At 38.7% G+C, this 251612-nt stretch overlaps 9 protein-coding genes and 2 pseudogenes across 11 annotated transcripts; 5 read left to right on the plus strand and 6 right to left on the minus strand.

Annotated features, from left to right (window-relative positions):
* Nucleotides 1-40366: 40366 nt before the first annotated feature.
* On the minus strand, nucleotides 40367-40923 carry LOC309811486 (small ribosomal subunit protein eS12-like; annotated as a pseudogene). The gene has a single exon. The product of its transcript is annotated as a small ribosomal subunit protein eS12-like (transcript).
* A 7571-nt stretch (nucleotides 40924-48494) lies between these two features.
* Nucleotides 48495-49519, minus strand: LOC309811324 (small ribosomal subunit protein uS2-like; annotated as a pseudogene). The gene has a single exon. The product of its transcript is annotated as a small ribosomal subunit protein uS2-like (transcript).
* A 27428-nt stretch (nucleotides 49520-76947) lies between these two features.
* On the minus strand, nucleotides 76948-79552 carry LOC309811484 (small ribosomal subunit protein eS12). The gene is made up of 6 exons (XM_082634258.1): nucleotides 79534-79552; nucleotides 79354-79404; nucleotides 79058-79174; nucleotides 78008-78110; nucleotides 77453-77554; nucleotides 76948-77042 (listed from the first exon to the last, which is right to left on the minus strand). Exons 2-6 carry the CDS (start codon nucleotides 79365-79367, stop codon nucleotides 76980-76982), a joined length of 399 nt encoding a protein of 132 aa, XP_082490384.1. The 5' UTR covers nucleotides 79368-79404; nucleotides 79534-79552; the 3' UTR covers nucleotides 76948-76979.
* Nucleotides 79553-88549: 8997 nt separating this feature from the next.
* On the plus strand, nucleotides 88550-114055 carry SLC18B1 (solute carrier family 18 member B1). Its single transcript, XM_082634397.1, is given in 16 exon segments — nucleotides 88550-88746; nucleotides 89270-89303; nucleotides 89819-89958; nucleotides 95441-95536; nucleotides 95855-95928; nucleotides 96659-96806; nucleotides 98740-98896; nucleotides 104066-104202; nucleotides 106900-107001; nucleotides 108308-108331; nucleotides 108333-108400; nucleotides 110493-110588; nucleotides 112288-112362; nucleotides 113060-113153; nucleotides 113250-113302; nucleotides 113529-114055. Coding segments are annotated over 16 exon segments (1473 nt in total). The 5' UTR covers nucleotides 88550-88638; the 3' UTR covers nucleotides 113596-114055.
* Nucleotides 114056-123636: 9581 nt separating this feature from the next.
* Nucleotides 123637-149281, plus strand: VNN2 (vanin 2). The gene is made up of 8 exons (XM_082633307.1): nucleotides 123637-123746; nucleotides 124221-124452; nucleotides 124571-124701; nucleotides 139085-139277; nucleotides 141444-141732; nucleotides 143036-143406; nucleotides 144792-144962; nucleotides 148961-149281. The coding sequence occupies exons 2-8, from the start codon at nucleotides 124240-124242 to the stop codon at nucleotides 149150-149152; spliced, it is 1560 nt and encodes a 519-aa protein (XP_082489433.1). The 5' UTR covers nucleotides 123637-123746; nucleotides 124221-124239; the 3' UTR covers nucleotides 149153-149281.
* A 10260-nt stretch (nucleotides 149282-159541) lies between these two features.
* LOC309811169 (vascular non-inflammatory molecule 3-like) lies at nucleotides 159542-169066 on the plus strand (the record flags this gene model as incomplete). The annotated part of the gene is given in 9 exon segments (XM_082633770.1): nucleotides 159542-159690; nucleotides 163235-163427; nucleotides 165550-165774; nucleotides 165778-165825; nucleotides 165827-165842; nucleotides 166629-166726; nucleotides 166730-167002; nucleotides 167686-167866; nucleotides 168554-169066. Coding segments are annotated over 9 exon segments (1305 nt in total). The 3' UTR covers nucleotides 168676-169066.
* A 4919-nt stretch (nucleotides 169067-173985) lies between these two features.
* On the minus strand, nucleotides 173986-175124 carry LOC309810947 (LIM domain transcription factor LMO4-like). The gene is given in 2 exon segments (XM_082633319.1): nucleotides 173986-174705; nucleotides 174707-175124. Coding segments are annotated over 2 exon segments (501 nt in total). The 5' UTR covers nucleotides 174830-175124; the 3' UTR covers nucleotides 173986-174327.
* A 131-nt stretch (nucleotides 175125-175255) lies between these two features.
* On the plus strand, nucleotides 175256-196213 carry VNN1 (vanin 1). Its single transcript, XM_082633308.1, has 7 exons — nucleotides 175256-175530; nucleotides 177030-177160; nucleotides 186184-186376; nucleotides 187064-187355; nucleotides 187791-188152; nucleotides 194193-194363; nucleotides 195347-196213. Exons 1-7 carry the CDS (start codon nucleotides 175318-175320, stop codon nucleotides 195527-195529), a joined length of 1545 nt encoding a protein of 514 aa, XP_082489434.1. The 5' UTR covers nucleotides 175256-175317; the 3' UTR covers nucleotides 195530-196213.
* A 28022-nt stretch (nucleotides 196214-224235) lies between these two features.
* Nucleotides 224236-225333, plus strand: LOC309811337 (trace amine-associated receptor 1; the record flags this gene model as incomplete). Its single annotated transcript, XM_082633978.1, has 1 exon — nucleotides 224236-225333. The coding sequence occupies one exon, from the start codon at nucleotides 224236-224238 to the stop codon at nucleotides 225253-225255; it is 1020 nt and encodes a 339-aa protein (XP_082490104.1). The 3' UTR covers nucleotides 225256-225333.
* A 9755-nt stretch (nucleotides 225334-235088) lies between these two features.
* On the minus strand, nucleotides 235089-236112 carry LOC309810876 (trace amine-associated receptor 6-like; the record flags this gene model as incomplete). The annotated part of the gene is given in 3 exon segments (XM_082633202.1): nucleotides 235089-235309; nucleotides 235312-236091; nucleotides 236094-236112. Coding segments are annotated over 3 exon segments (1020 nt in total).
* Nucleotides 236113-239441: 3329 nt separating this feature from the next.
* TAAR9 (trace amine associated receptor 9) lies at nucleotides 239442-240495 on the minus strand (the record flags this gene model as incomplete). Its single annotated transcript, XM_082633771.1, is given in 5 exon segments — nucleotides 239442-239727; nucleotides 239729-239841; nucleotides 239843-240088; nucleotides 240090-240236; nucleotides 240238-240495. Coding segments are annotated over 5 exon segments (1050 nt in total).
* Nucleotides 240496-251612: the final 11117 nt, after the last annotated feature.

Raw genomic sequence — 251612 nt, forward strand, 5'->3', positions numbered from 1 at the left:
AACAGCAAGCAAACTCCAGTACTGGACGCACCATGCCAAACAACTAGCAAGACAGGAACACAACACCACCTATTAGCAAAGAAGCTGCCTAAAATCATACTAAGTTCTCAGACACCCCAAAACACAGCACTAGATCAGCCCTGTCCACCAGAAAGACAAGATCTAGCCCCCCACCAGAACACAGGAAACAGTCCTCTCCACCAAGAAGCCTACACAAACAACTGAACCAACATTACCCACTGGGGGCAGACACCAAAAACAATGGGAACTACTAACCTGCAGCCTGCAAAAAGGAGACCCTAAACACAGTAAGTTAAACAAAATGAGAAGACAGAGAAATATGCAGCAGATGAAGGAGCAAGGTAAAAATCCACCAAACCAAACAAATGAAGAGAAAATAGGCAGTCTACCTGAAAAAGAATTCAGAGTAATGAGAGTAAAGATGATCCAAAATCTTGGAAATAGAATGCAGAAAATACAAGAAACACTTAACAAGGACCTAGAAGAACTAAATAGCAAACAAACAATGATGAACAACAAATAAATGAAATTAAAATTTCTCTAGAAGGAATCAATAACAGAATAACTGAGACAGAAGAACGGATAAGTGGCCTTGAAGATAAAATAGTGGAAATAACTACCAAAGAGCAGAAAAAAGGAAAAAAGAATGCAAAGAATTAAGGACAGTATCAGAGACCTCAGGGACAACATTAAATGCAGCACCATTCAAACAATGGGTGTCCCAGAAGAAGAAGAGAAAAAGAAAGGTTCTGAGAAAATATTTGAAGAAGATCATACTTGAAAACTTCCCTAACATGGGAAAGGAAACAGTCAATCAAGTCTGGGAAGCACAGAGAGTCCCATACAGTATAAATCCAAGGAGAAACATGTCAAGACACATATTAATCAAACTATCAAAAATTCCATACAAAGAACAAATATTAAAAGCAGCAAGGAAAAAGCAACAAATAACATACAAGGGATTCCCCATAAGGTTAACAGCTGATTATTCAGCAGAAACTCTGCAAGCCAGAAGGGAGTGGCAGGACATATTTAAAGTGATGAAATGGAAAATCCTACAACAAAGACTACTCTACCCAGCAAGGATCTCATTCAGATTTGACAGAGAAATTAAAACCTTTACAGACAAGCAACACCTAAGAGAATTCAGCACCTCCAAACCAGCTTTACAAAAAATGCTAAAGGAACTTCTCTAGGCGGGAAACACAAGAGAAGGAAAAGACCTACAAAAACAAACCCAAACAATTAAGAAAATGGTAATAAGAACATACATATCAATAATTACCTTAAATGTAAATGGATTAAATGCTCCAACTAAAAGACATAGACTGGCTGAATGAATACAAAAACAAGACCCATATATATGCTGTCTACAAGAGACCCACTTCAGACCTAGGGACACATACAGACTGCAAGTGAGGGGATAGAAAAAGATATTCCATGCAAATGGAAATCAAAAGAAAGCTGGAGTAGCAATACTCATATCAGACAAAATAGACTTTAAAATAAAGACTTTAAGAAGAGACAAAGAAATAATGATCAAGCAATCAATCCAAGAAGAAGATGTAACAATTGTAAATATTCATGCACCCAAATAAGAGCACCTCAATACATAAGACAATTGCTAACAGCCATAAAAGGGAAAATTGACAGTAATAAAATAATAATAGGGGACTATAACACCCCACTTTCACCAATGGACAGATCATCCAAAATGAAAATAAATAAGGAAACACAAGCTTTAAATGACACATTAAACAAGAGGGACTTAATTGATATTTATAGGACATTCCATCCAGAAACAACTGACAACACTTTCTCCTCAAGTGCTCATGGAATATTCTCCAGGAAAGATCATATCTTGGGTCATAAATCAAGCCTCAGTAAATTTAAGAAAATTGAAATTGTATCAAATATCTTTACTGACCACAATGCTATGAGACTAGATATCAATTACAGGGAAAAAAACTGTAAAAAATACAAACACATGGAGGCTAAACAATATACTACTAAATAACCAAGGGATCAGTGAAGAAATCAAAAAATACCTAGAAAAAAAATACAATAAAAACACTACAACCTAAAACCTATGGGATGCAGCAAAAGCAGTTCTAAGAGGGAAGTTTATAGCAGGATAATCCTGCCACAAGAAACAAGAAAAATCTCAAATAAAGGAGCTAACCTTACACCTCAAGCAATCAGAGGAAGAAGAACAACAAAAAAAGAAAATTAGGAGAAGGAAAGAAATCATAAAGATCAGATGAGAAATAAATGAAAAAGAAATGAAAGAAACAATAGCAAAGATCAATAAAACTAAAAGTTGGTTCTTTGAGAAGATAAATAAAATTGATAAACCATTAGCCAGACTCACCAAGACATAAAGGGAGAAGACTCAAATCAACAGGATTAGAAATGAAAAAAGAGAAGTAACTGACACTGCAGAAATACAAGGATCATGAGAGATTACTACAAGCAACTATATGCCAATAAAATGGACAACCTGGAAGAAATGGACAAATTCTGAGAAAAGTACAACTTTCCAAGACTGAACCAGGAAGAAATAGAAAATATGAACAGACCAACCACAAATAATGAAATTGAAACTGTGATTAAAAATATTCCAACAAACAAATGCTCAGGACCAGATAGCTTCATAGGCGAATTCTATCAAACATTTAGAGAAGAGCTAACACCTATCCTTCTCAAACTCTTTCAAAATATAGCAGAGGGGGGAACACTCCCAAACTCATTCTACAAGGCCACCATCACCCTGATACCAAAACCAGACAAAGATGTCACAAAAAAAAGAAAACAAGAGGTCAGTATCACTGATGAACATAGATGCAAAAATCCTCAACAAAATACTAGAAAACAGAATCCAACAGCACACTAAAAGGATCATACACCATGATCAAGTGGGATTTATCCCAGGAATGCAAGGATTCTTCAATATATGGAAATCAATCAATGTGATACACCATATTAACAAATTGAAGGATAAAATCCATATGATAATCTCCATCGATGCAGAAAAAGCTTTTGACAAAATTCAACACCCATTTATGATAAAAACCCTCCAGGAAGTAGGCATAGAGGGAAACTACCTCAACATAATAAAGGCCATATATGAAAAACCTACAGCCAACATCATTCTAAATGGTGAAAAACAAAAATCATTTCCTCTAAAATCAGGAACAAGACAAGGTTGCCCACTCTCACTGCTATTATTCATCATAGTTTTGGAAGTTTTAGCCACAGCAATCAGAGAAGAAAAGGAAATAAAAGGAATCCAAATCAGAAAAGATGAAGTAAAACTGTCACTGTTTGCAGATGACATGATACTATACATAGAGAATCCTAAAGATGCTACCAGAAAATTCATTAATGATTAGCTCATTAATAGAGCTAATCAATGAATTTGGTAAAGTAGCAGGATACAAGATTCATGCACAGAAATCTCTTGCATTCCTATACACTAATGATGAAAAATCAGAAAGAGAAATTAAGAAAACACTCATTTACCATTGCAACAAAAAGAATAAATACCTAGGAATAAACCTACCTAAGGAGACAAAATACCTATACTCAGAAAACTATAAGACACTGATGAAAGAATTAAAGATGATACAAACAGCTGGAGAGATATACCATTTCTTAGATTGGAAGAATCAACACTGTGAAAATGACTATACTACCCAAAGCAATCCACAGATTGCTATACTACCCAAAGCCATCCCTATCAAACTACCAATGGCATTTTTCACAGAACTAGAACAAAAAATTTTACAATTTGTATGGAAACACCAAAGACTCCGAATAGCCAAAGCAATCTTGAGAAAGAAAAACAGAGCTGGAGGAAGCAGGCTCCCTGACTACACACTATACTACAAAGATACAGTAATCAAGAGTATGGTACTGGCACAAAAACAGAAATATAAATCAGTAGAACAGGAAAGAAAGCCCAGAGATAAAACCATGCACATATGGTCACCTTATCTTTGATAAAGGAGGCAAAAATATACAATGGAGAAAAGACAACCTCTTCAATAAGTGGTGCTGGGGAAACTGGACAGCTACATATAAAAGAATGATATTAGAACACTTCCTAACACCATACACAAAAATAAACTCAAAATGGATTAAAGACCTAAATGTAAGGCCAGACGCAATAAAACTCTTAGAGGAAAACACAGGCAGAACACTCTATGACATAAATCACAGCAAGATCCTTTTGACCCACCTCTTAGAGAAATGGAAATAAAAACAGAAATTAAAAAAGGGACCTAATGAAACTTAAAAGTTTTTCACAGAGAAGGAAATCATAAACAAGATGAAAAGACAACCCTCAGAATGGGAGAAAATATTTGCAAACGAAGCAACTGACAAAGAAGGATTAATCTCCAAAATATACAAGCAGCTCATGCAGCTCAATATCAAAAAACCATACAACTCAATCCAAAAATGGGCGGAAGACCTACATAGACATTTCTCCAAAGAAGATATACAGATTGCCAACAAACACAGGAAAGGATGCTCAACATCACTAATCATTAGAGAAATGCAAATCAAAACACAATGAGGTATCACTTCACCACTCTCAGAATGGCCATCATCAAAAAATCTACAAACAATAAATGCTGGAGAGGGTGTGGAGAAAAGGGAACCCTCTTGCACTTTTGGTGGGAATGTAAGTTGATACAGCCACTATGGAGAACAGTATGGAGGTTCCTTAAAAAACTAAAAATATAATTACCATATGACCCAGCAATCCCACTACTGGGCATATACCCTGAGAAAACCATAATTCAAAAAGAGTCATGTGCCACAATGTTCATTGCAGCTCTATTTACAGTAGCCAGAACATGGAAGCAACCTAAGTGTCCATCGACAGATGAATGGATAAAGAAGATGTGGCACATATGGAATATTACTCAGCCGTAAAAAGAAATGAAATTGAGTTATTTGTAGTGAGGTGGATGGACCTGGAGCCTGTCATACAGAGTGAAGTAAGTCAGAAAGAAAAACAAATACCATATGCTAACACATATATATGGAATCTATGAAGTCCTTTTTTGATCTAAATTCTAATTACTTTCTTATAAAATAAATTTCTTTGTAGAAAAAGCCATATTTATTGAATAACTTTTTCCCATCTTAAATTTAAATTATTTGTGTTGTATATTATGTAATTACAAAGGAAAATGTGAATCTCTGAACTTTAAGTTTCCATTTTAAGTCCTTTCTTTTGTTTATTAATTTAAGGTCTGTAAAACCTGACCATAGCATGTATTTGGTATTACTGATAGAGTATGCTTTAAGCCATTTTGATTCTTTAGGTCTCACTACTTCATTTCAGTTCCATCTATTACTCACTGACTTAATGGTTTCCATTGCTCAGCATAGGCTGATACATTGTTAACTTTCCTTTTGGAATTTAAAATCTGGGGAGAAAGACTTCATTTTAAAATAGCAATTCAAGAAAATTCCATGGTTAATCCTGTTTCAGCATAAGTTGGGGTTGTCCAAAAAAATACTCTAAGGGGGAGGTAGAAATTGAAATATGTATTCAAAGCTGGATTGATGTGAAATAATAGAGTGGTAATAACAAGAATTGAGGAATTCTAGGACTTCCCTGGTGGCACAGTGGTTAAGAATCTGCCTGTCGATGCAGGGGACACAGGTTCAAACCCTGGTCCGGAAAGATCCCACTTGCTGTGGAGCAACTAAGCCCATGCATCAAAACTACTGAAGCCTGTTTGCCTAGAGCCTGTGCTCTACAACAAGAGAAGCCACTGCAATGAGAAGTCCAGGCACCACAGTGAAGAGTAACCCTCGCTCGCCGCAACTAGAGAAATCCTGCATGCAGCAACGAAGACCCAACACAGCCAAAATAAATAACTTAATTGATTAATTTTAAAAGATTGAGGAATTCTAGTTGGAGAGTTGAACAAAATGAGGATGTTACACCTGCATGGGAATTCCGAGAGCAGTGATCTGATTAAAGAAGATTGCTTAAGTGGAGAAGAGACTATTGGATGGCAAAATGAGCCAGATTTTGGACATTTTGTATACTAGAACCAGAAGTTTGAGTCTGATATAAAAGGAGTCATTTTTAGTTACTTAAAGGAAATCCAGGCTGAAAGGAATCAATATAAATGATAGTAAGCAGTGAGAAAATGCTAAATGCAGGCAAATCAGAGTAATCCAGGCATGAGCCGTTCTTCAATCAGTAATCCAGGCTGATTGTGGCTGTGAGAAAAGGGAGGAAAATAGATATTAATCATACATAAAGAGATTGATGACATAGAGGATATTAAAAATAAGGGAGAGAAAATAAAGATGACTAAATTTTCAAGCCTGGATAACCATGAAAATGGTGAAAAGCCAACTGAAATAAATCCTAGTCCTAAACATTCTAAAAATATTATACATTGAGCAGACTTATTAGTAAGAATTGAGTTATTAAACATGGGACTTGTCCTGGACTGCTGGAATTAAATTTTACAGTTCCATTTTTTTCTGAATTAAACACTCAAATAAATGCAGAAATTCTCTTTGGATTTATTATGAGCTCTAGCAAAATAAACTATTGATTAGGCATAAATTATTCTTGTCTTTAAAAATAAACAGTGGCAGAATGCCATGACTATGAAAAACGATCATGATGCTTCACCAAATCAAAACTGGATGAGAGTGACTTACAGAATGTAACTTTTTTGGGTGAAACACAGAAATAACTGGTTGGTCTTATCCTCACAAGTAATTGTTAAACTAGCATTAAATTGTATCTGTAAGTGAATAATAATTCATAAAATTAAATAGAGTATTATAATTTACGGTCATTTGGATCTACCATATTGTATCTGAGTGCTATCTAAATCCATGTTTATGAAAATAAATGTTCTAATTAGGATTTTACCTTTAGTGATCAATATTTATATACACTGATTTTTTTACAAAATTTATTGTCTGTTTAATCCCTTGATAATTTTCAAAGTGGCACAGTTAACCATTTCCATTTTTTGTTATCTTTTTGTTTACTGAACTTATTTTCAAAATAATTTTACAATATAAATTATAATTATAATTATAAACGAAGATTTAGCTAATTTATGGGTTTTGTTTGTTTGTTTGTTTGTTTGTTTGTTTGTTTTTTGGTACATGGGCCTCTCACTGTTGTGGCCTCTCCCATTGCGGAGCACAGGCTCAGCGGCCATGGCTCACGGGCCCAGCCGCTCCATGGCATGTGGGATCTTCCCGGATCGGGGCACAAACCCGTGTCCACTGTATCGGCAGGCGGACTCTCAACCACTGCGCCACCAGGGAAGACCAATTTATGGTATTTTTATGCATATCAATTTTTACCTAAGTCATTGTGGGTATTTGGTTTTTTAAAATTATGTTGTGACTTTTATTTCTCTAAGAAAAATGTCCTTTGATCCCAGTTTGAACATCTAAATTTGGGTTAGGAAAAGAATTGTGTGCAGATTTGATCTTCATTTTATTTTTTATTAATTACTTATCGAGACTATTTTTCTAAGTTAAAATATTAGAGTAGTACAGTCTTAAAATATTGAGATCAAAACTTTCTGCTTCACATAATGAGACATCTAGAGCAGGGCCAGCAACAGTGGGAAACGTGAATTTTCTTGAATGTGTCTGGAATAGCTGCCTGCTTCCACTAAACTAAGAATGAGTAATTTCTTCAGTAGCAAAACTCACCTCAATTGTCTGATTTTTAATTTTCAAATATTTCCTCATTTTTAAGGAACATCCAAATACTCTTAATCTGCCAACAATATGAGAGCATTGAGCTCTCTTACAAAACTCACATGATGCTATCATTTCTAACAGAAACTTTGTCTTAATTGTCTATGATTGTGTTACACCTTCTCCATAATGACATGTTTCCCTTACCTAAAATCATGGTGATTTCTGGGGCTATTTCCACTGCTAACTGTCGAATGAGCTCTGAATTCTGCGGGACCAGTAAAAATGCAAAAGCAAGTCCATAGATTTCGCCACTTAAGAGCAACTGGACATGGTTCATACTACAGTAAAATGCTTTGGAAATCTCTGCCCTACCTTCTGAACACCTTCTAGCAAGCACAATGCTGCCTATGACTTTTGTTCTCTCAATTATTCATTTGTCACTTGCAAAACTTCTTGAATGTATTTCTTGTCTTTGAGACATAACAAGAGAATATAATGTTTCTCTAGGATGAAGAAATTGGTAGCATGATGGATGAAACTTCAGGAACATTACACTAGATGGCTGTTTAAGCTTTAATAAAAAACACACTTGGGTCTTCCTTGCTAGATTTGAAACTTAACATGAATTGGCCTGCAAGGAAATCTAAGTACCATTTCTTGGTACGTTTGGATTTTTACCTGTATCAATTGCTCAGAAAAATGGATATTTTGTAAATTGCTTGCTATTGAAGAGTTTTCTAAAATCCTAGAATTAAAAAAAAAAAAACTTGTTTCTGAGGCTTTAACATAGTACTTTTCAAATCTGATCCATATTTAAATCATTTCTCATATATTTTTAAAAAATTGTTTATTGCATCAAATACTGTTGTCTCATACGCTATTTAACATATATTACAAGTATCATATTTTAATCCACCTGAAACAGTCCCTCTGTAACTCTAGTTGGAATAATTTCTTGAGCTAGTCAAAGGTCTGGAGTTGAGACAACCAAAATGAAGTGTACTAAATAAAGTATTAAGTCCAAATATAAGCAACTAAAATAAAGACTTTTTGTAATTGAAAAAAAAAAAAAAAAGGTCTTTTAGTTCAAGTCTCCAGATCAAGCCTTTTGACCTATCTCAACAACTAGACCTGTGATTTGGTCAATAATCATGGTATTATTAAGGGAGCCCTGAAATGTCATATAAAACACGATTCTAGAGGGCAGGTAGGATGATCATTAGGTACAGAATCAGGGATAAGAACCAAACTTGGGCATTAAAACTTAATTGTTTTCCATTTTCACCCCAAGAGACATTTGAACAATGACACTTCTTTGTTTTGTAGACTTATACATTAAGCCTTATTGGACTTTCACATGACTATTATTTTATTTAATGACATTTCATACAGAGATCATAAGCAATTTAAATAAATGAAAGAGCAAACAAAATGTATTCATTTTAAATTATTCCTATCGGGTTCAAAATTATTAAAGATAATTAGGTGATCATTTATTTTATCCAGATAAACATACTTGTTCCTTAAAAAATACTTTATTTTAATGTATAAAGATAAAAGAGATTATATTCACCTCATTAGATGATAATGAAAGTATTGTTCGCCAACTAAGCTCATTTCTGAGACACTTGTGATTTCTTTCCTGATCAGCCTGTCATACCAAAGAAGGATTATCGTGGCAGCAATTTGAGATTTACTCTGTCAGATCAGCTATTGATGACTTGAGACCACCCTTATCTGAGGTAGAAAATGGAGTTTTTGTTGAGAGAAAAAATGTTTATTATTTTCTAAGCCATCTCACCTTTCTATTTGACACAAATAAGAGTGGTGGATACGACTCTAATGAACTTGAGTTCATTTTAAAGTACTGTTCATGTACACTTGTTTTATGTATTTTTGGTCCCAAGGAGTTTTGATTCCACTGACTATATCAAAAAAAGGTCAAAGTAAAAACTCAGATACTTCTGTTTTCCCACCAAACATTAAAAAGAGAAACTTGTACTGAGAACTAGGAAGATACAATAAAGAAAAAGTGTGTGATTTTTCAAATTATATACAGCAGCAGACTGGATCTGCTACTCAAACATTTTGGAAATTTCCCTCCTCTTTATTTAAATGTCATTTTATTTCCAAAAGTTTTGTACAAGAGTAGTATGTAAGTGTCACCATGTAATATGTTCTTCAAATGTATTTTCACCTTCTTTCATCTGATCAGTAATGGCTCTCATATATTTAATCTGGTATAGCCCAAGTTATTCCATATTAACAATTTAGTAACTAGGTAAAATGGTTCAAGTTTGACTGTATCTTCCGCCACCTACAGGTCATTGTTTAAATGTCTGATTGGGGTTTTCAAATTAGCCAATTCTATACTCGGTATTTATATTTAGCCCTTATTATTTTTGAGGAAGGGGTAGTTCCCACCCCTTCCTCAACCATCTTCAATCTAGCTTCTGTCTCTACAACATTACTGGGTCTATATTGACTTTTCCATTTCTTCCACAATCTTCACTTTGCAATTGCCACATAGAGTTTTCTTTTTTAAACTATCATCTTACTAGCTCTCTTTGCCACATATAGACGCTGATAATGACAGCCCTTTTTAAAACCATCCACCCCATTGATTACCCTTATGCTGCACATTCCTGCTTCTCTCAATAATGTGACGCCTGTGGATCTTCCCCCTCCCTTGTGAGATCCCCGTTCTACACCTGCCTCATCAATGTCTGTGTTCCCAGTATTCTATCTTCCACCTGGTGCTCCACATGGGTGATCTCATCTTCTACTTCTCTGCTACTGATTTCCAAAAGTATGTCACCAGTTCAGACCTTTCCCCATCTCTTCTCTTTGGAACTTCCCTCAATGTAAATCTCCAAGACCTCAATTCAACACATCCCAAACTACTCACCATCTTCATTAGCCAGGGTCCCCAAGGAAATTGCTGATACACTTGACATAGCATAATTTAAGGAGAGTTGATACTGTTTACAAGTGTGTCACTATAGGGGAACCAACAAAGACAGTCTAGTAAAACAGAGCTTACCATCCTGGGCCAAAGGAATGAGGGAAGGAAAAGTTAACAAAGTAATGAAATCCGAAAGGAAAAAAACTGTACAATGATAAGAACATTGATGTCTATTTAGAATCCATACAGGTCAGCACTATGGGAGAGAAGGAAAAGTAGGGAATAGATTTGGAGGAGCAAACAGAAGATACCCAGCACAATACATGCCTTTTGCTTCTTAGCATCCATTCTTATCCTTTGTTGGGTGAAAAGTGTGAAACACCGACACAGGGAATTCAAGAAGTCCCACCAGTTACTCTACAATTGCAAAGTATAATCAGTTTGGTCATAACTCCATGTGAATCCTAGAATATTAGCTGTAACATGTTCTTCACACATTGTAGTAAGTAAAGAAATGACAAAATAAACAAGTAACCACAAATAGAGTGTGCAGGAATGTCTCACAGAATCGAATAGCAGAAATATAGCTAAGCCTCCAGAAAGAATCAAAGTAGAAACTGGGAGGCTCTTGGGAGTCAGAGGACTGCTCTTTCCACCTCTTCTCACTGTTTCTCTCAGTACACCTACTTTCTTCTATATTCTTCTTTTCTTTTGGTTGTAATTCTATCCACCTAACAAAAAATGACCACACCATACATAACAGACTTATACACCTCCTGTGTTTAAGAGACTTATGGAGATGGAGACCTAACTCTTTTAGTCTCAGTTGATATTTCCTGAAAGAGACAATATGACTACCCCAGCTTAGGTCCATATATCCACCTCTGAACAAATGAGCTATGTCCAGGGACACCTGCTTTGAGACCACGTGCCAGAGAAGAGGAAGTGGGAAGATAACCCAAGAATGTCTATTACAGCATTAACTCTAAAACCAGAAACTAGGTTTCATATATTCCTGTCTCCCTTAGAAGACATAGCCCTGTTTGGGGTTTATAAAAATACTCAAAAATGTTGGTTGATTTTAATTTTCATCAGCTTTCTATTCTTAGTGGAGAAGGAAATATTTCATACTTGAGGATTGTGACACAATTATTCCCCTAAGATTCACTTCTCCATTTTGAGTAATTCCAGTGTTTTTTTTTTCCCCCCAGTGTCCTTCTTACTTGTATTTTCCTAGTCTCTAAGAATATTTTTTAAATTTTTGGTAATGGTTTCATTTGTCTCACCAGAAAAGAACTAAGGGGACTTCCCTGGTGGTGCAGTGGTTAAGAATCCGCCTGCCAGTGCAGGAGACATGGGTTTGATCCCTGGTCCGGGAAGATCCCACATGCTGCGGAGCACCTAAGCCAGCGTGCCACAACTACTGAGCCTGCACTCTAGAGCCCACGAGCCACAACTACTGAGCCCACATTCCACAACTACCGAAGCCCACGTGCCAAGAGTCTGTGCTCCACAGCAAGAGAAGCCACTGCAATGAGAAGCCCACGCACCGCAACAAAGAGTAGCTCCCGCTTGCCACAACTAGAGAAAGCCTGCGCACAGCAACGAAGACCCAATGCAGCCAAAAATTAATTAATTAATTAATTAATTAATTAATTAAAAATAATAATAAATTTACACTTAAAAAAAAGAAAAGAACTAGGGAGTATGCATGGTGTTCTGGTTATGATTTCACCACAGCAGACCAATGCAAAATATAAAGGAATTGCTTTTCATTACCTATGCAGTTCCTCACATTGTGCTTAACTTTGTAACCAAATAAACTTCAGAGGCTCTCTAGAGAATTTTCTCCTATGCTTGAACATGCCCTAATTTTATTTTTGTAGTGGTTTGTTGTCATCTCCAAGTAACTGAAGAAGAATTAAATTAAATAGTTTATACCCCAAGGATAAAAAGAATCACACACTGACCCATACACACACAAACACACAATAAATTAAACAATTCTCAGCAATAATATTGCCAGTGATATTGTTGGTATTGCTATTCTGAGGCTGTTATTTGGGTAATATGTAAAAGCAAATTAGTCATTAGCAAATTAGATCATATTCTACTTCTAACAAACTCTTGAGAACCAGGAATTTCAGCCTGAGAGAAAAGAGGTACACATTTACCAGAGAGAATAAACTCCTGTAGTCCTGTGGAGACATCAGTATAAACTTAAATTTCATCTTTTGTATATGTGTGCATGTGAGTGTTGTATGTAATATCTGGGGTTTACTTCAAAATAATATGGGAGAAGGAAAGTAAATTGGGGTGTAGATGTAAAAAAGACTGGTTATGAGTTGATAATTATTTAATCTGGGTACATGAAGGTTTCTATACTATTCTGTAATTTTGGATATATTTGGAATTAGTTCACCTTTTTAAGTGTAAGTTAATAAATTAATTAAAATGCAGTGTGATGCAATGAGGGAAACTCTAAACAGGATGATGGGAAACCTACCTGCATTCTAGTCCCCCACTTACAATATATAAACAGGATGCAAGGCCAAAAGCAAGTCACTTAACTTCTCAAAGTTTTTTTTTGACTCATTTGCAGAGGTGGGATAAAAGGTACCAGCCTCAAAGTAGGGAAACTAAACCAAATTGTCCATGGAGTTGATTTGAATCTCTCAGGATGATTATTTGATAAACATCTCCAAATTTATCACAGCCTTCATGATTGAAATTAGATCACAACACCACAAACTGGAATTTAATAAGCCATTATCCATTGGATTCAGTATTAGCTCATATTATGCAGACTCACAATTGGTAAAGCTCATACTCTTAACTAAAAAATACAGTTAATAAATAGCCAACTATTGTAATTTAATCATAAAATTAGGTTTCCATTGATATGTGCAATTACAACCAATTTTGTCTCAAAAATCTTTACTTAAATCAGTATTAAAAAAATCAATAAGATCTGAGACATCTTCATTCTAACTTTAGGGTAGTTTAATAATTAAAACCAAGTCCAAATATAATAGAAAATACAAGAAAAATTGCAAAGTACTTTTTCAGAAAGGCATTTTCAGGATCAACTTTACAAACATCCTTCTTAAAAAGTGAATTCTATAAAATTAATATTAAAACTATTTTTTTCAAATCAGACCTAATCCACCCATATAACATAGTAAAGAGCTCATCTTTCAAATCTCTCAATTATGTATTTCTGTATCTGCTTGGACGGATTTACAGAGTATGCTTTAAGCTGTAAAACTTTTTCTCGCTTAGTACCTTATATTTACAAAATAACCAGAAAAATTTGTACTCTTCCAGCCAACTAAAAAATTAAAAAAAAAACTCATTTTAGGATTTGCCCTTACTCATATACACATTCATTCAGCAAGCACACACACATATGTGCACACACACATTTTAGTTGTACTAAACTTAATGTGAAATTTTAGATTAGAGTCTCATTTATTGGCAATTCTGGGAAAGGGTTTTAGCTTAATCCCCAGTTAATGAAACCCTTGCTAGTGAATTTCCTTTGTCAACACTGCATTTAATGTATATCTTCATACCTGCTGGATCATCAAAACCTGCAAAGTGATTAGGCTCAATTGGAATGTGAAAGTTGGAAGGAAGGATTTTTGTAATATTTTATAAAAAGATTATGCTCATAAGCTACATGGGCTGGCTCTATTTAAAAAACCATTTTTCAGCTCCTGTATTTTTCTATTAAAAGTAGTGAATAGTTATGCTTCAAACAACAAAGCATGTCTTACAAATCAAGCCTGACTGATAGATAATTCTTTGGGAGAAAGAAATCAGGTCAGATACTGGCTCAGAAAAATCTGGCCACTGTTCTTTCTTTTGCTTTGTCAAGGATGGACACATATGTGGAAATGACTCCCAGAAAATTACAGCAAATGCCTACCCAGAAGATTTGGGGAAATGTACATATGATAATCAAACAAATGATAATCAATCAATCAAAATCAAAAGAAATCTATCAGTGATTCATATACTATTTTTATATTACCCATTTTCAAAAATATGGGCTACAAGAACATTCAGTAAATACAAAATGCACGTCATATTTTTTTTGAAGGATAGAAGGCACTTCCAGATTTGGCGTTGTCATCCAATAAGGTACCCTAGGTGGCTAAAGGAGAATTTCCACTAACAGTGGTAACAATCACAAGCAGAAAAAGGCATTACAGAGATCACCAAAGGCAACAACACTTGGCTGTTAGTGTGAAAAATCTATGATGAAGTTAAAGTTTAATTTTATTGAATAGTATAAAATACAGTTCTTTGATAATAAAGTATAATGAAAATTCTACCCTGACCCCTTCATATTTGGTGTTTCTTCAAGGAAATGAATCCATAATTTCTACACAGTATCACCTTAAACCAATAAATATCGATTCCTATTCAGAATAAAGCAAGGACCTAGCTATGAAACCCAAAACTGACAGCAAAACAGTAAAATAACATCTATATCTAAAGTTTGTCTGCTAAAAAGACCTTTCTTCTTATGTTTCTATGAATGGTTTCCTTATTTAAAAGTTACAAATAGTACATAGTTTAGCCAAGAGCTTTTTGGAAATTCTTGAGTCTTATCAGTTTGATGGTTACCATTTTTTATTGGAAGAAAAACTAGGCAGCTGAATAATTATGACTTTAATCCAAAACACTCTACAATTTCAGAGATATAATTACTTTGAGTGAACTTCTTCAAAGCTTAGCTACATACACACAAAATCTAAAAAGCACACAAGGAACAAAAAATCCAGACGGAGGCCTAACACCCAGGTGTAAAAGAAAAATGTCTGCTAGCTCTTCAGAGGGATTGGCTTAACCTCTTATGCAATGGTGTGAGGTTTGATAACCCTATTCTGCCCTTTTAGGAATAAAACCAAACATTTGTCTCCATGACCTCTGGTCCTGAATTTATCAGCCTATTACTTCAGCTTGTGAAAAGGTAATCTTATTTCCTCTAGCAATACTACTTATTAACAAAATTAATTTTTTTCCCTAGGGAATTCCCTGGCAGTCCAGTGGTCAGGACTCTGCACTCTCACTGCTGAGGACCCAGGTTCAATCTCTAAAATCCCACAACCCACATGGCCAATAAATAAATAAATAAATAAAGTACACACGTCAATGGTTTAAAAAAATTTTTCTAGGTTCTTTATTCTACATGAAGGGATGTCACTATAAATATGGCTTTTGACTATTACAAAATACCAAGAGAAAAAGAGGTACATGTACATATGTTCACATACATATATTTATAGCACCTTATATTACAATGAGGATATTAGCTTTTAAAGAAAACCATTCATCAAAAGAGAAATTTGCAGGAAGGGGAAAGGAGCATACAGCCCTTTCTCCTGATACACGTGTGTAAATAGTTTGTCATCACCTTATTCTGTCTGAAGGCAGAATGGTCTGTGACATGCCTGGAGACTTTGCCCAGTGTGACTAGAATATCTTTTCCTTTCAGGTAGCTGCTTAAATATGGGATCAGAACTCTTTCTCCTCCTTGAATTGGGGAAGAGGGACTGTGGTACACTCATTCTTTAAAAGAACATTTTGGAATATATAACAATGCACTAATTTAAATCTTTGCAATCTGTGCTGTAATACTAAGAGCCCCCGAAGAGCCTTGAGCTTTTGTGGAAGTAAAATCTCTATACATAGTAATGAGGTCAATTCTCTCATATTTTGAAGGGTGTGAGTGAAGGTTTATAGAATGAATGGAGCAAAGGCAGCTTAGGTCTGGATGTAGTGGTTTTCAAGTGTTTACAACGCTCCTGCTCCAATGACAGAGCAAAGCTGAAACTTACAGTCTCTTTAAAACATGAGACTCAAGCTCATTATTATCATAGTGGGTATTCTCTCCATTCTTTTACTGCTCCCTGAAACCATTCCTTCAGTTTATAGGTAAGTGTGCAATATTTTAAAAAGAAAGGCAAAAAATCACAAATAAACCAATTAAAGCAGCAATTAAAGCAGCAAAGGTAGCAGAAGCTCCCTTTGGATCCAAGTACGTACTCATAGAAGAAAAGTCAAGAAATTAGGAATTTTTTTAAATCATACATTAACGATTGGGGACCTGAAGGAATAAATGAAGGAATGGGGTTCACAAATTTGGCTCTATGATTTCAAACAACAAAAGTACAAATTCAAATACAGTAAACTATAAGATTCAGTATCCATAAGATTAAAACACAGCATCTATTTGGGAAAAGCATTCCTTATAGTGAGGCTAGAGAAAAAAGTTTCCCACAGATTCTCACAAGTAAGACCCTACATAATGTCACAAACAGCAATCCTTAATGTTGAAACAGCAACAAATTTAATAGAGGCATCGTTTTAATAATCAAAGCTAATGGCCTCATGTAAAGTACAATTTCATAAGCACAGTGAGGGTGGATTTGTGCGGAAGAGAGAGGTAATAATAAATATTGTACAGAATTGTGGCCCTCTGTGGCTTAATCTTGGTTTAGAATTTAGAACATCTATGACTGGGTAAACAACATGTATTTCAAGCAATATTCCATACATATTTACCTAAGCTTCTGGGGCTATTGAGTGATGTTAATATAGAGATGAACATTCCTATAAGTACCAAGAGTTATCAAGTAAGAGAAATATATAACTTTAATAAAAGATAATTCTAAAGAATTACTAGAATCTCAATGAAAATTTCAATGTGATATTCTTTATACAATGGAGGAAGAAATGAAAAAGATCCTAACACTTATTTAAGAAACAAAACTTATGTAATAACATTTTAAAGCCAGTGGAAAATGAGAACACTGATGATTAGAGTCATCATATATTAAAATCCATTACAAATCTACAATTGTTAAATTCATATGGATCTGGTACAAGATCAATGGATCAGAGAACTTATATGAAACAGATTCTATTTATATGTATATGAACTTAATAAATGCTGACTAAGATCTTAGAAATAAGATTTTAGAAATAAGTGAGAAGTTCAAGAGGTATTTATAAAGTTTGCTGGGAGAAAATAAGCTATTTAGAAAGAAAAAATAATCTGAGATATTCAGCAGTCACCATAAGCCAAATAAATTCCAATCGGATATGAAAATTTGTTGTTAAAAAAAAAGAATTAGGGCTTCCCTGGTGGCGCAGTGGTTGAGAGTCCGCCTGCCTATGCAGGGTACACGGGTTCGTGCACCGGTCTGGGAAGATCCCACATGCCACGGAGTGGCTGGGCCTGTGAGCCATGGCCACTGAGCCTGCACGTCTGGAGCCTGTGCTCCGCAACGGGAGAGGCCACAACAGTGAGAGGCCCGCGTACCGCCAAAAAAAAAAAAAAAAAAGAATTAAAAAACTAGTAGAATATATAAGTGAAACCTGCTTAATCTCTTTTTAGGAAAAGACTTTCTTAAATTTTTTTAAAGTATTTAATAAACTAAAGAGACATATGATAGAAACAATATATGAAATTTGATTGGATTTTGGATAAAAAATAAAAGAATATAAAAGGTTTATTGGCGAGATAAGAGGGAAAATTCAAATATGAAATGGACATTAGATATTACAGAATTGTTAATTGTCTTAATTGTATTATTAATAGTATTCTAGTTATGCTGAAAAATATCCTTATTCTTGAGATACAATGAAGAACTTAGCAGCCAAGTGTCTGAAGCTTACTTTCAAATAGTTCAACAATAATAAATAAATACACACACACACACACACACAAATATATATTCCCACACATACATATATATGTATGTGTCATATATATGAGAGAGAAAGAGTGGGGGAGAAAAATTGACAAAACATTGTCAGCTAGTGAATCTAACTGAAGAGTATACAGGGCTCAGTGGATTATTCTTTTGTTTTTTTCTGTAAGTTTGAATTTTTTTTAATAAAAAGTCAGAAGGAAAATTTTCTAGTAAGAACAATAGATTTAATGAACTAAAAATGTAAATCATCTGTATGTAAAACAACATGATACTACTAAATTATATGACAAATGGTTATACACTTAATAAATAGAAGGTTCATAAAAGTTGTTAAGGAAAACATTAGGACCTCAAAAGAAAAACTGAGCAAAAGATACACACAGATGCTCCTCAGAAGAAATCCAAGTGACTAAATGTGAAAAAAAGAAAAGTTAACCTTGCTAGTTGTCAAAGAAAACAAAATACTATTTTTCCCTATAAAAGTAGCAGAGGGTTGTTTTGTTTTTTTATTTGTTTTGTTTCTAATGATTATACTTTATACTACAAGGGTACAAGGAAAGACATCTTTTCATTGTTGATGAATTTGTAAAATGGTACAGAGAGTCTGGAAAGAAATTCGGAAATGGTTTCAGAAGCATGAAAAAAGTGTATAAACTTTGATCAAGCAATTCTTTTCTGGCAATTTTCCTTATGGTACAAACAAAACTTGGGAAACTATGCTAAAAAATTGTCACATATGGCAGTTCTAATAAAGTAAAATAGAAAACAACCTCAATGTCCACTGTTAGGGTAAAGGTAAACAAAATTTTTTACCACAGGGCACATCCATTTGGCAGAACATTATGACACTATTAAAGATGTTTATGAAGCATTTAATGACACAGAAGCATCATATAATAAAATAGTAAGTGGAAAAAACAGGGTACCAAGGCATATAGCAGTCTGAAAAAATATTCATAAAAAATGTTGAAAAAAATACTGAAGTATGATAAAATATGAATAATTAGTGTCTATAAGTAGTGTGATTATCTCTGGCTTTTTTCTATTTTTTATACTATTCCATATGCCCCAAACTTTTCTCTATAGCCACATATGCAGTGAGGTATGAGTAAAGTTCATTTAGAAATCTTTGAAAAGAGACTTTCCAGAGTACTCAGGTAACCAAAAACACACTGGAGTCTAGTCAATATTAATTTGGTAGTGTGAGTGTGTATATATATGTTTACATAAAATGAAATAAAAACAAATTATTTGAGATAGATCATATACCCCAGAGATATAACTTTTTGAAAACTTTTCTAGCAAGCTCTTTCTTCCTGTGTTTTTATAAGGATCTAAATATTTCCCAGAGTTTTTTGTTTGCTAGTTTGCTCTGTTTCATGTTCTCTTCAGATAAAAGGAGTTGAAAGTTAAGTGAGTGGGTGTCACTGAGGTGTTGGGAGAAGGAAGTTGTGGTGTTAAAACCTCAAATGAAGCACTGTGAACACTGCCCCCCCCCTCACTTTATCACTCCATACTTGTAAATTAGACACTTCTCTGAGTAAATTAACCTTTTCAGGTCATAGATAATCAAGTCAATTTTTTTGGCAATAGAAATGTTTTACATCAAGTATCAATATATTGGGAAAAACACACAGATGATCAATTTAAAATTTTCATATATTTAATTTTAATCTCCAAATAAGTTTAGACATGAACTGGAAAAGCTAATCATCTTGTTTGCACATTGACACTCTTTTAAACAGTCTACCCATAGTTCCCTCAGAACCCACTGAATGAGCAGCAAGAAATGTAACCCAAACCTGAGCCATGGCTGATTGGACCAGAGGGGACACCTAATCCAAGCAAGGTCTCTGAGATTCTCTTTTCTGGGAATTTGCTGTAAAACACAGAGAGATTGAATTGATTTTCTGAGGGCACTCTACTTGTCAAGTTGCTAGATTAGTGGCTAAGACTACCAACTGAAGACTTGGTGTGATAAAGAGCCAAACAAGAGAGCCAATCTATGGGGAAAACCAAGAAAATGAATTAGAAACACAAAGCAACATAAAGAACACAAGTGGTGCAGAGAAGAGGCAGTTGATTAAGGAGCTATGGTTTCTGAGGGCCTTCTAGTTCTCTGTTCCAAAACCTCATTCATACCTTAGTGACACATCTCATCTTTGGTTTTAAGAGATACGCCTGTTATCTTATTAAAACTCTCCCTTTATTTAAACAAACTTTAGATGTTATTTTGTTGCTTGAAACCAAAGCATCCCTGGGTAAATAAGTACTTGTCCTTTCTAAATTACATTAAAATATGGATAAAGCATGCACTTTTTATCCACCTTTAATAGATCAGGAACTGAGTCAAATAATTTAACATCATATGTTTACTTACTGTAGCCCTGTGACTAGAATTTATATATTTCAATTCCAGTTCCTCTGCTGTTAACTCTTCTGTGTCTAGAGATAAATATGGCCAACACTGTGCTGGTAACCAATGAACACATCAGCAAAGATCTGTCTACAAGGTGGTGTAACTGGATAACTGCTACATCTGGATTCTGCTGTGGTAGCACTATGTGAGGAGACCGTGGGTTATCAACTCAGTTAAAAGCATCAGGACCATTAACTTGTAGTTCTACCATCAAATTCATAGAAAAACCAAAGGAAATTGTATTTTGACATTACTGTTAACAAAAATGTATTGCAGCTTCTATTTTAACCATAGCTATAGTTTTAGTGTTGAATGGTTCTTGTCATCAAGGGAAAAACAAATAAAAATACTTTCTAACTCTACATTTAAAATTCTGACCTATAAACTCAATCAAACATCTTCAATTCTATCCAATAAAAAAACAATTAAAGTCAGCTAGAATCTACTATATGCCCTTAAATCTCCAAGTGTTCTGTATAACTAAAGATATGTAGTTAATTTGCTAATAACTATCAAATAGATACCATTTATTGAGTGCCTACACTGTGCCATGGACTGGTCTATGTATTTTACACACATTATTCATTCATTCAACAAGTACTTATTTTATTGAATAAATACTGGATACATACTCTTCACATGTCATACTTACTGAGAATATAACAGTGAACAAAACAAAGTCCCTGCTCTCAAAGAATTTTTTAGACTTCATTTAATCATCACAATTAACCTGCTGTTGTTACCATTTTTTTAGACCCAATGAGGTTAAATAATTCACCCAGGGTCACACAACAGATGAGGGGTAGCTTAGGCTTCTTAAAATCTCAGGCTCTTTCCATTTGACTACAGTGTTCTCATTAAATCATTGACTATAAAGAACCATATTTATAGCCAGGTGAACACTGTTGAGAAGCTGATAATCACTGATAATCCATGCCAGGGCCTTCTCACATACACTAGTTCCTTGATGCATTTACTACAAATGTAGATTACTTCCCATAAAGTAATGTTCTCATTGAATACTTAAACAACCTTTGAAATTTATCATTGGATTATCACTGGATTGGAATCTAAAACACTCTACAGTCAATATGAACAAAATTCCTGATGTTCAATATAAGGTGAATGCAAGTAATTTTATTAAACCAAATTAGGCAGAATTTATTTTTAATTTGATCCATTCATATATATGAATGGACCAAATTATACATATAATGTGCCAGAACAAGTTCTAGGTGCTGGGATACAGCAATGGAAAAAAATCCCTACTCTGGTGGCATTTACATAAAATATATATTTCGTTATATGGTAGCAAGTGCAGTAAAGAAAAATAAAGCATAGAAGAGGGCTGGGAGTATAAAGGGCTAGGACTTACAATTTTAAATAAGCAGGTCAAGGAAAGCTTCATTGAAAAGGTGAAATTTGAACAAACTCTTAAAGAAATTGAGAGAGTGAGCCACAAGGAGATCCAAGCAAAGGACACAACAAGTTCAATATCCCTGACACGTGTGTGTCAAAGCTATCGGGGTGTCAGGATTACAGAAGTAGCAGGCACCAGATGATACAGGACTCACAGGAATCATGAGGAGATCAGCTTTTACCCTGAGTGATGTGGGAAGTCATTGGAGAATTTTGAATAAAGAAATGATATTATATGTCTTAACTTCTTGAAAGTATCCCTGGCTGTTGTATGGAGAAGGGACCATAGGAAAGGACAGGGTGGAAAAAGGGAGACAATTTGGGAGATTTTTAATAATCCAGGTGGGAGATGATGGTATCTTCCACTAAGAGTCGAAGTGGCCAGATTTCTGGATATACTTTGATCATAGAGCCAATAGGACTTGATAACAGATCAGATTTGGGGTTTAAGAGAAAGAAAGAAGTCAAGGATGACACCAAGGATTTTGGTCCAAGTAATGGGAAAGATGGAGTTTCCATTTACTATGGGAGGAGCATGTTTGAAAGATCAAGAGTTCAGTGTGGGGCATGGAGAAAGCATTTTTCACAGGAGTGATCATGTGCATCAAATGCTACTGAGAGGCTGAATGACATAAAGACTGAGAATTTACTATTGGATTCAACAATGTAGAGGTCATCGGGGACCTTAACAGAGCTGTTTTGGTGGAGTAAAAGGATAAGAGTAAAAGGCTGATTAGTGTGGATTCAAGAGGTATGGGGAAAGAGGAATGAAAGGTAACAAGTCAACTCTTTTGAGAAATTATTCTATAAGCAGAGGAAATGGGCAAAACCTGAAAGAGAAAGTGGGGTTGAAGAAGATTTTCTTCATAACAGGTTAAGACTGATGGAATAACATGTTTGTCTGTTGATAGGAATGACTCATTAGAAAGCAAAGAATTGATGAAGTTTTTTCTTGCAAAAAAAAGAGGGCAATATAGTGAAGAAGGTGGTCTTAGAAGAGTGGAAAGTTCATCCACATCCGTATACATGCTTTTATGATTATAATCTCTCAATATATTACATGATTTTTATAATTATTCCTACACTGCTCTTACTGAAATTTACAAGTTTATTTGTTAAGAAGACTGGCAATTTTCTCACACAAAATAAATTTAATTTATCAAGAATAAGTAATCTTGCTCAACTTTTCATCACTATTTTTTGAAATGTATTCAATAATAAATATTGTCATGTTTACACTATGGTTTCATGAAGTAGTAATGTATGCATGAATGTTAAGAGGCATGTTGTGAGTTAAAAAGGACATGGTTTCTCCCTAGAACCTGTCCCCCCTTCTCTGTTATATGGTGTACATTCAAACTCTCTCTAGATTTCTGACCCCTAAAAAAGTTTCAGAAGTATTTTGAAAGGCTTTATATATATTTACTATGACAATGAGTTACCTCTTTTGATATTTCATACCTTACTGAAAACAAACTTGATAATTACAAAGGTCACAGGTTATTTTTGTTTGGAATTTTTTAACAAGAACTTCCAAATTTAAAAAAATAATAAACATTTATTTTGAAAGCTCAAGAATTCTATTTGGGGCTTTGTAAATATACATAATAATCTTAAATTATTTTAATTAGAAAATAAATCTTACAGCTTTAGAAAGCAAAGACTCCAGGATCATACACTGTAGCTCTCAAAGGTATATAATTGTCAATTAATCATTTATCTATTTACTCAGCACCTTACCCTCATGTACAATTTTATGAAATTGATATTAAAGTGAAATTCAACATATTATATTTTGACAATAACATGCATACATCAATTATTCTCTGTAAAACAGAAAATGTTGTTCTAACATTTATTAAACATCTAATGTGAAGAGATAAGTACTATCATTTACTCTCGTTGTATAGAAGAAGTTAGATAAACTGCCCAGGTCACATAGATAGAAGTTCTGGGATTCAAATCAAGCCTGTGTGATTCCAGAAGCCAGATAGAAACCATTACCTCACACTGTTATCTGTACAATGGTACCCCTTACACATCTACTAAATCAAGATACAATTCCGAGACACTTCACCTACCTAGAAAAAAATGTATCCACAAGAGAACTACAGTTAAAAATCTATTCTTTCCAAGAGACCTTCAAGATGGCAGAGGAGTAAGATGTGGAGATCACCTTACTCCCACAAATACATCAAAAATACATCTACATGTGGAACAATTCCTATGGAACACCTACTGAATGCTGGCAGAAGACCTCAGACTTCCCAAAAGGCAAGAAAATCCCCACATACCTGGGTAGGGCAAAAGAAAAAAGAAAAAACAGAGACAAAAGAATAGGGACAGGACCTGCACCTCTGGGAGGGAGCTGTGAAGGAGGAAAAGTTTCCACACACTAGGAAGGCCCTTCACTGGTGGAGACGGGGTGTAGGCAGTGTGGGGGGAAGCTTCAGAGCCACGGAGGAGAGCGCAGCAACAGGGGTGTGGAGGGCAAAGCAGAGAAATTCCCGCACAGAGGATTGGTGCCAACCAGCACTCACCAGCCTGAGAGACTTGTCTGCTCACCACCAGGATGGGCGGGGGCTGGGAGCTGAGGCTCGGGCTTTGGAAGTCAGGTCCCAGGGAGAGGACTGGGGTTGGCTGCGTGAACACAGCCTGAAGGGGGCTAGTGTGCCACAGCTAGCTGGGAGGGAGTCCGGAAAAAAGTCTGGACCTGCTGAAGAGGGAAGAGACTATTGATTCTGGGTGCCCGAGGAGAGGGGATTCCTGCTCTGTGCACCCACAGAAGGCAGAGCACTGCCTAAGTGAGCTCCAGAGAGAGGTGAGAGCCACGGCTACCAGCTCAGACCCCAGAGACAGGCATGAAACGCTAACACTGCCGCCGCTGCCACTAAGAATCCTGTGTGCAAGCTCAGGTCACTATCCCCAACCCTCTGGGAGCCAGTGCAGCCCGCCACTGCCAGGGTCCCATGATCCACGGACAACTTCCCCAGGAGAACACATGGAGCAACTCAGGCTGTTGCAGTGTCATGCCAGCCTCGGCTGCCAAAAGTTTGCCCCACACTCCAATTATGTCTACCATACACTTCCCTCTCCCTGAGGGAAGTCCTGAGTGAGCAAGAGAAACCTAATCAGCAGCTGCTTTAACCCCCTCCTGTCTGGGCAGGGAACAGATGCCTGAGGGTGGCCTCCAAGCAGAGGTGGGACCAAAACCAAAGCTGAACTCCAGGACCTGTGCGAATAAAGAAGAGAAAGAGAAACTTCTCTGTGCAGCCTCAGGAGCAGCAGATTAAATCCACACAGTCAACTTGATGAACCCCACCTCTGTGGAATACCTGAGTAGATAACAACTGTTCACAAAATTGAGGAAATGGACTTTGGGAGCAACTGGAGACTTGGGATTTGCATCTGACTTTTTTCTGGTTTTTATGTTTATCTTAGTTTGGTTTTTAGTGTTTGTTATCATTGGCAGCTTTGTTTATTGGTTTGGTTGCTCTCTTCTTTCTTTCTTTCTTTCTTTTTCTTTTTTCTTTTTTTCTGAGTGTGTATGTGTATCTTTCTTTGTGTGATTTCGTCTGTTTAGGTTTGCTTTTACCATTTTTCCTAGGGTTCTGATGGTTCATTTTTTGTTGTTGCTGTTTGTTTGTTTGTTTTCTTTTTATGAGTGTGTGTGCATAAGTTTATTTGTGTGCTTTTGTCTGTTTAGTTATGCTTTTACCATTTGGTTTCAGGTTCTATCTGTTTCAGTTTTTTTTTCTTCCTTTTCTTTCAAGCTGTGTGGCTGGCAGGGTCTTGGTGCTCCAACTGGGTGTCAGGCCTGAGCCTCCGAGGTGGGAGAGCCAAGTTCAGTACATTGGACCACCAGAGACCTCCCAGCCCCACATAATATCAATCGGCGAGAGCTCTACCAGAGATCTTGCTCTCAAACCTAAGATCCAGCTCCACCCAACGGCCAGCAAGCTCCACTACTGTACTGGATGCCCCATGACAAACAACTAGCAAGACACAAAAACAACCACACCCACTAGCAGAGAGGCTGGCTAAAGTCATACTAAGTACACAGACACCCCAAAACACACCACAGAATGTGGCCCTGCCCACCAGAAAGACAAGATCCAGCCACACCCAACAGAACACAGGCACCAGTCCCTTCAACCAGGAAGCTTACACAAGCCACTGAACCAACCTCACCCACTGAGAGCAGACACCAAAAACAACGGGAACTATGAACTTGAAGCCTGCGAATAGGAGACCCCAAACACAGTAAGTTAAACAAAATGAGAAGACAGAGAAATATGCAGCAGATGAAGGAGCAAGGTAAAAACCCACCAGACCAAACAAATGAAGAGGAAAATAGGCAGGCTACCTGAAAAAGAATTCAGAGTAAATATGATCCAAAATCTTGGAAATAGAATGCAGAATATACAAGAAATGTTTAACAAGGACCTAGAGGAACTGAACAGCAAACAAACAATGATGAACAACACAACAAATGAAATTAAAATTCTCTAGAAGGAAGCAATAGCAGAATAAAGGATAGAAGAGGCAGAAGAAAGGATAATTGACCTGGAAGATAAAATAGTGGAAACAACTGCCACAGAGCACAATAAAGAAAAAAGAATGAAAAGAATTGAGGACAGACTCAGAGACCTCTGGAACAACACTACATGCACCAACATTCAAATAATGGAGGTCCCAGAAGAAGAAGAGAAAAAGAAAGCATCTGAGAATATATTTGAAGAGATTATAGTTAAAAACTTCCCTAAGTTTTTAAGGAAAGGAAAGAGTCTGTCAAGTACAGGAAGCACAGAGGGTCCCATACAGGATAAGACCAAGGAAAGACACGCCAAGACACATATTAATCAAACTATCAAAAATTTGAATCAAAGAAAAAATATTAAAAGCAGCAAGGGAAAAGCAGCAAATAACATACAAGGGAATATCCATAAGGTTAACAGCTGATCTTTCAGCAGAAACTCTGAAAGCCAGAAGGGAGTGGCAGGACATATTTAATGTGATGAAAGGGGAAAAACCTACAACCAAGATCACTCTACCCAGCAAGGATCTCATTCAGATTTGATGGAGAAATCAAAAGCTTTACAGACAAGCAAAAGCTATGAGATTTCAGCACCACCAAACCAGCTTTACAACAAATGCTAAAGGACCTTCTTTTAGTGGGAAACACAAGACATGAAAAGGACCTACCAAAAAAAAACCCAAATAATTAAGAAAATGGTAACAGGAACATACATATCAATAATTACCTCAAATGTGAATGGATTAAATCCAACCAAAAGACACAGACTGGCCAAATGTATACAAAAACAAGACCCATATATATGCTGTCTGCAAGAGACCCACTTCAGACCTAGGGACACATACAGACTAGAAGTGAGGGGATGGAAAAAGATATTCCATTCAAATGGAAATCAAAAGAAAGCTAGAGTAGCAATTCTCATATCAGACAAAATAGACTTTAAAATAAAGACTATTAAATACATAAAAAAATAGTGATCAAGGGATCAATCCAAGAAAAGGATATAACAATTGTAAATATTTATGCACCCAATATAGGAGCACCTCAAAACATAAGGCAAATGCTAACAGCCACAAAAGGGGAAATTGACAATAACACAATAATAGTAGGGGACTTTAACACCCTACTTTCACCAATGGACAGATCATCCAAAATGAAAATAAATAAGGGAACATAAGCTTTAAATGACACATTAAAAAAGATGGACTTAGTTAATATTTATAGGACATTCCACCCAAAAACAATAGAGTACACCTTCTCCTCAAGTGCTCATGGAACTTTCTCCAAGATAAATCATATCTTGGGACATAAAACAAGCCTCAGTAAGTTTAAGAAATTTGAAATCATATCAAGCATCTTTTCTGACCACAATGCTATGAGACTAGATATCAATTACAGGAGAAAAAAAACTGTAAAAAATACAAAAACATGGAGGCTACTAAATAACCAAGAGATCACTGAAAAAATCAAAGAGGAAATCAAAAAAATACCTAGAAACAAATGACAATGAAAACATGACAACCCAAAACCTATGGGATACAGCAAAAGCAGCTCTAAGAGGGAAGTTTATAGCAATACAATCTTACCTCAAGAAACAAGAAAAATATCAAATAAACAAACTAACCTTACACCTCAAGCAATTAGAGAAAGAAGAAGAACAACAAAATAAAGTTAGCAGAAGAAATCATAAAGATCAGATCAGAAATAAATGAAAAAGAAATGAAGGAAATAATCGTAAAGATCAATAAAACTAAATCTGGTTCTTTGACAAAATTAACAAAATTGATAAACCACTAGCCAGATTCATCAAGAAAAAAAGGGAGAAGATTCAAATCAACAGAATTAGAAATGAAATAGGAGAAGTAAAAACTGTCACTGCAGAAATACAAAGGACCATGAGAGATTACTACAAGCAACTATATGCCAATAAAAAGGACAACCTCGAAGAAATGGACAAATTCTGAGAAAAGTACAACCTTCCAAGACTGAACCAGGAAGAAATAGAAAATATGAACAGACCAATCACAAGCACTGAACCTGAAACTGTGATTAAAAATATTCCGACAAACAAAAGCCCAGGACCAGATGGCTTTACAGGTGAATTCTATCAAACATTTAGAAAAGAGCTAACACCTATCCTTCTCAAACTCTTCCAAAATATTACAGAGGGAGGAAAACTCCCAAACTCATTCTATGAAGCCACCATCACCCTGATACCAAAGCCAGACAAAGATGTCACAAATAAAAGAAACTATAGGCCAATATCACTGATGAACATAGATGCAAAAATCCTCAAAAAAATACTAGAAAACAGAATCCAACAGCACATTAAGCACCATGATCAAGTGGGGTTTATCTCAGGAATTCAAGGATTCTCCCATATATGAAAATCAATCAATACGACACACCATATTAACAAATTGAAGGATAAAAACCATATGATAATCTCAATCAATGCAAAAAAAGCTTTTGACAAAATTCAACACCATTTATGATAAAAACCCTCCAGAAAGTAGGCATAGAGGGAACCTACCTTAACATAATAAAGGCCATATATGACAAACCCAGAGCCAACATTGCTTTCAATGGTGAAAAACTGAAACCATTTTCTCTAACATCAAGAACAAGACAAGGTTGCTCACTCTCACTACTATTATTCAACATAGTTTTGGAAGTTTTAGCCACAGCAATCAGAGAAGAAAAAAAATAAAAGGAATCCAAATGGGAAAAGAAGTAAAACTGTCACTGTTTGCAGATGACATGATAGTATACATAGAGAATCCTAAACATGATACCAGAAAACTACTAGAGCTAATCAATGAATTTGGTAGAGTAGCAGGATACAAAATTAATGCACAGAAATCTCTTGCATTCCTATACACTAACGATGAAAAATGTGAAAGAGAAATTAAGGAAATACTCCCATTTACCACTGAAACAAAAACAATAAAATACCTAGGAATAAACCTACCTAAGGAGACAAAAGACCTATATGCAGAAAACTATAAGACCCTGATGAAAGAAATTAAAGATGATACAAACAGATGGAGAGATACACCATGTTTTTGGATTGGAAGAATCAATACTGTGAAAATGACTATACTACCCAAAGAAATCTACAGATTCAATTTAATTCCTATCAAACCACCAAGGGCATTTTTCACAGAACTAGAACAAAAAATTTTAGTTTGTATGGAAACACCAAAGACCCCAAATAGCCAGCACAATCTTGAGAAAGAAAAACGGAGCTGGAGGAATCAGGCTCCCTGACTTCAGACTATACTACAAAGCTACAGTAATCAAGACAATATGATACTGGCACAAAAACAGAAATATAGATCAATGGAACAGGATAGAAAGCCCAGAGATAAACCCATGCACATATGGTCACCTTATCTTTGATAAAGGAGGCAAGAATATACAATGGAGAAAAGACATCCTCTTTAAGAGGTGAGGCTGGGAAAGCTGGACAGCTACATTAAAAGAATGAAATTAGAACACTTCCTAATACCATACACAAAAAATAAACTCAAAATGGATTAAAGACCTAAATGTAAAGCCAGACACTATAAAACTCTTAGAGGAAAACATAAGAAGAACACTATGACATAAACCACAGCAAGCTCCTTTTTGACCCACCTCCTAGAGAAATACAAATAAAAACAAAAATAAACAAATGGGACCTAATGAAACCTAAAAGTTTTTGCACAGCAAAGGAAACCATAAAAAAGACAAGAAGACAACCCTCAGAATGGGAGAAAATATTTGCAAACGAATTAATGGACAAAGGATTAATCTCCAAAATATATAAACAGCTCATGCAGCTCAATATTAAAGAAACAAATAACCCAATCCAAAAATGGGCAGAAGACCTAAATAGACATTTCTCCAAAGAAGACATACAGATGACAAAGAAGCACATGAAAAGCTGCTCAACATCACTAATTATTAGAGCAATGCAAATCAAAACTACAAAGAGGTATCACCTCACACCAGTTAGAATGGGCATCATCAGAAAACCTACAAACAACAAATGCTGGAGAGGGTGTGGAGAAAAGGGAACTCTCTTGCACTCTTGGTAGGAATGTAAATTGATACAGCCACTATGGAGAACAGTATGGAGGTTTCTTAAGAAACTAAAAGTAGAACAATCATATGACCCAGCAATCCCACTACCGGGCATATACCCTGAGAAAACCATAATTCAAAGAGTCATGACCACAGTGTTCATTGCAGCACTATTTACAGCAACCAGGACATGAAACCAAACTAAGTGTCCATCGACAGATGAATGGATAAAGAAGATGTGGCACATATATACAATGGAAAATTACTTAGCCATAAAAAGAAACGAAATTGAGTTATTTGTAGTGAGGTGGATGGACATAGAGTCTGTAATACAGAGTGAAGTAAGTCAGAAAGAGAAAAACAAATACCATATGCTAACACATATATACAGAATCTAAAAAAAAGAAAAAATGGTTCTGATGAACCTAGGGGTAGGACAGGAATAAAGAAGCAGATGTACAGAATGGACTTGAGGACACAGGGAGGGGGAATTGTAAGCTGGGACGCAGTGAGAGAGTAGCATTGACATATATACACTACCAAATGTAAAAGAGATAGCTAGTGGGAAGCAACCACATAGCACAGGGAGATCAGCTCAGTGCTTTGTGACCCCTCTAGAGGGGTGGGATAGGTAGGGTAGGAGGGAGTTGCAAGAGGGAGGGGATATGGAGATATATGTATACATACAGCTGATTCACTTTGTTAAACAGCAGAAACTAACACAACATTGTAAAGCCATTATACTCCAATAACGATATTTTTTAAAATCTATTCTTTCCTTATAGTAAATATTACTCTGTACAAATGTGTGTATTACATAGAATATACTATAGGCTACCAAAAAATTTAATACGTATCATATTTGTAGAGATTCATTAATTGAGTCCCTGAGATATGGATTGGATGGTTTAATTCAATTGGGGGAAATTCTTGGTAAAGATATATTTTGAATTTTGACAAATTAGATGGATCCAAATTAGTAGAAAGATGAGATGAACTATTTAAACATGGGAAATAGATGGACAGATGTGAATAAAGAATATGAAATAGAGGACTTCCGGGTAAGATGGCGGAAGAGTAAGACGCAGAGATCACCTTCCTCCCCACGGATACACCAGAAATACAGCTACACATGGAACAACTCCTACAGAACACCTACTGAACGCTGGCAGAAGACCCCAGACCTCCCAAAAGGCAAGAAACTCCCCACATACCTGGGTAGGGCAAAGCGGAGAGATCCTCACACAGAGGATCGGTGCCGAGCGGCACTCACCAGCCCGAGAGGTTTGTCTGCTCACCCACCGGGGCGCACAGCGCTGGAAGCTGAGGCTCGGGCTTCGGTCAGAGCGCAGGGAGAGGACTGGGGCTGGCGGCGAGAACTCAGCGTGAAGGGGGCTAATGTGACACAGCTAGCCGGGAGGGAGTCTGGGAAAACTCTGGAGCTGCCGAAGAGGCAAGAGACTTTTTCTTCCCTCTTGGTTTACTGGTGCGCGAGGAGAGGGGATTAAGAGCGCTGCTTAAAGGGGCTCCACAGACGGGCGCGAGTCGCGACTGAAAGCGCGGAGCCCAGTGACGGGCGTGGGACGCTGGGGCTGCTGCTGCTGCCGCCAAGAAGCCTGTGTGCGAGCGCAGGTCACTGCCCACACCGCACTTCCGGGAGCCTGTGCAGCCCGCCACTGCCAGGGTCCCGGGATCCAGGGGCGGCTTCCCTGGGAGAACGCACGGCGCGCCTCGGGCTGGTGCAACGTCACGCCGGCCTCTGCCACTGCAGGCTTGCCCCACACTCCGTGCCCCTCCCTCCCCCACGGCCTGAGTGAACCAGAGTCCCCAAAGCGGCTGCTCCTTTAACCCTGTCCTGTCTGAGCGAAGAACAGACGCCCTCCGGCGACCTACACGCAGAGGCGGGGCCAAATCCAAAGCTGAGACCCAGGAGCTGTGAGAACAAAGAAGAGAAAGGGAAACCTCTCCCAGCAGCCTCAGAAGCAGCGGATTAAAGCTCCACAAACAACTTGATGTACCCTGCATCTGTGGAATACATGAATGGACAACACATCATCCCAAATTGAGGAGCCGAGAGTCAGTGCTGTGCCTCTGAGGTGGGAGAGCCAACTTCAGGACACTGGTCCACAAGAGACCTCCCAGCTCCACATAATATCAAACGGCAAAAATCTTCCAGAGATCTCCATCTCAACACCAGCACCCAGCTTCACTCAACGACCAGCAAGCTACAGTGCTGGACACCCTATGCCAAACAACTAGCAAGACAGGAACACAACGCCACCCATTAGCAGAGAGGTGGCCTAAAATCATAAAACGTCCACAGACACCCCAAAACACACCACCAGACGTGGACCTGCCCACCAGAAAGACAAGATCCAGCCTCATCCACCAGAACACAGGCACTAGTCCCCTCCACCAGGAAGCCTACACAACCCACTAAACCAACCTTAGCCACTGGGGACAGACACCAAAAACAACGGGAACTACGAACCTGCAGCCTGCAAAAAGGAGACCCCAAACACAGTAACATAAGCAAAATGAGAAGACAGAAAAACACACAGCAGGAGAAGGAGCAAATAAAAAACCAACAGATCTAACAAATGAAGAGGTAATAGGCAGTCTACCTGAAAAAGAATTCAGAATAATGATGGTAAAGATGATCCAAGATTCTATTTCCCAGATCCAAAATCTTGGAAATAGAATAGACAAAATGCAAGAAACAGTTAACAAGGACCTAGAAGAACTAAAGATGAATCAAGCATCGATTAAAAACACAATACATGAAATAAAAAATACTCTAGATGGGATCAATAGCAGAATAACTGAGGCAGAAGAACGGATAAGTGAGGTGGAAGATAAAATAGTGGAAATAACTGATGCAGAGCAAAATAAAGAGAAAAGAATGAAAAGAACAGAGGACAGTCTCAGAGACCTCTGGGACAACATTAAACGCACCAACATTCGAATTATAGGGGTTCCAGAAGAAGAAGAGAAAAAGAAAGGGACAGAAAATATTTGAAGAGATTATAGTTGAAAACTTCCCTAATATGGGAAAGGAAATAGTTAATCAAGTCCAGGAGGCACAGAGAGTCCCATACAGAATAAATCCAAGGAGAAATACGCCAAGACACATATTAATCAAACTGTCAAAAATTAAACACAAAGAAATCATATTAAAAGCAGCAAGGCAAAAACAACAAATAACACACAAGGGAATCCCCATCAGGATAACAGCTGATCTCTCAGCAGAAACTCTACAAGCCAGAAGGGAGTGGCAGGACATAATTAAAGTGATGAAGGAGAAAAACCTGCAACCAAGATTACTCTACCCAGCAAGGATCTCATTCAGATTTGATGGAGAAATTAAAACATTTACAGACAAGCAAAAGCTGAGAGAGTTCAGCACCACCAAACCAGCTTTACAACAAATGCTAAAGGAACTTCTCTAGGCAAGAAACACAACAGAAGGAAAAGACCTACAATAACGAACCCAAAACAATTAAGAAAATGGGAATAGGAACATACATATCGATAATTACCTTAAATGTAAATGGACTAAATGCTCCCACCAAAAGATACAGATTGGCTGAATGGATACAAGAACAAGACCCATATATATGCTGTCTACAAGAGACCCACTTCAGACCTAGAGACACATACAGACTGAAAGTAAGGGGATGGAAAAAGATATTCCATGCAAATGGAAATCAAAAGAAAGCTGGAGTAGCAATTCTCATATCAGACAAAATAGACTTTAAAATAAAGACTACTAGAAGAGACAAAGAAGGACACTACCTAATGATCAAGGGATCGATCCAAGAAGAAGATATAACAATTGTAAATATTTATGCACCCAACATAGGAGCACCTCAATACATAAGGCAAATACTAACAGCCATAAAAGGAGTAATCGACAGTAACACACTCATACTAGGGGACTTTAACACCCCACTTTCACCAATGGACAGGTCATCCAAAATGAAAATAAATAAGGAAACACAAGCTTTAAATGATACATTAAACAAGATGGACTTAATTGATATTTATAGGACATTCCATCCAAAAACAACAGAATACACATTTTTCTCAAGTGCTCATGGAACATTCTCCAGGATAGATCATATCTTGGGTCACAAATCAAGCCTTGGTAAATTTAAGAAAATTGAAATTGTATCAAGTATCTTTTCCGACCACAATGCTATGAGACTAGATATCAATTACAGGAAAAGAGCTGTAAAAAATACAAACACATGGGGCTTCCCTGGTGGCGCAGTGGTTGAGAGTCCGCCTGCCGATGCAGGGGACACGGGTTCGTGCCCCGGTCCGGGAAGATCCCACATGCCGCGGAGCGGCTGGGCCCGTGAGCCATGGCCGCTGAACCTGCGCGTCCGGAGCCTGTGCTCCACAACGGGAGAGGCCACAGCAGTGAGAGGCCCGCGTACCGCAAAAAAAAAAAAAAAAAAAAAAAATACAAACACATGGAGGCTAAACAATACACTACTTAATAACAAAGTGATCACTGAAGAAATCAAAGGGGAAATTAAAAAATACCTAGAAACAAATGACAATGGAGACACGATGACCCAAAACATATGGGATGCAGCAAAAGCAGTTCTAAGAGGGAAGTTTATAGCAATACAATCCCACCTTAAGAAACAGGAAACATCTCGAATAAACAACCTAACCTTACACCTAAAGCAATTAGAGAAAGAAGAACAAAAACATCCCAAAGTTAGCAGAAGGAAAGAAATCATAAAAATCAGATCAGAAATAAATGAAAAAGAAATGAAGGAAACGATAGCAAACATCAATAAAACTAAAAGCTGGTTCTTTGAGAAGATAAACAAAATTGATAAACCATTAGCCAGACTCATCAAGAAAAAAAGGGAGAAGACTCAAATCAATAGAATTAGAAATGAAAAAGGAGAAGTAACAACTGACACTGCAGAAATACATAAGATCATGAGAGATTACTATAAGCAACTCTATGCCAATAAAATGGACAACCTGGAAGAAATGGACAAATTCTTAGAAATGCACAACCTGCCGAGACTGAACCAGGAAGAAATAGAAAATATGAACAGACCAATCACAAGCACTGAAATTGAAACTGTGATAAAAAATCTTCCAACAAACAAAAGCCCAGGACCAGATGGCTTCACAGGCGAATTCTATCAAGCATTTAGAGAAGAGCTAACACCTATCCTTCTGAAACTCTTCCAAAATATAGCAGAGGGAGGAACACTCCCAAACTCATTCTACGAGGCCACCATCACCTTGATACCAAAACCAGACAAGGATGTCACAAAGAAAGAAAACTACAGGCCAATATCACTGATGAACATAGATGCAAAAATCCTCAACCAAATACTAGCAAACAGAATCCAACAGCACATTAAAAGGATCATACACCATGATCAAGTGGGGTTTATTCCAGGAATGCAAGGATTCTTCAATATACGCAAATCAATCAACGTGATACACCATATTAACAAATTGAAGGAGAAAAACCATATGATCATCTCAATAGATGCAGAGAAAGCTTTCGACAAAATTCAACACCCATTTATGATAAAAACCCTGCAGAAAGTAGGCATAGAGGGAACTTTCCTCAACATAATAAAGGCCATATATGACAAACCCACAGCCAGCATCGTCCTCAATGGTGAAAAACTGAAACCATTTCCACTAAGATCAGGAACAAGACAAGGTTGCCCACTCTCACCACTCTTATTCAACCTAGTTTTGGAAGTTTTAGCCACAGCAATCAGAGAAGAAAAGGAAATAAAAGGAATCCAAATCGGAAAAGAAGAAGTAAAGCTGTCACTGTTTGCAGATGACATGATACTATACATAGAGAATCCTAAAGATGCTACCAGAAAACTACTAGAGCTAATCAATGAATTTGGTAAAGTTGCAGGATACAAAATTAATGCACAGAAATCTCTGGCATTCATATATACTAATGATGAAAAATCTGAAAGTGAAATCAAGGAAACACTCCCATTTACCATTGCAACAAAAAGAATAAAATATCTAGGAATAAACCTACCTAAGGAGACAAAAGACCTGTATGCAGAAAATTATAAGACACTGATGAAAGAAATTAAAGATGATACAAATAGATGGAGAGATGTACCATGTTCTTGGATTGGAAGAATCAACATTGTGAAAATGACTCTACTACCCAAAGCAATCTACAGATTCAATGCAATCCCTATCAAACTACCACTGGCATTTTTCACAGAACTAGAACAAAAAATTTCACAATTTGTATGGAAACACAAAAGACCCCGAATAGCCAAAGCAATCTTGAGAACGAAAAATGGAGCTGGAGGAATCAGGCTCCCTGACTTCAGACTATACTACAAAGCTACAGTAATCAAGACAGTATGGTACTGGCACAAAAACAGAAATATAGATCAATGGAACAGGATAGAAAGCCCAGAGTTAAACGCACGGACATATGGTCACCTTATCTTTGATAAAGGAGGCAGGAATGTACAGTGGAGAAAGGACAGTCTCTTCAATAAGTGGTGCTGGGAAAACTGGATAGGGACATGTAAAAGTATGAGATTAGATCACTCCCTAACACCATACACAAAAATAAGCTCAAAATGGATTAAAGACCTAAATGTAAGGCCAGACACTATCAAACTCTTAGAGGAACACATAGGCAGAACACTCTATGATATAAATCACAGCAAGATCCTTTTTGACCCACCTCCTAGAGAAATGGAAATAAAGACAAAAATAAACACATGGGACCTAATGAAACTTAAAAGCTTTTGCACAGCAAAGGAAACCATAAACAAGACCAAAAGACAACCCTCAGAATGGGAGAAAATATTTGCAAATGAAGCAAGTGACAAAGGATTAATCTCCAAAATTTATAAGCAGCTCATGCAGCTCAATAACAAAAAAACAAACAACCCAATCCAAAAATGGGCAGAAGACCTAAATAGACATTTCTCCACAGAAGATATACAGACTGCCAACAAACACATGAAAGGATGCTCAACATCTTTACTCATTAGAGAAATGCAAATCAAAACTACAATGAGATATCATCTCACACCAGTCAGAATGGCCATCATCAAAAAATCTAGAAACAATAAATGCTGGAGAGGGTGTGGAAAAAAGGGAACACTCTTGCACTGCTGGTGGGAATGTGAATTGGTACAGCCACTATGGAGAACGGTATGCAGGTTCCTTAAAAAACTACAAATAGAACTACCATATGACCCAGCAATCCCACTACTGGGCATATACCCTGAGAAAACCATAATTCAAAAAGAGACATGTACCAAAATGTTCATAGCAGCCCTATTTACAATAGCCCGGAGATGGAAACAACCTAAGTGTCCATCATCGGATGAATGGATAAAGAAGATGTGGCACATATATACAATGGAATATTACTCAGCCATAAAAAGAAATGAAATTGAGCTATTTGTAATGAGGTGGATAGACCTAGAGTCTGTCATACAGAGTGAAGTAAGTCAGAAAGAGAAAGACAAATACTGTATGCTAACACATATATATGGAATTTAAGAAAAAAAATGTCATGAAGAACATAGGGGTAAGACAGGAATAAAGACACAGACCTACTAGAGAATGGACTTGAGGATATGGGGAGGGGGAAGGGTAAGCTGTGACAAAGTGAAAGAGCGGCATGGACATATATACACTACCAAACGTAAGGTAGATAGCTAGTGGGAAGCAGCCGCATAGCACAGGGAGATCAGCTCGGTGCTTTGTGACCGCCTGGAGGGGTGGGATAGGGAGGGTGGGAGGGAGACGCAAAAGGGAGGGGATATGGAAACATATGTATATATATAACTGATTAAATTTGTTATAAAGCAAAAAAAAAAAAAAAAGAATATGAAATAGAAAAGAGAGTGTTCAATGCAAAGCATAGGGCAGGAGCATCCCTGGCCAAAGAAATGACATATATGGCTGAAAGAGAATGAGCAGCATAGCTAAGTGACCGCAGAGACACATCTAGTGCCATCATGAGTCAGTTACTCAAGTGACATCTTGGTAAGATGGCTTTTTGGAATTAAATTGTCCATACATTTTCAATTAATTTTTATTTATGTAAGGCAATTGAGTTAGAACCTTGCTATTCAAAGTACGGTCTAGCAGGAACCAACCATATCAGAATCACCTAGTAGACTGTTAGGAAGGCAGAAACTCTGGCCACATCATCGACCTACTAAATTTCAAGGTGATTCTTGGGAAGCAGTGCATCTGTATCCTAATGCTGATTTGGTTATTTCCTTAGCATGTAACTCTAGGCAAGTGCTTTCATCTCTAAACCTAAATTGCTCATCTCTAAAGTGGAAAAGATCCTTGCCACGCTAATTCAGGGGCTTGATAAAAGGATCAAATGCAATGAACCATGTAAAAGCACTTTATAGCACTTTGGTACTATAAAGCACCACTAGAAATCTCCCCTAAAACAGGCGTCTGTGTTCAAGGAAAATCCAAGGGGCCAGGGCTGGTGCCTGGAATGTCTTGGCCACGTCCCTCACAGCTGCCTCCAGTATCCTTGTATATAAACACAGCCTCAGAGGAACATCTCACTTGGTAAAATAAATACTCAGGTTTATGAAAGTGTCGTGGAGCTGAGTTACCCCAGGAGATTCATAGGGTGATGCCTGACCCAGCTGCTCTCCAAATCAAGCCAAGGAATTTGCCCTTGTGTCAGTGCACCTGCCATCGCTCTGTGACGCTCCTGGTTACTCCTTTTCTATTTTTCCCATCTCTTATCATCGGAGGACTATGGGATGGCTGAGGAAACAAGGAAAGGCAGGAGCTGGGATTTTCTGAGGAGTAGCATGTCAGGTAAAAAGTTGACAGGCTCAGGGCGCTCTCCAACCATGAAAGCAAACTGTCACGCAGCAGATCTTTCAGTCCCCTGACAACTGTCACTTGGAACTTTCTAGTTCAGCAAGTGTCCTTTAACAAAAGTTTTAAAGTTATTAAAAATGAATATTTCATTGTTAAAAATTGTTTTCCACAAGACCCTGCTCCTGGAGGTGTTTAAGAATTCTGAGCTCAGGTAAATTGGGGATGCTGATCACCATCCCACCTCCTGGAGGAGGGGTACAAAAAGAATCCGATTTAAATTTGCCTAATCAGCATTTTCCAAACGTACTTGACTGCAGAACACTTCCTTGCAGTATTGCCTATTAATACACTGCAGTTTAAACAGTAGTTCCACTAAGAACGTATCTTGAAAATCACTGTCTTTTTTTGGTTATAATATTTAATGTAATCTTAATAGCATAGCACTACTTTTGTGGAAAAGAAATATTCTTGCCTGGAAACTTCTTGACTACAGGAGCTGTTGTTTTTTACTCTCCAGCACTTAGCAGAGTACAAGGCATTTAGTCAATTCTCAGTGAATGTTTGTTAAATTTTAAAAATCAAAATAGAATCCTTTTTTTTTTTTGCATAAGATATTCTCACTCTGTACCAAAAGGATATGATGAGTTTTTATGTGTGTCTGTTTGTTTGTTTTTTGAGGAACAAGAGCCCAGTTTGTTTATTTGATCATTTCTTGCATTTGACGTACTCCTCGATGACATCCTTGGCCTGGGCCTCTTTGCCGTAGTCCTAAACCACCACACAACTGCAACCAACCACTTTACAGGGCTTTCCCTCTCTGTCAGTTTTACAGAGGCCTACCCATTCCCCTAGTTTCTTGTCATCAACCTTAATCAGGTTGATTTGGTGCTCAGCACAAAGGTCCTCCACCAACTTGACATACATAGGCTCATCACAGTTGGATGCAAGCACACAGAGATGGGCTTGGCACTTGCCAAGCTTCACGAATTCCATGTGCTAGGCCATCGTGGATGAAAGCGGGCCTCAGCACCTCTTCCAGAGCAGTATTAACGTCCATTACACCCCCAGCAGCAATGCCTTCCTCGGCCATGGCGGTGGGTTACAGGTGGAGCTGAATCTTGAGTGCACCCGCTCCTCTGCCTCCGCACGACTCCGCGGCGGCAGGGCAAGAGCTATGATGAGTTTTTTAATGGGTTTTATGTGATGGATATGTACATTCAAATAACTTATTTGGTTGATTATTTGCTACTATAAGTAACAAATAAGGAAAGGCCATCCTAAAAAGGAATTTATACATAAGAATACTGTCAACCATCATAGTTTTTCTACATTTATAACATATCATGTTTCAATATTTCTAATGAACCAGCAGTTACTTTTTTAAAAAAGGCAGGAGCTAGTGTCATTCTCTATAAAATAGTGTGAAAGGTGAATTGTAAGCCTGACAGTCTACAGGGACTTGGAATCACCATTCAAAGTTTATAGTCCTTAGTTATCAAACTGCTGGTAAAGTATAAAAATACATCCAGGGGGTCTTGATTGTTCTAAATCACCACTGGTGGTTCAGCATCACATCCCAGACCTCTGCACTGTGTCCCGAGAGAGGCATTTTGAGTCTGCAAAACCATCAGGAAAAAAAAAAAAAAAAAAAAAAAAAAAACGAGGAAGGGAGGGCTGAGTGGGGAGGAGAAATGAGCATCCTAAACTAAAAACAGAAATATGGATGCTGATGCTAACAGAGTTTCCTCAAGGAGAGAACCCTAGGTAAACATGCGTAACTTTGAAGTGACCCACAAACCTCTCTCCTTAAAAAACCTTCTCCATCTTACCCAGATTGTATTTCCCATAACGGGAAATACAAGCCCTTTGGGTTCTGCTCAAGTGAATGATTTGCCGCAATCACAAGACCAAGTGACTAAATATTTCTAGCAAGCCCATGTATTTATTGAATCTTGCTTTTAGAGATTTTTTTCAAACCTTGACCTTAGAAGGATGAGAGAAATACAACCTGGGAGCAAAAATCTGGTCTTCCTGGGCTCAAAAAAGGATTTGACATAAATTGCTCTATGAACAAAATGACCTTTGTTACAGCCCGAAGGGAAAAAAAGAGGTCATCCTGTGCAAAAGCATTTTCTAAAGGTTGTCCCAAGGACCCTTATTGGTTTCTCGCTAAATCTCAAAAACTGCCTGAGATTATAACCCCTCTCCCATTTGTTTAACCCTCTATAATATAATTTTCAAATGTTTCTTTGATGCTACTAACAATTGAACAATATTATTTTTAGTCTCAAATTTCAAATCTAGCATTTCTTTAGTATTTTTATATGTTACATCAGATTTTATACACTATTTAGGTAAGCATTTGTATGAATACACACACACACATATTTACACAAAACCTTTCAAACCTGTTGAGAACTGATTTTAGATTTTTAGGTTTATCTATTATCACTGTAATATTCATACAAGACAAATAAAATGGAGAGAAAAAAATCCAAAGGACGTTCAATAAAATATGCATTAAGAACATGGCAGATATTTAACCTCTTGAAACCTCAGTTTCTTCAGCTGTAAAATGGAGATAATATTGATAACCTACAATCATAAAGTGCTTTAAGGATAAAAAGAGGGTATATTTAAAACAATTAGCCTTATAAATATTAGCTAATATTACTGATGTTGCTGTTGTTTTTTATTATCATTATTATTTTAAACTTCTTAAAATTAAAATTATTTTTAGTGAATCCCTATAGATTGTTATTCAATAGAAACTTATCAATGCTAAATATGGAGAAGCAAAGAATACGGCTAATGTTTCAGCCTAAATTAGAACTAGGAACAAGGTTTTTTATCTGAGTTCTGAGCCTATTCTGAGTTCCATGCTGATCTCTTTTCAGAATTTAACCAACACTGACAAGTCAGCACTTTTGAAAGGCGAATATAAGGGAATCCACCAAAAAGTGAGTTACACAAGTTTCCTGGTGACCAAAATTGAGTCATTCATATATAAATTGGATTCATCCAAACCATTGTTTGAATTTGGATATTGACATTAAAATTCATATAAAATACAAAATTATTAAATATGTTGTAAATTTATATTCATTGTACATTATTATGACTTTCAAGCAGAAAAAAGACAAAAATAAAAGAAAATATGTAAAAAGGAAAAATGTATATATTTTCTCTCATACATGATCTTTGCTTTATTCTGTATTCTGTTGAGAAAATCAAATAAAAATATTAACAATATTCCTATAATAAAAGTTTCTCATTTTGTTGTTGTTCTGTATCTAAGATTCTGGAATATGGGAAACTTTCACACAATTATTTTGGTAAAATAAACACAAAGAACTTTCTTAGAGGTTTTAACTTCATATTTTACATTCAATAGGATTCTCCCAAGATTTCAGACAAAATATCAAATCTTCCATATAGTACACAAACTTGACACGTAAGTTCTCAAGAAAATATACTTGTTGAAATAGAGAATAACAAATTATTATGAAAGTGCCTATCAGAGCGCCTATACTCAATAGGCCCTCAATAATAAATGATTGTTGGATCCGAATGTTATCATTTCTGCACCAAAATGACAGCACAGAATTGTAATTAAAGGATTATAAAAAGGTTGACCATCCCTCAAGTGGAAAACCTTCTAAACTGTATTAACTTTTATGCTGTGATAGGAAGGTTCATAAGTACTCTCAATGGGCCTTGAAGGGCAAATTGGATGAAGTGGGCTTAATGGTATTTCTTTAGTGCAGAATGTTACATTAAGACCTTCCTGAAAACCCCTCTTTGAAATACACTGCCCCACCAACCTCATAATAACCTTGCATTTATCAGGCCTTGATTCTGTGGTGTAAAGAGTTACGTTTCTTACCCCATATTACACATGACAACTTCTTTTGGCTAGAGACAAAAGTGATCTCAGGTATATTTAAAGCAAATGTATGAGAGTGATAATGTACAACAACTGATAAATATCATGCCCAACACATTTATTAGATGTCCTTACATATCTCTTGAAAGTACTAATGTTGGAATGGGTGATAAATTGACTTAAGGTTGACCACCAGTGTGAAAATTGAGAAGTCCTGGATAGAATTGGAGAGCAGGGAGATTTGAAAGACTAGAGAAGAAAGGATGAATGAGAAATACAAATATACAGCACTTCCATGGTGGCACAGTGGTTAAGAATACGCCTGCTAATGCAGGGGACACAGGTTTGAGCCCTGGTCCGGGAAGATCCCACATGCCGCGGAGCAACTAAGCCCATGTGCCACAACTGCTGAGCCTGTGCTCTAGAGCCCTCAAGCCACAACTACTGAGCCTGCGTGCCATGACTACTGAAGCCTGCATACCTAGAGCCTGTGCTCTGCAACAAGAGAAGCCACCACAATAAGAAGCCCACTCACCACAACGAAGAGTAGACCCACTCGCCGCAACTAGAGAAAGCCTGTGCACAGCAACGAACACAACACAGCCAAAATAAATAAATAAAATAAATAAATTTATATATTAAAAAAGAAATACAAATATACGATGGAGTTTTCTAAAAATAAAGTAATAAGAAAAATATAAAACCTACAAAAGAGTTTGATAAAGTCAAAGGGATGTCTAAGGAGACAGAGTATCAGAAAGCTTCAGGTACCATCCTAAACTTGAGAGTTAGGCTTGCTCTCTACAAGCTATGGCTATCCGAATTCAGTAAAGCCACATGGTGGAAACTATCCTAAATCAACTGGCATAGTGGATATTGATTATAGCAAAACCCTTGATACAGTCTTTCAGGGTAAATTTGTAGATGAAATAATGACCACAGACCATGTTTTATTCTTTCCCAAGACCTATCATATTGCCTGATATATAGAAGGCACTTGATAAATTGAAAGAATCAGGAATGTGACCTAAGGAATACAACATTAAGTGGATTCATAGCTGGCTGGAATATATTTATCAATCAGTGCATTACTATCATCCCTATTGAACTCTAAATAGGGCAGAGACCATGTAATATTCTTTATCTTTGCATCCCAAGGCTGAGCAGAGAATGCACAATAAGTATTTTCAGATCAGCTGAACTTGGAGGGAGATGTTCAGTGGCTCATCACAGAACTCAAATGCTCAACATTTTTATCTGTGATGTGAATGAATACCTTAGAGGTTTAAACTAGTCAAATGTGCAGATGATACAACTTTTGGATGGTTATCATTACATAAAATGCTCAAATACTTTATTATCAATAGAGCATCTTAATACATATTTAATATAGCAGTTAATGGGGTGGTAGCAGCAATATTAATTGAGCAAAGTCAGAACCATTAGAAACAACTAGATCCAAAGGTAAATTTATGGAAAACTGTATTACCTACTCTCAAACAAGATTACTTTATTTTCCCCCTCTGGATGCCATTTAAATAGGTAGTAAAAATTTGAAATAGAGTCTAATGTAAATATGTAATATATTTAATTATGTCTGATTTAAAATTTTGGGTGAGTTTGAAAAAAAGGTTTGAAAACTTGATCTGAAAGCATTTAAAGGAGCAATTTCATGACAATGCCCAGAAAGTAATTTGGCAAAAATAACACTTATTGAGTGGTCACCAAAAACATGTGCTGAATGACCATCTAATTAAAAAAAAAAATTGTTGTTAAAATTACAGCATAAAATAGGTTGTGAATAGGCCGTTGGCTGGGAATGCACCAAATTAGAACACAGGGTCCATCTGGCAATCTCTGAACCTGAGCCAGGGCCATGAAAACCAAGAGACTCCACCCTACATTTGGCAGCAGTTCTACTTTCTAAGCAAGAGGATCTCAGGAGGCCTCTGAACCTGTAGGGCAATGGGGACCAAGATGTGGGGACAGGGTTCCTGGGCCATGATTCAGCAAGGAGTGCCCATTTCACATCACACAAAGATCACAACAGTAAAGATGATGGCCCTAGCTTCCACATTTTTTTGTTGTTGTTGTTTAAACAGTTTCTTTCCTGCCATTTCTCACAAAATAAAAAGACCTATTCAGAGGTAAATTTTTATACTAGAAATTTCTGACATATGGAGAAATGTACACAGAGTTACATTCTGACTGTGTAATTTTATCCTGTCTTCAGCAAGAAATTTAGAATTTTCTCCAAACTCATATAATTTTTTGAGAACATTGTCATCTCACCATGACAGCAACCTGAAGGAGTAAAAAAACTTGAGGGAAGGAAAATTAAAACATTATTTTAAAAGACTAAGGATTGCTATGGAGCAGTCGGAGGAGTTTAGAAAAATAGTCCAGTGACTAGCATTTTGCCAGATCATTTGCCAAAATGTTGACATGAAAGTTCCCTGAAAACTTTGTCTTGGGTTTCTGAAAATTTCTCTGAGGAAATTGCTAAAAGAATAAACAATCAGTTCAATTGCATACAGTGAAGGATAAAGTCCACATCCAATGTGCATATTCTGTTTATAGCTGGGAAGAATTTAAATAACTTGCCTAGCACTCCTTTTTTCTTTTCAAGTATAAACTAACTCAAAAAATTAAGTAAAAATTGATGATCTAGCAATGTTTCTCTGGCTGCCATACAGTATGGGCAATGAGTTCTAGACTCCAATTTATTGGTTTGTCAGAAAGTTTGGTTATTTTCATCAATTTAGCTTTACATTTAACATTCTTCCGCTTAATTGAAACCATGCGGACACATTTGTTTAGCATCCACATTCCTACAAAAGTAAAAAGGGTACTTTGTTTCAAATTCTGCACAGTTTACCAGTAAATCCTATTTTTCTTGCAGTAATAATTAAACACACAGTTGGCACTTAATAGCAAAAGCTTCCTAATCCCTATTGTCAATGGGTACAACTCAGCTTCAGCAAATATCCAGTCAGGTGGAGGAAAAAGCATTATCCATAACTTTGTCTTAATAATTGAATAAATGATTTTCCAGGGACTAATCCCAGGGTTTTAATGTATGGCCCTTGTAAAATTATAGCATTTTAGAAGTTTATTTAACCCTCATTCTCTACTTCTTGCCCTCCTGGGATCCTGCACCAAAGTGCTAACTGAAGGATGGGATCTGAAGGGTAACCTAGTAAGTGCTACGCTTCTTTACTGACTGTTCTTTCTTTCTCAATCCCATTGTGGAAAATGACTCTGGATTGGTTTATGAAGCGAGTTTAGAGAGTAACAGGTTTCTAGGATTTGTACTTTCTCTGCTTTGGCAAAGTAATTCCAAAAAGCCAAAGATACAATAGCAGGATAACATGCATCACTAAAATAACAACATTTTGAGGTTGACTAACTAATGAAAAAATGGTGTCCAACCACCTTTCCCTGTTAGGAAATATGCAAAGAATAAGGAGAAAAAAAGAGAAGAAAGTATGATCAAACGGATGAATTAAAATGACTCCAAATTGACAATGACAAGGTTGTAGCGGTTAGAATTACCCTCAGGTATTTACGGATGGGTCCACTGTTCCAGACAGAGCTCTCCTTCTTTCAGCAAGTATTTGCTGAGCACCTACTTTATACTACTCCCCTAGACGCTATTGCTACACGTTGCCACTTCTGTAGCCACAAAGAGATGGGCATGACCTGCCCTCTCACATCTTACATTAGAGTCACCTCCACCCTCTCCCTCCTCTTTCTCTTCTTCCTCAGGCACCCATGTGACCAGGCACTGAGAGCAGTGCATCTTTCTTGCCAGAGACAGGAGCAGGGAGGCCACACCTGATGTGAAGAAAGCCAATAAGACCCGAGTGGCTAAGTGAGTCAAGAGAGGTCCAGGGGGTCAAGGAGAGAGGAAGGAGTCAGGGAGAGGGCCAAGTGCGAGAATGAGGACAGAAGACAGGCCATCTGTCAAGGCAACAGTTTTCACTAGCGAACCCACTGGCTGGCCTCCTGCCTCTGACTTGCTGGACTTCTCCCCTTTGCACAAAACCAGAGCTCTGCTGGTGTGTGAATACAATCCTGTCACCCTTCCTTAAAATATGTGAAGTGATTTCCTATTCGTTGTCCCAAAGATAAAATAAAAATCCATGGCTTACAATGCCTTTATGACCAGAGCCTTTCCCATTGCTTCCACCCTTGTACTCAGTACTGCAGCCATTCTGAACTTCTCTCCCTTAACTTCTGTGCCTTTGCCCACAATGTTCCCTCTGAGAAGAATAATCTCCTACTCCATTCTGCTCTCTCCATCTCCTTGCCTACAGGAACTAGAATTTCAGATCTTGGTTTAAATGTTACTTCTTCTAGATGACCTTCCCTGACCCTCCAAATCAGAGTTTCTCAGACAGCAGACCTGCAGTGTTTGTATACAATATTTCTGGGTCCACTCCATGTTAACTGAACCAAACTCTCTGTGCTGAGGTCCAAGAAACCACATTTTTAGCAAGAATTCCACTTATTCTAGTGTATATTAATGTTTCAGGACCAATGATTTAGACTCTGGGATGATATAAATAATAATAAACAACCCACACAGCACAATTAATTCCCCACCAGTCAAAATGGATATGCTGACCAATCAGGACAGATGCCATGACCATTCGAAGTGAACTCTGGCTATCAAACTCTCACGTGTACTAGTCTGTACCAACAATAATCAGCTGGCCCACGCTCTGTTTCATTGCACCCTATCTTTCCTCTGGGCTGGAATATATTAGCTGATATTTACTGAGTACTTCCTTTGTGCCAGGTATTGTTCTAAACACTTTTCTTACCATTTCAATTAACTTTCAAGATAATCCTATAAATTAGGTGTTATTATTATTTTCTTTCTTTAGAAATTGTTTATTTTCCATCAAACTATTGCGAGTTTGTGGAAGAGCAGCTTAAGACCACTCAGTGGTTGTTCCTACCCACTCAGTGGCCTGAGCAGTGGTGGGCTGAGCACTCCAGTCTCCAGTGGGGAACTGCAGAATAGGCACAGAGGGCACCTGCACACCTTCGGACCAGTCCACCGCCTCAGGCTGAGGAGCAGTGAACTCAGGAGGTGGGGCGGTCCATTTACCCTGAAACTCCTCCTTGGTCACAGCCTTCTCAGCTGCTGCCTGCTCTTCCTTTCAATCTCTTCAGGATCTCTGTAGAAGTAGAGATCAGGCATGATCTCCCATGGGTGTTCACGGGAGATGGTGCCACGCATGTGCAGAACTTCCCGGGCAAGCATCCACCACATCAGACCCACTGAGTGAGCTCCCTTGTTGTTGCACGGGATGGCAATGTCCACATAACACAGAGGAGAGTCTGTGTTACACAGACCAATGGTAGGCGGGTTAACGTAAGAGGCCTTTGTGAGAGGCTAGTGGTCAGCCCTGGGATCAGTAACCACCAGAAGGCTTGGCTCCCGGAAGGCAGCCTAGATCTGGTTAGTGAAGGTTCCAGGAGTGAAGCAGCCAGCAATAGGAGTGGCTCCAGTGACAGCAGCAAACTTCAGCACAGCTCGTTGGCCAGTATTCCTGGAGGATACGACACTGACATCAGCTGGGTTTTCAATGGCAGCAGTGGCATGAGCTGCCAACAGAAGCTTCTCCCAGGTCGTCTTCAGATTTATGATGTAGACGCCATCACTCTTCCTTTTGTAGATGTACTGCTCCATTTGGGAGTCAAGGTTGTGCCACCTAAGTAGGTTCCTGCTGCAAGGAATGAGGACATCCTCCTCCTTCATTTTCAGGACATCAAGGGCTCTGGACATTGTGAGAGCTTCCCTTTAAGTTACGATGAGAATTCAGAACAAGCCATATGGACCCCTGTCTGGGTAGTGTGCAAAGGCGGTGCTATTATTATTTTCATTTACAGATAGCAAAACTGAGACACAGAGACGTTAAGTTACTTGGCCAACATTACACAGCCAGTAAGTGGCAGAGCTAGAGTTCAAATGCAGTCTGGCTCCAGAGCCCTAACCTACACTGCACCTGTCATGGTATGTATGAGGCTTTATTTTATTGCCAGTCTGGTTATTTGACTTTCTCACTACCCTGTGTTCTCCATGGGGGTAAACCTGATACATAATAGGCTGTCAATAAAAAGTTGGAGAATAAATGAGATCATGCTAATTTAGTTTAGGATCAAGAAGAGGGGACAGTAGAAAGCTGACCAATTGCTCACGTTATCTCCTAGGGTTTTGAGGCTTGTTTTTAAAGAACTTCAAGGACAAGAAGCTTGGGAGCTTGCAGGAATTATGGTGCGGCAACCATCTGAGGCCGCTGAAATCCATGCACCTAGAAAGCCCCAGCCAAAGAATTGGTTTTCCTGCTCCAAACATTTTCAACCAAAGTGATGAATATAAAACTGACATGCATACTCTTGGCAAGTAAAATCATGTCAGAAAGATTAGAACCAACAGAGAGGTGACGGGCCTCAATATTCCATGGAGTTAATTTCTTAGAAAAACCTTCTCAGAATGCCTGTTAGTGGAGCCAACTAGAGCCCAAAGCCTCAGTAATGAAACTAGCTGTGTCATGCAGATTCATCACACAAAATCAAGACACTGAGTTGCTTTCTCCAAATGTATAAAGTCGGTTTCTTCTCCCAGGGTGGAGCACCGTGATTGTCACTCCCCAAAACCCAGATTATTCTTTTTTTTTTTAAATTTTTATTGGAGTATAGCTGATTTACAATGTCATGTTAGTTTCTGCTATAGAGAAAAGTGAATCCGTTACACATATACATATATCCACTCCTTTTTAGATTCTTTTCCCATATAGGTCATCACAGAGGTTTAGGAAATTTACCTGTCTAGCAGAAATGTAGTTTGGCTGGGAGAGTAGCAAAACGGGAGTCAGGGAAGCCATTGAGGAGAAATCCAGGTGGGGCTGACAAAGGCCTAGGGAAGGTAAGAAGGGTAAGAGGATGAAGCGAGGTAGCACTTTTTTTGTGTTGCAGCAGTTTTGAAAGAAAGGTTCAACACAGGACCTCAGTTAAGAATAATTGGGGAGGGGGGCATACATACCCTTATTTTTCCTAATTCAACATGTAATGAGACTAAAACTGTTCTCTTAGTGGCCTCTTGCTACCTTAAAATTATTCAGGTATTTGAGGAAAATATGGCAGTATTTCTTGACTGTAATTCTTTTAATAAAAATCAGCATCTTGGCATCCATGTCAAGGGAGAAATCCAGAAATCAGTGTACAGAAGAATTATCTGGTAGACTTCTGGGGTTGCAGTGAGACATGGAAGGAGAGGAACTAACCATGGACCAGAATGAGGAGTTTTGACAAAGTTCAGAAGTTATTGTATGTTCTTCCAGCTACCAGGGAAGCCACATTCCTTCCTACCCATCCAAATACCTCATGGTTCCCACATTGTTATCCAAGTTGCAAATCTTTGGGATTAGGTCCTGTTCTCTTTTTTTTTTTTCCAAGCTCAGTTTCCAAAAGAAATGCTTGAAGGATCCAGCTCTGCCTCTAACACTGACTACTCCTCACCTTAATCCTGGACAGCTCCCATCTTAGTCTTCTGAGTTTCCATTGTTTTCCATGGCTGGAGGGGACCTGGACTACTATATTTCTTGTCCCTGTTTGGATTTGGTCTCATAACTGGCCCTCTCCCGGGGTGGGGGGGGGGGAAACAACTAGGAAGAGAGGAGATTTGGGGACATAAGAGTTAAAGGATTCCTTAATGTCACTTTGACCTGAGAGTCTATTAGCTCCTGGCTAATGGCCCATTTCTGAGCCTCCCTTACCCGCCACCGCCACCCACCCCTAATCCCCACTGTTGCTTGCACCAAGCTTTGGTGCCTGTGCCACCCAGAACTGGGATCTAAGGCAATGATGGAAAGGAGCACAGCTGATCTAAATAGAGAACTTGAATGTTAGGAATAAAAAAATTCGTACATTACACTGGCATAAGCAAGTATCAAAACTATAGAAGTTTGGGGGTTTTTTTTGGGTTTTGGTTTTGGTTTTAAGAATAGGTTGCATTGCTTTCAGAACTAGGAAGAGAGAAAGTGTTGAGTTCTAAGTGGAAAATTCCAGTTGGATGAAAAGACTAGGGAAGACTTGTAAGTAACACGGTGACTATCTGGAAAGATTCATTTCGACAGCTGCAAGATTTTTAGTCGGATGCTAAAGCACACATTTCTATTATAATCCTGTTCACTGCTTTTAATGAGTTACTTTTTCATAGAGCAAAGATTAACTGAAATCTAGCCCATGTTTGAGTTGCCACAGATCTTTTATCCCTGATCTAAATAAAAATTTTCACTCTGTTACCTAATGAATCAGAGAAACTAAAAACTGGTAGGAGGGACAATCAACAATAATTCCAAATGCCACTCTAGCTCTCTGGTGATTGGCCTTGCCTGTAATGTCCTCTACCATCCAGAGTTCACACCTCAAGATCATCTCTGGCCTACACTTCAGTATTTGGTTAGCTCTTTCCAGAAGGCAATTCTGTTTCACATATACATTTAATATAGATATGCCTTTTAAAAAGCAAATTATTATAATGAAAAACATATATACACTTAACGAGTTCTTATGTGACTCAAGTTTTATCTACTTAGTGTTGCTGACACTGAAAAACCACTCGACTTTGGGGATTTTTTAGTTTACAAGGTCATTAGGCAAGTTCAGTGGAAATACAGCCTATTTGTACAGTGGGGCACATTTGAAGATCCTTATAATTTGTCAATAATTAGACTCCTTCAAAGAAATATTTTACATTTATTAAGGACTTGAATCCCCCAAATCTTCTGATTATATTACCTACTATAAGAATAAAATCTGGGCAGTTTATCATTGTCAATAGGTTTTTCCCAGGAGAATAATTTTTCTGAAAAATAATATCACATATTTATGTTGGTAACTTGGTTCTATACCAGATGAATTAGAATTTCTAATTTCTAAATTATGCATGTTAGGTAGAGATACAATTAAGAAAGTTTTTGTCAATTTGAAAACTCTGGGATGAGGGAAGAGGTTGGAATAAAAGTAGGACCATTTAAAATCTAAAATAAATGTCTAATTAATTTATGAAAAAGTATGCAGTATACATTAGTGCCACATCCAGTCAGTATGAATACTTAAATGGCAGTTTTTCTGCACTATTATCTTCTGTATTTTTATTTGTTTTTGGCCACTTCACTCTCTGTAATCAGGAAATCAGTTATAATGTTTAAAAGGATCATACATAATACGCTTCAAAGTTTACTATCTTAAAAATGTAACTCCCTTCGGGGAGTTGAATATGGCTTTCTTGGACTCTTGCCTTTATTGATATTTCCTGAGGGTTACATCCATGAGTGAGGTCTTGGAAATTGGGTAACCAACCAATTTTTCATGACACAGTGTAACTCCCTTAGCAATGTGGTGCTAAAACCAGGAAAGTGACATTTCCTCCATTGTCTTTGGCTGTAGCTGTGAGTTTCCTTTCGAAGAGACCACAAAGCAGGACCCAGCCAGTTTAATAATCCTGATAGAACCAGCGTGAGTGAAAGTTATGAGCACAGACTGAGAAGCTTGGGAAAAGTAAAACGGTAGGGAAGGAAGTCAGCACATGGAGGCAACGACCATCCATCACCAGCATCAATTTTCCACTGGTTTATAAACGAGGATATTGGGGAGAGTGGGGGTTGAGAATCGGAGCTGGGAGGAGAGTCGCCTTTAATATACTGTTTTTCCTTTCGGTTCTTCCTTTTAATCCTGTGGTGTTGAAAGCACAGCTTTCTCAAAGACAATCTGACCTAGAGTCAACATTATAAATCACTCTCTAACCTCATAAACTGAGGGTCTGCAATGAAGATCTGTAATCAACATTGTAACTCATTCTTCTAACCACATACGTTAAAAAAAAAAAAGACCCTCTAACATCCTTATGGTCAATTCTAGAAAACAAATACAGAGATAAGGTAGGTGTTCTGTTTTGTTTTGTTTTGTTTTTTTCTCGGAAAACTTTTTATGCGTCAACACTACTTGAAGCTATTTCTTGTTAGTTCAGGGCTTAATATCTTGAACATGGATCCCCAACAACACTTTCTGAAATCAATAAATGTAGGGTATACAGTCATGAGAATATTGTGAACAGCACAGTTAACTATTGGATTACTCCTCAAAATCTAAAACAGAATGAAAATCCTGCTTTTAAAATTCCAATTAATGTAATCAAGAGTTTTTCCAGTTAATCTGGAACTATTCCTGGGTATAGCATCACATCAACCTACCAACGTACTAGTAAATTGGCTGATTTCTGCCTACCACTTATACCAACAAGCATGAATCTGTAGGATAGGATGTAAAAAAATCTAAGATACAGAGCAGCCCAAGCGAGGTGCCAGGCAAGTGCCAAAGACAACAGCTCTGAGTAAGAACATAAATAAGAAAATATATAACAGGACTGTGAAATAACAGTATGGTTCCAGAGTTAGGAAACTTTTAGTGTCATTCTACTCTATGTGGATCAGAACAACACTAAATGCCTGGATCTGGGTGTTACATCTATAAATAGACAATACAAAATAAGGGTCTACTGGAGACCAATCAGTTTAGAAACCATGAGCTATGAAGAAAAGTTACACGAACTAATTTTTGTGACAACTTGGCAAAGAAAAGATGATGATAGACTATGGTGATATATATCAAAAACTGGAAAAGTAGACCAGTCTCTGCAACTTCAGAAAACACAACCGAGCAGTTCTGCTAATATATTTTACTCCACATAGAGCAAAAATGAAGTGGTAAAAAAGAAATAGAGGTGGCTGAGTATTACTACTTCGAGCGTCCAAGCAGAGATCGTGTGATCACGTGCCAAGGGGGCTGATGAAGAAATTCTTAACTTTTCACCCAGCACTGTGATTTTGTAGATCTCAATGCATGATCCTTTGCCAAACATAACTTTTATTTAAAATTTTTAGAGATTAAAAGGCCAGAAATCACTTAAAAGTTTAAACCCAGCCTATGACAAGATGCATATCCATCCTTTAATATTCATTAAGTTTATTCTGGGCTTATGACACAGTTCAGTGCACATTAGATACTGTTACAAATTATACACTTAAGATAAAATAATAAGGAAAGGCAAGAGTCAACAGCACTTATATTTTGAAACATGTTGATAACAGGTTAGTAACAATACTTCCTAGCAGGTGGAGACTGTATTGCATGCAGTATAAGATGAGAAAAAAATTTAAACAGTGGCACAGAATTTGAAGTTGGCAAGACTGATGCTACCACTAACATTGCATAGGAGATTTCCACATGCTATTTCTGCATGTAAAAAAAGGTCACAAATTTCCTTAGATTGGACCACACACACAGAGGGATAATTCAAATTCCCTTGCTCTTTATAATCTCTTCTCCATGTCACTAATTAATCCACTTAGTCATCATTTATCTAAACAGATGTATGCCCTCACTATCGAAGGGCATCATTTAAATCCATCTCCTTGGACTCTACATGCTTTAAAAGCATTAAAGTCCTACTACATCAGGCCGTAATTTTAATAATATTTTCCACTGTATTTAAGGAATCACTTGGTGGGAATGGATTAGAAGTTTTGAAATTAGCATGTTCTGTTTGCATAACTTATTTGCAAAAGCCCCTCTGTCTTGTACTGGTGATTACATTCCCTGCACGTTAGTGAGCGCTCCCAGAGCTGGATGCATGCTGAGGACAACAACAATCATTAATGTTTATGATCTACATAGCATTCCGTGTTTGTCTCTCATCCTTTTTCCTTGATAATTTTTCTTCATAGCGCTTAGCAACCCTGATTACAGATCTGTATCCCTTACCCAAAACCTTTGGGACCATCTGTGCTTCCAAATTTAATTGTTTCAGAATTTTTAGGAAGGCTTTATGGCATACTCCCATCAAGTTTTGTGACAGCTCCTCATAAGCAAACATTAAAATTTCTTCAATGCAGTTCATGGGAATTCATACCAAGAGGGATAAACAAAGACTACAAATAGCTTCATCTTTCCCCAGGTCACGTTCTGCTGCCAGAGAAGTTCAAGTCAGGTCAGGTTTTGCTGCCAACTGAGTTAGGAAATACCTTTCAGTTTGAAGAGCTTTTTGAATTTCAGAATTGCAGATAAAAGACTGTGGACTTGTAAATATTTATTCTTTGTCTATTTTCTGTCCAGGCTCCCAACTAAGATTTAAGAGCTGTGGAGACCTGAATATTTTGTTTATCTTCTTTGTTGTGTCTCCAAAGTCCAGAATAATGAAAGACACGAAATCCCAGTAAACAGTTGTTGAGTGAATGAATGAATGAATGAATGAGATGGTCTGGCACTAGAGCTCTGCCTAATGGAAGAACTCTATAATGTCTACCAGATCATCTCTCTTAGGGACTTTAAATAGTAATATACAGAGTGGGATACAGGCCGTGAACTATGCAGAACCTGAAAAACAAGACAAAACAAAACAAAACTACCAATGGAAAGGAAAGGCATTAAGCAAAAGCAGTTAGGCAATAAAAGATGTAAGGAGAAGCCATGAGGTAGAGAGAGAGAAGAGAAGGTCCTTCTTTAGTCAGAAGTATTAGAAATAACAGAGACAGTGGAAAAGATGCCAGAGTCCACACAATAGATTCTAAGACTTCGTATCAGTGACACCACACAAAATGTCCATTAACTAAATCGGTGTTTGACTTTGTTTCTTGCAACTTGAAACACCACCTTAGATGAACTATATAACTTCTCTGAGCCTCAAATCTTTACCTATTAAATGACGAGTTTGGAGAGGATGCCAAAATTTCCTTCCAAATAAATAATTCTGTACAGCGGTGGTTCTCAAACATTAGTATACAGAATCACCTGGAGGGATTGTTTAAACTCAGATCACTTGACTCCACCCCCGGAGGTTTTTTGGTTTTGGTTTTTGGTTGTTGTTTTTTTTTTTTTCTTTTGGCTGTGCTGCACAGCTTGTGGGATCTTAGTTCCCCCACCAGGGATCGAACCAGGCCCCGACAGCGAAAGCGCCGAGTCCTAACCACTGGACTGCCAGGGAATTCCCCAGGGTTTTTGCTATAAGAAGATTTGGGTGGTGCTTGAGAATTTGCCTTCCTCAGATGAAGGTGATGCTAATACGCTGGTTCAGGGAACACAGTTTTGAGGGCTGCTGGTCTACTACACAAGCAGCATTTATTTTACAAAACACATGTGAGCCATTATCCAAATTCTGGTGCCCTCTGCAAATTGTTTGAGTTTGTCCATCTATAAAGCTATGTGCAAGCTTCCCATCCACTCTTGATATTCAATTTGATTTCCAGCCCTGAAATGCGAAAAACAATGGCAATTTCTTTTCATCGTGACGGCTATTTAACCATAAAGCTAACGTTTTTGAAATTAAATGAAACTGATGTTTAATACTGTCTCACAGACACCCAGAGACTGGCTTGAAAGAAGAGAAATTTCAGTATTTTTATTCCCTTTGGACCTACTTGTGGCAGCTGCTTATTTTCTGGCATTCAGAAATTTTTAACTTCAAATGACATGGCACGGCCAATCTATATCCAACTGAGTTTAAGGCACAAACAAAGTTCCTCACTTCCCTGGCAAGTTTTTATGAACTGAAAACTTTACAGAATAATTCTGATTACTCTTACCAGTGCAAAAAAGAAGCTTACAGCTTGGTTTTTTTTTTTTTATTTGTTTGTTGTTTTTGTCAGATCAAAATTATCATTAGAAAAAAGGATTTCCAGTGTGGTAGGTTCAAAAGTAAAGTTTCAGAAAACCTAGAGCCACCAAATTAATAGAGTGACTTCTTTGGGCATAATTATACTTCAAAGAAAGTAAATGTTATTACTCGTTTGCAAAGACAAGAAAATAGGTGCAGACCACTGTAAGTGCTCCACAGCTCACTAGAAAACATCTTGGAAAAATCTTTTATTACCAAATGACACCTTGGCAAAGCTATCCACCCTGCTGTCCTGGGGGAGGAAAATGGTGGTGGGGGCAGAGATAACCTAGGGCAGTGTTGTAGCTGACTGATCCATGCGTGATTAATTATCACGTACAAATATGGGTGTGACAAAGCATGTAAAAGGCACTCAAAGTGCACGTGTGGGTCACCTGATGCTCTTCCAGAAATGAACAATGGATCTCTGAAGACTGAACTACGCATGGTACCACAGTCAGGAGAAAGAAGATGGAAAAGTAAGGATTAAAAGGTTGACAATGATTTTTTTTTTTTTCCTGAAGCCAGTTTATTTTTCTTTGAGCTAAAAGTGTTCTGCCTCAAGGCTGGCATAGAGCAGCCTTTCCAGGAAGCCACATTTATCACACCAAAGAAAAGCACCACAAAGGAGACAACATGATAAATACCTGGTTTTGGGATCCCAGGATAGAGTGTCCAGAAATGAGGATAAGAATTTATCTCCTTGAAGCCTGGGCTCTAGCTCAAATATTCTCAGCAAAATTTGCTTCAAAATACCCAAATCTACTCATTAGTTTAAGACATTAGACACATTAATTACATGATGCTTCATCATATTCTAAAAAAGGTTTATAGAGTTGTCCTCTGATCTAAGACACACATGCAAGTTATTTGTCATGGTGACTGCTTGCTTTGCAGAGTTTCTGCCCTTGATCCAGTCCTATAGATCAATGTCAGGCCAAGTGAGATCTCCAGAAAGGGACAGCATGAACCCTCTCGCCAAGGTTAGGCTTTTGAAGCTAAAAGTTGGTCCCTGACTCTGGGATCAGGCTGACTTGGGTTTGAATTTTATCTCCAAACTTAAAGTTGTATGACCTTAAGTGACTTAACCTCTGGAAGTCTCAATTCCCTCCAGCGTAAAAGGAGGCTAATTATAAATCATGCCTCAAAGGACGTTTGTGAGTGAAAGTGAGGTATGATAATATATATATGTGTTTATGTCTGGCACATAGTAAGTGTTCAATAAATATCAGTTACTATTACTATTAATACCATTGTTTTTATAGTAGAACTTCTCTCAATGACCTTCCATTAACTGATTTGCCAGATTAATTCACCATACTATCCATTCCTTCTGTTAAGCATATAGACTGATGCCCACAGCACTCTGAATGCTCTCGACAGCAACCTACATCTCGGAAACCTGTACACTGAGTTTTATGCTTAACAAAAGCCACATAAACTTATTGCCAAACTTGACTGTGACCACTGTAATAGTTATTGGAATTTTGTAATTTAATAAATATTATGTAAACTTATAAAGCCTAAGAGCAAAAACAAGAGTTGTTATCTCTGTGGAAGCTAAGTGAAATGCTTTGGAAAGATAAGTAGAAAAACGATTTCTGCCAAATTAAGTGACAAAACTACAGAAGGTTAGGGGAAAAGATCACAATAATCTAGAAAGTACTGCACGTAGATTGCCTCATATGTATATTTAAGATCATTCTACATTTTAAAGAAATTGAACTGGAAATTGTAAAGAAGGCATTTTGGATGTTGCTTATGAAAGAAAGATATTGGAGAGCTCTAATCAGCAGACCAGTATGTCAAGAAAACACTCTGGCCCTACATCAAAAGATGACAATGGAATGTCTGTACATATTTTTTAAGTTAAAATAAAATGTTTGGTGTATGAATATATCATCCCCCCCCCCCACCCAGTTGCTATTTTTGAAAGCAAACAATATAACACCAAGAGTGAACTCTAAGGTAAACTATGGACTTTGGGTGATGATGATGTGTCATTATAAGTTCAATTAATTGTAACAAATGTATCACTCTGGTGAGGGATGCTGAAAGCGGGGGACGCAATGCATGTGTGCAGGCAGGGAGTATATGGGATATTTATGTCCCTTCCGCTCAGTTTTGCTGTGTACCTAAAACTACTTAAAAAAATAAAGTCTTAAAAACAAAAAAGAAAAAAGAAAAGTAAATGACCATTGCTGGTCCCAACCGACTTAGATATAGCATTATTCAAATACCCTTAAGTCACTAAGCCGCTTTTCAGAGTTCTAAATTTAAATACATTAGGGAAAGGGAACTACTTCAGCAAGTAGGTAGGGACTTGTTTTTGTGATTTACCCACACCATATTCAGTCACATAAAATAGCATTTCCTGTAATACATGAGATCCAGGCCAAAAAGTGTTGCCCTGAGGTAGCAAATGAGCGGCATTTGGAATAGAAGTTTACAAGCGTTGCTCTACTAACTGGCATCCTCAAAACTGTCAGGAGAGCTTCCTAAAAGTACAGATTCCTAAGACCCATGTCTAGTATTTGGAAATTGTAGGTCTGGGGTAGGACCCAGGAAACTGTGGGGGTTTTTTAAGTTTCCTAGATGCTTCTGATGGGTAACCAGGTTTGAGAAAAATTGATGTTGAGCAGTACTGTCTAATCTAAATATAATGCAAGCCACATTTTCTGGTAGCTACATTTTCAAAAGGATTTTCTAGTAGCCTCATTTAAAAAAGAAAACTTCTTAAATAAGACATTTTATTTAAATCAATAAGCTCAAAATATTTCAACATGTAATCAACATAAAAATTATTAATAAGATACTTTACGTCCTTTTTATTTGTACTAAGTCTTTGAAATCCAGTGTGTATCTTACACTCAGCCATCTCAATTTGGACCAGCCCCACTGCAAGTGCTCAACAGCCACCTAGGGCTACCGGCAACCACACTGGGAAGAACAGATCCGGGGTGTAAAGCGGTAAATCATCTTAGTGATGTACACTGTCTTGGTGATGGTACTATATTTTGATGGTTCACAACTACTAAGTGATTGAGGAAAGGTGGTGATTAGAAAAGTCAAAAAGGAGAATGAAACAGCATGAAAAATGAAGGATGAATATGACTTGACTCTTTAACTGGGAGGTTTTGGTACTGTAAGTGAAGGTAGCACACATAAATATTCAAGAGAAAACAAATAAAACTGATGTCTGTGTAAGCAAGAAGGGGAAAAGTTGGAGAATTCAATTAGACAAGAGTAAAAACTACCTACCACACAACTCCAGTTTTTAAGTCCAAAAACAGAATTCCTACAGAATTCATGTTCACCTTTCAGAAACCTGTGCGACAGTAGAGTATGGAATAGAAATACCTTTATGGAAAAAGTAAACTGCCCAGCATAAAAGTAACTTATAGAAGCATTTCCAAATGTTTTAAGCTGTGCACACACTTTTTCATCTATCACGCTATAATGTTAGTGAAAACACATTTTGGAGGCTGAAATCATAAATCTGAACAAAGAGCTTAACATAGAACTGATGCACATTATCCTTTGGGAATTTAATTTTTTTTTTTTTTTTAAGATTTCAACAGTATTCTAACCAGGACTATCACAGCCAAAAATGCTGTAAATCAAACAAAACATTTGTGAAGGAAAGCTCCTTAATTCCTCACCAAACACTTGTATCAATGAAAAAACAATCAGAATAGAACAAATTCCGTGTCACAGGTTAATGGGGATGTGTGAGGTATCATATTACAGACTTTTATTATACAGTATGTAAAAAATTTTATAGGAGCCAAGTGTTTCATCTGAAGCCTACAACTGCACTCAATTTACATATGAAATACATTTTTTCATTTTCCTCTTACCCAGTGACTTCAGATGGCACAAAATCAGCTTTTGGAGCAACCACAGAGGCAATGATAAAGTTCTAACAATTCAATTTAAAACTGAATTCTTTAACATGCCAATTCATAAATACATAAAATGATGTTATTGATCCTCCATTTGGAGACACATCTTTTACTTGTTCATCCAATAGAGGCATTGGATTTTCACTGCTCTGTCATCTATACTTTTGCTCAGGTTAGAAGTGGCCAAGGAAACTCAGGATCCAAATTATAAATAAGCAGTAACTTGAAAGCATGAGCATCTAGTTTGTATATTTATACACCTAAGTCATAATGGCTGCATTATTAATGATTAACAAATGAATAGATTTTTCTGTAACTTCTTTAGGGATAGATCCAAAAGGTGTTTGAAATGACGGAAATTAACTTTTAGCTAAGAAAACAGATAGATATCTCAATGTATCTCTTGGATAGGTTAAATTATTGACTATTAATTGACTATTTTCAATGAACAGATTCAATCAAGACATCAGTTAAATAAGCAAAACATTACACTGAGAACAAGTGTTAATTAATACGCTGTAGTTTATGCTCATTTTTCAGTATTTTTACTCATTCAACTAGTGCTTGCATTTTTAATATGCAAAGCCCTTTGTTAGGTGCTGTACTAAGTTAAAATTATAATAAAGAACCTGTTCTTTTTAATTTTTAAAAAATTTTTGTACTCATTTATGGTATGCGAGATCTCAGTTCCCCAACCAGGGGTTGAACCCGTGCCCCCTGCAGTGGAAGCCAAGAGTCTTAAGTCACTGGACCACCAGGAAAGTCCCATAATAAAGAACCACTTGTTCTTTATGTCCCAGTCTATGAGCACTGTGCATACTCGCAAATACAAACACAAGACCAATACACACATATTTGAAAAACTATACCTACCGATCCCCTAAGTGCCCAGCCTGCTGCTGTCCCCATCACAGGTGAATATGAAATTTTCTCCTGAATTTCCCTCTAACTTTGTAGAACTGATATAAAATTGCTTCCCAAGTTGTGCAGCATCTCAGGTGTTTTTTTTTTTTCCTTCTGTTTATTTTAGGTTCCTCTGGCCATGTAAGTGCCTCTCATTTATCCTCCGCAGATGGCTTCTCCTTTAGAGCTATTTTGACACAGGTGAACTGGTGGTGGCCTGTTTGTTAATCCTATTTACAAATCAATATCATGCAACCATAGGACATGCTAAATAAATGTAACAATGAAGGAGATATTAAGGTTGGAGAGTGTAGATGCCAAAGAAATAGAAAAAGTGAGTTATTATCATCACCTTTCTGTTAACATTTGACTGGCTGGAGCTTGATATTGAGGAAAAGGCAACATCGGTCTATCAACTTCTCCAAAATGTATCCTAATTCATGTTCCTACCTTTGTGATGATCAGCATGGATTTCGACCATGTGACATCTGGCTGCTCTATTTTTTTGTGAAGGGGTAAGAGATGACCACATGTTGACTGTATCTTGAAGGTAAAAACAACAGGATATTCTGACAGAACTGAATGTGGAGTATACAGCAGAGAGAGGAGGCAAGCTTGACTCCCAAGTTCTTGTCCTGAGCAATTAAGAGGATAAAGTTGTGATTTCCTGCAATGGGGAGGAATCAGGAGCAGAGTAAGCTTTTTGAGGAAATATCAGAAGTTTGGTTAAAGAAGCCTGTTACATATCCAAGTAGAGATGTCAAGTGAGCAGTTGGGTAAATGCTTTTGGAGTTCAAGGGAAAGGTCTGTGACCGAGATATAAATTGGAAGCCCTCCACATCTATATGGATGAGACCACCAAGATAGTGGGTGGATAAGAAGAGATCCAGGGAATGAAAGCTGAGTTCTCCAAGACTGGGTCAGAGACAGGATGAAGAATTAGTAATGCAGACCAAGAAGGAAGAGCCAATGAAGTAGTAAAAAACAGAAGACCAGAAAGTACTTCAGAGGAGGGAGTGGTCAACTGTCAAATGTTACTGAAAAAAAGTTAAGGACTGAGAATTGACCATTAAGTTTAACAGCATGTAATTCACCAGTGACCTTGACAAGAGACATTTCAGGGGAATTTCGAGTGATTACCTGATTGGAGTGGTTTTAAGATGAACTGGAAGCAGTACTGAAGACAGAGAGTATAGACAACTCTTCTGGGTAGTTTTGCTGTAAATGGGAATTGAGAAATGGGGACAGTATCTGAAGGGGATGTGGGATCACATGCTTTGCCCATTCACTCTGTCACTCTTCTCTCACCTCAAATCTTCATCACCTCCTCCCCTCATGCTGATTCTAGCTGGTAACCTTGCTTTCTTATTTCAATGAGAGAAAACAGAAACAATCAGTTGCCACCACAATTTCTAACCTCCTACCTGCATCCATATTCAACATGAAACTAGCTGGTTTGGTTGTGTGCTGTTCTGTGATGCTGTTTAGCTATGTGGGTGCAGGGATGGACCAGGAGAAGTATTGTATTATCCAGGGTTGGGGTTTTGCTAGGTGAGAATGAAGGGTGCTGGGGACAAGGACAAAACAATTATAACTTATACATTCAATTCTTTTTGATTCCTAAAAATGTAAGAACTGTCCTACTGTCAAAGTCAGAGCCCTGTCAGTTTAATAGAATGACTCAATCTTGGCAGAAATGCCATAAGATGGCAGCAGCTCACATTAGCTTTAAAGTTCAGATTTCTTAAAACCCACAGCTTCCCTAACTATTCCTTCTACATCTTGCCTCTACACTTAACCAAACTTACTCTTTTCAGCCCATATCACCTCTTGGAGTAACATGTTATCTACTCAATATGTAAAGTAGCTGTTTAATTTCTTTTCTAAATTAGCCAAAATTATAATGGGAAAAAGGCTGTGTTTGTTAATCTGTACCACACATGTTCCCTATCATAGTATTCAGTTGTCATCTTTCCAGGATGCTTGGCAGTGCTTACATCCCTAATACACAAAATATACAGTTCATATTCACATCCTCATTTTTTAAGCACCATTTGAACAAAACATCTTATTAGGCATTAGGGAAAGCACATAAGAAGAGTGTTTCCTACCTTCAAGAAACTCAAGTATGCAATCTATAAACTAACATGGGCAGTGCCAATGGGCAACCAGAATGCAGGGCAGGGAAAGAATGATTATCTCTGACCTCATTCCTCAAAGACCTAAACTGTAGTTGAAAGAAAGCACAAAGGACCCAAAATCAAAGAGCTTTCAAGTAAGAAGAACTAAATTTTCAAAATACTTAAACTCATTTTGTTTCTTAGGTAAAAACAACAATAAACAGATTCTACAGAATTAAAATGAACACATTGTGTTAAACACAGAGTATGTTAGCTTAGTGCAAAGTTTCCTGTTTGGGGAATACTGTTCAGGATAAAAGCTCCAAATGGCCACAACCAATGCTCTTAAATGAACATGCTCTCTATGGAGGCTCAAAGCCACAGTTGAGAGCTGAAGCCAAGAACAGGAGTCTGAACAGACATAAACTCCCACTGGGCAGAACAGTTTTCTATAATCTTTCTAAACAATATTTAGACCAGCTTCGATGAATCCCGTAGGATTGGGACCCTAATAAAGTCCATGGCCTATGAAAGCTATTTATAAAACTTTTCTGAGAAGGTTACACAAATATATTGTCTCAAGCACTGTGTAACAGAAAGTTATAAACTATTCCTTAGGGGATACCTGAGTTTTTAACAGATCTTAAAGCTATCTTTATGTAGGTTAGGGATTTGGAAGAAAAAAGTAGTCTGATTATACTTTCTATATGTATTTAAATCTGCTGTGCTAATTCTATTATCACCATAATAACCACCATCATTTATGTTCTGGACAGTGGACTAAGCACTTTACACATTATCTCAGTAATCTTCACAAAAACAAGAAAACTCTAAGACGGTATTAGTATTCCTATTTTAGAGAAAAAGAATTGGGATTTAAATAAGCTAAATGGGGCTTCCCTGGTGGCGCAGTGGTTAAGAATCCACCTGCCAATGCAGGGGGCACAGGTTCAAGCCCTGGTCCAGGAAGATCCCATATGCCACAGAGCAACTAAGCCCGTGTGCCACAACTACTGAGCCTGTGCTCTAGAGCCCACAAGCCAAAACTACTGAACCCACGTGCCACAGCTACTGAAGCCTGTGCACCTAGAGCCTGTGCTCCGCAACAGGAGAAGCCACCGCAATGAGAAGCCTGTGCACCTCAACAAAGAGTAGCCCCCACTCGCCGCAACTAGAGAAAGACTGCACACAGCAACGAAGACCCAATGCAGCCAAAAATAAATAAATAAATTTTAAAATAAATAAATAAATAAATAAGCTAAATGATTTTTCTAGGGTCTCACAATCACTAGCTGGCAAAGCCAGGATTTACACCCAAGGACCCCACCCACTCACCTGACTATAAAGCCAGTGTGGGCTGAACAACCACTACATCGTGTGTGTGTCTGTGTGTGTGTGCACCATTGCCATCCCCTTTTCAATGGGATTGGTATAGACACTATAACAACCTATACTAACCAATCTGATGCCCAGCGGTCAGCCCTACAGACACACCAAAAACCTGTCAAATCCCATTTTAAAGTCCTTAGTATGTCAAAAGGGATGAAAATTAGTACCAGTGTCTTTGTTCACAATTATTTAATGAGACCTAGCATACTGAAAAAAGGTGAAATGGGTTTTAAAATTAGATATTCCCTCCCTACTATGTATGGAGGCCAGGATAAACCTCTGACTGCATTGTGATTCAACATCTATGGTTTTCATTCATTCAAATTCACACTCAAGTCATTATTTCTGATGTAGTAACCCTGCCAGGGATATAAGCCACCAAGCGGTAGATGAAATTTCAGGTTCACCTTTGGATCTCTGCTGAATCCATAAATGCTGTATTATGCATTTGTTAACCCAGGATTTTAATGGAAAAAGAGTGAGCATATTAAAAATGTTCTGTTCAGTGCACAAAAGTCAAATTTATGCCATTACAAAAGGGTTGCTTTCTCAAATTGGTGGGGTGTGGGAGGGAACAGCAAGCATTGCCCAAAGCAGATTATATGCAGACATGAGGAAATAAAAGCTCAAAAGTTAATGAAAATGAGCAACAGAAATCCATATTTTCGAGGTAAGATTTTTGGGAATTATCTCCTAAACGAGACTTCTAAGAATATAGAATTTTTAAGTGAAAGTTGAGGCTGGAATGCAACTCGTCAATTTAAAATAATCCTCTGAATCTTTTCTTTCCTAACCAGGGTAAAGACCTAACATAAGCAGCAAGAAAACTTCCATATTTAGGCCTTCATTTTCTCCTCTTTTTTCTTAAAGTCAATATATGTTGATTCTCCAGGAACTTTTCCAATAGCTGGTTAAATTTCCTGAAGGAAGCTAAGAAAGAATACAAGTTCTTTATATACATACGTAAATTTATTTACATACACAAACACACACACACATATATATACACATATTCCAGCAAAATATATCCAGGTTGCCCACTGCAGGTTTGTATTCCCTGGAAGCTGCCTCCTCAAGGAGAGGTAGCAAACTGGATGCTAAACAGAAGCTGAGGTCTTAAGACCTTGAGATCCATGGATTTACCAATCTAACCTTTTCTCTCCTGCACTAATACTACAACAAAACAGACAGTAGCAGTTCAGGTGCATATATGTACTTTTACTGACCTGAGATCTGGTTACTTATTATTAAAATTGGTTCAGAAATTTGAGAAGAAATAAGGAAGATGAGTGTCTAGTATTATTAGAAAATTACTACTCCATAAAAAAAATAGAGATTAGAAAACCCACAGCTGTAGAGCCAAGTTCTTTGTTAGGCATGTACAGCTTTCTAAATCCCATAAAAATCTCAACATCTGACCCATTTCATTTTTACAAGGGAAGGGGCTATTACTCTGGAAAATACGCGTAAAAATCTGCAGTATTCAGAGGCATTAAACAGTTTTACTTCACATTTGTTTCCTGTGTATCCTGCTTGATAGACACACTGCAGCACCTGCTGCTATATCTCTGCTCTTCATCAGCTCCCAGCCTTCTCTGTTCAGAAAGACTGGTTTGCACTGCTTTTCCAACAGCTGATGTTATGCTGCCCTCTCCTGTTCACTGCACAGGATGTACTGAAATGACCCTCAAAAGGAACGCAAAGTGGTGTTGGATAAAACTAACAACTAGAGATGGTTCACTCTTTATTATAAAGGTTTTTTAAGCCAGTAAATTAAAACCAATTTTAATCAAGATGGCAATGCCATAGTAATTTTAAATTTGGTTTGTTTTAGATAGAAGCTATTCCGGAGAAGTTCTGAAGTCTTTATTTAAACATTAAACTGGTAGCTGACTTTTCTGAATATTGTTTTCATATTACCTAAATTGTAATGATCTATTTTGTACAATAAAATATTTTAAAACATTAGAATAAAACATTTTAAACATATAATAAAACATTTTAAAACATTAAAAATAACAATCATATATGCTAAATTTTAATATTAGCTAAAGCATTCTCAGGAAATTGATCTCTCTCCAATGAATCCAAATTTAGAAACACTCAAACAGGAGCAAGTAAGGGCTTCCCTGGTGGCGCAGTGGTTAAGAATCCACCTGCCAATGCAGGGGACACGGATTCGAGCCCTGGTCCGGGAAGATCCCACATGCCGCAGAGCAACTAAGCCCGTGCACAACTACGGAGCCTGCGCTCTAGAGCCCGCGAGCCAGGACTACTGAGCCCACGCGCCATAACTACTGAAGCCCGCGAGCCCTAGAGTCCGTGCTCTGCAATAAAATTGCAATGAGAAGCCACCGCAATGAGAAGCCTGTGCACCACAATGAAGAGTAGCCCCCGCTCACCGCAACTAGAGAAAGCCCACACACACCAACGAAGACCCAGCACAGCCAAAAATAAATATAATTTTTTTTAAAAAAAAAGCAAGTGGAAGACAAAAGCTAACAACAGAAGTTAGTCTTCCTTTGGAATTTTACCGAAGCACACATACAAGAAAATAAAGGAAATTTTCAAAAGGTTCTTTTCATCTCTAAATTTCAGAATCTGAACATATCCACCAGAATTCCGTATCTCCAAAAAGTAGTTTTTCTTCTGCTCTTGGAATCAACTATAAATCAGTAACACTGGCGTGTTAATGCAATCGTCTCCCCAGATTTTTGTGGATAGGAACTGCACTGTAGTCTAGGATGAGAATCTGCATCTTATGCTCATTCATCTTAAAGAGACCTTTAAGAAGCAGGTTCTTCTCTGCCAACACTATAGAATGGATACCTAATCCAGGATGATTTTTAAGAAGTCCAATTCCCCTACCAACCAACTATAGATAATACTCCTTCTTTAAAGTTACTTACAACTGCTTCTGAAAATTAACATTATTAACTTTAATGGCAAGGCAAAGAACTAGCTGCAATCTTTTGTAAAATACACCCATTATTCACTTTGAGACAGGTTTTCTTCAAATCACGCTCTTATGGACAAATGCCTCCCCTTGTCTTCCCTTCTCTTTAAAGACACATCCTCAGATCTGTTAGTTCACCTGTGTATTAGGGGCCCAACAAGGGCTCTGTGGTAGATCCCTAGTTCTGGAGACTTCATCGTTCTACATCACTGTTGGTGGCCTAAACTAATGGAACAAGTACAGATCAGGAAAACACTGCACAAACTCAAAGTGCACAGTGCAAATGACGGCCTGTGGGAGATGATGCTTGTGTATTTTGGCTTTGTATAAACATTCTTCCACATCTGTACACACCTCTTGTGGAAGCCAATAAATTGCCCTCGTTAGCTTATTTTTCATGCACTAAAAAGTGTTTCTGGACTCATAGTATGTTTAAGTCCTCATCCCTGATATTCTTCACCAATACACCCGTATCAATTTACAAAGTATATTCCTTCCACATATATTAAATATAGAATATTTTAATCTTCAACAAAATGACAAATCCTATAATCAGTTTACCCACATGTCCAAGTCTGCTTGGAGCATATCCTGGGGTGCGGAGGCTCTGTCTTCTCAGCCGGAAAATGAGGGAACCAAATGAGATCATTTTTCAGGTCCTTCCAACTGAAAAATTCAGATTCTAACTGCAAGTAGAGTCTGCAATGGGAGACTCGTCAATTCAGGCCTAAACTCCCAGCCCAATTCTCTCTGGGCAAGAGAGAGCATCTTCTCCAGAAATACAGCAAGGAAGTAGCAAGGCCACATTTTGGTCAGGCCACAGTTACTTCTAGAAAATAACACAACCAGTAATGATACTACTAACTCTAGAAGTAATTTACCACAATCACCATTAATGATTACTTTAGATGACAGTATTAAAGAATATCACTTGCGTTATTAAGACTGTAACATGTTTTAATTCCCTAAATTTTGTATCATTTAGCAATGAACTAACTTTGAAAGGTAATCATGTAGATATTATAGAAATACTTTTTTTTTTTTTACACTAAATAATTAGTCTTAAATAGAGCCCAGAATTACATAAGAGCCCCTTCCTGGTAGGGCCTCTTCAAAGGACTAAAATCAAACATGAAGCAGGTTGGGCTTCCCTGGCAGCGCAGTGATTAAGAATCCACCTGCCAATGCAGGGGACACAGGTTCAAGCTCTGGTCCAGGAAGATCCCACATGCCACAGAGCAACTAAGCCCACAATTACTGAACCTGTACCCTAGAGTCTGCAAGCCACAACTACTGAAGCCCACGCGCCTAGAGCCCGTGCTCTGCAACAGAAGCCACCGCAATAAGCCCGTGCTCACTGCAACGAGAGAGCCCGTGTACAGCAACAAAGACCCAACGCAGACAAAAAACATGAAGCAGGTTGAGGGACAGGGGCGTGGGTTCGATCCCTGGTCAGGGAAGTTCTCCATGCCCTGTGGTGCGGGCAAAAAAAAAAAAATGAAGCAGTTTGGGAATAGCATAGGAGAGCAAAATGTTAAGATAAAAGAAATAGCTGTATTTCTTTGCACAACTGTTTACCTTTCATTATCAAAGTATCAAAGCAGAGATCAAGGAATCAGAATTATAGGGTTAAAGGAACAGTTTACATGCTCTTCCACTCAACTCTACATAGGGGTTTTGTTTGTGTTACATATTTTTTATATGTTGGGGAGATTTTGCTTCAGTTGTTTATTTTCTAGTGTACATAAAGCAATATAAATCTTACTAAATGTATCTTCTCCCTTAAATAAGAGTTTGCATCTCTTATCCAAACTGGCTGTTAATTTCTAAATGTGAATGCCTTACTAGGAAGACAAGAGTTAAACTGTATAGGTAGGGTAAAATATTTTATTTTGCTGCTGAGAAAAAATTTCAACACACAAGTACAAGTCTGGGGACTGGCAATGATTACGAGCACTTTCACTTGATTAATATACCATTTCAGTTGAGACTCACCAAAGAAAATAACTACTGGGGTTCTACCCAATGCAATAAAAGATAACTGGTCAGCTAATATTCAACTCAATTATACTTAATTTTCGACTGATTTATAATGTTCAATGAATGCTCACCTTCCAAAATCAAAGGTGAATGTTCACTTTTTTTTAACTGAAGGAAATGTTTAGCATCAATCCTTTGTACTAGTTTATAGGCAACTGAACACGTCATCTCTCTCCCTCCCCTCCTCCCCCCGCATCTCCCTCCTTCCATCTCTCTGTCTCCCTCTCCTCCCCCCCACCCCTCAGAAATACAGCTTGCTTTTTAAATGTTGCCTTCACTTGCCACAAATAATCTGTACTCTTACTTGCAAATGGTCATTACGCCCTGGACGGTCCTGGGATTTATCAGGCAGGCAGGTCTCTGCTTCAATTGAAGAAACTTGCTGCGCACTGTTATACGGCTCTGACAGGAGAAACACCCTCAGCAGTTTTACCAAAACACAGAAGTTTCTTTGAAGAGCAGCTCATTTCTTACCGGTTTTATTTTTACTACCACCCAAAAGGAAAGTTTCAAACTGTAACTGAATGTTAGCTAAACCTCCATCTGCCCTGCAGTCTATTACCCAAGACTCCACATGGCAGCAATGCAACCTGCAACACTTTGAATGAGCCTCACTTCACAGGACACTAGGCAACAATAAAGGTAATAAGTATAATTTTTATGCCTTGATAAGTTATTTTACATTCTAAAAAATTTCACATAAACTGTTTCCTCTCCAAGCAGGGCTCTGAACTTTGCTTCTGCATGTTAATATCATTCACATCATCATTTTCATGTTTATTTGAAAATAAAATTTCTAGACTCTTTACATGACAGAAAATTGGAATATAAAATTTTGAACTGGATAATTTAATTTCAAAACCCTAGCTTGTGGGTGGGGATAGAAAAGGTTTTTTCTGCTTAAAAATTATACATGTACTCCCTCCTGAAACACTGGTGTAACTGCAACACTTTATGACGTATGCGTGGGTAAATACCTCCCAGCAAGACACAACATGCACCCATTTAACAAAACACCTGCTGACCCCTGGAACTCACCAAGTATATGCAAGCATCAAATCTAAAAGAGAAGAATTTTTAATTTGCAGCATTTTGTATGTTAATACTTTACTTTCCCCTTACGGATCTCGTATTTATGTGCATTTTGCTCCTTTTCACCTGGTGGCAGCACTGTGGAATATCACAGGTCTTTTACCCCATATTTCTCTAACAAGCCAACCAGGTACAAACAGGATTTTTATATCCGTTTGTAAATTTTAGTTGGGAGCAGTTGAGTTGAAAGAAGGAAAAATAAAAAGCCAAATACTACATTGGTGTAAGGTTTAGTTCACATCACGCATACAGTACTGTGCTCTTGGCATGTGTCTCAATAAACAAGCTTCAAAAAGAAATTACTGCAGTGTAAAAAGTTTCCCTGAATTCACATGCTTTTTACTGTTCCCAGTCTCATAATGGCTTTTAGAATTGTTTCAGACTCTTAGAGCTGTGTACCCCACATTGTGATAGGATACGTTTCTCTACCCTGCTCCCTACAGTAGAGCTGGAGGGACGGGAAGTTGAGATAACTTGGCACCATTCTAGTTTAGAAGAGGCCCAGCTTGAGATTCACTTTTGTTGCCAGAAAAAAAGGAACATGAGAAATTGAAGTGTCAAAAGAGGCTGGGGAGTTTAAGCCTGAGAAGGAAACCCACAAATTAAATGACTAAACAAATAGGCAGGTCAAATCTATTCACCCAACAGATTATGAGTGCCTATTACAACAAGCACTACTCTAGGCACCAGAGATAACAGCCCAGAGCAAAGTCAGTGCTTCCATCGAGTTATACTGTGGATTATAATCTCCAGAGTATGGCTGTTGCCTTGATGCTCTCCAAATTATGCCCATTTTCCCAGAACAGGCCTGCTCTGAAACCTTTTAGTCTTCAGGTAGCTTCAAATTCTCATTTAGTGGAAGAGAAAGGGGCCTCCTAACAAGAACATACAACCCACTATCACAGAGCAAAACCTTTTCCTCTAGGAATAGGTTGGAGTCTCTATTTCTTAACTGTATATAAAATAACTAGTCACCTCTACTGACCTCCCAAAGCACAAGTTGAATTGACCTCACCAGTTGGGGAGTGTGGATTCTACAATATCAAGACAGAGAACAAGAGCAACCAGAAATAGTAAACTAAAGCCCAACAATTTTCAAGGAGTGGGAGAAGAATCTTTTCCTAAGGGGAGCCTGCTGTATACTCTGTGCTTATCTCCACTTCTTTTACTGATAGGTCCCTCTGACACTAGCTTCTTACTGCCCTCTGCTGGTTAGGCCCGAACTCAGTCTCTCAAAGCTGCCCTGTCATACCCAAGTGCTATTTTACTAGACAAGTAAATAAATTCACATGTTCACAAAACATACAAAAAATTTTAGTTTTATATTAATGCTACTTAAAATTAACCCTAAGACTATCTTGTACCATTCTTTCATTTCTTTAATTATGTTTTCTTACTACAAAAGCAATACATATTGATTAAAGAAAAAAGAAAAGCAAAAGGAAAACCAAAATACCCACCTTTCCAGAAGTAACCATTAAAACCTTAATGTATATCCTTCCAACCTTTATTCTCTTCTGAAGGGATGTGCCTTTTTTTTTTTTTTTTTTTTTTTTTACAAAATGTGGTCTTACTGTACATGCTTTAACTATTGCTTTAAAAACACATTGACAAGGGTTTCCCAGGTGGCGCAGTGGTTGAGGGTCCGCCTGCCGATGCACAGGACGTGGATTCGTGCCCCGGTGTGCGTCCGGAGCCTGTGCTCCGCAGCGGGAGAGGCCACAGCAGTGAGGCCCGCATACCACACACACACAAAAAAAATTGATAAATACCCTTCCATTCTGTCCATTTTTATAGCACCATAATACCCCATTATGTAGATGTATCACATTTTACCTAATTGTTCCCCTCCTTCAACCAACAAGTCCTATTAAGAGTTCTGTAGTAAGCACACTTATAGCTATAACCATTCTTTCATTTGTAATTGGTCAATGAATGGGTTAACTAAATTGATGCTTTACAATTTTTCTCATCCTTTATCAGAAAATGCAAGGTTAACAAAACCTCCCGGGTTGGTAGGGCCACAGAATAACCATCAGTCTCCACCCTCACGTTTCACAACTCAGCTTAGTTCCTAAAGAGGAAACCCGAGACTCAGCTTCTACCTATAAAAGCACTTGTCTCTACTTCTTGTTCATCCCCTCCCAAAGCCAATTTGCCACTGAAAACAAATTAGGAATGCGGTGATGAAAGTGGTCAGTGAACAAGGGGCAAAAGAAATGTCAAGACGCTCTTAAGGCATGTTTCATACGAACTAAGAAAGCTTAAAAGATTGCCCCTTTAGTGCAGGTCTTAGTAATTCCTAGGGTCACCAAGCAAAAGCCAGGTTGTAATGCAACTTTAATCAGCAGACTCGGCCCTGTATGTTTTGGGTAAAAAAACTGGCTGAAACATCTCACTTGTGATATGATAAAGTTTTAATTTAGGTGTGCTTATGCCATTTGAAGTGTAGCCACTGTTTTTCAAAAAGGACTGATTTTTGCCTGGGGAGCACCAGTACCACCAACCCTTCTGAACACTGATGTGTTAATATTTATGTAGCCCAAGCCCTAAATACCTGATCGCCCTCTGTACAATTATTCTTCAATTTTGACTGTGACCACCCCTCTGCCCCCAGCACCTGGCCACCAGCAATGAGTCAGACTTCATCCAACAGTTTCTCTCCGGGAGGCTGGTGGCATCTCTTGGGCACCTGCATAGCCCAGCCATGATGCCTCCATTGCTCTTGCTAGAAATTACTCCTGCAAATTCCATATTGCCTTGTGGATTGGGCTTTATGAGGACCCCAGTTGGGAGGACAATGCCCCACCCCACTGAGCCATCACCCTGCCCCACCCTCAGCCTGGAATGAAGGCTGTGACCTTACTTCCCCTCCTTGGTTAAATACCCTCTCCTTCCTCCTCCATCTATGAAGATGGCAGGAAGCCGCAACGCTTGCCCATGCTTAACATATTCCTTAAGCCCAACTTTTTGTACTCTCATCTATAAAGAAAAAAGAAGTTCAAGCTCCATTTAAAGGGCTACATTAGTCTTCAGTAAGAGAGATGTTTCCACATTTCTAGGGTTTTTAACACCTCTGCCTGTTTTCATTGCTTCAACAATCCAGTTTAAGATAGACAAATTCTTGTTTTTAATGGATACCTACCTAATACAGCCTTTTTACAATTTTTCTGTCCTGATTATTTTAAAAATAATTTAAAGTGGTTTACCAAAAATACATATAATAGAAATTTTAATAAAATCAGGACCAGGCAAACATTTTTAAAGTATAAGAGTTAAGAACAAAGAAAATGGATTTGGCTTGGAGGTTTTCTTGCAACCCAGTGAAAGGGGAGTCTCACGAGGGATGCCCTCAAACTATTATTTTCCCCAGTAAGAGAATGAAGACATCTGCTTCTGCCCTGGCACCTTGGCATGGATGGGCTCCCTCATGAATCCCATAGAAGCTACAGACAAGTCACAACTTCAAGGCTAAAGCTATGTTCCTTTGAGCTGGGTTTTGAAGACTGCCAGGTAGACAAAAAAGAAAGGTACTTCAGGCAAAGGCAGAAAGAGCTTATAGATGTAGTCATGAGAAAAAGGATAATCACTTCACTGCAACTGAGCAGTGCGGATGAAGAACTGGGGCCATTGCCACCTGGAGTCTACAGGCTATAAAAGGCAGAGGTAGGAGCAGAGGACGCCCAAGGGCTCTGGCTTGGGAAATCGACAGGAAGTAACACAAAAAAACGTTAACACTTGGTGCAGAGCTTGGCATACATTAGCAGGTCAACAGCTCTTCCCCTTCCTCTCACAAAAAGCACTGACCTTAAGGGGAAGATAAAATTCACTTTGAGGCACACAAAATTTGAAGGTTTTCACGGGGTGCTGTCTAGTGCTCACCATTGGTGTAGCGCTGATCAAAGACAAAAAGGTGGAAACTGGCCCAGGCTGGCCTTAGAGAAGTAAACAGGACCAGCCCGAACCCTGGAACTATTACAAATAGAAGGGGTGGGCAGACGGAGAAGCAAGGGACTGAGGGACAGCATGGCGAAGGCCAAAGGAGACCACAAATCAATTTTTCTAAAACATCAGGAAGAGGTCAAAAGAAAAAGGTCATTAAGAAGCTAGTTTGACCATAGGTATCTTGGTGACCATAACATTCTAGCAGACAGACGCCAGAAAACACACTCAAAGTGAATTTTCAACAATGGACTCAGCCAGGTAGTATTTACAGTAAGGTAGGGTCAAGGGTAGAATACTCCTTCAAGTGTGTTCTGTAGCTCAGCTGACAGCGGATATGGAAATATCGAAAATCCGATGCTGATGTAATCCCAAATCAGAGTGAACATTCAGCAAACAGATTAGCTTCACAAAGTCTTCCCTGCACTAATTTCAAAAAGGGGTGAATATGAAAATGCACTTTGCTGTAATCCAACAGTTTTCCCTAGCCTGAATTACACAATTTCCCATAAAGGATCAAACAAAAATATGGCTTTTCCACTGCATCAACAGACTCAAACAGCGCCAAATATAGCATAGGGACTCAAAATGTTAAGTAGACAGTGATGTAAAGAAATCACAATTAAAAGCAGACTGAGTTCATTTTCCCTCCACACGTGCCCTGTAACTGTATAGGAAGACAGGCAAACCAGGGGAGAGAAACTCAAAGTAGCCCAGTTGGCAATTTATGAGGCATTCCAATTTTAAGAGTTCCGTTAGTCGTACCTGGCTCAACATTTCCTACTCACACAAACAAACCCAACTTGATCCAGGCTTGAACATGGGTCAACATTACTTCTCCCTACTGAGTTTCTAGAGGGGCTAGAAATACATGGAAACACATCTTGTTTCTGTGGCTAATATTCAGGTAAATAAGACACTCTGACCTTCCCTAATGGGCATGTACATAAGCGCACCTGGACTTCATGTACCTTCTAGTGTCCCACAGCCTAAATCCAATCCAGCTTTAGGATTTTAAATTATTGACACCCACACTGGACTAGCCTCAACCCATTTCTCTTGGTTCTAGGATGGCCTCGTCATAGTCGTGATAGATGTCCATCCACACCCAAGAAGCCCTGTCACCAATACCTCACTGTAAGCCTATCTTTACTTGGGCTCTTCTACTTGCCAACACTGAAGTTACTTACTGGTTGGGAGAATAGGCTTTCACTTAGAACCAGGCGACAGATAGCATGCTTCCAGTTATTTTGCAATGAATATCTTTTGTTCTTCGTTAACAGGGACCTTACTTTACTGCCCCAAATAAAAAACCAGAGATGAGGAACAAGAGCCTAGTTTTTTTTATTTGATCATTTCTTGCATTTGAAGTACTCCTCGATGACATCCTTGGCCTGAGACTCTTTGCCATAGTCCTAAAAAAAACATATGTGATTTTACTAAAATTTAGAAACTCAACTAAATTGTTAGCACTAGTTATAATGAAGCTTGTAAAAAACATCAGCACGTCTCGTGAAAAGGCTTCCCACCATTAAAATGTCTTATAGCCATTTTCAGGGACCTTAAAGATGTCAATGTCTTTAAGGCTCGTAACATGGCTTTCCTATTGCCAGCATTTTCTAAATTTCTGCAGAAACACATTCAGGTAAGCAGATCCATTGGCTGGCTTAATTATGGCTTATTTCCCTTTTCTGCAAGGCAGAAGGCTTTTTCTAAGTCTGCTGAAGATTACGCATTTTTTGCTTCGAAGAGATTCTTGACTTAACTCACAGTGAAGTGCGTCTACCCAGCGCAGCCTTCACCCCGCACACCGGTTCCGACTTACCTTAACCACCACACAGCTGCAGCCAACCACTTTACGGGGTTTTCCCTCTCTGTCAATTTTACAGAGGCCTACCCATTCCCCTAGTTTCTTGTTGTCATCAACCTATCAGGGGGGGAACAAAAACAAAGATCACCACACTCCAAGGTTTTAAGGCTGTTGATAACACAGTACATTATATGAAAGGCAGCTGTAGTCAGAGAGGGTGACATGGCAGTTTCCTCATATCAGTTCAGTAGAGGGAGCCAGTTGTCATCATGCACAGCACCAAGACCCCCTATCAACACCCTACCTATCTTTTGTTCTGTATCAACATAAAATTAGCATTTAATTCTGCAGGAATAAAAATGTTTCCAGGACTAGTTTTATCATAGCCAACAATGCCAAGTTTGTGACGCTTTTCACAGCTGCAGAAAACAAAGAGCTCGTTACAAAATTTGCTCTGGTATGACAAAAATCATTATGGATAGCATTTATGTGGACACATGTCCCTAACTGGCCCAATTTCCATTAAGCTACTTTGGCTTTCAGAAAAACCAAATTCAAAGAGAAACTTACCTTAATCAGGTTGATTTGGTGCTCAGCACAAAGGGCCTCCACCAACTTGACATACATAGGTTCATCACAGTTGGATGCAAGCACACAGAGATGGGCTTGGCGCCTGAAATGCAAATCCAACAGTAGACGTTAAAATTCAGATCTAAATCCACTACTGTGCTTTAGAAGAGTTATTTTTGCACTGGCTACACTGGCAAAACATAAGCAGCCACTGAAGAACACAACTTTAGTTTGAAGTAGCTACCACCGGGCATATATTCCTTAACTTCATCTACAGAATCACCCTGTCTTCAGTAACTCTTAAAACTTCAAATGTTATGTACAGGAACTAGTTTACTAAGTTGTTACCTGTTACTAGCCCAGACCCTTAATGTTGCAGAGTATTTTCAAGGTACAGATAGTAGACTCGTATCAGGAACTTTCCAACAAGTGCTGTTTTCACTGGATTCAACTGGCCAACCTACACCAAATTGAACAGACTTAAATTTACCTAGCTTAGTAACCCTTTCACGACATTTAAGTTCAGCTCTAATAGTTAACAGTTATTTTGCCAATGTTACCCACCCAGAGACCTCACTGAGTAAATTTACAATTATCCCACATCCACATTGATCTCCACAGCTACTGTACAAAGTTCATACCAAAACCAGATGTTTCTGCCACTTTAATATAATGGCTTTAATTTGCAAAGTGCTAAATAAAGGTTCCCACCTATCCCCTAAATAACAGTGAAATCAGCCCCAAAAGCTACAGGCTTGTCAGACTGTTAGTTTTCACTCATAAAAGGAGTGAAGGGGTATCCGACAATTTAAGTCATCATTCAAACCCTGTAGTTTCACTTTAGCAATCAAGTGGTCAACCCCATTCCAAACCCACACACTTGAAGTGGGCCATTAGAGATCTGAGTTCTGATACCTTTTCCTAGGTTTCCTGTAGAACGGATGCCATTCAGAACCTTTGTGCTAACACCATGAACTTCACGCTTTCTTCCCTCGGCTGCAGTTTTGTTCCGGTTCCAACACCCCACCGTATTGAGACTGATACACGTACTTGTCTAAGGCTTTGGCAGCTTCGCGAATTCCACGTGCTAGGCCATCGTGGATGAGGGCGGTCTTCAGCACCTCTTGCAGAGCAGTATTAACGTCCATTACACCTCCAGCAGCAATGCTGAAACACACAAAAAATAAGCTATTAGTAAGTTCCCGCACACCATCTAACGCCTTGCACCTGGCAGTCATCAGCAAGTAGGTCAGACGCGCTTAAGGCGCCACGGCCGACCCAGAGCCCGCACTGCCGGCTCGAAGCCCACGCCTGGGCCGCACCACCACCCCGGGCCCTAGGCTCACCCTTCCTCGGCCATGGCGGTGGGTTACGGGTGGAGCCGAATCTTGAGTGCACTACAAGACAAAAAGCAAAAAAGTGGTTAATAAAAAGACTCAATTAAGGTGCAGATATTCATCGCCAATCCCTGGCAAAAAACAGCGAGCCACGCTCCGTAACCACCACCCTCACTTTCCTCCACTCACCCCGTGCCTCCGCCTCCGCGCGGCTCCGCGGCGGCAGGGAAAGAGGACGAACTTACTCTCAAGACGGTATTTAAGCGTTTCCCAGGACCCCTAGGCGCATGTGCACTCCCTTCTGTGCGAGAGCTGGCTCTGGCAGTGCCGGGTCTCGAGAATTTCTGTTTCCGGATTGAGGCGGCTCTGAGACAGGGGTCCTGCTAGCCTCTAGCAGGACCAGCCATGACTCTGTTCGGCGGTCATTGGACCGCACAACAGGCACTAACGCGGGCAGCCTCCCTACGTCATTCCCAGCCGGGGCCGGGGCCCGCGGAGGCCCAGAGAACTCTTCCTACGGAGCGCGAGAAGGGCCAAGCTTTCCTGTCTGCGCGATCTGGTAAGGCCCGCGGAGCCCAGGCTCTGTCGGAACACCAGTTTTAACCCCTTATTGTAATTTCCTGTCGACCCCACTAACTGGGCCTCCCTGAGCTGCACACTCTCTCCCTTCACTTTTAAGTCATTCTGAATGTTCAAGAATTTTTCATTCTGTGGGTGATCTTCGCCCGCGCGCACGTCTCTCTGTTTTCATGAAACTGAAGCTCGCTACTTCTGAGCGCGTTGCAAATTCCACTTTCCCGGCGACTGTTAGTTAAGTGGAACCTCTGGCCAGCCCGGTGGTTGGTTACGGTTTCCTAATATAGTTCGTTCTAAAAGAAGGTTTGTTTGTTTTCTTTTTCTTTTTAACACTAAATTCTCCCCTGGATTCGTAACCCCGTCCAAATCGGGATTTAACAGGTGCCTTGAAACACCTGCAATGTACCATACGTAGGGACAGGGTCTGGAAATACAGAGATGAAAACGTAGTCTTTGAGAAATCCGGCATTAATTTCGCCTTCCAGGACTGACGGAGTTAGGAGTGCAGTCCGAGAAGTCAGTTTTAACTCTGATTTTCCCGGGAAGCAACATTTTGCATTGATTGGCCATTCCCCTACCAGCACTTGCAACGCAAATACATGAAACAGCCGAATGTGATCAGTACCGTCTTTTTTCTAGTGTTTTGACTTCCTTTTCTGACAAGTCGCCAAGACAGCAATTAAGCAGTTCATAGGTGCCAGCACTGTGCATACAGTGAACGTTCGCCAAGAGGAAACAGATAACGGTAGATTCTTGAGTGCTGTGAAGAAAGCAAAAATGAGTAACGTGGTAAGACTGTGAGGTAGAGTTAGCCAGAATAGTGATATACTGGAATTTTCATAAATTAATATCGTTCATTTTTAACTTTTAAGTTTTCATTTTAAAAGTGTTGAAACTGCTTCTTTCCATTCATGACTCATCCTAAAAAGTTGTTCACTTATTAACTATTGAACTTTTGCTTTAAAAAAAAAAAAAATACTGCAGGGGCTTCCCTGGTGGCGGAGTGGTTAAGAATCCCTCTGCCAATGCAGGAGACACGGGTTCGAGCCCTGGTCCGGGAAGATCCCACATGTCGCGGAGCAACTAAGCCCCTGCGCCACAACTACTGAGCCTGTGCTCTACAGCCCATGAGCCACAACTACTGAGCCCGCGTGCCACAACTAATGAAGCCCAGGCACCTAGAGCCCGTGCTCCACAACAAGAGAAGCCACCACAATGAACAGCCCGCGCACCGCAACGAAGAGTAGTCCCCGCTTGCCGCAACTAGAGAAAGCCCGTGTGCGGCAACAAAGACCCAACGCAGCCAAAGATAATAAATAAATAAATTTTTAAAAAATACTGCAGAGTTTATAAAGATGAGAATGTTTATTTCTGCTGCTCTCGTGTTTGTGGTGGGATTAAGATTTGAGCCAAAGATGAGAATACCTAAAGGCCTCAGGGGATGTACAAAGTGGGAAGGTAAGAGAAGGCCTTTAGGCTGTGGCAGCGTTTGAAACTGTCTAAAAAAAAAGAAAGAAACAGAAAAAAGAGAAAGAAAGGATTTCGAACAGGAAGGGTAGAAGGAAAGAAATTATTGTAAGTGAAGGAAAGAATAAGACCAAAGGCATGGATGCCCCCTTGTCTTTTTTACCTTAACACGTTTGTATTTTTGAAAGGAAATGTGATAGTGTTTCAGCAAATTTTTCATCTAAAATTAATAAAAGTTAATATGCTAAGCATATTAGTAGATTTCTAACCCCCCCACCCCCCAAAAAAAATCTTAGGGAGGAGGCACGGAATTTGGTAAAGACATGGGAAAATAATCATTGCCAAACAACATATTTATGTAGGGGGAAAATGATTAAATACCTTTTAGACTCAGGTATCATGGGCCTTAATATTTCACCTTAATAAATGCTTTTTCTATCCGTTTGAAACCTCCCTTCTTAGAACTGGAGCTGCATTTTTGTTTTGATGCCCTAGTTATATAACTGGTTCTAATCTCAGGGATAAAGTTAAAGGGCACACTAGTGATTCAAGGATTCTCTAATATAGATTCTCCTACTTCACTATTTTAAGGTCTCGCCCTCTCAATTTTAGATATTGCCAAAGGTGAAAGACAAACCAAATAGAACGTAATAGGCAGAGTCACTCTCATACCAGCAGATCATAATACTTACATAATGTACACAAATGTGTGTCTGAAATACATATGAAAAATAAATTCTAATAAAATAAAAATAAAAGTTTATTAATAAAACTAATAAAAACAAAAAATAATAAAAGCTAATAAACTATAATAAACTAATAAAAATAAAAGTTTATTTTAGAAACAATGATAATAATAAGTAATTTTATTTAGTGCTTTCTACATGCCAGTTTATGTGCTAAATTATTATCACATATTTTCTCCCTTAATCATTGAAAATCCATATGGTAGTGGTGGTGTTAACCCCCTTTAACAGGGAAAGAAACTCAGACTTAGAGAGTTGCCCACACAGCTAGTAAATGTGGAAACTGATATTTGAGCCCAATTGACTTCAAAGCTCATGCTTCTAACCCTTCAGCCATTTGGATGATTGCCCAAATATGGGAGGGAGATCATAGATTTCAAAGATAACTCTGCACCTCACATTTGGCAAAGGTATGACTGGTTCTACCTTATTGTGCTAGAAAGTCACGTAATTGGAGAAAGGGAATATTGGAGTGTTAGAAAAAAAAGGGAGAGAGCAGTAGGAATTTGGGTTTCTGAATCATCTAAGTGTAGAAGTATTAGTTAGCTAGGGCTGCCTTAACAGAGTATCACAAACTGGTAGCATAAACAACAAAGTTATCCTCTCACAGTTTTGAAGGCAGGAAGTTTGAAATTAAGGTATCTGCAGCGTTGGTTACTTATAAGGCAGTGAGGGGGAATCTGTTCCATGCCTTCCTCTTTTTTTCTGAGGTTTGCCAGCAAACTTGGTGTTCTTGGCTTGTGGCAGTATAACTCCAATCTTCACATGATGTTCTCCCTGTGTACATATCTGTCTCTGTGTCCAAATTTTTTCCTTTTTATAAGGATACCGTTATACTAGATTAGGGGCTCACCCTATGCCAGTATGACCTCATCTTAATTAATTACATCTAGAACAATTCTATTTCCAAATAAGGTATTGATATGGGGTGCTGAGGTTAGGACTTTAAGCTTTGTATTTTGGGAGGACACAATTCAACCCACGACAGATGTGAAAAAAGAAGGGGATGTAGAACAGATTAAATGATAGGAAAGATCTTTGAGTTGAACTGCAAAAAGCTTACTTGAAAGACCAGAGCTGGCACTATGGAAAACAGTATGGAAGTTCCTTAAAAGACTAAAACAGAACTACCATATGACCCAGCAATCCCACTATTGGGCGTATACCCTGAGAAAACCATAATTCAAAAAGACACATGCACCCCAATGTTCACTGCGGCACTATTCACAATAGCCAGGACATGGAAGCCACCTAAATGTCCATCAACAGAGGAATGGATAAAGAAGATGTGGTACATATACACAACGGAATATTACTCAGCCATAAAAAGGAATGAGATTGGGTCATTTGTAGAGATGTGGATGGACTTAGTGTCAAACAGAGTGAAGTAAGTCAGAAAGAGAAAAACAAATACCGTATATTAATGCATATATGTGGAATCTAGAAAAATGTTATAGATGAACTTATTTGTAAAGCAGAAATAGAGACATAGACATAGAGGACAAACGTATGGATACCAAGGGTGAAGAGGAGGGTGGGAGGAATTGGGAGATTGGGATTGACATATATACACCATTGATACTATGTATAAAATAGATAACTAATGAGAACATACTGTATAACACAGGGAACTCTACTTAATGCACTGTGGTGACCTAAATGGGAAGGAAATCCAAAAAAGAGGGGATAGATGTATATGTACAGCTGATTCATTTTGCTGTACAGTAGAAACTAACACAACATTGTAAAGCAATTATACTCCAATAAAAACTAACTTAAAAAAAAAAAAAAAGACCAGCACTGGGAACAGAAGCTAAACCAGTACACACAAAAGATTTTATATCATGGAGTGGTGGGGTCCAGCTGAGCTGAGTTCCAATTCCAGCTCTCTCTGTGGCCTTTGGCAAATGACTTATTTTTCCGAGTCAGTAAAGTGGTGGTAATACTAGAATATCGTGAGGAGTAAAAATAGATAGTTGTTGAAAGTGTCTGCCACTGTGCCTGTTAAGTAGTTACTAACCTTATAAAGAACTTCACATGAGAATATATGGAAAGGTTCTTAATATTACCTTCCTCCTGTCCTAAAGCATCTAGCATTTAGTACAGTGACTTACATAGTGGAGTCATTAAACCAACATGTACTGAATGAATTCATGGAATGAAATAAGATTAAGCATCTGGGTAGTCGGCACACCAACAATGAAGCCATGTTGGCAACTATTGTCATAAATGAATGCCTTTTGTGAGTTAGTTGGAAGCTTTGGGCATCCCAGGAAACCACTTTTAATTTGAAAACTTTTAAAATGTTCCTACCTTTGGGGGTAGAAATGAAATAATGGATGGAAATGGAAGTTAAGAAACATGAGAAAACTCAAAAATATTATCCTGCTGCAGCTCCAGAACATATAGGTCTAGCCTTGGCTTATGTAGCATATGGTTTTAAACATAGTGAAGAAAAATAGTTGTAGCTGAAAAAAGGTTTGGGCCAAAGAAAATAGAATCCTATTATATCAAGGGATGAATCAAAGGAGAAGGAGAAAGCTGGTGAGAGGGAAGAGAATAAAAAATAAAGTAGACGAATAAGAGTGGAATAGATGAATAAAGGCTGTAAGTAGTAGTTCGGAAAATTAATATTTAAAGCCTTCCATTGAAAACCCAGTTTATTAAAGAAAGAAAGAAAAAAAGGCTGTGCGGGACAGTGTGGCTAATTTACTGTATTGCTAAGTATGAAGCCTATATATTTTGAGGTTTTTGTGTAATTCTCACCTAAATGTTCTTAAGTATTACTAAGATTGTTTCCTCAGCGCTTGTTTTTCTTGCTACCAGATGCTACGCAGAGCTCTCTGGGCACCATGGCTGCTCACTACAGGGCTGATTCAGGATGTGTAGGAACGAAACGTACCCAGGAAGATAATTAGAGGCAATACTTAAAGTTTATGAATAATTATAAACCAACAACACAGGCAATTTATAAATGAAGTAAATAGTGGCTAATAGAGCAAACCCTAAATTAACATTAAATTTATTCACTTGGAGTGCGAGGAGGACGTGGGTGTGCAGGATTCCAGATCCCAATGCTACTTCCTATAGACCAGCTCTGCTGTTATCTGTGTAACTTTTTTTTGAAAAATGGGTCCTTATGCTCTAACATGTGTTTGACAATTGCAGTTCTTATTGCAGAATCATTGAAATGAAGCCAGGACCACTGCTGTGCTTAAAACTAGAGCTATATTAAAGAAAAAAAAAAAAGTCCTAGTTCCATAATCACTTCTCTACCGTTTTCTGACTCTGTAGTTCTGGTCAAAACACTTCTAGTCTCTGCCTCTCAAGTGCTTCATCTGTAAAATGAAGTGAGAATTGAATGAGATGCTTTTAAACACTCTTTTGGTTTGGATATTCTGTGTCATCACTTTGAAACAATAATTTTTTTTAATTAATTAATTTATTTATTTTTGGCTGTGTTGGGTCTTCGTTTACATTCCCATAACCCTTTGTCCCTTAATCCTTCTTCCTAGCATTGATTCCTAGCAATCAGGGTTCCCTGTTGCTATTAAAAGAAACAACTTTTGCTCATTTAAGCAGAAAATGAAGGGTGGGATAGGGAGGGTGGGAGGGAGACACAAGGGGGAGGGGATATGGGGATATATGTATGTATACGAATAGCTGATTCACTTTGTTATACAGCAGAAACTAACACACATTGTAAAGCAATTATACTCCAATAAAGATGTTAAAAAAAAAGGGGTTATGGGTCTGTGTTTTGATATAGGGGTAAGAATGAACTCTGAGGAGGTGACATTTAAACAGAGACCATATTATTCCATTTTAGTTTGTAAAGAAAAAATGTTTCACATGTGTATATATGTCTACATGAACATATAAAAATATGAATAGATAATTGTGGTAGGCTGATAATTGATCCCAAAGATATGTCCACATCCTAATCCCTGCAAGTTATAAATGTTACCTTATTTGAAAAAAAGGGTCCCTGCAGTTGTGATTAAGTTAAAGATCTTGAGATGAAGAGATCATTTTGGATTTTGGCTCAGTGAAATTGATGTTGAACTGCTGGCCTGCAGAACTGCAGCTTATTTTAAGCTCCAAATTTTTGGTTATTTGTTATAGCAGCCACAGAAGACGAATGAGATAATATTTTCGACCGTAACACTAAGGATCTGGAAGGAGGATGGGAAAGAGAGGTTAGATGTGAGAGGAAGATAGGAGTATGAATATGTGTACCACAAAATCTTATTGTAAATTAAAAGTAAATGGATGCAAAACAAGAGCATGCATTTTATTAAAATATATAAAAACAAAAAATTTGTATTAAACATGCAAGAAGGATTGCTGATGGGGAGGGAATGGGAATGGGGATAGAGGGAAATACATGACAACAGAAATGAAAAATTCAGTTGAAGGATTGGAACATAAAGTTAAGGAAACTTCGAATAAGATGGAGCAAAAAGAGAAAGAGGTAAAAAGTAGAAGAGAAAAAGAGTAATAAGAAGACCCAATAGTCTAGCGACCCAATAGCTACATAAAGAGCAATCCAGAAAGAGAGAACAAAAAAGGGGATGTAGTCATCAAAGAAGTAATTCAAAAAAATTCTCCTCTATGACTTGATGTTAGACTGGAGCGAGAATGCAGAATAAAATAAGATTGGAGAAACAGGCAGGGATTAGATCATAAAGATTCTGGAGGCCACTTCAAGGAAACTTTGCTAGAGCTAATCCTGTTTAGAATGGCTCTAAATGCTCTCCTAACCTACCTGCTCACCCAGGAATTTTTACATAATCTTCAAGACCCACTGTAACATCACTTCCTCAGGAAGCCACCCTGGACTCATTTAGCCAAAGTAAACAGTTCTTCCAATATGTTTCTCTTATAGAACTCATTGCATTATAATAAATTGTTAATCAGTGTCTGTTTTATCTGCTAGAAGGAGGTATGTATGCTACTTAAGGGCAGAGGCTGGATGGGGCTCACTTATCTTTGAATTTGCAATGCCTGGCACTAGGTGGTAACTCAATGGTCTTGAGTTACTTTATTTTACCTTGGCCCCAAATTAAGAATTTCCCAGTCTTCAAACATTAGCCCTTCCCAAATAGTAAATAAGTTGTAGATAAGTGAAGCCTCTTATTTTTTTGTGCCAGAGAATTGTGAGGGTGAGAGTAACATAGCAGCCGTCATGTTCGAGTGCCAAGCCATTCACATAGTTTGTCACCAGTGCTCACAGCCATCTTACAAGATAGGCGTTATAATCCCAGTCACACAGATGGAGAAACTGACCTGTGGTCCAAAGTCACATACAGCTAGTACAGTCATCCCTTGGTATCAGAGGGTATAGGTTCCCCAGTGCATAAGCTCAAGTCCCTTATACAAAATGGCATAGTATTTGCATATAACTTACAGCACCCCCTTCCATTTGCTTTAAATCATTTCTAGATTACTTATAATACCCAATACAATGTAAATAGTTGTAAACAGAAGTTAAATGATATGTAAATCGTTGCTACTGCTTGGCAAATTCAAGTTTTGGTTTTTGGAAATTTCCAAAAAAATTTAAAAATATATTTTCGGGCCCCTCCCTCCTTGGTTGAATTCGAGAAATGCAGAAGCAGGGTACAGAGGGCCGGCTAGTGCCTTGAATTGAACCTCAAGCCTCTGCCTCCAGGGTATACTCCCAGCCACTCCGCCATGCGTCTTCAGCATTCACTATAATTCCTGCAAATATTTTTTCTAATTCGGATACTTCACATCAGTTAATTCATTGCCAGGTTACTAATGTCTGGCTTCAGTGATTACAAACACCATATCGTTTACCCACTACGAAGAATAACGCACTTTAAATAAAAAATCTGGGCTGCTCTCGCCTTCTGAAACGGACTGCATTCTGCCTATGGAATGTGTATCTCTCTAAATAAACTTGCTTTCACTTAAAAAAAAAAAGCGTCGTTATGAACCTAATTTTCTAATTCACATTTGTGTTTTTAAGTTTAGGTGTTCCCTATCTTTTCTGTGTCTACCTAGCTTCCTTTCTTACTCTTAGTATTCCTAAATTTTACTCATTTTAAGGTAGGGGGTTCAACTATATGAAATATAGACTCATCTTTTCTCTCTCTCTCTCTCTCTCATACAGAGAGAAAAAGCACAGCACATCCTAGGTGGTGGACGTAAACAGCCTACGCCTTAAAAAAAAAAAAAAAGAAAGTCCTTGCTCCGCCCTCCGCCCGCCCCAGACCCGCCCTCGCCCCCCCTCCCGGAGCCCCTCCCTATCCTCTAGGGCCGCGTGGAACTCCTAGGCGCCCTTCCCGTAGGGAATACGGGATGCATGGGCCCGGCTGAGCAATCGCCGCCCGCCTTTCCGCTCGTTCAAGGTCGAGTCTGAGAGCGCGGGCTTGGACCCTGGAGCCGCGGCGCAGGAGTCCGCGCACTGCCCATGGACTCGCCGGGGGACCCCGAAAGCCCACGCCCCCCAGGAGGTTACAGAGAGCAGTGATGCCGGATGTATCTCTGTGGCTTGAGTCGTGTCTCTTTAACAGCGATTGAATTAGCTTTAGCGTGGTTTGTTTGCGAGAGATTGGAAAAGGAGGGGCCGGGCAGTGGGGTTCGGGTCAGCGTTTTTTTTCTCTCTGGAAAGGGTTAAAGTTTGCGCACTGGGGTGGTGCGGATGTGGCCTCTAATGACTTTCTCTCTGTAGCTCTACTTTTAAGTACTATGTGTTTAAGAATGCATTCAAATAAGTGTGCCCGTTAGACAAACGAAAATCATTACATTTCGAGCCCAGCCCCACTGTTGTCCCTGTCGCCCCTTTAACTTTCTCTCAGTTCCCTTCCTCATCCACTACCAAATTTCTTACACAGGCTCTTAAGACTTCCTCCTGTTGCACAGATTTCTTTTTCTAGACAACAATGGCAACCTCTGAAAAAATAGAGCAATTCAAATATACTTTTCTTACTTAAATTTCTTTTTTCTCAAAACCATTTAATTTAAAAATAGCAAATAGATTTACTGGATGTTTGGAACTGAGTAGTTGACCTCGTGTCTTTAAATTAAATGGAAATTTAGCCCTGGGAATAAGTATTAAATTAATTGATGCAGAAGACCAGTAATTATTGTAAAACACTGATTTACAGATTTATGGCACTTGTCTTTCCAGGAGCTGCCATTGTAAGTATTAATTCTCCAGTTGAATGATTTAGCTTATTTTCTCCTACTTACACTTCACTTGACTTCAATAGTACCCTTTTAATAAACCGCTAACATGACATGCTTAAAATGTTATTGAGTCCACGTAGCATATGAAGCTAGTAACTTGAGAAAGCACACTATACTTCAGAGAACAATACTCTGGAGAGTACCCTGTGGCCTCATCCTTCCTGAAGGAATCTAGTAAAGGTGAAAGAAATAGACCTTATGGTGAAGGCAAAACAAAGCAGATGGTTTGATAAATTGTGCACTGAAATCCTAATAGGGAATAGTATGTAAATGAAAGTGATATATTTTGAAAATTGCAGTGATATACAGGGATTGTGTTACATTTGATCAAATGTGCTGTATTCAAAATAGCCCTTAGCTCAGCAAATGTTATTCTGAGTGCATTTCTGTGCACAGAAGTGACATTTCTGTACTTTGATCAGTAGCCCCAATTACATGTCTGTAATTGCAGCATGTTTGCCTTCAAGGTGATGGCCCTCCAGGAGATGCAAGGGAGACATCCAGGCGGCTTTCAAGAGAACAGATTTTTGTACTGATAGCAGCAGCTTCCATTAACTTAGGTTCCATGATGTGCTATTCTATCCTTGGACCTTTTTTCCCCAAGGAGGTAAGACATTTTTATATCCTTATGAACTATTAGTGTTTTTAAAAAGCTTTGAAATATTTCATTTGGGGGATGTAAAAATCTGCATATGGCAAAGATGATGTATAGAACTTCAGCCAACAGAAGACTTCTTAGAGAATATTTGATACCAGAAAAAAAAATTCAGTAAAAATAACATCATCTTGGGAAGTAATTCACCTAAGTATAATTGACCTTCTGAGGATTACTTTGCTTACCATGTAGTTTGATTCATCTGTTTGGTTTCTGCAACTGATAAAAAAAAAAAAGGAAGTGCACTGAATAACTGAGATTTTAACGTTATTGCAAAAGATCTACGTTAAGACAGTGTTTCCTGGAGTTTGGGTTTATTAATATTTTGGATTTAGGTAGGCATGGTCCACTAAATGCCCTTTTCTGACTTGAATTTCATATGGAATCTAGTGGCAATGTTTGTGCCAAGGAGGAATTCTGATTAATATTGATTAGGTCTTTCTAATCATAGTGTTCTATGTGGTGTTAGGGTCTATGGATAATGGCACAGACTGGAAGGAATAACCCCTAGAGAATCCACCTGGAATCTAGAGGTTGGTGAGGTATAGTATGGAAGGAATGATACTGACTTGGCTGAGTGGAGATAATTTGCCCATGTGTTTTGCTTCATGCTCTTTGCCAAAGCCTCATGGTGCACGGGCCCCTCCCAGTCCTCTAACTTCTTTGATAACATGTGGTCCTTCCTTCTGTGTGCTACGAAAGACGAGAAGCATGGCTTCTCTGCTAAAGAAGCAGTACAGCTCTGTAGCCATAAGTGCTTTTTAGTTTTCAGTGTAGTTTCCCACACATTATCCCATTTGATTTCTGTAGCAACTCCATAATATAGGCAGAATAGCGAGAATCTCATAATGTTGCAAGTGAAGAAACAGATTACGAAGTTAAGTGACTGGCCCAGTTCAATTCCGTTTACGGAACGGGAATGGGAGGTTTAACGACTTCCCACCCTAGAGTGTGCTAGGCGTTGGATGTTTTAGGGCTGGAAAACAAGATGAGGAAAATGTCCTTCTCTCGTCTGTCCATGGGGAGTGAAAAAATATGACAACAAAAAGTTGCAGAGTATTTGGATATTCTTGAAGAGGATGTCTAAAATGTTAGGAGACTCTAGGGAAGGGAATGGTTCATTTTTCCACGGGAGAGGCTGGCTGGTGTGGAAGGGAAAGAGAGGAGTAATACTGAAAGGGGCTTGGCCGAATAACCCTAAGGTAAGTCAAAGAGGTGTTCTAGGTTAGAAACCCGCAGGGGATTGTCACGAGATTAGCAAAGTAAATAGCGTGTTCTTAGGGAACCACGGACGAAGGTGGGGCTTGGGCCTGGGGTTCAGTGAGGTCCGATGTGAGCAGAGGATCTGAGAAGGCAGGTTGGTGCTCGGATGGAAGGGTCCTTCCACGCAGGCCGAAGATGTAGTCAGTAGGAAGTCATCAGAGGGGCTTGGGCAACACAGAGTAAGTAGACTGAGTAGATACCAGTTTTGGAAAAAACTAGTGATGGATGGAGCCTGTGGAATTACGCTGGAGAAGACCGGGAGTGAGTGCGCCATCAAGTTAGAAGAGTATTTCCCGGTTCAGCTGGAACTCAGCAAGGGCAGCTAGTGTTAGATTCCTCTTAGTGGAATACAGACAAAGGAAGAGAAGGCTGTTGGTGTGTGCTTTTTTGTTTTTTCTTTCTCTTAAAGTTTTTTGTTTTGTTTTGTTTTTTTCATCTGTCAGTGGGCATTTAGGTTGCTTTCATGACCTGGCTATTGTAAATAGTGCTGCAATGAACATGGGGTGCATGTGTGTTTTTGAACTATCGTTTTTTCTGGGTATATGCCCAGTAGTGGTATTGCTGGATCATATGGTAATTCTATTTTTAGTTTTTAAGGAACCTCCATACTGTTCTCCACAGTGGCTGAATCAATTTTCATTCCCACCAACAGTGCAAGAGGGTTCCCTTTTCTCCACACCCTCTCCAGCATTTGTTGTTTGTAGATTTTCTGATAATGCCCATTCTAACTGGTGTGAGGTGATACCTCATTGTAGTTTTGATTTGCATTTCTCTAATGATTAGTGATGTTGAGCAGCTTTTCATGTGCTTCTTGGCCATCTGTATGTCTTCTTTGGAAAAATGTCTTTTTAGGTCTTCTGCCCGTTTTTTGATTGGGTTATTTGTGTTTTTAATATTGAGCTGCATAAGATGTTTATATAATTTGGAGATTAATCCTTTGTCCGTTGATTCATTTACAAATATTTTCTCCCATCCTGAGGGTTGTCTTTTTGTCTTGTTTATAGTTTCCTTTGCTGTGCAAAAGCTTTTAAGTTTCATTAGGTCCCGTTTGTTTATTTTTGTTTTTATTTCCATTACTCTAGGATGTGGGTCAGAAAAGATCTTGCTGTGATTTATGTCAAAGAGTGTTCTGCCTATGTTTTCCTCTAAGAGTTTTATAGTGTCCAGTCTTACATTTAGGTCTCGAATCCATTTTGAGTTTATTTTTGTGTATGGTGTTAGGGAGTGTTCTAATTTCATTCTTTTGCATGTAGCTGTCCAGTTTTGTGTGTTTCTCCTTTATTCTTATACTACTACCACACTCACAACACTTTTGACACCAGATACGTGGGGTTCTTTTTCCTACACCAAGCAGTTCTCTTGGACACCAGGTGGGTGTCCTACCATTCAATTCAATTCTGACAGTAATTGTCAGTAACCTGAATTAGCCCAGATGCCACAGGTTAAAAGCTCCATCCCACGAGACTGCCCCCCCCACTTCAGATGCCAATCGCGAGTAGTAGGTGTCTAGGTTACCCCCAGCTTCTGTCCAACTTGGCTACAAATCAGAGGTTCCCATGACCACCCCCCACCCCACCTTGGATTCATTTATTTGCTAGAATGGCTTACAGAACTCAGGGAAACACTTGCTTAATGCTTACCACTTTATTATAAAAAGATGTGATGAAGTATACAGATGGGCATGCGATGGAAGTGATACAGAGGGTGAGGTATGTGGGAGGGGGCCTGGAGCTTCCATGTCCCCTCTGGGTGAGCCACTTTCCCAGCACCTCCATGTATTCACCAACCCAAAAGCTCCCCAAGCCCCATACCTTAGGGATTTTTATGGAGGCTTAATCACGTAGGCATGATCAATCATTAACTCAATTTCCAGCCCTTCTCTGGAGGATGGGGTATGGGACTGAAAGTTCTAAGCTTCTAATCATAGCTTGGTTTTTCTGGTGACCAGCCCCCATGTAGGAGTCCACCAAGAGTTATCTTATTAGAACTCCTGTCACCCAGGAGATGGCAAGGGATTTAGGAGCTCGGTGTCAGGAACCAGGGTCAGAGACTGAATATTAGAACAATATTGCTCCTAGATCTCTTATCACTGAGGAAATTACAGGAGTATTAGGAGCTTTGTACCAAGAACCAGGGGCAGAGAGCAATATACATATTTTCTATGGATACCAAAAAGAAAGTGTGGTATCATGGATACCAAAAAGAAAGTGTGTCAAGATCAGCTGTTTGCATAGATCCATGGCTGAAGCAAAGCCCAAATTTCCTTAACCAAGGTTTTTTGTTTTGTTTATACTCTAATTCTGATTTTTGCCAGCTAAAGCTAACAATTCTTTTTTTCTTCTTCTTCTTTTTTTTTTTTTTTTGGTGGGGGACTTTTTGAAGTATAATTGATATACAAAACATTGCACACATTTAATATATCCATCTTGATGAGTTTGGACATATGCACACACCTGTGATGTCATCACTGTAATCAAAATATTAAATATATTCAGCACTTCCAAAAATTCCCTTGTGTTCTTTTGTGGGTTTTTTTTTTCTTTTTCTTTTATTGTGGTGAGAACCTAACAAGCTCATCTTACATAACAGAAACTTTATACCCAAAGAGCAATAATTCCCCACTTCCCCCTTACCAAAGCCCCTGACAACCACCATTCTAGACTCTGCATCTATGAGTTTGACTATTTTAGATACTTCATATAAATGGAATCATGTAGCGTTTGTTCTTCTATGACTGGCTTACTTTGCTTAACATAATTTCCTCAAGGTTCATCCATGTTGTTGCAAATGCCAAAATTTCCTTCTTTTTGAGGCTGAATAATATTCCATTTTATGTGTATACCACATTTTCTTTATCCATTCATTGATCAATGGACATTTGTGTTGTTTCTATATCATCTTGGCTATTTCGAATAATACTGCAATGAACATGGGGGGGTGCAAATATATCTGAGACCCTGCTTTAAATTCTTCAGGATATATACTCAGAAGAGGGATTGCTGAATTATATGGTAGTTCTATTTTTAATGTTTTCAGGATCCTCCATATTGTTTTCCATAGTGGCTGCACTATTCTGCATTCCCACCAACAGTGTATAAGGTTCCAGTTTCTCCACATCCTCATCAACACTTGTTATCTTTTGTTTTTTTCAATAATTGCCATCCTAACTGGTGCGAGATGATATCTCATTATGATTTTAATCTGCATTTCCCTGACGATTAGCGATCTTGAGCAGCCTTTCATATATCTGGTGGCCATTTGTATCTCTTTTATAGAAATGTCTGTTCACGTTCTTTGCTCATTTTTAAATCAGGTTCTTTGTGGTGGTTTTTTTGACTATTGAGTTGCAGGAGATTCTTACATATTTTGGATATTAACCCCGTATATAGAGGTGGTTTACAAATACTTTCTTCCATTCTGTAGGTTGCCTTTTCAGTCTGTTGATTGTTTTCTTTGCTGTGAAGATTTTTAGTTTGATATAGTTCCATTTGTCTGATTTGTTTTGTTGCCTAAGATTTTGGTGTCAAATCTGAGAAATCATTGCCAAGATCAATGTCAAGAAGCCCTCACCCCCTGTTTTCTTCCAGAAGTGTAACAGTTTCAGATTATATGTTTAAGTCTAATTTGCTTTGAGATTATTTTGTGAGTGGTGTAAGATAGGGGTCCAATTTCATTCTTTTGCATGTGGATATCCAGTTTTCCCAACACCATTTGTCGAAGAGAATATCTCTTCCCCATTGTGTGTCCTTGGCACCCTTGTGGAAGATCAATTGACCATATTTATGTGGGTTTATTTCTGAGCTTTCTATTTTGTTCCATTGGTCTATATGTCTGTCTTTATGCCAGCAACATACTGTTTTAATTACTGTACCTTTGTAACTTATTTTTGAAATCAAGAAGTGTGATTCCTCCAGCTTTGTTCTTTTTTTTCCTCAAGATCGTAAAGCTAACAATTTGTTATAGGCTTGGTGAGTGAATTACTTTCATGTCAGAGACTAGGTTTAATAGTTTCCTTTCCTTCCTCACCATGTTTATTTTAAAATAATAATCTTTGAAATTACTCTACAGATAAAGGTTACAAGAAGATGATGCTCTGATCTAATAGCTCCATTTTTCTATATTGGTGCTAACTTGCCTTTCAAACTTTGTTTTCTTTTCTGTTTCTTTAAAGGCTGAAAAGAAAGGAGCCAGCAATACAGTTATTGGTATGATCTTTGGATGTTATGCTTTGTTTAACTTGCTGGCATCTTTGGTATTTGGAAAATATGTAAGTATTAATTTTTTAAAATTGTGTAATGAGTTATTCTAATTTACTAGTCTAGAATTTCCACTGATACAGAAATAACCACCATTATATTTTATGAATCGTGCTTCAGTTGACAGTTCCATTCTTAAAGTTGATTGATTTTTAACTTCTTCCGTGTTTGTAAGCAACGCATGTTGTCATCCATTAAAGACTTATAATGTTTTGTTAACTGTACATATCTTCCCCAAATCTTTTGTTTCCTGATACAGTGGATTTGTTTATGTCACTATAGACTTGTAGCAGTCATCAGTTTACACTTTTCTTTGACATTTATTATAGCTTTTACATATTGGAGCAAAATTTATGTTTGTAGCAGGAATGTTTGTCTCAGGAGGAGTTACAGTTCTCTTTGGGTAAGTCATGTTCTGATATGTTTGGGAGCTTGAACAGATTTAATAATTTATCTTCAGTTTAAAATGTTAATGGTTTATGTAAATCAGTCAATATCATGTGACTAATGTTGAAGGGAGTTGAATGACACAGTGAATGGAATGAATGACATTGATCTTAAGAAAAGAGTCCTCTAGGGGATCACCATTAAGCTGGCTGCTGAATCTGTTCTTTAGGACTCCTGTGATCCTGAGAGACAGAAACTTAACTCCCTTTTCTGAGTCACAAAAACTTTTTGGCTTAAGCAGAAAGGTGAATTTCTTACCTAAAGAATCAGCTGAAGAACATAAGGATACAAATGTTAAGATAATGTCATCAGAAATCTTTCTCAGGTTCCTGGTTTTGCTTTCCTCTTCTTGTGGCTTTTTGTTTGTTTGTTTGTTTGGGGGAAGACCTAAAACTAAGAAGGCTTTCTACATATGTTCTTATCAGAGTGACTCTACATTTTTCAAAAGGCCTATTTAGTATTATTATTTAGGGCATCAAATATATCAGTAAAAATGCGCAATGAGGCTGTCATTATGACTCAGATTCCTCCTACTAAAAATATAACAAAGAAACTCTTAAAAAATTTGTATTCTAAAGAGATTTATTTTAATAACTGTGGTTGAGGTACTACTGTTTTCAGTGAGTACAGTTAAAAAAAAATCAAAATCAATTTGGCATTTGAGAGTCATCTTATTCTTTTTTTAGTGTATTGGACCAAGTTCCAGAAGGACCCGTGTTTATTGCTATGTGTTTTCTAGTGAGAATAACTGACGCAATCAGTTTTGCTGCAGCAATAACCGCATCTTCTTCTATCCTCGCAAAGGCTTTTCCAAATAACGTGGCTACAGTAATGGTAGGTATTTTATACACTTTTCCTATTTTCCTTTTAGTGTAGGCTAAAATATTTATTTGACCTTTCAAGTTAAACCTGGGGCCCATTCTTCTAGACCTGCCTTTTTTCTACTTTCTGTTTTTGTTACCTTTTACCCCAATTTCTGCCTGTAGCAGCAGGCTGTCAATAAATATACCCTTAGTCTACTTAAGTGCTCTTCCTGGGCTTAGAAGCCCCTGAATGGGCAAAATCAAATGTTCTTTTTACCCCTTAAAAAATAAAAAACCCTCTCTAATAGTATTTTGCTGTCTCTCTATAGCCTAGATTGTAGCTAGGCCACCTGAAGCAGATTTATACTAGAGTCCTTCCTCCACTTTTCCCAGATTCACGGAAAGGACCTTAGAGATCATTCTGAAGTCCATAAGTGCTGTGCCGTCAGTCTGAGGAGCACCCTCTTATTTTACCAAAAAATCCAGAGCCTGGTAGCATCCTATTGGCGTACATTCTCATATATTGCCTACGCACCGTGATACCAGGTATTAGTGACATACCAGATGCCTGTCCTAGCTCTTGGCTGCTGTCTCCCTGATCCCAACTAGCCTTTCCCATAGCTCACTCCTCTGGACCCAGACATCCCCGAAGGACTCCTGGTTTGCATCGCAGAACAGGCACCACCCTCAGAGACCTCAGGGTCTAATCAGCTCAGTACCAGGGATTCTCTCATTTACCCATATTAATACTACAGTTTGAAAGTTTTGACCCTCAGGTAAACTATTTGCTGTATAAATATAAATCTTCACACTTTTATTAAATATATGTACACATATATTTATACACCCATATAAGTATATATATATATATATGTATGTATATATATCTGTATAGATTCACTTTAGGTTCTATAGTCATTTGCCATGCGGTGGTGGCCACCGTAACAGGTGTACTGTTTACATTTCTCGAGAAGGGTTCAGAAGGATGCTAGTCCATTGACATGCTCTGTAGACAGGGTTCTGTGGCTAAACATGTTTGGAGTGTGGCTTTGCTGTCCTGCAACTTAGAGATGGCCAGTTCACATTAGAGCTAGTTGTATTTCATTTTATGTGTCAACAGTCCATTTACAACATTTGCCCATTTTCCCATAAGATTGTGTTTTTTCTTTTTTTCTAAATATTTTTTATAAGTTTATTTATTTATTTATTTATTTATTTATTTGGCTGCATTGGGTCTTCATTGCTGCACACAGGCTTCCTCTAGTTGCGGCGAGCAAGGGCTACTGCTTGTTGTGGTAGACGGGCTTCTTATTGCGGTGGCTTCTCTTGTTGTGGAGCATGGGCTCTAGGTGCGTGGGCTTCAGTAGTTGTGTCATGCTGTCTCAGTAGTTGTGGCTCGTGGGCTCAGTAGTTGTGGCATATGGGATTAGTTGCTCCACGGCATGTGGGATCTTCCCAGACCAGGGATCGAATCTGTGTCCCCAGCATTGGCAGGCAGATTCTTAACCACTGCACCACCAGGGAAGTTCCTCCCATAGGACTGTTGATTTTTCTCATTGATGAGTAGTTGCTCTTGTGATGCATTTGGGAAATTAGTCCTTTGTCCATGTTTTTTCCCCATTCTTCTGTCTTTTGATTTTTTTTGCCATTCATAGTTTTTCGTATTTTCATGTAATCAGATTGATCAGTCTTTTCTTTTGTGTCTTCTAAGTTTTTATGTCATAATTAGAAAATTTACCTCACCATAAGGATTAGAAAACAAAAAACTCTCATTTTTAATTTTTCTAGTACTTATATGATTTTAATATGTATGTTTAAATTTTTGGTCCATCTTGGGTGTGTGTGTGGTATGTGTATAAATTGTAAAGTGGATAGAATTTTTTTCAGATCATGCCCATTAAATCTTTGTTCATTTTTCAAACAAAATATATTAACTCAATTTTCTTTTGTTTTCCCATTTGTAGGGAAGTCTTGAGACTTTCTCTGGACTGGGTCTAGTACTAGGGCCTCCTTTGGGTGGCTTCTTGTATCAATCCTTTGGCTATGAGGTGCCTTTCATTCTTCTGGGATGCATAGTTCTGCTGATGGTTCCCCTCAACATGTGTATTTTACCTAATTATGGTAAGATTTCATATATTACTCACTTTAAAAACCTTAAATTTAAGTATTTTTATGCCTTTGTAGGAGACCAATTTAACATATACACAGTTCTATTTTACATAATCAATAATAGCTTTGTAGAGCATGCTGAATCGATCCTCTTTTCAGAAATGTTGCTGTAAGCAATCAGTTTATGTGAATTTCTGTCTGTCATAAATTCTTTCTGACCTATAGAACTAGCAAACATTAAATTTCTTATCATAAAACATATGCAGTGCCCATCAGATGTCTTTTTGGATTTAAAATTAAAGATTCACCATCTGCTTACAAGGCTCTGTGACAGTAGGACAAAGTCAGACCTTCCTTCCCTGTGGTGCTTGCAGCTGTGTACAGCACAGCTCAAGTGCGAGGACACAGGGCCACATCAGGCAGTAACGGGAGTCATCTTGGCTCCAAAGCTTCATGCCCCATAGGAGTCATCCTATCCTTAACAACACTATGGGCACAGCTGCCGGGGTCTCCATGAGGCACGCGCCAGGTACAGTAGTCACCATAGTCAGGGAGGCACAAAGCATCGCATATTGATGGTTTGTTTATAGTTCCTTCTCTACAGCTGAAATTTACCAGTCAGGGGTTATTTTCATTATACGTAAGATTGCCTAGCAATGGAGTAGGCATTTTACCATTGTCACATTACTAGTGGAACAGAGCTGGAGGAGAGCCTGTCCTCTTTCTGTGCGTCGTGATGGTTATTTCTGTAGTAGGGCATCCTGGACCGTGCTCAGACTGGGTTCACAGGTGAACACTTGGCTATTGACTAAGAAACTGATACCAGGTCAGATTCTCATGCAGTAAGAGGAGTTGTGTTAACTCTTTATCAGTAACACCGTATAAGGAAAAAAGACTTTACTAGTTAATCGTGGGACGTGTATTTAGAGCTTCTGTGGTCGGGTGCTGGACTGGCCTCAACATCAGTAATTCCCTGCGTCCTGGCCTGCCCTCCTCATCTCTGCCCATCACCCCCACTACCTGGTATCTTTTGAAGCCCCTTTAATCCCTGCCAGCCTGGTTACTTCTTCCTCTTCATTTCCCTTATTCCTCAATTAAAATTTCCCTGCATCTTCAATGAACTTAAAGTTACAGTTAGCTATGTTTTTTTTGTTTCTTTGATTATTTAATTTTCCTTTATATATATATATATATATATATATATATATATCTTTATTGGAGTATAACTGCTTTACAATGGTGTGTTAGTTTCTGCTGTATAACAAAGTGAATCAGCTATACGTACACATATATCCCCATATCCTCTCCCTCTTGCCTCTCCTTCCCACCCTCCCTATCCCACCCCTCTAGGTGGTCACAAAGCACCGAGCTGATCTCCCTGTGCTCTGCGGCTGCTTCCCACTAGCTGTCTATTTTACATTTGGTAGTGTATATATGTCCATGCCACTCTCTCACTTCGTTCCAGCTTCCCCTTCCCCCTGCCCTGTGTCCTCAAGTCCATTCTCTACATCTGTGTCTTTATTCCGGTCCTGCCCCTAGGTTCATCAGAACCATTTTTATTTTTAGATTCCATATATATGTGTTAGCATACAGTATTTGTTTTTCTCTTTCTGACTTACTTCACTCTGTATGACAGACTCTAGGTTCATCCACCTCACTACAAGCGACCCAATTTCGTTCCTTTTTATGGCTGAGTAATATTCCATTGTATATATGTGCCACATCTTCTTCATCCATTCATCTGTCGATGGACACTTAGGTTGCTTCCATGTCCTGGCTATTGTAAATAGAGCTGTAATGAACATTGCGGTACATGACTCTTTTTGAATTATGGTTTTCTCTGGGTATATGCCCAGGAGTGGGATTGCTGGGTCATATGGTAATTCTGTTTTTAGTTTTTTAAGGAACCTCCATACTGTTCTCCTTATTGGCTGTATCAATTTACATTCCCACCAAGAGTGCAAGAGGGTTCCCTTTTCTCCACACCCTCTCCAGCATTTGTTGTTTGTAGATTTTCTGGTGATGCCCATTCTGACCGGTGTGAGGTAATTCCTCATTGTGGTTTTGATTTGCATTTCTCTAATGATTAGTGATGTTGAGCATTCTTTCATATGTTTGTTGGCAATCTGTATATCTTCTTTGGAGAAATGTCTGTTTAGGCCTTTTGCCCATTTAAAATGGTTTGGCAAACTTTCTATTTATCTAAAGAGGGATCTTCTATTTAGATTGAATGGAAAAACCTGGTATTTTTTTTAAATCTCAAAAATTGATAATGTTGAGGGTATAAATATTGATTTAGGGGTTCCCATTGAGTACCTTTAAAAATTAATGTTTTAGGAAAGCTTATAGATAGAAGCTAGAAAATTAAATTTTCTTTTATTTTGATGATATTGGCAGAATTTTGTTCTATAAGTTCCACCCCACTCACTTAACTGCTTCTAGACCCATGAACAAGGTAGCTTTAGGTTTGGGTGTCTAAGAGTCAACTTCGGTCCCTCCCTCTCTCTCATCCTTTATATCTGCTCGCCAAGTCACCTCTTCATACTGCACTAAAGAAATATTTTTAAAACACAGTCAAGTACATGACAATCCTCTTAATAAAAATCCCTAAATCCATGAAATGAGAGCTTTATCCTGAAAGCCACTAGGAGCTGTTGTCAGGTGTCAGCAGGGGAGTCACATGAGCTGGACTATCTCCCACTTCTACTCTACCTAACTCCTACTCATCCTTCAAAACCTAATTTGTATGACCTCTTCTGGGAAGTTTTTCTGAACCTTCTCAATCAATGATCTAGATGCTAAGTCACTAGTGCCACAGTACTCTGCATTTTTCCTGCCCCTTCACACCTGAGGGCCACACCACTTCCTCATCTCTAAGAGCAGTTTCCTGTGGCAGACCTTGTCAACCATGGAGTCCTGTCCCTCCAAGAAGAATGTATCAGAATTGGAGGAAGCAGAGAGAATACCTGAGTAGCTGAAATACCTGAATAGCTCCCCAGGTGATTTTGTCACGTGCCTCTGGAAGTAGGTATCACCATAAGTTTTCATTGTTTGGGCTTCATCAGCAGCTTAGTTAAACTCATTATGTGTTCATTTTCATGTACGTTTCTGTATGTTCTTATTGCGATAATCCCCTTTCTCACTTTGGATTTAGAGAAAGGGACCATTTATGCCATAATAATTTGTCTTATACCATACATCCATAATACCTTCTATATGCATAATAAATGTAATTGATTACAGTTGATCTTCTATCATTTATATTTTAAAGGTGACTAATAAACATCTGTAAAATACAGTCCAAAATCCACACCCAATGGAGTCTCCCTGCTGGCACTGCCACACTGAGCCACATGGTGGTGCCTGTCCCCGTTCTAAGTCAAATCTGTAGTTAAACATCCTAGGCTGGGCTCACAATTGGTTCATCATTGAATATTCGGCTAATAATTAAGAAACTAATACCACAGTTTAACTTTATCCCTCATATCCTGACAAAGTCCAAGGGTAGTACTTAAAATAGTTGAACCATACTTGATGCTTTTTTGGTACTTTGCTCCCTACTGGATCATTATTCACCAGGAATTTATTGAGTAATGAACTATGGTGGGTGCTTTTGGAGAAATGAGGATGTCACTGCTGATTTGGCCCTCAGAGAGCTTCCGGGCCTGGCTCAGTGCACAGTCTCCTAACTCGTCCCCCTGTCTCCATTTCCCAGGAGACCACAGAGGGGTCTCTTTAAACCACAGATCTGATTCTCAGTCTTTGTTTGAAGTGTCTAGTGATTTCCCGGGCTTCTTAGCCTATTTTACAAGTGCTGCATAATCTGATCACTACATCCTTCTACAATGGGATCTCTCTTCCCTACCCTCCAATTTCCATCCTCCACCTTTGCTTCTGCTCTTTCATTTCCTCAAACAGAATAGTTTTCCCTCACTTCTGAGTCTTGGAATGAGCCATTCCTGGATAATATACCTGGATTATTCTTTCCTCCTTCTTTGCTTGTTCATCTCAAGCTCATCTTTTAGGCAGCAACTTAGATATGATTACTTTTGGAAATTCTTTCCTAAACAGCTTTCCCTGTTTTTTTAAGGCAACCCTCTCATATGCTCCAATCCATACCCTCCTAGCTCCATCCTAGCTCTCTCCACGCCTTACTGTGTCTTCTCTGTGAGGTCAGGATCTGGGTTTGTCTCCTTTGCCTTTGTCTGCCCAGCATTTTGCATGGTATCTGACTCAGCATAGATTTTGTTCAGTAAGTTAGTTGGAAGATAGGAAAGTCATCAAACAGTAGTAAACCACGTAAAATGAAATTTAAGTTTAAGTGCTAAATTACATGGTATAGATTAGAAGTGCAGTAGAAAACAGAGGTAAAATTTGTGGGGTAATTAGGGTCACAGCCAGACTTTACAGAGTGAATAGAACTTCAAAAATTAGCAGGGAAAAAGAAGGGAGTTGTAGGATATGATTGGCGGCTTGGAAACAACCATGCCTGGTGCTTGGGACGGTGCAGAAGTTGTGTTGCTGTTGGAATGGTGGGACATGAGGTTGCTGTTCAACTGACCTTTACTGCCAAATGGAATGTACACATGATTCACTAGCATCTCATTCTTTTTTTTTTTTTTACCTTACCACACGGCATGCGGGATCTTAGTTCCCTGACCAGGGATCGAACCCATGCCCCCTGCAGTGGAAGCAGGGAGTCCTAACCACTAGACTGCCAGGGAAGTCCTGAGCATCCCTTTCAATTCAGTGTTTTTTTTTTCACGAGCAGAAAAAAAGTTGTTCTTTGATTAACTCAGATTCCTCCTCAGCACACACACATTTTTCCCCGATAAAGCGTCTGGCTTTTCCTATGCACCAAATCAAACTTTACATATTCTCTATCCCATCTGGGAAGGCCTCACTGACTTCTAGGTTATGACCCGTAACCAAGACTGCTTCTTCTCCTCACACTCTGATTCCAGTTGATTCTTTTTGAATTACAGAAATTATTTTTAAGAACACTGAAATGGCCTCTAGGTTTGAATAACTTATGTGCAAATTTTAGGCAAACTCAAAAGTGTGGTTATTTTGATTACTGGATAAAGATGACCTTACCAATTTGACTTTTCAAAATAGATTGAAAGATAAAGTTAAGCAATTTTCATTACTCTAATTTCTTTTTTTATTTTTACCCCACAGAGTCTGATCCAGGGAAACACTCATTCTGGAAACTCATCATTTTACCCAAGGTTGCCTTTATATCCTTCGTCATTACCTCACTCAGCTCAGGTTTTGGCTTCCTTGATCCTACGCTGTCCCTCTTTGTTTTGGAGAAGGTGAGTAGCCTGGTGATGCAGACCTCCGCATTGTAGCGGGCGGACATAATTGCTTGCTCTCGGGCCCTGCTTGATGGAAAATCCTGAGAGTGGCTTCAAGAAGGAGGCAGAATGAGAGCTACTCACCAAGACAGCCTGTACCTTCCCTCTGTGATGTCCCTATAACTAGGGGTCTGATTTGGTGTAAATGAAAGAAGGCTTTCATCTGGTCTCCTTTTTCAAGGCCTTGCTCGAGTCATCATAGGTCTGGCTTGGGCAACATCCTGGCTGCTTAATAAGGATATTTTCCTCTGCTTTGATTCCAGTGAGACATTTGGAGTACTTAGTGCCTCATTTAATGTGAGGTGTCCCTTCTTTTCTAACAGATCCCCTCTGGGTCCATTTACTTTTTAGTCTATTGCATACATACTCAAAAGACTGTGGGCTATATTAATCTGAGATGGGAGAAAGGAACCAAGAATTTCTCTCCATCTTTTTAATGCTGAAAATTATATACTGAATTTTAAATTTTGATGTTATAGCAATTTGTTCTTAGATATTTTTGAAAAAAGATTATTAATAAATAATGCAATAAATTACTAAGTCTGATAGTTAATTATACTGGAGAATTAATCTGTGTTTATAAAGACAGAAATCTACTAGCTGCAGTCCATACTCACTTTATTTGAGGCCCTAGAATGAAAAAAGCACTGTTACCAGAAACACAACCCCTTCAAGTCAGTAAAGACAGTTTTGGGTATTTCACAGGTAAACTTGGGGACAGTTATTTTAGTGCCAGACCCAAGTTTTGGAAAATAATATATCACACTTAAGAAGTGAGTATCTATGAGGTAATGCATAAGAAAAATACTTTGTGTTTATGGTGACACATTCCATTCACATTATCAACAACGTGTCTCTCTCTTTTTTTATAAATTTATTTATTTATTTATTTATCATTTTTGGCTGCATTGGGTCTTCATTGCTGCACGTGGCTTTCTCTAGTTGTGGAGAGCAGGGGCTACTCTTCGTTGCGGCGCGCTGGCTTCTCATTGCAGTGGCTTCTCTTGTTGCGGAGCTCAGGCTCTAGCTGTGTGGGCTTCAGTAGCTGTGGCACATGGGCTCAGTAGTTGTGGCTCGTGGGCTCTAGAGCGCAGGCTCAGTAGTTGTGGCACACAGGCTTAGTTGCTCTGTGATATGTGGGATCTTCCTGGACCAGGGCTCGAACCCGTGTCCCCTGCACTGGCAGGCGGATTCTTAACCACTGAACAACCAGGGAAGCCCAACAACGTGTCTCCTTAAGTCATTTTTCTGTCCTTTTAAGAAGTGTGTCCAAACAATGAAAAAAAAAATTTGTAACCAATGGCTCATAAACCCAAGTTGCTCGTGTCTAACTTATAAAAAAATCTTTAGAAATGTACTTTCTAGTTTTTCTTTGCCCTTCTTCTGCCTTCTTAACAGTTTTTTGTATTGGCTGTTTGCTGTCCAGTCGCTCAGCCTTTTAGGGAAGGAGGGTTCCACCCTGTCTCCCCACTGTTGTAAAATCAGAAGAGGACATTTCTGACTTTTTTATCTTGCTACTGTCTCTAAACGGCTGATTTTTAGCTTGAGTTATGTCACTAAAATTATTCAAACATATACTGATGTATAAATAGAGCTCATGGGCTTAATTAAGGATTAGTTAAGGAAATTAAGGAAAATGAGAACAACTCAGATAACCAAGAAAGGCATTTATATCATGTTGGTAACAGTAAGAGTAGCAGAGTTATGAGGTAGCTTACTACTTTAGAAGCCTTTTAAAATGTGTCATACCATCTAATTCTTTAATTAGAAATTTATATCTCTTTGAGATGGATAGAATAGATATTATTGTCAGTGTTTTTTACACCAGTGCACTTCAGTCTGTGGGCAGTGAGCATCACCTGGGATTTTTGTTAGAAATGCACATTCTCAGGCCTCATCCCAGACTTTTTGAATCAGAAATTCTAGGGCTGGCATCCAAGAACCTCTTATAACAAGTTCTCCGGACTTCTCTGGTGGTGCAGTGGTTAAGAATCCGCCTGCCAATGCAGGGGACACGGGTTTGAGCCCTGGTCCGGGAAGATCCCACATGTCTCGGAGCAACTATGCCCATGCGCCACAACTACTGAGCCTGTGCTCTAGAGCCTACGAGCCACAACTATTGAGCCCGTGTGCCGCAACTACTGAAGCCCACACACCTAGAGCCTGTGCTCCACAACAAGAGAAGCCACCACAATGAGAAGCCCACGCACCTCAAGGAAGAGTAGCCCCCGCTCATAGCAACTAGAGAAAGCTCGTGCACAGCAACGAAGACCCAATGCAGCCAAAAATAAATAAATAAATTTATTTTTTAAAAAACCCACAAGTTCTCTAGGTAATTTTTTGTGCATACTAACGTTTGCAAAGCACTGATTGACATGTAAAAATGCTATGATTCATAGAAGGATAATTATACTATAATGTCAAATGCTACAAATCAAAAACATCCAGGACTCCTGACCTGTGGTTAGGTTTTTTCCCCTATAGAGAAAAAGTAATCCGTTTATAAGAGTAAGACAAAACTTAGGAAGGATGCTGACTGTTAGTAGTAGCCTCATGGCAGATAGTAAGAGCTGAAGAAATGGTAGAAGGAAAAGATAGATATTTATTGAAAAAATGACTTAAGCATGTAACTTTAACACAGGATTTCCTTTACAGTTTAATTTACCAGCTGGATATGTGGGACTGGTATTCCTGGGTTTGGCACTATCCTACGCCATTTCTTCACCACTGGTGGGCCTACTCAGTGATAAAATGCCAGTATGTATGCATCATCGATATTTAAGAGTTACTTTTGTATGTCTAGACTGGTGGTTGTCCAACTGTACTTCCTGAACTCTAGAGGTCCATTGATTAGAATTAACATGTTCAGTTTTTTAAAAATTTTATCTTTATTGAGGTATAGTTGACAAATAAAATTGTAAGATATTTAAAGTATACATCATGGTGATTTGGTATACATACACCCTGAGAAAGGATTCCCTCTACCTGGTTAATTAACGTATCCATCACCACAGTTAGCTTTTTGAGGGGGTGGAGAGCAGTGAGAACATTTAAATTTTAATATATTCAATTTTTTAAGCTGATGGAGAGGTTCCAGTGTGAAGTCTCAGTATGTGCCAACCTGCCATCCCTCTGAACAGATTCACTTTTTAATTGCTTCATCTGGGAAAAGAGGAGTCTTGTGCTAAAACTGTTGAAAAACTCTTGGATTAGACTTTCTAAAGGAAAAAAGTTCCCTTGATCCAAAACGTGGTTTAACCTCAATAATTAGGGCAGAGCTCCAAAAGTAGTTAGGACTTGACCAAGTTGAGAGGATAGAATTAAGTTTTTCTGTGGGAGTGAAAGGATTGGTCGCGTAAATATGCATCAGTTATCCCATAGCCATCCTGACAGAAAATCCTTTCTATTCTCCTTTAACTAGGTCTAAACCGTTCAGTCCAGATGACTAGTATACAGAGCTAGTACTGTTAGCCAGGTCTCAAGCTTCTATGACTTTAGTGCTCATTTTTGTGTTTCCCCTCTTAATTAGATGTGGGTATATATTTATGAAGACTTATTACATGGAGATTACTTGGTAATCCAGGTGGAAAAAAGCAAGTGTCTTAAACAGTGTTTGTAACTTAGTTTTAAGGCATAGCCTTATATAACTGAACAGATATCGTACCCCTATAATTTTTAGCCTGTGTTTGAGTAGTTTATAAGGAAACATTTTATTTGGTACTTTTTAATAATGTGAATTTTCTAGATAGTGCATCTACTTGGTCATTCCTTGTGGTGACTACTTTTTAAATTGTTATATTTGGAACAGTTTATCATGTGCAAAATCTACAATACACTCCCTTTCCAAGGAATACTTGTCATTTGCTCAACCCCTGTCTTGGGGTATATTGCATTTGCTTTTGTGTTTACCATCTACCTGTTTTCTCTTACATGTAAAATTTTGTTTTCCCCAATGTATTTGGATTTTTTAATATCATGACTTGTGTTCTTCAGTGATTTCTTTATTTTCCTGAATTATGGAAGATCTTTACCTCTAAGAGTTTCTGTGGACTTTCTTTACCAGCATCTAAGGAAATGGCTTCTCGTTTTTTGGAAACTTAATCACAGCAGGGTGCTACATGCTCTTAGGACCTGCCCCATTCTTGCACATTAAGAGGTAATTTTTTTTTTCTTCTTTTGAATTTGTGGCAAAATAACATTAGGAATTATTTAAAAATTTTTTGGTATAACACTGATATGCTTAGTATCTTTGAATCTTATTTAAATAATTACCAGATTTAGGACTATATTGAATTGTTTGTTTTGCTGACAGTATTACTGGATGCTAGCAGTGGTCTAGGCAAACAGGAATGCATAAAATCTGAATCAAATGATAAAAATGCTTATCCTCCCTTTGTATTTCAATTGCACATTTGTACTTTATTTTATTTTATTTTTTTTAATTTATTATTTATTTTTGGCTGTGTTGGGTCTTTGTTGCTGTGCGTGGGCTTTCTGTAGTTGTGGCGAGCATGGGCTACTCTCTGTTGCGGTGTATGGGCTTCTCCTTGCAGTGGCTTCTCTTGTTGCGGAGCACAGGCTCTAGACGCGCGGGCTTCAGTAGTTGTGGCACACGGGCTCAGTAGTTGTGGCTCGTGGGCTCTAGAGCTCAGGCTCAGTAGTTGTGGTGCACGGGCTTAGTTGCTCCGCGTCATGTGGGACCTTCCCGGACCAGGGCTCGAACCCGTGTCCCCTGCATTGGCAGGCGGATTCTTACCCACTGCTCCACCAGGGAAGTCCTGTACTTTATTTTTTTTTTTTTTTTTTTTTTCTTTTTTGCGGTATGCGGGCTTCTCACTGCTGTGGCCTCTCCCGTTGCGGAGCACAGGCTCCGGACGCGCAGGCCCAGCGGCCATGGCTCACGGGCCCAGCCGCTCCGCGGCATATGGGATCCTCCCAGACCGGGGCACGAACCCGTATCCCCTGCATCGGCAGGCGGACTCTCAACCACTGCGCCACCAGGGAGGCCCTGTACTTTATTTTAAAAGTAGCATTTGTTATCTACCTTTAGCTGATAGTTCTTAGAATATACTTTTGTTTTTTCTATTCCTTCTTGCCCCTTGAGGAGGGATCTAAATCTTTTTTGTTTCTCTATCATCCTTAGCATATTGTAGCTGCTTAATAAAGCTTGTTTATTATAATTTATTTGCTAAAATAAAGTGAGCTACTTAGAGCTTTTTAGGTACCTCTGGGACAAAACATGATATGGAAAAAGGAAGATTTCAGAGTCTTTCAGATTTGGGTTTGTATGTGGGCTTTGCCCCTTCCTTGGTATGTGAACTTGAGCAAATCATTTAACTTCCAAGAGTCTCAGTTTTCTTATCCACCAAAAAAGCCAATAATAGTACTGTTGAAATAATTTTCTAGGCTCAAGATAGAGTGACTCCAGCCCAGGGTGCCATGTCAGCAAACCAAAACTTAGAAAACTTTCATGTCCCTGTAAATGCTCCTCTTGACCAGAAGAGCAGTCTATCCAGTCACCCAGTCACCCCCAAACGCCAAGCCACCATCTGTGGGCCTCTCACCCCAAACAAGATGGACTGCGTAGCCCCAGACAATCAGATATTACCTGTTTTTCTCTTCCTTGTTTTTTTTCCCCTTATCCTATAAAAGCTTCCTGCCTTCCATCCCATTTTTCGGTTCTCCAAAATGAGACCATCCACTTCATGAAGGGTTAAATAAAGTTTGTTTGTATCACCTAGATTGTCTTCCTTAATCATTTTTTAACAGACTTACATGGCAGGGTTGCTGCAAGGATTCAGTAGAATAATGGATATGAAGTAACTGACATAGGGCCCGACATGGAACACATAGCAGGCTCCTGTCACTTCCTTTACCATTTTCCTTCTGTGCCATTTTTCAGTCAGTGGAATTTCAAAGCCAAGTGCTTGAAGGAGCAACATTAACATTGACATTTTAACCAACTTTGAAAGGCTTTTACATGGTGATAAGAAGGCAGGTTGACTCTAGGCATGTGACATGTGTGACCAAAGATATTGGGATAGCAGGATAAGTTGATCGTTTTCCCCCCTCAAAAATGTAAGGAGTTAAAGGTGCTTTCATTGAACAAAATGGGATCAGATGGGGATAAGGACCAGACTAGTCATGTTATCTGTAAAACAAACTTCTCTGAGATCCTGCCTGCCCTCCTTGGCGTGAAGCTTTGTTGTCTCTTTAAATGTTAATTTTTCTCCAAAACTCTCTTGCAGTCAGCTCTGGTTGTTGGTGTTGATATTAGTCATAAATGGTATCTCTGCTGGAATGAGTTTAATTTCAGCTTTCCCGGAGATTCTCAGTTGCGCACAGTAAGTTACTTCCATGGCTTGAAGAACTGTATTGTGATTAGCAATAAACATCACAAGCTTTCTTGAATTTCTCAGTTTTGTAGGATGTTGGATATTTTTTTAAAATACTAAATCTTCATGATTTCATGTCATGCAATATTGTGATATAAATAGTATAAGCAAAAATACAATAGTATAAATGATAATATATAGTAATATTAGTACAATGATAGGTAAAATGGGTTGTGGATAGAGGCTTGGCTTAGTTTACACCTCGGTATAGGTATACTTCTAAAAAGCCAAAGCATATATATGTATAACTGAAGCACTTTGCCATACAGTAGAAATTAGTACAACATTGTAAATCAACTATACTTCAATAAATTAAAAAAAAAAAAAAAGCCAAAGCACAGTGGGAAGGCCTCAGCATCATTTCCCTGTCATAGAGGAGGTCCACACAAGGGCACAGAGTGACCAGCTAAATGGATTCTAGTATCAATTCCAATGTGTGGGTTTTTCCTCCCTCACACCACCAAGCTGGGTGTCCTGCAATTCAACTAATTCTGACACTATTTACCAGGAGATAACATCATATCCCACAGGTTAAGGGCTCAGTCCCACAAGAGTGCCCTCTGCTTCAGATGCCCATTTCAAATGCAGGTTGTTACCTATGTTTCTGACCGACTGGCTGTAAATTAGAGGTTCCAACGACCCCCTCCGTGAGTTCTCTTCATTTGCTAGAGCAGCTCAGAGATCTCAGGAAACCAGTTGACTCACTAGCTACTGGCTTACTGCAAAGGATATTAAAGGATACAGATCAGCAGCCAGATGACAAGATATATAGGGCGATAAGGTCCCAAGCAGCAGAGCCTCTGTCCTTGTGGAGTTTGGGGCCCAGCGCAGTGGCACATGGAAGCATTCTGGCTTCCCAAGCTGGAAGCTTTGTGAACTCAGTCCTTTTGGGTTTTTATGGAAGCATCACTACATATGCATGGCTGATTAAATCACTGGCCATTGGCAGTTGATTCAACCTCCACCCCCTCTCTCTATGGGGGAGGGATGTGTGGGGCTGGAAGTTTCAACCCTCTAATCACGTGTTGGTTCTCCAGGCAATGTGGGTGCTAGTCCCAAAGTCATCTCATTAACATAACAAAAGACACTTTTTTTTATGGCTTTCATCACTTAAGAAATTCCACGGGGTTTTAGGAGCTGTGTGCCAGAAATGGGGAAGAAGACCAAATGTATCTTTGTCACTTGGCCATCAGTCTTTTGTTTAGTAGGCATAATGATGAAGAACACAAAGTGAACTTGAGCAGGGAGAACACTGATGGCTCTGCTGTTGTCAGTTCAACAGGTCTCAAAGGAATGAGGAGCTGCCTCTGTATTTTCTAAAGATTGCCCATCGTTCTCTCTACATGTTTATCTCATTTGAAGAATTTCTTAGTTAATTATATACTTTAATAAACATTTAAGGCAAGTGGGTCACGATTCTTAATATTGTATCCTATATATGCAGTAGAAGTATTTTTAGAAAACCCTGGAGGAAATATTACTATAGTAATATCTTCAAATGAGATTAGCTTTTTATTTTAGAAATGGAGTGTTCTGGCTGTTGGGTTTATCCAGATTATCCCTGGTTTATTTTTATACCATACCCTATTCTTTTGTTTCATGCAGGTTTCCCTTTTAACCACAGACACACTCTTGTTTCTCTTTGCAGTGAAAATGGATTTGAAGAAGGATTAAGTACCTTGGGACTTGTTTCAGGTCTCTTTGGTGCATTGTGGTCAGTTGGGTGAGTAGCTATTGAATTTCATTCACACCTGTAAGTTGGAAAATGCTATCCCCATTTTACAGATGAAGAAATTCAGACACCGAGAGGTCAGATGAGTTGCCAGGAGGCACATAATTCTCTTAGGGCAGAGCTGCAGTTCTAATCCAGCTGTCTGACTTCAAGATCAATGGTTATACCAGCAGTTTTAATACATAATCAAAATGGTCTCATATACTTTGTCTTATTTAAGTGATATTTTAAAGTTCCTTTAACAGGAGCCTGTCTCAGTTTTGAAAATGTATTCATTTACTCATTCATTTGTGTATTTATTTTTAACTCTCTACACTACCAGAGGGATAACTGTATGCTGGCCATGTAGCTATCATCAATAAGTACGTACTGAATTGTTTTAAATACAAATACCTAGAAGAGTAGAGAGAATAATATAAAGGTTTTTTTGAATGCATATCATCTTTTAAAAATTTTCATATAAAGCACCAACTTTTTAGAAGCAGTTATAATTTTAGGATTGTTTAAAAATTTTAAACATCATCATTATCAGGTAGAATTATTTTCTTAGACCTAATGCTCTGTCCAGGAATTGGCTTTTTTCGTTAGTGTTTTATAGTTTCAATATAATGAATTGAAGCAGTCATGCAGCCTATAAGGAGTAACTTTTTTTTTGCACTATAATCCTCTTTCTTCTTTTCATTGTTAGTGCTTTTGTAGGACCAATGCTGGGGGGATTTCTATATGAGAAAATTGGTTTTGAATGGGCAGCTGCTCTGCAGGGTCTCTGGGCTCTGACAAGTGTGAGTAATTAGTCTTTTACTTTCATTTTCCTTATGTTTATGGAGAAATGTGACTTGGATAATTGATATTAAGCAGTACCTTTCATTGTGTTAAAGGGACTAGTGATGGGCCTATTCTATCTATTGGAGCATTCAAGGAGAAGAAGGAGGTATGGTCAACTCTTGAGTTTTTTTTCTCTCTTTAAAAGTTGGCTTGTGGGAGTGGAAAAAAGACACCATTTTACATCCATTCTTCCACTCCGGAGATTTCTGGGCACTCTGAGCCTCATCACTTGATAGACACATTTACGGAAATAGTTGGATAGAGATGTAGGTACTGAGTTTTTCTTTAAGGTGAGAAATATTGAGGTTGGCCTCTTCTTTCCTTCAACGTAGATCTAAACTTCAAAATATCCTCGGCACAGAGGAGGAACAGACTGCTCTCTTGCCTGATGAAACGTAGCCTTACCTTAGGGATCCCTACTGATACGGGGCTGGGAGATGGATGCTCCTGGCCTTGAACTTCATCGCTGGAAGGATTTTCCTAATTTTTACACACAAAACTCCATGGACTCCACACCAGCATCCTGAAATTGTTAACATAGTTTTGGATGATCCTGTGTTGGGCTGCACATACTGTCGTCCTGAAGAGCTGGCCTGCTGAAGCAGCCATATTTGAAACCTTAAGTATGCGAAGAGTTGTTGAAAATCAACAAAAGTTTTTGGTTTTGAGTGACCAGACTTGGCCCTGAGGATGTTACTGACTCTAGGTGTCCTGTTTCCTCTGTTTTCTTTTTATTCTGAGGGCACTGATTCTGTGACTGTACCCTTTTTATTAACAGGGAAAGAAATGAATTGATTTGATATGCTTAAAAATAATATAAAGATAACTCAAAACATACAGAATAATTACTGTGAAATCAGTTTTTAAAATATTTGCTTTCTCTGTGTCCTAAGGTTTTTTTGGTTTTGTTCAAAAGGCAAAATTCCAGCCTACCATGGAAAAACTCTATTGCATACCCTGGCCATCAGCTCTTCTAAAACTTTTGTTTGTGTGAAAGATACAAGAATAATATTACTTAACACTTCCAATTTTGTAATATGCTGTGAATTAGGCTCTGGATTTATAAATAATGCTTGGTATAATATTATTCATTTCCCTTAATGTCTCTGTTTTAGTTCTATCATTTTTTAAAAAAAAACATACTCCCAATAGATGTATCCTATTTCCAGAGCAAGTGAGCCCACAGGAATGCTTGTTCTATGTTAGGGAAGGGGTTCCTCTGACTTCAGGTAAAATCCATGCAGTTGTTTGAAGTGAGTGAATCTCTGCTGTGCAGCTCTCATACCTCCTGATCCATTTTCATGGTGTAGTAGCCCCATTTACCCACCCACCCCTTTTTAGTAGAAGAAATGTTTTTTATCTCTTTATTAATTCAAAAATATTTATTGAATGCCTTCTCTGAATTGACATTGTGCTTGATCTTACAGATTTAGCTGTGATCAAGATAAACAGTCTAGTCTTTATGGAACTAATATTCCAGTGGAAGGGACAAGCAAGAAATAAATACCAGAATCTCTAGTTATCTTGCAGAGATGCTATGATGGAAAACAAAAACAAAAACAGAAACAAAAACCTGGTGATATGAAAGAGTAATTGGCTGGAGCTGATTAGGTGTGAGGATCCTCATTTAGATAAGGCCTTGAACTGAGCTCTGAAGGATGAGAATGAGGCAGCCATTCTGAGGGGAGAGCCCTCCCTAGCATGTGCAAAACGGTTTGACATGGTCAAAGAGAAGGCCGTGGCCCACGTGGCTGGAGTCTAGTAAACAGAGGAATTTGGGCGGGGGAGAGGAGCTGGCTTTTGAATGGAGGATTCTATAATTTGATTCATATTTCAGGAAGGTCATTGTGTTTGCATGGCCAAGGTGAGTGGGGATGCGGATTACCAGGGGTGGAGGGAAATCTTTGGAAGCTTTGAGAGAGACATTAATGGTTTGGATCAGGAAGGTGGTGCTGAAGTAGAGAAAAGGATGTGTTTGGAAGTAGAACCAACAGGGTTTGCTAATAATGGACAGAGAAGGGGAGAGAAATTCAGGAAGACTCCTAGGATTTGGCTTGAGGGCATGGGTGGTCAGCTGGTGCCTCTTAGTGAAATGGGGAAGAATGGGAGAGAAACAGATCTGGAGGAGGCACATTAAACCATGCCCTTTCACACCACCATGAGGAAAAAAATAAATAAAATTTAAAGGAACACAATACCCAGGTTGGAGAAGATGGACAGCAACTGGACCACGGACTGTTTCGGAAGACTGTTTGGCATTAATTCCCAAAACTGAATATTCAAAGTTCCCATGAACTCTTCACTCTCCTCCTCCCCCAAGTCCCTTCGCCCTGAGAACTCCAGAGGCTGGTCCCTTGCCTGCCAAGCACAAGTGGCCTGTCACACGCTTACTGGAGCGGCACCAGGACGAGTGTGACCCCAGCCCCCTGCACTCGTGTGCACTGCGGAAAGGGCCAGGCCTCGATCTCCCGGGTTAAATCGTCCTGGCCCCTCTCCAGGGCTTTCCTTCCTTGGGCGCAGGATGCAGACTAATGCGAGGCCGCCCCTTGTCCGCCCAGTGGTCGAGGACGCCGCCGAATGCCTGTAGTTCCCATTTGTACCACGTGGGGCCGCTATAAAAGCACCGCGGGGATCCAGCAGCTCAAAGCCGGGCCTCGGCGCCCGAGCTCGCACCGCTCCCACCCGCCGTCCCAGCCCACTCAGGGCTGTCAGCCTATTACCGTTACCAGCGCTGTTGACTGTTGAGACTAGTTCAAGGTCAACGCAAAGATTCCAGGCTTACTGGCTAGAGAACTTTTTGTTCCCCCTCCCAACACGCCGCTGTCAGTAGCTACTGTGGATACCAGTGTATTTAAAGCCGCTTTGTACAAAAACAACTTTGCCCCTTCCTCATTTTATGATTTTGAAGTATTAAGATAAATGACAAAAAAAATGTTAAAAATATGAGAAACAATAGCAGAACTTTGAACCTTTTGAAACCAAAAGGTAGGTCAAAATTGTCAAAGGAAATCTATGTGTTTATATTTATATATATTTATATTCATCTATATGTAACAAAGTGCCCAGTTTAAAAGCACTTTTTTAAAAATGAGACTGAATGTAGAATATAATAAGTTAAAAAGTATCTTTTATGTTAAGGTCACGTTGCAACCTGTACATATATGACATACAGACTAATCTCAAGGAAAAATAAAAAGGACAAATTTTTTTAAATCACAAATTGTTTTTTCAATTAAACTTTTTAAAAATGTTTGAGGTAATTGTTGACTCGCATGCAGTTGTAAGAAATAATACCCAGAGATCATCTGTACTCTTTACCCAGGTTCCCCCAATGGTAACATCTTGCAACACTTAACAGTACAATATTATAACTAGGATATATTGGTAGAGTCCAGATAAAGAAAGATTCCCAGTCTTCAGTTGCCCATGCTGCTACTTTTCTCTCACCCTCACTCCCTCCTTAATCTCTGGCAATCACTAATCTGTTCTCCATTTCTGTAATTTTGTCATTTCAAGAATCCTGCATAAATGGAATCCTATTGTATGTTATTTTGGGGGATTGCCTTTTTCATTCAGCAGAATGCTCTTGAAATTCATCCACATTGTTGCATGTGTCCATAGTTCATTTCTTACTGAGTAGTATTCCACGGTATGGACATACAGCTTGGTTATTCATCCATTGAAGTGCATCTGGATTGTTTTCAGTTTGTGGGTAAAACAAATAAAGGTGCTATGAACATTCATGTACAGGTTTTTGTGTGAAGGTGTCTTCATTTCTCTGGGATAAATGCCCAGGAATACAACTGCTGAGTTGTATGGTAATTGCATGATTAGTTTTTTCCCCAAATAACCCATATATTTTACAGAGGAAATTTGATTTGGACAATAAATATTAAGTATCATACATCAATGCAATATTCTATTGTTTATTAAGTTATCAAGCTTTAAATATATTAAACATACCTTCTCATACCTAGCTGGCAAAAGAGTTGGGTAATAAATACTGACATAGCCAACTAATTTTCATTAAGTACAATTAATAAATGAGAAGTAAAACCGATATCTTTTATTTATATATGATCATAGCAAAAGGGAATGATCCAAAGACTATGATAGTTAGCTTTCCTTTGGTCTCACTGTCATATGTCCTCAATTTGTGAAATAAACACGCAGGAGAGTAAGAAACAACATACTTAAGACAAAAATAAAATGTTATCCAAAGTATTAACAAATGAAACAAAAGCCTACTTATTCAGTTTTTCATTAGGAACAACTTGCAACTCTTAAAATATTTGCACTAGTTTCTTTCAGAAAATCCGCAGCTCCACTTCGAATCCCAGTTTATTTATAGGTGACAGTCTGATAAAGCATGATGTTCAGTAATAACTTCTGGTTTACAGTTTAGTGCAATTGCATCAGCAGTACTAAAATAAGCCAAAATGGTCAACAGTAGCACAGTTACAAAAAGCAGTACATTATTATCATTTTTAAGTTTTTGTCATTTAAGATAAATTTGAATACAAAATCAGTTAAGTCACATTATTATATGTTTCAGAAATGACAGCCATGAGGGACTTTCCTTGCTGTCCAGTGGTTAAGACTCTGTGCTTCCACCGCAGGGGCACCAGTTCGATCCCTGGTCGGGGAACTAAGATCCCACATGCCACCCATTGAGGCTAAAAAAAAAAAAAAAAAAAAAAAAAAAAGACAACCATGAAATCAGTTGTTGGATGAATATGAATAGGGTTTTCTTCTTTTGAGAATTAAAACCAGTGTAGGTATATATTTCATTTGAACATATTGACCTGAAACAAATAGTCAGATATTTCTTCAACAAAGATGGGTTTATTTAGAATCAATAGAGAATTGCAATTCAGGGTTTGTACAAGTGCCCACACAGCAAGGGAAGGAGGACACTTTTATAGATGGAAAAAGGAAGTTGGGAGGGCTCTGGTAAACAAACAGCCCGTGGTGTTTCGTTGGTTGAGTTCTTGCCAGGAAAGAAGATGAGTTTTTCTTTTCCCTGTTGGGCTCTGCTATCCTTGCAGGGTGTGAGAGCTTCCTCTCAGGTCTCCCAACTTTATTGAGATTTCTGTTTATTAAGTTTTTGCAAACATCACACTAATACTTTTCACTTTCAGAACTTAAGTGAAATGAGTGGCTATATTCATTTCCTCTGTTGTTTTCTCTTGCTGTTACTGGTTTGCTTTTGCCTCTTTTATTTACTTATCTGATAAAGATCAGAGTTACCCTGTTGTCGATGTGTCCATTCCTAAGAGCTGGGTCCAACCTCTAGATCTGGAACACGAATAGTGTGAGGACAGGGATGTGCATTAAGTGGCACTGCCATCTGGTAGTAAGGAAGCTGCGGGATTTAATTTCATGCATGTCACTGAAAACTCTCTGAAAGTAAAAGTATTCTTGGGGTAAAACAGCATTATTAATTGGAAAAAAAAACTGTATAAGAAAGGAAGATCTGCCCACACTTTTCCATTCCTGTACCTGGTGAATGTGTCTTAATGCAGCTCTCAGGACTTTGATTAGTTGATTCAGAAGAGCAAGAAGTCCCAAACAGATGCTGCACATTAATTGATCTTCCATATGAACAAATTCCATTTAGCAAAGCATAAGGTTTGGATTCTGGGTGGTCAAAGCAGACAAACGCAGACTTTGGCTTTTCTTTTCTGTCTTTGAATATAGTCACTTTGGTTAATGGCCCAGCTTATAAGAAACTGAAGAAGCAGCTCATATAGAAATTCCCAAGCTGGTTTCCAGAGTGGCTGTATCATTTCACAATCCTCCCAACAGCAATGCAGAAGTAACCCAGTTTCTTGGTAAGTTTTGTGTGTGTGTGTGTGTGGTTTAAAAAAATAGAATGATGTGTGAAATAGGGAGAGGGCGAATCTGTGGGACTGCTGGAGGAAAAGCCATCCAGATGAGCTCGTAGAAATGGACTTTAAGTTAATAATCCCTGGAGAAGCCATTCAGTTCAGATTGACATAGAAGACAGGAAACATGAACGACTTTGCGGAAAGCGACAGAACAATGAGAAAATAAAGAATGTGAACTAATCGACATTCTTTTTCTTTTTCTTTCTTTTTTTTTTTTTTTTTGCGGTACCCGGGCCTCTCACCGTTGTGGCCTCTCCTGTTGCAGAGCACAGGCCTGGATGCGCAGGCTCAGCGGCCATGGCTCACGGGCCCAGCCGCTCCGCGGCATGTGGGATCCTCCCGGACCGGGGCACGAACCTGCGTCCCCTGCATCGGCAGGCGGACTCTCAACCACTGCGGCACCAGGGAAGCCCCTAATTGACATTCTTTTAGTGAGTTAGTGGCCAAAAACGGTGAGCATCTGACCAGAGAGATTTAAAGATGTGGGTCAACACTGCACTGGGCATTGCCCTCACAATAGGGCCTCCATCTTGTGAGCGTGAGATAATGATAACAGCCAAAACTATTCACATTTTATCACCATTTTGCAGGTGAGGGAAACTGCAGCCCTGAGAGGACATACAACTTGCTCATGGCCACACAGATAGGAAGTGTTTCAAACCCAGGCATTCTGGCTACAGGGTCCATATCCCTAACCATCACCCAATATCGTCTTAGTTCAGGCTGCTACAACCGAATACCATCAACTGGGTGGCTTAGAAACCACAGAAATTTCTTTCTCACAGTTCTGGAGGTTGAGAAGTCCAAGAACAAGGTGTTGGCAGATTCAGGTCTGGTAGGACCCAGTTCCTGGTTCATAGATGGTGGTCCTGTGTCCTCACATGGCGGAAGGGGCAGGTGGCTCTCTGGGGTCTCCTTTATAAGGGCAGGAATCACATTCAAGAGGGCTTCACCCTGAGGATCTAACCACCTCTCAAGGGCTTCACCTGCTAACACCATCACACGGGGGATGTGATTTCAATATATGAATTTGTTGGGGGGGTGGACGCAAACGGTCAGTTTATGACACCAACTAACAGACATTTCAGAAGCTCCTGTTGCTGAAGTCAATGAACTTTGGCAGAGTTGGATCAGAATAAAATAAAGGATTTGCACGTGAAATCATCAAGAAGAGAGCTTGTTCCTATTTTTCTTTTGAGGAAGTGGGGACCTTCAGACAATGTGGGAGCATACTGCTAGTTCAAATGGGCTTCTGCTGCCCGGCAAACCACGATCCTAAACTTCTAACATCAGAAAGCAAAAGGGTAGTTTGAACCACATGAAATCACTGTTGCCGCAGGTCCAAAACAGGTGGCGATTAGCAACTTCCTGTGGCACCACCCTTTCCATCCATTTTGGGAGCAGCAGGCTGTGATGAATCATTACTCTCTCAGATTCTCTCTTGGTTTGAGTTGTATGAACTGTCTGAAGAGCTGAACACCAATCCAAGTCCAGAGCTGGAGGAGCACCTCACCTGGGCTGGGATGTGGCCCCAAAAGATGGTTAAAGTTCAGGCTGGTTCTGCTCAAGCAGCCATTTCCTTTCTCAAACGCTGACTCAGACAGGCTTGCTAAAGACCAATGCAAGTCTCTGATGGGGACAGGGACAGAAACATAGTTCTTTACCACCAAGTACTCTTTTTTTTGGAGGGGGAGGGGTACAGTATCATCCTATTTTTGGTATACAGTATCAAGAGAAAATAGTTTTAAAAGTAGGGCCTGGTTTTTCTCTTTTGCTTACTTATTTTTTGATGTCATCTTTGCTGCTTATGAGGAAACACCATCAGTGACTGTACATGCTATTTCCAACTATTTGTTAATGTCATTTCACACCTGGGAGAGGGGCCAGACCTGAGGCCTGAGGCCTGAATCAGAGCCAGGAGCCACCCCTTGTCTTTCTGGGGCCTTGGTGCTCTTAAGATGCCTTCGCCATGCAGAGGATGTACGTCTGCCAGGCCCAGCTGGGCATGATCCAGGAGTAAGTGCCCAGGTGCTGTGTTCCCCATCCCATCCTCAGCACAGTGCCCCAGATAGACCAGATTTGTCCAGCCGAACAATAATAGCTCTGTAGCTATTATAACAATAATAGCTCTAACGATGAATTATGGAGTCAGGATCATTCCGTTACTAAATTGTCTCCCCTTTTTGTTAATTATCGTCATCCCATCATAATCTTGCAGAGAACTTTCATATGTCTTTGACTCTCAGAATAACCTTGTGAAGGTGATAGAGCAGGTATGATTACCTGAACTTTTAGGTGAGAAATAGAGTTTCAGAGAAGTGGAGTGCAAAGCAGAAACTACACTTCTACTCTTCTTACTTATTACAGCCAGAAAACCAAGTCCAGTTGAATACTATTTTAAGAGATGATCAGATTCCCAGTTAGAAACAAATATTTGAACGACGTCTATTTTTTTTATAGTGGCCCTTTGACCATATAATTTTGAATTGATTGGAACTTTTCACCCTTGTAATCAATTCCATTAATCACAAATTGGTAAATTAATAAATAGGTCATATTAGCAGTGACTAATACTTAATCAGTGTACCCTGTGGCCAGGTAACATTATTTTACAACAGAGTTAAAGAAGTTAATTAAGGCTTACTTAATCAATCACCTTTATGAGCATGAAAATGTAAACTCTTAAAAGTTCTATGTCCTGAATTTAGTCTTTTACCTCTGAAGATTTGAAACAATATCAGCTGCTTCTATGACAAATGTATGTAAAAAATATTCACTTTTTTCTTTATGTCTTATGGATTTTTCCATATTTAAATTGTTTCATTTACTAGATTCTGACTCTTCCATGCCATTGTCTTTGTTACTCAGATTCTCAGTTTTTATGAGACAATTTTGAAATGCTGCAGAGAAAAAAAAGGAGCTTAATCACCTTGACTTTGCATCAGAAACCATTTCCCCTTTCGCCCTCCAGCCAAAAAACCCGAATAAACAAGACACTATTTCTCTTGTTTATAGCCACAAAGAGAGAAAAATGTCCAGGAAATTTGGGGACACTGAGATATGAAAGACATACGATTGTTTCTGTTCTTACCCTGCAAAAGTAAAGATGTTAGCTTATTTTCACCAGCTTACCTAACTACTTACAAGCAAAAGAGATAATGAAGTATTAATTGGTGAGATTAAATCACAAAGAAGTAGATCATGATCCAAATTATATTGATACTTGTAGAAATGAAAGAGCTTACAGTTCTCAATTACATCAAGTACCCACTCAGTATTTAGATCTATCTGTGGTCTTCCTAACGTGGTCATTTTGAATGGGGTTTCTTAAAAGATACAAGTGAGGGACTTCCTTGGTGGCGCAGTGGTTAAGAATCCTGCTGCCAGTGCAGGGAACGCAGGTTCGAGCCCTGGTCCGGGAAGATCCCACATGCCGCGGAGCAACTAAGCCCGTGCACCACAACTACTGAGCCTGCGCCCGAGAGTCCGCGAGCCACAAGAGAAGACACCGCCATGAGAAGCCCGCACACCGCAATGAAGAGTAGCTCCCCTTCTCCACAGCTAGAGAAAGCCAGTGTGCAGCAACGAAGACCCAATGCAGCAAAAAATAAATTCAAAAAAAAATGCAAGTGAGTGTCCAGACACTTGGATGCAGACATTAAACCAGAGTACAGACTTGTGCATGATGTCTTGGGTATTGGGGAAGATTCTGGAATCAGGACTGAAAAGTCCTATGCCCTGCTCTAAGTCACTCTGACTCTCTATGCTTCAGGTTCCTGTCCTGTAAAGTGTGGGCATTTGCATTACATGCTCTGTAGACTCTAAAGGCACTCATAATCTACTATATAAAAATAGATTATAAAAATCTCTTTCCCTTCACATTATCCACTAAAAGCCTTGACCATTTTTCTAAAAATTATTTTCAGTTTGTTATTCTATAGAGGTAAGAAGTTATTTCTTTGCTAAAAATTTCTATTCAAAGCAGAAGATATGAGCAGACTTCGTTTATAGCCCTTAGATCTCACCTATATCAAGACTTTTATCTCAGTATGAGAGAAAACATAAAAGAATTTTATTCATTTGTTTCTACTCTTCTATGCCTTCTAAAAGTATTTGAATGAAGAGACTCAGATTAAAAAACAAAATCGAAAACCGAAAAACCCCACTAAACTCTTGTGTGATAGGATTGGGACTGGGGAAGGGAGAATATGGATGTCCTAGGAGGTTATCAGAGATCACATAACATACGCGTTTTTTTTTAAAGCTCATTTATGTGGTTATTTGCCTCTAACAAAAATGAAAATTACATCTTATCTGGGTTATAATAGAGATGATCTTTATAATCACCAGCCGGAGTGAGATGCTTCCCTCCCCTTCCATCTATCTCCAAAGAAAGGAAGGAAAGGGGGAAGGAGGGAAGAAAGGAAAGAAGGAAGGGAGGAAGGAGAGAGGGCTGGTGAGGAAAGGCGTGGGGGAGGAAGGAGGCTTGGTCCCCGGAGGGCTGGGGCCCCCTTAGCAGAAGTTCTTGATTTCTCCTCCGGCCAAACACCAGGGACCAGCACCCGGATGATCAGTGCTTTGGGTACTAAGGATGCAGCAGTGAGCAAACTGGACACAAAATCTTGTTTTTATGGGGTGCAAGTTCAGAGTCTTTAATAGGTAAGTCAGAGTGTTGACTTGGGTGAATTTTGTTCCCAATATTGCCGTGTATTGCATTTTCCTAGTAGTAAATACTTTAAAATTTTTTCTTCTCTTCTAAAAATAAACATGATGTAGATCTGTCAACAGAACAGAAAAAAAATATTATCTAGTTTTTGTAATTTAATAAATGAGATTTGTTGTATTATGGTTCTTCACATGAGAGTTAATTTAGTTACTATTTTCTTTCTATTAATAAAAGGGTACAACTGTACTATATTTGAATTTTGTCTTTTTGAAATTTGACATTAAATCTCATCCATAGTACATGTACAATCCTTGTAATACTTTTTGATTGTATTCAGGTAACTGAATTTTTTTCCTGCAAAATGATAAGGCATAATATTCATGAGATTGTAAAATAAGAGCTGGCAGTCATGTTACCTAAATGTTCCTTCCTTTATAAATACTACATGAATGTTCTTTCACTTGCAGAACTCGCTAGACTTTGACCATGATCATTTCCTCTTTTCAAACCTCCGTGGCAGTTTTTGCCCTAATTATTCTGCATGTCAGTGCTTTGGATACTTTCAAAGCTGCAGTATATGAACATGCTGTCATATTGCCAAATCACACAGAAACACATGTTTCTCAGGATGATGCCTTGCACCTCATGAACAAGAATATAGATATTCTGGAGAGAGCAATTAAGCAGGCTGCTGAACAGGTATGCTTTTATTTCTGCTAATCATAATTTATGAGGGGCGTGAGAGCTGGTGAAGATTGGAGTGTTGAATAGTCTACATACATAGAGAAATAATTTTGATTTAACTTGTTTTCAACAGGGTGCTCAGATCATTGTGACACCAGAAGATGCAATTTATGGATGGAAATTTACCAGGGAAACCATTTTCCCTTATCTGGAGGATATTCCAGATCCTCTGGTGAACTGGATTCCATGTCAAGACCCACACAGGTATTTGAGTTATCCTAGTTGTTTGTACAAAAGTGCTGTGGTTCTCTAAAATGTACACGTTCGCTTCAGCAAAATGATAAATCCTGAATGATCATGTATGTGGTGTATGTTTTTGTTTTATATTTATATATATATATATATATATATATATATATATATATATATATATATCTTGGCATTCATTAGATTTTTTAAAATTGTACCTAGATGCCATTTAACAATTATTTATAATCTAGTATCTTTATTAAATTTGGAGAAATATAAAAATATTTATTACTGGGACTAGAAACTAAGGGGAACACGATCTCATGAATATTAATTTCTCATGAAAATTAATTTCTGAAGTGGACACGGGGTTGTGTTTGGAAAATATTCCAAGGTCTCTATTGAAGGTAGTATATTTCAATTCACAGTCTCTCTGCTCTAGAATCTGTTTCCCAGGCAGAAAGACCTCACTATCTACTTTCTAGTGAGACTTTATGTTTTGAAACTTTGCATTTTCCTAGACTCATAAAGCTAATTTTCCTGGGAAAAGGTAATCCATAAACTTTCTAATGTAAAATATTTAATATATGTGTGTATATTTAACATATAACTCCTACTATCTACTAAGGCTTGAATTACTGAGGCATGGATTGCACACTTCCATAATGGCAGTAAAAAGTCCCTCACTCTTTCACACTCGTTCTTTCTCAACTCTCAAATCCTCTCACCATCTCTTACCCTCTTGCACTTTCTCTCACTCTTGTACCTCAAATTAAGTTTGTTAAATGTCCCTTTGCCATGCTCTTGCTGGAGGATTATGGATACCACGCTTTTTGAGGCACTCCTGGTTAGTGTAAATTTTATATAAGGGTTATCAGAAAATGGCTTTTCTCAGCTCTAAAGAGACTAACCGCGCAACGAGGAGAATATCGGGTTACATGACAGTCACCCGCTCCACTTGCCAATAGTTCCTGTTCTGAGCTGATGCTTCCTATGATGTTTGTAAGAAACACTTTTGTGGAAGAAAAGGGGCAATAGCTGGACAGTCTTTCTTTTTTTTTTTTTTTTTTAATACATTTAGTTATTTATTTTTGGATGTGTTGGGTCTTCGTTCCCGTGTGAGGGCTTTCTCTAGTTGCGGCGAGCGGGGGCCACTCTTCATCGCGGTGCGTGGGCCTTCCACTGTCTCTTTCTCTCTTGTTGCGGAGCACGGGCTCCAGACGTGCAGGCTCAGTAGTTGTGGCTCACGGGCCTAGTTGCTCTGCGGCAGGTGGGCTGTTCCCAGACCAGGGCTCGAACCCGTGTCCCCTGCATTGGCAGGCAGATTCTCAACCACTGCACCACCAAGGAAGCCCTGGACAGTCTTTCTGCCTAGAAGTTTTGAGAAGGGGGACAACCCATTTGTTTTCTTCTCACAGTAGGATTGGAAGATGGACTTCCTGTTAAAAACAACATATGTTGCAAATTTATGGACTAGTCAAATATCACAGTAGCTGTGGAAACTGGTGAAGGTTGGGGGAGAGATCTATTCCATATGGTTAGTAAATACTTCTTTCATAGCTCTACACTAGAAAAAAGAAATTTTGACAGAAAATGGGCTTGCGTTGTCACCCAATACAGTTACATTTAATTCATTTAACTATTACTTATTGAGCATCTACTGTGTGCCAGATACTATTTTAAGACTAGGAGATATAACACTTATTAAAACAAAGTCTTTGCCCTCCCTGTGGCTTATGAATATTCTAGTGGGAGAAGATAGATGTAAACAAACTCATTTATTATATAGAATGTCATTTGGAGGTAAGAATAGGGATGCTGACTGAAAAAAAAAAGCACAACCTAATAGTTGACAATTATGTTTTCTTTGGGGCTTTACAAAGGACTTTAGCCTGGGATACAGCCCCTCAGATACCTCTTTGGACAGTTCCAAAGAGGTAAGGTAGGAGCCAAGATATATAGGAGTTTTTGCAATCCCCCCAAAGGAAAAAACAAGCAAGGTAGCCCAACATCAAAAGATTACTGCTAATGGGACTTCCCCGGCAGTCCAGTGGTTAGGACTCCGTGCTTCCACTGAAGGGGCCACAGGTTCAATCCCTGGTCAGGGAACCAAGATCCCATAGGCCACTCGGCACGACCAGAAAACAAAAGAAAACAAACAAACAAACAAAGAGGGACTCCCAAATGTTTGGCTTGAGCAGTTGTAGGCGTGGAATTGCCATTTACAGACATAGAGAGTGTTACTGAACCAAACTTGTGTCCACTTGCCCAGGCACAGTAAAGCCTATGTACTGGCACCGGGCTGTGGTGAAGGAAAGTGCAGGGCCAAGCAAGACATACAAGCAGCTAATGCTCAAAAGACCGAAACTCCCCGATGGATTTTAGAGAAGGGTTTTTTGTTGTTTGTTTTGTTTTTTTGCGGTACGTGGGCCTCTCACTGCTGCGGCCTCTCCCATTGCAGAGCACAGGCTCCGGACACGCAGGCCCAGCGGCCGTGGCCCACGGGTCCAGCCGCCCCGTGGCACGTGGGATCCTCCCAGACTGGGGTGCGAACCCGTGTCCCCTGAACCGGCAGGCGGAGCCCCAACCACTGCGCCACCAGGGAAGCCCTAGACAAGGGTTTTTAAAGGCAAGGTGAGGGAGAGAGTGGCAGGGTGTGTGATCAGCTCTTGCACAGTTCTCTGATTGGTTGATGGTGAGGTAACAGGGTGATGTCACAGGGGTTAACATCATCTATCCTCAGGCTCCAGCCAGTCTGGGGGTTATGTGCTCATGGTCATCATGCAGTTAGCGTCTTCCATCTGGTGGGGATTTTAGTATCTGCAAAACAATTGAGGAATGTGTGTCAGACTCTGTTATTTATGTTCTTTGGGGAGGAACTAAAGATTCTGTGACTCTGCTGTATAGCTAATCTATTATTTAAATCGTTACCAGTTCTCCCCGCCCCACTGCTATTTTTTTGTTACTATGTGTTTACATTCTTCCAATCATTAATTCTTGAGCCATTTTTTTGTGACTCAGGGGAGGCCTGGGAGACTAAAGCTTTTCCACAAAAAAAAGAGGCAGGTAGAGGACACATGGAGGATGGGGGGAGTCTGTCTTGGGAAGGTCCCATAGGGTCCTCTCAGTTACAGGAGCACTGAAGGAATAGAAAGTCTGGGATAGAACTCAGGAAATCAGCTTTGTGCATCTGAAGTTTGAGCTGTGATTTAATAGATATCCAACTGGAGATATAACCTTGGCAGTTGCATATTCGAGTCTGGCATGAAAGACAAGGTCAGGGAGAAAAAATTTTTAAATCAGATTTACTAACCTGGATAAGAGTAACTATCAATCCATCCCTTTTCATTCATGCATTCACTCATTCACCCATGAAACCAGCAAATGTATAAAGAGCTACAGTAAGGAAGCAGGAAGTGCAGTCATGATAAAGAAGCATCTGAGGTTTGAATTCAGACTGCCTGTTAAACGCAAGCTCCAAAACACATAATTGTGCTGTAAAAATCAAAGGTGAATCTTACTAGATTCTCATTGGTGAGGTTGGGGATGTGCTTTAGCAGTGGCAGCTCAAATGAGGAACCATCTATAAATATCTCCTAAGTAAATATAGGTCCACAGTAATCTTCTCACATACAGGCCTTTTTTTTTAAATATAAATTTATCTATTTAATTTATTTATTTTTGGCTGTGTTGGGTCTTTGTTGCTGCACGTGGGCTTTCTCTGGTTGCAGTGAGCGGGGGCTACTCTTCGTTGCGGTACGCAGGCTTCTCACTGCAGTGGCTTCTCTTGTTGTGGAGCATGGGCTCTAGGTGCACAGGCTTCAGTAGTTGTGGCACCCGGGCTCAGTAGTTGTGGCACACGGGCTTAGTTGCTCCGCGGCATGTGGGATCTTCCCAGACCAGGGCTCAAACCCATGCCCTTTCATTGGCAGGCAGATTCCTAACCACTGTGCCACCAGGGAAGCCTAAGACAGGCCTTTTTTTCAAATCACATTGCTCTTAATGAAACTAATGTAATAATGTAGTTTATAGGATGGATAAGTTTATCATCATTCTATTCAGACATTCACTTTTATAAATTTCCTTTTATTTGCCTTCTATAAATAAACTACATGTTGAAACCTATTAAGCTTTAGGAAATAAGACACAATATCTATCATCTATGCAAGAATAGTAAAGCTGCATTTTTAAATATTGATAATCATATTTAGTTTTAAAAAGATACCCTGACATGGCTCTCACTCTGTTCCTTTCACATTTAGTATGACTATTCTCAAGTAAGGTTAATAACTTATCAATAAGTATATTGCCAACTCCACATTGGTCAGTAAATGTCAAAGAGCAAAGAATCTTGGTCCTCAGTGGAAGCAGAAATGTCTCAAAGAGTTACCTATTTACAGATGAAACCACAAAAATTAAAAAACACTCTCCATATTCTTTATTTGGGGTAAAAGTAGAGACCTTTCAAGCACATTTTAATTTTTGTATTTTTATTTTTATTTAGAGAATACTTTGTTAGTTTCTGTAATAAAACCCATGTAGATAAGACCTTACATATTTAATACAGTGTGTTACCCCTGTACAAATGGAAAAAATTATGTTTTAACATTTCTAGACCAATATAGATGTTAATTTCTGTACAGTGCCAACCCAACACAGTACAACTGGGATACTTTTTCCAAAGTTGACAGCACAGCTAAAGTTTCCAAAAATTCCAATTTTATGTATATACATATATATGTATATATATATATATAGATGTATTTATTTATATAAAAAGACCAAGAGCAGTATTTTATGCATCAATAGCAGCAACAGCTTTTCTAGGTTCTGCAGTCATCTGAACAAAATTATAGAGACATATAACACAATCCATTAAAAAAAAAAAGGTAAAAATCAAAACCTCAGAAAACAGCAAAGTTCTGTTACTGTTGTGGTACCTGACACCATTTTCTTTATTAGCTTCTCAATCATCATCTGGAAAGAAAACATTCTAGAATAACATCATTATAAATAGATATGATAAAGCATGGTCACTACTGTGTATCATAAAGCAGGTACAAGATATTTTACATTCACAGAGGTATGATACAGTACTGTCCTACATCTGTAATATTATAGGATATAATTAAAAAGACATTATTTGAGACTTGATTCTACTTTTCCAGCAGAAGGCCCAAAGGGTGGTTACAACACAGCTCTGGTACAGAAATGTACCTTCTTAGTTAGGATTTCCCTTTAGTGGCACTGTTCTAGGCACTCACTGTCAAGCACATTTTTATGTCCTTAAACATAAACTTTTTAAAGGTATTTCTATAGTAGGAAAGTTAGCTTCATCATATAAAGTGCCGGAGTCCAGCTCCAGCCAGTCCAGGGATACCTGAGGGATGGATAGAGTCGGCAAAGGAAATAAATCTATTACACTTCTTAAAGTATCAGCATTGCATGTTTCTCTCTCTCATCCTCTCCTTTATTGTTTACAATCACAGGTTTATATATTATAGTTGATTACATTACCAGGTACGTGGCCAAACAATCTTAGCACAATCAAATCTCAAAATATTCTATAAAGATTTTTTAAAAAAATATCCCCTAGTTTCCAGATGTCCTATTAAAATATTTCCCTAAGTTCCCATTAATCACAGGTTATTTCTTAGTAACCAAGCCAAGCAGTTATATGATTATTTTAATTGTAAAAGTTGGAGCTACTTGTTCCTGTTTCTCTTCTTGCATGGGCAAACTTTTACAATGGTTCCACGAAAATATTTACAATATATCCTGCATGCTCTTTCTCGTTGTTTCCTTCAACTGAGACAGTGTTTTTCTCCCTATCCTAGCAACCGATTCTGCTCTAGTCATTTGCTTTTTTATAATTAATCTTCCTTTATAATAGAACCATAAATTTCCTATGTCATCAGGAACTCCGGCCCATGGCCATAACTCCATAATAGAGGGTGTTTTTCATAAAAACATCCCTTTATTTCCAAGCTCTTAATTCTTTACCTATTTCCCCGGGGCTTTAGTGGGTACTTCCCATTCTGTGGTAGTTTCAGGAGGGGGAGTCCTAGAGGAATTTTTCCTTCACGTGGAGCAACATCCCCCCAAAATTGCCCCTATATGTAAATTTATTATCATAAAACATAACAACAGAGCTGTAGTCCACCTTCCTGGCACGGCGCTGCCTTGCAGTTTCGCCTTCCGTTGCTTCATGACTTTGTCATGGTGCAATGGCTCCAGGATGGCTTCCAACAATAAAGTTATTAAATTCATTGTAAAGGCACAGTAGTCAAATTTTCTATAAGCCCTGCAAACATTTCTGTTCATACTCCTTTCATCTCCAAAGATAAGAATTATAGACCGCTTTGCATAACATAAGGCCACAGAGTTACAGCTAAAAAGAGAGTCACAAAGGTAAGAATGATGTCCCTTCTGTTGTAGTCTGCTATTTATTTGTCAGTTACCTTGGTATCTTCAGAGTATGGGCTTCCAAACGTCAGGGCACTCAGAGCTGGCCTTGGTCTAATGGCTCACAGCACTACCATTTCCAGGGGAGTTCCAGTGGTGTTCCATTCCTGCACCACCCAGATAATATGTCTGTATTTCGGATTACCACCACTAACACACTGAGACCCCTACCTCCGCCCTCACATCAGAAAGAAAGCTCATTTGGCTATTCCCCAACTACCAAGAAACAAATTCCCAAATACATCTTAAACTTCAAGACTTTAGGAGCTGGATTATTTTTGGAAATAATAAAAGAATAAACTTCCTTTATGAAAAGAAAAGAAACTTACCACTAAGAGGGAGAAAAAAATTTTTTTTCTGCTTTATAACAAATTTAATCAGTTATACATATACATATGTTCCCATATCCCCTCCCTTTTGCGTCTCCCTCCCACCCTCCCTATCCCACCCCTCCAGGCGGTCACAAAGCACCGAGCTGATCTCCCTGTGCTATGCGGCTGCTTCCCACTAGCTATCTACCTTACGTTTGGTAGTGTATATATGTCCATGCCGCTCTTTCGCTTTGTCACAGCTTACCCTTCCCCCTCCCCATATCCTCAAGTCCATTCTCTAGTAGGTCTGTGTCTTTATTCCTGTCTTACCCCTATGTTCTTCATGACATTTTTTTTCTTAAATTCCATATATATGTGTTAGCATACAGTATTTGTCTTTCTCTTTCTGATGTACTTCACTCTGTATGACAGACTCTAGGTCCATCCACCTCATTACAAATAGCTCAATTTCGTTTCTTTTTATCGCTGAGTAATATTCCATTGTATATATGTGCCACATCTTCTTTATCCATTCATCCGATGATGGACACTTAGGTTGTTTCCATCTCCGAGCTATTGTAAATAGGGCTGCTATGAACATTTTGGTACATGACTCTTTTTGAATTATGGTTTTCTCAGGGTATATGCCCAGTAGAGGGATTGCTGGGTCATATGGTAGTTCTATTTGTAGTTTTTTAAGGAACCTCCATACCGTTCTCCATAGTGGCTGTACCAATTCACATTCCCACCAGCAGTGCAAGAGTGTTCCCTTTTTTCCACACCCTCTCCAGCATTTATTGTTTCTAGATTTCTTGATGATGGCCATTCTGACTGGTGTGAGATGATATCTCATTGTAGTTTTGATTTGCATTTCTCTAATGAGTAAAGATGTTGAGCATCCTTTCATGTGTTTGTTGGCAGTCTGTATATCTTCTGTGGAGAAATGTCTATTTAGGTCTTCTGCCCATTTTTGGATTGGGTTGTTTGTTTTTTTGTTATTGAGCTGCATGAGCTGCTTGTAAATTTTGGAGATTAATCCTTTGTCACTTGCTTCATTTGCAAATATTTTCTCCCATTCTGAGGGTTGTCTTTTGGTCTTGTTTATGGTTTCCTTTGCTGTGCAAAAGCTTTTAAGTTTCATTAGGTCCCATGTGTTTATTTTTGTCTTTATTTCCATTTCTCTAGGAGGTGGGTCAAAAAGGATCTTGCTGTGATTTATGTCATAGAGTGTTCTGCCTATGTTTTCCTCTAAGAGTTTGATAGTGTCTGGCCTTACATTTAGGTCTTTAATCCATTTTGAGCTTATTTTTGTGTATGGTGTTAGGGAGTGATCTAATCTCATACTTTTACATGTCCCTGTCCAGTTTTCCCAGCACCACTTATTGAAGAGACTGTCCTTTCTCCACTGTACATTCCGGCCTCCTTTATCAAAGATAAGGTGACCATATGTGCATGGGTTTATCTCTGGGCTTTCTATCCTGTTCCATTGATCTCTCTTTCTGTTTTTGTGCCAGTACCATACTGTCGTGATTACTGTAGCTTTGTAGTATAGTCTGAAGTCAGGGAGCCTGATTCCTCCAGCTCCACTTTTCGTTCTCAAGATTGCTTTGGCTATTCGGGGTCTTTTGTGTTTCCATACAAATTGTGAAATTTTTTGTTCTAGTTCTCTGAAAAATGCCAGTGGTAGTTTGATAGGGATTGCATTGAATCTGTAGATTGCTTTGGGTAGTAGAGTCATTTTCACAATGTTGATTCTTCCAATCCAAGAACATGGTACATCTCTCCATCTATTTGTATCATCTTTAATTTCTTTCATCAGTGTCTTATAATTTTCTGCATACAGGTCTTTTGTCTCCTTAGGTAGGTTTATTCCTAGATATTTTATTCTTTTCGTTGCAATGGTAAATGGGAGTGTTTCCTTGATTTCACTTTCAGATTTTTCATCATTAGTATATAGGAATGTCAGAGATTTCTGTGCATTAATTTTGTATCCTGCTACTTTACCAAATTCATTGATTAGCTCTAGTAGTTTTCTGGTAGCATCTTTAGGATTCTCTATGTATAGTATCATGTCATCTGCAAACAGTGACAGCTTTACTTCTTCTTTTCCGATTTGGATTCCTTTTATTTCCTTTTCTTCTCTGATTGCTGTGGCTAAAACTTCCAAAACTAGGTTGAATAAGAGTGGTGAGAGTGGGCAACCTTGTCTTGTTCCTGATCTTAGTGGAAATGGTTTCAGTTTTTCACCATTGAGGACGATGCTGGCTGTGGGTCTGTCATATATGGCCTTTATTATGTTGAGGAAAGTTCCCTCTATGCCTACTTTCTGCAGGGTTTTTATAATAAATGGATGTTGAATTTTGTCGAAACCTTTCTCTGCATCCATTGAGATAATCATATGGTTTTTCTTCTTCAATTTGTTAATATGGTGTATCACGTTGATTGATTTGCATATATTGAAGAATCCTTGCATTACTGGAATAAACCCCACTTGATCATGGTGTATGATCCTTTTAATGTGCTGTTGGATTCTGTTTGCTAGTATTTTGTTGAGGATTTTTGCATCTATGTCCATCAGTGATATTGGCCTGTAGTTTTCTTTCTTTGTGACAGCCTTGTCTGGTTTTGGTATCAAGGTGATGGTGGCCTCGTGGAATGAGTTTGGGAGTGTTCCTCCCTCTGCTATATTTTGGAAGAGTTTCAGAAGGATAGGTGTTAACTCTTCTCTAAATGCTTGATAGAATTCACCTGTGAAGCCATCTGGTCCTGGGCTTTTGTTTGTTGGAAGATTTTTTATCACAGTTTCAATTTCAGTGCTTGTGATTGGTCTGTTCATATTTTCTATTTCTTCCTGATTCAGTCTTGGCAGGTTGTGCATTTCTAAGAATTTGTCCATTTCTTCCAGGTTGTCCATTTTATTGGCATAGAGTTGCTTGTAGTAATCTCTCAAGATCTTTTGTATTTCTGCAGTGTCAGTTGTTACTTCTCCTTTTTCATTTCTAATTCTATTGATTTGAGTCATCTCCCTTTTTTTCTTGATGAATCTGGCTAATGGTTTATCAATTTTGTTTATCTTCTCAAAGAACAAGCTTTAAGTTTTATTGATCTTTGCTATCGTTTCCTTCCTTTCTTTTTCATTTATTTCTGATCTGATTTTTATGATTTCCTTCCTTCTGCTAACTTTGGGATGTTTTTGTTCTTCTTTCTCTAATTGCTTTAGGTGCAAGGTTAGGTTGTTTATTCGAGATGCTTCCTGTTTCTTAAGGTAGGATTGTATTGCTATAAACTTCCCTCTTAGAACTGCTTTTGCTGCATCCCATAGGTTTTGGGTCATCATGTCTCCATTGTCATTTGTTTCTAGGTATTTTTAAATTTCCTTTTTGATTTCTTCAGTGATCACTTCATTATTAAGTAGTGTATTGTTTAGCCTCCATGTGTTTGTATTTTTTACAGATCTTTTCCTGTAATTGATGTCTAGCCTCATAGCATTGTGGTTGGAAAAGATACTTGATACAATTTCAATTTTCTTAAATTTACCAAGGCTTGATTTGTGACCCAAGGTATGATCTATCCTGGAGAATGTTCCATGAGCACTTGAGAAAAATGTGTATTCTGTTGTTTTGGGATGGAATGTCCTATAAGTATCAATTAAGTCCATCTTGTTTAATGTATCATTTAAAGCTTGTGTTTCCTTATTTATTTTCATTTTGGATGATCTGTCCATTGGTGAAAGTGGGGTGTTAAAGTCCCCTACTATGATTGTGTTACTGTCGATTTCTCCTTTTATGGCTGTTAGTATTTGCCTTATGTATTGAGGTGCTCCTATGTTGGGTGCATAAATATTTACAATTGTTATATCTTCTTCTTGGATTGATCCCTTGATCATTATGTAGTGTCCTTCTTTGTCTCTTCTAGTAGTCTTTATTTTAAAGTCTATTTTGTCTGATATGAGAATTGCTACTCCAGCTTTCTTTTGGTTTCCATTTGCATGGAATATCTTTTTCCATCCCCTTACTTTCAGTCTGTATGTGTCTCTAGGTCTGAAGTGGGTCTCTTGTAGACAGCATATATATGGGTCTTGTTTTTGTATCCATTCAGCCAATCTGTGTCTTTTGGTGGGAGCATTTAGTCCATTTACATTTAAGGTAATTATCGATATGTATGTTCCTATTCCCATTTTCTTAATTGTTTTGGGTTCGTTATTGTAGGTCTTTTCCTTCTGTTGTGTTTCTTGCCTAGAGAAGTTCCTTTAGCATTTGTTGTAAAGCTGGTTTGGTGGTGCTGAACTCTCTCAGCTTTTGCTTGTCTGTAAACGTTTTAATTTCTCCATCAAATCTGAATGAGATCCTTGCTGGGTAGAGTAATCTTGGTTGCAGGTTTTTCTCCTTCATCACTTTAATTATGTCCTACCACTCCCTTCTGGCTTGTAGAGTTTCTGCTGAGAGATCAGCTGTTAACCTGATGGGGATTCCCTTGTGTGTTATTTGTTGTTTTTCCCTTGCTGCTTTTAATATGATTTGTGTTTAATTTTTGACAGTTTGATTTATATGTGTCTTGGCGTATTTCTCCTTGGATTTATTCTGTATGGGACTCTCTGTGCCTCCTGGACTTGATTAACTATTTCCTTTCCCATATTAGGGAAGTTTTCAACTATAATCTCTTCAAATATTTTCTGTCCCTTTCTTTTTCTCTTCTTCTTCTGGAACCCCTATAATTCGAATGTTGGTGCATTTAATGTTGTCCCAGAGGTCTCTGAGACTGTCCTCTGCTCTTTTCATTCTTTTTTCTTTATTTTGCTCTGCATCAGTTATTTCCACTATTTTATCTTCCACCTCACTTATCTGTTCTTCTGCCTCAAGTTATTCTGCTATTGATCCCATCTAGAGTATTTTTCATTTCATTCATTGTGTTTTTAATCGATGCTTGATTCATCTTTAGTTCTTCTAGGTCCTTGTTAACTGTTTCTTGCATTTTGTCTATTCTATTTCCAAGATTTTGGATCTTGGAAATAGAATCTTGGATCATCTTTACTATCATTATTCTGAATCGTTTTTCAGATAGACTGCCTATTACCTCTTCATTTGTTAGGTCTGGTGGGTTTTTATCTTGCTCCTTCTCCTGCTGTGTGTTTTTCTGTCTTCTCATTTTGCTTATGTTACTGTGTTTGGGGTCTCCTTTTTGCAGGCTGCAGGTTTGTAGTTCCCGTTGTTTGTGGTGTGTGTCCCCAGTGGCTAAGGTTGGTTTAGTGGGTTGTGTAGGCTTCCTGGTAGAGGGGAGTAGTGCCTGTGTTCTGGTGGATGAGGCTGGATCTTGTCTTTCTGGTGGGCAGGTCCACGTCTGGTGGTGTGTTTTGGGGTGTCTGCGGACTTTTTATGATTTTAGGCCACCTCTCTGCTAATGGGTGGCATTGTGTTCCTGTCTTGCTAGTTGTTTGGCATAGGGTGTCCAGCACTGTAGCTTGCTGGTCGTTGAGTGAAGCTGGGTGTTGGTGTTGAGATGGAGATCTCTGGAAGATTTTCGCCATTTGATATTATGTGGAGCTGGGAGGTCTCTTGTGGACCAGTGTCCTGAAGTTGGCTCTCCCACCTCAGAGGCACAGCACTGACTCCTGGCTCCTCAATTTGGGATGATTTGTTGTCTATTCATGTATTCCACAGATGCAGGGTACATCAAGTTGATTGTGGAGCTTTAATCCGCTGCTTCTGAGGCTGCTGGGAGAGATTTCCCTTTCTCTTCTTTGTTCTCACAGCTCCCGGGTCTCAGCTTTGGATTTGGCCCCGCCTCTGCGTGTAGGTCGCCGGAGGGCGTCTGTTCTTCGCTCAGACAGGACAGGGTTAAAGGAGCAGCCGCTTTGGGGACTCTGGTTCACTCAGGCCGTGGGGGAGGGAGGGGCACGGAGTGTGGGGCAAGCCTGCAGCGGCAGAGGCCGGCGTGACGTTGCACCAGCCCGAGGCGCGCCGTGCGTTCTCCCAGGGAAGCCGTCTCTGGATCCCGGGACCCCGGCAGTGACGGGCTGCACAGGCTCCCGTAAGGGCGGCGTGGACAGTGACCTGCGCTCGCACACAGGCCTCTTGGCAGCAGCAGCAGCAGCCCCAGCGTCCCACGCCCGTCACTGGGCTCCGCGCTGTTAGCCGTGGCTCGCGCCCGTCTGTAGAGCTCCTTTACGCAGCGCTCTTAATCCCCTCTCCTCGCACACCAGGAAACCAAGAGGGAAGAAAAAGTCTCTTGCCTCTTCGGCAGCTCCAGAGTTTTCCCGGACTCCCTCCCGGCTAGCTGTGGCACATTAGCCCCCTTCAGGCTGAGTTCTCTCCGCCAGCCCCAGTCCTCTCCCTGCGCTCTGACCGAAGCCCGAGCCTCAGCTTCCAGCGCCGCCCGCCCTGGCGGGCGAGCAGACAAGCCTCTCGGGCTGGTTTGTGCCGGTCGGCACCAATCCTCTGTGCGGGAATCTCTCCGCTTTGCCCTACCCAGGTATGTGGGGGGTTTCTTGCCTTTTGGGAGGTCTGAGGTCTTCTGCCAGCGTTCAGTAGGTGTTCTGTAGGAGTTGTCCCACGTGTAGCTGTATTTCTGGTGTATCTGTGGGGAGGAAGGTGATCTCCGCGTGTTACTCTTCCGCCATCTTCCCCGGAAGTCCCGAGAAAAAATTTTTTAACACCGTGATGAGTTCACCCATGGAGTGAGTTAGAGAAGAGATCTAATGCTTGAGCTATAAGAAACTGCAGTGTTTAGACTCAGTGCACATGAAGAGGAACCAGAAAAGGAGATGGAGAAAAGCACCCAGTGAGTAGGAGAATGAGAGCGTGGGGTCCAATAAGCAAGGTGAAGTGCTTCTGGGAGGAGGGTGTAAGTAACTGTGTCAACTGCTGCAGGTAAGTAGCACAAGATCACAAGATGTCACGTGATGATGATATCATGTGGATGTCATCATCAGCATTAGAGAGAGTTGTCGGGTGAGATGATAGCAATGAAAGCTGATCTGAGCACTTCTAAAGAGAACGGGAGAAGATGGGCTGAGGATAGCAAACTGTCCAGCTCTTCCAGGGAGTTTTGTTGTAAGATGGACCTAAGGAATGGGGCATAAAGTAGAGGGGCATGGGGGTCAAGAGAGGTTTTTATTTTATTTTGTTTAAAGATGAGAGGTACTAGAGCATATTTGCATGCTGATGGAATGATCTAGTAGAGAGATGACAACTGTTGATGCAGGAGTGTGAATAATAAATTGCTGGAGAAATAGATACAATGTGGAAAATAATTCATCAAGGTTAGGCACAATTTGTGACTTCTACATATAATCTCTATCATGTCACATAATTATCATTTCTTTTTTGTATGAGAACAATTAAGATCCAGTTTCACAGCAACTTTGAAGTTTATCATTCAGGATTGTTGACTATAAGCGCTATGTTATGCATTCAGTCTCCAGGACTTATTTATCTATTAGTTGCAAGTTTGTACCCTTAAACTGCATCTCCTCAGTTCCCCACAATCAAGCCGCTAGTAACCACCATTCTATCTTCTGTTTCTACAAGTTTGACTTTTTAAAATTCCACATATAAGTTATATCATACATTATTGGTCTTTCTCTGTCTGACTTACTGAAAAGTCTTAATTAAAATTGGATTTAGATTTGGTCATACACCAGTACAAAGAAGACTCAGCTGCCTGGCCAAGAACAACTCTATCTATGTCTTGGCAAATATTGGGGACAAAAAGCCATGTAATTCCTATGACTCTGCGTGTCCTCCAAATGGCCATTATCAATACAACACCAACGTGGTGTATGATGCAAAGGGAAAGCTGGTGGCACGTTACCATAAGGTAAGAGGGGGTGGGTGTGTAATATGGAGCCTGCTATGAGGGGGTGGATGCTGTGTTTAAGAGTTAAAGCTTCATTCTCTTATAACACAATGTTACCAAGATTTTTTTTAAAGCGAGCAATAAAGAAAATGACACTTTAGAAATGTGGAAAAAATTGTAGGCAGAGACCTGTAAGAAAGGTTTGGTAATAGTCCAGGATTGAGATAAAGTTTTTGCATATATAAAACAAGTAATTTTCATATTGATATAAAAGATACTGAGATGACTGTAGTCTGGATACCATTTAATTTTGAAATGATAAAAGATGTTTTCACATCATATGAATCAGTTGCATGGAAGTTAATTTCCCTGCTTTCTATCAAGTCACAAAAATGATCTTTCTCTTTTAGCTTCTACACCAGTTAATTATCCTCTTATTGATTTAAGGTCAAATCATAAATTTTTTACTTTAAAATCTGAATTGAAAGAGTAAAATAACCTGAAGTCATAATTTTATACTGAATTGGACCGGGAGAGAGGCTGACCTTTTATATGGTTATGGGATGTGCAGGTCAGTGTGAATGTCCCTTTTCCTCTCCCATATTTTTTTCTAAGCATCTTAATTGTGGCTTCAAAATCTTCTGACTGGAGAAATTATCTCCTGGAAGTCCTAGGGAAAAATAAATATTACTCAAGAGGAGTGACATTGAGCCAATGACTTTCAAATGTTTTTGATCATATACCTCTATATGGAAAAAAAATTTTAACATGAGTCCTCAAAATAAAATATATTTATATTTATTTGTGTGTTTATTTGTGTATTTATAAATAAAACTCAAAACTTTCAAAAAGTTTTCTTCATAAACTTGCGGATTTCACAACTTGGTTTTTTGTTGTTGTGGTGGTACACGGGCCTCTCACTGTTGTGGCCGCTCCCGTTGCAGAGCACAGGCTCCAGATGCACAGGCTCAGCGGCCATGGCTCACAGGCCCAGCTGCTCCGCGGCATGTGGGATCTTCCTGGACTGGGGCACGAACCCGTGTTCCCTGCATTGGCAGGCAGACTCTCAACCACTGCACCACCAGGGAAGCCCCACAACTTGTTTTTATATGTAATTAAACTTCTGTGTTCTCAAAAATGTGTCTCAGACTGGAAATAGAAATGTCAGTACTTCCATTTTCCTTGTTTCTGAGACTGTGTTTGCTTTGTGAGTATCATTTTTAAAGGCTCTTTCTTTGCAGCTACTCTTCCATTCTGTAAGTGTTGACCTAGTTAAACTGGTAGCATAGTCGGTCAATCCATTTATCCAGGCTCAGTAAATGGCAGGATGACACAGTGCACTGGATGTGGACAGCTAATGAGGACCTGGGTCATCCTAAAGTGAGAAGCTCTCACTCTTCCATCAGGGTACCTCAGAACAGTTCGTGACCCATGCTCTCTGACATATGGATCTGATAAGAGTACTTTTGTCAATCAATTCTTAAAATGCTAGTAAATTTCAATTAAAATTTTTTTTAGGTAGAAAATAAATTTAGAGAGAAGTTTTAATAGTCTGGCTCCCAACCCTCAGTCTTTCCTACTTTGCAAATCATTTTATTAAGCTGTTGACCCTGATTATTAAGTTAGACTAGGTTCATTTCTCAAGTTTACTTGGAAGAAATCAGAGAGAATGAAACAAAATATTTATTTTTAACAACAATTTTGAAAGCTGGGTAAGAGTCCCTGAAATTACTTTGGATGGAATACTGTAAAGAGGGAGAGGGCCTCCCTCATCTGATTAATAGATATTTATTGTGCATCTATTATGTTTATAGGTATCAGGGACTCAAAGAAAAATGATGTATGTCTTCAGCTTTCAAGAAGCACATAGTGTTTAGGATTTATGGGGAGGTATTTGGCTCCTGATTGAGAGAGGGAGGAAGATAAGGAGAGAGAGGGAGGGAGAGAGAGAGAAAGAGAGGGAAAGTTAGAGAGAGAGAGAGAGAGGGAGAGAGGGAGTGAGAGAGACTATATTTCTTCGTATTTTTCTTTGGAAATTAACTTCCAGTCACCAGAGGCATTCACCTTCTATAGATTTCCTGCTATTGAGCATTGTCAAATCTCAAAATTACTAACTTGGAGAGTTTTCATGTGTCACCTCTTCAATAAACAAGCCTTTCCTGGTTTTATCCTGTGTGTTTGTTATAGTACCACCTCTACTCTGAGCTTCAGTTTAATGTCCCCGAAAAGCCGGAGTTGGTGACTTTCAACACCTCCTTTGGAAAGCTTGGCATTTTCACATGCTTTGATATTCTCTTCCATGATCCTGCTGTGACCCTGGTGAAAGATTTCCACGTGGACACCATATTGTTTCCCACAGCTTGGATGAATGTTTTGCCCTTTTTGACAGCTATTGAATTTCATTCAGCTTGGGCAATGGGAATGAGAGTTAATCTTCTTGTGGCCAACACACATAATGTCAGCCTAAAAATGACAGGTAATTCATGACCAGATGTGGTTTGCTGATTATATTTCTAAATGCAGAGAAACTTATGCCTCAGATATGACCTGTTGTAATTTTTTGGTTCTTTGTTGGGACTTCTCACTATGTTTGTATCCTTTCATTAAAAAAAAAAAAAAAAGAGGAAGAAGAAAAGAAAAGCTACTGCTTGATTATAACAGCTATGGCTGTGTTAAGACTTTTATGTGTATTATTTCATCTATCCTCACAACAACTCTACGTACGTGCTGAGTACTATCATTCCAATTTTGCATATTAGAAAACTGAGACACACAAAAATGCAAGTAACTTGCCAAAGGCCACGAGATAGTACGGGGCAAAGCAGGGAAATAAATAAGATATGCTCTATGACTGGCAAGGCAGAGTAGTGTATTATTGAGATGTTGCTGTATAACAAATTGCTTTAAAAGTAAAATGTGAAAGCAGCTTAAAAACAATAAACATTTATTATCTTACAATTTGTGTTGGTCAGGAATCTGGGAGTAGCTTAGCTGGGTGGTCCTGGCTCAGGCCATCTCTTCAGGTTACATTAAACTGTTGGCTGGGCTAAATGTCATCTGAAGGCTTGATTGGGGCTGGCAGACCTGCTTCCAGGATGGCTCACTCATACGGCTATCGGTAGGGTTCCTCTCTTTCTCAGTGGGTGTTGAGAGGAGACCTTCATTTCTTGCACATGGGTCTGTCCATAGGGCTGTGTGATGTATCCTTATGACATGGCAGCTGGCTTCTTCCAGAACAAGTAATGAGAGAAAGAGGGAGAGAGAGAGGGAGATGGAGAGAGAGAGAGAAAGAGGAAAGCTGCATTGCCATTAATGACTAGTCACAAACCATTATTTCTACCATGTTCTATTGATTAGGAGTATGTCACTAAGTCAAGCCCACACTCAAAGTGAAGGGAATTAGATCCACCCATTGGAGAAAGGAGTGTTGAAGAATTTTGGAACATATTTGAAAACCACCACAATGGAGAATGGGAGGGAGTTTTGTATTAACTTCCCTACCTCTCAGGAATGCCTGAGTACAACGATTTTAATATTTGGCTTAATTTTCTATAATGCTAGTAAATTATATTCAAAGTTTATTTGAAATGAGACCACTGATCATGTAGTTTAATCTCCTCCAGTAGAGAATAGGAGAAGTATTATACTTAGGTGTTCAGTACCTTGTGCTTTCTCATTGTGACTAATCTTGTGACATGACCACATGCTCAATTCTGATGGGGAAACTGGTGGTGTTGGGTTTGCTTTTTGTTTTTAAAAGACTTGTCTTCCATTCACAGGCAGTGGTATCTATGCGCCACACTCTCCCAAAGCATACCATTATGATATGGAAACAGAGTTGGGAAAGATCCTCTTTGCAGAGGTGGATTCGTATCCCCGAAACTCTCCGACCTACCCACCAGCTGTGAATTGGAGTGCCTACGCCACCACCGTCAAACCATTCCCAGGACAGAAAAACTCCTTTAGGGGCTTTATTTCCCGGGATGAGTTCAACTTCACAGAACTCTTTGAAAATGCAGGAAACCTTACAGTCTGTCGAAAAGAGCTGTGCTGTCATTTAAGCTACAGAATGTTAGGAAAAGAGAATGAAGTGTATGTTCTAGGCGCTTTTGCTGGACTTCATGGCCGAAGGAGAAGAGAGTATTGGCAGGTAATCTCAGCTCGAGAGAAAGGGAGTGTTTGGATGTCAGTAAATTCCGGGGTTAAGTTTTCATATTTGTCCCAGGGAGCCAAATGCTTTTCCTTGGCATGACTGCATGCATTGCCAGTGTCTCACACACACACACAAACACACACACACATACACACACACACACACTTTGGGATTAATCGTGATATTTGCAGGGGGGCTAAGTATCATTGATTGCTTGCTTTGAGCACATTAAAAGAATACATTAACCTGACGATGCTGATTTTCTATTTGACTAATGAAACTAGTTTACATATTGAAGTGAACTTCAAGAAGGCTTCTTTAAGTAGCTTTGCTGACACATCTGAATATAAAGTCTTGTTTTAACTTTTAAAACCAACAATAAGTAGGGATATAACTTTTATTTTAACTTCTCTCGTAACCAAATGCCCTGATCATTTCATGCCCTTCCAGTGACAAATTTTTTAAACTTTTTGTATAATGTTGGCTATGCATTTGTTTTTTCTTATTTTACTCTGTGCCTCACTGCCTTCTCCTAAGGAAACAGATATTAAAAAAAAAAAGAGAGATGGTCAAAATTTTAATCATCCTTTTGGCTTTTGTACTCCTGTTGCCCAAATACCTCTACTTTCTTGGGCCAAATGCCATCATCTGACATGCCAGACTAATGGTTTATATCTGTTACCAAGTCCAAGCTTGTACTGCTTGCTGTATGACAGACCAGTACATTGAGAGATGAGTTGTTGGGACAAGGAATAGTGACTTTATTTGGAAAGCCAGCAGACTGAGAAGATGGTAGACTAGTGTCCCAAAGAACCATCTTCCCTGAGGTAGAATTCAGGCTTCTTTTACACTAAATGGGGAGGGGGTAAAATCCTAATTCCAGTCAGACTCTGGAGGGGATGTGTTTATTTTTTCCTTCCTGCAGCCATTCATAGGTGTGCCTGGTCTGGAAGTTTCCTGTGAGCTAAACAAAGGTATTTTAGCTCATTACATGAAAGGCAGGATTCTCAGAGATGGTTCATTATGTATAATTTAAAGCTTATAGGCAGCATGCCTTTAGTGATTAACTTGTAGCAAAAGCAGTAGACTACAAAGGTTTAAATAAAAAGAAACAGATCCAGTATGGGGTGGATTTGTTCTTTCCCATTACAAATCTAGTTTTAAACTGGCTTCTTTCTTTCAATCCCGCTAGTTACCCAGGAAGTGGGGGTTGGTTCTTAATCATTTGCCATTTTCAGTAAAGCAGGTAATTATATGATCCAAATCCCTTTATCAGATGGGGAAAATATTTACTTTGCTACGTTTATAAACTGAGTCAACAGTTCTAGTACAAGTAACTTAGATGCAAGACATTGCATTTCATGTGCGTCTCTTCTACACAGGTATGCACAATGGTGAAATGTAAATCTACTAATCTGACAACTTGTGGACAGCCAGTAGACACTGCTCTGACAAGATTTGAAATGTTCTCCCTAAGTGGCACATTTAGAACGGAGTATGTTTTCCCTGAAGTGCTACTTACTAAAATTAATCTGGCACCTGGAAAATTTGAGGTAGGATAAATTTAAGAGTGTCTTCATTTTATCTGTTTTCTGAAGTCAAATAAAACAGGCTATGACAACTGTATCTGTTAACTTTTGCTGTGTAACAGACTCCTCAAAATTTCATGGTTTTACACAATAACCATTTCTTTAGCCCTGATTTTGTGGTTGGTGATGTGAACTGGGTGTAGCTTGGCTGTTCTTCTGGACTAGAAGAGGCTCAGTTGATCTTGGCTGAGCTCATTCATGCATCTGCCGCTAGCAGGTGGGTTAGTTGGGGCTGGCTGGTTTGCGATGGCATAGTCTTGGCAAGGTGGGATGATTGGGGCCACTCTCCCTCTGTGGTCCCTCATCTTCCAGAAAGCCTTGTCTTGTTCACATGTTAGATTAAGGAGTCCAAGAGCATAAATAGGGAAAGACACAATAGGCCAGTTCTTTTCAAGTCTCTTCTTGCAACATGTTTGCAAATATCTCATCTATCAAAGCAAGTCACATGACCAAGGTAGATTCAAAGGGTGGAGAAATAAATGCTGCAGAACTCTCAATGGGAAGAGCTGTAAAATCATACTGCAAAGGGTATGGATAAAGGAGGGGAAATTTTTGTGACCATTTTTGCAACATACAGCAACTAATTCTAAAGTGATGACACTTTGTTGGAATAACACCATAAGATACCTAGACCCTATGAGCCTGAGGCAACATTCATTGCAGAATATTTACTTACAGATTTTTAGTTTCTTTTTGTCACATGTGGAGACAAACAGAAAATCAAATATTTGTTTCATAAACCATAGTGGCCATAGCCAATTAATCCACAAATTAAGCTAGTCTCAAATTAAAATTAAGATTCTGTAGGTTTGTATCTTCTAGTCAGTACATGGCACATATACACATGTACATACACATACTCTACAAGTTTGGCCCTTAATGTCTTCACTGAACTGTGACAAACAGTGGCAGAGTTTCAGAACCTAAAGTGAAATCACTGCATTTTTTTTATAAAAGAAAAATAGGATCTAAGTTAAGTAATCCAAAACATCAAGCAAGGAAATCTTTAAAATTGCAGATTGCTTATGGTCGTATATCTGTGTCTGCCTGTTTAATCAGATTGGAATTGGTCATATTTATAAAAATATTTAATTCTGTAATACCAATAGTTCAACATACAATGCAGCCTTAAGGCTGGGAAACCCAGAGAATGGGAATCCTTGGCTGCCATAGAACCCAGTTAGGCAGAATCTCATGAGCAAATTGAGGCTGGAATAAAAGCTTAAATGCCAACTACAGAAAATCTTGATCAGATCTGAAGTAAGGGGTCTGGAGCTCAAATCCCGTAGTTGAAAGTTGGTTAGAGTGGCACAAATATGTGTAAATGAACTGAAAGTTTCAGGGGCCAATTCAAGGAAGTCAGAGATGGGAGAGTAGGGTTCACCCAGGTAAGCTTAGGTATGGGTGCACTATATCTTGTAAGCCCTGCCGTTTAAATTTAGCACACAATCTAATTTTCTGAGTACGATTTTAAAAAATAGATCAGCGGCGGCATTAGATTCTCACAGGAGGTGGAGCTCAGGCGGTAACACGACTGATGGGGAATGGCTGTAAATACAGATGAAGCTTCGCTCACTTGCCCGCCACTCACCTCCTGCTGTGTTGCCCAGTTCCTAACAGGCCATGGACTGGTACCATTACCAGTCCGTGGCCTGGGGGTTGGGGACCCCTACCATAGATGACAAGTTTTTTACATGAGTCACACTGACCATGTCTTCCTGAGTATTTCCCCAGTTTCCTTGACTGATGGACTCTCCATCAACACATATTTCCACATTATCTTTGAGGATCACTTCTGCAGAGATTCCAACATATTCATTGCCTATCTTTTCCCCATCCTTAGTTCTACGCTAAGAGCATGAAGTGTCACTGACCATCACCACAACTGTGGGAAACATCTTGCTTTAACATTTTAGGTTAACTCTGGTATATTATCAGAAGTGTGGCCTCTACAACTATGTAGTTATGTAAGTTTGTGCAAATCAGTTAACCTCTGAATTTCCTACCTGTAAAATGGGGAGAATATCTTCCTCACTGATTTGGTAATGCATGTGAAAGCACTTTGTGAACAGTGGAGCATTATACAAGTATCAGGATATATTTTTAGGTACTTACCTCAAAAGGTTACCTAGTTAACCAAGTTCATCAACAACTGGAGGAAAAGCTTGCCAGAATTAGGCCACATGTACTGAGCATCATGTAAGTATACATCAATGTGCAGACAGACTGGAGGAGTAGGAGGCCAGGTTCCACTGTAGATACAGTAAATCAGAATCTCTGGGGATGAGACCTATATTTTTCATAGTCCTACAGGTGATTTTGGTGGGTAAAAACTACCAGTTTAAGGGAATAGTCAAAAAGGTCAAATTATCTTGAGTGTAACTTAGAAGGCCAGTTAATTATATAGTATATTTTAGGAAAATTTGTAAGAATAAAACAGTAAAAATGCTAAGTTCTAACTAGAACCCAAGGGACAATCACCGATGTGGAACAATTAATTCCAAAGAGGTCAAAATAGACACAATTTTACTATATTGATGAAAAGTCACAAGAAAACTAAATATTTGTGTTTAACTTGTTTCAAACTTTCACTCAAATGCAATTTGAAATATACCTCTGTTATTTCATTTTTGTTCTTTAACGAACAATTTAATAAACAAGGGACTCTTTAGAAACAAGGAACACTTAATAAACAATGAACATTTAACATTTTATATTTGTTCATTTAATTACCAACAGGTTGTGTGTTTGACGACTTGTCAGTGAGCTATGTATTTGTGTGCGTGTGTCACCACAATAATCACCTTCGAGGATATTTAGGTATTTTCTACTTCTAGTTATAAAGTATCTAATTTCTCACCTTCTAAGTTCTTCCCCACCCAAACTGTCCTTCTCACAACTGATGATGAACTCATTTTCTTTAATTCTTGTTCTATCTGTTGTCTATTTGTGTTTTTTTCTATTTTTGTTCCATTACTTTGCATACATTACTCCCTTACAGAGAAGCCTCTTGCCTTCAGGATAGATCTGATCATTCATGGCTTTCACAAATCCGATCCCTACAGTTCTCTTTGACCATATGGCTTAGTCTCCTCTTCAATAATCTTCAACTCCAGCTAGTGATGTGCTGTAAATTGTAACAAGCCACTCTCTGAGGAAGAAAAAGAAAAGCTCCGATTTGTGGCATTTGCCAGTTATCATGATGTAAATATTCTCACCACCATCAATTTCAAGAACAACCATGTTTAACAACCAGCTGTCAAAGTTCCTGAAGATTTAACAGTCTGTTGTTGTGAGCTTACACACCACTGGCTCCAGCACACAACTTGTTCTAACCAAATTGGAGTGAGAAAGCACATTGCCTAGATCTGTCACATACATTGCTGTCTCAGAATGAGCCTTTGCTGCTTGATTTCCACTTGGCACAAAGTCTTCCATCATACAGCCCCAGGGAGAAATTCCTAACTGCTCCTTGTAGCAGACTGTATCCCACCTTGGGAAGCAGAGCAGTTCAGCTATTCCTTCTCAGACCTCCTAGGCACATACCTGTTTCTCTCTGCAATATACTAATATACTGATTTCTCCCTTTATATGTGGCATCTTCTCAGTTTCACCATTAACTTTTAAGCTTCTTGAGGGAAGGATGTTATTTGTGTTCCTCTGGTTCCTGGTTATCTTGCTTATAATTGGACTCAATAAATTTTTGCTACTGATGATTTCTGACTTTTCATTAAGGGTTACATCTGATTGTTTAAACTCAATTATTGAACCCTCTAGAATGGCTCTAGTCTTCCTTACATATAAAATAGCTGTTTCTTATCTTTCCCACATGATCCCCAAGCCCCAACCCCAGCCCTAGCCCCCTTACCTACCATGATATCTAGGATGGTTTCAAAATCATGAGTCTGCTTATAATGTATATTCTAATCAAGTTGACTATACTTTCCCCACTTTTTCTTTAGGTACTAAAAGATGGGCGTTTGGTAAACAAGAATGGATCATCTGAGCCTATTCTAACAGTGGCACTGTTTGGCAGATGGTACACTAAAGACGTACGTTCCATCTCAGGTGGGACCAGCAACTCAGCAACAACTTACCTGATAATATCCACATTATTAATGATCATAGCTTTGCAAAATACTGTGACGGTGTAGGACATCACTTTATCATATTCATTGTTGCATCCCAAGTTTACTAAGAAACTCTGAATGGCTCGCTCCCCAGTATAAACCAATGATTTCCAAATATATATATTTTTCTCATCAAGGATTATATTTAAGTGTTATGGTAATTTTGCCTCTTTTTTGGCTACGCTGAAATAATACAGTATGGTATAACGGTATAATTGAGGTTTGGGTCATGTAAATGAGGATTAATCCTGTCTCCAGCCTTATTTGCTGTGTGTGCTTGTGTGTGCTTGTGCGTGTGAGCATGAACAGAGTGAAGAGCTTCAGGGACATTGTAAATATAGTGGTAGCCTTGGGAGAGAACAGTAATGATGGGAATTGAGACGTTTATGACTGAATTCCATTTGACATTAAAGACAGTTTGAACTCATCTAGTTTTCTGTGCTAATGATTGGGGAGGATTTGCTTTCTAATCAGATGGAAACATAAACTCATTGGAGTTTCACTGGAAACATAAAGTCCAACGTTGAAGTTTATCTTAACAATGAAAGTTGTTTTGAGATGTTGTAGAAGAAATAACAGCTAGTCCAGGTTAATGGGTATTCATAGCTCCAAACAGTCCTGCCTAAAGGCTGTGGTGTAATCTAACAGTCACAAATCCCATAACACAAAGATCATGACTGTTTTTTAATTTATTCTATTTATTTATTTTTGGCTGTGTTGAGTCTTTGTTGCTGTGCACGGCCTTTCTCTAGCTGTGGCGAGCGGGGGCTACTCTTTGCTGCAGTGTGTGGGCTTCTCACTGCGGTGGCTTCTCTAGTTGCGGAGCACGGGCTCTAGGTGCACGGGCTTCAGTAGCTGTGTAGCATGGGCTCAGTAGTTGCAGCACATGGGCTCAGTAGTTGTGGTTCGCGGGCTCTAGAGCACAGGCTCAGTAGTTGTGACCTACGGGTTTAGTTGCTCCGTAGCATGTGGGATCACGGATCCGGGCTCGAACCCATGTCCACTGCCTTGGCAGGCGGATTCTTAACCGCTGCGCCACCAGGGAAGCCCCACCATGACTGTTAATGGTAACACTATTTTCAACACTGAGTATCTGCTTTTTTAGTGGTGGTGAATGTACATGTATGTAAATAGTCCAAAATCACATAGTCATCAAAATTCTGTGTTCTTTTATCGCTTCATAAAATATAGAACATTTCAGATTTGCCAGGTTTCGCTTGAGGAAGTTAGACATTATGCAATGGTTTTGCAATGTGTTCTGTGACTCTTGGGTAACGATATTTCACTTCTAGTCGACTGCTGAAACTAAACCCACTGGTTTGAGAAAGATGCAAGCAAGAATATCCTCACAGATTCTAAGGGACAGTTCTTCCCTTCATTCACACTTAGAGCTGCCAGCTATACTTCAACTCATTAAAAATAAAAACAAAAATGAAAAACAAATAACACCAGTCCCAAGGAAAATAAAGAGTACTTAATTGCAAAATTGCATCACAATGTTTTAACCCATATCTTATCAGTGGTTTTCACACAACCACTGTGTTTTATCAAACAATTCAAGTAGTTTCATTTGGCATTGATTTAGGGAAATACACGTTGGGGAGTAGCTCTTTAGTTTCTAACGAATCTGATGTCAGTGTCCAGTTTCTGTGATAAGCGTCTTTCTGTCTCACCTTAAAATTTCATGTTAGTTCTTGAGTCTCCTGTGGTTCTGGAGGGAATAAACAAGGTGCTGGTTTCCACCTAGCCTGGATTTCACCAGGCTTCTTCCTAAAATGCGCTGTCACAGCTTCCCAGTTGCGGGCACCTGTACTGCAAAGCTGCTCCTTCAGATTCCTTCCCTCAGCGCTCACTCTCTGTCTTTTGTTCTTTCATTCACATAGCATTTGTTGATTTCATACTATGTTCCAGGCACTAGGTACTGGGACATGGTCTATGCATTCTCTTTGATCTTTTCACCATTCATTCTGTGACACTGCCCCTGTCATATAATCTAGTCCAGTAATTTCTGTGATATATTTGCAGCCTACTCTGCAAGGATCACTACCTCTACTTTCTACTTTTTTATTCCTTCTTTGCATTTTGACCCATCCTCATGGTGTTAGCATATTCATCTACATAAGTGATTTCCAGTGACATTTTTTCTCTGTTTTCACCTCTCTTAAATTCCATTCACATTCTTTAACTCCATTCTGACCACCTCTCTTAGGTATCTCATAGATGATAATGTTCTAAAAAAATCTTAGGGCTGATGCCTGCTTAAGTAAATATGGTCATAACACACACACACACACACACACACACACACTCAAACACTTAGCCACACACAGACACCTCTAACAAAGGCATTCTTAAAAAGATATTTGGATGTATTGAATAAAAATACTAACAACTGGGAAGAGGATTTCTTGAGTTACTGGACCTGGAGGCATGAAGTAGTACTTGGAGGAGGAAAGAAGATATTTTAACAATCTCCTAAAGAATTTCCAGGCCACTTGATGATAAGTCAAAGGAGAAAAATAATAGGGATGAACTGCATGATATTAATTTACCTGTCCTCAAATATCTTGTGACACCTCATATAAATATGGATCGAACAACACTGACGATAGCTTTGCTCAGCTATAAGAGTTGTGAGCCCTTGTTTCCCTGCTCCTCTCATGTACTTTTCTTTTTTTTTTTTATCCCAGATGTTAATTTTTAGAAAGATATGCTACCCTTTACTTATTCCTGTTGAACTCTCGAAATTCAGCTGGAGACTCAGGAATTCTTATGCTAAGGTCATTTTACACTATAATTTCAATCTTTTTAATAAAATAAATAATAAAGAATGAAAACATTTTAGGAGATTGCTAATATTGAGTTTTTCATTATACTGTTTGAAGATGAGTTTCCTAAGAGAGTCTGATTTTTATGAACAAAGAGAAAAGAGGCAAAGAAGGCCAATACTCATTTCTTATGATAAAGTGGCAGCTTATATATCTTCTAGAATCAGAAGTGCAAACTTAAATGCAGTTACCCAGGATGACTAACGAGCCAGAAGGGCTTTATAATTGAAGGGCGGGTATAACAGACATATAACATATTTGAATTCCAGAAGGCTAAAATGGGGGTTTTCATAGACAACTTTACAAGGACACTCACGTGGTTACCAGTGATAGGACAGGAATTTAATGTTTTGGACATCAGACCTTACATAGAGTAACCCTTCAGGTTTCTTTTTTGTTTGACTTTCATTCCCCACCCACCTGCATTTAGCCTGCCTTTCTCTTATCTGTAATTAGGAGGTCCACCATAGCAACTTCAAGATTACAGGTAAGGTTCCATGTGTTAGAATTGAAAAGCCAGAGCTAAAGAAATCTAAGACTTAATTAAAAATATAAGAAATGGTAGATTTTAAAGCAAAGAATGTGAGGCCTAAAATAAATTATTCCTACAAGACTTTACATCTATTATTAATTCTTACAACCCTCATGGCATTGGTAAGTACTAATAATGCTTCATGTTATAAAAAGTATCACATTTGATATATTTACCACTGAAATGAACTTCTCAGGGACAGAAATCATGCTTACTCACCATGATGTATTTCTAATTTATGGCACAGTGCCTGAAACAAAGCTGCTGAATGAACTAAAAAAAATTACTAAGAACAGAGAGAATGGGTGCCCAGAATAGGTGTCTGTTTGTATTTGGGACATGATAGTTCTGTAGATCCTACTGTACAAGATATAAATCTTTCACTGACCAGATCACGCTTCCAATATGACCATATATGAATTTAGATTTAAGTATCTTAGCAATTCATAGAACATATCAGTGAATTGTGAGAGCTTTGTCATTTGGACATGACGGAAAAGCAATTGCTTATAATTTACTCCTGCTGGGAGACATCTGTATAAATATGCTCTTGACTATATGAAAATAGAAGTAGGAGGTATGTAGTTGGAGGGCAGATATGTGCCTTACTATTAAGTCCTAACTCATGCCTCATGGTTAGGAACCTATTCATCAGTTAAACATCTCACTAATTTGAAAGGAATCCAAATATACTAGAAAAGATGATAAAGTGATAGTACAAGAAATTAAGTGAAAGAATATGTACCCTCTGCCCCGTTTATGGAATAAGATGTTATGAATAGAATGGCCTCCTTTTGTTTTTCCTTCCAATTGCATTCTTCTCCTTTCCCTGTTTGCTTTTATTAGAGGAAGTCATTATCCTAAGGTTATTTTAGATCATTCCCATGACTTCTTGGTAGTTTGTTAATATGTACATAAATATCTTAGTACTATTTTGCATTTTTTAAAATTTTGTATACGTGGCATCAAATTATACATATCCTTGTGCATATTTCTTATTTTTACATAAGAAATTTTGAGCTTTATCTATGTAAACAAGCATCAATCTACCTCATGCATTTTCACAGTGTATGTTGTACAGTTGCCTTAGTGTGCCAGTTATTCAGCTATTATCTCTCAGCTCCAAACCCACCTTTCTGTATTCTTCTTTGTGATGATGAGGCGGGGACTAGGCAAACATATTCCTCCTTTGTCACCTGGCTCCCTGTTAGGTTCTGCCAATAGAGGAAGCTAGAGGGAAACAGAAGATTGGACGAGGAGTGGAGAGACTTCCGTTTGCTCACCTGTCAGTGTTGTCCCATCAACAATACTGTACCTAACAGGAGTAGTTTGTTCCAGAAGCACTTGGTTCTAGTTTTCAGTTTTTTCCATACTTTCAGAACCAGTGTCATTACCCTCTATCAAAAATACCGGCACCAACAAGTGTCTCCTCAAGGGATGAGTGCCAGTGCTGTGGAAGCCCTCCTCTGAGGTGCTGGCTTATCAGCAGCAGTTGGAGAGTACCCTCTCCCTAGGGCTCTGAGCCTCAGCTCCACAGCGCTCCCTGGAAAGCGTCCAGCTCCTACACTCTCCTCTTCCCTTTGTTCACGTATGGAGTGGTAGCTGCTTTCCTCAGTTATCCTGTCTGTGTTACCTCAGTGTTCCTTTTTTGTCCTTCATTCATCAAATACCTGTTTAACCAAATCCCTATGTTAAATTCTCTTAAAATAACTGGTGTGGATTCTGTTTTCCTGGCTGCACATCATCTGACACAATGGATAAGACAATATTCATTTGTCTTCTCTCCTACTGACGAATATGGTGGGCATGGCCAAACCCACTGCACTGAAATCTTGGGTAAGCTTGATAATATAGTAAAGGACAAAACGTGGAAGCAGTCAACTGTGATGCAGTGGTGGTCCCAGGCATGTTGTCAGGGCCTCTCACACAGACATCAGTAAAAAAGCAGCAGGCCCATTCTCTGGCTTCCTCTGAGCTGCTATGCTCTTCACTACAGGAGGGCTGCTGAAACCATAAATTTTGGGTGCACCTCTGGGAGAAGAGGCTTTGTGGACACATATATCGTTGATCTCAAATATATACTTTGTGGAACTTATGTGAATTCTCAATGACAAACTGAATCAAAAGGTAACATCAGCTGACTCTGAATCACCAGTTTCAACATTCTTTGTCCCTGTGTTTGTTTCTGTGGTTTAGTCCAGCTCAATGGATGCTTAGGTTTTTTACTTTTGGGTTTTTTACCTATTATACTTATTATTAATATTATTTCCTATTATAAATAAAGCTTCTCTGAGCATTCTTGTACATATCTCCCTGTGCATCTTAAGAAGTCCAACCACTTATTTTGGATTCCTACAACTGGTCAGGAAGGTCTTGTGCAGGATGGTAATGATGAATAAAACAAACGTTTCTTTTCTAAGAATCTCAGTCTGGGAGACAGAGCATCACCATCATCATTGTCACTCATTATCATAATAATCAAATATTGAGGTCTTCCCTGGTGGCGCAGTGGTTGGGAGTCTGCCTGCCGATGCCAGGGACACGGGTTCGTGTCCCAGTCTGGGAAGATCCCACATGCCGTGGAGTGGCTAGGCCTGTGAGCCATGGCCACTGAGCCTGCACGTCTGGAGCCTGTGCTCCACAACGGGAGAGGCCACAACAGTGAGAGGCCCACGTACCTAAAAAAAAAAAAAAAAAAAAAAAAAAAAAAAAAAAAAAGAGCAAGTAGAATATGCCTTACACTGTCTTATGCATTTTCAAGTATCTCATTTAATACATGTAACGAACATCACAGACTATTATAATGGGTCAATTTTGCCTTGGAAGACAAGAGAGTTGTCAGAGACCAGTTGGGTAAGTCAATCAGAACATCCTAGGTAGAGACAGTCATGCATACAAAGACATGGAAGAATGGCATGCTGCAAGTAGAGACCAATATATTGAGGCTGGGGGAGGGTAAAAGGAGAAGGGTAAGGAGAGACAATGAAAAAATATGAGGCCAGAAAGATAGGTGAGGACCAGATCGTTGAAGCACAAATGAAGTCTGGACTTTATCCTGAAGCTAAAAGAACCATTGAGGGATTTTAGAGTCAAGTGTCATGATGAACTAAATAGTTTTAAAAATTACTTTGCACCTTTATATACACCTATATATACAGAATGGATAGACAACAAGGTCCTACTGTATAGCACAGAGAACTATGTTCAATATCCTGTGACAAACCATAATGGAATGGAAAACAAAAATGAATGTATATATATATGCATAACTGAATCACTTTGCTGTACAGCAGAAATTAACACAATTTGTAAATCAACTAAATTTCCATTAAAAATTACTTTGCTAGTAGTTTGGAGGATAGATAAGAAGGGAAAATTCTAAATGTAGGGTAGCCATATAGGAGACAATTCTAATAGTTCCCTCAGGGTAGTGGTGGCAGAATAGCACATCGAGAAACATCAAGGACGCCAAGGTCAATACAACTGGAGCCAAATGAACATGGAGGAAATCACTAGGAGTTGATGTTAGAAGTAACAGAAGGCTGGATCTTGTAGGCATTGCAAGAACTTGGCTTTTTACTCTTAAAAGTGAAGTAGGAGGCCTTTGGAAGTTTTTGAGCAGATTGACACAATTAGTTTTACATTTTAATAGGATCACTCTAACTGCTGTTGTGCAAAAGTATAAGAAGTGGTACCAGAAACAGGTAGCAGGGTATTGGAATAATCCAGGACAGAGATGATGGTGGGCTTGGACCAGAGTTGCAGTAGTGAAAGACCTCCTGATTGAACATGTATAGAGTGAGAGACAAAGATAGAAGGAAGGATAAATCCAAGGGCTTTGGCCTCAACAACTGGTAGTTTACAGAAGCCATTAACTGAGATCTGAGACTAACTTCAGGAGTGTCGGAAATGGAAGGTCAGAAGCTCAGTTTTGTTTATGTTGATTTGAAATGCCTTTATATATCCAACTGGAGATTCTGAGCAGACAAAATTTTTAGGACACAGAAGTCTGGAGTTCAAGGAGAAGTCTGAGATAGAGATCTTTGAATCACTAACATATAAATGGTATTTAAAGCCACAAAATGGATAAGTGTAGATAGGAACAGAAGATTTCTAAGAATTGGACTCCAAGGCAAACATCGTTGAGAGGTTAGGGATGATGAGAAGGAAGCAGGAAGAAAAAAGCCCACAAAAAAACTCTGAAGTAAATAAGTACAAAAACCAAGAAGAAAGAATGAGGAAAACCAGGATATTGTGGGTGAAGAAAGTGCCTCAAAAATGAGGTAGTGGCAGCTGTGTCAAATGCTGCCAGCATGTCAACTAACTTAGTAACGCAGAGATCAGTGGTGACCTTGACAAGGCGGTGAAGTCATGGGGACAAAATCCTGATGGGAAGGAAGGAATTAAGACAGAGAGTATACACAACCATGTAGAAGAGTTCTTTTGTACAATAGAACAGAGAAATGAGACAGGAACTGGAAGGGGTTGTCAGATCAAGAGATGGCTTTGTTTTGTTTTTATTTAAGGTAAGAAATACAACAGGATATTTGTATGCTGATGGAATTAACCCAAAAGACAAAGAAAAATTGATGATAAGGAGGAAGAGAGAGAATTTCTAAAGCAATGTCTTTGGGATCCGGTGGACAAAGATAGGGAAAGGATGTAGAGAGGGGCATGAGCAGTCATTGATAGTGAGAGGAGGGGAGGTGGACTTGATAGGCATGGATGCTGGCAAGTGGATTGATGCTTTGTAAGGAGCTCGTGGAAGTCTATTTAGTTGGATAAACAATCCTGGAGTTCAGGAGAGAAGTTTGAGCTAAAGATAGCGACAGTAGTTTTCAGTTCATAGAGGGTAGTTAAAGGTATGAAGTAGAAAAGGATCTGCTATGGGGGCAAGATGACGGTAGAATACAGAATGAAAAGTAATTAATAATGTGGCTACTGACCATAAGTGCATTCAGAGTTCAGAGAAGTGAACAGCAACAGAGGTGAGAGGTGAGAAACTTGAGTTGGAAGGTCAGGATTTAACGAGGAATCAACCCAGGATCAGAGCGGTAGTAAGTGTATTAAAATATAATAAGAAAGGTGGTCTTAGCTAAGAACAGGAAAGATAAAATGGGACTGAGTGGGAGAAGGCTCTGATTGTCTTCCTTGATTCGACATACACATGGGAAGCATTTCACTTAATGAGAGCAAGGGTTAAGGGAACTCAATAGTTTGCAGTATTGATTGAAGATTAGGTTGGGAGGAGTGAGATCAGAAGGGCTGATGGAGGGCCTGTAAGAGTAACTCTTGGCCACAGAGTCAGGACCCTGATGATAAAAATAGAAAGCAGGTTTTATAATGGATATTGGAACTAACGACCTGGGGAGAGTCAACAAACTTAGAGATTTTATTCTACGGGCCCTTCTCTCATTTAAAATTTGTACCTTACATATTTAAAGGCAGAATTATATTTATTTTAATACAAAACTTTAGACTCTAAACTTCCTAATCCCACAATAATTTTGAACTGTCATTCAAATTATGTACTTGAATGTTTACGTTCAAACCTCGTTTAAATAATTTGCATCCACAATCCTTATTCCTTATGTACAAATGAGGCAAAGACATTACTAATGATACTTGGTAACGAAATATTTAATGCAAGTTTCTATTGATTTCAACATAATAAAAAGTTGGTATACTTCCTGATATTAGGGAGAGCAAAGGGGAATTCCCTTGTTTCTTTTTGCTTCTATTCAGAAAGTCAGGTCAACTGAAGCAACAGGTAGAATTTCAACTTGACCTATGAAAATAAGTTCCTTCTCATTATAAAGCAATTTATTTGTCTTACACAGGTCTCATCTTGTCCACGAATATTTTTTTCTGAAAAGAATTTGTGTCTGATGGATATTATTTCATAAGGACACATGGAAACCCACCAGGGGGTCTGGGAGGATAAAGGCATATTCAGATAATGAAAAAAAGTTATTAGAATTAAAGGGCTTAAAATTAAGGGCTTAAAACTAAAGGGCTTAAAACGAAGTTAGTTGACATGCTGGCAGCATTTGACACAGCTGCCACTACCTCATTTTTGAGGCAATTTCTTCACCCACAATTTCCTGGTTTTCCTGAAGCAATCAAAGAAACAAAAGACACAAATATCCCAAACCTACCAGTTTCCCTACATCAGATGAGGCATAAGGAAACAACCTGTTGAAAATTAGATTTTGAGCGATGTGCTAGTATAAGTATTTAGGGAAAAGGGGTTCACTTGAAAAATGAGCACATTCTATAAAGAAGAAGAAATTGTGTGACCCCAAAGCCTAGCTCCCTGGAGTTTATGTTTTCTGCACATAAACTCCACAGCATTAGCTGGGTTCCCCAGAGGTCCGGAGTTTTAACCTGTTGGACACTTGCCAGCATTGACCACGTTATCATCTATCTATGTTTTGCACAGTGTTCAGGTAAAGTTCTAATATCTCAGATTATTAGGCAGTCTTTCCTGTGTTTTCTGCTGATAGCCTCTTATGAATGCAGACATTTATGGTCACTGGTCATGAACATTGAGTTCAGTCATTTGCATGTATATTTTGTGAGCCATTTTGTGAGCTCTGTTAAAACCAGGGCTTGCCTAACACTCTGTTCTGTCTCTTACAGCTAAATATGTAAATTTTCACAAATTGTTGCTATGATAGCTCTTACTACAGTGATTCCATATTGGCCCTATGAATGGAGATATTGAACTACCAGGAAAATATATTTTATTAAAAGAAAAGAGTTTAACAGCCAGTGTGTTTTGGAATGGGGTGGACTAATCTGGTTGGCTCATTAACTTCACTTTTAGAGTTGGGTCAACCTCTGAACGATGCCAACAACAGCATCGCACACTTGAGTCAATCTGATTATGTACTTCTTTCACAATGTTCTTTCTCAACCCTGTGCTGTGTAACCTATTCATGAGAAAGTACAGATAGGTGGTAGCAGACAGGAAGGTCTTTAACATAAAAGTTTTTCCAGTGATACAAAATACAAGAATCTGAGTTTATCAAAGCGCACTAAGTTTTAGCTATGATTATATCATATTTTCCAAAATGTGGTGCCGTTTTAGCCCTCTTTGTCCTGAGTGTTGGTGCACCTGACACTTTTATCGCTGCAGTGTATGAGCGTGCTGTTATGTTACCAAACAGAACAGAACCTCCTGTGCTAAATGAAGAAGAGTGGAAATTGCATAGGACTTGAAAAAGGAGGTGCTTTTTCTGAGACCACATTCTACCACCTCCTGACTGAGTGCCGTGGGACAGACAACCTAAACTACTGACATCTCGGTTTCTTTATCTGTAAACCAGGGATAATAAAATTTCCTCTCCTACTTCACTTTACAGAGTAGACACGCAGTATAGGGAATTCCTTGCTCGTCCAGTGGTTAGGACTCCATGCTTTCACTGCTAAGGGTCTGGGTTCAATCCCTGGTTGGGGAACTAAGATCCCACAAGTCGAGCAGCGTGGCCAAAAAAATAAAACACCCCCAAAATGAGAGCAAAGTGAAGTAATACATAGAATCTATACATTATGGTGCCCTCTTCGGTGTTAGCTCTCACTATGACTTTTTTTTAACAGAAGGAGCTGGATCTGAACTTTTGCTCTCTTGTCCTTCAAGAAATTTAATAATTGTTTATAGCTGTAGTTTAGGCATAAGTTTCTTAAAGAAAATCTGTATAAAATATAAGAAAGATTTTTGAAAATAAATTATTTTAGGTGTATTTACTTTTTAAAATAGTTCATGTGTAATCCCTTTAAATGGCAAAATCAATGCATTAAAAAGTAATTTAATTTGCTAATTTTAAATTTACATGCCTCTGTTCAGAATTATTATCTAGCACACACAAAAAAGAAACTTCTTATATAATTTTGACCACTTGAAATCAGTTGGAAAGTCAAGTCCAATGTTGCAATATAAGAGCTCTATTATGTGAGTCAGGTCTCACCCTGGAATTTTCACCTTTGGAAAAATTTTCTCTGAACGTTGCACAGTCTGTGTTTATAGCAATCACGTAATTATGACTCAGTTTCTACTTGATTATGGGGATTTTCCCAGAGCAGGAAGGACTCATTATTTGCAGTAATTCAAGAGGCTTATACTGAAATACACTCTATTTGCCTTGGCTGATAAAACTGACTTTCTTAGGGGGAAGGTGTCCTGAAGCCTGATAATTAGTCTCTGATGAATTATTGTAAGTAGGGAAGGTAGGTGACTGATGAAACTTTAATACTACTGAGTCATGCAGACACTTACTCAAATGGCAAGCTTTCAACTCTGTGTTGTAGAAAAGAAAAATCCAGTATTTAATATAATGCTAATATTGGTAAAGAGAGCCCCCGTTTCTTCCCTAGTATCATTTACCCCTAAAAGGGGTAATAGGGCTTCCCTGGTGGCGCAGTGGTTGAGAGTCCGCCTGCCGATGCAGGGGACACAGGTTTGTGCCCCGGTCTGGGAAGATCCCACATGCCGTAGAGCGGTTTGGGCCCGTGAGCCATGGCCTTTGAGCCTGTGCGTCCGGAGCCTGTGCTCCGCAACGGGAGAGGCCACAACAGTGAGAGGCCCACATACTGCAAAAAAATAAAAATAAAAATAAATAAAATAAAATAAAAGGGGTAATAAAAGTCCACATAGTCATCCTTGTGTATTTAAGTACTATCATTTAGAATACTGACACATGTCATTCTTCCTTGGGCTCTCCCCATGAGGAACTAATAGGAACCATTAAAGTACCCTAATTATTTAGCCCCCCCAAAAAAGAGAAAGAAAACCAAAATAAAATATATAATAGTTTTATTAAGGCCTTAATGAATATGAATGTTCACAATATTACCCTGTTTTTCCTGAAGGCAAAATAAAAGAAATGGTCACAGTCTCTTCCTGCTATTCAAAGACTAGTTCAACATCAATTGCAAAGGGACTGGGAAACCATGGAGAGGCTGAATGGTCTCTACAAGCAATCAGGTCATCAGTGTTCTGGGCTGTCTTCTTCTAGCTACAAAATCCATAATGGCCATTATTTATTTATTGAGCACCTGCTTGGTTCCAGAATCTGTACCTGGTACACTATGCACATTATCTCATTCAATTTATGTAGCAGGTATAACTATTCCCACTTTATTTTATTATTTTTTGTTTGTTTCTTTCTTTTTATTTATTTATTTTTGGATGTGTTGGGTCTTCATTGCTGTGCATGGGCTTCCTCTAGTTGCAGCAAGTGGGGCCTACTCTTTGTTGCAGTGCGTGGGCTTCTCACTGCAGTGGCTTCTCTTGTTGCAGAGCATGGGCTCTAGGTGCATGGGCTTCAGTAGTTGTAGCACGCAGGCTCAGTAGTTGTGGCACACAGGCTCTGGAGTGCAGGCTCAGTAGTTGTGGCGCACGGGCTTAGTTGTTCTGCGGCATGTGGGATCTTCCTGGATCAGGGCTCGAACCTGTGTGCCCTGCATCGGCAGGCGGACTCTCAACCACTGCGCCACCAGGGAAGTCCCTATTCCCATTTTAAATATGAAGAAAAGAAGGGAGGGCTAACCTGGTGGCACAGTGGTTGAGAGTCTGCCTGCCGATGCAGGGGACACGGGTTCATGCCCCGGTCTGGGAAGATCCCACATGCTGCAGAGCGGCTGGGCCCGTGAGCCATGGCCACTGAGCCTGCGCGTCCGGAGCATGTGCTCCGCAATGGGGGAGGCCACAACAGTGAGAGGCCCGCGTACTGCAAAAAAAAAAAAAAAAAAAGAAAAGAAAAGAAGGGAGCTTAAGGTTTCACAATTGGTAATTAGCCTGGTTGGAATTCAAACACAGCCATTTCCACTGAGCCACGCTAACAGAATGGACTTTTGAGTGCCTGGAAGCACCATCTTATACTTGAAATTTCCAGTGACTAGTGAATCCACTTCTTAGCGTGTTCTGGTTGCTAGGAATTTTAATCTTATTTTCCACTGAAATCATCTATCTATAACTTCCTTTGGGGTTCATACTGCTCCTATCGTATATTAAGATATGTGACTCATCTTCTTCAAATTAGAGTCTTTCAATTATTTGAAGCCAGCTATAATCCCACCTATTTCCTCACCTCAATCCCTTCTTATTTCTAGGGTAAATATCCCCAAGGTGGGTGGTTTGGGCATTACTCTGAAAAGCAATTTCATAGTCTGTATTTATCCCAGGGTTTCACTCAAGGGCCCTCTAAGATAGAAGGGAAGCTATTGTGTTGCATTGGCAAATGGGGACACTGAGACTGCATAGTGAAATTCTTTTTTCCTTTTCTTTTCTTTCCTTTTTAAAAATATTTCTGGTACCTAATGCTGCATTTGTTCTCTGTAGAAGATGATCTGCCTGGGCCCAACTCTATACTGCCTCCTAGTAGGACTGTGGCTTGGATTATGGAAAAAGGTCATCCCCATTAGAAAAGTGTTAAATTTCAAGCCCTTCATTTGTGTTCCTAGGAGAACATCATAAGAAAATGTGTTGCTTCTCTTCTTCCTCCTCTTCCCCCTCAATTTGCTCTATGCTTCAGTCTTGCACTGCCATCTTGAATCTGTCAATTAAAAAATAGGTTAGTTTTCATAAAGAAGAAGATTGTATTACATGTGAGTTCTTAAATCTTTACTGTTGATTCTTAACCTAGAGCTGTTGTGTGTTATAGGTAACGGGCAAATAAAGTATGACTTTGGAAGTTCCAAAATCACTAACACACAGTGAGTTTAAGGCAGTATCTATTGAATTAGGTTTGGCCGCAGCCCAGTGCAAGAAAGGCTCAGCTGTCTGGCCAAGGACAACTCTATCTACATTGTGGCAAATATTGGGGACAAGAAGCCATGCAATGCCAGTGCCCCTCAGTGTCCCCCTGATGGTCGTTACCAATACAACATTGATGTGGTATTTGATTCTGAGGGTAGGCTGGTGGCCCGCTACCACAAGGTGAGAATTACTTGTGCCTTAGCTAAGCTCAATTTACTTCTTTTGTTTGTGATATCTAGGTATACTTGTCTGTGAATGCTGGTGAGGGAGCTGTTGTGAATGCGTTTCTGAATTATTACATTTAGTTGAAAAAGGGATTTAACTTACTTTGATTTCGTATAAGCGTTCTGAATTTGAATTAGTCATAAAATAGAATCTACCAGACTATTTATTTATTTATTTTTATATATTTTATTTTTGGCTGTGTTGGGTCTTCGTTTCTGTGCGAGGGCTTTCTCCAGTTGTGGTGAGCGGGGGCCACTCTTCATCACGGTGCGCGGGCCTCTTCACTATCGCGGCCTCTCTTGTTGCGGAGCACGGGCTCCAGATGCGCAGGCTCAGTAGCTGTGGCGCACAGGCCTAGTTGCTCTGCGGCATGTGAGAATCTTCTCAGACCAGGGCTCGAACCCATGTCCCCTGCATTAGCAGGCAGATTCTCAACCACTGCACCACCAGGGAAGCCCAAATCTACCAGACTATTAAAGCAGATGTGCTAATAGCTGCACGAGGATTTTAATATTCACTGAGAAAGGAGAAATGCTCAGTTTCATCACAAGATTTAGTACTAGAGTTAGTTTTTTGACCAATTTGTTAATATTTGGTATTAAGCTATAGTCATTCATTTCATTAGGACTTTTTTGATTGCAATGATAGCAAAACCCCCCAACTGAAATTGACTTAAAAAGAAAACAACAACACAGAATTTCCTTGCTTAGGCACCTGAGAAAATATATATCATAGAAAGGGTAGGTCTAGTTTCCGATGCAGTCTGTCCCTAAGAGGCCCAGAAGATGTCAGCCGTCCCTCTAGCTCTCTTATTCCTTTGTTACAACTTTTTCCCAGGATGACTGTCCTTTCAGAAGCCACACGGCTGCTCATCACAAAGCACATATCCTAACAGCAACAAAATCCAGAGGAAGACTGCATTTCTCTTTCCTAGAAACCCTGCAAAAACCTTAGCCTTCCTTGACTCCAAATCAACCACATGCCACCCTCAAGTCGATCACCTGGGGATGAAGGATGGGCTACCCCCTGAGCTGTGGGCCGAGGAGCTTAGGATGCTCACTGTTCGGGTGGGGGTGGGGTGTTGCCTGAGCACATATGCTCACATCAGGCCAAATAGAAATGTGAGCAGAACATAAGGCTGTTCTCCTGAGCCCAGGGTAGTTAGAGTTTGGGAGCAATAATCAGGCTGGAAAAAAAATTCTAATGGCTTACTAATTAACAAGCTATTAGCTATTACATTGTCTAAATTAAGTTCCAATCTACGTCACCTCACTTATATAAACCTAGCAGTACCATGGGGAGACATGACAAAGTTTATTTTATTACCGTGTTAGACTTCACACAGACAGTGCTGTTGGTATTTAAAGAATAGAGTGGAAAACCATCAGAAATTTGTGAGGTTCAAAATTTCAAGTGATTTTAAGACAAATATTCACCTTTTAAATATCATTTGTAGGGGCTTCCCTGGTGCCACAGTGGTTAAGAATCCGCCTGCCAATGTAGGGGACATGTGTTCAATCCCTGGTCCGGGAAGATCCCACATGCTGCGGAGCAGCTAAGCCCATGCACCACAACTACTGAGCCTGTGCTCTAGAGCCCGCAAGCCACAACTACTGAGCCCACAAGCCACAACTACTGAGCCCACGTGCCACAACTACTGAAGTCCGCACGCCTAGAGCCCGTGCTCTGCACCAAGAGAAGCCACCTCAATGAGAAGCCCGCGCACCGCAACAGAGAGTAGCCCCCGCTCGCCGCAAGTAGAGAAAGCCCGTGCACAGCAACAAAGACCCAACGTGGCCATAAATAAATTAATTAATTAAAAATAAATAAATATCATTTGTAGATATGAACTCATTGGTTGATTCATAAGTTGTGGGAAAATGAAGTGTTCTGATGAATGTCACAGTGAGAAAACTCACAGACGGTGGTATAGTGGGTATAATATACACTAATTTATGTGTAACAGTTTTAAATATGCACACCAACATGCGCGCGAGAAAATATTTTGAAGATATTGATCACTTCTATTTGACAGTTTTCTTACTAATATTCCCCTTCTTTGCATTTCGCTTAACAGTACAATCTTTTTGCACCTGAAATTCAATTTGATTTCCCCAAGGATTCAGAACTTGTGACTTTTGACTCTCCCTTTGGGAAGTTTGGCATTTTCACTTGCTTTGACATTTTTTCTCATGACCCAGCTGTGATGGTGGTGGAAGAGTTTCAGGTTGACAGCATTCTCTACCCCACGGCCTGGTACAACACACTGCCCCTCCTCTCGGCGGTCCCCTTCCACTTGGAATGAGCCCGAGCCCTGGGAGTCAACCTGCTTGCTGCCAATACCCACAACACGAGCAATGCACATGACAGGTACCTCACTCTGGTTCTGCCCCAACAGGCAGCCACAGTCTTGGGAAGCCTTCATTCATTTTCAATCCACGCTTTTCTTTAAAGATTCTTCTGTTAACTTCAATGTCACAAAATTAATAAGAGCATGGGCTTCTATACCAACATTATTTAAGGAACATTATTCCTGGGAGTAAAGAAGGAGGCAAACATTATATTCTCAATTTCACGTGAGGGGAAATTGGAGTTAGAGAGAATTCAAGTTACATTAAAAAAAAAAGCAAAGCCAGAGCTAAAGAACGCTGCAGCTAACATCCATGAGTAATATTGAAATAAATCTTGCTGTTGAGGTGATAAAATGACTTTAGACTTAATCAGGTTTTTAGAGTTTATCCTTTATAGTATCCACTTTCAAGGTAAAGCAGCCTCCCCTCTTGACTGCTTTGTTGTTCATTGATCCAGGTGAAGAATCTCAAACACAAATAAATTAGATAGGTCAGTGGAGAGCTAAAATTGTTCTTCATGTTTGAGAAATTTTCTGGTTTACTGTTAAGTTGGCTAAAGAAAGGGGAGTTTAAGTTTAAAAAAAAAAAAGCTATCTAAGTCATATAGTTTCAGTGTAAGCAGTCCCATACGGAGGACTCAGAGTCAAATTGGAATTTAGGTCAATGTAAAGCTCTCTCCCTCCTTATCTTGAAAATGCTTACACTTTCATAACTTTATATTTAAGTTCTTATGGAAGTGATTCTATTAGGTTGTCACCATGCAAAATTTGAAACCAATATTTGTGTTTCTTTATGTCACCCGTAGGCAGTAGAATCTACTCACCAGATGTTGTCAAGGTGTATTACTATGACATGGAAACAGAGAATGGCCAGCTGATGCTCTCAGAATTGAAGTCCCGGCCTTGAAGAGAACCCAGTTACTCTGCAGCTGTTCACTGGAGTGCTTATGCCAGAGGTGTCAAGCCATTCTCATGTGAACGGTTGAATTTTCCAGGGATGACTTATTTTGATGCGTTCACCTTCACCAAGCTTAAGAGAAACACAGGAAATTACACAGTTTGTCAGAAAGACCTGTGTTGTCACTTAACTTACAAGATGTCCAAGAAACGAACCAATGAGGTATATGCACTAGGTGCCTTTGACAGACTGCACATGGTAGAAGGACAGTATTACTTACAGGTAGAAACACTCCAATATGTTAGAATGGCTCTTTTACTGATTTGTCTTCTAGGTCATCATTGCATTTCTTTAAGAATTGTGCTGGACTCAGTTAATTGGAATGGTGTTACATTTGTCTCTGAACTTTTCTCCCTAGAGCACATTATTTGTTCAGTCTTAGTGAGAACAGAATTAGAACTGCAAGGTAAAAACATGAAGCAGATTGATTAGTTCTCAGCAAGCTGGGTTCAAGTTTAAAAAGCTACAACCCCCATATACTCTCTTTTTCTGTCAGGTTACTTTAGAGCTGTGTTTTGCAAGCTGTCTTCAACTAGAGTCCAGAGCAAGAAGTCCATTTCACATCATAAACAAGCGCAGTCAAGATGTATGACTGAGTTAAAAGAGGTACTTAATTGAAACAAACATTTTATAAAATAATTCAAATCAGAATTAGAAATAGCTATAATTATAACCAACATACTCTAATTTTGAAATTCTAGTCTACTCCATTTTGCTTCATTGAAAAAAGGGCTAATCTTGACTCACTAAATTAATTTTAGGATTTATTAATAGATTATGAGCTGCAATTGAAAAAAAAAACACTTAAGAGGCAACCTGACAAATATTCTTCTATTCTTTGAAACTGGATTTTTAGCTGAGAAAATATTTCCAAGATTTCCAATCACTTTTCTTTTTCTACACAGGTTTGCACATTACTGAAGTGTCAAACCACTGACCTCAGAACTTGTGGAGAGCCTGTGGGGTCAGCTTTTACCAAGTTTGAAGAATTCTCCCTCAGTGGCACATTTGGAACGAGTTATGTTTTCCCACAGATCATTCTTAGTGAGGGTCAGCTTGCCCCTGAAAGACATTATGAGGTAGGAGATTTTCAGGAGGATAAATTCCTTTGAACAGATGCAGTAGACTGGCATAATGAAAATCGTTGAAATAATGAGACAACATGGCAACATTGTCGTTCACCTTATTCAAGCAACTTATACAAAGAAACTATGATATGGAAGACAAGTTGTGGTTCTAGACTGTCCTTAGGCTGTGGTGGAGAATTTGGGGTTTATTTTTCTACATAAATGTGATTTTGAGATCCAAAGGAACAAGGAGATTATGGAAGAATTAAAATAAAAATATTGATTGTCAATGATAGCCAGCAACTAATGTTTTCTTTTTTTGCATAGTGGAGAAGGTCCAAGTTGAATACATTTAATAATGCATCTATAACTTATTTCATGGGTGCATTATTCTGCATAGTTATAATAATGATAGTAATAATTGATACTTTGTATAGTGTTTCATGAATTAAAAAAACAACAACTCGTTTTTATACATTATCTTACTTAATCCTCAGGGCAATAGATTTATTTGCTACACGTTCATCCAAAGTCCCTCTGATACTATTAGACATGTAGAGCTGAAACAGGGGTCCACTGACTCCAAATTTTGTGCGCTTTTGACTATTTCATGTTGCTTTTAGAGTGATGTTGTCAGAGAAGGCTTCTGGGCTGGAACCAACTCTACATTGAAGTTAATCCTTTGCTTTCTTTGATCGGGTTTCAGGAGATGGACGTCTGCAGAGCCGAGGCGGAGCCCCTTTGCCTTTCTTGGTTCTGTCCCTGTATGGAAGAGTGTTTGAGAGGGACCCTCCACGCTTAGGGCAGGGAACTGGGCAACTACCATGATCCCCTTCACCGCCATCCTTTCAGGATTAGCCTGGCAAAGAGAGAGGGAAAAGAGAGAGTCTTTAGTGTCTGTTTAGAAGAGATGTCATCACTTTGCTGAAACAACAAACTTAAGAAGATTTAAAAAGCATTTAAAAAGATGTGTGTGCACATTTTACATATTCATTTCCGAGAGCTGCATGCATCTTCTGTGTGGGTGCACTTAAGTATGTGTCAGTATGTCTATGTATAGTGCAACATGTATTTATGGGAGGGGAGCCTAGAAGAGTTCTTTTGTGGTAACTTCTCTAAGGTATGCAAATATTGTGTCTCTCATTTGTAAATGCACAGGGTAAGTGTTTAAAATGCGGAGAGTATTTGGTCCTAGTCTTTAGGATATAGGAAGTTAAAAAACAAGGGTATCTTTTGAAGTAATTATGAATGACTTTTATAACAAATTAAAATTGTTCAATTATCTCTTTATTCTACCTTTATGGAATATTTGTATGGAAATTAGATACGTGTGAAGGGAAATTTAAAAAGAGATAAATGGGGCTTCCCTGGTGGCACAGTGGTTGAGAGTCTGCCTGCCGATGCAGGGGACACGGGTTCGTGCCCCGGTCCGGGAAGGTCCCACATGCTGCGGAGCGGCTGGGCCCGTGAGCCATGGCCAGTAAGCCTGCATGTCCGGAGCCTGTGCTCCGCAACAGGAGAAGCCACAACAGTGAGAGGCCCGCGTACCGCAAAAAAAAAAAAAAAAAAAAAAAAGAGAGATAAATGAATAAATGATCTCCTTCAGACCACATGCTGTTTCCTTCTGAAATTATTCTTTCCTAAAATTTACCCAATCCTGGTTAAAGCCCCTCATACTCATGGATTTGTTGCAGCCTGTGCCAGACAGGAGCTTCCTCAGAAAAGGCTACCTTGTTAACTTTCTCCCAGTTACCTTTGGTCCCTTGACCCTGGCGCCCTGAGTCCTTTCCCTGGTTTGTCATTTATTAACTCTGGAAAGAGACACACATGAGAGCAGGAGGGCTCTCTAGGATGTGTGGGAGAGGTTGAGGATGACTCTGAGTTTGGGGACACCTTTCCCTTCCCTTAAAAGATATGACAACTGCTTTCCTAATCTTTTCCCAGGTGTTCATTTCTACTCGGTTTAATTCAATCCAGTTCCAGGAAGCTAGAGACATTCTGGGCAGCAGAAAATGCCCTTTGTCTCTCTGTTCCCATTTTACCTGGAATCTCTCTCCAGGGGCTACAACACTCGATGATAGGATGCTACCTATGCCCTAGACTCCTCCACTTGTGCAGGATGTGACCTTCTTCCCCACAATGTCCTCATGTTGGTTCTTTCTAGGCTTCTCTCTCCCTTCTAGACAGTTGTCTGGAGCTTGCATTAGTACCTGGTGGCTCTAGCTTCCTCACCACCCCTCACCCCACCCATCTTATAAAAGCTGACCTTCGCCCTTCTCTAGTACTGGGGTGTTCTCAGCTCTTAGTCACTGGGACTAAACAACCCAGTGTCCTCTGAAAGTCGTTTTGCCGCTTATCTTTTATTTATTATTATTATTATTATTATTATTATTATTATTATTATTTTATTATTATTATTATTTTTGTGGTACGCGGGCATCTCACTGTTGTGGCCTCTCCCCTTGCGGAGCACAGCCTCCGGACGCGCAGGCTCAGCGGCCATGGCTCACGGGCCCAGCCACCCCGCGGCATGTGGGACCTTCCCGGACCGGGGCACAAACCCATGACCCCTGCATCAGCAGGCAGACTCTTAACCACTGCGCCACCAGGGAAGCCCATGCCCCTTATCTTTTAATATCACACGTCTTTTATTTCTTTGACCCCTTTTTTTGGTCTCTCACACTTCTCCCCCTAATTCTCATTTTATTTACTATGACTTATAAATGAGGACCTTGCTAGACTCAGCCCTCACAGCTGTGTCTTCCTCATTGAGATTCTTTCTTTGGAGAGTGAAGCCACTTTTCTGGTTTCAACTAGTGTTTCTGAGGCAGCAGAGTATAATTCACTGGTAGGCAAAAAAAAAAAAAATTTTTTTCATGAGAGACAGTTCAAGCTACATAATAATGATTTGAGGCTATAAAAAAAATAAAAGTTTTATTAAGTCTTATGGCAAACATACATTCTTACAATGTAAACAACTTTATCAATCAGATTAATGTCAATAGGAAATTAACACAGCGTTCTAGCCATTAAATATATATATATATATTTTTGTAATTGAAAAATGCTTTATTTTTAGAGATGTCACCTTTGGAATTTAAATTAAGCAGTATATGCACTAAAGAAATTGCTTTACAATACAGGTACTAAATTTTTTTTTGTCTGTGATATGTTTTTCACTAAAAAATATTTTAATAATTCTAAAAATAATTTTGGAAGACATGGGAGAAGGATGGAGGAGCTAAATTATTATTTCAGGGTCTCTGATTAGTGCTTTTTGTCCAGTCCAGTCAGGTAATTTAAGATTTATAAGAATATATGTATAAATGAATCACTTTGCTGTACACCTGAAACTAACACAATACTGTACATCAACTATACTTCAATAAAAAAATTTTTAATTAAAAAAACAAAAGATTTATAAGAGAAATTGTTTTAGAAATCAAGGTGATAGAAATAACATTCAGCCTGGGATCATACCATTCAAGAAAAATAACAAGAAAACCGCTTGCAAAAGCCAAGATAGTATAATCAAAGTATATTCATAAGATCCTACTCTTAGTAACAGAAATACTCAGTATAAACATTACAAAAATAATTCTTACCATCTATTCAGCACTGCCAAGCACTGTGCTAGGTGCTTTACGATCATGATTTCTAATTCTAAAAACTATTCTTAGGAAGACGGCTAACCTGTTTTTTGAACCAGAAGAAGGAAATGAAGCTTATTAAAGTGTAATGACTCATCTAAGCCTATATAGCTGGTAGATGTGAGAACTGGTGTTTGAATCCAAGGTTTTTTTCCACACTACACAGCACCTACCATATAGAAAATCGGCAGAATAAACTGCACTTACTATTTTATCCAAATTTCATTTGTAAAATCCCAGACATGACCTACTATTCTGATGGCAATATCTATCTTTCATAGTATTAATAAATAATTAAGAGAATTCACTACGTTCTTATCACGTGTTTGGAAAACAGTGTTATCACATATAACAATTATACGCTATTCTTGTCCTCAGTTCCAACAATTTAGAACCTGTTATTCAAAACAAGAAGCTCTCTGATTCAAATATAAAACACAGTATTCTAGGGCTTCCCTGGTGGCGCAGTGGTTGAGAGTCCGCCTGCCAATGCAGGGGACACGGGTTCATGCCCCAGTCCGGGAAGATCCCACATGCCGCGGAACAGCTGGGCCCGTGAGCCATGGCCGCTGAGCCTGCATGTCCGGAGCCTGTGCTCCACAACGGGAGAGGCCACAACAGTAAGAGGCCCATGTACTGCGCAAAAAAAAAAAAAAAAAAAAAAATTTGCCTACTTATTCCATACCAAAATCTATAAGCTCTTTTTCTATTTTCTATTATTTTCCTCTCTTCTCTCTCCCTCTATCTCCCTCTTATTCTCCTTCTCATTCTTTATATTCCCCTCTCTATGACTCGTATGGTATGCAGCCTCTAAGATGGTCCCCAATGATCCCTGCCTCATTCATGCCCTTGTGCAGTCCCCTCCCAACAAGTGTGCTGACTTGCTTTTAATGAATACAATACAACAAAAATGATGGGCTATCACTTCCCAGATGACAATACTAAAGACTGTGACTTCTGTCTTGGGTGGTGGGGTCTCTTGCTCTCTGGCTTTGAGGGAACCTACATGCCATAATGTGAGTGTTCTTTTAGTGTGGCCTGAGGTCTATGTGGCAAAGAACTTATTGGGCCATAACCAGTGAGGACCCAACGCCTGCCATCAGCTGTGTGAGCCTGGAGCTGAGAAGTGAACCTTTCCCAATCAAGTTTTGAGGTAACTGCAGCCTTTGCAGACTTGTGAAAGAGACCCTGGGCCAGAGGAACCCAGCCAAGCTGTCCCATGATTCCTGACCTACAGAAAATGTGAGATCATACATGCTTGCTGTTAGAAGCCACTACTTTTGGAGGGTGATCTGTTACATAAGAATGGACAATGAATAGCCCTTTTATATTCCCCTTTGTTCTGACTCTTTGCCATTTTGTGCAAACTAAAGTGAACAAAGTATGAAGCTCAAATATTCACATGATGATATTAATAATAATTTCAAAATTGAAAAGTTATTTTTCAAATTATTTACATAGACTACTAGGTGCTAAAGTTCTCAAATGTATGAATTCCAAAAATCCACGTGTTTAAGTCTTAAGCCCCTGTACCCCAGAAAGTGACCTTATTTGGAAATAATATCATATCAGATGTAATTCATTAAGATGACGTCTTACTGGAGTAGGGTGGGCACTAAATCCATTAACACGTGTCCTTGTAAAGAGAGGAAATTGGGACTCAGGTATGCACACAGGGAGAATACCAGGTGAAGACACACAGAGAGAAGACAGCAAAACACCGGGAAAGAGGCGTGAACAGATCTTTCCCTCACAGCCCTCAGGAGGAACCAATTCTGCTGACCCCCTGCCTTTGAAACTTCTAGACTCCAGAAATGACAGAGAATACATTTCTGTTGTTTAAGCCACCCAGTGTGTGGTACTTTGTTATGACAACCCTAGCGAAGGAAAACACATATGCATTTTCTTATTTGATCCTCAAAAACTCTTGCAAAAAGATGGTCATTTGTTACATAAAATCTGATTACATCTACATCTATGATGTAAAACCACAAGGCTTTCTTAAACTTAGCTTTTGTAATTTATTTATTTATTTATTTATTTATTTATTTATTTTCTTTTAAGTTTTTATTATTTAAATACACCATACTAGAGCAAATGTCTCTGAAAATATCACAAATAAAAGATTTTTTTCTTCATTCAGCAAATTAGAAGTAGGGGGGAATTTCTACACAGTACCTTCTATGAGCCTGACTTTTTTTCCAATTTTTTTCTTTTTTTCATTCTTTTTTTTTTTCCTTTGCCATGGGAGTAGCAACATTAAGATGAAAACACTTACATGCATACATACATTGTATTTTACAGAGATACAATAAAAGTGTTTGTGATAGAATATCACAAAAGCCACATCTCTTTCCTTTATCTCATGTTCAGTTTTGATTGAAACACACTTCCTTACAACACTTAAATATACAAAGAGCAAATAGAATGTTGTTAAGGTAAAAACACAGGGTACAAACTCTGGCCAGTGCCCTGCTAATTGTTAATGAGGGTAGAAAGCAGATTTGAATGCTTCTTTTAATTAGCTTCATTAGTCATTTCCCTCCTCCCAAGCTCCCTCCCCCCCAAAGATGTCCTCCGGTGGATCATTTTTCATTTTCTCTACAGTCTCCCATTAGCCCAGGTTCATGGAGTCCTTAATGTTCATATTCAGTCATTTTAATACACCAATAAATGCAAGAAGGGCAATCAAGACTAAAGAAGGTGCAATGGCATGGAGCTGGCACTGGTGCTAGCTACAAAGGTGACTTGTCTACTGAAGACACATGGGATCCACCTGTGATGAACAAGATCTGAGATGAAGGCACGCATTCTGCATTACTCTGACCTTTTAGCAGACCTTCTGGTCTGGCAGTAGTGGATTGCTCTGAAGTGAATTCAAATGGCCATTGATGAGAGCTGTAGGTCTATCATGTTCACAAAATAAACTGCCATTGATGTAGTGAAACCGATCTCCTGGGACCAGGCGATTCCGGCAGGTAGAGCATGTAAAACACTTCAGATGATACACATTGCCTTGGGCCCTCATGACGAGTTCGCTCGCAGGAATAGACTGTCCACAAGCGCTGCAAGCACCGCTATTCCCAAATAACCAAATGTAGTCATTTCTGCAAAGGATCATGCCGCTCTTGGTGTAACAGGACGTGCCGATGTCGCCCAGCTGCGCCTGGCAGCAGGAACACTTGAGGCACCGGCTGTGCCAGTAGCTAGCTGTCCATGGCATAGAGCAGAAAGCGGACCGCAATCTTGCCTCCGCAGCCTGCACACCGCTTCCAGGAGAGGGAGTCGGCCGTCACCGGGGGCGGCTGTGAGCTGCTGCCCGGATTCACCATGGTCTGCTTTCCCCCTATATTGCAATATTGCGAGAGGCGACGGCGGCGAAATTCGAGCGAAGCCGCTCGGCTTCCAAGGAAGGGGCACCTTGGCTGGCGGAGCTGGAGGGAGGGGGGGATGTTCTCGCAGAAGCAGGAAAGGGGAGGAGGGGGCTAAGGGCTGCTTTTCTTTCTTTCTTTCTTTCTTTTTTTTTTTTTAACGCGCTGCTCTGAGGCTGGGTTGGGGGGCCCCGCGTAAGTGGCAGGCGCCGGGAAGCAGAAGCGTCAGTCTCGGTCCTCGTCGTTCTTCTCCGCCTCCGGCTCGGCGCGAGCAGCTGCAGGAGCCCTCGGCCCGCGCGGCGCGGCGCAGCGGCAGCAACTGCTGCAAATCGCTGCTGCCTGTAATTTATTTTTCAAGTGCTAAGTTCTGGGAACCACGTGATTTCTTGTGTTTCCTCCCTGTAGATATCAGGGCTTGCTCTGCTTTTCAGCAATCGTTGGACTTCAGCATGACTATGTCTCAGTTGCTGGATTATGTGGCAATTTTCTTTTTCTGTGTCTTAAAAGCCAGCTCTCTGGATACGTTTACTGCAGCTGTTTATGAGCATGCAGTGATATTGCCTAATGCCACCCTGATACCGGTGTCCCATGAAGAGGCCTTGCTATTAATGAACCAAAATCTGGATCTTTTGGAAGGAGCAATCGCATCAGCATCAAAGCAGGTACCATTTCTCAAGTGTGCTGGCTTCTACGTAGAGAAAAGGGTGGGGTCTTAGGAGACAGAATCACTGTCAGGGTCAATTACACTTTTGAATGACATATGTGTCAGGGTAGCCAAGACCTTCTTTTACAGAGTCCTCCCTGCTCCTAGTTATGAGAGCAAAGACACTATTACATGCTTCCCTTGTAGTGAGAGCAACGTTTTGAAAAGAATGGCTGGTTATTAAGTGGCAACAAACTTTTGAGGAACTTGCTATAAATTCAACAGTTTTGTTGCTCTTTTCTGCTACAGATGGAGGGTGAAGGACAGATGGGTGAGGGATCAGTTGCTATTCTTAGAGTGTTTGTGGCCTTGGTGTGCTTTTGCGCTCTTAAGAGTTTGTAGGTTTTTAGGTTAGTTCATAACACCAAGACAATTAAACGTAAATTGCATTGTGTATTATATACAGTGTGTCTTATATACTTCATACTTCATTCTAATTACAAGACAAAAGTACATATGTTAATGCATAGTAAGTCCTTGAGTTGAATGAAGGGTTAAGTTTAAGTGTGTGGTTTGGACGAATATAATTGAAATAAGCTATTTGTAGATCAGGTAAACAAGGGATATATAAAGTCTGATGAAAGTCATGGATATATACATATGACATATATCTATCAACATACATTCTTCTACATGCAAAGATTTAAAAAGGTTATTAAGGGGACTTCCTTGGTAGTGCAGTGGTTAAGACTCCAAGCTCCCAATGCAGGGGGCCTGGGTTCGATCCCTGGTCAGGGAACTAGATCCCACATGCATGCCGCAACTAAGAGTTCAAATGCCACAACTAAGGAGCCGGTGAGCTGCAACTAAGGAGCCTGCCTGCTGCAACTAAGACCCAGCACAATCAAATTAATTAATTAATTAATTAGAAGGTTATTAAGAATTCTGAGGTTCTTTTTCACCTTAGTCCAACTATTTCCTTAAAGGCCACACAGCAGCTTCCAGGATGGCCCTCCTACTGAAGGCGCCCAGGTGAGCTCACGTTGTACCTGTAGGCCTGGCACCCTTCAGGTAACTGTGTCAGAGCTCCCTTCTGAGAAGCAGGAATCACATTTGCAGGGTACGAGGCAGGAAAGGCTGGGCGGAGGAGAGAGTGATAAATCAATCCTGACACACTCAGGCAAAATAATTGGCCAAAGGTCAGGGAGAGGGCTTGTCCAGGAAAGAGTTAGGTTTATAGGTAACAACCACAGTGAGTGGTTGAGCCTGAGAATAGCCTGGAAAAACATTAACAGCCGTGAAAGGATGAAAAAGTTACATAGAAATGATTACTGTGGGATTAGAAAATGAAAGTGGTTGGGCAAAGAGAATAAATTATAAAAATATAGAAAGCAAAAGAATAAGGTGGAAAAAAAACCCTGAATGTTTGTTCTTCAGCCACTCAGGTCTTCTTGCAGGCCCCCTTTTTGACTGTTTGCTTATTTGAGAAATATTTTGATTCAGCTCCATTTTTAACAGGGTGCACATATTATTGTGACTCCAGAAGATGGTATTTACGGCTTTAACTTCAACAGGGAATCTATCTACCCATACTTGGAGGATATCCCAGACCCTCAAGTGAACTGGATCCCTTGTAATAATCCCGACAGGTAAAGAAACATATTGTGGAAAATTTAACCATGAACATGAACTTACTTTACCTGGGAAAACTTTGTAGAAGATCACTGTATAAGATTTACTATTGACTCTAAGTTTCAAGATAGTTTTATAATTTTTCATCTCCTACAGATATGTGTATTAGGAAAATGAATATGAATTATGATATCACAAAAGTCAGTGCTGTAACGTAACATAGAAATGATCAAATTCAATGTGAATTTCCACTGGGGGAATGATCTGGAGATGACAGCATAACTTAGGGCCACAGGGTGGTTGGCTAGAGGAAGAACCATATCCAAACTCACCTCTTCTGACTCCTTGCCAGTAAACAGAAAATTGTTTCCCTATGTAGGTCTGTACTTTTAAAACTAAGTGAGAAAATAGTGAGACAGAGTCACATGTCAGTATAAGATTAAAATTTTTCCTTTCACATTAATAAGATAGCTGGATGAGGTTAATATATATGAAATTCTTCAAGCTTAAGCTGATAACCTAGGAGGTGATATAGCAGAACTGTGTAAGTGTTTGACATCAAGTCTAGAATAAGAAATATGGAGTCTGATAAAAGTAGCACTATTATTTTTAATATAAGCAAAACAATACAAACTGGGTACAACACTTTAGAGAATCACATCAGTTAGCTCACTTCTTTCCAAATGTATTATTGCTAAAATTGTAGGAGTTCCTCTTTTGGAACTGCTCTCAAAACCACACAAACAACTATATCTGCTTATAGAGACACCTTGATTTTGACAAAGTTCAATATTATTTATCTTAATGAACTACCTTATATTTCATTACATCATAAATTTTTCTTATTTAACCATGTCTTATACCAGAGCTTCAGATTCTAAAGGGCAAGCACCATTATGACTTCCATTTTGAATTGATTTCATTTGTTTCTGAATGACCTTTCCCTAGAACCAAATTTCCTAGGGCCTTCTGAAAATACCCACCAGGGTGTTCCATTTTTCCATTTCAAGAAGTCTGGTAGGAGAAAGAGGAACCAAGATGGCAGAGTAGAAAGACATGCTCTCACTCCCTCTTGTGAGAACACCAGAATCACTACTAGCTGATGGACAATTATCAATAGGAAGACGCTGGAACTCATGTAAAAAGATACCCCACATCCAGAGACAAAGGAGAAGCCACAATGAGATGGTAGGAAGGGCACAATAACAGTAAAATCAAATCCCATAACTGCTGGGTGGAGGACACTTATATCACAGAAGTCCACGCACTGGAGTGAAGGTTCTGGGCTCCACGTCAGGCTTCCCAACCTGGAGGTCCAGCAACAGGAGGAGGAATTCCTAGAGAATCAGTCTTTGAAGGTTGGTGGGATTTGATTGCAGGACTTTGACAGGACTGGGGGAAACAGAGACTCCACTCTTGGAGGGCACACACAAAGTAGTGTGCGCATCAGGACCCAGGGGAAAGAGCAGTGACCACAGGGGAGACTGAACCAGACCTACCTGCTAGTGTTGGAGGATCTCCTGCACAGGCAGGGGTTGGCTGTGGCTCACTGTGAGGACAAGGACACTGGCAGAAGAAGTTCTGGGAATACTCCTTGGCATGAGCTCTCCCAGAGTCCACCATTAGCCCCACCAAAGAGCCCAGGTAGGCTCCAGTGTTGGGTTGCCTCAGGCCAAACAACCAACAGGGAGGGAACCCAGCCCCACCCATCAGCAGTCAAACGGATTAAAGTTTTACTGAGCTCTGCCCACCAGAGGAACAGTCAGCTCTACCCACCACCAGTCCCTCCCATCAGGAAACTTGCACAAGACTCTTAGATAGCCTCATCCACCAGAGGGCAGACAGCAGAAGCAAGAAGAACTACAATCCTGCAGCCTGTGGAACAAAAACCACATACACAGAAAGATAGACAAGATGAAAAGGCAGAGGGCTATGTACCAGGTGAAGGAACAAGATAAAACCCCAGAAAAACAGCTAAATGAAGTGGAGATGGGCAAGCTTCCAGAAAAAGAATTCAGAATAATGATAGTGAAGATGATCCAGGACCTCGGAAAAAGAATGGAGGCAAAGATCAGGAAGATGCAAGAAATGTTTAACAAAGACCTAGAAGAATTAAAGAACAAACAAACAGAGATGAACAATACAATAACTGAAATGAAAACTACACTAGAAGGAATCAATAGCAGAATAACTGAGGCAGAGGAACGGATAAGTAACCTGAAAGACAGAATGGTGGAATTCACTGCTGAGGAACAGAATAAAGAAAAAAGAATGAAAAGAAATGAAGACAGGGGCCTCCCTGGTGGTGCAGTGGTTGAGAGTCTGCCTACCGATGCAGGGACACGGGTTCGTGCCCCGGTCTGGGAAGATCCCACATGCCGCGGAGCGGCTGGGCCCGTGAGCCATGGCCGCTGAGCCTGTGCATCCGGAGCCTGTGCTCCGCAACGGGAGAGGCCATAACAGTGAGAGGCCCGGGTACGGCAAAAAAAAAAAAAAAAAAAAAAAAAAAAAAGAAATGAAGACAGCCTAAGAGACCTCTGGGACAACATTAAACACAACAACATTCGCATTATAGGGGTCCCAGAAGGAGAAGAGAGAGAGAAAGGACCCGAGAAAATATTTGAAGAGATTATAGTCAGAAACTTCCCTAACATGGGAAAGGAAATAGCCACCCAAGTCCAGGAAGCACAGTGAGTCCCATACAGGACAAACCCAAGGAGAAACATGCCGAGACACAGAATAATCAAATTGGCAAAAATTAAAGACAAAGAAAAATTATTCAAAGCAGCAAGGGAAAAATGACAAATAACATTCAAGGGAACTCCCATAAGATTAACAGCTGATTTCTCAGCAGAAACTCTACAAGCCAGAAGGGAGTGGCATGATATACTTAAAGTGATGAAAGGGAAGAATCTACAACCAAGATTACTCTACTCAGCAAGGATCTCATTCAGATTCGATGGAGAAATCAAAAGCTTTACAGACAAGCAAACGCTAAGAGAATTCAGCACCACCAAACCAGCTCGACAACAAATTCTAAAGGAACTTCTCTAAGTGGGAAGCACAAGAGAAGAAAAGGACCTACAAAAAAACCCCAAAACAATTAAGAAAATGATCATAGGAACATGCATATCGATAATTACCTTAAACGTGAATGGATTAAATGCTTCAATCAAAAGACACAGGCTGCTGAATGGATAAAATAACAAGACCCATATATATGCTGTCTACAAAAGACCCACATCAGACCTAGGGACACATACAGGGTAAAAGTGAGAGGATGGAAAAAGATATTCCATGCAAATGGAAATCAAAAGGAAGCTGGAGTAGCAATACTCATATCAGATAAAATAGACTTTAAAATAAAGAAGGTTATAAGAGACAAGGAAGGACACTACATAATCATCAAGGGATCAATCCAAGAAGAAGATATAACAATTATAAATAGATATGCACCCAATATAGGAGCACTTCAATACATAAGGCAACTGCTAACAGCTATAAAAGAGGAAATTGACAGTAACACAATAATAGTGGAGGACTTTAACACCTCACTTACACCAATGGACAGATCATCCAAAATGAAAATAAATAAGGAAACAGAAGCTTTAAATGACACAATAGACCACATAGATTTAATTGATATTTATAGGACGATCCATCCAGATTACACTTTGTTTCAAGTGCGCATGGAACATTCTCCAGAATAGATCACATCTTGGTTCACAAATCAAGCCTCAGTAAACTTAAGAAAATTGAAATCATATCAAGCATCTTTTCTTACCACAGTGCTATGAGATTAGGAATCAATTCCAGCGAAAAAAACGTAAAAAACACAAAAACATGGAGGCTAAACAATACGCTACTAAATAACCAAGAGGTCACTGAAGAAATCAAAGAGGAAATCAAAAAATACCTAGAGACAAATGACAATGAAAACACGATGATCCAAAACCTATGGGATGCGGCAAAAGCAGTTCTAAGAGGGAAGTTTATAGCAATACATGCCTACCTCAAGAAACAAGAAAAATCTCAAACAATCTAACCTTACACCTAAAGAAACTAGAGAAAGAAGAACAAACAAAACCCAAAGTTAGCAGAGGGAAAGAAATCATAAAGATCAGAGCAGAAATAAATGAAATAGAAACAAAGAAAACAATAGCAAATTTCAATAAAACTAAAAGCTGGTTCTTTGGGAAGATAAGCAAAATTGATAAACCATTAGTCAGACTCATCAAGAAAAAGAGAGAGAGGGGCTTCCCTGTTGGTGCAGTGGTTGAGAGTCCGCCTGCCAATGCAGGGGACATGGGTTCGTGCCCCGGTCCAGGAAGATCCAGCATGCCGCAGAATGGCTGGGCCCGTGAGCCATGGCCGCTGAGCCTGCATGTCCAGAGCCTGTGCTCTGTAACGGGATAGGCCACAACAGTGAGAGGCCCGTGTACCACAAAAAAAAAAAAAAAAGAAAAGAAAAGAAAAAGAGAGAGAGAAGACTCAATTCAATAAAATTAGAAATGAAAAAGGAGAAGTTACAACAGACACCGCAGAAATACAAAGCATACTAAGAGACTGCTACAAGCAACTCTATGCCAATAAAATGGACAACCTGGAAGAAATGGACAAATTCTTAGAAAGGTATAACCTTCCAAGATTGAACCAAGAAGAAATAGTAAATATGAACAGACCAGTCACAAGTAATGAAATTGAAACTGTGATTAAAAATCTTCCAACAAACAAAAGTCTAGGACCAGATGCCTTCACAGGTGAATTCTATCAAACATTTAGAGAAGAGCTGACACCCATCCTTCTCAAACTCTTCCAAAAAACTGCAGAGGAAGGAACACACCCAAACTCATTTTATGAGGCCACCATCACTCTGATACCAAAACCAGACAAAGATACTAGAAAAAAAGAAAACTACAGACCAATATCACTCATGAATATAGATGCAAAAATCCTCAACAAAATACTAGCAAACAGAATCCAATAACACATTAAAAGGATCATACACCATGATCAAGTGGGGTTTATCCCAGGGATGCAAGGATTCTTCAATATACGCAAATCAATCAGTGTGATACACCATATTAACAAATTGAAGAATAAAAATCATATGATCATCTCCATCGATGCAGAAAAAGCTTTTGACAAAATTCAACACCAATTTATGATAAAAAAACTCTCCAGAAAGTGGGCATAGAGGGAACCTACCTCAACATAATAAAGGCCATATATGACAAACCCACAGCAAACATCATTCTCAATGGTGAAAAATTGAAAGCATTTCCTCTAAGATCAGGAAGAAGACAAGGATGTCCACTCTCACCACTATTATTCAACATAGTTTTGGAAGTCCTAGCCATGGCAATCAGAGAAGAAAAAGAAATAAAAGGAATCCAAATTCGAAAAAAAGAAGTAAAACTGTCACTGTTTGCAGATGACATGATATTCTACATAGAGAATCCTAAAGATGCTACCGAAAAACTACTAGAGCTAATCAATGAATTTGGTAATGTTACAGGACACAAAATTAATGCACAGAAATCTCTTGCATTCCTATACACTAATGATGAGAAATCTGAAAGAGAACTTAGGGAAACACTCCCATTTACCATTGCAACAAAAAGAATAAAATACCTAGGAATAAACCTACCTAAGGAGACAAAAGACCTTATGCAGAAAACTATAAGACACCGATGAAAGAAATTAAAGATGATACCAACAGATGGAGAGATATACCATGTTCTTGGATTGGAAGCATCAATATTGTGAAAATGACTATACTACCCAAAGCAATCTACAGGTTCAATGCAATCCCTAACAAATTAACAATGGCATTTTTTACAGAACTAGAACAAAAAATCTTAAAATTTGTATGGAGACACAAAAGACCCCAAATAGCCAAAGTGGTCTTGAGGGAAAAAAACGGAGCTGGAGGAATCGGGCTCCTGGACTTCAGACTATACTACAAAGCTACAGTAACAAGACAATATGGTACTAGCACAAAACCAGAAATATAGATCAATGGCAGAGGATAGAAAGCCCAGAGATAAACCCATGCACCTATAGTCAACTAATAGTAAGTTTAGTGTGGTTGAAATGATGTGAGGGAGAGGGAGAAAAGTAGGAGATGGAGGCAGAAAGGCAGACAGGTAGGAAAGCCCTGATCACATAAGGCTTCGTGGACCATAATAATTACTTTGGTACTTGAGTGAGAAAGCAGCCATTGGAGAGTTTTGGACAGAGAAATGATGTGCTCTTACTTCAGTTTTATAAGGATCACTCTAGCAGCCTCATGGAGAATAGTCTCCAGAAAGTAGGTCAGTAAAGACGCAGGGGACAGTTAAAAAGCTATGGCGATAATCTAGGCAGAGGGATTATGGTGTTTGGATAAAGATGGTAGAAGTTTGGATATTAAGAAATGACCAGATTCCGAATAAAGTCTGAAGGTAGCTCTGACAGGGTTTGCTCAAAGATTGAATGTAGGATGAGAAAGGAAGAGAGGAGTCCAGCTCCTTTACCCCTCACATACAACCAGATACCATGCCTTGTTGAGTATGTTTGACCTATCCAGAGTTGATTGCTTTCTTTTCTCAAAGTCACCAACCTTTTGGAGGGGGGGTCTGCATCACCACTTAGCCTGGGTGTTATGGGAACAGACCCTCGTTATTTCTCTTTTTAATTTTATTTATTTATTTAGCATTTATACTTCACATGCTTCCAGAAAGATCTGAGGCTTCTTACAAAATCTTATATAATTAAAAAACACAACAGTTTAGATGTAAAAACAAAGTAGAAGCTACCTGAATAAATTACAGGAAGTAGTTGTTACAAGGCAACATGGTAGTGGGCTGACAATTACAATTGGACATACAATACAGTTCTGAGAGTTCCTGGGAGGCTGAGAGGAACAATATGACTTACAAGCTTTCATTGCCTCACAGAAGAAACCTTGTAGATTTCTTGAGAGACAAACTGTGTCTAGGAACCTAACTCAAAGATGAATTTACTTATTCAGCTATTTTTCCTTGACTATTTCCTATGTACTGGGTACTCCACTATGGGAATGAGTAGGAATTCTTCTATAAGGGACATCCTTTAATGCAGCAAATGTCTGCACCTCTGATAAAGGTGATGTGGCCTGCAGATTAAAGAGTCGGTCATTAGTTCAATAAGTTAAAAAAAAAATACTTGCCTAATTAGCTAGCTTGAATGAAAAGCATTTTGATACTTGATTGCATATTATTTTGTACTGTTGTTTCAGGGTTTTGTGTGCATACACATTTTCTCCAGTAAGATTAGAGGATTTTGAAGTGCACCAGTCATATTTTACACTGTATCTCCCACACTGTGCACTTGGACAGCTCTACCTAGAATGTCCTTTCCCCAGATGCCTGCATATCTAACATGGTGCTTTGTGTAGTGCTAGGACCCAACAAAGATTTTTTGAATATTTCATAACATTTTTAAGGTTAGTAAATGTCTTCTTCAATAATTGATGACTTGTATTATATTTTGAGATTGAACACTTTGAAAGCAGTCTTAGAAAATACACTTTAATTCTTCTGTTTCACCTCCTTTTTCTGTTCCCAGTAGCCCTAGGACAGAGGTCTGCATGCCTTCAGGGCTCAGCAAATATTAAGGATTAAGTGAGAAGCAGATTTCAGGCTCACATAAGCAAAATGCATTTTTTAAACTCCAAATCTAACAAAGAATTTTGGAGCTTTTCTGGGTATAGCAAACAGTCTGAAAAATGTAGTTTAAATGGAAATGTATTAAAATATATGACGCACTTTCAAGATTAATACAGACAGGAGGAAAATATGTAATCGGGACTGTTTTAGAAATCCAGAACAGTAAGCTTCTATTTCATGTATCTATTCTACCACTTCAGGTGATTTGAAAAGACATGGGATAAATATGCTTCAAGTGGTCCAATGTATTGTATTTATATCTGCATTTCAGATATGACTTGAAGCACACAAGGGGGGAAAATTATCAAATAGTCATTTTTTATATAAATGCACTGAGATAATAATTTTTTAAGATGCAGTTTCCTATCCTTGTTGGTCTTTTTCAATGATATGTTTTGTGGATGATTGCTATGGTTTTGCTTATATTGCCAGCAGATGACACCAAATTTTCTTATAGTAAGTTCTCAGATCTAATGTACAGCATGGTGACTATAGTTAACAATACTGTATTGTATATTTGAAAGTTGCTTTGGGAGTAGATTTTAAATGTTCTCACCATAACAACAATAAAATTGTAATTCTGTGAGGTGAAGGATAATCACATTGTGGTAAGCACTTCTCAATATATACATGTATCAAATCATCACATTTTACATCTTAAACTTATACAGTGTTATATACCACTTCTATCTCAATGCAACTGGGGAAAAAACACAATAACTCCCGACTTCACCCTCCCTTCAGCCCTTGGCAACCATCATTCGACTTTCTTTCTCTATAATTAGAGACTGCAATTTACCTTCCAAGCATTTCCCTGGAAGTTTCATGTCTTTGAGTAGACTCCAGATTTCCAAAATAATTATGTCAGCTAGCTTCTTGTAGGCAAGTTTTATCTAGGTAGAGAGATGGATTCCTGGCACTTCCTACTCTGCCATCTTTCCACAATCATCCTACTTCTGAAATGTTGTTCTTTCATTCAAAATATTTTTTAATACCTCTTTTCTTTCAGGCATGTGTTCGGTGAACAGGAGATGTGTGTCTTTGCCCCCAAATATCTATAAGATGTGACATACAAGATGAGCACATAAATGAATCTATGATTATAGATGATGATAAATGCCATAAGAATATACATGACCTGGAGTCTTATCCTAGAATAGTTTCCTAGAACCAAATTCCCACAAGCATGGACTTCCTCTGAAGTCTTTTCTTGTTTTAATCCTTCCCTTCTATCTATGCTATTTAGAATTTATTTTTGTGTATATCACATAAGTTCAGGCAACTATCATTCTGAATTTAATTAAACGCTAAGTTTGATTTTTTTTCCTCTTCCAATGAACACATACCAGATTTGGCCGCACCCCAGTGCAAAAAAGGCTCAGCTGTCTGGCCAAGGACAACTCCATCTACATCGTGGCAAACATTGGGGACAAGAAGCCATGCAATACAAGTGACCCTCAGTGTCCCCCTGATGGTCATTACCAATACAACACTGATGTGGTGTTTGATTCTGAGGGGAAACTGGTGGCCCGCTACCATAAGGTAAAAGTCATTTGCAGATAATTCAACTACTGAATTGTTTACCAAAATAAAGTGAACAAGAAGGGAAAAAAATCACCATTGTTGATAATAAAAAGCTTACTTTGAAAGCAGAGGAGAGACGAAGCATAGAAAGTAATGATTATTTGTGGTAAGTTCCTAGAAAAGGGAGGTTTCCTGTACATTTAAGAACACAGGAATGTGTCATTAGGAGTATGTGATAATCAGTAGAAGCTACCTGTTTTGAAATAAAATGTTGCCTTTTGGACTTTGTCCTTTTAATGACATGCCCTGGCAAAGGGTCAAGGATAAAATGAAAAACTCCTTACCAGATAGACTTGGTTTTAAAGAGAAAGGAGGAAAGAAAGTTCTTTGTCCACAGAAAATTATGTGTTCTTGGCAAATAGAAGTTATCTGTTTCACTCCTATGTCTCTAATATTCGAGAAGGTCTTAATAGATAAGGATTCCCTTCTACAGATCTATCAAATGTGGAAATTAAACCAAAGGCATAGTAATCCTATCAGCATAGTGATCTTTGATTTTCTAACACTCTTTCCCTGCAGAGACAGTGGTGGTAGATGAGATTGGCACTGTTTAATAGATGTGAGCTTGCACTTTTTTAGATGCAGTGATATCTGGGCCAACTTCTTAAAAGAGATTTCCCCCCCATCATCTTCTGTTTATTGCAGCAAAATCTATTCTTGGGTGAAGATCAGTTCAATGCCCCCAAGGAACCTGAGGTCGCGACTTTCAACACCACCTTTGGAAAGTTTGGCATTTTCACGTGCTTTGATATTCTCTTTCATGATCCTGCTGTGACTCTGGTGAAAGATTTCCATGTGGACACCATACTCTTCCCGACAGCTTGGATGAATGTTTTGCCACATTTGTCAGCTATTGAATTCCACTCAGCTTGGGCTATGGGCATGGGAGTCAACTTCCTTGCATCCAATCTACATTACCCCTCAAAGAACATGACAGGTAACGTGTCATCTTTAAGACTTTGATGTAATCAAAAAAGGAAAAAAAATCATGTTCTTTCTAGCTAACATGTACTCCTAATACAATGTTTTCCAACTCTTAATGGTTATACATCTAGCTGGTGACACGCTGTAGAATCAATCTCAACCTAAATTGTTTCATAAATTGATTTAGCTTTATTCAACTTGAATGTACACTCTTATTGTTTTTTTCAAAATTTACTACTTCTTACATGAAACTCTCTCTTCTTGGCTTCTTGGTGACATACTCTATTGGATTTCATCTCACCTATCTGTCCTTATCAACATATTTTACTGAAATTAATGAAATATATAGCTTAGAGAAACTAAAATGTTAATATGAGTTTAGAATAACAATAACAACTAGGCAACCCCTTTTTGCTTTAGTGTTTTAAATGTCATTTCCAATTTCCAGGAAGTGGCATCTACGCACCTGATTCTCCAAGAATATTTCATTATGATATGAAGACAGAGGAGGGAAAACTCCTCCTCTCACAACTGGCCTCCCACCCACACCCCACAGCAGTAGTGAATTGGACTTCTTATGCGAGTGGTATAGAAACCCCCTCAATGGGAAACCAGGAATTTAAGGGCATCATCTTTTTTGATGAATTCACCTTCTTGGAGCTCAAAGACATCACAGGAAATTACACAGTTTGTCAGAAAGATCTCTGCTGTCATCTAAGTTACAAGATGTCTGAGAAGAGATCAGATGAAGTTTATGTACTAGGGGCATTTGATGGACTACATACTGTGGAAGGGAGCTATTATTTACAGGTAATGATTGTTTTGGTGGCAGGGGAATTACTGGATAAAACAGGACACCCAGTTAAATTTGAATTTCAGATAAACAATGAATTACTTTCATTATAAGTATGTCCCACTTTGGGGGACATGTGTATACTGAAAATTGGTTGTTTATTTGAAATTCCAATTTATTGGGTATCCTGAATTTTTACTTGCTAAAACTTGCAATCTTAGATGTCAGTCCAATTTTAAACTGGTTGGGAAAAGGCAGAACATTTACTTGCAGTCCCAGTGTTTAAAATGATATATTAATCAAATTACAGATAATTTTAATGAATAATTAACATCTAATATTTTCTGCCTGAACTTATTAAGGCATTTCCCATTTACGGTCACTAATGCCTATCTTGTTTTATAAGAAGCTTCAGACTGAGTATGTCCCGGAGACATATAGAGCTGACCTCTGTGATGTACAGTAGAATAGCTGCAAAGATTGAGACATCTCACAGCCCTCAACATAAAGGGGGAGCTATTATAGCCAGTTGAGATGGAACCCTTAAGAACAAGCTGCTTCCATGTTTCTCTCATTCTGCTTTTCTTTTCCTTGATCTGGTCCCCATCCTATCTCACCCAGATTATTGCAGTCTCCTCCTAAGAGGGCTTCCCATTAATAGTTTCAGTTCTATCCAGTTCATTCTTTACACTATAATTACAAAAATCATGGCACACCATTTTTGATTATTTCCCTCACTTGCTTAAAATTCCTCACTGTTTTCTAATTGGCAAATCAAATTCCTTAACATAAAGGACTCAGGAAGTCTTAACACGTGCTTTTTCCTACTCTCTGTCCTCATGTCTCACTTCTACCCCCATGAACCCTGGGCTTCTATCGTATTGAGATTTTTCCCATCTACAGTGTGTCAGCATCTGTAGAACCTCAGGATGTTTGAACAGTTTTTTTTTTTTTGTTTGTTTGTTTGTTTTAATCTTTGATGACCCCCAGCTACTCAGCACTCATAGTGCTTTACAGGTGTCATCTTCACCAAGGTGGCTTCTCTGACACTCCCACTCCCTAGCTGGGTTAGGTAACTCCTTTATATACTCCCATATATCCTATGCTTAACTTTTCCAAAGACATATCATGTCAAATTATGTGCATACTTGTTTGAGAGTGGAAGCCTTTTGAGTGCTGGAACCATGTCCACTGTGTAGCATTTTGTTTGCTGTATGATAAGCACCTCTACCACAGCTTGTTCATTTTGACAAATATTTATCGAGTGCAAAATACATATCAGGCATATATTTGGTGCTAATGTGGTGAAGATGAATAAGTATGGACCCTCCTCCTGAGGAATTTAGTAGGGGAGAAAGACAGATGAACATAATTTCAGTACAGGTTGGCATGTGATAGAACAAAGGCATATTTTGCTATAGAAATACTAAGGAGCTGCACTTAGCCTAATTTGGGGATCCAGGGAAGTTTCTGAAGACATGCTGCTTGAACTTATGCTATTCTATCCAGGTGAAAAAAAGTGGAAGGGAATTCTAGGTGGGGTTAAGAGCCTGAGCAGGGGGGTGGATATGTCAAAAAGCAGGGTATGCAGAGACAAGCAAGCAGCTGACTGTCACTAAAATGTAGCATAAGAAGCAAGGATGGTTGGAAGATAAGCGTAGAGGCAGGACCACATCCTGCAGGATCTTACCTCTCATTCCTAAGATGTGGACTTCATTCCATCAGTGATAGGTTTCTGTTGGAAGGTGTTCAGCAGGGGAATGATGTGATCACATCTGTTTTTGAGTAGATTGTTTTGGTTGCACTACGGATCATGGAACATAGGACAAAATGACTAGTTAGATTATTAAAATAGTCCTATTGAGACCTGAACCAAGATTATGTTCGTAGGAATAAAAGCAGGGTATGGAGTCAAGAAATATTTAGAAAACTAAACTTAGTAGCTAATTTGACATGGAACAGGAAAGCAGAATGAAGGGTCTAGAATACCAGGTGTCTGGCAAGAGTGGCTGGATGAAATGTGATGCTTTGACAGATCAGGATTCAAGAGGAGGAGCAAATTGGATGGGAGTGGGGAAGATGTTCAATTCAGCTTTGGACGTGCTGGTTTTTAATTACTTTGGGGACATTCAGTTGGAGCCATCCAATAGGCTGTTGAATATATGGGTCTGATACTTTAGGGAGATACGAGATTTAGAAATATTGTTTTGAGAACCAGCAGGAAAAAGGTGGTGGTAAACCCACAAGAGTGAATTGCAAAAGCTGACTAAAACAGTGAAGAACAGTGAGTTAAAGGTGGAAGCTTTTGAAACTCCTGTGTTTGGGCAGGAAATAAACAGAAGAATAGAAACATGCAAATATGTTTGAGAAATAAAGGAGAACTTAAAGAGAACTCTCATGGAAGGAAAGGAAGCAGAGACTCTCAGAAGGAGGAAATTGTGAAGTGTATTTGTGCAATGTTTACCATTATTGAATGAATGAGTATAATTTTGGTGGAATCTCTTGGGCTCATAATGATAGAGTGAAAGACAGATTACAGTGGGTTGAAAAGTCAAAGGGAAGTGAGATATTGAAAGAGCGAGTGAATATTTCTTTTGCAAAAATCTTGTCTGATACAGGAAGAAAGGAAACAAGGTAGAAGCTAGACAGAGAGGCCCATGCTTTTTTTGTTTTTTGTTCTCCCAATAGATGAGAGAAATATAGGCCTAAGGGAAAGAGCAACAAGAAAGGAAAGGATGAAAATATCGGCAGAATCAATATTCTTTATCAGTGCTCTGAGGTGCTAGAAGAAAGGGGAAAAAAATGGTATAAAACCACAGGTAGAAAATGTCCAATGATTGGAAATAAGTTTAAAAAATTATGTTGTAGAAGACTATTTATTGCCATATAAATATCATATATTATGCAGCATATTGACATATATTGCATTATATATGTGGTATACATATGGTATTATATTGCCATATTTTTAAAATTAAAAAACTGTGATTTTTTTTTATTATTTTGTGATCTAGTTTTAAGTTTAAAAAGCTGGTTAAAACACAAGATACAGTCTCTCAGCTCTTCCTCCCTCTTTTCCATCCTTCCCTCTCAGTCTTGTCTGCTTCTCTGCCTGTCCCAGAGTCTTGGTTCCACTTGAGGGGATTGGCAGTAGGTCTCTTCTTGGTGTTGGGAGGTTGGTTAGTGCTGTCAAGTGAAACGAAGTCCTCTGTTATTATTGCTGGACAGTGATCCCCTAGCTAAGCCACTGGTGCCAGACAGGTTTTCGAATTCGAAATTCTAAGTTTAGAAGCTTTCTTCATGGATATGGTGACTTTTTAGGGTTACCAAAACTGACTAAAAGTTCTGAGCATGCCAATTTTAAGCTTCACAGAGGGATGGTCTAGCTGGGCTTTTGATTAGGGGAATCCCTGAGATAAGTGCCTTTAGAGACTTCCCTTTGGGATGATTAGGTTTTCCAGGTTTCAAAATTCTTCTATTTCCCTTCCTGAATAATTAAACAAATAAAAACACAGGATGCCCAGGTAAATTCAAAGTTCAGATAAACAGCAAATTAAAAAAAATAAGTATGTCCATGCAATAGTTGGGACATATTTATACTAAAAACTGGTTTTAGTTTTTTTAGTTTATCTGAACTTCAGATTTAACTGGGACTCCTGTCCTGTAATTTATCTGGCAACCTTATTCCTGAAGGATAAATGCCTTTTTTGGCAGCATTTAGAGAGTCAAGTGAGGGAAATGACCTTTCAGGGTGGAAGGAGATGGTTTTACCATTCAGTTTGATTCATTCAAGGAATCCCCTTCAAATACGTCTTTCAAAACCTCCATCTAAACATCGTCTGCTTTACCCTCTCTGAAAATAAGTATTCCACCTTTTACTGGAACAAGGAAAGGGTAGTTGCCCATCCATGGGTGGGGACTCAGTATTGAGGCATTCTTAACAACTTCCCACAAATTTTCCTTTCTTCAAGCACCCCGATTTACTCCCAGCTCCTGAGGTAACTAGTGCTTCCAGGGATGGAAACTTTTGAGTATTCTCAAAAGTTTAGATAGGTTGATTCTTAGCTTTCCCCACAGCTAGTTCAGAACTTGGCTTTCTTAGGTCTGTTAAATCAGTTACCTTTTTTAAAATTGAACTTTAGTTGATTTATAATATAGTGATAGTTTCAGGTGTACGACGTAGTGATTCAGTATTTTTGCAGATTATATTCCATTATAGGTTGTTACAAGATAATAGATATAATTCCCTGTGCTATACAGTATACCTTTGTTGCTTATCTACTTTATGTATAGTAATGTGTATCTGTTAATCTCATACCCTTAATTTGTTCCTCACACCTTCCTTCTTCCCTTTGGTAACCACAAGTTTGTTTTCTATATCTATGAGCCTGTTTCAGTTTTGTTTTTTTTTTACACATTCATTTGTAACTTTTTTTTTTTTTTTTGCGGTACGCAGGCCTCTCACTGTTGTGGCCTCTCCCGTTGTGGAGCACAGGCTCCGGACGCACAGGCTCAGTGGCCATGGCTCACGGGCCCAGCTGCTCCACAGCATGTGGGATCCTCCCGTGTCCCTTGCATCGGCAGGCGGACTCTCAACCACTGCACCACCAGGGAAGCCCTGTATCATTTTTTAGATTCCACATTCTCTGTCTGACTTATTTCACTAAGTATAATATTCTCTAGGTCCATCCACATTGCTGCAAATGGTAATATTTCATTCTTTTTTATGGCTTAGTAATATTCCATTGTATATATGTACCTCATCTTTATTTATTTATTTATTTATTTATTTATTTTTGGCTATGTTGGGTCTTCATTTCTGTGTGAGGGCTTTCTCTAATTGCGGCAAGTGAGGGCCACTCTTCATTGCGGTGCACGGGCCTCTCACTATTGCAGAATCTCTTGTTGCAGAGCACAGGCTCCAGACACGCAGGCTCAGTAGTTGTGGCTCATGGGCCTAGTTGTTCCGTGGCATGTGGGATCTTCCCAGACCAGGGCTCAAACCCCTGCCCCCTGCATTGGCAGACAGATTCTCAACCACTGCACCACCAGGGAAGCCCTGTACCTCGTCTTCTTAATCCAATAGTCTGTTGGTGGGCACTTGGGTTGCTTCCTCAGTTATCATTTTTGCATCAACACCCCAACTTCTAAACTTGTGCCATAATCTATCCTCCTGTTCTCCTAATCTTGTGGGTTTAGATCTTCCAAAAAAAAATAATAAAGTTGGTTTTAGTAGGATTGCAAGGGAACAAAATTGAAGCATGCCTTCATTTTACCTTTGTCTGAAAGTTATTTGTATCCCGTCTTGACACACTTGCCCTAAAACGCTTGCTCTCCAACTTCAAAAGTGGAAGCAGGGAGACCATTTAGGGGCTATTGCTTTAGTCAAGCAAGAAATAAAGGTGGCTTGGAGTAAAGCTTTGAAGATACAGTACAGATGGAGTTAAATGAAGATGGATCTTCCTTTTGGGGACTTTGCATCTGCATGGTGAGGTGATTCATACACTTAAATTTACATGCAAATAGCTATGTAGTGTAGTGTAGTATAGTATAACTACATAGAATAACGAGAGCTGTTATCATTATCCTGCTCAGGTATAAGGTATGTGACTTTTCCAGATCACAAGAGTTGTCTCTATCAACTCTAGGGCTCAGTACAGATTTAAAGTTCCTTCATTGTTAGAAATAGGTACTAAGGTAGAAATTAAACTAGTGTCTAAACTTTTTAAAAATAATCAGACAGTTTTGATTATTAAAAACACGGCTAACTTGAAAACAATTAGGGTATAATTGTTCATGACTGTAGACCAAGGATCTGATTATTTCTTTACGTGGTTTAATCTGTTTACAGTGAACTGCAGAAAGCACTAGGGTCTGAAGTCCTTTATTTTTATTACTAGTTGCAATAGTATTCAGCAACGAACCAGATTAAATCTAATGAGGAAGTAATACTCTAACAAACATTATAAACAAAGGGGCATAGGCACTTTTTTCTAGGTCAAGAGAATGTTTCAACTGGCTTTCTTAAGACTTATTGTTTTGTTTTTATGTTCCTAGATTTGTACTCTGTTGAAGTGTAAAACAACGGACTTACACACTTGTGGTGATCCAGTTGAAACTGCTTCCACCAGGTTTGACATGTTCTCCCTCAGTGGCACTTTTGAAACCCAGTATGTCTTCCCTGAGGTGCTGCTGAGTGAAATTAAGCTTGCACCTGGAGAATTTCAGGTACGATTTTTTGTTTAATATTGCCAACTCATTTTATGTAAGAGGAAGCATCTTTTGAATAGAAAACCTGCCCAGGTGCTTACACATATCATGAAAATCTTCATTTGGAAAGGGTAAAATTGTCCTTAGGGCTCACCAAGGACACTGAGGACATGGGATCTCTTGTCTAAAATTCCCTTAGAGAAAAATGAGCTTGTCCTTGAGAATAAAGAAATATATCTTATTGTGGGGACTTCAGGGAGTGGGCTGGGGTGTTTAAGGTCTGTCAAGTAGAAAGAAGACTCAAGAAGAGTTTCAGGACCAGTCCCACCTCTTGTATCACTGGGAAGGGATGGCCTAGGACACTGTGTGACCATCAGAGAAAAGGAAAAGCTGAGAGAGAATTGGACAGTCGCTGAATTGGCAAGAAAGCAAAACCTTTTTGTTGTTGTTGTTAATATGCAAGAAATAATTTATTACTGCGCAAGTGTTCTGTCCAGCCACGTTCTCCTACTGACTTTTCCTGCAGGTCCCACTCTCACTCCCCTCTCCTCGTCCAAACAGTTGCTGTGGGGAGTTGGGGACAATGGGCAGGTAGGGAGGCTGTGGTGAGTGAGTGTCAGGGATGATAGAGGCTCAGCCCATAACCCCATTAGTCAAGCCCGCCTGACCCTTTGGAGGAGTCTTTTTCTTGTTGGAGAGAACAAGATTTCTCTCTTATTTATTCTCAAATCCATTGTTTTATGTTTATTAACTCATCAGATGCTCTCTCAGAGTAAATGATAAGATATAGATTATGGGCATTTCAATAATAAATGAATCAGTGTCAATTCCATAGCTCCAATTTTTCTTATACTCTGTACCATTTCATATATTTCAGATGGAATGGAATCTGGCCATTATTTTTACTGTTCCTTCATCCAGTTGTACTGAATTTTAAGAGTATGTTGTGAGGTTGTATAACTGAAAGTTTTTCTCAGTCAACTTCCCTGTGTTTTAAATAGGTGTCAAGTGACGGACGCTTGTGCAGCCAGAAGCCACTATCTGGACCTATCTTGACAGTAACTCTGTTTGGAAGGTTATATGAGAAGGACAGTGCCCCAAATGCTTTCTCAGACCTCACGGCACAGGCACTGAGAGTAATGCTCATAGTTGTCATACCTATTGTGTACTCATTAGGCTGGTAGAATATTTACATTTTCTCTCTTTTACTTCAGATCATTTAAGTGGATGTGAAAAGAAGAATGGGTCTGGGATTTTGATAATAGTGGTCATGGTCTTTCATATCAGTGAATTACTAATACACTTTTTCTTTTGTTTAGACAAATACACACACACACACACACAACAGTATAAGCCAGATAAATAGTGAAAGAATTTTGAAAGGTAAAATCTGTAAAATGAGAACAACAATTATACCCACCTGTTAGGTTTTTTTGGTGAGAATTAAATAAGTTACTGCAGTTAAAGTGCTTAGACAAGTTCCCAGCTCATGGAAAGCCCTCTATATATGTTAGCTATTACAACGATATAGGACTATCAGAGAAAAACCAACTGTGATGTATTTATTGCTGAAATTATATCACCTCTGATTGTACAAAGTGCATATATTTTCCAACAGTTCAGCCACTCTGCATATTTCAGTTAGAAAATCAATGAACTCAACCTCAGCCAGTTGGGTGTGGCTTGATATCTAGCACTAAGGTATCCCAGAAGGCAGCTGGGCTTACATCTAGGAATCTGCTCAAGAGCCTTAATGTTTTTTATGTGCTTTTCAGTGGTGATTTCCTGCCTATTTTGTGCTTTGCCTATCTTGTCAACCTGTAAGCAAGCTAATAGGGTGGATTTAAAATAGACATTTATCAAACCTGGCTTGTTATTCTGTTTTTGCATGAGCTAAGAAAGGATTTTATGTTTATAAAGGTTTGAAAAAGAAAATAAAAAGAAGACATTTTTGTGACACATGAAAATTATTTGAAATTCAAAATTCAGTCTCCATACCTGAAGTTTTTTTTTTAATTTTTATTTTTTTTTTGCTTTATAACAAATTTAATCAGTTATACATATACATATCTTCCCATATCCCCTCCCTTTTGTGTCTCCCTCCCACCCTCCCTATCCCACCCCTCCAGGCGGTCACAAAGCACCGAGCTGATCTCCCTGTGCTATGCGGCTGCTTCCCACTAGCTCTCTACCTTACGTTTGGTAGTGTATATATGTCCATGCCGCTCTTTCACTTTACCACAGCTTACCCTTCCCCCTCCCCATATCCCATACCTGAAGTTTTATTGAACACAGTCATGTTTGTTTGTTTAGTATTTTTAATGGTTGTTTTCATGCTACGATTGTGGAATGGAGTAGATGTGATAGAGACCACATGGCTAAAAAGGGTGAAAATATTTATTACTTTTACAGAAAAACATTGCTGTCCCCTGCTCTAAAGTATTAAATAACAATGGACTATAGTATTGAAAACCTTTAATACAAATCAATAGGCAAATAGTCCTTGAGTGTCTTTCTTGTAATTCTTCCACACAAGGAAAAATAAAATATTTCAATTTGCTTCTGTTATATTAACACCACAAAAGGATTATCTTTAATAATTTATGACCAAATATACCTATTAGGCTAATACCCCAAACAAGTGAATATAATTTTTATAAACATGATTAATATCTAATCATTGTAAGATACCACATCATAGTCTTTTGTTGCATTGGTATGTTCTAAAATTTTTGAAAGAAATTGTTAGTTTTTATTTTCAAATTTTTCCTGGATATCAACTAAAAACTACGTATATTAATATACTAGCTGATATTTTTCTCTGTGACAACTTTGCTTACTTGTCTTAGAATGATTTTTCTTAAAATTTAACATTGCAGCAGTGAATTCACTTTAAAAAGTGTCATTTACTACATCCATACCCAGCTCTGATTACTTTTTCACTCTGGATTTCTTTAATGCATATACGTTTTATATCATAGTTTTGATGTACTTTTTAACTGTAATTTTTCTTTCTTCTGCATAAAATATTTGTGATGCTCATTTGATGCAAACAACCCAATTCTAAGAAAGACCAATGCTCAAATATACTTAAAAAAATATCTATTTATTTATACCTTGACGAATGTAAACGGTCCAGAGAGAAACTTTTGACCCTTCCTCATTTAATGATATAATTTACGTTATCAACTTCATGATGATGTAACACACACACACACACACACACACACACACACACTCTCTCTCTCACTGTGGCAGCCCATTTCAAGATGCCCCCAGTGGTCCTCACCTCCAGTCTCCATGGAGAGATTCTCCATGATTAACTCTTCTGCTCTTATTTTTTATACAATTTCTGAGCCTTATCACCTACAATAAGTCTGAATTCATTACCACTTTTATTATAACACGTATCTTTTACTCTGTTCTGCTTAAGACTCCCAACAATTTTATTTATGTAATATGTTAGTTATTTTCCTAAACAATACATTTCAGTTCTCTTATGAGCTGAATTATGTGTCCCTGAAATTCATACACTGAAGTCGTAACTCCATACCTGAGAATGTGAGTGCATTTGGAGATAGGGTTTTAAAGAAGTAAAATGAGGTCATTAGGGTGGGCCCTAATCCAATATGACTGGTGTTCTTATAAGAAAGCAGATTAGGACACAGACATGCACAGAGGGGAGACCATGTGAAGACACAGAGGAAGATGGCTATCTACAAGCCAAGGAGAGAGGCCCTCAGAAGAAATCAATCATGCTGACACTTCTAGCCTCCAGAATGAGAAAATAAATTTCTGTTGTTTAAGCCTGTCTGTGGTACTTTATTATGGCAGCCCTAGCAAACTTATACATATTCCAACACCCTCCCTCCACCTTGATTTTCCACCATTAATTGAACCTTGAACAAAATGTTTACCTAGTAAGAATATCCAGGTAGCCTGCCTCCCCAAGACTCCACTAGATATTCTTAGAGAAGCATTGCTGATGAAATGATAGTGAAGCCCCCATCTTATTGGAGATCTTCTGGAGTTAGGAAACCAGAAAGTCATATTGATGAAATTATGCAGTCAATCTGGCATCAAACACGTTCTCTTTTAGTAACAGCAGAATCTCTTGACATTATACAACTTAGTGAAACAAAGAACATCTTTGAAGTCAAATCATCTCTCAACTGACAGAATATCCACATAGCCCTGATACAAACCTCACAATGTACAAAATATGACCTTCTACAAGGAAAAGCAGGGCACTGGCAGCAGTGATCCATGCCAGCAATACACCCGTTTGAAATAGACATTTTTGTGGCAGATGCTTTTCCTAAAAAATACTATATAATCCAATAAATATATAAGTAAAATTCATCTTGTGCTTTTGGACAACATTAACTGACTAAAAAAAAACCTATTTGAAAATAAGGAAGCTCCTTATGTATTTAGGAATAGGAATCAGCATGATAAGCCTCAGTACCGTTCTACAATTTTAGTTTAAAACAGAAAACATGCTGATGCATATCAGTAATAGGTTTAAAATATTGAAGGCTTCAAAAAACCCTAAATGTTTCTTTTTCTCTTCAATCCTAACAAATGTATTAGTTATCCATTGTGACATGTTATCGATTGTGACATAACAAGTTACACCAAACTTAACACCTTAAAACAATAAACACTATCTTATACAATTTCTTAGAGTGAGGATTACTTCAAGAATTGACACTACTAGGAAAAAGGGTCTTTAAAAAGCTACATGTTTACTTAATGAGCCAATGTTATTTTAATCATCAAGGGGTTTTTCTCCTAATAATTTATAAAAATATGTATTAAAAATGGAAAAATCCACTTAAATAATTGAAGTGTTTTGAATATCAAGAGGAACATGGAAAAGGTCCAATAGGAAATCATATCAATATCAAAAGCCGTTCTGAAATACAGCATTTGACTCCTACACGGAAAATAACTGTTCATTCCTCACATTTCCTTTGATCCTCTGTCTTGTGGATGTTCTGGGCATGTTCCAAATGCATCAGTTTAATTTCTGTTTCTGAAAAGAACATAAAAGCATGCTGCCTAAGTATTACTAGTGGATGTGAGGTATTTTCCCCATCTAAAAATTTTGTGTACAATGGGATTAGTGATTTAGGTACAGATGATGCAAAACCAAATCTGTGTTCTAATAATTCTATTCTTACCTGGTCGTGGTTGGCAATATTAAAGTGAAACGTAGTAGATAAAATAGTAAGTAAATATGGGATTTAAGAAATCTAAATAGCACTTTAAATATGAAGACAATTATCACCAAAACTTAAAATGTGAGGAAAACCACCTATACGTTCACAGTGCTGCAGTGTTGTGCTATTATTTTGTATAGCATTTTATCATGTAATTTAAAGATTAAACAAATAAGAGCTTGTACTTTTGAAAACTGAGATCTGCTATTTCACCAAAGTTGTTCTTAGTGAATCCAAAGACAGCAACATGGAAAAGTAAATAAGGTCTAACGTGAAACAACACTGAATGGGAGAGAGGAAAGAGAATAGCAGGGGAGGAAAACCATCAGAGTTCTCCATAATCTAATAAAAATATGGTACTTTTTTTTTTGAACTAAAGATGAAGGTTTTTAAAATGGAGAGTAATGCAAAAGAACACGTGTTCACTCCTACGTATGTGGGTGCACACACACAGAGACACACCTTGGTGACCACACACACAGGCCATAGCACGTGTGGGAGCACATAGCTGGACACAGGTGTAGATTAAAATGTGAGTCAGTGTGTCTGTACTACTAGAAAAGTGTTTATGACAGAAAGGTTTGTTCAGGTATGATGCTCTCAGACAGGAGACAAACGAGTCTCTTCAAAAGAGAACAATCAGTGTTATAAAGCAGAAACTAACACACCATTGTAAAGCAATTATACTCCAATAAAGATGTAAAAAAAAAAAATGCACCCTATGGGAAATGTCCTTGGCTTGCACTCGGAGGGCTGAGGTCTCCTGTGCACAGTCTCATTTTCTTTCAGCCTCCAGGCATGGCAGGAGCACTTGGCTGCCTATTGTTCTTTCTACTCATAGCTCAGGACTTGGTAAATTTCAACGGCCAAGGATAAAGACTTTGTGAGCTTCCCTAGTTGTGGACTGTGGTTTCAGTACAACCTTAGAGAACCTGGGTTTCCTACAGTCAAACACTTCCTGGGCATGGATGCTGGAGAAGCCAAGATCTCAACGATCTTGTTCATACCCCACAGGGACATGAATGGTGTCAGAATCAATGGGACTCCACGTCTGGTGTTTTTTTGACAACAGCTGACTTGGACTGATGGGATTCTTCATGCAGTTTTGAGACAGGATGATGGGTGAAGAGATCCCAGATGCCAGGACCAGGATAAAAGGACCAGCTGAGCAGCCGGCCACAACTCCAGAATGTGGAGGCTATGGCCATGATGACAAGTTCTCACATTCTGAGTGCTGTAGAACACCGACTGGGGAACCAATGGACTGTGACTCTTTATCCAGCTCTTTGTCTTTTTCTTTATTCCTCACTCAATGCATCTTTGTGATGCATCTTTGTGATAGGAGAGCTGCTTCAATAACTTCTTTAATAGAAACTTAGGAAGACAGTAGAGGTGGGAGAGAGGGACTCATGTGGGCTTACGGTGGGGACATTTTCTCCATCTCAATTCAGTCCTTTTTTTTTTTTTCATAAAAAATCCCAAACCTCTCAAAATGTTGCTATAGTATTTTCCTGCTTCCTTTGCTAAAAGTATTCACTTTCAAGTTGGTGGAGAAGACAGGGAAAGGAAAAAGTTCCTTAGATCTCTGAATATATCTGTATAAAAATTAAAAGAAATAAAAACATAAACAAAACAGAACTTCCAGATTCCAAGAATCATCAATCCTTGGAAAGGGTTCAAAGTACCTGTGGTCTGCTCACTGTGGTAAGGATGTTTCCACTTGTCTTGAGACCCGGGTCTCACAAAAAATTCAAAATTATAAAAAAGAAAGAAAAAATTAGACAACTGTGAAATGCAAAAAATGTCCCAGAGGAACGCATGGCCCCCTCACCCTTATTTCCCGGAACGAGGGAATATCCCACCTCTCACAACCTCAAAGGATGGTTCCTGTTTTCCAGCCCTTGATAGTTCTTTAGCACCCATTGCATTGGGACATCCATGTGTAGTGGCACCAACAAGAGTTGTGTTTATTTTTAAGATATTTCAACTGTATTTTATTATTGCTGAGGTATAATAATAATGAGCATTTCAAGGATTAACTATTAAAAGATAAAATGAGGCATATTAAATGCTCTAAGAGTTTATTTGAACAAAAATCAATTTGAATGGGGCAGCAACAAACCAGAAGTGGTTAGGAGAGCTCCACTGACAAGAGTTAGGGGCAAGGGCTTCCCTGGTGGTGCAGTGGTTAAGAATCCGCCTGCCAATGCAGGGGACACAGGTTCGAGCCCTGGTCCGGGAAGATCCCACATGCCGCGGAACAACTAAGCCCGTGCACCACAACTACTGAGCCTGCGCTCTAGAGCCCGCAAGCCACAACTACTGAAGCCCTTGTGCCACAACTACTGAAGCCCATGCACCTAGAGCCTGTGCTCTGCAACAAGAGAAGCCACCACAATGAGAAGCCTGCGCCCCGCAACAGAGTAGCCCCCGCTCACTGCAACTAGAGAAAGCCCACGTGCAGCAGCAAAGACCCAATGCAGCCAAAAATTAAATAAATGAATAAATAAATAAATTTATTAAAGAAAAGAGTTAGGGGCAAGACTTTTATAGAGAAGATGAAAAAGCAAAGCAAGAAATAATTTTATTTGCGATAATTCAAGTGGCTGCCTTATTTGGGAAAGCCTAGTTGGCTGTTTGTGATTAGTTGTCCTTAGGTTTTGATTTCTTAACTTCTAGGCATTTACAGGCTTAGGTTTTGGTTTTCTTACATAGGTTGCTAAGGTATTAGAACCACCTAGTCTAATGGCTTCCTTGTTTAATTAACTTACTATTAAAAATAGACACTTTCTCACATGAAACAATTTTTTTTTCAGACTTTTTATTTTGAAAAATTTCAAACATACACAACACTGAAAGAGGATCACTGTAGTGTTATACACCTAGATTAACAACTGTTAACATTTTGCCACATTTGCTTTACTGTATAGACTTGTTAAAAAGTTTTCTTCCATAATATTTTAAATTGAATTTATGACTTTGAGGATAGAGAATTCTTACATTTTCTTTACAAATATAAGGCACATTGAACAGTACTGATTTTTTTTTTTGCATTCTCTGTGCTGATGGGTCAGTTTCTTCCTATATTGCGTTATTCCTGTTGCTCTCAGATCCATACCTAATTATATGGCATTGCTTCAGTGGGGGACAGGGTACAAAGTTGGAAGTCACAACTGTGGGAAACCTGTGATGTTGTAGTACACAAGTTGGGTGAATCTGGTGAGTCCATTTCCTGAGGAAGTACAGAAAGAATCAGTGTAGAAGGTGAAGAACATTAAAAATGGCCCAGTTCAGTGCCTGTCTTATTTCAGCAGTCTCCTCTTTAAGTATACTATTACTGATGGGAACCTTGCAGTCTACTCAGGCAGCCTCTTCCTTCATTAGACAGCTTTGACTCTTTTTTTTTTTTGACAAATAATTATTTATTCATTTATTCATCCTGCACATATTTTTTTAATTAAGGTTTAATTTAAGCAAGCATTATTATCTTCATTTTACAAGGATAACATTGAGGCTCAGAGGGACTAAGTAATATATTCAAAGTCAACCAATAATAAATAGTTAGGATGAGGTAAAACATCCAGCTCCTTTTGCCTCAGATGTATGTACGAGCGGCCCTCCATATCTGTGGTTAGTACCTCCACAGATTCAACCAACTGCAGATTGAAAATATTTGAAAAAATAATTCCAGAAAGGTCCAAAAGGCAAAATTTGAATTTTCTGTGTGCTGTCAACTATTTACATAGCATTTACATTTTATTAGGTATTATAAGTAATCTAGAGATGATGTAAAGTGTACCAGAGGATGTGCATAGGTTATATACAAATACTATACCATTTTGTATAAGGGACTTGAATATCTGAGAATTTTGATATCCACAGGAGGTCCTGAAATCAATCCCCTTTGGCTACTGAAGGATGAGTGTACTCTTTCGCCATGCTATAATTTCTCTGTAGAATGTGTTTTAGTCAGGATAGGCTAAGTAACAGTGCAGTAATAAATGATATAAAAAAATCTCATGGTTTATTAAAATAAAAGTTTATTTCTTGTTCATTCAGAATCTATTCTAGGGTAGCTAGACTATATGTCAAATCTCAGAACTCCAGGCTTTTTCATCTTGTATCATCTCCTTATCAACACTGCTCCCATAATTTCCAGAGCATGAGAAAAGAATATGGAGAAATTGCACACTGCCTTTTAAATGCTTTCACCCAGAGTGATACCTGCCATTTCCACTCATACTTTATTGGCCATAGAAAGTCATGTGGCTATGCCAAATTTAAATACGTAGGAAGTGTAATTCTCCTGCATGTCCAGGAAAGGGAAACGATTCACAAATATTGGCTAGCACAGTAATGTCTATCACTGAATGTAAGGTCCTCAAAACTGTGTATCTTACATTCTTCTTTAACTTTAGCATATAGAAATCACTCAATAAATGATTAATGTCTGCCATGAGTCACCAAGGTTGCCAGTTATCCTTCCTTTATTCTCTAACCAATAGTTATGTTATACTCCTTGCCTCTTGCCCAATGGGCAAGAAAAGAGGTCCCTGAGGGCAGAAACTTTTGCCACTTTTGTTTACAGCTGTATCTCCAGCGCCTAGAGCAGAGCCTGGCACATAGTAGTTGCTGAGTATTCAATGAAGGAATAACAAATCTTGGGGTGGGGACAGTGTGAGATCCCCTTTTGCTGGGAAACCAAGGCATAAAGGGGTGGCTGTCATCCCTGACTACCCAGTCTCTCCCTAACCACTAGAGGGCATAAGCTGTTTGTTGTCAGTACCATGTACCTGCTAATTGCAAGCCAATACCAACATTTGCTCAAACTTTCCCTGCTCTTTTCATTGATCTGAGGGCAATTTTACCTGTATCTTCTTGCCAGGAGTATGTAAAGGTATCACTGATGTTTTATATATAGTATTTTATAGTTTACAAAATATTTTAACATGTATTTTCTTTTATTTCACAAAGTAGGTATATTTTTCTCTATTTTATCTTAGAGAGCAAAGTGTTGTGCTCAAATCTCTTAATTTAGGTTATCAGATCCTCAAACCAGAATCTTTGAACTTCATGTCCAACGCGTTCTTTAGCAGTCTAGGTTACTAGTGTTTTCTTACATGGCCATGCTAGACTGTGGCTTCCTGAGGGACTCACTGTTAATCTTGTTTGATTGAAGGGCTGGACACTGAAATTTTGCTTAGTGATTATTAAAGTTAGGTTTTAATTGCATCCTTACCTTAAATACACCACATTCCTCATAGCCAATCTTGTAGCTTTAATAGCCACAGACTTTGATAGAATGCAGGGTGAAGGCTTAGGTGAGAGAACAAAATTAATATTAAATATATATACACACCCTGAAGAAAGATTGAACTTGGTTAATCATATCTGTAGACGTGGCATGGAGAATATAAATTTTCCTTGAGACACTGAGAGAAGACTGTCAACAGAAAGAGTAGGAGTTTTTCAGACTTGGGAGGTAAGTTTAGAAGGATCGATGACAATGTGCTCATTGTGTTCCCTTATATGTGTTAAGAGTGAGCTCTTTTAATCTTTCTGTTTTGAAATCAGCTCCATATGGTGGTCCAGTCACAGAAATACAGCAAGAACTCTTATCAGTGTTAATAGCTATTTAGCCATCAATACATTCTAGAAACTTTGAACTACTGCCAAAGAAAATAAAGGCCACCTGTCAGCACAGTGGTAGATTATCTGATAAATAGTTAATATTTGGGCAATATGCTTTGTAGACAGGATGAATGGATAAATTTTGAATTGAGTTATGAAAATATTAATATCACAAAATACTGTTTTAACAGATTATGATGTTGATTTAACTGAAATTGTGAACTTGCTGATTTCTTTTCTTCCTGTCTATGATAAAATTTCATCTTGCTTTATCAAAGACAACTACCCGAGGGTTTACTTGCTATAGCAACATGAGTGAAAATTAATTGACTTTGTGTGTACTTAGTACAAAAATCTAGTTGTTGTAAAGATCGATTATAAAAGCATTATAGCAAGAAAATAAAATCTGTTAGCCTGAACATATTTATAATTCAATTTTAACTGAAATAAATATGTGAAAGTTAGTTTTAGAGACTGCTGATAAAAATATACTATAATAATTTTAGAGACAAAAACAATTACAAATACTATTTTGAAAATGTTTTGAAATTACTGTTAGTATGTTATGATCTCACCTGGCTAACTTGTAATTAATGAGATTCCCCTGCCCACCTATCCATCCATGGATGTTAAGCCAAGTTCACAATAGTGTACTTATCTCAGTTTTCGCTATCTAGCTCTTTGGAGGGTCTGCGGGAAAAATCACCTCTAGAGAAGAAAACCCTTCACTCAAACTTTTTTTCTTTCAAATTCTTGGTAGTGGTCAGTAGTTGGAACTCTGGAATCAGACAAATCTGGAATCAAACTTCACTGCTGCCCCTCCGTATTAAATTAACTTAAAATATCTAATTCTCAGTCCCTTCCTTTGTAAAACAATGATGATAGTATCTATTACTTTGGAGTTGTTATGGAAATAAACTAAAGATTTCACATAATGCCCTTAGTCCAGTGACTGATAGAGGTTCAGTAAAAGTTGTTTCTCGTCCCTTTTCTTCCTTCTCTCCCTCTTACTCCTCCTTTTCCCCCCTCTTCCTCCCAGGTTTCCTCCTCTTCCTCCTCTTTCTTCTTCACCTCTCCTCTTGCCCCTCCTCTTCTTCCTTCTTATTCCCCCCCCCCTTTTTTTAAATTATTATTGAGAGTAACCAAGCTTAGGCTATGCCCACATGAGCAGTATGTTTTGGGATTGTCTTCAAGAATTCCTAAGATGCAAGGGAAGGTCCAGAGCTGCACACTGTGGGAAATCCACTATCATAAATCATTGTCCTAGTTTATTCCTCCTCCCCTCTCCCCTGGCGTGGGGGGAAATAAGTGAGAAGGATGAATTTACTTCATACTGGGTCACTCCATTCTAGGGTCCTTGGGAGGTAGGAGGAAGGATCCAGTATGAAAACCTACATCCTACAAAAATTTGCAGAAGGCTGTCCTCTATAGGTCCATGTGAATATAATATCTGGGTCAGAGATTCAAGTTCAATAAGAAATTAAGACTCAAGTTGTAGTGTCTTATGGTCAGTTAAGAAAGAGAAAATATCCTTCCTAAAGTGTGTAAGCTGAATGCCTCATTACATTTCCATTCCTCTATTTGTAGTAGCCAAAGAATAGATATACAAACAATCCTCCAAAGATCCTCCCTATAACGTTCATGAAAATATTCAGAGTTAGTGGCATCAGGATGATTTTATTTATGAGTCAGTCTATTTTCTGAATGGAATTTTAAGAGGTTTATGAGACCTGCTAACATTTGGTCTATCCTCAGGGCTCTGAACTGATCACAATTTTTGAAGTACCACTTTGCTTTTCAGCCTCCACACTATTTGTGTGTGTGTGTGTGTGTGTGTGTGTGTGTGATGAACTGACTTTATTTTTTAAGTCCAGTTTTATTGAGATACAATTGACATACAGCACTGTACAAATTTAAGGTGTACAACGTAATGATTTGACTTACATTATGAAGTGATTTTCGCAAGTTTAGTGAATATCCATCACCTCATATAGATACAAAATTAAAGAAACAAAAAAAATTAAAGAAATAGAAAAACTTTTTCTTGTGATAAGAACTCAGGATTTTCTCTCTTCATTTTCATATATAACATACAGCAATGTTAATTATATTTATCCTGTTGTACATTATATCCCAAGTACTTATTTTTCTTATAACTGTAAGTTTTTACCTTTTGACTACCTTCATCCAATTCCCCGTCGCCCCACTCTGGTAAACACAAATCTGTCGAGGGACTGAACAGAACCAAAAAGCTAACCTTTGCCAAGTAAAAGAGAATTCCTTCTGCCTGATTGTTTTTGAACGAGGACATTGAGTTTTTTCTGCCTTTGGATTCAAACTGCAGCATTGACTCTTCTTGGGTCCCGAGCCTATTGGCCTTTGGACTGGAACTACACCATTGGTTCTCCTCCATCTCCAAATTGCCAGCTCACCCTGCAGATCCTGAGACTTGTCAGTGCCCATAATCACGCGAGCCAATTCCCTATAATAAATCTCTCCATATATGCATATACAACCTACTGGTTCTGTTTTTCTGGAGAACGCTGACTAATACATACATGTTTTCAAGGTAAACAATACCTACTCCTCAAGAAAAAGGGCTGAGGGCTTCCCTGGTGGCGCAGTGGTTGAGATTCCGCCTGCCGTTGCAGGGGACACGGGTTCGTGCCCCGGTCCAGGAAGATCCCACGTGCCGCGGAGCTGCTGGGCCCGTAAGCCATGGCTGCTGAGCCTGAGCATCTGTAGCCTGTGCTCCACAATGGGAAAGGCCACAACAGTGAGAGGCCCGCGTACTGCCAAAAAAAAAAAAAGAAAAAAGAAAAAGGGCCTACAGCATCATTTGTCACATGTAGTTTATCCTAAATTCACTTGGTAGTTGGGCTGACCATCTGCGTTAACTAATTGGCTTTATCCAAAGGAAATATAAACTCCTCTTTATGACAAAAGATAGCTTTGCGTCCTGGGAGTGAAGTGTCTGCTGAGGTCAAGCTCCTACCAACCCACAGAAACTGGGAACTAGGGGCATCATCTTCCTTAATAATTATATTTCAGAGATAGTTCCCAGGTCCTTGAGCAAGGCATTCCTGGGTCGTAAAGCTAGCAAGAGCCAGCTTACTTAGCTTTTAAAAAAAATTTACCTATATTTCAGAGACAGAGAAAGAACTTACACTTTTTTTCTTTTAAATAAATGCTCTAAGAAAAGGGAGAGAAGGAGTCTCTTCCCTTATTTTCAAAAAGGAGAATTAAGCCTTTTATTTTGAATTTGTATTCGCCCTTATAATTCCCTGAACTTTTCATCTCTGCACTAATATTCCATTTTCACCTTCCTTTCACTGTCACATGTCTCAAAAAATTAATTTAACCCAGCTACTTCTATTTTTTCACTATGCACTATCTTTCTAGTGTTGTGAATCTAGCTTTCCTCTGACCTCCTCCCCCTAGTCTACAATAATCCATTGACATTGCTTCAAAATCACTAATGATGCCTTCTTTAACTTATGACCTTATTTTCAGTCCATTTCCTCACTCTTTCTTTCTCTCTCTCTCTCTCTTTATCCTCCACAACAGACAGCTTCAACTATTACCACCAAGTTGATGCCTTCCAAATCTATACCACAGCTCTGACTGCTCTTGTGCTATAGGCGTGAATATTCATCTAATCTGCTAGAAATCTCAGACAGTCAACTGATCAGTAGTTTTTGAGCACCTACTATGTTCGAGGTCCTAAGGATATAGCAGTGAATAGAGATCCCTGTCTTCCAGGAGCTCACGAATTCTACAGGAGTGTCCCTCTCGAAGAGATCAGCAGAGAACCTGCACATCCAGAGACATGGATCGTGTCTTCACTAACAGCCATTGGATGGTGGAACTGAAAATAATCAATCTTTCATTTTATAGTTAGGAAGCTGATGTTCACAGAAGTTTGGCCATGTGCCCATGTATAAAGTTGTCAATAGAACTGGGAAGTGAGTGTTTATCCTTTTATTTTTATTATCATTTTTAAATTTAATTTTATTTATTTTTTTATACAACAGGTTCTTATTAGTTACCCATTTCATACATATTAGTGTATATATGTCAATCCCAATTTCCCAGTTCATCATACTGCCCCCCTGCCACTGTCCCCCCTTGGTGTCCATATGTTTGTTTTCTGCATCTGTGTCTCAATTTCTTCTCTGCAAACAGGTTCATCTGTACCATTTTTCTAGGTTCCACAGATATGCATTAATATATGATATTTGTTTTTCTCTTTCTGACTTACTTCACTCTGTATGACAGTCTCTGGATCTATCCACAGCTCTACAAATGACCAAATTTCATTCCTTTATATGGCTAAGTAATATTCCATTGTATATATGTAACACATCTTCTTTATCCATTCATCTGTTGATGGGCAATTAGGTTGCTTCCATGTCCTGGCTATCATAAATAGTGCTGCAAAGACCATTGGGGTGCATGTGTCTTTTTTTTTTTTTTTTTTTCTGTGGTACGCAGGCCTCTCACTGTTGTGGCCTCTCCCATTGCAAAGCACAGGCTCCAGATGCGCAGGCTCAGTGGCCATGGATCACGGGCCCAGCCGCTCTGCGGCATGTGATCTATCCTGGAGAATGTTTCATGCACACTTGAGAAGAAAGTGTAATCTGTTGTTTCTGGATGGAATGTCCTATAAATATCAATTAAATCTATGTGGTCTATTGTGTCATTTAAAGCTTGTGTTTCCTTATTAATTTTCTGTTTGGATGATCTGTCCATTGGTGTGAGTGAGGTGTTAAAGTCCCCCACTATTATTGTGTTACTGTCGATTTCCTCTTTTATAGCTGTTAGTGGTTGCCTTATGTATTGAGGTGCTCCTATGTTGTTTGCACATATATATATATTTAAAAGAGATTAATTCATGAATTCAACAAATATTTCTTTCTTTCTTTCTTTTTAAAGGGAACGCTATTTATTTATTTATTTATTTTTTTGGCTGTGTTGGATCTTCATTTCTGTGCAAGGGCTTTCTCTAGTTGCGGCGAGCGGGGGCTACTCTTCATTGCGGTGCGTGGGTCTCTCGCTGTTGTGGCCTCTCTTGTTGCAGAGCACAAGCTTCAGATGCACAGGCTCAGTAGTTGTGGCTCACAGGCCTAGTTGCTCCGTGGCATGTGGGATCTTCCCAGACTAGGGCTGAACCCGTGTCCCCTGCATTGGCAGGCAGATTCTCAACCACTGTGCCATGAGGGAAGCCCTACATATATATTTATACTTGTTGTATCTTCTTCTTGGATTGATCCCTTGATCATTATGTAGTTTCCTTCCTTGTCTCTTATAACATTCTTTATTTTAAAGTCTATTTTATCTGATATGAGTATTGCTACTCCAGCTTTCTTTTCATTTCCATTTGCATGGAATATCTTTTTCCATCCCCTCACTTTTAGTATGTATGTGTCTGTAGGTCTGAAGTGGGTCTCTTGTAGACAGCATATATATGGGTTTTGTTTTTGTATCCATTCAGCAAGCCTGTGTCTTTTGGTTGGAGCATTTAATCCATTCTCATTTAAGGTAATCATCGATATGTATGTTCCTAAGACCATTTTCTTAATTGTTTTGGGTTCATTTTTGTAGGTCGTTTTCTGCTCTTGTTTTCCCCACTTAGAGAAGTTCCTTTAGCATTTATTGTACAGCTGGTTTGGTGGTGCTGAATTCTCTTAGCTTTTGCTTGTCTGTAAAACTTTTGATTTCTCCATTGAATCTGAATGAGACCCTTGCTGGGTACAGTAATCTTGGTTGTAGATTCTTCCCTTTCATCACTTTAAGTATATCATGCCGCTTCCTTCTGGCTTGTAGATTTTCTGCTGAGAAATCAGCTGTTAACCTTATGGGAGTTCCCTTGTATGTTATTTGTCATTTTTCCCTTGCTGCTTTCAATAATTTTCCTTTGTCTTTAATTTTTGCCAATTTGATTACTATGTGTCTTGGCGTGTTTCTCCTTGGGTTTGTCCTGTATGGGACTCACTGTGCTTCCTGGACTTGGGTGGCTATTTCCTTTCCCATGTTAGGGAAGTTTCTGACTATAATCTCTTCAAATATTTCCTCGGGTCCTTTCTCTCTCTCTTCTCCTTCTGGGACCCCTATAATGTGAATGTTGTTGCATTTAATGTTGTCCCAGAGGTCTCTTAGGCTGTCTTCATTTCTTTTCATTCTTTTTTCTTTATTCTGTTCCTCAGCAGTGAATTCCACCATTCTGTCTTCCAGGTCACTTATCCGTTCTTCTGCCTCAGTTATTCTGCTATTGATTCCTTCTAGTGTAGTTTTCATTTCAGTTATTTTATTGTTCATCTTTGTTTGTTCTTTAATTCATCTAGGTCTTTGTTAAACATTTCTTATATCTTCTCAATCTTTGCCTCCATTCTTTTTCTGAGGTCCTGGATCATCTTCACTATCATTATTCTGAATTCTTTTTCTGGAAGCTTGCCTATTTCCACTGCATGTAGTTGTTTTTCTGGGGTTTTATCTTTTTCCTTCATCTGGTACATAGCCCTCTGCCTTTTCATCTTGTCTACCTTTCTGTGTATGTGGTTTTTGTTCCACAGGCTGCAGGATTGTAGTTCTTCTTGCTTCTGCTGTCTGCCCTCTGGTGGATGAGGCTATCTAAGAGGCTCGTGCAAGTTTCCTGATGGGAGGGACTGGTGGTGTGTAGATCTAGGTGTTGCTCTGGTGGGCAGAGCTCAGTAAAACTTTAATCTGATTGTCTGCTGATGGGTGGGGCTGGGTTCCCTCCCTGTTGGTTGTTTGGCCTGAGGCGACCCAACACTGGAACCTACCTGGGCTCTTTTTTGGGGCTAATGGCGGACTCTGGGAGTCTCACGCCAAGTAGTACTTCCCAGAACTTCTTCTGCCAGTGTCCTTGTCCTCTCGGTGAGACACAGCCACCCCCTGCCTCTGCAGGAGACCCGCCAACACTAGCAGGTAGGTCTGGTTCAGTCTCCTATGGTCTCACTGCTCGTTCCCCTGGGTCCTGATGCTCACACAACTTTGTGTGTGTCCTCCAATAGTGAAGTCTCTGTTTCTCCCAGTCTTGTCAAAGTCCTGCAATGAAATCCTGCTAGACTTCAAAGTCTGATTCTCTAAGAATTCCTCCTCCCATTCCCAGACCCCCAGGTTGGGAAACCTGATGTGGGACTCAGAACCTTCACTCCAGTGGGTGGACTTCTGTGGTATAAGTGTTCTCAGTTTCTGAGTCACCCACCCAGCAGTTATGGGATTTGATTTTATTGTGATTATGCCCCTCCTATCATCTCACTGTGGCTTCTCCTTTGTCTTTGGATGTGGGATATCTTTTTTGGTGAGTTCCAGTGTCTTCCTCTCGATGATTGTTCATCAGTTCGTTGAGATTCCGGTATTCTTGCCAGAGGGTGTGAGAGCACGTCCTACTCTGCCATCTTGAACCAATCTCAGGCCTTCTATTATCTTTTATTTCTAGTCCTATCCCATGCCCATTATTTCAAGCAGTCTCTCTTTTCCTTGAAGTACCACTTTTTCTGGAAGAAGGCAATTTGAAGTTATTTTTTCTGCAAATATTAGTTAAGACAGTCTTAAAACTCATAAAAACTGAGGGTATCATTTTAACCCGGGATTTCTTAACCTTGGCACCATTACCATTTTTGGTTAGATAACTGTTGTGGGGACAGTAGGATGTTTAGCAGCATCCCTGGCCTCTACCCACAAGATGTTCATGGCACTCTTCCCGCCCCTCTCCCCCAGTTGTAATAAATAATGTCTCCAGATATTGCCTAATGTCCCCTGGGGGCAGATCTTCCCCTCCACCGTCATCAGGACCCACTGCTGAAGCCTATCTCAATGGAGACACTCTCATCTCTCTTAAAGATCTTTTTTTTCATTTCTAAGAATATGTGGATAGAGAGAAAGCAGTCATGTTACTGAGAATAATTCTCTCTACTTACTCCTTTTTCCCTTTATTCAGTTCATTTCATTACATTTTTGTTCTCTTCTTTAAGTGGTTATGTGAGATTGTGATATCTTCAGTAATGAACTACTACTGAGATCATAAAACTTGTCTCTGGAGGCAGTGTACAATCCTATTTAAGAGCATGGCTTTGGTTTGATTTCTGGTTTTGCCATTCTTGGTAATATGATATTGGAAAAGTCACTGGATCTCTCTCAAATTCATCATAACCTGTAAAGTGGGAATAATGACACCTACTTCATTTGGTTATTGTGAGGATTAAGTAAAAATATTACTTAAGCATTTAGCATAACTCCATTCATTATAAGTGCTCAATTAGTACTATTCACATATAATAGAAATAATTTTAGAGACATATTTTGAAAATCTCAACATACCCATAGAAATATGCCAGTCATAAAAATGATATTAAGCTATTCCAAATACAAATTGAGATGCTCAGTTTTGTTCCTTGCCAAGGCAACAAAAGGGATAAAGGAAAAATTAGCTTTCTGTTTGGACTGTGGGAATTAAGACAATTATTTCTATAATGGCAATCATATTGCTGTATATGAGTATCAAATCAACATGTTCTACACCTTAAATTTATACAATGTTATATATCAGATATATTTCAATAAAAAAATAAAAATAAATGCATTACAGAATGGCAAAAAAGTCATTTGCTAGCTTAAATATTTTTTAAGTGTGTGTGTTTGACAAAATGGAGAAACTTTACTTTGAATGCTTGAAGTACACACTCAATACAATTCTGTTGATAAAAAGGATGCTGGAATAAGATAATAAAAATGTAAAACATGATTGTTCCTGATTAAAGGACTTTAATTTTCCACTATGAAATTAGTTTATTAAGACTAAATAAAAAGATTTTGTGCGTATTTGCCATTTTAAATTTAGTCTTTTTGCGAAATTTTCTGAGGCCTTCTTTCTAGATCCAGCTTCTATGTGAAGCCTTTCCTGGGTACCACATGTGCTTTCAAGATCTCTCTTATGTGCTCCCATACACGGCCTTTATATTTCCATTTAACATTTTCTCTATTGTAATGTGACCAACAGTTTGCATGTCTGTCTCACCATTGCTATCTATTCCTGGCAGAAAGAATCATAATTATCTTTCATCTCACAAGCCTAGCACCCAGTCATTGCTGGTTAAAGAAATTTTCAGGTGAAAAAAATAACTAGACCTAAAATGAAAAGAGGATTGACTGCTGATGAAGTTTAGTAATTTACACAAGTGGAGCTATAAGAGTTCCATATCAATGTAATACTTTGATTTAAAAAAATAATAAGTTTAATCAGTAAATCAATATTGTTCAATGAGCAAATGTGTATTGAGTGTTTATGGTTTGCAGGCACTATGTTAGGTGATGGAGAGACAGTAGTGAACAAAGCAGATAAGATATTTGATTTCCTGGAGCTTAATAAACTCCAATATGTGAGGCATTATGCTTTCTCAGTCATTCACAAAATGACAGGTATACACGAGTCATTGAACTAATTTTTGGGAAGATGAATGATATTTTCTATGTACTGTTAATAAGAAGTGAACTTGGAGTTATTTCTTGAACTGACCTTTAATATCTAGGAATTTCTGAAGATGGAGTTACATTTACTTAATAAAAGGTCAATTTCACTTAGTATGGGGTAATTTTTATTTTATGCTTTCTTTGTTTGTGCTGTTGCAGCTTTTGTCAATGGCTGTTTAGATCACAGGTAGCCCATTGTGTGGTGTCAGTACTTCTCTGGTGTCAGCATTTCTCCAAGGCAAGAGAATGGGTAATAGGTTTCAGTGGCTTCTTTCAGAAATACAATTAACTCAGTTAGTTATTCCCATAAAAATGCTGTGTAACAAACCAGCCCAAAACTCAGTGGCTTAAAATAATAGCCACTTAAGTTCATGAATCTGTAGGGTCAGCTAGGGTGGCTCTGCCATATACTGCATATCTCCATGCCTTAGTCTGCTCTGCACGCCTCTCAGCCTCCCTGGACAAGTGGGCTTCTCCAGGGCATGTTCTCCTCATGGGGATGGCACAGAGGACATTCACAAACACTTGAGCCCTCCTGACAACTAGGCTGGAACTGGCACACTTTTATTTCTGTCTACATTCTTTTGGCCCAAACAAGCCAAATGGCAAAGCTCGAGCTCAAAGGACAGGGGAGTACCTTCCACTCCCAGTGAAGCAAAGACAAAGGTGTAGATGCTCAGAGAGTAAAAATTGGAACCGATAATCAATCTGTCATAATGATCCTATTATGATTTCCTTTGGCAGAATAACAGAGAGATAGAAATAGATGAGAAACTACACTTGTTCAGCTATTTAGTTTGCTATACTGAAGGCACTTGTCTAAAAAGAGGGTCATTTTGGAAGTTTTATATATAGGAATTTAAAAATTGGTGGGCTAAATATGTGTGATCATATAATCTCTAAAGTCATGTTTTTCTAATTGTGATTAGTAACATTATTGAGGTGGGAACCCTACTCATTTGAAAAAAATGAAATTGAATAAAATAGAGAGTATTAGAGTGAATTGAATGAGGTAAGGATATTTTAAATGAAAACATTTGCTTCTGTTACAAATGTGTACTTATATGTGTATTGACTCATTATCTACAATGCATTTTTTCCCTATCGTGGTTAAAAAATTTTGAAAGCCACTGCCTTAAATTATTTTCTAACTATAAGATGTTATTGGGTTTAAATACAGTCTGATTTTTTAAAATATTCCTTTGTCAGGTACAAATCATCTATTTTGGAAGTGAGGTTTGATTTATTTATTTATTTATTTATTTTTAGTGCTATTATCTGCATTGTACAGATGTCTAATACAGGAGTACTTTTTTTCAAATCAATCAACAATTAAGGCAGTTTTAATGGACATGTGGTTTCATTTATAGGCTGTTAACACCCATGACTGTGGTTCCTGGTGGCTCACGCTTGAGACTATTTTTAAAGTAATGGTAATATTTACCTTCTCTAGTTTGCTCACTGCTAGCTTCCTGATGCTGGTTTAGAGTAAAAGCACCTTCCACTTATCTTTCTCAATAGTATACTGTTATCTTGTTTCAGAAAGATTTATTATCAGCTTATCTTTTTCAGATTTTAATATCTGCGTCATTCTGTCTGCGTTAACTGCGGTCTATCATAGAGCCGCAGTGGCTCCACCTGCAGCAGGTGTACGGGAGACACGTGCAGACGGCTTCCTCCCAAAGGTTGTGTTTCTGCTCATCCACTCGCTCTGTAACCCTTTCCTGAAAAGGTAGGTCTGAAGGCGATGAACGGCCTCGCCAAATCACACAGACTAGCCTGGAGGCCCAGGTAATCTTTTTACAGGGAGAGTGCTTGAGAGAATAAGACCTATCAATGGTTTCATACTTATTCATACATTAAAATTTAGGATTATTTATTGGGAAGATTCACAAGGCTTCCGTCATATTAGTAGGAGAGGATAAAAATAGTTACATATTTTTAAATAGATTGCTTTACATGTGCTTTTTAAAATATTTCACTTTTATTAAAAATTCACCTGTGTGAAGCTAGAAAATTTGAAAAGTTGAAACATGATTTTTAAAAATCTCCTTTCCTTGTAAATGAAGAAGAAAATTCCATGTTGTGTTTGTTGGCTGGTTTTAATATAATAAACGAGTCTTCATGGAGATTTTTCAGGTTTTAAAATTAAATTGTATCGTATTGTTCCTATATACTAAACTACAGAACTAAAATCTTACTTACCCAAATATTATTTGGTGGGGAAAATCCTGGCACATTTCTGAATGACTTCCTGCTTTAATGTGTGTGCCTCTGTGTGTGTGTAGGTGTGTGTGTCCCTGTACATGGTATTTTAAAACACTGCATTTTTTTTTCTTTACTTGACAGGATCTCATTGACATCTTTCTATGTCTTATTATAAAAAGAACCACCTCTTCCAATTTGACATCTTGTTGAACATATATCTACTGAGGTTTATGTGTCTGATATAAGTTCAGACAATTTTACTTTTACTTTTGTTGCTGTCGTGAAAATCATTGCATCAAACATTTGCTTGATCAAACAATTTGGCATTTTAAACCTCAAAAAATACAGCTGGGGAAATTTTCCAAAATTAAATTATTAGTTATGCATCTTATAATCCAGTCAAGAAGATTAACTTGCCAGCTATTCACCAATGCTGTTAACAACTAGGGATTATTGACATAGTTGAAAATTTTTTTAATTTAATTTAATTTTTTTTGTACAGCAGGTTCTTACTAGTTATCTATTTTATATACAGTTGAAAATTTAAATTCCAGGTTAATATTATGTGTTTTCTTGAAATTTGTTTTTTCCATTTCAAAAATCCTTTTTTAACAGCATTGTACTGTGTCATATTATCATAATTCTTTTTGATATAAACTAAATCCCAATTTAGATAATATTACTCACTATTGTTGCTTTTACTCTTAATCTTTTGCTATGTAGAAATTTTTGTTTTGATTTAATTTTTATATTGTTAGAATATGTTCTAGAGACTTTCAGAAGGTGGTCATAGACATATATTTGCTGTCCTTTTTCTGCCTTCATATGATTACTATTTTGGCCAAATATAGGATTGTTGAGTTGCCATCCTATTTCCTTAATAGTTTCTAAGCTCATTCCACTGCCCTCTGGCTTCCAAAATTACAGATGAGAATCCCTATGTTAGGCTGATCCTCCTTTTTTTAGTTTTTAAAAACAGCATTATTGAGTTATAATTGATATTCAAAGAACTGCACATAATTTATGTGTACAATTTGATGAGTTTGGACTTATCAAAACACCTGTGATACCATCACCGCAATCAAGGAATTTCTATCTGAATGCCTATAAGATTTTTCCTTTATCTATGGAATCAAATCCATGCTATGCGTATGTGTCTTAATTTTTATTGGCTCCAGGGAGCACAGAATTGAGCTAATGAACCCCTCAGTTTATTTGTTCATTCATTCAATCCTTTATTCATTTTCGTGCTCAGTACACATTTTCCAGGCCCTGGGGCCATAGCAGTGAATAAAGCCGTCTATTCCCTTATGACACACTATTTCTGTTTGTTCCATTTCATCTTATTTTTTGTTCACCGTTCACCCCCCTCTTCCCTCTGCCCATAGTGACAGTCTAGAGTATATCTTTTTTATATTGATTTAAATATACATGTAGTCTTCAAAAAGCCTTGCGATGGTTCTTATACCTTCCCTCAACACACCCTTAACGTTCTCCTTGGATGTTTATTTATTTGATAAACACTATGTACAAGATACTATTATAAGCACTTTACAAATATTAACTTATTTCAGCCTCACAGAAGTCCAGGAAATAGATTTTTTTTTCCACATTATCAAACTGCGGCCCCAAGAGGTTGGGTAGAATGTCCAAGGCTACAGAACTAGTGAATGGCCCACTCCAGACTTAAACAAAGGCAGCTGGGTACTAAAGGCCATGCTATTCAGCACACAGCCCCAGCCTCCAAGTTCAAAACTGAACTCTTGACATCTTCCTGCTTCTTACCCTCCTCTAACCACTATCTTCCCATCTCAGTAAATGAGACCTCCACCCTTCAAGCTGCCCAGACCAGAAGCCTTGCTATTTCCCTTGATAACTTTCTCCCAACACATATTCAGTCTATCTGTAAATCCTGCCTGCTGTACTTTCAGAACATATCCAAACTTGACCACTGCCCTGGTCTAACCCACCATCTTCTTTCACCAGGTTATTTTAGAGGCTTCCTAATCATCTCACTTTGTCCTTGCCCTCTGCCCCTGTTCTCGACACAGCAGCCAGAGTGAATCTGTTAGGATCTGTCAGAGCATGTTACTGGATTCAAAACCCTCCAAAGTTTTCCTTTCTCACTCAAAGGCAAAGCTGAAATTCTTACTATGGGCCTTATTCAGTGTAGCCCCGTGCCACTTCTCTGGCCTCTCCATCGATTTTTCTCTGCTTTCATTGTTCTGCTCCAACCACATTGACATCTGCTATTTTGCAAACATACTAGGCATGCTCCCACCTCAGGGCCTTTGCACTTGCTGACCCCTCTACCTGGATTCATCTTCTCCCAGATAAACAGTTGTTTATTCTTAGTTTCCTTTAAGGTATCAAGTGGCCTCTGCCTTGAACTCCCCAGGAAATTAACTGCTCCACATTTTCTGCTTGGGGACTACTTTTGTATGTCTATTTAGCTTCTGCATTCGGGTAAGGACATACAAGTACCTATACCTGGTGGAAGGTTCTACACTATTGCAACTCCAGGCCATTCTGCTGTCATTTCCTTGAAGGGCTCCCTGTTTCCTCATGGTAAGGGGCAGGAGATCTTGACTTCTCCGTAAAACCGCTTTGGAACTCAGGTGACATTCTCCTGTAAGGGTTGGGCATGATGCAGAATTCCTCATCTAAGCCTGTACAGCTTCTGCCTCTCCCAGGCTCTATTCCCCTGGACCCCAGTGATTGCAGCTTGGTTTTTAAAAGGCTATGACTTTCTTCTCCTGACTCCATGATTGCCTTTTTCAAAGGACGCTGTGGGCCTCCTTTCCTTTTGCTTTATAATGAATTCTCACACCTGGTTGTAAACAGAATAATCTTCTCCTCTGTCAACATCTTCTATTGAACATACTCTCCACACCTTCCACAGAATTCATTCATGTTCTTTACGTTTTATGAAAGAGTAGTGAGGAGGGAAACAATTCACCCCTTCTTGGCTTAGAAGCTATATGTTAAGTCAAGACACTAAAAGTAAATCAAAAAGGAAGGGGAAAAAAGGAGGAGAAGCCAGGAAACCAGTTAGGAGGCTACTAATCTGACAGTGGTTAGTGATAAGTTTATGGCTATGGTACAAGTGATGAGAAATGGTCTGATTCTGGACATACTTTCAATGAAGAGTCAAGGTATTTACTGAAGGATTGGCTATATTGTTGACTGTGAGAGAGAGAAGTAAAGAATTACTTCAGTGTTTGGGACTGAAGATTTTCAAGAATGGAGTTGCCATTTCTAGACGTTAGAGAGGAAGAGGAGTTGAACACATATTAAGGGGGAGATTAAAGACTTGGCTTTAGACATGATAAGTGGTGATATTCTCCAGGCAGCAGGAAATTTTAGTTCAGAGTTCAGGGGGGAAGCCAAGGCTGGAGATATTCATTTGAGACTTTTTTTTAAAGTCATGAGACTATAAGAAATAACCTAGGGAGAAGCTGTAAATAGAGAAGAGAACCAAGGACTAGCCTTAGGGCCGGTGAGTTGAGGAAGAACCAGTAATGAGACTATAAAGAAGAGCTAGTGAGTTAACAGAGCTCCAAGAGGGAGGTGAGTTGGAGCCAAGGAAGAAATTGTTTCAAGAAGTAACTGAGGGGTCATAAAGATGAAGACTGAGAGTTTACCATCGGGTTTAGTAATATAGAACAATATGGTTAAGATTGTTTTGGTGAAGTGTTAATGACAAAAGTCTCACTAGAGTGGATTCAAAATGTTAGGAAGAGAATAACTGAAGACAAGGAGTCTACATGACTCTTTTAAAGATGTTTTCTTTTTTCATAAAGGGGAGAAATAAGGTGATAATTGAAAGATGTGGGTTTAAAATAATTCTTTTTAAGATGGAATATTACTACATTTTTTGAATACTAGAGGTAATTATTTAGAAGAGAACTCCTGAAGATTCAGGGGATAGAGAATTGGAGGGTATATTCTTGAACAGGCATGAAAGGGTGCCCATAGGACACATATGAAGGGGCGGCTCTGATGGGAGATGGTTAGTTCATTTGTAGTAATAAGAGGGAAGGTTGAGTATATGAACAGATGTAAGCTGGTGTAGGGGTAGAGGTGGGAATATGGACATTCTTTTCTGATTGCATCTATTTTCTCAGTGAAACAAGATACAAGGTCATTAACTGAGAATGAGGATGAGGAAAGTATTTGAGATTGAAGGAGGGAGGTGGTATGAAATAGTCATCTCGAAGAGTGGGAGAATGAATGTAGTAGGGAACTGGGTAGGATTCTTGAGCAGTTTGAATTGTTCATACCTGTCATGAATTTAATCTGAGGCCGATTGTGTGTTTTTCTCCATCATGTTCAGTTGCACATGTGTAGGAGTACAGTAAGAGGCAAACTCGATTTAACAAGGGGTCAAGTTTAGCCAGAAAAGTGTATTAATGGGAGAGAGTTTAAAATAATGCTAAAAAATTTTGGAATCTACACTAGGTAAAGAGGTGAGTGTAAGTAAATGAGGAACAGTGAAAAGGTGATAAAATAAATGAATTATAGGCTTCAAGCAGGTTGAAGTAGAGCACTAGTGGCATGGGCTGGGAAGACAAAGGGTGGAACTTGAAATTAATCATATGGAATGGCTTCATTATCGATAATGGCAGATTCTGGGGATGGCTATGAAAGTGTGAGATGATATGGAGTGGAGGACATGCTTGTTGGAAGACAGAGGGATAAAGAGCTGAAAGTCCAGTATTGGATCATTTATGTGGACAAGAAAATTATCAAGAATTTTGGCAGGAGTAGCCTTGGAGAAAGTGAAGGTGGACTAGGAGTTAACATCTTCAAGACAGAGAGACGTGTCTTGGAAGTCTGAGGTCTGCAGCAAGAAGAGGTATAGTTTGTACACAGAACTTCAGAGTTTGCAAGGGGTGGAGGTTAGGAAGGAAAGACGGAAAATTATCCGCAATGTCAATGAGTACAAGAGGATGCTTAGTTTTCCTCCAAGTCCTGTAATATGAAGGGTAGCTAGGGATACAGGTGAGAAAACAGCTGCCTTTGACAAGTCTGTAGGGGATGAGATATCCTCAGGGGAAAGATGGTTTTAGTTAGAACAAAGAGAGGGAAGCATTTAATAAAGAGCTTGAGGAAGTAGGGTGATGACCATGAGTTCCGGAGGGCACACTTGGAAGGGCTTTGGGGAGGGCGGGTAATGGGTAGGTAGATTGGGAGATGGGCTCACATTAGGAATTGTATAGAAAAGTTTGGGATTGAGAGTCTGAACCATTAGAGATGGGTGGTTGAAGGAGCTAGAGACAAAGGGCATGGTGAAATTAGCGCTGATGGCCCATTATTGGGAAGTTGGGGCCACTCAACCAGTGAGTTCCTGTCCTGCTAGACAGTTCCTGTCCTTTAAACTATAATGCTTACCAATATATTTTTAAATTGTATGTCATTTTCAAACATTAGGTGATAAGATCATTTGCACAGAACCGTTTGCTTAGCTAGATAATTAAAGAGAAATTTATTAACTTTCTTTATTACTATTGTATGTTCAACTTTTTTTTTTTTGCGGTACGCGGGCCTCTCACTGTTGTGGCCTCTCCCGTTGTGGAGCACAGGCTCCGGACATGCAGGCTCAGTGGCCATGGCTCACAGGCCCAGCCGTTCCACAGCATGTGGGATCTTCCAGGACCAGGGCACGAACCCGTGTCCCCTGCATCGGCAGGGGGACTCTCAACCACTGCGCCACCAGGGAAGCACCAACTTGGTAATTTTACATACAGAGAGTAATCATTTCTAGCTAGCTAAATTTCTAGAGCTGGAAGAAAAGGAACAAAAACACTATTATGTCATGTTTTTAGGTAAGCACTCAACTCAATATCATCATAGGGCATTTATTTAAACAGTCAATCTATTTAAAAATAAATTATAACAAAAAATACTTGCACAAAAATTATGTGTAATGTTCTTAAAGTTGGTCAGACAACTTAACTCTTCTGAAATGTCATTGGTATTATCAATAATTTCCCAGATACCATGCTTCAGGCTCTATTTCTCTAAAACCAGGTAGTTACCATTATGAGGAGGAAGCCATTTGGTTTTTATCTGGGAATGAAGAACATGGCATACAATGTTGTCAGATGACTTTTTCATCATCTATGAAGGTAGTCTTCTAAAACTGAACAACCAGTTTTTCCCCCATCTTCCCTTACTTATTTTTGGACCCTGTTCCCGCTGAGTAAAGCTACTCAATGTGATATCAGGTAGGAATGTTTTCTTGACTGGCAGTAATTATTAGCAAACAGTTCTAAACACTGATTACAGGTGTGTTGCTTGGTTCCTTTAATGTCAACAGCAAAAGTAAGAGAAAGAAGAAAAGGGGGGAAATAGCAAGAAAAAAAGTCCGAGTAGAAGATTTATAACTCTAAATGATAGTTTAGTTGAGTGAACACAAATTTCATAGTAAAAACTCCATCATTCTTTTAGCAAAATTTTAATTATAATTCAAATATTGCAGAGTTCAGATAATATAAATAGATTTAGTCTGCAATTTGTTCTGTCATAAAGTGGGCCTGGGTGTTTATTGAGATAAATCTTACAGATGTACTTGATATGAATATGTTTCCTCCTGAGAAGAGAAGGCAGAAAGGGATTAGGGGGAGAGATAATTCAAATTTACTAAAATATGAATTTTAGTTCCTAAATATCTTATTCCTCCAATTCTAGTTTTGGATACGTTTTGATTTCTATGTGGTCTTGACCTAAACTGTCAGCCCAGAGGGAATAAGAACCAAAGAGGAGGGTAAACTCCTAGAATTCTAAGACTTGTTGTTATTTTCCAGCATTTTCACAATATGGTGACAGGTTGTTCATAGATAGCCAGAATTTACATTCTTCCTCCAAACTCTCTCTCTCCCTCTCTTTTTATATTTATAATACATAATTATACAATGTATTATATATTACACATAATATGTATTGTACATGTATTGAAAAAGGTATTGCAAATTCGAGAATTTAGCTGAGTATTACAGAATCATATATTTCAAACGAATAATTCAACTTTGCATTTCCAGCACAGTGAGCAGCATCAAGTAGATGTTAAAAATAATTGTAGAACTGAATTACTGAACTAAACTTGGAAATAAAAGCTCTTTCCAAAATAATCATTTTTCAGCAAGAAGTAATAGGTAAATGCATTAAAAGTGAGAAGAATCAAATTGCTGATGATTTCCTTTCTTTTTTCCTCCCAGGTTTCTGGGATACATATATGGAAATAAAAGAAGGAACTCTAACCTGATCATGGATTTCGAAGAAAGACTCCTCAACACACAAAGGAAAAGATAACTAGTGCATAGCCCTCAGAAATGATGTCCTTTTGCCACAATATAATTAATATCTCCTGTGTGAAAAGCAGCTGGTCAAATGACGTCCGTGCTTCCCTGTACAGTTTAATGGTGCTCATAATTCTGACTACAGTGATTGGCAATCTAATAGTTATTATTTCTATATCACACTTCAAGGAACTTCATACCCCAACTAATTGGCTCATTCATTCCATGGCTACTGTGGACTTTCTGCTGGGGTGTCTGGTCATGCCTTATAGTATGGTGAGATCCATTGAGCACTGCTGGTATTTTGGAGAAATCTTCTGTAAAATTCACACCAGCACTGATATTATGCTGAGCTCAGCATCAATTTTTCATTTGTCTTTCATTTCCATTGACCGTTACTATGCTGTGTGTGACCCACTGAGATACAAAACTAAGATCAACATCTTGGTTATTTTTGTGATGATCTTCATTAGTTGGAGTATTCCTGCTCTTTTTGCATTTGGAATGATCTTTCTGGAGCTAAACTTCAAAGGAGCTGAAGAGACGTATTACAAACACATTCACTGCATAGGGTGTTGCTCTGTCTTCTTCAGCAAAACATCTGGGGTTCTGGCCTTTATGACTTCTTTCTATATACCTGGCTCTATTATGATATGCATCTATTGTAGAATATATTTCATAGCGAAAGGGCAGGCAAGATCAATTAATGATGCAAATCAGAAGTTTCGAATTGGGTTGGAAGAGAAAAATGGAATTTCACGAAGCAAAGAAAGGAAAGCTACAAAGACTTTAGGGATTGTGATGGGGGTTTTCTTAACATGCTGGTGTCCTTTCTTTGTCTGCGCAGTCATGGATCCTTTCCTGGACTATACTATTCCACCCATCCTGAACGATGCATTGATTTGGTTTGGCTACTTGAATTCCACTTTAAATCCAATGGTTTATGCATTTTTCTATCCCTGGTTCAGAAGAGCACTGAAGATGATTCTATTTGGTAAAATTTTCCAAAAAGATTCATCTAGATGTAAATTATTTTTAGAATTAAATCCATAGAATTATTAGACCTTACTGTTTTGCCAAACAGTTGGTGATCATATTTATGAACACAACATAATATCACCCACATGCACCAGCTACAGGGGCTTTTATCAAGTATTAGGGTCAAAGATTGTGTAGTTAGATATGATGCTTATACCTTACTTCCTATTTTCCATTCTTATTATACATATTGAAGCTTTACAAGCCCAGAATTTAGGGACTTATATTTTAAAGAACTTCTCCCACCCTTACATGAACTGCCATGAAATTGACAGTGGTACCTTACTCAGTTGTTCAGTGGTGGAAACTAAGAGGCTACATTTGGGGATGCAAATTAGAAGGGATTCATCATTCATTTGCTTGAATATATGTGTCTTTTTGTAAAATCAACTAAAAGTATACATTAAATGTTACTATTAAGTAATTGTTTACACAATTTGCTATTTATCATTAATTCTTATTTATATATTCTAATTCTTAAATTCGATTTTTATATTTTAAAAATGTTTTTTTCTGATTTTCATACTTGTAGGAAATTTAGAAAATAAAGTAAAAAATAAGAATAATATATCACCTAGAAACAAAATGAAATTAAAATATCACTCAGAGCTCACTTCCTGAAAGAACCATATCATTCAAAATTCTTAAAAACTTCACTTTTTAGTGACTGTATAATATTACATTGTATGGATGCACAAAACTTTTTTTTTAACCGTTTTCCCATTGTTGACCACTTAGTTCATTTTGATTCCTTTTTTTCAAACAATAGAAATTAATTCCTGTTACCTACGCTGTTAGTAACACCTATAGCAAGAAAGGTGTTTTTGGCAGTAAGGTTTTACGGTGAGCCTGCAACATACCAGGGAGGCATCAGGTCAGCTCCAATCATTGAAGAAATTAAAGTCATAAAGACTGTTTATAATGTATGCTCACAATTCAGTGACAATAGATGACAAAGGCCAAAAACAAACACAAGTAAAAGAATTCTTGCTGCTAAGAAAAAAGTTGGTTTCGTCCAGTATTATACCCTCTGTTGACACAGAATCTTAATTTATTCTATGTATGTAATTTACTCATAACTCTAAAATTTGAAATTAATCATTAAGGGACAAACAAAACTAGTATTAACTAAGAGTTTTCTGGGGCTTCCCTGGTGGCGCAGTGGTTGAGAGTCCGTCTGCTGATGCAGGAGACACGGGTTCGTGCCTTGGTCTGGAAAGATCCCACATGCCGTGGAGAGGCTGGACCCGTGAGCCACGGCCGCTGAGCCTGCGCGTCCGGAGCATGTGCTCCGCAATGGGAGAGGCCACAACAGTGAGAGGCCCGCGTACCACACAAAAAAAAAAAAAAAAAAAAAAAAAATCAAAAAAAACAACTTATCTAAGAAAAAGGATCGGAAAGCAGCTAAGACCCTGGGCATAGTAATGGGTGTGTTTCTAGCTAGCTGGTTGCCTTGTTTTTTGGTTGTTTTGATCGACCCATATCTAGACTATTGTACTCCCATAATAGTACTTGATTTTTAGTGTGGCTTGGGTACTTCAACTCTACTTGCAATCCCCTCATTCCTGGCTTTTTTTTTTGCGGTATGCGGGCCTCTCACTGTTGTGGCCTCTCCCGTTGTGGAGCACAGGCTCCGGACGCACAGGCTCAGCGGCCATGGCTCACGGGCCCAGCCGCTCCACGGCATATGGGATCCTCCCAGACCGGGGCACGAACCCATGTCCCCTGCATCGGCAGGCGGACCCTCAACCACTGTGCCACCAGGGAAGCCCATTCCTGGCTTTTTTAAATCCATGGTTTCTGAAAGCTCTTAAATACATACTGTCAGGAAAAATATTTAGCTCCCATTCAGAAATTGCAAATGTGTTACCTGAAACACATTCATAAAAAAGCCATTACAAAAGTGAATAAAGTATTGAAAATGACACTGTTATTATTTTGACCTGAAGCATGTACCTCACATCCTCAGATCACTGCAAGTATTATTCTATTAAATTACAGTAATCCTAGATCCAGCTATAATTTAATAATATAATTTAAATATATAGGGTCAACTTGTGTCTTGAAGCATAATATTCAATAAGGACTACTCCCCTCATTACAGTTTTTATTCCCTGTACTTGTTGGTAGAAAAGCAAATGTTCATAATATGAACGTATGATTGGTAGCCCATGAGTATTTTTATGTTTACCAAAGAATATTTACTAACCCCATCGGACTGGTAGTCTTGAAGTGAACATTTTAGGCTGTGTCCAGGAAGAGACATTAGGTTGTGAGAAACACTGCTGGGATCCTTCTTCTTAAGAGTCTCACAAGCCCATGAACATAACCCTATCATGCCTCTCCCTTCACAGATAAAGACATTAAACTTGAATTGCCCCCCTTCAGTGGTGACAGATGCTTCATGTCCAGTGATTCTTCTGCTATGTTTGGCTTTCCCTCCAATCCTGCTTTTATTTTATTTTATTTTATTTTATTTTATTTTATTTTTGCAGTACGCGGGCCTCTCACTGTTGTGGTCTCTCCCGTTACGGAGCACAGGCTCCGGATGCGCAGGCTCAGCGGCCATGGCTCACGGACCCAGCCGCCCCGCAGCATGTAGGATCTTCCCTGACCGGGGCACGAACCCGTGTCCCCTGCATTGGCAGGCGGACTCCCAACCACTGCGCCACCAGGGAAGCCCTATTCCTGCTTTTAAAAGTCTTACTTGTTGCTCTACTTCTGAACTATTCTTTACTCTGAAAACTTCATGGTGGGTGTGTGTGTGTGTGTGTGTTAGAGAGAAAAAAAATTATTCATGATGCATGTTAAAGCCTGTAAGACAGTCTTTATTCAAGGGAAACTTCTGCAATAGGGTTTTTGTAGTAAGGGAGAGAGATTGCCCTCAGCTCCAACAAGGTCAAGTGAGGATTTATACCCAATGAACTGGGTTGTGGGTAGTGGATAGAAAATGACTAAGAGTAAATATCAGGGTTAAGGAGGATTCTTGCTAGGCTGACCCATCTGAATTCTTGCTGAAGGCAGGCCAGATAAGATAGTGATAAGATAGTGAGGCTGGTCAGATACCAGTTGCTGCTGACAGCACACTGAAGTTGTTAAAGAACACACCTGTCAAAAGCAGGACATAGGTAAAGCAGCCCCAGGTGGTGTACTCTGTGTGTAAATACTGATGACAACACAGCCTGCCATGAGCCTACCAATAAGATCTCAGGCCTAAGTGCCTTTCCTGGGGGGAAAATCAGCAGGGAAGAGAGTGGTGAAGCATAATGCTCATTTGCATGGTAAGAAAACTTAGCACAACAAATAATAACCTTCCAGTGATTTTAGCTCCAAATTACCAAATTAGCCAAACAAATTCTGATAAACTAAAGGAGACTATATTAAGAGAGGGAAAAAATCAGACGTATGTATGTATGTATGTATGTATGTGTATATTTCATGTTGAAAGGAACCAAACTTAAAATACTGATCTGTAAAAACAAATCTGGATCATTTCTAAAAATCACTAAAATTCTAAAGAGGCAATGATAGAAAGACCCGCATCAAATCTTTCTTACATCTAACTCACAAGTTACCTCTCTTACCTAGGAAATTATTGTTTGAGTGAGATATAGCAAAGCAAGATAAAATCACTGTTTTCAGAGAAATGGTCTCAGAGGTGGAGTGTTAGAGCTACGTAACCAGTAAGAGGAGAAAAATCATTTGTGATAAAGCAAGTATAATGAGTTCTCTCCTAATTTTTTCCACTTTATTTGCAATATATTATTGAGCTTGTTGGATATTTTCCTTCTTATTTGAGTAAAATACATATGCATTCATAGAATTTTAGATACTAGAGGAAAAATTATTATGTAATTTCTTTTTTGTTTTTTCCTTGAAATTCTGAGAAATTTTTATACTTCCAAAGTCATTATTTCAGAGTCTCTGTGTCTGTTACCTGTCTGTAATTTTCTTCTCTGAAAGAATGAAATTTGAACTAAAAAATAATGCAATTTTTGCTCCTCTCCAGAATTGCTAGCAAATATTTCTTTTTGCCTCCTAATAAATAAACAATTTTCTATGCTTTCATTAGGTCATTGTTTGCAGTGTTGACATTAATTTGATCCTTTGTTGAAATGTTATTGATAAAAATTAAAAAAAGGCATAACAACAATGTCCCATGATAAAAGAGAGATGTCATAGAGGGTTTAACTTTATATTATTAAAAAATAACTGTGTCTTTTCTGGAGGTGAATCTTCAAAGGAAAGGAATCTCTATTTTGCTAAGTTTTTACATAACAAACAAAATCCCAAGTGCATTTAATGTCATGACAATTTCTTTTTTTAACAAAGCAGTAGACCAGCAGTCATATTTGCATTTGCTTACTTACTTTGTAATTTTTGGCTAAAAGCTTAAGATAAAGGCTCATTATCTTCCACATTACCTTAAAAAATCTTCCATGTAATAACTTTTTAAATAAATGTGTGTCTTATTCTATCCTTTTGTCTTTATCTAATACTTAAATTTTAAACAGTTCTTTAATATACATAACCATTCATCGCAAACATGATATAATACTATTAATTTCTAGCAGCTGTTTCATCACATGTCTTCCAAAAAAATAAAATAAAATAAATAAAGTTCACTTTACAAACCTAAGAGGTTAAATTATATCCTTTCACGGATTAAATTTTCAAAAATGAAGCTTAAAACTCCAAAAATTATACCATGAATTATTGAACAGTATACTATATTGTATTAGGAATGCTATGTCTATAGATATACAGTGACAAATGCACAAGTTATTTTGTGGTAAGTTTTAGTTATCTTTCAAGATAATTTTTAAAAGAATTAAAAAATTTAATTCATGAAAGTAAAGAAGATAAAAAGCAGAATAAAGTTAATTAATTAAAGAAGGTGATTAGGTGTTTAAGATTTCATTATATTCAGTATCTGAGAGCTTAGGAACCAAAGTGATAAGTAATCAAATAATTTGTGTTGTGTGTTCCCAAATGGATACTCTGCAGTTTATAAAGCAGTTGAATAGGTCTTTGTCCCTCTTACATTTTACTCTCTATGTTTTGGTTTCTCAAGTTCAACTCAATTGCATAATATTTGATTGTACAATCAAAATATATCTTAAGAAAAATACTAATCTAAGAAATTAAATCACTATACCCAGAGCAAATAAAATGTGCCATAATGTTAAGATTTCAAATAATACACATTGGAAAAAATTGCTGAGCTATGGTAGCAAATACTGTAAATATAATTTTCAAAGGTACATGCATTCTCATTAATATCTTTTCCAAGTAAATCTGGCAAGGACAGGCTTGTGGGTTTATTTTCCCAATGAACCAGTGAGATTTAATCTCTTCTCTGGCCAAAGTCTATTCTCCGACCTGTCCTTAGATCTCACTAATGCTTACCATTGGTCATCAGAGTTACACATCCAGTCCCAACGCTGGAAAAACAAACCAAATCTATGTCATACTCTGGGTGAGTCAGCCCCATTATTTTCACATTTTAAGGACAATAGCATACATTATATATGGCGACTGCTTAAACAATGAGCACCCTATGCGTCAAATTTGTTGCCAACGTGAGACTTAAAATCTGTGAACAAAATGACCTCAACCTGAATTTGAGTTCATGAATGAATGCGGCTGCCAAATGAAAGGAGATAACCCATGAGAATTACACAGTCTATCATCTGAGACATTTTCCCCTTTTGTGAGGTGATTCCTGTATAATCTTGTAGGCTTTAGCATATTTTTAGTTTATGTATATTGCTCTAAATTCTAAAATCTATATTGTTCACATTGGAGAGAAAAATGTTTCCTTAATTGAAGAGTATGTATTAAGTGGCAGGATCCAAACATTTCCAAATATCTACATGAAAAATTGAAAAAAAAAGCACAATCTTTAGATCACAATTATTGTTTTAGGCCCAACGTTAAATAATAGTTCCCCAGGAGGGGATATATCCAACTAATTGATTCACACAAGTGGGACAGGGAAAATTCTTGATCTGCCTACAGATTCGGAATCCTGAGTAAGGGCTACACATTGGTACAATAAGAACATGCATTTACCCAGACTACTTAGATGGTTTTAATTGGGTTATTTAGAGGTTGGGTGACAATATTCATTCAGTTGTCTTTAGTCCCTCTTTAGTCAAGGGATGCTCCTTAGACTAAAAGCATTGGCATCTCCCAAGAGCCGCTGAGAAATGCAAATTCTCAGCCCCCACCCCAGAATTAGGATCTGTGCTTTGAGAAGACGTCTAGGTGATTCATATGCACATTAAAGTTGGGAAGCAGTGCTCCTGGTCAGTAGCGAGTTCATCCTTAGATGGAAAATGCGCTAGCTGGGCCGCTCTGAAAATTTGCACAGCCAACGATTTTTACTGCTTTTTCCTCTTTCTTTCACAGGAAAGAGAGGAACACAGTATTTCTGCAAAAGACTCATAATACCCACAAGACAAAGTCAATGAATTCACCGGACCTTTGGAACCCCCCAGAAATACAATTTTGCTTTGCTCTGATGAACAATTCATGCCCTAGAAATGTGAAGTCTGGGCTGAGTGCCTGTGCCATGTACATTTTCATGATCGGTGCCACAGTGATGACCATGCTGGGCAACCTTCCATTGCCCATTTCAAGCAGCTCCACTCCCCAACCAACTTCCTGATCCTCTCCATGGCCACCACTGAGAGGTTTTTTGATTTTTTTTTTAATAATCATACTTAAATTTTTATTTATTTATTTATTTATTTTTGGCTGCGTTGGGTCTTCGTTGCTGTGCGCAGGCTTTCTCTAGTTGCAGCGAGCGGAGGCTACTCTTCATTGCCATGTGCGGGCTTCTCACTGCGGTGGCTTCTCTTGTTGTGGAGCACGGGCTCTAGGCACGCGGGCTTCAGTAGTTGTGACTGAACTACGGGCTTAGTTGCTCCGTGGCATGTGGGATCTCCCCAGACCAGCGATCTAATCAGTGTCCCCTGCAATGGCAGGCGGATTCTTAACAAATGTGCCACCAGGGAAGTCCTGTCCTCAGCACTTTCTGATTCAAACCCCCATGCAAAGTTTCTCTAGGGACACTGCCTTCCTATATTAGAAGATGGCATCTCCCTACATCGTTTACCCAACACGTCTACCATTGCAGTTTATCACTTTTCAAGAAATGACATAAAGAGCAGAAATAAAGCACAAATAGAAGTTGGAGGAATGACGCTTGGTAGCGTCCATAGCCCCTGAATACAGCTCCTGATTAATATTAGAGAGGAAGAGTTGGAGGATCTTAAAGTACTGCTACAAAAAAATATTTTTAAGCACTTTAACAACACTAAGATGTAATTCCTAAGATATTTAAATCTCTTTAAGATGTAGTCTCTGAACTCTTCCCATGCAGGTATTATTTAGTTTCATTCAGTAAGAAAAAAATATACTAGAGACACATACTGAAAAGATAGTCTGCTGAAATAAAAGAAATAAACACATAAACCTAACCTCAATGTACAGATGAGAAGAGAGAAGTATATTGGTAATATCAATTTTAATTATACTTATTTCTCCACAAACATTAAAATTATAGAGCTGAATTACAAATTAAATGCCCCCCTCCTGCTGTATACGCATACTGTCCATTCTACATAAAGTTAGACTTCGTAAAAGCACATAGAAGTATATGCATATATGGGGGCCATATTACATATGCTGTTTTATAAGCTGGGTCAGAGTTTTCTGGTTTTGTTTTGATTTTAGTCAAAAAATACATTGTGGTTGTCTTTTCATGTCAATTGATACAGAACTTCTTAGCTTTTTTTCTCGGCTTTGTAACATTTTATTGCACAGGTGGATCATATTTCCTTAATTTATCCCATATTGGTTTAGGTTTTTTCCAGTTAATAATTAAGAGATATTAAATGCATGTCCCTGTCATCTTTGCTTCTTTGCCTGACTCTTTTCTTAGGATTAATTGCCAGAAATAGAATTAGAGTGTCAAATGACATGCATGATTTAAAATTTTACATAAATATCTTAATCCCCCTCAGAAAGAAGATACTAAATTATATTTTCCCTAGATGTATATGAGCATGCTCAACTCTCACGAGAGTGCTCAATTTCCCACACTCTAATTAATATCAGATATTATTGATCCCTCTAAAGTTTGCCAATTTGAGATATGAAGCGCTATTACACTTTTATTAGTATTTTTGATTATTTGAACATTTGACATTTTCATGTATTTATTAGCCATACTTCTGTAAAATTGAATATTTATTTGTTTAGCAGAATGTTTGTCTCTATCTTACTGTTCTGTAAAATGCTTTTACATTTTTAAATCTACTAATCCTTTCTTCATCATATATGCTGCCAATAGTTTCCAAGTTTGCCTTTTCTTCCTTCACATGGGTTTGTTTTCTTTTAAAGTTTAAAAATTTAAATTTAGTGCATGAATCTATATGGATTTTCTGTTATGATTCCACCAATAAAAACTATGAAAGCTATGTTATCTTTTAGCTTTTTAACATCTGGAAGAAATCAGTTTTGATTTTGTGAACTGCATGAAGCAAGATGCTTAAGAATTTTTCAGAAAGTTTTATACAACATCAACATTTCTACATTATCCACTTTTTTCTAATAACTTGAGTAACAGTGTCATTTTTATCACAGACAATGTATAAACTCACAATAGTTTATAGGAAAAACATAACAGAAAATTGCCCACTATCAAGACTGGAAGGTAAAACAAAAAACCTCATGGACTGAGAAGACTATTACATAAAAGGATAATTACTATTGGAGGAATTGTACCATTTGCTCATGACTTTTCCCACATTTACAAAATATCCCTCAAAATGTAAAGTATGAGTCTCGCATTGAGTCTGAAATGGCTGATGTGTAGGGCTAGAGACCTTTAGGATTTCCAGAAATACCAGAAGCCAAGAAACAACGCACAGAAAATGAAAGTAAATCGAGTCCAAAGAAAGACAAGGAATACATGACATTACCAGGGAACATGGAACAAAGAAACTTTTGAAAGTGAAAAAAAAAGGTTAAGTTTGGTAGAAAATGTAAGACAGGTACGGGAGGCCTGAAAGAGAGAAGTAACTGACAGAGCAGGAAAGTGCACAGATTTGAGGAAACTAGAAAATATTACCATTGTGTCAACCATTAGTTAGTAAAGATATTTCTATCAAATGCTCAAGGATGTTCACATCACCAAGAAGGTAAAGTATAAAGGTGATGCTCCTGAAATTGAGGTACCATTTCTCCTCCCCAATTTAGTGGGTCATTCTCAAGCACTGTATTTCATGTCATAATTATTGGGAAATTACAAAAATATCACCAGGTCAATTTCAAAATTTTCAAATCATCAATATGAAATTTAGCCTTATTTAGAAATTAATTTTTATGGTCGATGAACTCTCCTTTAATATTGGTCAGTTTGATAAGTTTCATTACAAAAAAAAAAAAAAAAGCAACAGCCCGGTGAAAGCGAATCACAGAAATTTTTGACAACTTGGAAGTGAGTAGAACAAATTGTAAGGAAGAGAGGAATGGAAATCAAAGACAGCAAAGAGGTTTTCAGGTTACAAAGGGAAGAGTCAGTGGAATAAAAAAGAAAAGGACAGGGAGTGTCTGTAGGGAGTGGGGTATGCTAAGCTCTGCAACGGTTTAACAAGTATTTAACATTTATTACTCAAATATTTTTAGAGAAGTAACAAGACTGAAAATCATTGACTTACTCGATTAAATCTGAAAAGCAATTTGTTTACTCTTCATTAACAATCTTACTTGCTTTTTAAAAAACTCATTTCATTTGGAAAATGTAAAGATATCTTCAACTTCCGCAATCCAATGGCTTATATTTTTTCAGAGAACAAATTCATGCTTGCAGAACTGTTCTTGAAAACCCGACCACTCACAAAAACTTTGATGGCTTTCTTAAGCCATGGGTAAAATAAAGCATAAAGCAAGGGGTTCATGGCTGAATTATAATAAGCCCACCTACACCAAATGTCATAAATATAGGCAGGGGTTGGGAAACCCATAAAGGCATCAATTAATGATCCAGTACTATATGTAACCATGAAATCATAAATGTTATGACCGTGATACCCAGGGCTTTAGCTGCTTTCTTGGCTACTCTGGATTTATAACTGTCTGATGATGATTCTGTCTTGCCACCAGTATTTTCAATCATTTTAGCCTGTTGCCTAGCCACAAGAAAAATATTGTCATAGAGAATCATTGCAACAAGGGTGGTTATAAAGAATAGAAAATCTATCAACACCCAGTTTTGATTTACAACTGTCTGACAACCTCCTATACAGTTGAGGGCACTAGATAATTCTTCTAGCCCATCATCATAGGCACCTGTGTAGAACTCGACACCACTGTAAGTAAAGGGCAGGATCCAGGAGATGCTGATGTATATCCCCGACACAGACACCGTGAACTTGGTGGGATAGACCAGAGAGTCAGTAACAGCAATGTGCCTTTCAGTGGAGATGAAGCTCAAGTGGAAGAGGGAAGAGTAACAAAATGCCACATCACAGCAGCTGTAAAGGGCACAAAATCTGGCTCCAAAGTACCAGCAGCTCTCCACGGACCTGACTGTGCTGAAGCACATCACAGTCACACCCGCCAGAAAGTCAGCGCAGGCCAAAGAGTTGATCAAGAAATTGGCTGGAGGATGCACCTGCTTGAAATAAAGAACTGAAGTCATCACCAAGAAGTTTCCGAATCCAGCCAATAAAGACCCAAAGCCAAACACTGTGTACAGAATCACCCGAGATCCAGACAAGTAGCAGGTTTTAATACAAGGTCTATTCACATTCTCATAGCAGAGCTGCACAATATCAGTTGGGAAAGGTTGCTAGTCATGGTTCTGCAGTTTGATGCCTGCTGTGTTGCTGCCTTCAGAAAAATGGTTTTCAATTCTGGAAATTAAAAATATAAAATAAAACTGCATACTTGAGTACTACTTTTAAAAGTTACCTCATGTTACATCCATTTCCCATTTTGTTATGAAGAGTAATTAAAAGAATTTTTTAAACTTAGAAATGTATTCTTTCTGTGTTTACATAATTATTTCTGTAACTATGTCTAAATCTCACAGATAGGTAACTCTAAGCAAATCTTCTATGATTTTTCATCACTCCAGAAATCACATTATCTGAATAATTGAAGAAATTTAAATACCTGGTCATTTACACCTGTGAGTTTCTTCCTTGCAATGGATAATCACATGTAATAATTCCAAATTTAAGAAGTCACCTGTTCCTGCTTTTTTCAAGTGCAAATGTAATACTGAAGAATCATTCTTCAAGACTGATATTTAAGTAGGTTGTCATGTGTCAATAAAGAAGAGTGAAAACATAAGTCAAGGGCATTATAGCTGAAGAAAAATAAACATAGCACCTTCAAAGGTTGTAAACACATGGGAAATCTGTGAAATTCAGGTAAGCATCAATTATGACATCAGTAACAAATGAAGGAATGCTGTAACAGCAATGCCCAGTGACACTGGTAGTTCTCCAAGAGGATCTAGGTGTTAATGATGGTCTATTCTGTCTTTGTAGTTTGTTATTGAAGAATTATTCACAGCCTTGCCGCTAATTAATAAATTTGCTCTAATCCCAACCAACACTGAGGCAAATGACAGCAACTGTTCTGTAATTTTCTATGTCTGAACACTCCATTTCAGTATTTTTTAAAAATACACAATATGTTTTTAAAGTAGCAGCTGTACTTTTAGTAGCAACCAGTTGAGAAAAATACATGATGGACAAGAGCAATTATGCATTCAGTAATATTTTAAAATAAATGTGTATTTTATTAATAAAAATAAACACATATTTTTAATATAGTATATATATGTGAGAGACATAGTATTTATGAAGTCTACAACCTGGGCATGAGTGGATTAATTATATCTTTGTAGTAATTGCATACTTTCATCTTCAGTGTGTCTTGTTCCAAATATATTCATGGCTCTGCAGCAATTTGGTATTCAGCTAGCCAAGAAGTTAATATATTTGTATAAATAAATGAGATGTAGAAGAAAGGAGTGGTGCTGTAGTAATCATCTAGATAGTCTGGGGGGAAAATAACCAAGTGTGTTTTATTAATCAAAAGACTTCATTTATGAAGAATGTCTAGGAAAGTAGAAAAATAAAGAGTACATTTGCAGTGTATTCTTCACTTACGGATGTGAATAAGAGCTCAAAAACATCACTGGACAGTATTTATTTCTGCAATCAGTTCATCTAAAGATTACACTCTACATAGTGCAAGTGAACAGAAGAGTGTATATATATTTTAAGTCCCCCAAATGGTTTTCCTTATTATTTATGTGTGTCAGTGTCAGTTTACACTTGCAATTATGGAAGGAACACACATTTCTATGAAGACAACAATCCTGACTCACCGTCAAAGGGACACTTCTTGGGGAGTGAGTGTGGGACACCTTAACTGTGCTCTTTTGAAAGGTGACCAGTAGACCTGTTCCATGACATCATGGTCTGAACCACACAGGTATTCTGCTGCAAATACCTTTCATCCTCTTTTATCTTTACCTTTTCTTCTCCTAAATACTGTCAGCTCTATTTGAAAGGTATTAATGCACAAATGTGAAACAGCTTAATCTTGTGTAAAGTACTTCCAAACTGGTTCATTAATAAAACATATAACACATAATGTTTATGTAACTCTATTTACTTAGTGATCTCTTCTTCTCATTTCATGAAACAAGTTTGTTACAGGGAATTCCCTGGCGGTCCAGTGGTTAGGACTTGGCGCTTTCACTGCCATGGGCTGGGTTTGATCCCTGGTCAGAGAACTAAGATCCCACAAGCCATGCAGCATGGCCAAAAAAAAAAAAAAAAAAAAGTTTGTTACAGAATAGTCTGTGAAAATCAGCTAGCTACATAAACAATGATTTAAGGCTGTGATTCGAAGACTTGAAAAGGCAAATCACCCTATTATTAGTTTTTTCAAATTTTTACTCTATCTTAAACACTCAATGTATATGTTTAATTAAAATGAATTAAAATTCATGTGACTAAGAAATTATCAGATGAGAAAACTGAAGCTCTTCCTAGAGTCTACAATACCAGTTTGGGTACTTGTTAATTTGAAATAATTCTTGGTTATATTTGGGTCATTCAGTTTTACATTTCCAATGCCAAATACAGTGTCTAGTACAAAGAACGAACTCAAAAGTGAAAAAAATGTTAATTTGAATTAGCCTTTTTATAAAATTCTTATTTTACTTCAGATTGCTAAAGAAAAGCAGTACAGAAACCATCTCTTTGTCCACATGCTCATTTGACCATAATAAATTATGTCCTCCAAAAGTAAAATGCAGTGTAGTCATATAATCACTGTACATGTTCTTTGAACACAGTGTCTGTAAAATGGAGAGGAGGCATCACCAGGGTTTGGAAAACACAAGAGCTTCAGTGTTTTTCAATGTTTGATTCACTGGGAAATTTCCATTGCAGCTTTTTCTAAAGTCCTTGTAGATTAACAAAATCTTCAGGAATTTATAACCTTGTATTTACTTCTCAAACCAAGTATACTTTGGAAGAAGATTTTTGTCCCCCCAAAATCCACCTTCAAGTTAGGCAAGGGTTTGTTTTCCCCTATATATATTTTGGACAAATAAACATTGGTAACAAGGATAGAAGGATCTACAAAATTCAAATTATTTGAAGAAACAATGAGAAATTTCAGACGCAAAGGTAGAGAATCAGAAAAGCATAAAAGAATACGAAATGGAAAATAATCAGCAAATCCGATTCATTTATTTCTAAATGTTAAAAAAATGTCAAAATGTATGAAGAAAACAAATGTTTTAGAATAACTAACCGCTGAATGTTAATATCCTCCTAGTTGGCAAATGATTACACTTGCCTCTCTAGATCCAAGTGTTTAATTTTGCACTTGACCTTAATCCACATTAGGGTTTTTTTTTTTTTTTTTTTTTTTTTTTGCGGTATGCGGGTCTCTCACTGTAGTGGCCTCTCCCGTTGCGGAGCACAGGCTCCAGACGCGCAGGCTCAGTGGCCATGGCTCACGGGCCCAGCCGCTCCGTGGCATGTGGGATCTTCCCGGACCGGGGCATGAACCCGTGTCCCCTGCATCGGCAGGTGGACTCTCAACCACTGCGCCACCAGGGAAGCCCCCACATTAAAGTCCCTGCAGTAATCTTACCGATATACATCTGTTTCCTCAGAGAGTAAATTAATTGTTGATGAATCACTTCTTAAGACTTTGCCACTTGCAATAAGTTTTATTGCCTTCCAAAACCATGGATAAAGGAAAGCGTATATCAAGGGATTCATAGCTGAATTATAATAAACACACCACACTAAAATATCATAAACATAAGGAGGAGTTATAAAATTCATATGAGCGTCAATTATAGCATCAATAATGTATGGAAGCCAAGAGACCAGAAAAGCTGCCATAGCAATACCCAAGGTTTTAGCAGCTTCTCTCTCTCTTTGCCACTCTTTCCTTATAACCCTCTGAGGAGGACTGAACTTGGCTGGCTGTACTTTCTATCTTCCTGGCCTGATATTTAGCCACCAAAAATACCTTACTGTACATAAACAAACACCATGGCAACAGTGGGTATAAAGAATAGAAGAAAACAAATTAGAACCCAATTTTGATTCATTGAAGCCGGACAGCCTCCTACACAGGTGACAGCAACTACTAGGTCCTCAACCCCTTCCTCATGGACCCTTGTGTGAAAGATAGAAAAACTATATGTGACAGAAAAGAACCAAGAGAGAACAATGCATATTCCTGAAACCAAGTCAGTAAACTTGGTTGGGTAGGTCAGAGGATCAAGTAACAGCAAAATATCGGTCGATAGAGATACAGCATAAGTGAAATAAAGAAGCAAAACAGAAGGAATTATCAAAACATGTATGAAATTTACAGTAACTCTCCCCAAAGTACCAGCAGCTCTCCAGAGACCTCACTGTGCTAAAAGGGCATCACAGTCACTCCCACCAAGAAGTCCGCACAGGCCAGGGATGCGATCAGAAACTTTGTAGATGTGTGCAGCTGTCTGAAGTGAAGAATAGCAGTAATGACCAGTAAGTTTCCAAACACAGCCAGCCGGGCCCCTAATCTGAGGACTGCACACAGAATTGCCTGAGGACCTGCTGAGTAAGGAATCTTAAGACAGGACCCATTCACGTTCTTGTAGCAGAGTTCCACAGCTTCAGCTTGGGAGAAATTTTTCACCATTGCCTTCTTGTTTGAATGATTTCAAGGTTCTCAAATTCCTTATTTCAGCAATTTAAAACAAGAAGAAGATGGCAATTTCAAAAGCTTCTATAAGAGGAAAACAATTTCTAGTTAAAATGAAAGCTAGTAACTTTTCTCCCATTTTGAGGGGCATATTAACTATAACCTCTTGGTCTTTCCAAAAAGTATTCCCAAGTTTTTAATATATTTAGAGTGAAAACTTGTTGCAGAAAGTCATTAAAATTATAGTCAACATACTTAGTCCAATGATATGTTTTATAAAATGTAATTAGCTAATCACTAGAAAATCCTTTTTTTGTTTTACTTTACTTTTTGAAATCTTGCCTGTAACCACCTGAGTTGAGAACTAATTAAGCTACCAAAGGCTGTTTTATTTACTAAGCTATCACCCCTAAGTAGTCATTTCAGCAGTAATGATAAACTGTACTTCATTCTTTGAAGAAGGAAGAAATAAATTACATCTTCTTCAAATTATAGCCTCAAAAATCCCTATAGTATAGACTGTAAAGACTGAGGAAACATTTACTCATAATAGCTTGTTAAACTTATTTGGGGAATAGATTTCTTCTATTGCTTATATTTTCAGAGTTTATGGGGTTTTCTTTTTGTATTCCTTCATGGTCTGGATAGCTTAAGATGATTTGGAGAATGATTCTTACCAGATTGATACTAATATATAACCAGTGTGTAAGTATTTTCCCTGCTACTAGCCAGTTTTAGATGTCTAAAATCAGTAAGATTGATTAAAATAAGCAATAACTCACCTAGCCCCTTACCTTCCCATCCTTAAAAAACAGTATATTTTTAAACCTACCACAGAGGAGTGGGCAACACCCGGGATGGTCTTGGGGCAGGGTGGGGAGGGAGGTTCTAGATTAGCCATGTCTCTGGTGGGAATGGATTCATGCTAAGTCCTCCAAAATTCAAGTAATGACCAACTTGGTTTCTCCCGGTGTTTGTTTGTTTTTATAGTGAGGAATACAGTCTTCAAACACTTTACAGAGCTCACCAAACAATAGTGACTAATTATTTTTTTACTTCATTTAACCATGAAAATGTACAACCTTGCATCTATATCTTAATTGAACTAGAGACTAGACTACTTGTATTGCCATTATCCAGTACCAGAGCTCTGTCCTCTATTGAAAGTGCAGGTTCTTAAAAAAAGGCTATGTGAACACACCTGTGTATCTTTTATCTATATATCTATACTCTCTAGTAAATAGGCTTTGTTAATCTGTGAATTTTAAATGTTTGTGTATGTGTGGTATGTGTATATATACGCCTGTGGTACTTTCAGGATTTACTAGTCCATGAATTTTAAATCAACTCATTTTTACTTTTTTTTTTTTTTTTTTTTTTTTTGGCTGTGTTGGGTCTTCGTTTCTGTGCAAGGGCTTTCTCTAGTTGCGGCGAAGGGGGGCCACTCTTCATCGCGGTGCATGGGCCTCTCATTGTCGTGGCCTCTCTTGTTGTGGATCACGGGCTCCAGATGTGCGCAGGCTCAGTAGCTGTGGCGCACGGGCCTAGTTGCTCCGCAGCATGTGGGATCTTCCCAGACCAGGGCTCGAACCTGTGTCCCCTGCGTCAGCAGGCAGATTCTCAACCACTGCGTCACCAGGGAAGCCCCTCATTTTTATTTTTATTCCTCAAGTTTATACTTATTTAAGCCCTTACTGGCTTAATGGCATAAATCTAAGTCTCCTCCTTAGAGAGCATCTCCCAGTTACTCCTGAGATTCCCAAGGTGGGTGCATCCATGTGCTCACCAGTCAGTTTACCCAATAAAAAGACCATTTGACACCCCATATTTTCTTCTTCTGCCCCAGCTCTCCAGATAAAGTCCACCACATCTCTTGTCTTATTCTAGAGCTGGCTAAAGAAATTTCACACTGCCACCATAGATGGTATCCTGCCTTAGAGTCTGAGTGTCTATGTAAAGGCAGCTTATCTCCCCAAGCTTTAGGCTCCCCACTTCACTGGTAATGCTGCTGTTGTGCAAAAGGAGAGAGACCCCTTCCTCAGGTCTTTCCACTTGGGCCCTAAAATAGCAGGCTTCAGTCTTACAGAGTGTCTCAAATCTTACCCTTCCCTAGAAGCAGACTCTTGAGGAGAGATGAGCACTCCTAAGACCCACATCTTGGTGCTTAATATTTTACACCCGTAAAAGGAACTAGAGCTTCTCAAAGAAATGATTCATCCAAGCCATGGGACGGGGAAAGTACAGGATGAAACTGGAATATATTTTTATATCAGACACTTTTTTTTTAATGTTGGAGCACTTTCATAAGGACGCTGTTACAGCATGAGTGGGTTCCCACTGGCCAAATATGGGACAATTTGAGTGCTAAAATAATTAGGGAGAGTAAAAACAAATTATAAACTATTAGAAAAAAATGAGAAACTGTGACACCATATTAATTAAAGAGAAAAAGAAAGAGAGAGAGATGATTGTAGATAGATAGATAGATCAGTAGGTAGATAAAGAAGGGCTCTTTATTATAGTAGAATACCAAGTGCAACTGATACATATGGAGGGGGTACTGGAGTTGGAGCATCATAATTTTGGAACCATCACAATAATATTGATTCAGAGTGAATCGTCAATGGATGCTAAATCTGGTGGGAGGGGAGGGGAATTTTGATGAGAGTCTAGATAAAGCATTTTGAAATAGAGTTTAACCAATGCAACAGAACTATTTTCTACAGATATAAATGATTAATTAGGAAGAGCACAGACACAGTAATACCACCAGTCCTCCTTGGCAAGATGTGATAAATAGCTCCTTTAAACTCTTTTTGTCTTTCCATGACGCTGGAAATTCTTAGCAAAGCATCATCTTTAAGAGCTCTCTGGAAAGTGTATTTTACTGTGAGGGGCAATGTAGTAGAATATTTTTCATATCTAGTATCACATTATATCCATAGACAATCCATTCTTGCCTAGCATAGAGACTGAGAAACTGGACATGTTCATTGTACAACAGAAGGTTCAGAAAAGAAGTGTTTGTTGGGTGGCCCTGAAACATAAAGCAGTCAGAGGACAACACAGGAACACAGTGAGTCCGTAAGAGGAGGGATGTCGAAGAAAATATATGCCAAGTATCAGGTCCATATTGTTACCTTAGATTTTTAACATTTGCTTAAGAGTCTTAATGATTCCCTAAAATATTCTTGGACAAGTTTTGAAGCTTTAGATCAGAGGAAACAAGGTTTCATGTCCTTGTTGATTCAATGCTCTTGTTAGTTAATTGAGTTGAATCACATATAGTCTAGCCCAGAGCTAGCTATCCAATAAAACTTTCTGTGATGAAAGAAACAGTCTATAATCTGCACTGTCCAATATGACAGCCACTGTTCACATGTGGTTATTGAACACTTGAAATGGGGTTTCTCACTGATTTTTAATTCAGTTTAATTTTAACAAATTTAAGTTAAAATAGCCACATGTGGCTAGTTGCAACTGTATTGGGCAGATTAGGCCTATGCTAAAGGGACAAAACAAAAAAGACCTATCACGGCACTTTAATTTTGAGAGCTTTTTCACCATACAAGCTTTATTTAGGTTATTTTGTCTAGCAAAACTGGACTTCTTGCCCTGAAAATAGTATTGATTATTTTGTTTTGCTTTTCAAAGTTTATTTTTTAATTTAGTGAGCACCTATGATTAAGGCAGAATAGTGGGGTAATTAAGGACACAGTCCTCGGTGGGGCTGCGGGGGGAAAACACAGACCTCAGGTTTAGAAAAACTCATACTCAAAGAGTAGTACTTAATTATTCAGAACCTCAATTTTTAGAAATTCAGAAATCCTAAAGTGGCATGGGGAGAAATATTTGGCTGTTATTTTTTCACATACTTGTTTTTGCTCCTGACAGCAATCTTACTCCTGTCTTTCTAGGGCTGCAGTTACACTATGTTAAACCACTGGATATTATCTAACAATTCTCTGAGGCCACATTCTTTTTTCCAATCTTTTTTTCCCTCTCTCTTCTTAATATTGGATAATATCTCATGAACTATCTCCAACTTCACTACTATTTTCCCTGTAACTTCCCTTTGGCTAAACCCCTCCAGCAATCTTTTATTTCAAATACTATATTTTTGTCATTTCTAGAATTTTCATTTGGTGTTTTATTGCTTTCAGTTCTCTGCTGAGATTTCCCATGTTTCATTCATGGGTAGCATATTTTGTTTTACTTCATTGAGGGTAGTTATAACAACTGCCTTGACCTCCTTATCTCCTAGTTCATGTTTGTCATCTCAGGGTTGGTCTCAACTGATTTTCTTCTTTCTTAAGAATGTGTCCCATTTTCCTAGTTTTTTGTATGTTGGATAATTTTGGGTTGTATTCCAGACATTGTGAATATTAACTTTTGGAGCCTCTTCTCAAACGTTCAGAAATAGCAGGAGTATCAATAAAAGCAACAACAAATCACGAAAGTAGTGATTAATAAAAGTTTATTGTGCCCACATCAAAAGACAGTTTGTGAGCCAGGAGCACTCAAACCAAAACTTGGAATAAGGCTCAGGAGTATATGGTTTCAAAGCTTATCTATCCAGAAGGCAGTGACTTAATTCTTCACAGTGATTGGTTATAGTATTAGAATTTTCTTAAATGATGGGGAATTGGTTAGTGGTTACTTCATATGAATTTTGGAAATAGTTCAAGTTTTGCTTGCTTGTGATTTCTTAGAGGCATAAGGAAGAAAGACCCAGGTCAAGTTAGTGCTGCAAATTAAGCTAAATTAAGCTTTGTTTGTATGATTAAACTGGTTTTGTCTGCTCGGGGAATTTTCAAGGCTGGTCTCCATTTATTTTTGGTTTTAACCCTCTGAGTTATTTTCTCTGGTGAGTATTACCTCTTTGGTTTTAGTAGACTCTGTTTCCTGGGGGGTATCTCCTCTTATTTCAGACCCGTTGTCTTTATCTAACCTGTTTTAATCTGCTTGGCACATGTGTCATTCAGGCGTCAACCAGAGCTGTAGGTGGACAGAATTTAGGGATCCTCCAATCTGGCTCTTTTCTTTCTGAGAGTCCCATACTCTTCCCAATCACCACAGTTACCTTGGATCTCCAGGCCAGAAAGACTGTGTTTTCCCACAAGTTCCCTGCCAACCCATGTCCTTCAAGCATGTCCAAATTATTGTTCTTCTGCCTTTCTGTAGGTTTGGGGATCTACCCTAAATCTTTCTAGTGAGTTAAATTTCTGCATAGAACAACCTACAAATGGATTCAATGTTGTGAATGAGGAACAATGAGGATTCCAGGATGATTCCTTGCTTTCAGGCTGAGACACCAGGTGGAGGAGAAAGTGTGGGTAGGGTGTGGAGAGGGGAGAGGATTTCCAGTTGGGACATGATGAAGCTGAGATGTTTAAGGGCAATTAAGTTGGGAACTTCCAGTAGACTAATGGATAAATCTGTGTAGAACTCAAAAGACTAGAGGGAGTTATTTGGGGCCATCATCATATATCATAATCAGTCACCCAGGGAACTAACAATGTTGAGGGAACGATTCTTCATTACAGATCCACTGTGTGTCAGGCATCTAGTAAGTGCCACTATAACACGATAAAATTGCTTTTCTCAGATCACATGTGAGTTATTAATGACTTTACAATTCCAGACTATGAATAAAATTGTCCAAGGTGCTAGATTTGTTTTATAATGCATGGAACAACTTAGGTATAATAATGGTTCTGAAATTTCCAGTATTCTTTCTTGATCAAAATCTTAGGATACAATATGCTCCATCACATAGTTCAAATGATATAATACTTTTTTTACAACTATTTAAAAAATTTCCACTTCTTATCAGTGTTAGAACATATCTTCATTTGGGATAGTCTCTTTGGTTTTAAGAAAAACTGTGTTTCTAAACACTATTTTCCTGGTTTTGAGGGAATTTTATCCAAAATCGAGTAATCATTTACTTAACACAATATAAATTATGACGTTTGAAAATTAAATTCCTAAAATAGTAAGTAAAAGTATGAAGGGGATTGGGGCATCTTAACTCATTATTTCTAGGCAGGTCTTTCTTACTGACCTATTTCAAAGGTCTCCATTGTTTTAATGACCCTCTCATTTTTCCCCTGTACCTTGCTGCCCCTTAGCGGTCACTCTGAGCAATATTGGGCTGACCAAACAAAAGATAATTAAGTCAAAGCCCAGAAGGGAATTGTCTGTTCAAAAATGAGTCACCACTCTACCACCTCCCCAAAATGAGGCCCAGGCCGAACCCTTTGAAAGCACGCCAGTTAGGGACTATCCACTTTCTCCCTTCCAAGCTACCCCTCCATACAAACAAGTCAAAGAAAGGTTTTTGAACTTGTCTTCGTTAGAATCCCATGAGGAGCTTAAGATTTCCAGGCCCTGCACCCAGAAGTTCCAATCTCTAGGACTGAGGTGAAATGTGCTTTTCAAATCAAGCACCCCAAATGATTCTGCCATTCCACAGAACACTTTTTGAGAAACACTGCCACAGGAGAAGTAGCACTGTTAGAAAGGAAAGTGCTCTAAACTCGGTCAGAAAAATCAAGCCCATCCATTCCAGTCATACTTGCTAAGATCCTTCTAGAACCAGGCGTCCATGCCAGGTGCTAAGAGTGCAGATAAAAGCCACAACCCCTAGCCTGTTCATAGTCTAGTTTGGAAGAGGCCAAGTAAACAATTACAGCACTCTGAGATAAGAACTCTGGAAAGAGAGAGGAGGAGTATTCAGGGGGACAAGGAGGGAGTGACGGAAGGACCCTGGGAGAGCCAGGTTGATGGTATTTATTGTAGAAAGTTCTCCAGTCAAAGAGACTCCGAGGGGCTTCCCTGGTTGCGCAGTGGTTGAGAGTCCACCTGCCGATGCAGGGGACACGGGTTCATGCCCCGGTCCAGGAAGATCCCACATGCCGCGGAGCAGCTGGGCCTGTGAGCCGTGGTCGCTGAGCCTGCGGTTCTGGAGCCTGTGCTCCACAATGGGAGAGGCCACAACAGTGAGAGGCCCGTGTACCGCAAAAAAAAAAAAACCCAAATAAACAAACAAAAAAATGTGTAAAGAGCTAGATGAAACATTCACGGTCAGGATCTTTCTTTAGAAAAAGAAGGCAAAATTACAAAAAAAAATTAGTTATGTACATGAAGTTGAGAAAAGCAATCACAGCAGTTTCTTAGTTTCTACCTAAGAAACTAGGTAGGGTGGAGCCTGAGAATTTTTCTTATTATCAAGCATCTGATGTGAGAGGTACTTTCCATAACTATCCACTTGAAAATTTTTTCTTTACATAATAATAACTGTGGCCTCTGATGGTTTAGCCTCAAAGGATCTCTGTCCAAATATTTATTAGTTCTTGTGGTAGTTTCAACATATGTTCATAAATTTTTAATATTCCTCCTTTCTGGAGGTAGAACTCAATTTTCCTCCTCTTGATTGTGGACTGGACTTTGTGATTCTCTTCTAATGGGTATAGCATAGAAATGGAAAAATAGTAACTCAAAGACATCACCTTAACCAAGGTGTGAAGATTAATATCACCAAAAGACATATCATTCTGATATCATGTATCCTCTGAAATGATATGTTGAGAACACTTCACCTCCCTGGTATTCTTTTCAAAAATCTGTAACTCAGTCTAATCGTGAAAACATCAGACAAACCTGAATTGAGGGACTTTCTAACAAAATGCCTAACCAGTACTCTTAAAGTGTCAAGTTCATGACAAAAAAGGAAAGACAGAAAACTGTCACAGATTGGAGGAGACAAAGGAAACATGCTATGTAAATACAATGTGGGATTGGATCTTGGAATAGAAAATGGACATCAGTGGAAAACTAGGGAAATCCAAATCATTAGTTTAATTGAAAGTACTATGCCAATGTTAATTTTTTAGCTTTGACAAATGCATCATGGTTATGTAAGACGTTAACACTGGGAGAATCTGCGTGAGGTGTATATGGGAACTCTGTACTATTTTTGCAACTCTTCTGTAAGTCTACAATTATTCTAAAATGGAATTTACTTTAAAAACGAGGAGGAAGAAAGCACATTCTAGTTAAAGGCAACTGATAGAGCAAAGCGCAGAAATAAGGGAACCCCTGGTGTGGGTTTGGAGAGCTGGTGGGAAGGAAGTGGGAGCAGAAAGAGATGGAGAAGTTCTTTAAGCTAGCATATTCCAAAGCATAAATTTTGGTGCAGGGAAAGGCAGAATTCAGATCACATAGGTCCTTTTATATAAGGTGACCATATAATATATCATCTGAATTGGGACACTTTTGAGAAGGAAAGGGAGTGCTCAGAGACAGAAGGCTGGAAAAACCAGCCTAAACTGGGGCTGTCCTGGGCAAACTGGATGTATGATCACCTTATTTATATGCCATGATAAGGGGCTTGGATTTGATTTTGAGAGCAATGTTTTCCATAATAGATACCATGTAGATCTCTACAGCCATTAAGTATAAAAAAAGTTCTATGGTCAAATACATTCAGAAAATACTGGTTTAAAGAAAGTTATACTTGTTTCTTTACCGAACCACTTCTCAGAGCATTTAATTTATAAACATGCACCTCAAATCTTCAGGAAGGCATCATAATAAGATTTCCAGACATTTCTCCATAGATGCCCTTCTATGATTCCTCCCCCTAATCTACACAACCTTTCACCCCTGACCAGCCCCAGCACTTTTATTTCTAAGAAGTACATTTGGGGGCATGTGGCAATCACGGTGATGGCATGAAGCCTGGAGTGATGTTTTCAGATTTGCGCTTCAAATACCCAGTGGTGGCTTTGAGGATAATGACGTTGAGTAGAACTGGAGGTACAGATGCCAATGAGGAAGGTATTGTAGTGGACTGGGACACAGAGAGAAGAGGGCACACATGATAATATGTAGGAGGTAAAATTAGAGATGAACATACCAATCGTCATGCTATGATGGTCCAGGTAAGATTTCTGTGGGATTCCTATTAGCTCTATGTTTAAATGTGAGAGCAAAATCTGCTCTGTGCTTGGCATATAACTAGGGGCAGAGTGGTCTTAGAAAACAAGCAGACTGCAGAGGGAGATGAGAGGAGCTTAAAAACAAAGCACAATGGAACAAACTCTAGTTTATTAGACATTAATTTAAGCTGACTTTTTTTGGAGGGGTGGTGTCATGCTGCTCAATATGTGGAATCTTAGCACGTGGGATCTTAGTTCCCTGACCAGGGATCAAACCTGTGGCCCCCTGCAGTGGAAGCGTGGAGTCTTAACCACTGGACCACCAGGGAAGTTCCTAAAGTGCCTTTTAATCTAGCACAGATTTCTTAAAACAGCTTTGGTTTTCCCCTACATTATAATCAAAAACAAACTTTCACAGGTACACTTGTACCTCTCATTTATCATTAAATTCCTTGTCTTTTTGTATTTTCCTTTTTTGTGTCTTTTACTTCTCTGGCTGTCCCACAAGATCACATGGTGGGCCTTTTAAAAAATATTTTAGTTCAGGGGCTATAATGTGAACAAGCAATTGTCTCCTATTTGCTAGAATTGCTATTCCAAACACTGGAGATACAGCAGTGAAGAGTTCCCTAGCCTACATGGCAGAGGTTATTTAGGTTGTATTTATATTAATAAGGATACAAGTATGCAGATAACAATTCCCGGTCAAAGACTTACTTCTGATTGCCTTTCGAATTCTTTCCAAGAAGACCCAAATCCCCAAAATTACTAGCTCTGAAAAATCCAAATCACAAGTCTTCAGACATAGGGAATTCTTGCAAGTATAAAGGATTTGTTTGGGGAGAAGTGAAATGATCACCTGTTACATTGGCAGAATTTTTGATCCCTGCTGTGTTCAAGGCACCTGGCTAAGTTTCACTAAGAAGCAGGCTGATGCTCAGGTGGGATACCATAAATATCAGGAACTCTTCTGAAATTCATTTATCCTCTGTATCTCTAAATTTTGCAGGGCTACCTAAACTATACCTATTTTTTTTCACTTGAATACAAAGGATACAAAGGAGTGAAATCTTATTCCTAGTTTTCAAAAGACCTGGAAGAAATCCACTCATATTTTGAAACATGAGAAATGGGAAGGAGCCCAGGAGGAGGATTCACACAACTGAGCTTTGGTCCTCATTCAGTCAGTAACTAGCAGGGTGACCTGAAGAGACCACCAAGCCTCCAGTTCTTCAACAGTGCTTCGTGATGTCCCCTCTCACAGTCCAGGGTTCTATCAAACATGATAGGATGTTTGGAAAGCGCAGCAGACACTACGTAAATGTAAATTCTTTGCATGATAGTTCCTTGAATGACTGACATGCCTCTTCCTAAATTTACCAACCACTTCCTAATTTCTAACTCCAATGCACAACTTTCAGTTCTTAATTTACTTGAACTTTCTGTGACATGTGCTATCATAGACCATTCCCTCTTTTTTGAAATGTTTTCCTTCATTCTCTACTACACCTTTTCCTGGTTTACTTCCTATCTCTCTGATTACTCCTCTTCATGGTTTTTCTTCCTCTGCCCTCCCTTAAACATAGAAAGTCCACAACATCCCATCCTTAGGGTTAGTGAGCTCATCTCTTCCCGTAGCTCCAACCAGAACTCTATCCGGAACTCCAGCTCACATTCTCAAGTACCTATAGGACACTGGACATCTCTGAGTCTCTCTTCCCCAGAATCTTCAACACAACAACACGTCCCAAGCTAAACTTACTGTCACTTTGCTCCCTCATTTCACCACCTCCATCCTCAAACTGCAATTGCTTTATCAGCAATCTTAGATCTCAGCTACGTCATGCTCAGTTTTGTGTCTTAAAAAGAGGAGTCATCTCTTTCATTCTCTATATCTAATTGATTTCCAAGTCTTCTTAAATATTTCTCAAAGCAGTCCTCACCTCCTCTTCTCCAATGTATTTGCCTTACTACAGTCCTTCAATATCTCTGATATTGGAGAAATTCTTAATTGGGGGATGCTACCATTGCAACAGCCTCCTAAGTGGTCAAAACTCTCTCTCACTTTTATTTCCCTTTATTTTTGCCCATTCTCCAAAGGTTTCTTCAGAGCATGGAATTATGAGGACATCACACTTTTGCTTTCATAGTTTAACTCCTATTAGATAT

Source organism: Mesoplodon mirus (genome assembly GCF_964341445.2).
Source record: "Mesoplodon mirus genome assembly, chromosome: 10".
NCBI lineage: Eukaryota > Metazoa > Chordata > Mammalia > Artiodactyla > Ziphiidae > Mesoplodon > Mesoplodon mirus.

Bases quoted from the DNA above. Each gene is read 5' to 3' on its own strand.
- VNN1 (XM_082633308.1), top strand. From the start codon at position 175,318: ATGACTATGTCTCAGTTGCTGGATTATGTGGCAATTTTCTTTTTCTGT. The intron at 186,377-187,063 runs GTAAAAGTCATT...TGTTTATTGCAG, and splicing joins TGGTGGCCCGCTACCATAAG to CAAAATCTATTCTTGGGTGA. The intron at 188,153-194,192 runs GTAATGATTGTT...TTATGTTCCTAG, and splicing joins AAGGGAGCTATTATTTACAG to ATTTGTACTCTGTTGAAGTG.
- VNN2 (XM_082633307.1), top strand. From the start codon at position 124,240: ATGATCATTTCCTCTTTTCAAACCTCCGTGGCAGTTTTTGCCCTAATT. The intron at 124,702-139,084 runs GTATTTGAGTTA...AATTGGATTTAG, and splicing joins CCATGTCAAGACCCACACAG to ATTTGGTCATACACCAGTAC. The intron at 143,407-144,791 runs GTAATCTCAGCT...TCTTCTACACAG, and splicing joins GGAGAAGAGAGTATTGGCAG to GTATGCACAATGGTGAAATG.
- LOC309811484 (XM_082634258.1), bottom strand. The intron at 78,111-79,057 runs GTACGTGTATCA...TTTGCATTTCAG, and splicing joins GCTGCCAAAGCCTTAGACAA to GCGCCAAGCCCATCTCTGTG. The intron at 77,555-78,007 runs GTAAGTTTCTCT...CCCCCCTGATAG, and splicing joins ACCAAATCAACCTGATTAAG to GTTGATGACAACAAGAAACT.